At 44.6% G+C, this 251929-nt stretch overlaps 4 protein-coding genes across 17 annotated transcripts in view; all 4 read right to left on the bottom strand.

The window, feature by feature from the left end:
• The window catches only part of ptk2aa (protein tyrosine kinase 2aa), a 207162-nt gene extending 153572 nt beyond the window's left edge, over positions 1 to 53590 (bottom strand). For 5 of the 9 annotated variants that reach the window (XM_029734891.1, XM_029734897.1, XM_029734898.1 and 2 more), the window contains exon 1: positions 43810 to 43826. The gene's annotated coding sequence lies outside the window, so the exon portion shown is untranslated. Of the gene's footprint in view, positions 1 to 43809; positions 43829 to 53395 lie in introns of those variants that run through there. The other 4 variants (XM_029734917.1, XM_029734908.1, XM_029734907.1 and 1 more) reach the window with 2 other exon arrangements.
• Positions 53591 to 58435: 4845 nt separating this feature from the next.
• On the bottom strand, positions 58436 to 100918 carry dennd3a (DENN/MADD domain containing 3a). 6 transcript variants are annotated; one of them, XM_029734885.1, is made up of 26 exons: positions 100287 to 100918; positions 88632 to 89042; positions 87995 to 88289; positions 87570 to 87685; positions 86418 to 86539; positions 86096 to 86207; positions 85770 to 85889; positions 85296 to 85514; positions 84794 to 84805; positions 84392 to 84507; positions 82456 to 82611; positions 81860 to 81956; positions 81634 to 81737; positions 80989 to 81173; positions 79222 to 79749; positions 78885 to 78977; positions 77768 to 78027; positions 76648 to 76818; positions 75445 to 75574; positions 75082 to 75189; positions 69774 to 69916; positions 69242 to 69402; positions 68648 to 68787; positions 67173 to 67291; positions 59741 to 59878; positions 58436 to 59378 (listed from the first exon to the last, which is right to left on the bottom strand). In XM_029734885.1, the coding sequence occupies exons 2-26, from the start codon at positions 88710 to 88712 to the stop codon at positions 59178 to 59180; spliced, it is 3927 nt and encodes a 1308-aa protein (XP_029590745.1). In that variant the 5' UTR covers positions 88713 to 89042; positions 100287 to 100918; the 3' UTR covers positions 58436 to 59177. The 6 variants fall into 6 exon arrangements, with proteins under 6 accessions (XP_029590745.1, XP_029590746.1, XP_029590747.1 ...); XM_029734886.1 differs by having other exon boundaries at positions 100777 to 100918; XM_029734887.1 differs by lacking the exon at positions 100287 to 100918 and adding an exon at positions 97586 to 97648.
• A 3129-nt stretch (positions 100919 to 104047) lies between these two features.
• Positions 104048 to 107957, bottom strand: LOC115175577 (uncharacterized protein K02A2.6-like; the record flags this gene model as incomplete). The annotated part of the gene is made up of 1 exon (XM_029734884.1): positions 104048 to 107957. A coding segment is annotated over exon 1 (3816 nt), but the record flags the coding sequence as incomplete, so codon positions are not given.
• An 8986-nt stretch (positions 107958 to 116943) lies between these two features.
• LOC115175576 (solute carrier family 45 member 4) lies at positions 116944 to 197462 on the bottom strand. The gene is made up of 9 exons (XM_029734883.1): positions 197294 to 197462; positions 196066 to 196187; positions 163491 to 164328; positions 126449 to 126637; positions 123696 to 123875; positions 122314 to 123497; positions 121715 to 121814; positions 120272 to 120483; positions 116944 to 118275 (listed from the first exon to the last, which is right to left on the bottom strand). Exons 3-9 carry the CDS (start codon positions 163798 to 163800, stop codon positions 117913 to 117915), a joined length of 2538 nt encoding a protein of 845 aa, XP_029590743.1. The 5' UTR covers positions 163801 to 164328; positions 196066 to 196187; positions 197294 to 197462; the 3' UTR covers positions 116944 to 117912.
• Between the last annotated feature and the right edge of the window lie 54467 nt (positions 197463 to 251929).

Raw genomic sequence — 251929 nt, 5'->3', positions numbered from 1 at the left:
AAGTTATAGTTTTAAAGGATTCGGTTTGATTAGAGAATGAATCAATGCGATTCGATGCACTAACATTTGTTGCATAAACACATTAATTTTCCATTCTAAATGAAAATGTGCTGCTGATGGAGCTCATGGGCTGGGCCTCTCTGAGCTGGATCTGTCTGAGCGTGTGTGTGACTGACGTGTGTGTGTGATGTGGCGCTGGACATTAGAGCGGCAGCATTTTCATTTACCAGACCCATATGTATTGAGTGAGGGACCTGATCAGGGCGTCCACCCTGATCAAAATGAATGTTCAGAAGAAAGTTGATCTAAAATAATTGCCTGACTTGTTTGTCGGACATCAAGTGTACGGCGTCATTTTGAAACGAGACATGAGGAAAAACTTCAAGAATGAGGCGGACAAGGCTGAAGGAATCAAGGGGACCGTGTCCAGGGATGAAAAGATAAGCAGTATGTTTACACATCTACATGCTGTAAAAATCAAGCTACAGAGGGGAGCTACAAAGTTGCAGTGCATTGCTAAAATGGAAAACCATTTACTAATGGGGAATATATCAAGGAGGCTTTCCTCAGTAGTTCACAGGCTTTATTAGATGAATTGCCTAACAAAGACACAATCACCTCAAAGATAAAAACATGCCTGTGTCTGCCAGAACTGTTGAAAGCCGCGTTACTGAGACGGTTGAAAATGTCAAGGAGCAGCAAACTGTAGCGTTAAAAGATGCCCCTGTGTGGCTCTTGATGAGAGTTTGGCAGTTGCAAGACACTGACTCAGAGCCGGTTCGCAAGGAGCTGCTTTGTCTATAAGATACTGACTCAGAGCCGGTACGCGAGGAGCTGCTTTGTCTATAAGATACTGACTCAGAGCCGGTACGCGAGGAGCTGCTTTGTCTATAAGATACTGTGACTCAGAGCCGGTACGCGAGGAGCTGCTTTGTCTATAAGATACTGACTCAGAGCCGGTTCGCAAGGAGCTGCTTTGTCTATAACATACTGTGACTCAGAGCCGGTACGCGAGGAGCTGCTTTGTCTATAAGATACTGTGACTCAGAGCCGGTACGCGAGGAGCTGCTTTGTCTATAAGATACTGACTCAGAGCCGGTACGCGAGGAGCTGCTTTGTCTATAAGATACTGTGACTCAGAGCCGGTACGCGAGGAGCTGCTTTGTCTATAACATACTTTGACTCAGAGCAGGTACGCGAGGAGCTGCTTTGTCTATAAGATACTGTGACTCAGAGCCGGTACGCGAGGAGCTGCTTTGTCTATAAGATACTGTGACTCAGAGCAGGTACGCGAGGAGCTGCTTTGTCTATTTATTTATTTTATTTATTTATTTCACCTTTATTTAACCAGGTAGGCAAGTTGAGAACAAGTTCTCATTTACAATTGCGACCTGGCCAAGATAAAGCAAAGCAGTTCGACAACATACAACAACACAGAGTTACACATGGAGTAAACAACATACAGTCAATAATACAGTAGAAAAAAATAAAAAATAAGACTATATACAATGTGAGCAAATGATGTGAGATAAGGGAGGTAAAAGCAAAAAAAAAAATGCCATGGTGGCAAAGTAAATAAAGTACAGCAAGAAAAACACTGGAATGGTAGATTTGTAGTTTGAAGAAAGTTCAAAGTTCAAATATAAATAATATGGTGCAAATGAGCAAAATAAATAAAATAAATAAATACAGTAGGGGAAGAGGTAGTAGTTTGGGCTAAATTATAGATGGGCTATGTACAGGTGCAGTGATCTGTGAGCTGCTCTGACAGCTGGTGCTTAAAGCTAGTGAGGGAGATAAGTGTTTCCAATTTCAGAGATTTTTGTAGTTCGTTCCAGTCGTTGGCAGCAGAGAACTGGAAGGAGAGACGACCAAAGGAGGAGTTGGCTTTAGTGGTGACCAGAGAGATATACCTGCTGGAGCGCGTGCTACAGGTGGGTGCTGCTATGGTGACCAGTGAGCGGAGATAAGGGGGGACTTTACCTAGCAGGGTCTTGTAGATGACCTGGAGCCAATGTGTTTGGCGACGATTATGAAGTGAAGGCCAGCCAACGAGAGCATACAGATCGCAGTGGTGGGTTGTATATGGGGCTTTGGTGACAAAACGGATGGCACTGTGATAGACTGCATCCAGCTTGTTGAGTAGGGTATTGGAGGCTATTTTGTAAATGACATCGCCGAAGTCGAGGATTGGTAGGATGGTCAGTTTTACGAGGGTATGTTTGGCAGCATGAGTGAAGGATGCTTTGTTGCGAAATAGGAAGCCAATTCTAGATTTCACTTTGGATTGGAGATGATTGATGTGAGTCTGGAAGGAAAGTTTACAGTCTAACCAGACACCTAGGTATTTGTAGTTGTCCACAAATTCTAAGTTAGAACCGTCCAGAGAAGTTATGCTGGATGGGCGGGCAGGTGCAGGCAGCGATCGGTTGAAGAGCATGCATTTAGTTTTACTTGTGTTTAGGAGCAGTTGGAGGCCACGGAAGGAGAGTTGAATGGCATTGAAGCTCGTCTGGAGGGTTGTTAACACAGTGTCCAAAGAAGGGCCAGAAGTATACAGAATGGTGTCGTCTGCGTAGAGGTGGATCAGAGATTCACCAGCAGCAAGAGCGACATCATTTATGTATACAGAGAAAAGAGTTGGCCCAAGAATTGAACCCTGTGGTACCCCCATAGAGACTGCCAGAGTAGGCCCTCCGATTTGACACACTGAACTCTGTCAGAGAAGTAGTTGGTGAACCAGGCGACGCAATCGTTTGAGAAACCAAGGCTACTAAGTCTGCCGATGAGGATGTGGTGATTAACAGAGTCAAATGAATACGGCAGCACAGTATTGTTTCTTATCGATGGTGGTTACGATGTCATTTAGGACCTTGAGCGTGGCTGAGGTGCACCCATGACCAGCTCTGAAACCAGATTGCATAGCGGAGAGGGTGCGGTGGGATTCGAAATAGTCGGTAATCTGTTTGTTGACTTGGCTTTAAGATACTACTACTACTAAGATTCTATAAGATACTGTGACTCAGAGCCGGTACGCGAGGAGCTGCTTTGTCTATAAGATACTGACTCAGAGCCGGTACGCGAGGAGCTGCTTTGTCTATAAGATACTGTGACTCAGAGCCGGTACGCGAGGAGCTGCTTTGTCTATAAGATACTGACTCAGAGCCGGTACGCGAGGAGCTGCTTTGTCTATAAGATACTGACTCAGAGCCGGTACGCGAGGAGCTGCTTTGTCTATAAGATACTGTGACTCAGAGCCGGTACGCGAGGAGCTGCTTTGTCTATAAGATACTGACTCAGAGCCGGTACACGAGGAACTGCTTTGTCTATAAGATACTGACTCAGAGCCAGTATGCGAGGAGCTGCTTTGTCTATAAGATACTGACTCAGAGCCGGTACGCGAGGAGCTGCTTTGTCTATAAGATACTGACTCAGAGCCGGTACGCGAGGAGCTGCTTTGTCTATAAGATACTGTGACTCAGAGCCGGTACGCGAGGAGCTGCTTTGTCTATAAGATACTGACTCAGAGCCGGTACGCGAGGAGCTGCTTTGTCTATAAGATACTGACTCAGAGCCGGTACGCGAGGAGCTGCTTTGTCTATAAGATACTGTGACTCAGAGCCGGTACGCGAGGAGCTGCTTTGTCTATAAGATACTGACTCAGAGCCGGTACACGAGGAACTGCTTTGTCTATAAGATACTGACTCAGAGCCAGTATGCGAGGAGCTGCTTTGTCTATAAGATACTGACTCAGAGCCGGTACGCGAGGAGCTGCTTTGTCTATAAGATACTGACTCAGAGCCGGTACGCGAGGAGCTGCTTTGTCTATAAGATACTGACTCAGAGCCGGTGCGCGAGGAGCTGCTTTGTCTATAAGATACTGACTCAGAGCAGGTACGCGAGGAGCTGCTTTGTCTATAAGATACTGTGACTCAGAGCCGGTATGCGAGGAGCTGCTTTGTCTATAACATACTGTGACTCAGAGCCGGTACGCGAGGAGCTGCTTTGTCTATAACATACTGTGACTCAGAGCCGGTACGCGAGGAGCTGCTTTGTCTACAACATACTGTGACTCAGAGCCGGTACGCGAGGAGCTGCTTTGTCTATAAGATACTGACTCAGAGCCGGTACGCGAGGAGCTGCTTTGTCTATAACATACTGTGACTCAGAGCCGGTACGCGAGGAGCTGCTTTGTCTATAAGATACTGACTCAGAGCCGGTACGCGAGGAGCTGCTTTGTCTATAACATACTGTGACTCAGAGCCGGTACGCGAGGAGCTGCTTTGTCTATAAGATACTGTGAATCAGAGCCGGTACGCGAGGAGCTGCTTTGTCTATAAGATACTGTGACTCAGAGCCGGTACGCGAGGAGCTGCTTTGTCTATAAGATACTGACTCAGAGCCGGTACGCGAGGAGCTGCTTTGTCTATAAGATACTGACTCAGAGCCGGTACGCGAGGAGCTGCTTTGTCTATAAGATACTGTGACTCAGAGCTGGTACGCGAGGAGCTGCTTTGTCTATAACATACTGTGACTCAGAGCCGGTACGCGAGGAGCTGCTTTGTCTATAAGATACTGTGACTCAGAGCCGGTACGCGAGGAGCTGCTTTGTCTATAAGATACTGTGACTCAGAGCCAATACGCGAGGAGCTGCTTTGTCTATAAGATACTGACTCAGAGCCGGTACGCGAGGAGCTGCTTTGTCTATAACATACTGTGACTCAGAGCAGGTACCTGAGGAGCTGCTTTGTCTCAAACCCATGCATGGTATTACTACAGGGGAAGATGTAGCAAAAGCCTTCACAGATCATTTTGAGGAGAGAGGTGTCTATTAAAAACATATTCGCTATTACAACTGACGGTGCCCCCGCTATGGTGGGGAAACATAAATGATTGGCAAAGCTGATTGAAGATAAGATTGGCCACCCTGTGTATCATTCATTCACCAAGGGAATCTGTGTTCCAAGATCAAGCCCGTGGTGCTAATGGACAGTGCCTCTGTTTAGTGATTCTTCTGTTTGTGGGCAATTAGATATTGAATAGACACAACTAGTTGTAATGCACATATGAAAATCATAACTGGCATGCAGATTGTTAGAAATGGTAGGATAAATTGTAAATTGGCAGTCCACCCTGACATAGCCAATGAATATACAGCACATCTTTGGATTTCACCCCTATCTCAAAATCGAATGGTTTTGACCTTTGGGATGTTTTTAGTGAGCTTCTTTTCTACTCCTCTTTGGCCTTGCAGTGCGCCTTCCTTGTTATGAAATGATCATCTTTACACTACATGTCTAAAAATGACCATATACACTGATTGTTCAAAGTAAAACTGCCAAGACTATTGGTGACAGTGAACTTGAACAATCTAAATGAAATCTATTGTAAGCCCAGTTCAGCAGGTATAGCCAGAGTTGTGTCTCCAGTAGCTTACATTTAAACCATTTTCAACAGCGCATAAGTAACAATAACCTAGTAAATTATATAGGCTTTATTAGTTGAGTGACAACCTAATATCGCGCAAGCCATTTTATCATTTGAATGCTGAAAGTGCGGATGTGCAAGATCAGGAGGGTGGCAGGTAGCCTAGTGGTTAGAGCGTTGGTGTCACAGTATCTAACGAAGGTGGCGCCCCTCCTCGGTCGGGCGGCGCTCGCCGGTCGTCGTCGCCGGCCTATTAGCTGCCACCGATCGTTGTTTCTGTGTCTTTTGGTTTTGTCTGTCTATCCCGCACCTGTTTTGTGTTTGTCATTAGTGGGGGGTTATTTAGTGTGTATTTTCAGTTGGGGTTCTCGTGCGGGATTGTTTATTGTTCACTCAGGACAGTTGTGATTGTATCCTGTTATTGTCCATTATATTGCCGGGCTGCGCCCCGTGCGCTGTTTTTTTTTCAGTGCGCTTATTTTGGGAAAAGTGTTTTCCCCTGGCGGACTTCGCCACGTGCCCGGTGCCCTACGGCTATTGCATTTTTCTATTATTATTAAAACACAGTTGCTCCGGCCCTCTGTCTCCTGCTCCTGATTCCACATCTCCACTGGTCCTAGACAGCCGTGACAGTTGGACTGGTAACCGAAAGGTTGCTAGATTGCATCCCCGAGCTAACAAGGTAAAAATCTGCATTCTGAACAAGGCAGTTAACCCAATGTTCCTAGGCCGTCATTGTAAATAAGAATTTGTTCTTAACTGACTTGCCTAGTTAAATATAGGTTCCATTTTTAAAAAGGAACAGGCTGCCTACCTCGTGTTGGTCAGCTTGCAAAGCTGGGCACAGTGAGCAATTTGTCCACAGTACTGATATTCCCTAGGGTTGTTCAGCATGAAAAATGACTTGTAGATCAATGAATTTGACAGTTACATGCTTAGTTCCACACTGAAGGAGAGGACATAGTTGTCACAAAATATTAGGTATTTTCAGAATTTAGAAAGAAAGTGAATCTGCGATTCGGAACGTTTGAATCTATTTTCTGACCAATACATGCTACATTTGGAATCAGTTTGGGGTCTGCAGACTGATGCAGTCATATCTTAAACAATTGACTGATGGGGACAGATGGGTATCAGTGAATATTACATCCCAACTTATTACATATAGTCTTACTAGTCTAGCTGTGTGTGTGTGTGTGTGTGTGTGTCAGTCAAGCTCTATACAAATGGACACTGGAGACAAAGCAGGGAGAGCACAGCATTGAGTGTGACAGGGGATTTGGAGTTAGAGCATCAGCACATGCTGAACAGCCAGCTAGCTCAAGAGTCTTAACAGAAGGTGAAGCTCTTCAACGTGTCACAAATCCCCTGGGGAATGGACCAGGGCTGAGCCAGCACTAACCACCAAACTACAGCCTGCTTTCCAACAATATCAACTATACACTGATCACCACATGGATTTTGACCAACATACTTTGCACTTTGCAATCATCTTTCAATGAAAAGCAGGTTATTAATTAAATGTATTGTTATTTATTCTTACATAGACAACAGCTGGATTAGAATTTAAAGTTATTGACAGACCAAACCCATATCTCTTACTAATCAGTGACACTACATGGAGATTAATGTGACCAATAATAATGATCATGACTTTGACAGACATTTTAGATGAGTGTAGTGGCCTATCAAAATATGGAATTTGGCAACAGGATGCGAGTGAGTCCGGTCAGTCCCAGTCAGATCGTCAGGTAATCTAAAGGAAGTCTCTCTGACGTGTTCATGTGTGCAAACCTGACATATGCTGGATTGTGACTTCTTCCTCTGAGCTGGCTGGGGGAAAATGCCTTCCAGGCCTTAGAGGAAACTCTTTACTGTGTGTGTGTGTGTCGGTGTGTGTGTGTGTGTGTGTCGGTGTGTGTCGGTGTGTGTCGGTGTGTGTGTGTGTGTGTGTGTGTCGGTGTGTGTGCGCATCAAAGGAAAACCGCGGGAAACCACCCCACCCTTCCAAAATGGCCTCCGGCAGATTCCAGACAGTACTCCACTGGCACATTAAATACATTAAACATGTGGTAATGAAGTCAGCATTCTGAAAAAATTACATTATTTTTTATAGATGATTCAACTGAATTTCTACAAGATTCCTCAGCTTTGATTGTGAAAAACCTAAATTCAGTCCATGAAAGCCAATGGTTTCATTATCTCTCAAGCTTACTCATTTTGATATGGTTCCTAGAAAAGCCTATCCGAACACAATAACCTAATCAATGTCATAAAAGAACAGGTCTGCATCACAAATGGCACCATATTCCCTACATGACTAAAATGTAAATGTCAAAAGTAGTGCACTATGTCGGGAATAGAGTGCCATTTGGGATGCAGGCCAGATGTGTTCAATGAAACAAAAGCCCAAGACTTAACAAACACAATGTCTTGGGTCAAGCAAACAGATAACACGACAGAACTCATAATGGAAACAACATCTTTATTCAATTAACCACGAGACGTGCCAATACATGACAACAACCTTTTGTACTCTCGAAACTAAACTTGGATGCTTGAATTGAAATATCTTTTTCCCTTCCATACTGTGGTTTTGAGATGTTTCTAAAGTCAGCAAACAGAAAACAATAGCATATTGTTCCAAAACCCATGTACTGCATACTCCACACCAGCACATCCCATTCACCCTGTCACAGAAAAATCCATATACCATAGGCCTACAGCTGCTTTGGAAGTATTTCATACAAAAAAGTGAGACATTGTACACCACCATAAATAACTTCTACAATCCTAAGACTTGCAGCTAATAATAACAAAAACAGAACAAAACCCTGTTTTCTAGCGAACAGGTACAGTAGTGATCGGAAAGATGTTACCTAAAAACATTGTTAGTTTTCCTCAGGATGTTCCTGTGAGAATACAGATATTCTGCTGCTGCATCCTCTCTCCCTCCCTTTATCTCTTCTCTCTCACTCCTTCCACCTCTCACTCCCTCCTCCTCTCACTCCCTCCCCCTCTCACTCCTTCCCCCACTCGCACTCAACCTCCTCCAGCTCTCCCCCGCTCTCCAGCTCTCTCTCTCCAGCTCTCCCCCACTCTCACTCAACCTCACTCCCTCTCCAACTCTCCCCCCACTCTCCATCTCTCCCCCCACTCTCCATCTCTCCAACCCGCCTCCCCATTGGTACCCTCTTTCCCTCCACTATTGCAGTGGCAGCAGAGCGGTTTGGTGTTAAGCAGAGAAAGCGGCTCCAGCTTTGATGTTAAAGAGACTCCCGCTGCTTTCTGACAGGAAGAAATCCTGCCAATGCATCCTCTTCAAACGTAACGAGTCCACGAACACAGAGCACTGGCTGCTTAGCTGTGTGTGATTGTGTGTGTGTGTGCCCGCTCAGTAGTGTGAACGGTGCTAACTTCGAAGTCAAACGGAAAGACAGAAACATCATCATGGCTTGCTGCGAGTCTCAGAATGCCACTTTCTCCCTCCACCGGCACAGTAAGCTTCAAACGCATCATAAAGGGAGAGATGCCGTCTGGATTCAAAGAGATGTGTGTTCAAATGTGTGTAGCTCCATTGGAAAGCCTTCTTTTAGGAGAGAATGGGAAAATGCCTTCCTGTATACATTAAGCTGTGTCCCAAATGCATTAGTGCACTATGTAGGGAAGAGGGTTCCATTTGGGGTGCAAGCCAAATCAACTAATTCGCGCCATCTATTCACATGGAGATGCATTACTGTATTAAAACAGTACTTATAGTTAGGGTTGCAAAGGGTTGATAACTTTCTGGGAAATTTCCGTGGGAAGTTAAGCCCGGGAATTTTGCTTGAATTCATCAAAAAAGTTAGCTTATACAGTGAACCTTTTTTGTGGGATACACATAAGGCAATTCTAGGTCTTGTGGCATATTTTGGTTAAACTAACCCCAATTCAATGGAATTGCAACCCTCTGCATGCACAGTGCATTCTTCCATCACATGTGCAGCTGATTCTCAAGATCTTGCACACTAATGAGATGCTATTGAACCACACTACTACACTGTCTGAGCCAAGGACTACATGCTTTCTGGTAAGTTTTGATTATAATACTGGGTGGGGTGAATATATTGTATATGACATACATGATTTTCTGTTAACTAGTAAATAGTAGCCTACAGCAAAGTGTGTTTAAATCATTTCTGACCATGTGGGTTTTAGCTTGCTTGAGCCTGCTAACTGAGGAGTGTTAATTCACCTGTTTCCATACATGTTTCATTTTAAAAGATTTATCTTAGGAGTTTTTTAATCTAACTGCTTAACTATTTATCTGTACATGGAATTGTATTTTTATTTTTTTTTACTCATTTTTTCCTAATCTTTACAGGAAAATGCCACGGGAACGATCTGAGGTGTGGAGACATTCCACTACAGCTAATGTAGAAGAAAAAGCTGTGTACGTTTGCAAATACTGTGCCAAATCATATGTGATGAACAAAGACGCAGAATCATCTGGCCAAGTGCATAAAGTTCCCTCAGTGCTCACAACAAGCAACCTGACAAAAGTCCTTCTACTTCTATTCAAGGTAAAAATGATGAATCAGACACCTTATCAATAGCAACAGCTCATGGTCCTCCTGGAATCAGAAGTTTTTTTGACTCAATGGAGGAACGTAGTCGGAGAAATGCTGGATTCAAGTGAAGTTCAAACAAATCATAGAGAAAGCAGACTGTATTGCAATCATCTCTGATGGGTGGTCGAATGTTCGTGGGCAAGGAATAATTAACTACATCATCTAAACTCCTCAACCAGTATTCTACAAGAGCACAGACTCAAGGTACACCAGACACACTGGTCTCTACATTGCAGATGAGCTGAAGGCAGTCATCAATGACCTTGGACCACAGAAAGTATTTGCACTGGTGACAGACAATGCTGCGAACATGAAGGCTCCTTGGTCTAAAGTGGAGGAGTCCTACCCTCACATCACACCCATTGGCTGTGCTGCTCATGCATTGAATCAGCTCCTCAAGGACATCATGGCACTGAAAACAATGGATACACTCTACAAGAGAGCCAAGGAAATGGTTAGGTATGTGAAGGGTCATCAAGTTATAGCAGCACATTGAAGAATAAGAGCACCACATTGAAGCTGCCCAGAAACACCCGTTGGGGTGGTGTTGTCATCATGTTTGACAGGCTCTTGGAGGGGAAGGAGTCTCTCCAAGAAATGGCCATATCACAGTCTGCCGATATGGACAGCCCCATCAAGAGGATCCTCCTGGATGATGTATTTTGGGAGAGAGTGGTAAGCAGCCTGAAACTCCTGAAACCTATAGCAGTAGCCATTGCACGGATTGAGGGAGACAATGCCATCCTGTCTGATGTTCAGACTCTGCTTGCAGATGTAAGAGAAGAAATCCGTACTGCCCTGCCCACTTCACTGTTGCTCCAAGTAGAGGAAACTGCAGATCTGAAATACATCAAAAAGCGTGAAGACTTCTACCTGAAGCCTATACATGCCGCAGCGTACATATTGGACCCCAAGTATGCTGGCAAGAGCATCCTGTCTGGTGCAGAGATCAACAAGGCCTATGGTGTCATCACTACTGTGTCTCGCCACCTTGGCCTGGATGAGGGCAAGGTTCTTGGCAGTCTGGCTAGGTACACTTCCAAGCAAGGGCTTTGGGGTGGAGATGCAATATGGCAGTTGTGCCAACATATCTCATCAACCACCTGGTGGAAGGGACTTTGTGGATCTGAGGCTCTTTCCCTTGTTGCCTCCATCATCCTCCAAATCCCAACAACATCGGCCGTCTCAGAGCGCAACTGGTCCTTGTTTGGGAACACACACACCAAAGCACGCAACAGGCTGACCAATACAAGGGTTGAAAAATTGGTGGCCATCCGGGGAAATTTGAGGCTTTTTGAGCCTGACAACGAGCCATCCTGAACAAGGTTGAAAAGTGACAGTGAAGATGAGGCCTCAGAGTCTGATGTTCGAGAGGTGGACATTGAGGAGGTCCAGGGAGAAGACATGGAAGCCTGAGAGGAAGACAACCAAAGTTTTAGTTTCTAGACTATCATTTTACAGATGTATGTTGAAAACATTTTTGGGAGATGCGGTGGATCATTGGGGATCATTCAATATACCCTTTTGTTATTCTGTAAAATCATCCCATGTGAAGAGTCAACTCATTTAATTAAAGTTCAATTCATAACTAAATAGTTTTTTATTTCTATTGGAAGGATTGAATCATTTGCAATTATGTCTACTTTTGATAAGGTAAACGGTATATGTTTGTCTCCTTGTGATATACTAAATATATCCAATGCAAAAAACATCTATATTTAAATGGTATTAATATAATTTGCATATATTTCCGTTAATTCCCGAGGCAGGTTTCCACCTCTGAATATTCCCCAAAATATGCAACCCTACTTATAGTAGCATTCAAGCTAGAGGTCGACCGATTATGATTTTTTTCGCCGCCGATACCGATACCGATTATTGGAGGACCAAAAAAAAAGCCGATACCGATTAGTCGGACGATTTTTATTTTTTATTTTTTGTTGTAATAATGACAATTACAACAATACTGAATTAACGCTTATTTGAACTTAATATAATACATCAATGAAATCAATTTAGCCTCAAATAAATAATGAAACGTGTTCAATTTGGTTTAAATAATGCAAAAACAAAGTGTTGGAGAAGAAAGTAAAAGTGCAATATGTGCCATGTAAAAAAAGCTAACGTTTAAGTTCCTTGCTCAGAACATGAGAACATATGAAAGCTGGTGGTTCCTTTTAGCATGAGTCTTCAATATTCCCAGATAATAAGTTTTAGGTTGTAGTTATTATAGGAATTATAGGACTATTTCTCTCTATACGATTTGTATTTCATATACCTTTGACTATTGGATGTTCTTATAGGCACTTTAGTATTGCCAGTGTAACAGTATAGCTTCCGTCCCTCTCCTCGCTGCTACCTGGGCTTGAACCAGGAACACATCGACAACAGCCACCCTCGAAGCAGCGTTACCCATGCAGAGCAAGGGGGACAACCACTCCAAGTCTCAGAGCGAGTGACATTTGAAACACTATTAGCGCGCACCCGGCTAACTAGCTAGCCATTTCACATCGGTTACACCAGCCTCATCTTGGGAGTTGATAGGCTTGAAGTCATAAACAGCGCAATGCATTGCGAAGGGCTGCTGGTAAAACGCATGAAAGTGCTGTTTTGAATGAATGCTTACGAGCCTGCTGCTGCCTACCACCGCTCAGTCAGACTGCTCTATCTAAATCATAGAATTAATTATAACATAATAACACACAGAAATACGAGCCTTAGGTCATTAATATGGTCGAATCCGAAAACTATCATCTCGAAAACAAAACGTTTTTCCTGTCAGTGAAATACGGAACCATTCCGTATTTTATCTAACGGGTGGCATCCCTAAGTCTAAATATTCCTGTTACATTGCCCAATCTTCAATGTTATGTCATAATTACGTAAACGTCTGGCAAATTAGTTCGCAACGAGCCAGGCGGCCCAAACTGTTGCATATACCCTGACTCTGCGTGCAATGAAAGCTAGAGATGTGACACAATTTCATGTTAGCAGGCAATATTAACTAAATATGCAGGTTTAAAAATATATACTTGTGTATTGATTTTAAAGAAAGGCATTGATGTTTATGGTTAGGTACACATTGGTGCAACGACAGTGCGTTTTTCGCAAATGCGCTTGTTAAATCAACACCCGTTTGGCAAAGTAGGCTATGATTCAATGATAAATTAACAGGCACCGCATCGATTATATGCAACGCAGGACACGTTAGATAAACTAGTAATATCATCAACCATGTGTAGTTAACTAGTGATTATGTTAAGATTGATCGTTTTTTATAAGATAAGTTTAATGCTAGCTAGCAACTTACCTTGGCTTCTTGCTGCCCTCGCGTAACAGGTAGTCAGCCTGCCATGCAGGCTCCTCGTGGAGTGCAATGTAAGTATAAAAAAACTATAAAGGCAATTAATTTCCAAGGAGGACTATTCCATCTATTCATCCTCCTCCTTCCCTTTCAGTTAGGCTGCCTCCCAATTGGCACCCTATTTCCTATACAGCGCACTATATGGGGCAGTGTTTCCCAACTCTAGTCTTTGAGTAACCCAGCACACATTTTTGTTGTAGCCCAGAACAGACTCACCTGAATCAACTCATGGATTGCTTGATGATTAGTAGACAAGTAGAATCAGATGTGCTTGTCCGGGGCTACTCACACAGGAGTTGGGAACACTGATATAGGGAACAGGGTGCCAATTGGGATGCAGCCCTAATCTGTTTCCAGTGGGGTACAGTACACTACACTACAGAAGAGTAAGCTGCTGCAGTAGACCTCCTGTTGAGTTTCTCTAGAAGATTACCCTCTTGATCAAGTCAGGATTAAAGCTATTTAATTTGATCAAAATCAGGATTAAGGCTGTTTACTTTGAGGGCTCCCCTCCACGCCATCACCGTTTCTTAACTAACTTCTTAGCCAAGGAGGAAGGGATCTGCAGGCTAAAGTTAGTCTACGCTCCAGTCACTGTCCTCTGCTATTAGGCCTGGCCTTGGTTCCCCCAGAGAAAGAGAAATACACACACACATAGAAATTTGCACACACACACACGCATACACAGTCGCACGCACATACACACACAGTCACACACACCTAACTGTCAAGGTTACAATTATAGCAGAGAGTAAAAAGCCTTTCAAAACATTCCCATTGAGTCAGAAGAAGTTGAAACGTTGTTACTGGAGCAGTATTGAGGAACAAAGCAGCTTAATGGCTCTCTCTGGAGATTAAAGTAAGAGCCAGCCGCCATGAGCCTCTGTTCTGCTAGCTAAGTTCCACACACATTTATGCACGCGCACGTCACTTGACTTTCAGGGGAGTAACTAGTACTCCTTTGTGTCGGTCTCTGTCTCCTTATAGTGTGTCCGTCTGTTAATGTGTGTACATGAGAGAGAGGAGAGAAGTAGTGTGTGTGTGTGTGTGTGTATTTGCCTGCCTGTCTGTCCCTGTTTAGCTAGGAGGAGAGAAAGGGTTAGAGACAGCAGGAGAATGAAAGGCTTTTCCATGGAGGTAAATCAGCCTAACGTCTTGTCAGCCTGACTGACTGAAGGAGGAGACAGATGGACAGGTAAGCCAGCCTAACGTCTTCTATGGCTGCACAATTAATCAAACAGATCTTGACCAGATCCATATCACAAGAGGCTGCAATTCTCTCCTTTCTTTGACACTCTGTTAATACAACAAAATCTAGACTACAGCACCTTCTCCAATGAGATATACTAGACGTTCATTCGCTCTCTACATACAAAATAAAGGTTAAATAAAACATATAAATAAAATGCCCAGAGGATGCTGACCAATCACAAGCGTCCCCACTTAGAGAGCATGCAGTTAGAGGCTGGTGGGGAGAGAAAGGGCTCTACCTCAGTAAACCTCGGAAACATGAGTGCAGCAAGTGCTAACGAGATCGATTTGGGGCCAAAGAAGAAGTGCGCATCTTCAGTGGTATGGCAGTATTTCGGTTACAGGCAAACCGATTTCAACCAAATGCAAGTGTTGTGCAAAAAGTGCCTCAGAGTTGTGCCGACAACAAATGTATTCAATCATTTGAAGAAGAACCATCCCCTACTTTACGACGATTGGATGATGAAAAAAAGCGCACGACAGCAGCAAAGCCCCTCGGCCACAGGCATGAATTTTTCATTACGAAGCTTAGCGGTAGTCCCCAGTGTTTGTTTACAAGCACACAACGAAGAGAGACCATAGCCTTGTGAGTCACTCAGTGGTGCAGCACACACCAGCTGATCTAGTTACAGTATGGAATTCACAACTAAATGTTTGCCAGCTAGATATCTTATAACTATTACGTTAACTGTCTAAATGCTCTGCAGTTGTGCATTTGGTTTGCTAATTTAGTAGCTAGTTAGCTGTGTAGCTAGCTCAATGGTTAACTCTCAGTAGATAATCCCCTCCTGGAGCGATGCTGTCTAATATTTTTTTTGTGAATGCAGAAAATTGTAAGTAGCATTTTGGAGTTACTTGTGGGACTTTATGAGCTGGGATATCTGTGATACAAATACTTTAGGTCAGAAACTATAAACATTTTGTAATGCGCTCGTTATCATTTAGGTAGCATTCTCTATGGGATTTGACATGTACTTGTTAGCATTGCTAACCTTTGCATTACAAAGGCTCAGTGGGGTTTGAAAATAGCAACCCTTGTGTTCAGTGCCAGTATTACAAAAATCCCAGAATGGCACAAGGTCAGTATGAAGGTATGACAATCTGGATACCGCACAAGCCTACCTGTTGGTTGCTCATTGTGGCCTACGCCTAATTTAGCAAACTTAATTCCGTCATTTTAATTGTATTTTGCATAGATTAGTTAGAAATCTCCCTACTTCACTTGCTACACATGGAGCCTCTGACTGTAGCGCCGCTTTGATTGACCAACAACAACAAGCTACACCTGTGAAACGTGTGTAGGCTACCAGTGCATCTTTTTTACGGAGCACACTCATAAAATCTGTAACAACATTTTTTTTTATTAAAATGTTGAATGCAATGGTATCTTTGTAGGCTATGGAGCAATGTCACATAGATCTTTTTTTAAACTTTTAGACAAAGCCCCCCCCCCCCCAAAAAAAACAGGCATGTTTTTGTTGTTTTTTAAATGAATACTCTCCCAAGTAATTGAATACTAACGTCTGTTTGGATATTCTAATAACCATGCCCATCCCTATTCTGAACCAAAAGGAATCCCCCTGCTGCGGCTGCTGCTACCTCAGTGGGTCAACAATGGGGCAGACAGGCCTGATACCTACAGGTGTCCTAAAATTATCAATCAAATAGCTAAATGATCCACGGTATGAACCTCTTAAAGCAATTCCATATTACTAACATTAAGGGTCTGTGGCTGTTTACTTTGATTAATACCACTCGCTTGCGACTGTGACCTAGCAAAGGGAGTTCTGCAGCACAAACCTTTATCTGTCCCAGGATCTTCTAGGCTACTAAATCATTTGCCTGTCTGGGGTAGTAGCAGGGTTGACCACCTCTATCACTCCTCCCACTGGGTGTAGATTAAAGTTGCATTTATATGCTGATCTGGTGTCAGTTATACATTTTCACCACTAATGATTAAGGTTAGGATTCTGGGAGGAGAAGCTGATCCTGTACCTAGGGGAAATGTCACACAAACTATTGTAGCTGTGATGTCATGGCAATGGTCATTTTCCAGGTGTTTTCTTTTAAATAATCTCCTCACTCCCTCCTTCCTCTTTCTCTGAGGTCCGTTCCAGAAAAACGTTAACTGATATCCAGATCTGTGAGAGCGAGTTTACGTCATCTGATTTGCCTAGCAGACGCCAATGAGCGCCTTTAAGTTATTGGGAGAGAGAGGAACGCATTAAATAAACCCATCCTTGCTTGACTAGGATGGAATTCGCAGTTATACCCTCGTAAATGAACTGAGTCCTGTTTGTGGTAGTGCCGTGGTGGACCCAGTCTCACTCTCTACTCACATTACATTGATACAGCCATGAGCCATGAGGGTTAAGCTAAGCCTGCTAACTGAAAAGTGGGTGTTGTTCATATAGTTATGTGGGCAAGAATACTGTACATGTGTTGGAACACTATAATGAATGGATTGTGAGCCTAGGGCCCCACTTCTTCCATTCATTTCCCAACTGCTGAGCATTTAACTGAGCTTAACCAAGCTTTTTTAAGTCCTAACATCTTTCAAATGTAAGTCATTTTAGCTAATCCCAGAATTGTAAATAGAGTAAAAAACCCAGGAGTGTCTTAGCGTAAACAGACACTCAGCCCACAGTTGAGAGGTAAGCAACCACAAGACAGACACATTTCTCTTTCTCTCTCGGACTCAGGGAGCAAGTGCACAGACACCGGGTCACAAAGTCCAAGCTAAGCTTTAGTATCTGTTCAGTTCATCTCTGTGACTCAATGCAGCATCACTGACACTGTGCCCTGGCATGGCTCTCTGCAAGCTTGGTCACATTACACAAGCACAGCGCAACCACACACACACACACACACACACACACACACACAGCAACCTTACGCACACGCCCACACACACACATAGTAACCTTTGTTCAGCTGAGTCACATAATATTGAATGTGTTTATAGTCTAGGGATGAGACAGAAATATAAACCAGAGGTCCCACGGTAAGCCCCGTCTACAGCCAATATGGGTCCACAACAGTGGGCCAGCCTTCTCTAGAATCAATTGGCCTACTAATGTAATGTGTGGAACTTAGCTGGGCCATGGCCATGATGCTTATGGCCTCTCTGGTGAGCAGGTGATGCCTGTCATAAGCAATAATAATGAAATCTAAGGACGTAAGCAATAAGGCCACACACACACACACACAGCCTGCCAGGGCACTAAATCTAGGCCAGGACCCCATGGAGAATAGGATGCCAGATGGCACCAGTGTCCATCAGGCTCCTAGAGGGGGGATTCTGCGGTGTTCAGTTAAAGAGAGCCACAACATACCCACCAACCCTAACTTGCAGGTTACTACTCAATGTTGTTCATAGCTCCAGTAAATATGGTACAGATCTAGGATCAGCTTCTCCTCCCTAATCCAACCTTGACCATTAGTGGAATAAATTCTAAACTTACCCAAGATCAGTTTCTAAGGGCAACTTTACCCTGATCCGATTGTTTAGGCCTATATCTATGCAGGCCTATTCAGACCACCACTATATTTTCTCTCAACCTAGTCCAGTTAAATACCCTTCCAACCCCACTGCATGAAAATCTAATTCATCATACAGGGCTGCTTAAGTGACAACAGATTCCACAGGGGATCCCCCAACCTATCCCAATCAAACTCTCATGATCCATCATTGTAGAAGGCCCTAGCCGGCATACACCAAGGTCCTGACCTTGTGAGGGTAGAGTCTACACGTGTGTGTGTGTGTGTGTGTGTGTGTGTGTGTGTGTGTGTATGAGGGTGGCTAAGGATGAGATCACCTCTCTCTAGCAGCCTGGGGGGGGGGGGGCTCTCTGCTGACCCGGCTCTGAAAACACAGCCCAGTCATAGCCTGCGTCCCAAATAGCACCCTGTTCCCTACATCGTGTAAGTGCACTGCTTTTTAGGGCACTAGGTGGGGAATAAAGTGCCATTTGGAAGGAAGCCATAAAGCCCACAGGACCATGATTAACTATGAGGTCATTTCCTCCCATTGTAAACTTTCTGCACAGACTCTACTCAGTGTTTCCCCTAGATTAATTTACTGTAGCTGCACCCCTGCCCATTCATGTTAAATCCATAGATTAGTGCCTAATTAATTTATTTCAATTGATTGATTTCGTTATATGAACTGTAATTCAGTAAAATCTTTGAAATTGTTGCCTTTATATTTTTGTTCAGTATACATATACAGTACCAGTCAAAAGTTTGGACACCTCCTCATTCCAGGATTTTCTTTATTTTTACTATTTTCTACATTGTTGAATAATAGTGAAGACATCAAAACAATGAAATAACACATATGGAATCATGTAGTAACCAAAAAAGTGTTAAACAAATCAAAATATATTTATTATTTGAGATTCTTCAAAGAAGCCACCCTTTGCTTTGATGACAGCTTAACACACACTTGGCATTCTCTCAACTAGCTTCATGAGATAGTCACCTGGAATGCATTTCAATTAATAGGTGTGCCTTGTTAAAAGTTCATTTGTGGAATTTATTTCCTTCTTAATGCGTTTGAGCCAATCAGTTGTGTTATGACAAGGTAGGGGTGGTATACAGAAGATATGCCTACTTGGTAAAAGACCAAGTCCATTTTATGGCAAGAACAGCTCAAATAAGCAAAGAGAAATGACAGTCCATCATTACTTTAAGACATGAAGGTCAGTCAATCTGGAAAATTTCAACAACTTTGAAAGTTTCTTTAAGTGCAGTCGCAAAAACCATCAAGCACTATGATGAAACTGGCTGTCATGAGGACCGAGAGTTACCTCTGCTGCAGAGGAGAAGTTCATCAGCCTCAGAAATCGACAATTAACTGCACCTCAGATTGCAGCCCAAATAAATGCTTCACAGAGTTCAAATAACAGACACATCTCAACATCAACTGTTCAGAGAAGACTGTGTGAATCAGGCCTTCATGGTCAAATTGCTGCAAAGAAACCACTACTAAAGGTCATCGATAAGAAGAAGAGACCTGCTTGGGCAAAAAAAATACGAGCAATGGACATTAGACCGGTGGAAACCTGACCTTTGGTCTGATGACTCCAAATTTGAGATTATTGGTTCCAACCTCTGTGTCTTTGTGAGACGCAGAGTAAGTGAACGGATGATCTCTGCATGTGTGGTTCCCACCGTGAAGCATGGAGGGGGTGCTTTGCTGGTGACACTGTCAGTGATTTATTTAGAATTCAAGGCACTCTTAACCAGCATGGTTCTTATCCAGAGCGACTTACAAATTGGTGCATTCACCTTAAGATATCCAGTGGAACAACCACTTTACAATAGTGCATCTAAATCTTTGGGGGGGGGGGGGGGGTTAGAAGGATTACTTTATCCTATCCCAGGTATTCCTTAAAGAGGTGGGGTTTCAGGTGTCTCCGGAAAATGGTGATTGACTCCGCTGTCCTGGCGTCGTGAGGGAGCTTGTTCACCATTGGCGACCACAGCATTCTAGTGGCACTATCATTTGTTTTTCGACAATGACCCCAAATACACCTCCAGGCTGTCTAAGGGCTGTTTGACCAAGAAGGAGAGTGATAGAGTGCTGTATCAGATGACCTGGCTTCCGAAATCACCCGACCTCAACCCAATTGACATGGTTTGGAATGAGTTGGACCGTGGAGAGAAGGAAAAGCAGCCAAAAATGTGGACTCATCAGACCAAAGGGCAGATTTCCACCACTCTAATGTCCATTGCTTGTGTTTCTTGGCTCAAGCAAGTCTCTTCTTCTTATTGGTGTCCTTTAGTAGTGGTTTCTTTGCAGCAATTCGACCATGAAGGCCTGATTCATGCTGAACAGTTGATGTTGAGATGTGTCTGTTATTTGAACTCTGTGAAGCATTTATTTGGTCTGCAATTTCTGAGGTGCAGTTAACTCTAATGAACTTATCCTCTGTAGCAGAGGTAACTCTGGATCTTCCTTTTCTGTGGCGGTCCTCATGAGAGCCACTTTCATCATAGCGCTTGGTTTTTGTGACTGCACTTGAAGAAACGTTCAATTTTCCAAATTGACTGAACTTAATTTCTTAAAGTAATGATGGACTGTTGTTTCTCTTTGCTTATTTGAGCTGTTCTTGCCATAATATGGACTTGGTCTTTTACCAAGTAGGGCTATCTTCTATATACCACCCCTACCTTGTCACAACACAACTGATTGGCTCAAATGCATTAAGAAGGAAATAAATTCCACAAATTTACTTTTAACAAGGCACACCTGTTAATTGAAACGCATTCCAGGTGACTACCCCATAAAGCTGGTTGAGAGAATGCCAAGAGTGTGCAAAGCTGTCATCAAGGCAAAAGGTGGCTACTTTGAAGAATCTCAAATATCAAAAATATTTTGATTTGTGTAACACCTTTTTGGTTACTACATGATTCCATATGTGTTATTTCATAATTTTGAGGTCTTCACTATTACTCAACAATGTAGAATATAGTAAAAATAAAGAAAACCCTGGAATGAGTAGATGTGTCCAAACTTTTCACTGGTACTGTATATGTATATTTATTTATTTCCGCCTAGACGTGCTTTTAAATGGATAGCTAACATGTCATTGCGCTAACGCTAATAGCAGTGCACCCTTGCCACCACTGCTGAAAAAAATCCTAGGGGAAACATTGCTAGTGGAGTGAAATGCAATAGTGAGGATGAAGAATACAGAACAACTAAACCAAAGCCAACCCACACATACTGGGTTCAAATTCCAGACATGTCACACTGAGACTACAAAGAAACAGAACAATGATTACTGGCAGGTTTTACAGTCACAACACATGTTACTACTGGTTGAATCAGCAGTCTGTGGGAGAAGGCAGTGACTACAAACAGTTACATTTTGGAGTTTTAACGAAGAGTTTCAACGAGGAGTTCACAGGCTAATGCAAAATGACAAACAAAAATAAAGCCACATAACAGAACATGTCATTATTACAACATAATAAACATTCTGAGCTCTGCTGTACCTGAATAAGGCTCTAATGTACCTGAACATGTCCTGTCAGAGGAACAGACACACGCTGTCTTACCAAACACAGGACAAATCTGGTAATTGGTCTAGCCTAATTTCAAGGCAATTTTAGCCATGGGCCACACTCACACATCACAAATAATAAAAGTGTTTGTGGTGTGGGTGGTATTGGATACCTGCTTTTGTTGCAGTATTTTCCCCAGACAGCTGGCTTGCATAGACAGAAAACACACCTATGAGAGAACACGTCAGCCAAGGAAACTCCAGACACCCACAAATAGACTTCCAGGTCTCAATGACTATTTGTTTGTATCATGTGTCTCACGGTTTCCAACCAGGTTTCTCAATACACCCCCTCTACAGGTATACCCAGACACACTTGTCACTCGAAATATTTGGGGTCTTGAGGTGCTACTTCCAGATAGACACAGTGTCAAACATATGCTGAGCCAAACCCTGAAAGCTACACATCAGTATTCCATCAGCAAGCAGCCCATCTAACACACCATGACAGACAGACCAGCACCAATCACACATCGACAGACCATTTCAGAGCAATTTCTCCATCCTACACAACTAAGTCAATGTTATTGGCTAGCTAAAATGTGCTCTCTTCAATTAATTATTTCCTGATAAGAGGGTTATAGATATTAGCTGGGGGATTCTGACTTAAAAAAAAATATATATATATATATTTCACCTTTATTTAACCAGGTAGGCTAGTTGAGAACAAGTTCTCATTTACAACTGCGACCTGGCCAAGATAAAGCAAAGCAGTTGGACACATACAACAACACAGAGTTACACATGGAATAAACAAACATACAGTCAATAATACAGTAGATAAAAAAGTCTATATACAGTGTGTGCAAATGAGGTAAGATAAGGGAGGTAAGGCAATAAATAGGCCATGGTGGCGAAGTAATTACAATATACCAATACAAACATACAGTCAATAATACAGTAGATAAAAAAAGTATATATACAGTGTGTGCAAATGAGGTAAGATAAGGGAGGTAAGGCAATAAATAGGCCATGGTGGCGAAGTAATTACAATATACCAATTAAACACTGGAGTGATAGATGTGCAGAAGATGAATGTGCAAGTAGAGATACTGGGGTGCAAAGGAGCAAGATAAATAAATACAGTATGGGGATGAGGTAGTTGGATGGGCTAATTACAGATGGGCTATGTACAGGTGCAGTTATATGTGAGCTGCTCTGACAGCTGGTGCTTAATAACCTTTTTGGGCTAGGGGGCAGTATTCGGAATTTCGGATGACTGACATGCCCAAAGTTACCTGCCTGTTACACAGGCCCAGAAGCTATGATATGCATATAATTGGAAGCATTGGATAGAAAACACTCTGAGTTTCTAAAACTGTTAAAATCATGTCTGTGAGTATAACAGAACTGATATGGCAGGCGAAAACCCGAGGAAAGTCCATCCGGGAAATGGGATTTATTTTGATGTCAGTGGTTTTCCATTGAAAGCCTATTGACTATATAAGGGTTTAGGGCCCAGATTGCAGTTCCTATGGCTTCCACTAGATGTCAACAGTCTTTAGACATGGTTTCAGGCTTGTTTTCTGAAAAATAACCAAGAATAAGACCTTTTGGTAAGTGGTCTATAGAATCATGCAGTACTGGTTTGCGGGCGTGACTGTGTGTGTGCTCTTCGTTCTTTTTCCTTTCTATTGAATACGCTATTGTCCGGTTGAAATTGTATCGATTATTTAGATAATTGGACAACCTGAGGATTAATTATAAACATCGTTTGACATGTTTCGACGAACTTTACCGGTACTATTAGGATGTACTCGTCTGCATGTTTTGACCGCCTTTGAGCCAGTGGATTACTGATAAAAACACGCCAACAAAACTGAGTTTTTGGGATATAAACAAGGACTTTATCGAACAAAACGACCATTTATTGTGTAGCTGGGACCCTTTGGATTGCCAAAAGAGGAAGCTCTTCAAAGGTAAGAGATTTATTTTAGCGTTATTTCTGACTTTCGTGACGCCTCTTCTTGTTTGGAAAATGTTTGTATGCTTTTGTATGCAGGGCGCTGTCCTCAGATAACATTGCTTTCGCCATAAAGCCTTTTTGAAATCTGACAAAGCGGCTGGATTAACAAGAAGTTAATCTTGTAACCGATATATAACTCTTGTATTTCATGAATGTTTATTATTACTATTTTTGTAATTTGCAATTTCACCGGATTTTGTCGAGGTGGGACGCTAGCATCCCAAAGAGCCCAAAGAAGTTAAAGCTAGTGAGGGAGATATGAGTCTCCAGCTTTAGGGATTTTTGCAGTTCGTTCCACTCATTGGCAGCAGAGAACTGGAAGGAAAGGCGGCAAAGGAGGAATTGGCTTTGGGGGATGACCAGTGAGATATACCTGCTGGAGCGTGTGCTACGGGTGGGTGCTGCTATGGTGACCAGTGAGCTGAGATAAGGTGGGGCTTTACCTAGCAAGGACGTGTAGATGACCTGGAGCCAGTGGGTTTGGCGACGAGTATGAAGCAAGGGCAAGCCAACGAGAGCGTACAGGTCGCAGTGGTGGGTAGTATATGGGGCTTTGGTGACAAAACGGATGGCACTGTGATAGATTGCATCCAGTTTATTGAGTAGAGTGTTGGAGGCTATTTTGTAGATGACATCGCCGAAGTCGAGGATCGGTAGGATGGTCAGTTTTACGAGGGACTGTTTGGCAGCATGAGTGAAGGATGCTTTGCTGCGATATAGGAAGCCGATTCTAGATTTAATTTTGGATTGGAGATGGTTAATGTGAGTCTGGAAGAGAGTTTACAGTCTAGCCAGACACCTAGGTATTTGTAGTTGTCCACATTTTCTAAGTCAGAACCGTCCAGAGTAGTAATGCTGGACGGGCGGGCAGGTGTGGGCAGCGATCGGTTGAAGTGCATGCATTTAGTTTTACTTGCATTTAAGAGCAGTTGGAGGCCACGGAATGAGAGTTGTATGGCATTGAAGCTCGTCTGGAGGTTAGTTAACACAGTGTCCAAAGAAGGGCCAGAAGTACACAGAATGGTGTCGTCTGCGTAGAGGTGAATCAGAGAATCACCAGCAGCAAGAGCGACATCATTGATGTACACAGAGAATAACCTGAAAGGCCGCACAGCAAGGAAGAAGCCACTGCTCCAAAACCGCCATAAAAAAGCCAGACTACGGTTTGCAACTGCACATGGGGACAAAGATCGTACTTTTTGGAGAAATGTCCTCTGGCCTGATGAAACAAAAATAGAACTGTTTGACCATAATGACCATCGTTATGTTTGGAGGAAAAAGGGGGATGCTTGCAAGCTGAAGACACCATCCCAACCGTGAAGCACGGGGGTGGCAGCATCATGTTGTGGGGGTGCTTTGCTGCAGGAGGGACTGGTGAACTTCACAAAATAGATGGCATCATGAGGAAGGAAAATGATGTGGCTATATTGAAGCAACATCTCAAGACATCAGTCAGGAAGTTAACTTCTTGGTGACAGGGGGCAGTATTCGGAAATTCAGATGAATAACGTGCCCAAATTAAACTGCCTGCTACTTGGGCCCAGAAGGTAGGATATGCATATTATTAGTAGATTTGGATAGAAACCACTCTGAAGTTTCTAAAACTGTTTGAATGATGTCTGTGAGTATAACAGAACTCATATGGCAGGCAAAAACCTGAGAGAAAAAATCCAACCAGGAAGTGGTTTGTAGTTTTTCAAGTGATTACCTATCCAAACTACAGTGTCTGTGGGGTCATTTTGCACTTCCTAAGGCTTGCACTAGATGTCAACAGTCTTTAGAACCTTGTTTCATGCTTTTATTGTTACTGGGGAGAGAATAAGAGCTGACTCAACAAGTCACACAGTCACGCAGGTGTGCCGTTCCTTCTTTTTCCTCTGTAATGAATACGCTATTGTCCGGTTGGAATATTATCGAAGATTTATGATAAAAAAGACCCTAAGGATTGGTTGTAAACATCGTTTGACATGTTTCTACGAACGGTAATGGAACTTTTTGACTTTTCGTCTCGGGTTTTGCGCTCGCGCATTATGCCTTTGGAATAGTGATCTGAACGCACAAACAAAACAGAGGTATTTGGACATAAATATGGAGTTTATCGAACAAAACAAACATTTCTTGTGGGAGTCCTGGGAGTGCATTCCGACAAAGATCAGCAAAGGTAAGGGAAGATTTATAATACTATTTCTGAATTTTGTTGACTCCAGAACTTGGCGGGTAACTGTATAGCTTGCTTTGATGGCTGAGCTCTGTACTCAGAATATTGAACAATGTGCTTTCGCCGTAAAGCTATTTTGAAATCTGACACAGCGGTTGTCACGCCCTGACCAGGTGAACTCTTCTATTTTGGTCAGGGTGTGGCATTTCTATAGTTTATTTTCTATGTTTTGGTATAGCCTTGCTTTGGGGCGTATTTCTATGTTGGGTTATGTCGATTCCCAATCAGAGACAGCTGTCGCTAGTTGCCTCTGATTGGGGAATCATATTTAAGTTCCTTTTCCCCCCACGATGTTTGTGGGTTGTTGTCTCTTTTTGTTTGAGCAGTAGCGATACGTTTATTCTCTGTTTTGACCGTGTTATTTCAGTCTGAAATAAATAACATGTGTTCGCTCCCAGCTGCGCCTTGGTCCACTTCTTCCTTCCTGCACGACGATCGTTACAGCGGTTGCATTAAGGAGAAGTGTATCTATAATTCTTTCAATAACTGTTGTAAATTTTATCAACGTTTATGATGAGTATTTTTGTAAATTGATGTGCTCATTCACCGGAAGTTTTGGGAGGCAAAACATTTTCTGAACATCACGTGCCAATGTAAAATGGGGATTTTGGATATAAATATGAACTTTATCGAACAAAACATACATGTATTGTGTAACATTGAGTCCTGGGAGTGTCATCTGATGAAGATCGTCAAAGGTTAGTGATTCATTTTAGCTGTATTTCTGTTTTTTGTGATGCCTCTCCTTGCTTGGAAAATGGCTGTGTGGTTTTTCTTGTCTCGGCGCTGTCCTAACATAATCTAATGTTATGCTTTCGCCGTAAAGCCTTTTTGAAATCGGACAATGTGGTTGGATTAACGAGAAGTGTATCTTTAAAATGTGATATAATACGCTAGCGTCCCACATGTCCCAGAGAGGTTAATGGGTCTTCCAAATGGACAATGACCCCAAGCACACTTCCAAAGTTGTGGCAAAATGAAACAGATGCCACACAAGTCCTCAACTGGCAGCTTCATTAAATAGTACCCGCAAAACACCAGTCTCAACGTCAACAGTGAAGAGGCGACTCCGGAATGCTGGCCTTCTAGGCAGAGTTGCAATGAAAAAGCCATATCTCAGACTGGCCAATAAAAAGAAAAGATTAAGATGGTCAAAAGCACACAGACACTGGACAGAGGAACTCTGCATAGAAGGCCAGCATCCCGGAGTCGTCTCTTCACTGTTGACATTGAGACTGGTGTGTTGCGGGTACTATTTAATGAAGCTGCCAGTTGAGGACTTGTGAGGCATCTGTTTCTCAAACTAGACACTCTAACGTGTACTTGTCCTATTGCTCAGTTGTGCACTGGGGCCTCCCACTCTTTCTATTCTGGTTAGGGCCAGTTTGCGCTGTTCTGTGAAGGGAGTAGTACACAGCGTTGTACGAGATCTTCAGTTTCTTGGCAATTTCTCGCATTGGAATAGCCTTCATTTCTCAGAACAAGAATAGACTGATGAGTTTCAGAAGAAAGGTCTTTGTTTCTGTCCATTTTGAGCCTGTAATTGAACCCACAAATGCTGATGCTCCAGATACTCAACGAGTCTAAAGAAGGCCAGTTTTATTGCTTCTATAATCAGAACACCAGGTTTCAGCTGTGCTAACATAATTGCAAAAGGGTTTTCTAATGATCAATTAGCCTTTTAAAATGATAAACTTGGATTAGCTAACACAACGTGCCATTGGAACACAGGAGTGATGGTTGCTGATAATGGGCCTCTGCACGCCTATGTAAATATTCCATTTAAAAAAAGTCTGCCGTTTCCAGCTACAATAGTAATTTACAACATTAACAATGTCTACGGTTGTATTTCTGATCAATTTGATATTATTTTAAAATGGACAAAAAAAACGTGCCTTTCTTTAAAAAACAAGGACATTTCTAAGTGACCCCAAACTTTTGAACGGTAGTGTATATATATATCAACGAATTGGCAAGGGCACTAGAACAGTCTGCAGCATCCGGCCTCACCCTACTAGAATCTGAAATCAAATGCCCACTGTTTGCTAATGATCTGGTGCTTCTGTCCCCAACCAAGGAGGGCTTACAGCAGCACCTAGATCTTCTGCACAGACTCTGTCAGACCTGGGCATTGACAGTAAATCTCAGTAAGACAAAAATAATGGTGTTCCAAAAAAGGTCCAGTTGCCAGGACCACGAAAACAAATTCCATCTTGACACCGTTGCCCTTGAGCACACAAAAAACAATACATACTTCAGCCTAAACATCAGCACAAAAGCTAACTTCCCCAAAGCTGTGAACGATCTGAGAGACAAGGCAAGAAGGGCCATCAAAAGGACCAAAGTTCAACATCCCAATTAGTCAAAGCTTTTCTATGTACAGACTAAGTGAACATAGCTTTGCTATTGAGAGAGGCCGCCACAGGCAGACCTGGCTCAAGAGAAGACAGGCTATGTGCACACTGCCCACAAAATGAGGTGGAAACTGAGCTGCACTTCCTAACCTCCTGCCAAAGGTATGACCATATTAGAGACATATACTGTATTTTACTCAGATTACAGAGACCCACAAAGAATTCGAAAACAAATCCAATTTTGATAAACTCCCATATCTATTAGGTAAAATACCACAGTGTGCCATCACAGCAGCAAGATTTGTGACCTGTTGCCACAAAAAACAGGCCACCAGTGAAGAACAAACACCATTGTAAATACAACCCATATTCATTTTTTATTTTCCCTTTTGTACTTTAACTATTTGCACATTGTTACAACACTGTACATAGCCATAATATGACATTTTAAATGTCTCTATTTCCTTGAAACTTGTGAGTGTAATGTTTACTGTAAATGTTATTGTTTATTTCACTTTTGTTTATTATCTATTTCACTTGCTTTGGCAATGTAAACATGTTTCCCATGCCAATAAAGAGCTTTGAAATGAATTGAGAGAGAAACAGAGAGAAAGAGAAAGAGAAAGAGGAGAGAAGAGAGAGAAAGCTAAATGGGGCCAGTGGTGACAGTACGGGGGGTGGCAGATATGACAGAGCCTCACTGAGCTTCCTTATCTTCCCTCACACCTGCTGGAATTCCACAGGCTGGCAGCAACCTTGCATCGTGTACCGTACGCTATGACAGCCTACGAGTTTCACCGCTCCTACCTGCTCACTGCTTAGCCAACAAAATTCAACTGCAAAATGGGGGGAGAAGATGCAGAGGGAATAGAAACAGGCTCACCATGAAACGGACTCAAGATTGATTGTGAACACGTCTAACTACTGCACATATGCCTATAACCAGGAAAGGATTTGTTGCCGAATAACAAACATTTTAGAGCCGCTGGGCTATAAGGGCATGTTACAAAGTACAAATCAGCTACAGTGCTGGTGACAGATATGAAGGAGTTGTGATAAACGTAAAGCAGGCCAGGCAGCCTCTTGTGCATGAATATCTATTGACCTTTAAATATCACGGTTGCGTCATAAATGCAGACCTGCCAACCTTGAAGAGTACCACTTCAGCCCGGCGGCGGCACGCGCGTGACACCCACACTGCTCAAGTCATAGGCAAATGTATATTTTTTAGTCTAATAATGATGTTGGCAGAAGACTGTCTCAGTAAGATCGGAAGGCTATATACATACAGGTACTTGGTAATTGGCTGCTCTTCAGTAACTAACTAGAAATATGTTTAAATGTACAATCGGGGGTGTAATCATTAGTCCAAACAGTTGCAAAACAGAACATTTTGCAACCAAAATTAGAGTTTCTCTTGGACAAATTCAGGTAAGTCCCTCCCTGTTTTGTTCTGTTTGCTTTAGTTTAAGAAATCTTGTGTTTGATCCTAAATAAAATTGAGGTGGTCTCAATGACACACTTTCCCATTTTTCTAGGTTAAATTTAGGGGTAATGACTATTCTAATTAATAGGTGTCTTTATGAGGATAGTTTAGTGAAAATGTAAACTGGCTTCTTCTTCATTTTGATTCAGGAGAACATTCTGAATAAATAAATTACTGGATGCAATGTAGTAGTGTATCTTACTGCAGGCTATTTGGAATATTAAACAACTGAACTAGGCCTGTATGAGCTTGTTGCAGATCTCCATCCCTGACCTCATCCATCAAGCTAGGTCTGACTACTAGGCGACCATTTATTCAACATGCCATGTTGTCATTGGGGAATTGACAACTATCACATCATTAGCAGCCTACTGTTGACATACAGCTATATCAAGAGGACCGCTAAAGAACTCATTAATTAACATAAGTGTACTAATCCATAACAATCTAACATGACTTCCTGTGAAGGACGGTATGATCAGCGTAACACTGCACATGTTTCCTTGCTCCACAATGCGCTCATGCCTAATACCGTTGCAGAAATCAAAGCATGTGCGGGCAAGAAACCGTTCTCACTTCGTTGACTGAACACTGTAGGTAGCTAACTACCTTCATCGTAATGATGCCTTAGCTAAGGACACAACTACGAAATAGTGGTTGTGCTTAACACATACAACTTTTGAAAATGTATTTGAAAACAGTTTGTTCTCTAATTTTCCCGAGCCTTTTCCTTCACACATCAATGGTGTCAACGGACAAAGTGGAGGCTGCTATCCAGCTCGAGGGAGGGAAACAGAACTGCAGGGGAGCAGCCCAGAGTGGAGAGCTAGAGATTTTTACTCCTTGTCAAAATCATCTGATTGGCTCAGCTCCAACTTTAGACAGTTGAGTCAAAAACCACAATGTGCCAACTAGAAGCCTATTTTAGGGTAGTTATTCGTACCTGCGCAATTTGACGTCAAATTGTGTGCATGGTACGCATAATTCCTGCAAGTTGGCAGGTCTGCAAATGGAACACTATTCCTTTTAAAGTGTGCTACTTTGGACCACAACATTTGGGCTCTGGTCAAAAGTAGTGCACTGTATAGGGAATAGGAAGCCAATTGGGCAACACAGAGTATCAGTCAAAAGTTTGGACGCATCTTCTCATTCAAGGGGTTTTTCTTAATTTGTACTATTTTCTACATTGTAGAATAATAGTGAAGACATCAAAACTATGAAATATCACATATGGAATCATGTAGTAAGCAACAAAAATGTATTTTCTATTTGAGATTCTTCAAAGTAGCCACCCTTTGCTTGACGACAGCTTTGCACACACTTGGCATTCTCTCAACCAGCTTTGTGAGGTAGTCACCTGGAATGCTTTTCAATTAACAGGTGTGCCTTGTTAAAAGTTAATTTGTGGAATTTCTTTCCTTCTTAATGTGTTTGAGCCAATCAGTTGGGTTGTGACAAGGTAGGGCTGGTATATAGAACATAGCCCTACTTGGTAAAAGACCAAGTCCATATTATAGCGAGAACAGCTCAAATAAGCAAAGATAAAGGACAGTCCATCATTACTTTAATAAATAAAGGTCAGTCAATACAAAACATTTCAAGAACTTTGAAAGTTTCTTCAAGTGCAGTCGCAAAAAACATCATATGCTGTGATGAAACTGGCTCTCATGAGGACCGCCACAGGAAAGGAAGACCCAGAGTTAACTCTGCTGCAGAGGATAAGTTCATAAGAGTTACCAGCCTCAGAAATTGCAGCCCAAATAAATGCTTCACAGAGTTCAAGTAACAGACACATCTCAACATCAACTGTTCAGAGGAGACTGCGTGAATCAGGCCTTCATGGTCAAATTGCTGCAAAGAAACCACTACTAAAGAACACCAATAAGAAGAAGAGACTTGCTTGGGCCAAGAAAGACGAGCAATGGACATTAGAGTGGTGGAAATCTGTCCTTTGGTCTGATGAGTCCATATTTGAGATTTTTGGTTCCAACCGCTGTGTCTTTGTGAGACGCAGAGTAGGTGAACAGATTATCTCCGCTTGTGTGGTTCCCACCGTGAAGCATGGAGGAGGTGTGATGATGTGGGGGTGCTTTGCTGGTGACACTGTCAGTGATTTATTTAGAATTCAAGGCACACTTAACAAGCATGGCTCCCACAGCATTCTGCAGCAATACGCCATCCCATCTGGTTTGTGCTGAGTGGGACTATCATTTGTTTTTCAACAGGACAATGACCCAACACACCACCAGGCTGTGTAAGGGCTATTTGACCAAGAAGGAGAGTGATGGAGTGCTGCATCAGATGACCTGGCCTCCACAATCACCCGGACTAAAACCAATTATGGTTTGGAATTAGTTGGACCGCAGAGTGAAGGAAAAGCAGCCAGCAAATGCTCAGCATATGTAGGAACTCCTTCAAGACTGTTGGAAAAGCCTTCCAAGTGAATCTGGTGGAGAAAATGTCAAGAGTGTGCAAAGCTGTCATCAAGGCAAAGGATGGCTACTTTGAAGAATCTAAAATCTAAAATATATTTTGATTTGTTTAACACTTTTTTGGTTACTACATGATTCCAGATGTATTATTTAATAGTTTTGATGTCTTCGCTATTATTCTACAATGTAGAAAATAGTCAAAAATAAAGAAAAACCCTTGAATGAGTAGGTGTGTCCAAACGTTTGACTGGTACTGTATAAGGTCATGTAATTTTGGATGATGGTTATTGGTCAGCCAAATGATTGCGGTCCCCGTTATAATTGTTGCACATTTTCTCCTCTCCTGACTGCACGTGCTACTGCTGCAGGAAGGGGAGTGTTGCCTAGGTACCCAAAGAATCATTTGCTAGAACACCTTGCTTGTTTCAGCAAGGAGCAACAAAGTTTCATCACGTTGTAAAGAGTCGATGTAACTGTGGAAACGGACTCAACTGCACGAATGCCTGTCTGTACAGTTTTCAGTCAGCTGTTCACTCAAATTATTATTATGATTTTTACAGTTAAGGAGGTTATTTTATTTTCATGACGGACTTCATCCATAATCGTCAGTTACCCAATTATACAGTAATAACACACACAGGCTGTTTAAAGCATCACAAACAGGCAGAGGATCAATCGAGTGACTAAGCATAACAGTAGCTAGGCTAATGTTTCCATTTAACAATGTCAAAACAAATCAAATCAAAGTTTATTTGTCACGTGCGTCAAATACAACACGTGTAGACCATACAGTGAAATGCTTACTTACAGGCTCTAACCAATAGTGCGGGAAAAAAAGTATGTGTGTGTGTGTGTGTGTAAGTAAAGAAATAGAACAACAGTAAAAAGACATTTGAAAATAAGAGTAGCAAGGCTATATACAGACACCGGTTAGTCAGGCTTATTGAGGTAGTATGTACATGTAGGTATGGTTAAAGTGACTATGCATATATGATAAACAGAGAGTAGCAGTAGCGTAAAAAGAGGGGTTGGCGGGTGGTGGGACACAATGCAGATAGCCCGGTGAGCCAATGTGTGGGAGCACTGGTTGGTCGGGTCAATTGAGGTAATATGTACATGAATGTATAGTTAAAGTGACTATGCATATAAGATAAACAGAGAGTAGCAGCAGCGTAAAAGAGGGGTGTGTGGGGGGGGGCACACAATGCAAATAGTCCGGGTAACCAAACTGTTGAGACAATTTTTAGGGCCTTCCTCTGACACCGCCTGGTGTAGAGGTCCTGGATGGCAGGCAGCTTTGACCCAGTGATGTACTGGGCCGTACGCACTACCCTCTGAAGTGACTTGGGGTCGGAGGCTGAGCAATTGCCGTACCAGGCAGTGATGCAACCAGTCAGGATGCTCTCGATGTTGCAGCTGTAGAAATTTTTGAGGATCTGAGGACCCATGCCAAATCTTTTTAGTTTCCTGAGGGGGAACAGCTTTGTCGTGCCCTCTTCACGACTGTCTTGGTGTGTTTGGACCATTCTAGTTTGTTGTTGATGTGGACACCAAGAGATTTGAAGCTCTCAACCTGCTCCACTACAGCCCCGTCGATGAGAATGGGGACGTGTTCGGTCCTCCTTTTCCTGTAGTCCACAATCATCTCCTTAGTCTTGGTTACATTGAGGGATAGGTTGTTATTCTGGCACCACCCGGCCAGGTCTCTGACCTCCTCCCTATAGGCTGTCTCGTCATTGTCGGTGATCAGGCCTACCACTGTTGTGTCGTCTGCAAACTTAATGATGGTGTTGGAGTCGTGCCTGGCCATGCAGTCGTGGGTGAACAGGGAGTACAGGAGGGGACTGAGCACGCACCCCTGGGTAGCTCCAGTGTTGAGGATCAGCGTGGTAGATGTGTTGCTACCTACCCTCACCACCTGGGGGCGGCCCGTCAGGAAGTCCAGGATCCAGTTGCAGAGGGAGGTGTTTAGTCCCAGGTTCCTTAGCTTATTGTTGAGCTTTGAGGGTACTATGGTGTTGAACGCTGAGCTGTAGTCAATGAATAGCCTTCTCACATAGGTGTTTCTTTTGTCCAGGTGGGAAAGGGCAGTGTGGAGTGCAATAGAGATTGTATCATCTGTGGATCTGTTTGGGCGGTATGCAAATTGGAGTGGGTCTAGGGTTTCTGGGACAATGGTGTTGATGTGAGCCATTACCAGCCTTTCAAAGCACTTCATGGCTACGGACGTGAGTGCTACGGGTCTGTAGTCATTTAGGCAGGTTGCCTTTGTGTTCTTGGACACAGGGACTATGGTGGTCTGCTTGAAGCATGTTGGGATTACAGACTCAATCAGGGACATGTTGAAAATGTCAGTGAAGACACCTGCCAGTTGGTCAGCACATGCCCGGAGCACACGTCCTGGTAATCCGTCTGGCCCTGCAGCCTTGTGTATGTTGACCTGTTTAAACGTCTTACTCACGTCGGCTACGGAGAGCGTGATCACACAGTCGTCCGGAACAGCTGATGCTCTCATGCATGCCTCAGTGTTGCTTGCCTCGAAGCGAGCATAGAAGTGATTTAGCTCGTCTGGTAGGCGTGTGTCACTGGGCAGCTCGCGGCTGTGCTTCCCTTTGTAGTCTGTAATAGTTTGCAAGCCCTGCCACATCCGATGAGCGTCGGAGCTGGTGTAGTATGATTCAATCTTAGCCCTGTATTGACGCTTTGCCTGTTTGATGGTTCGTCGCAGGGCATAGCTTCCGCGAGTCCCGCACCTTGAAAGCGGCAGCTCTCCCCTTTAGCTCAGTGTGAATGTTGCCTGTAATCCATGGCTTCTGGTTGGGGTATGTACGTACAGTCACTGTGGGGGGGACGTCCTCAATGCACTTATTGATGAAGCCAGTGACTGATGTGGTGTATTCCTCAATGTCATCGGAAGAATCCCGGAACATGTTCCAGTTGGTGATAGCAAAACAGTCCTGTAGTTTAGCATCTGCTTCATCTGACCATTTTTTTATAGGCCGAGTCACTGGTGCTTCCTGCTTTAATTTTTGCTTGTAAGCAGGAATCAGGAGGATAGAGTTGTGGTCGGATTTACCAAATGGAGGGCGAGGGAGAGCTTTGTACGCGTCTCTGTGTGTGGAGTACCGGTGATCTACAATTTTTTTCCCTCTGGTTGCATATTTAACATGTTGATAGAGATTTGGTAGAACTGATTTAAGTTTCCCTGCATTAAAGTCTCTGGCCACTAGGAGCGCCGCCTCTGGGTGAGTGGTTTCCTGTTTGCTTATTTCCTTATATAGCTGACTGAGTGCGGTCTTAGTGCCAGCATCTGTTTGTGGTGGTAAATAAACAGCCACGAAAAGTATAGCTGACAACTCTCTAGGCAAGTAGTGTGGCCTGCAATTTATCACAATATACTCTACTTCAGGCGAGCAAAATCTAGAGACTTCCTTAGATTTCGTGCACCAGCTGTTGTTTACAAATATGCACAGACCGCGCCCCCCCCCCCCCCCTCGTTTTACTGGAGTGTGCTGTTCTATCCTGCCGGTGCAGCGTATATCCCGCTAGCTGAATATCCATGTCGTCATTCAGCCACGATTCCGTGAAACATAGGATATTACAGTTTTTGATGTCCTGTTGGTAGGATATTCGTGATCGTACCTCATCTTGTTTATTGTCCAATGATTGCACGTTGGCGAGTAATATTGACGGTAACGGCAGCTTTCCTACTCGCCTTCTGCGGGTCCAGACGAGGCATCCGGCTCTTCGTCCTCTGCGTCGCTTCCTTTTGCGAATAATTGGGATGTCTGCCCTGTGGGGTGTTTGGAGAATATCATGTGAGTCCTGCTTGTTGTTGTTGTTGAAAGAATCTTTGTCTAATCCGAGGTGAGTGATCGCTGTCCTGATATCCAGAAGCTCTTTTCTGCCGTAAGATACGGTTGCAGAAACATTATGTACAAAATAATTTACAAATGTCGCGAAAGAAAACACATAGCACAATTGGTTAGAAGACGGCAAAACGGCAGCCATCTCCTCCGGCGCCATTTTTTGGTCCAGTACCTACAATAGAGCATAGTAAGCATAGTACATACTCTGATGCATACATTCTCAACTCATCACCGTTATACCTCAATCAAAACGACGTAACCGTAAAGATCTCGGTGTGACTACGTCAAGGCAACAAAAGGGATTTCTAGTTGATGCTGCGGCTTTCCAGACTACTCAACTCTGCCTACAACAATACTACTTTAATCCATCCTAGAAAAACACATCTGTGCCATCAAATCTTTGAAAATTGTTTCTTTCAATTTTTTTCTCTTCTGTCATGACCCAGAATAACGTTAGGAAAAGAGCCCAACTCTTGTCTTGTGTGGGATGGATGGTAAGCACACAGTGGACTGAGGAGCTAGAGCGAGAGAGATGGAAAGTGCGAAAGGAAGAGAGATGGAAAGGGAGAGCGGGAGAGAGATGGAAAGGGAGAGAGGGAGAGATTGAGAGGAAAAGACGGAGAGGGAGAGAGATGAAAAGAAAGTGGTGGAAAGGGAGAGCGATGGAAATGGAGCGAGGGAGAGAGATGGAAATGGAGCGAGGGAGAGAGAGGGACAGGGAGAGAGATGGAAAGGGAGAGATGGACAGAGACGGAAAGGGAGAGAGATGGACAGGTAGAGAGATGGACAGGGAGAGATGGACAGGGAGAGAAATGGACAGGGAGCGAGGGAGAGAGATGGAAAGAGACGGAAAGGGAGAGAGACGTAAAGGGAAAGTGGGAGAGATGGACAGGGAGAGAGATGGAAAGAGACGGAAAGGGAAAGAGACGGAAAGGGAGAGATGGACAGGGAGAGAGATGGACAGGTAGAGAGATGGACAGGGAGAGATGGACAGGGAGAGAGATGGACAGGTAGAGATGGACAGGGAGAGATGGACAGGGAGAGAGATGGACAGGGAGAGATGGACAGGGAGAGAGATGGACAGGTAGAGATGGACAGGTAGAGATGGACAGGGAGAGATGGACAGGGAGAGAGATGGACAGGGAGAGATGGACAGGGAGAGAGATGGACAGGGAGAGAGATGGACAGGGAGAGATGGACAGGTAGAGAGATGGACAGGTAGAGAGATGGACAGGGAGAGATGGACAGGTAAAGAGACGGAAAGGGAAAGAGACGGAAAGGGAGAGATGGAAAGGGAGAGTGGGAGAGATGGACAGGGAGAGAGATGGACAGGGAGAGAGATGGAAAGGGAGAGATGGACAGGGAGAGAGATGGACAGGGAGAGAGATGGACAGGTAGAGATGGACAGGGAGAGATGGACAGGGAGAGAGATGGACAGGGAGAGATGGAAAGGGAGAGATGGACAGGGAAAGAGATGGAAAGGGAGAGATGGACAGGGAGAGAGATGGAAAGGGAGAGATGGACAGGGAGAGATGGAAAGGGAGAGATGGACAGGGAAAGAGATGGAAAGGGAGAGATGGACAGGGAGAGAGATGGAAAGGGAGAGATGGACAGGGAGAGAGATGGAAAGGGAAAGAGACGGAAAGGGAGAGATGGACAGGGAGAGAGATGGACAGGGAGAGAGATGGAAAGGGAGAGATGGACAGGGAGAGAGATGGACAGAGACGGAAAGGGAGAGTGGGAGAGATGGACAGGGAGAGAGATGGAAAGGGAGAGATGGACAGGGAGAGAGATGGAAAGGGAAAGAGACGGACAGGTAGAGATGGACAGGGAGAGAGATGGAAAGGGAGAGAGACGGACAGGGAGAGAGATGGACAGGGAGAGAGATGGACAGGGAGAGATGGACAGGGAGAGAGATGGACAGGTAGAGATGGACAGGGAGAGATGGACAGGGAGAGAGATGGACAGGGAGAGATGGACAGGGAGAGATGGACAGGGAGAGAGATGGACAGGGAGAGATGGACAGGGAGAGAGATGGACAGGGAGAGAGATGGACAGGGAGAGAGATGGACAGGGAGAGAGATGGACAGGGAGAGAGATGGACAGGGAGAGAGATGGACAGGGAGAGATGGACAGGGAGAGAGACGGAAAGGGAGAGAGATGGAAAGGGAGAGATGGACAGGGAGAGAGATGGACAGGGAGAGATGGACAGGGAGAGAGATGGACAGGTAGAGATGGACAGGGAGAGATGGACAGGGAGAGAGATGGACAGGGAGAGATGGACAGGGAGAGATGGACAGGTAGAGAGATGGACAGGGAGAGGGAGAGATGGACGTAGAGAGATGGACAGGGAGAGATGGACAGGGAGAGAGATGGAAAGGGAGAGACGGACAGGGAGAGAGATGGAAAGGGAGAGAGACGGAAAGGGAGAGAGACGGAAAGGGAGAGAGATGGAAAGGGAAGAGAGACGGACAGGGAGAGAGACGGACAGGGAGAGAGACGGACAGGGAGAGAGACGGACAGGGAGAGAGATGGAAAGGGAGAGAGATGGAAAGGGAGAGAGACGGACAGGGAGAGAGACGGACAGGGAGAGAGATGGAAAGGGAGAGAGATGGAAAGGGAGAGAGACGGAAAGGGAGAGAGACGGAAAGGGAAGAGAGACGGACAGGGAGAGAGACGGACAGGGAGAGAGACGGACAGGGAGAGAGACGGACAGGGAGAGAGATGGAAAGGGAGAGAGATGGAAAGGGAGAGACACGGAAAGGGAGAGAGACGGAAAGGGAGAGAGACGGAAAGGGAAGAGAGACGGACAGGGAGAGAGATGGACAGGGAGAGAGACGGACAGGGAGAGAGATGGACAGGGAGAGATGGACAGGGAAAGAGATGGAAAGGGAGAGATGGACAGGGAAAGAGATGGAAAGGGAGAGATGGACAGGGAGAGAGATGGAAAGGGAGAGAGACAAAGGGAGAGATGGAAAAGGAGAGGGACTGAAAGGGAGAGAGACTGAAAGGGAGAGAGACTGAAAGGGAGAGAGATGGACAGGGAGAGAGATGGACAGGGAGAGATGGACAGGGAGAGATGGACAGGGAGAGAGATGGAAAGGGAGAGATGGACAGGGAAAGAGATGGACAGGGAAAGAGATGGAAAGGGAGAGATGGACAGGGAGAGAGATTGAAAGGGAGAGATGGAAAGGGAGAGATGGACAGGGAGAGAGATGGACAGGGAGAGATGGACAGGGAGAGATGGACAGGGAAAGAGATGGACAGGGAGAGATGGACAGGGAGAGAGATGGACAGGGAGAGAGATGGAAAGGGAGAGATGGACAGGGAGAGAGATGGAAAGGGAGAGAGATGGAAAGGGAGAGAGATGGACAGGGAGAGAGATGGACAGGGAGAGAGATGGACAGGGAGAGAGATGGAAAGGGAGAGAGATGGACAGGGAGAGATGGAGAGAGAGTGACTATGTTTACTACTGGTCAAAAGAGACACATACTTACAGAAAGTATTCAGACCCCTTGATTTTTCCACATTTTGTTACATTTCAGCCTTATTCTAAAAAGGATGTAATTGTTTTTTCCCCCTCAATAATCTTCACACAATACCACATAATGAACCCAAAAAACTGAAATATGACATTTATATAAGTTTTCAGACCCTTTACTCAGTACTTTGTTGAAGCGCCTTTGACAGCGATTACAGCCTCGAGTCTTATTGGGTATGACGCTACGAACTTGACACACCTGTATTTAGGGAGTTTCTCCCATTCTTCTCTGCAGATCCTCTCAAGCTCTGTCAGGTTGGATGGTGAGAGTCGCTGCACAGCTTTTTTCAGGTCTCTCCAGAGACGTTCGATCGGGTTCAAGTCCGGGCTATGGCTGGGCCACTCAAGGACATTCAGAGACTTGTCCTGAAGCCACTCCCTGTGTTGTCTTGGCTGTGTGCTTAGGGTCATTGTCATGTTGGAATGGGGACTGTGATAACTTATCCCCCCTCTCTCTACAGTGATGTGGAATGTGTACGGGGACAAACATTCCACATCACCTTAGAGAGAGAGGGGGATAAGTTATCACAGTCCCCGTACACATTCCACATCACTGGAGAGAGGGGGATAAGTTATCACAGTCCCTGTACACAATCCACATCACTGTAGAGAGAGGGGGATAAGTTATCACAGTCTCCATACACATTCCACATCACTGTAGAGAGAGAGGGATAAGTTATCACAGTCCCCGTACACATTCCACATCACTGTAGAGAGAGGGGGATAAGTTATCACAGTCCCCATACACATTCCACATCACTGTAGAGAGAGAGGGGGATAAGTTATCACAGTCCCTATACACATTCCACATCCCTGTAGAGAGAGAGAGGGATAAGTTATCACAGTCCCCGAACACATTCCACATCACTGTAGAGAGAGAGGGGGATAAGTTATCACAGTCCCCGTACACATTCCACATCACTGTAGAGAGAGAGGGGGATAAGTTATCACAGTCCCCGTACACATTCCACATCACTGTAGAGAGAGAGGGGGATAAGTTATCACAGTCCCCGTACACATTCCACATCACTGTAGAGAGAGGGGGATAAGTTATCACAGTCCCCGTACACATTCCACATCACTGTAGAGAGAGAGAGGGGGATAAGTTATCACAGTCCCTATACACATTCCACATCACTGTAGAGAGAGAGGGATAAGTTATCACAGTCCCCGTACACATTCCACATCACTGTAGAGAGAGAGAGGGATAAGTTATCACAGTCCCCGTACACATTCCACATCACTGTAGAGAGAGGGGGATAAGTTATCACAGTCCCCGTACACATTCCACATCACTGTAGAGAGAGAGGGATAAGTTATCACAGTCCCCGTACACATTCCACATCACTGTAGAGAGAGAGAGGGATAAGTTATCACAGTCCCCGTACACATTCCACATCACTGTAGAGAGAGGGGGATAAGTTATCACAGTCCCCGAACACATTCCACATCACTGTAGAGAGAGAGGGGGATAAGTTATCACAGTCCCCGTACACATTCCACATCACTGTAGAGAGAGAGAGGGATAAGTTATCACAGTCCCCATATACATTCCAAATCACTGTAGAGAGAGAGGGATAAGTTATCACAGTCCCTATACACATTCCACATCACTGTAGAGAGAGAGGGATAAGTTATCACAGTCCCCGTACACATTCCACATCACTGTAGAGAGAGGGATAAGTTATCACAGTCCCCATACACATTCCACATCACTGTAGAGAGAGGGATAAGTTATCACAGTCCCCGTACACATTCCACATGACTGTAGAGAGAGGGATAAGTTATCACAGTCCCCGTACACATTCCACATCACTGTAGAGAGAGGGATAAGTTATCACAGTCCCCGAACAGACATGACACTTGGCATTCAGGCCAAATAGTTTAATCTTGGTTTCATCAGACCAGAGAATCTTGTTTCTCCTGGTCAGAGTCATTTAGGTGCCTTTTGGCAAACTCCAAGCGGGCTGTCATGTGCCTTTTATTGAGGAGTGGCTTCCGTCTGGCCACTCTACCATAAAGGCCTGATTGGTGTAGTGATGCAGAGATGGTTGTCCTTATGAAAGGTTCTTCCATCTCCATAGAGGAACTCTGGGGCTCTGTCAGAGTGACCATCGGGTTCTTAGTCACCTCCCTGACCAAGGCCCTTCTCCCCCGATTGCTCAATTTGGCCGGGCGGCCAGCTCTAGGAAGAGTCTTGGTGGTTCCAAACTTCTTCCATTTTAAGAGTAATGGAGGCCCCTGTGTTCTTGGGGACCTTCAATGCTGCAGAAATATTTTGGTAACCTTCCCCAGATCTGTGCCTCGTCACAATCCTGTCTCGGAGCTCTACGGACAATTCCGTCGACCCCATGGCTTGGTTTTTGCTCTGACATGCACTGTCAACTGTGGGACCTTATATAGACAGGTGTGTGCCTTTCCACATCTTGTCCAATCAATTGAATTTACCACAGGTGGACTCCAATCTAGTTGTAGAAATATCTTAAGGATGACCAATGGAAACAGGATGCACCTGATCTCATTTGAGTCTCATAGAAAAGGGTCTGAATACTTATTTCTGTTTTATATTTTATACATTTGCAAAAAAATTGAAAAACCTGTTTTCGCTTTGTCATTATGGTGTATTGTATGTAGATTGATGAGATAAAAAATGTTTTTAATCCATTTTAGAATAAGGCTGTAATGTAACAAAATGTGGTCAAGGGCTCTGAATACTTTGCGAATGCACTGTACTACAGTACAACTGTATGAAAACTATTAGAATTCAAAAAACAAGAATGCTTGTGTAGAATGCCTTGCCACTGCCAATAGAATTGTTTTATTTTTTTAAATGAAGATGTAACGCATTCCAGTGTTCGCCGACCACAACATTCTGCTCATAGTTCTCCAACCAGCATGGATAAATGTCAGTGAGGAATCGTTGGGCTGAGAGAGTCAGTGTGTTTATCCCATCTTGTATTGCTGTTCAAAACTTCCTGATCAAGGTATCTAAACCTAGAGGCCCAGGGATACACGCAAACTGAACCAGACAGACAGCATGACCGTGAGACTCAACCCTGATCCAGACAGACAGCATGACAGTGAGACTCACCCCTGATCCAGACAGACAGCGAGACTCACCCCTGATCCAGACAGACAGCATGACAGTGAGACTCAACCCTGATCCAGACAGACAGCATGATAGTGAGACTCAACCCTGATCCAGACAGACAGCATGACAGTGAGACTCACCCCTGATCCAGACAGACAGCATGACAGTGAGACTCACCCCTGATCCAGACAGACAGCATGACAGTGAGACTCACCCCTGATCCAGACAGGCAGCATGACAGTGAGACTCACCCCTGATCGAGACAGACAGCATGACAGTGAGACTCAACCCTGATCCAGACAGACAGCATGACAGTGAGACTCAACCCTGATCCAGACAGACAGCGAGACTCACCCCTGATCCAGACAGACAGCATGACAGTGAGACTCACCACTGATCCAGACAGACAGCATGACAGTGAGACTCACCCCTGATCCAGACAGACAGCATGACAGTGAGACTCACCACTGATCCAGACAGACAGCATGACAGCGAGACTCACCCCTGATCCAGACAGACAGCATGACAGTGAGACTCACCCCTGATCGAGACAGGCAGCATGACAGTGAGACTCACCCCTGATCGAGACAGACAGCATGACAGTGAGACTCACCCCTGATCCAGACAGACAGCATGACAGTGAGACTGGGTAGTCCTTACCTTCCAGTAGAACGCACGGTGTGAAAAGTTCTGAGCAGCCAGGCAGCTCGCTAAAGATAGTCTAGACACATTCAGTACAGGTCTCAAGTGTCTGACTGACCACCTGAGCCTTCCTCTATGGCCTCTCACTGTCCTAAATAGCCTATATCCTGACTGCAGGTGAGACAGTACACGACCCCGTCCAGATCTAGGCTAAGCAATGGCTATTGTCTTTCCATTACAGCCGGAAGTCACTTGGCAATGGTCTTCCATGTAAAAACAGATGTGCCTACACACTATAGAAGCTTTCCTTCATTGTGCCTACTGTAACCTGCCCTCTTCTATGTAAGAAAACATATGCGACTGCCTACTGTATATTGTCTTCTATTTACCTTTAGAGGGAGTTGACATACAGGGTATGTGCTGCATATGTGACGGCTAAACATGCAAAGAGAAATGGTAATGGGGGTAGTGCGTATATCTCTCACCAGTTACCCAGGCTACACTGTGGTTCCTGACGTGCTCTGCATAGATCTTCATCTCCCGGATGGAAGAGAATGGCTGGCAGACAGACCTGGCTTTGTTTGTTTTCCTCTTCCTGTCCTTGATCCTGCCTGCTAAGGCCACAGCAGGCCGGGCCGGGGGAGGGTTCACTAGGCCAGGACACACCGTAGCTAAATGATTTGCAATGGGAAACGAACATATATAGTGTTAAAAGTAGTGCGCTATGTAGGGAATAGGGTTCCATTTGGGACGCAACCAGAAAGAACACTGGGATTTTAGCTTGAGGCGAAACATAGTCAGGGTAGTGGAGGCTAGTGGAGGCTAGTGGAGGTTAGCGGAGGCTGGCGGAGGGTAGTGGAGGGTAGTGGAGGTTAGTGGAGGCTAGTGGAGGCTAGCGGAGGTTAGCGGAGGCTAGCGGAGGCTAGCGGAGGTTAGTGGAGGCTAATGGAGGGTAGTGGAGGCTAGTGGAGGTTAGTGGAGGGTAGTGGAGGCTAGTGGAGGGTAGTAGTTTGGTTTCACTTTAGCTCCCCCATCTCCTTCCTCTGCCATTTTAGCCCCTTTACAAAGAAACCACTCAAAAAAAGACCTGGAAGTTGTTAGCTTTGTTTATGTTCATTGAGGTTGATTAAATGTGTACCAGGATTAACTGTACTGTATTAGTCTAAACCAATAAGCACAACACTATGACCAGGGGCATTCAGACCATGGACATGTGGAACCATTTTTCTTTCAGAAACATTAAGAGAATGATTTGAATGGAAAGAGGCGTAGCAACTTCCCATAATGCTCAAAGCACACCACAGGACTACAAACAAAAATCAAAAATGTCAAACCACTGTAACGTTGTCCTCGCCACCAGTGAAAGGTGATGCTTTGACTTACAGCCGTATAATATTAGTAGCATGACTGTATGTTAAATGCATTATGAATGGATTCAAACTAAAGGTCAAAAACACCTCATCTCCCAGACACTGCAGAAGGCCAGGGCTACAATGGCACCATATTCCCTACAAAGTGCCATACTTTTGACCAGAGCCCTATAGGATGCCTATGGGTGCCATTTAGGACACAAGCCAGGTCTGAATGTCTAAAATCCAATTTATGGTTGATCCAAAAATGTGGTCGGAGGCTCCGAATGGAGGGTGTGACGCAATTGCTGAGCCTCTGGAGGCTTGTGGAGGCCGTATTGACCTCCGTACCACATCGCCGTGCGCCTCTGAAATTTTGTAACAACGCGGAGGGCTCTGCATAGCTCCGCATTGACATAATTGGTTGATGGTAGGATGGGGTGGGAGGTCCAGTATAAACACAGTCACTTCCTTGACAACTTCCTTCACAATAGCTCTGCTGTGCTTCTCTAAGCGCAAGAAGTATGAAAGCCCTGAAGTTTGCGGAGGCTGCATCGCAGTAAATGCTATACGGCCACTTGACCATTCAGAGCTTTTAATACATGTAACAGTACGCCACTGTCTGGTCAGGTGTGTTCAACTGATTCGTCCACCCACTCAGTTACATATAATATACTGTCCATACACATCATATACACATCATAATTGAGGTTGTTCTGAGGGAAAAGGGGGTGTAACTCAATATTAGGATGGTGTTTCTAATGTTTTGTGAACTCAGTGTATATATATATATATATACACACATACACACACACACACACACATATACACACACACACACACACACACACTGCGTTCACAAAACATTAGGAACACCATCCTAATATTGAGTTACACCCCCTTTTCCCTCAGAACAACCTCAATTCGTCGAGGCAAGGTGTCGAAAGTATTCCACAGGGATTCAGGCCGGTTGACTCCAATGCTTCCCACAGTTGTGTCAAGTTGGCTGGATGTCTTTTGGATGGTGGGCCATTCTTAATACACACGGGAAACTGTTGAGCATGAAAAACTCAGTTCTTCAACCACTCATACCGGTGCGCCTGGCACCTTCTACCATAGCCCATTCAAAGTTTGTCTTACTCATTCACCCTCTGAATGGCACACAAACACAATCCATGTCTCAATTGTCTCAAGGCTTAAAAATCATTCTTTTAACCTGTCACCTCCCCTTCATCTACACTGATTGAAGTGGATTTAACAAGTGACATCAATAAGGGATCATAGCTTTCACCTGGATTCACCTGGTCAGTCTATGTCATGGAAAGAGCAGGTGTTCCTAATGGTTTTTTTGTTGTTTTTTACACATTAATTAAAAATGAAAAGCTGAAATGTCTTGAGTCAATAAGTATTCAACCCCTTTATTATGGCATGCCTAAATAAGGTCAGGAGTACACATTTGCTTATTAAGTCATATAGTAAGTTGCAATAAGTGCTTAACATGATTTTTAAATGACTACCTCATCTCTGTACAACACACATATAATTATCTAAGGTCCCTCAGTCGAGCAGTGAATTTCAATCACAGATTCAACCACAAAGACCAAGGAGATTTTCAAATGCCTCGCATAGAAGGGCACCTATTGGTAGATGGGCATTTGAGCATGGTTAAGTTATTAATGACACTTTGGATGGTGTATCAATACACCCAGTCACTACAAAGATACAGGCGTCCTTCCTAACTCAGTAGCCGGAGAGGAAGGAAACCGCTCAGGGATTTCACAATGACGCCAATGGTGACTTTAAAACAGTTACAGAGTTGAATTGCTTTGATAGGAGAAAACTGAGGATGGATCAACAATATTATAGTTACTCCACAATACTAATCTAAATGGCACGGTAAAAAGGAAGCCTGTACAGAATAAAAATATTACAAAACATGCATCCTGTTTGCATCAAGGCACTACAGTAATATTGCAAAAATAATTGGCAAAGCAATTAACTTTTTGTCCTTAATACAAAGTGTTATGTTCGGGACAAATCAAATACAACACATTACTGAGTACCACTCTCTATATTTTCAAGCATAGTGGGAGCTGCATTATGTTATGGGTGTGCTTATAATTAAGGACAGGGAAGTTATTGAGGATAAAAAAAGCACAGGCAAAATCCTAGAGAAAAACCTGGTTTAATCTGTTTTCCAACAGACACTGGGAGACTAATTCACCTTTCAGCAGGACAATAACCTAAAACGCAAGGCCAAATCTACACTGGAGTTGCTTACAAAGAACAGAGTGAATGTTCCTGAGTGGCAAAGTTGACTTAAATCTACTTGAAAATCTATGGCAAGACTTGAAAATGGCTGTCTTGTAATGATCAACTATAAACTTGACAGAGCTTGAAGAATTTTAAAAAGAATAATGGGCTCCTGAGTGGGGCAGTGGTCTAAGGCACTACATCTCAGTGCTAGAGGTGTCACTACAGACCCCCTGGTTCGAATCCAGGCTGTATCACAACCGGCTGTGATTGGGAGTCCCATAGGGCGGCACACAATTGGCCCAGCGTCGTCCGGGTTTGGCTGGTGTAGACCGTCATTGTAAATAAGAATTTGTTCGTAACTGACTTGCCTGGTTAAATAAAAGTTACATTTAAAAAGATAATGTGCAAATATTGAACAATCCAGGTGTGCAAAGCTCTTAGAGACTTACAAAGAAAGACTCACAGCTGTAATCACTGCCAAAGGTGATATTATCATGTATTGACTCTACAGTTGTGAATACTTATGTAAATTATATATTTCTATATTTAAATTTCAATATATTTGCAAGATTTTCTAAAAACATGTTTTCACTTTGTAATTATGGGGTATTGTGTGTAGATGGGTGAGAATATGTATTTATTCAATAGATTTTGAATTCAGGCTATCACAAAATGTGGAATAAGTTGAGGGGTATAAATTCTTTCTGAAGACACTGTATAAACAAAAGTATGAGGGCGCCTTCAAATGAGTGGACTTGGCTATTTCAGCCACAACCATTGCTGACAGGTGTATAAAAATAGAGCACACCGCCATGCAATCTCCATAGACAAACACTGGTAGTAGAATGGCATTGCTGAAGAGCTAGAATGGCATTGCTAGAATGGCATTGCTGACTTTCAACGTGGCACCGTCATAGGATGCCACCTTTCCAACAAGTCAGTTTGTAAAATTTCTGCCCTATTAGAGCTGTCCCGGTCAAAGTGCTGTTATTCTGAAGTGAAAACATCTAGGAGCAACAACAGCTCAGCAGCGAAGTAGTAGGTCACACAAGCTCACAGAATGAGACTGCCAAGTGCTGAAGCGCATAACCCGTAAAAATCGTCTGTCCTCGGTTGCAACACTCACTACGGAGTTCCAAACTGCCTCTGGAAGCACTGTCAGCACAATAACTGTTCAGCGGGGGCTTCATGAAATGGGTTTCCATGGCCGAGCAGCCACACACAAGCCTAAGATCACAATGCGCAATAACAAGCGTTCGCCGCCATTGGACTTTAGAGCAGTGGAAACGCGTTCTCTGGAGAGATGAATCACGCTTCACCATCTGGACGAATCTGGGTTTGGAGGATGCCAGGAGAATGCTACCTGCCCAATGCATAGTGCAACTGTAAAGTTTGGAGGAGGAGGAATAATGGTCTGGGGCTGTTTTTCATGGTTCGGGCCAGACCCCTTCCAGTGAAGGGAAATCTTAACGCTACTGCATACAAGGAAATTCTAGACGATTCTGTGCTTCGGACTTTATGGCAACAGTTTGGGGAAGGCTCTTTCCTGTTTCAGCATGACAATGCCCCCGTGCACAAAGCGAGGTCCATACAGAAATTGTTTGTCGAGATCGGTGTGGAAGAACTGGACTGGCATGCACAGAGCCCTGACCTCAACCCCATTGGACACCTTTGGGATGAATTGGAACGCTGACTGCGAGCCAGGCCTAATCGCCCAACATCAGTGCCCGACCTCACTAATGCTCTTGTGGCTGAATGGAAGCAAGTCCCCACAGCAATGTTGCAACATCGTGGAACGCCTTCACAGAAGAGTGAAGGCTGTTATAGCCGTTAAAGGGGGGACCAACTCCATATTTATGCCCATGATTTTGACGAGCAGGTGTCCACATACTTTTGGTCATGTAGTGTATATTTATATTCCGGTCTCTGACATCGCTCGTTCTGATATTTCTGAATTTTGTGTGTATTGTTTTAATTGGTAGGTATTACTGCACTGTTGGAGCTAGAAACAATAGCACTTCGCTGCACCTGCAAATCTGTGTACGTGACCAATAAACTTTTATTGAATTTGATAATACCTCAGGTTATCCACACTGTTTTTTTTCATAATATATGGTTGTTTTTGTGGGGGTTTTTCCACAGTGTAAGACACAATTTTCCTAATTGAGACTTAATAGAGGAAGAGAATAAAGGCTTTCAAGCAGCCTCACGTAGTCATTGACTTCAATTGACAGGTCAGTCAGCCAATACAGTAATCAGTAGCCAGCATCCTCCGCACTATTCATTTAAGATTATGCTGCTAAGGCTATCACAGTACACTTTATAATATACACTGCTCAAAAAAATAAAGGGAACACTAAAATAACACATCCTAGATCTGAATGAATGAAATAATCTTATTAAATACTTTTTTCTTTACATAGTTGAATGTGCTGACAACAAAATCACACAAAAATAATCAATGGAAATCCAATTTATCAACCCATGGAGGTCTGGATTTGGAGTCACTCTCAAAATTAAAGTGGAAACTTTGATGTAATGTCCTTAAAACAAGTCAAAATGAGGCTCAGTAGTGTGTGTGGCCTCCACGTGCCTGTATGACCTCCCTACAATGCCTGGGCATGCTCCTGATGAGGTGGCGGATGGTCTCCTAAGGGATCTCCTCCCAGACCTGGACTAAAGCATCCGCCAACTCCTGGACAGTCTGTGGTGCAACGTGGAGTTGGTGGATGGAGCAAGACATGATGTCCCAGATGTGCTCAATTGGATTCAGGTCTGGGGAACGGGTGGGCCAGTCCATAGCATCAATGCCTTCTTCTTGCAGGAACTGCTGACACACTCCAGCCACATGAGGTCTAGCATTGTCTTGCATTAGGAGGAACCCAGGGCCAACCGCACCAGCATAAGGTCTCACAAGGGGTCTGAGAGGATCTCATCTCGGTACCTAATGGCAGTCAGGCTACCTCTGGCGAGCACATGGAGGGCTGTGCGGCCCCCCAAAGAATTGCCACCCCACACCATGACTGACCCACCGCCAAACCGGTCATGCTGGAGGATGTTGCAGGCAGCAGAATGTTCTCCACGGCGTCTCCAGACTCTGTCACGTCTGTCACATGTGCTCAGTGTGAACCTGCTTTCATCTGTGAAGAGCACAGGGCGCCAGTGACGAATTTGCCAATCTTGGTGTTCTCTGGCAAATGCCAAACGTCCTGCACGGTGTTGGGCTGTAAGCACAACCCCCACCTGTGGACGTCGGGCCCTCATACCACCCTCATGGAGTCTGTTTCTGACCGTTTGAGCAGACACATGCACATTTGTGGCCTGCTGAAGGTCATTTTGCAGGGCTCTGGCAGTGCTCCTCCTGCTCCTCCTTGCACAAAGGCGGAGGTAGCAGTCCTGCTGCTGGGTTGTTGCCCTCCTACGGCCTCCTCCACGTCTCCTGATGTACTGGCCTGTCTCCTGGTAGCGCCTCCATGCTCTGGACACTACGCTGACAGACACAGCAAACCTTCTTGCCACAGCTCGCATTGATGTGCCATCCTGGATGAGCTGCACTACCTGAGCCACTTGTGTGGGTTGTAGACTCCGTCTCATGCTACCACTAGAGTGAAAGCACCGCCAGCATTCAAAAGTGACCAAAACATCAGCCAGGAAGCATAGGAACTGAGAAGTGGTCTGTGGTCACCACCTGCAGAACCACTCCTTTTTGGGGGGTGTCTTGCTAATTGCCTATAATTTCCACCTGTTGTCTATTCCATTTGCACAACAGCATGTGAAATGTATTGTCAATCAGTGTTGCTTCCTAAGTGGACAGTTTGATTTCACAGAAGTGTGATTGACTTGGAGTTTCATTGTGTTGTTTAAGTGTTCCCTTTATTTTTTTGAGCAGTGTATTATAAACTGGGTGGTTCGAGCCAAGAATGCTGATTGGCTGACAGTCATGGTATATCAGACCATTTACCACGGGTATGACAAAACATTTATTTTTACTGCTCTAATTATGTTGGTCGTGCCTAAGAAAAGCCCTTAGCCGTGGTATATTGGCCATATACCACACCCCCTAAGGCCTTATTGCTTAATATATAATATAGTTTATAATATAGTTATAATAGAGGACGATCACACACGCAGGCATTTACATACAGACTGAAAACAACAACTGTTTTCAATCAACTCATCCATTCTCACAGAGAGAGTTCAAAGTGTTATGAATGAACACATCTATGAAACATACAACACAAGCTATGATCAGAGGGAAACTGTAGTCAATTAAACTTGGAGTGAACTGCAACATGATGCTGGCTGTGAAACCATGCTGCGGACCGAGTGGAAGCAATAAACTTGATGTTAATCTGTTATTTACGCCTCCGTCCAAAGAAATGGAGAGAATAATGAAACAACAAAGTGTTCAAAATGGACACACACACAAAGACACTCCATCTTTGTTTTGTAATTATGGTTTAGGGATCTGAGGCTGGAACTCCAACGTGTCCATTATAAATGCCAGCAGCAGAACAGACCTACTCTAAAACCTGTGTTTGTGAAACATGTTATTTACCACTGCATCTCATCAGGTCTAAATGCAACACAACAATTCACATAATAGTCACAGCTGCATCACAGCACAGCAAAGCCTCTCTCTTCTCAATCTCTCTCACAAACATACAATATGAAACTGCTGCTGCTGTGTAGAGGGGAAAAAGGCGTTTCCCCCCAGAATCCTGAGGGACAGTGTGTCTGAGGCAGCCAGGCTAGGCTGCATCCTGGAAGGCCAATCTAAAGCAGAATGCAGCAGCACAACTGTAGAACATTGTTAATTTGTCCTTCCTGTCACAGCTGCTGCTTCAGACACAGCTCCTCTTCCTCTGCAGCTAAAACAACAGTAGGCAGAATAAGGAGGAGGATGTGGAATATAGCCTATGTCCGTGTGGGTTCCCAACTTGCCTGAGGTCGGTATGATGAGCATGGTTAGGCCTAGGCCTACTCAGTGGACAATGTCATGTTTGCATGTGCACGCGCTCACAGACAGACACAAGCATGCATCCACGCACGTATTCACAGACACCCACCGAGTGGCCCCTGGGAGTCTTGCAATGAATTCATCAAGCAATGAATGAGTCAAATCAAAGTCTGTATGTTTCCTTTCATCCCCCTTATTACTGCCAGCCCATTAGATTACAAACTGTACAAGTGTTTGTTTATGTGTCATCATGAAGTCTGTATATGTCTACACATCTGCTTTCCTGGCTCTGAAAGTGTACTTTCATAAGTGGGGGATCTGGTCCTGTATTTGTCAAGTGTCTCAGAGTAGGAGTTTTGATCTAGGATCAGTATGGCCTTTTAAATCATAATAATTCAGACTATTATGGAAAAGGTTAACCTGATCCTAGATCAGCACTCCTACTCTGAGACACTTGATTACAGGCCCTGAGTGCAATACTGTCCCACCCTTCACTCTTTACAGAGGTTCACTGTGAGTCTCATGCAGACAAGTAGATGTTTGGAACATCCCTGAAAAACATTGGGATAGTCAACATGAACACAATATTATGACAGACCAAGGTCATATGGCATATCAAAAACCGATTTCACCTTTGTGTGTGTGTGTGTGTGTGTGTGTGTGTGTGTGTGTGTGTGTGTGTGTGTGTGTGTGTGTATGAGAGAGAGTATGTGATATATAGACTTATTTCATAATTTATAACATGAACGTCAGACTATCCTATCACATTCACGAGTCTCCTGGATTTCGGCTAAATAAACTAAAAGTAGCCTAACAAGGACAATATATGCCTGGTGGTTTACACTCAGGAGTCACTCACTGCTCCTAAAAATACAGGCCTTCACTGCACTGTAATTTAAAGGGCCTCGGGCTACGCGAAGCTTACAGTTGTAAACAGTAACAAGAATTCCACGGCAATATTCAAATATAATGGGAGCCGTAGGCTTCGCATGGGTGTAACTGTAGCGAATCACAAATCTTCAGGAAACACCCATAGGCTAGGCTACCTATAGTTACCACATACATCTCTCAGAAAGGTAGTCTTGGTAGACTACACAAACGAAACAATCATTGAATAGACTATGCTCTAAGACTTTATGATCATATTGTGGAAAGAAATGTAATATACAACCATTTCTGGAGATTCTCGTGTCACTGTTAACTATTAAATGTACAGTAACGTTACTTTCCTGAAGATTTAGCTTGAATTGGTTAACGTTACTGTTACGTGTGGCACATTATAACGATGAAGTATCAATTGAACGACAACACCAATGATTGAGCATTACATTAGCCAAATAGCCATCTTCAACAGAATATTAACTGATATGGAAAATAATTTATAATTTTATGTGAAGAAAACGTCAATGTGTCGGCACAGCAAATCCTCCAGCACACACAGGCTTCAACTGGAAGCCGCCTACATTTTACATAAAAATATAATATAATAAACATCACTGTACTCACTTTGTCCTTTCCAATTCGCGTGTCGGATCAATTCACTTTAGTTCACCGGTTTAATTCCTCGTTTATATGTGTTTTAAATCCGTTAAAAACTGAAGTTGCTTAGCGGTTCGTGAGCTCTCCTTTCTCTGCCCACCACTCCAGGCTCGTTTAGTTCTGTATATTCCCCATCCTGAGCCGAGCATTCCAATATGGCTGACACGCAGGAACAACCGGCCTACAGTTGAAGCAACTACACCCCTCACAGGAAAATTGTGAAGCAGGCAGGCGTTAGAAAAACTGTAGCAGGCAGTGCCACACACTCACCAAACATTCATGCCGCCACACCTTGAGTGTTACTTTAAAACAGTATTCTACTTGAAATATTTCAAGTCATGGTGATTCATTTTGCGATGCCCCAGCAATTACTGTATTACGTGACATCAAAGGCTACAATGTAACGTTCTAAAACTTGAGGCTGCCCCAGAAGTCGAAGTGTATGTTTTTTGTTGCTGTTGACAATGTTGCAAATGATCTGTGAGCTACTAATGTAATAATCATGTTATGCAGTTCTGTATGTTATAGGCTACTGTATCATTGTGAACATAGCTGTTATTGCATATATTTTAATAGATCTTTAATTTTCTTTTTCATGTTCAAAGGTCAGTTTTATTTAGTTTCTATTTATGTAATTTATGTGGTTGTGTGTGTGTGTGTGTATTTGACTGAATGACCACTATTGTTATCCTACTTCTCTGCACACAATTTGTTCACACACCACAAGTATGTTTCATTTCTAGTAGCAGGAGTTGCCCCTAAAGTAGCCTACCTAGCTAGCCTACATATCTAGGGTCATATCTCCCCACTCCAACCCTACCATTAGAGGACAAAGTAAAGTTGATGACGTGTGCATTGGCGCATATACTGTCTTACACTGTCTGAATGCAGTGGAGTCAAGTTACCTGGAGACTGATTTATGTATCAACAAAAAGGGCCACGATTTACAAATTGCATCACCCTTCCCCCACATCAGAGGGGTGCAAGGCCAGCAACACCTGTTCACTGGTAACCGGACTCTCCTTCTCCTTTGAGGAAATCACAACCATGTTTTTTGTTGTTGCTCGATTTCCACCACAAAGAGTAAGTGTATGACTGATATCTTGTCATTACAGTAATGATTCAATGCTTATCAGCAGTCCTATATGGGTGTTGTGATGGATGTGCACTACTGTGGTATCCATCCTATATATAAGGGAAACATAATGCCCACTCCATATGAGTAAGTGTGTGATACAGTAGTTCTGAGTGTGAGGACTCTTGATAGAGAGACTCAATGGAAATTCAATACAACTAACAGTACCCACCATGGCCTGAACTACAGTTGCAAGAAAAAGTATGTGAACCCTTTGGAATTACCTGGATTTATGCATAAATTGGTCATAAAATTTGGTCCGATCTTTATCTAAGTCACAACAATAGACAAACACATTGTGCTTAAACTAATAACACACAAATTGTATTTTCTTGTCTATATTGAATACATCATTTAAACATTCACTGTGTAGGTTGGATAAAGTATGTGAACCCCTAGGCTAATGACTTCTCCAAAAGCTAATTGGAGTCAGGAGTCAGCTAACCTTGAGTCCAATCAATGAGATGAGATTGGAGATGTTGGTTAGAGCTGCCCTGACCTATAAAAAAAAACACACACAATTTGAGTTTGCTAATCACAAGCAGCATTGCCTGATGTGAACCATGCCTTGAAGAAAATAGATCAAAAGACCTAAGATCAAGAATTGTTGACTTGCATAAAGCAGGAAATGGTTACAAAAGTATCTCTAAAAGCCTTGATGTTCATCAGTCCACGGTAAGACAACTTGTCTATAAATGGAGAAAGTTCAGCACTGTTGCTACTCTCCCTAGGAGTGGCTGTCCTGCAAAGATGACTGCAAGCGCACAGCGCAGAATGCCCAATGAGGTTAAGAAGAATCCTAGAACGTCAGCTAAAGACTTACATAAATCTCTGGGACATGCTAACATCTCTGACGAGTCTACGATACGTAAAACACTAAACAAGAATGGTGTTCATGGGAGGACACCCTGGAAGAAGCCATTGCTGTAAAAAAAAACATTGCTGCACGTCTGAGGTTCGCAAAAGAGCATCTGGATGTTCCACAGCGCTACTGGCAAAATATTCTGTGGACAGACGAAACTAAAGTTGAGTTGTTTGGAAGGAACACACAACACTATGTGTGGAGAAAAAAAGGCACAGAACACCAACATCAAAACCTCATCCCCACTGTAAAGTATGGTGGAGGGAGCATCATGGTTTGCTGCCTCAGGGCCTGGACAGCTTGCCATCATCAACGGAAAAATGAATTCCCAAGTTTATCAAGACATTTTGCAGGAGAATGTAAGGCTATCTGTCCACCATTTGAAGCTCAACAGAAGTTGGGTGATGCAACAGGACAACGACCGAAAACACAGAAGCAAATCAACAGAATGGTTAACAAGAAGAAAATACACCTTCTGGAATGGCCCAGTCAGAGTCCTGACCTCAACCTGATTGAGATGCTGTGGCATGACCTCAAGAGCGGTTCACATCAGACATCCCAAGAATATTGCTGAACTGATAGCCTTTTGGAAAGAGGAATGGTCCAAAATTTCTCCTGACCGTTGTTCAGGTCTGATCCACAACTACAGAAAACATTTGGTTGAGGTTCTTGCTGCAAAAAGGAGGGTCAACCAGTTAGAAATCCAAGGGTTCACATACTTTTCCCACCCTGCACTGTGAATGTTTACACAGTCTGTTCAATAAAGACATGAAAACATATAATTGTTTGTGTTTTATTAGTTTAAGCAGACTGTCTATTGTTGTGACTTAGATGAAGATCAGATTAAATTTCATGACAAAGCTATGCAGAAATCCAGGTAATTCCAAAGGGTTCACATACTTTTCCTTGCCACTATGTACAGATGACATTTACCGTAGCCAACTATTTTGCCTATCAAATGGAAGGAACGGATACCGGTATACAGTAGATATGGTAGCAGAGTTCCATCCATTTGGCAAACACATAATAAAGACCCCTCTCGATTCAACTGCCACATACTGTGCATACATCCATCCCTCTCTGCCGATAGCAAGTGGTTGTTCACTCAGCAGCGTTCTGTACGGACTCATAAAGAGACAGATTCCTATTCCTCATGCACAATCACCCACTCACAATGTTGAAAACACCCACATACTGTGAGTTATAAAAGCTTGGAAAACTTCCAAACGGAGTAACCCTTGGCATAGGGAATCATCCAATCCTCATGATTTACAGAAAACAGGTTTACAGAAAAATGACAAGAGACCCAAGTCAGGACAATGGTGCTCCCAAGGCCATCTTCCATAATGGTTTGGTAAATTGGTAATGCAGTTTCGCTAGGTAATTTTCATCTTCAATATTTCATGGCCTTTTACTGTAAATACAAATAAAGTCTGAACTTTAAAAAATAAAAAAAAACACTATATATGAAACATTATATGACCATCAACCAGACCTTACTCTGCATAGTAGCTCGGTCCCAAATGGCATCCTATTCCCTATATAGTGCATTACTTTTGACAAGGCCCCAGATTTAAAGTAGTGCACTGTGTAGGGAACAGTGGAGGCTGCTGAGGGGAGGATGGCTCATAATAATGTCTGGAACGGAGCAAATGGAATGGTATCAAACACATGGAAACCATGTGTTTGATGTTGATAACTTAACATTTATTCCACTCTAGCCATTACCAGCCCACACACACAATACTTCTTCTGGGAATTGATATCTGCCTGTGATGGGCAGAGTCTTCCTGTTACATACTGTACGTGTGTTGTGTATAAATGATGTCATGATGTGTGTTAGACTAATCTTATTGCTGTCACCCAGTCTGAGGGTTGGTGGCAGGTAGCCTACCCACAGTAGCTACCTGCACTGGGCCAGTAACCTTTCGGTTACTGGCCAAGGTACTAGGTAAAAGGCACTTAACCCTAATTGCAACTAAGTCGCTCTGGATAGGAGTGTCTGCTAATTGACTATATGTATAGATGCTTGATTCAACAGGGCCCATGTGTAATGTAATCCTAGTCTTATAGATTCAACCTCAAAGGGTCTTAGACGTCCCTGGATTCAATTACTACAACTCATAGCAAAGTTGTAGTTATGACCAAAAATCAATGGCATTTGAAACCCATTGGGTACATCCCAATTTGTGGAAAAAAACATTGTTTTTAAAAATCCCCAGTCTCTAATCTACAGCTGGATTTAAAATGTGTTCTGTGATTGTTTCTGTGCTGCATTGTATGAACACAGAGAGGAGAGGGATTTATATTTGTAAGGCTGGCAACAGTTAGAGAATAAAAATTGGAATACCCTGGCATTTGGATGATGACTTTGATGATTTTGCCATCTGCTGGTGTGATTAATGAAAGGATTCTCAGATGATGTAGATACGGGCTTGCCTGTAGCCACCGTAACGGGATTTAATACAAATCTGAATGAAGACTACTGCATGAAGGCAGCCAAATTACTACATCTGATTATATATGGGCCAAGTGGGTTAAAATGTCATAATCCTCAAGATTAAAAAAAAAAAAAAAATGTTAGTATAGCTGAATATTGTTGTTGTGCTGTGTGATGAATCAAAATACTTTTTGAAAAGGTACTGTAGGTTTTCAGGCGTTTTCAGAAGATGGGCAGGGACTCAGCTGTCCTGATGTTAAAGGGGAACCTTGTTCCACCAAATCGCTATATAGAGAAATTAAAGTATTTCGTTTCAGTCATTACAATGTCAATCTCATGACATGTAGCCTACAGAAACAGTTTACAGAAGACAGTTCTGGGATGTGAATTAAAATGTAATAGAGGATGCTGTACTGCCCCCTGGTGGCAAAAGGCATATTACAAAACAATATACTGTACTATAAAGAATATACAAGGAACACTAATATTTATGGATAATATTTCAGTTGTTCATTTAAAATGTTAGAAGTAGTTTGTGTCATGTTACATGAAGACTGAGACAAATACAAGTCTGCATTACTAAACATTTTAATAATACTAAAATGCATAGTTTGGGTTGAGTGTATTACACATACAAAAACATATTTAGAAGAGAAAGCACATACATTAAATATGAAATACTTATTTGGATGTGAGAAACCTGTGAAGCATTCCAATATAAAAAGATAACATCTAAGGTCCCTCCAATGTAAATAATACAAAAAGCAGTGTACTGCTTAAAAGGTAAATGACACCCAAAACAGTGTTTTGGTATTTGCTTCATTAGTCTATTGTTGATGTAGTCCAAAAATGCATCACACCAGCAGTATTTCTGTATTTTTTAAGTTATATATCTTGAAAAATGTATTTCTGATATTCAAAACATGTTGGGATCATATCAACAATGGACTAATGAAACAAATACCTAAATAGTTTCCCTTTAACATAAACAATAAGATACATGTTTAAAAACGATAGGTTGGAAAGATTATTCCAGCAATAAAAGTAAATCCTATGCAATCAGGTGAACTTTGGGTTGGTCATCCATCCACAGGCAGTCACAAATCACAACAAGAGTTTATTTCCCAACTGTTCATAATCACCTGGGTTATTAGGGCACACCTTAGCAAAACAATTTAATGGTTAACAAAAATGAGCGTTTCTTATTGAACAAGTTCCTGTTTCAGTCCGTTTTCTACCGTTTGGTGCCTAATGAACACGATCCTGTTCTGACCCCCAGCTACCAGGGGGCAGTATTGAATTTCCACTCAGGTTACTCCACTTTCCAGATGGCTATCTTCCCGTCCTCACGGGCTGCCCCACTCAGCACATAGCGGTCCTCTGCGGAGCACAGTGCCTGGACACAGTCTGTGTGAGCTACCAGCTCCTTCTCCACCGTGTGTCGCTGGGCATCCACTACGTAGATCTTCCCCCTGGACTTCCCCGAACTCCACCCTCGGCCCCCAACCCAGATCTGACAGGACCGGTTAACAGATTAGGTTTCATCACCATAAAGGACACATCTCATTTCTGGTTTTAAGACATGCTGAATTGAAAATTGACATGTCAGAGTGCATTGTGATATGAAAGATCTAGTCAGTATTTTAAAAAACATATGAAAAAGCGGGAAAGGAGCGGGAAAGGGAACCCATGGTGATTTGGGCCTGTTAATACTTTAAACCTAGGTTAAACTTTCACATAATACCTTAATGCAGAACTAAGTAATGTAACTAATCCAGTGGAGTACCCAAGCAATGCCATCTTATAGAAACTACAGTAGAGTAGAAGCACACTCATTTTCCTCCTACAGTGCAGTCTACAGACAGACAATCTCACCTGGTTTTTGACCTTGATAAGGCAGGTGACGCCTGCACAGTCAGGCAGCTGGATCCTCTGGAAAGGCTTGGTGGGCTCCCTGAGGTGCCACACACACAGCTCCCCTACGTCTATACAGGCCGTCCACAGCTGCTCCCTCTGAAACACGTACGGTATACAACACGGCTCCAATCATCACTCCCCCATACCATGTCAAAGTAGCCCAGACCTCACGGATCGCAGTAGGCTGTATGTAAAACTATGACATTCTATGTACATTACAGTGGGGTCCGAAATGATTGACACCCTTGATAAAAGACAAACAATAATTAATGTATAAAATAAATTGAGCTATATTGTACACAACAAAAAAAGGAAATTATATTATTTTACACTAATACAATTGCTCAGAGAAAGATTTGGTTTACGAGGTTAGACTTTTTTTCCCTCAACAAAGGTAGGATTAAAAATGGACACCCCTAAAGATTCTTATAAATAATGTAGTCAAAAGTGTAGTATTTGGTCCCATATTCCTAGCATGCAATGACTTAACTTCATCGGGGTAGGGGGCAGTATTTTGACGTCCGGATGAAAAGCGTGCCCGTAGTAAACTGCCTGCTACTCAGGCCCAGAAGGTAGGATATGCATACTATTAGTAGATTTGGATAGAAAACACTCTGAAGTTTCTAAAAAACTGTTTGAATGACATCTGTGAGTATAACACAACTCATATGGCATGCAAAAACCTGAGAAAAAATCCAACCAGGAAGTGTGGAAATCTGAGGTTTGTAGTTTAAGTGATTCCCTATCCAGTAGATGTCAACAGTCTTTAGAACGTTGTTTCATGCTTCTACTGTGAATGGGGAGAGAAAAAGAGCCATTGGAATCAGATGACTGAGAAAATGACATGAGCTCAATCATGCGCCTCTCACGTGAGAGTTAGCTGTGTTCCTTTTCATTTCTGAAGACAAAGGAATCGTCCGGTTGGAATATTATGGAAGATTTATGATAAAAACATCCTAAAGATTGATTCTATACATCGTTTGACATGTTTCTACAAACTGTAATATAACTTTTGACTGTTCGTCTGAATTCACTGCGCGAGCACAGTGGATTTGGATTACTCGACTAAAACGCACAAACAAAATGGAGGTATTTGGACATAAAGATAAACTTTATCGACCAAAACAAAAATTTATTCTGGAACTGGGATTCCTGGGAGTGCATTCCGATGAAGATCAAAGGTAAGTGAATATTTATAATGTCATTTTTGTCATTTCTGTTGACTCCAAAATGGCGGGTATCTGTATGGCTTGTTTTGATATCTGAGCGCTGTACTCAGATTGCAAAGTTTGCTTTCGCCGTAAAGCTTTTTTGAAATCTGACACAGCGGTTGCATTAAGGAGAAGTGTATATATAATTCTTTGAATATTTTATCAATGTTTATGATGAGTATTTCTGTAAATTGATGTGCTCATTCACCGAAGGTTTTGGGAGGCAAAACATTTCTGAACATTACACGCCAATGTAAAATGGGGTTTTTGGATATAAATATTAACTTTATCGAGCAAAACACACATGTATTGTGTAACACGAAGTCCTATGAGTGCCATCTGATGAAGATCAAAGGTTAGTGATTAATTTTAGCTGTATTTCTGGTTTTTGTGACGCCTCTCCTTGCTTGGAAAATGGCTGTGTGGTTTTTCTTGTCTAGGCGCTGTCCTAACATAATCTAATGCTATGCTTTCGCCGTAAAGCCTTTTTGAAATCGGACAATGTGGTTGGATTAACGAGAAGTGTATCTTTAAAATGGGGTATAATAGTTGTATGTTTGAGAAATTTGAATTATGAGATTTCTGTTGTTTTGAATTTGCCGCCTTGCTATTTCACTGGCTGTTGAATAGTGTCCCGCAGGTTGTTAATCAAGCTTGTGACTCTACAAACTTGTTGGATACATTTGAAGTTAATTTGGTTTTGTTTGATTATGCGCCCAATAGAAATGAATGGTAAATAATGCATAGTGTCATTTTGTAGTCACTTTTATTGTAAATAAGAATAGTAGATGTGGAAGCTACCATGATTACAGATATGGTGAGAGGTTACTATGTCTTGGGGGTATGATCTTTGATCCTCATCATTATTCCATTTGATATAATAATATAAGAAAAAAATACACTGCTCAAAAAAATAAAGGGAACACTTAAACAACACAATGTAACTCCAAGTCAATCACACTTCTGTGAAATCAAACTGTCCACTTAGGAAGCAACACTGATTGACAATACATTTCACATGCTGTTGTGCAAATGGAATAGACAACAGGTGGAAATTATAGGCAATTAGCAAGACACCCCCAATAAAGGAGTGGTTCTGCAGGTGGTGAACACGGACCACTTCTCAGTTCCTATGCTTCCTGGCTGATGTTTTGGTCACTTTTGAATGCTGGCGGTGCTTTCACTCTAGTGGTAGCATGAGACAGAGTCTACAACCCACACAAGTGGCTCAGGTAGTGCAGCTCATCCAGGATGGCACATCAATGCGAGCTGTGGCAAGAAGGTTTGCTGTGTCTGTCAGCGTAGTGTCCAGAGCATGGAGGCGCTACCAGGAGACAGGCCAGTACATCAGGAGATGTGGAGGAGGCCGTAGGAGGGCAACAACCCAGCAGCAGGACCGCTACCTCCACCTTTGTGCAAGGAGGAGCAGGAGGACCACTGCCAGAGCCCTGCAAAATGACCTCCAGCAGGCCACAAATGTGCATGTGTCTGCTCAAAAGGTCAGAAACAGACTCCATGAGGGTGGTATGAGGGCCCGACGTCCACAGGTGGGGGTTGTGCTTACAGCCCAACACCGTGCAGGACGTTTGGCATTTGCCAGAGAACACCAAGATTGGCAAATTCGCCACTGGCGCCCTGTGCTCTACACAGATGAAAGCAGGTTCACACTGAGCACATGTGACAGACGTGACAGTCTGGAGACGCCGTGGAGAACGTTCTGCTGCCTGCAACATCCTCCAGCATGACCGGTTTGGCGGTGGGTCAGTCATGGTGTGGGGTGGCATTTCTTTGGGGGGGCCTCACAGCCCTCCATGTGCTCGCCAGAGATGAGATCCTCAGACCCCTTGTGAGACCATATGCTGTTGCGGTTGGCCCTGGGTTCCTCCTAATGCAAGACAATGCTAGACCTCATGTGGCTGGAGTGTGTCAGCAGTTCCTGCAAGAGGAAGGCATTGATGCTATGGACTGGCCCGCCCGTTCCCCAGACCTGAATCCAATTGAGCACATCTGGGACATCATGTCTCGCGCCATCCACCAACGCCACGTTGCACCACAGACTGTCCAGGAGTTGGCGGATGCTTTAGTCCAGGTCTGGGAGGAGATCCCTCAGGAGACCATCCACCACCTCATCAGGAGCATGCCCAGGTGTTGTAGGGAGGTCATCCAGGCACGTGGAGGCCACACACACTACTGAGCCTCATTTTGACTTGTTTTAAGGACATTACATCAAAGTTGGATCAGCCTGTAGTGTGGTTTTCCACTTTCATTTTGAGTGTGACTCCAAATCCAGACCTCCATGGGTTGATAAATTGGATTTCCATTGATTATTTGTGTGATTTTGTTGTCAGCACATTCAACTATGTAAAGAAAAAAAGTATTTAATAAGATTATTTCATTCATTCAGATCTAGGATGTGTTATTTTAGTGTTCCCTTTATTTTTTTGAGCAGTGTATATACGCATTTCACTAGCCTCAGTTTGACACACTCAAACCGGTGCGCCTGGCACCTTTTACCAGAGGTGTGGACTCGAGTCACATTGATGATTTTAGACTTGACCAAAAAAAAAAATACAAAATAAATAAATAAGCCTTGCGACTCGACTTTGACTTTAACACCAATGACTCGTGACTTAACTTGGACTTGAGCCTTTTGACTCGAACTGACTTGATACCCTCCCCAAGCCCAAATATAAAAAATTATGCTATTTAAAAAAAAGTGTGCAGCGCATCAACAGCGCATCAACTTCATTTAACGGATTACAGTTTGAATCGGACCGCAGCCAAATGAAACTGTGCCAACGGAGAAAAAGTTGTGTGGCAGTGCAGAGGAACGTCGGCAGGTGAATTCAGACGGAGCCCTTGGAAAGATGCACCTAATCATTGCACTAAGATTGAGCTACAACTGCTGTTCCTAAAACCATTGACATACATTAGCCTACAGTAAGCACACACAGAGAGGTTGTGTGTGTGTGTGTGTGTGTGTGTTAAGGTTGGGCGATTGTACAAGCCTACGTCGCCCGATTGAGCCCCATAGCGATCCTCGATAGTCGATCGCTATATGGGGGGGTTGCAGTGCAGGTTTTATCTCCCATCTTTTGGAACTGTATTTTTTCCCCACAGATATTCAGGCCAGTGTTCAAATTGTAGGCCTACTTGAAGTTCAGTAGCAGTTGTTTGATGTACCTTTTAATAAATTATTGTAACTTTATGGCAGGGTTGTTTTAGGTATCTGGAGAGAGGAGAGAGCACTACAATATTTTGTTTTTGTTGTCATATTGACAAGCAGGTAATTTCATTTATTTCCATGGAAATATTACGTTTATTTGGAAAACAATAAATATATTTTTAAAAGCATTCATGATTTGCGTAAATTTAATATACTAACTATTACTCTTGTTAAAAATATGAAATGGTATTACATTTGGTGAAGAGCACATTATTTAGAACTTGAGACTTGACTCGGACTTGCCCGTCTTCACTTGGGACTTGAGTGCTAAGGCTTGAGACTTACTAGTGACTTGTAAAACAATGACTTGATCCCACCTCTGCCTTTTACCATACCCACCCACTTGGGAGCCAGGCCCAGACAATCAGAATGAGGTTTTCCTCCAAAAAAGGGCTTTATTACAGACAGACAAACTCCTCAGTTTCATCACCTGTCAGGGTGGCTGGACTCAGACGATCCCGCAAGTGAAGAAACTAGATGTGGAGGTCCTGGGCTGGCGTGGCAACACGTGGTCTGCGGTTGTGAGGCCGGGTGGACATACTGCCAAATTCTCTAAAACAACGTTTGAGGCGGCTTATGGTAGAGAAATGAACATTCAATTCTCTGGCAACAGCTCTGGTGGACAATCCTGCAGTCAGCATGCCAATTGCACACTCCCTCAACTTGAGACTTCTGTGGCATTGTGTTGTGACAAAAATGCACATTTTATTGTCTCCAGCACAAGGTACACCTGTGTAATGATCATGCTTTTTAATCAGCTCCTTGATATGCCACACCTGGCATAGGATTATCTTGGCAAAGGAGAAATGCTCACTAACAAGTATGTAAACAAATTTGTGCACTAAATTTGAGAGAAATAAGCTTTATGTGCGTATGGAACATTTCAGGGATCTTCTATTTCAGCTCATCACACACACCCACACATGTGGGGTTGTTCAAAAAGGAGGACAATTTTAGTGTTTTATATCGACTGAATTGCCTTTGTGACTATGCACCGAGTAGAGCAAATATTTGGTACAGCTTCCTAATATTGAGTTGCACCCCCTTTTGGCCTCAGAACAGTCTCAATTCGTCAGGGCATGGACTCTACAAGGTGTCGAAAGCATTCCACAGGGATGCTGGCCCATGTTGGCTCCAATGCTTCCTAAAGTTGTGTCAAGTTGGCTGGATGTCTTTTGGGTGGTGGACCATTCTTGATACACAAGGGAAACTGTTGAGCATGAAAAACCCAGCAGCGTTGCAGTTCTTTACACAAACAGGTGTGCCTGGCACCTACTACTACCATACCCCGTTCATAGGCAATTAAATATTTAGTATTTCCCATTCACCCTCTGAATGGCACACAATCCATGTCTCAAATCCTTTAACCTGTCTCCTCACCTTCATCTACACTGACTGAAGTGGATTTAACAAGTAACATCAATAATGGATCAGAGCTTCACCTGGTCAGCCTATGTCATGGAACGAGCAGGTGTTCTTAACATTTTATATACTCAGTATATGTGTATAGATAGATGGATAGAGATATATACACACACAGTACGTTCGGAGAGTATTCAGACACCTTGACTTTTTCCACATTTTGTTATGTTACAGCCTTCTAAAATTGATTACATAATTTTTTCCCCTCAATCTACAAACAATAATACTCCATAATGAAAAAGCGAAAACAGGTTTTTAGAAATGTTTGAGGTCAAATGCATCATGTTTCCATTGATCATCCTTGAGAGTTTCTACAACTTGATTGGAGTCCACCTGTAGTCAATTCAATTGAGTGGACATGATTTGGAAAAGCTCACCTGTCTATATAAGATCCCACAGTTGACAGTGTATGTCAGAGCAAAAACTAAGCCATGAGGTCAAAGGAATTGGCCGTAAAGCTCCGAGACAGGATTATGTCGAGGCACAGATCTGGGGAAGGGTGCCAAAACATTTCTGCAGCACTGAAGGTCCCCGAGAACACAATGGCCTCCATCATTCTTAAATGGAAGAAGTTTGGAACCACCAAGACTCTTCCTAGAGCTGGCCGCCCGGCCAAACTGAGCAATCGGGGGAGAAGGGCCTTGTGCCCGGGAGATGTCCAAGAACCAGATGGTCACTCCACAGTTCCTCTGTGGAGATGGTTGTCCTTCTGGAAGGTTCTCCCATCTCTGCAACACTCCACCAATCAGGCCATTAATGTAGTGTCCAGACGGAAGCCTATCCTCAGTAAAAGGCACATGACAGCCTGCTTGGAGTTTGCCAAAAGGCATCTAAAGGAGTCTCAGACCATGACAAACAAGATTCTCTGGTCTGATGAAACCAAGATTGAACTCCTTGGCCTGAATGCTAAACTTCACGTCTGGAGGAAACCTGACACCATCCCTACGGTGAAGCATGGTGGTGGCAGCATCATGCTGTGGGGATGTTTTTCAGAGGCAGGGACTGGGAGACTAGTCAGGATCGAGGGAAAAATGAACGGAGCAAAGTACAGAGAGATCCTTGATGAAACTCTTCTCAGGACCTCAGACTGGGGTGAAGGTTCACCTTCCAACAGGACAACAACCCTAAGCACAGCCAAGACAACACAGGAGTGGCTTCGGGACAAGTGTCTTAATGTCCTTGAGTGGCCCAGCAAGAGCCCGGACTTGAACCCGATCCCGAGGATCTGCAGAGAAGAATGGGAGAAACTCCCCAAATACAGGTGTGCCAAGCTTGTAGCGTCATACCCAAGAAGACTCGAGGCTGTAATCACTGTCAAAGGCGCTTCAACAAAGCACTGAGTAAAGGGTCTGAATACTTCTGTAAAATGTGATATCTCAGCTTTTCAAATTTCTAAAAATGTGTTTTTGCTTTGTCATTATGGGGTATCATGTGAAGATTGATGAAGGGGGAGATTTTTTGGGAAAAATTCAAGGGGTCTGAATACTTTCCAAATGCACTGTATATCTCTATGACCATAGACACTACCCACCTCATGGTAGAGCAGGAAGCTGCTGAAGGCAGTTGGGGAGCCACAGAGCTGCTCGGGAAGGCAGATCTTGCGATGTAACATTCCGTTTTTCCACACCTCCATAATGCAGTCTCTGGCACCTGAATGATGTAGGAGGAATAACAATCCCAAATCACAATTATTAAAACAATCATTAAGAATGCATCTGTCATCTCTCATCCACCTCCAAGCAGACGACACCATTCTGTATACTTCTGGCAATTCTTTGGACACTGTTAACTAACCTCGAGATGAGCTTCAATGCCATACAACACTCCTTCCGTGGCCTCCAACTGCTCTTAAATGCAAGTAAAACTAAATGCATGCTCTTCAACCGATCACTGCCCGCACCCGCCCGCCCGTCTAGCATCACTACTCTGGACGGCTCTGACTTAGAATACGTGGACAACTACAAATACCGAGGTGTCTGGTTAGACTGTAAACTCTCCTTCCAGACTCACATTAAGCATCTCCAATCCAAAATTAAATCTAGAATCGGCTTCCTATATCGCAACAAAGCATCCTTCACTCATGCTACCAAACATGCCCTTGTAAAACTGACCATCCTACCGATCCTCGACTTCGGCAATGTCATACACAAAATAGCCTCCAACACTCTACTCTGCAAATTGGATGCAGTCCATCACAGTGCCATCCGTTTTGTCACCAAAGCCCCATATACAACCCACCACTGCGACCTGTATGTTCTCGTTGGCTGGCCCTCGCTTCCTATTCATCGCCAAATCCACTGGCTCCAGGTCATCTATAAGTCTTTGCTAGGTAAATCCCCACCTTATCTAAGCTCACTGGTCTCCATAGCAGCACCCACCCGTAGCACGCGCTCCAGCAGGTATATTTCACTGGTCTCCCCCAAAGCCAATTCCTCCTTTGGCTGCCTTTCCTTCCAGTTCTCTGCTGCCAATGACTGGAACGAACTGCAAAAATCACTGAAGCTGGAGACCCATATCTCCCTCACTAACTTTAATCACCAGCTGTCAGAGCAGCTCACAGATCACTGCACCTGTACATAGCCCATCTAACTACCTCATCCCCATACTGTATTTATTGTTTTGCTCCTTGGCACCCCAGTATCTCTACTTGCACATTCATCTTCTGCACATCTATCACTCTAGTGTTTAATTGCTATATTGTAATTATTTTGCCACTATGGCCTATTTATTGCCCTACCTCCCTTATCTTGCCTCATTTGCACACACTGTACATAAACTTTTCTATTGTGTTATTGACTGTATGTCTGTTTATTCCGTGTGTAACTGTTGCTGTTTGTGTCGCATTGTTTTGCTTTATCTTGGCCAGGTCGCAGTTGTAAATGAGAACTTGTTCTCAACTGGCCTACCTGGTTAAATAAAAGGTAAAATAAAAAAATATATACAGAAGTATAGTACAGCCAGAAGTCACTTTAAGTACCCTATTTTTATGCTTGTACATGTACTTACAGCACCATAGGGTTCCATTGCAGAGCTGAACGGACTGGAGACGGTCGCAGGAGACCCGGAACTGTTTCCTGACCTGTAACGTGGACACGTCCCACACCATCACTGTACCCTCCGCACTGCAGGAGTATGCCACCTTTGGGCTGCAACAGGGAATACATGTTCAGGTAAAGATTAATGTTACTAATAACCACAGGGAAAAATCAGCAGGGTCGTGTTTAGTGTGGCACACAGTAGCAAAATGTTTTTTAAACTGGAAAGAGCATTTCATATTGGACACATTCAGATAGTCGCTCCCTGCTTCAGTCCGTTGTCCTCCTTTTGGTGCCTAATGTACACGACCCAGGCATAAAGAAAGGATGTTATACTTAAAACAATTTTACTTCGAGCTGGGACTGCTCATTGCCGCCGTTATCATGCGGTCCTAAAAAACCATCTCTCTATGGATATGATGCCAGTAGTAGCTGTATGTTAATGTTACTTCACTATATTACATTTAATTTTACAAGGACAGTGTTCATTAATCAACATTACTGTAAATGTTTAAGTTTAAGCCAGCCGGATAGTTTTCAACTGCATGTCATTGTCACCCCTCACCTGTATTTCTCGCTGCGTTCCCCTAGGGACAGCCCTGTGACCTCACTGCGGTGGTCTCTCAGCTGCTTGTTACAGGACATGCTGCGGGTGCTGATTATGTAAATTACTGAATCCTGGGTGCCAATCCACACTTGCTGCCGGTCCACTCCCAGCATGCAGTTCTGGACAAAACAACAAAACATTTGCCCATTTCAAACCAGGTGGCCTGCCTATTTCAAACCATGGCACCAAGACATTTCAGACATAAAACACCATTTTAAAACCGTACCATTTCAAAAACATAGGAAGCAGGTCCAAGCAGGTAATTTCAGTCATAACATACTGTACCCACCAGGGGTCAGCAGAATCCCTTGAGTTATTTTCATCTACACGAACACTAAATATAGCCAAACGGGACCAAGAAGAAGATGACTAAATGTAGTAAGTGAATTACTACTGCTTTTTGATAATTCTATAAATTGTCCTCCTCCCTTCAATTTGCCTACTCCTTTAAAATAGTGGTCCCATCCCCATTCCACATCCACAGCCTTACCACTCGTGAAGTTCCCACTTGGACTTGGTTCTGCTGCATGGACCAGCTGGCTGCATCAAACACCACCACCTTCCCATCACTCAGGGCACACCACAGTTTGGGGTTCCCATCACCCTCAGAGTCAGACGACACGCCCAGCTGGCCTGAGAATGTCAACAAAAATATTGCTGAATGCAGGAACCCCTGTATCTGCATTTTCTATGCATCTATTGTCCTACAAGCATGGCAGAATATTTCTCACATGCTGAAAAAGTCTATATACTGTAGGTCTGATTCAAATACAGTAAGTAGCTCATGGCTTGACTAGTAGAGATGGTAACTACAGTGCATTTGGAAAGTATTCAGGCCCCTTGACTTTTCACACAATTTATTACGTTACAGCCTTATTCTAAAATGGATTCAATTGTTTTTTCCCCCCTCAACATACATGCAATAGCCCATAATTACAAAGCAAAAACTGTTTTTTAGAAAACGGAGCAAAAAAAAAAAAGATTCTCATTTACATAAGTATTCAGACCCCTTACTCAGTACTTTGTTTAAACCCTTTTGGCAGCAATTACAGCTTTGAGTCTGTACCTGTATTTGGGGAGTTTCTCCCATTCTTCTTTGCAGATCCTCTTAAGCTCTGTCAGGTTGGATGGGGAACGTCGTCTCTCCAGAGATGTTCGATCAGGTTCAAGTCCGAGCTCTGGCTGGGCCACTCAAGGACATTGAGACTTGTCCCAAAGCCACTCCTGCGTTGTCTTGGCTGTGTGCTTAGGGTAGCTGTCCTGTTGGAAGGTGAAACTTCACCCCAGTCTGAGGTCCTAAGTGCTCTGGAGCAGGTTTTCATCAAGGATCTCTGTACTTTGCTCCATTCATCTTTCCCTCGATCCCGAGTAGTCTCCCAGTCCCTGCCGCTGAAAAACATCCCCACAGCATGATGCTGCCACCACCATGCTTCACCATAGGGATGGTGCCAGTTTTCCTCCAGATGTGACGCTTGGCATCCAGGAAAGAGTGTTACATTTTGGTTTCATCAGACCAGAGAATCTTGTTTCTCAGGGTCTAAGAATCTTTAGGTGCCTTTGGGCAAACTCCAAGCGGGCTGTCATGTGCCTTTTACTGAGGAGTGGCTTCCGTCTGGCCACTCTACCATAAAGGCCTGATTGGTGGACTGCCACAGAGATGGTTGTCCTTCTGGAAGGTTCTCCCATCTCCACAGAGAAACTCTGGAGCTCTGTCAGAGTGACCATTGGGTTCTTTTCCACCGATTGCTCAGTTTGGCCGGGGCTGCCAGCTCTAGGAAGAGCTTCTTCCATTTTAAGAGTAATGGAGGCCCCTGTGTTCTTGAGGACCTTCAATGCTGCAGAAATGTTTTGGTACACTTCCCCTGATCTGTGCCTCAACACAATCCTGTCTCGGAGCTCTAAGGACAATTCCTTCGACCTCATGGCTTGGTTTTTGCTCTGACATGCACTGTCAACTGTGGGACTTTATATAGACAGGTGTGTGCCTTTCCAAATCTTGTCCAATCAATTGAATTTACCACAGGTGGTGGACTCCAATAAAGTTGTAGAAATATGTCAAGGTTAATCAATGGAAACAGGATGCACCTGAGCTCAATTTCGAGTCTCTTATCAAAGTGTCTGAATACTTACAGAAGGAATGTTTTTATTTTTTGCAGATTTTTCTAAAAACTTGTTTTCGCTTTGTCATTATGGGCTATTGTGTGTAGATTGATTTAATAAAAAAATTCCCTCAATTTTAGAATAACGCTGTAACCTAACAAAATGTGGGAAAAGTCAAGGGGTCTGAATACTTTGACTGCACTGTATACAGTTAAGTAAAAAAAAAAAAAAGATTCCCTGATGAAGGCTGAGGCTGAAATGCATTGAATATTCTTTATTTATAATAAATACGTATATTCTAATACATCTCTCACACGCACACACTGAAGAAGTGTTAACATTTAGTTACACAATGGCACACATATGGAACTTTTCAGACATCAATCCATATTATGGAATACAACCTAAATCTGTCCACCTTCAGCCTAGCTGTTCCATTTCCTCTTACGGCCTAACATTTATTTTTCAAATCATAATAGGAAAAAGAAAAGAACTTGATGTGTCACATCCTCCCTTTCTTGGGGAGGAGTGATGAACAGAACAAGAGGGAGGGAGGAGGGAATCTGGACTCTGTCCAAGGGTACATAAGTGACCTACATTTAGTCCCTGAGAGCTGGGACTTCAATGGTGCTCTGTGCTGACGCAGCACTATTACCAATGCCTAGAGCGGTGCTTCTCAGACCTCTCCACCTTGACCCCCAGACGTTTCACAAGTTTGTTGTAGCCCTGAACTAGCTCCCCTGATTTACCTATTCAAGGGTTTGATGATTAGTTGCCAAGTTGAATCAGGTGTGCTAGCTCTGGAACAGCTTGGGGGTCTCCGAGAAGAAGTCTGAGAACCGCAGGCCTAGAGGGTCATGTCCAGGCCCCGTACCATGGCCACTACCATACCCCCTTCTAACTGGTTACAGATGGACCAATCAGGGGGAAGGCTCAGACAAACACACCACTGTCTGTGAGAGGACCAGGGGAAGGAGTAGGGAGAAGGGACACTGTGTTAAACAAAGAAGCTGCTGTTGGTTCTGTGATGTCACTAGGTTAAGACACAGGCTCCTTTACACTGAGTGCTGGGACTGAAGAGCCTTGCAGACTAGAGCATGTTTCTTATGACGTGCCCAGTCAAAACACGAACCGTACAAATGAGTCAGAGAAAAACAACGCTGATTCAAACGATTGATGTTAGATGTTCAAGATGTGAAATTAATACAGAAGTCAGAATCAAACATCTCATTGTGTCAGATAGTGTAATACAGGTCTGTGTAATATACAGTTCAAGTCAGAAGTTTACATACACTTAGGATGGAGTCATTAAAACTTATTTTTCAATCACTCCACAAATGTCTTGTTACCAAACTATAGTTTTGGCAAGTCGGTTAGGACATCTACTTTGTGCATGACAAGTCATTTTCCAACAATTGTTTACTGACAGATTATTTCACTGTATCACATTTCCAGTTTCATTTCAAGTTTACATACACTAAGTTGACTGTGCCTTTTAAACAGCTTGGAAAATCCCAGAAAATGATGTCATGGCTTTAGAAGCTTCTGATAGGCCAATTGACATCATTTGAGTCAATTGGAGGTGTACCTGTGGATGTATTTCGAGGCCTACCTTCAAACTCCGTGCCTATTTGCTTGACATCATGAGAAAATCAAAAGAAATCAGCCAAGACCTCAGAAAAATAATTGTAGACCTCCACAAGTCTCGTTCATCCTTGGGAGCAATTTCCAAATGTCTGAAGGTACCATGTTCATCTGTACAAACAATAGTACGCAAGTATAAACACCATGGGACCACGCAGCCGTCATAACGCTCAGGAAGGAGATGCGTTTTGTCTCCTAGAGGTGAACGTACTTTGGTGCGAAAAGTACAAATCAATCCCAGAACAACAGCAAAGGACCTTGTGAAGATGCTGGAGGAAACGGGTACAAAAGTATTTATATCCACAGTAAAATGAGTCCTATATCAACATAACCTGAAAGGCCGCTCGGCAAGGAAGAAGCCACTGCTCCAAAACCGCCATAACAAAGCCAGACTACGGCTTGCAACTGCACATGGGGTCAAAGATCGTACTTTTGGAGAAATGTCCTCTGGTCTGATGAAACAAAAATAGAACTGTTTGGCCATAATGACCATCGTTATGTTTGGAGGAAAAAAGTGGAGGCTTGCAAGCTGAAGCACACCATCCCAACCGTGAAGCACGAGGGTGGCAGCATCATGTTGTGGGGGTGCTTTGCTGCAGGAGGGACTGGTGCACTTCACAAAATAGATGGCATCATGAGGCAGGAAAATTATGTGGATATATTGAAGCAACATCTCAAGACATCAGTCAGGAAGTTAAAGCTTGGTCGGAAATGGGTCTTCCAAATGGACAATGACCCCAAACATACTTCCAAAGTTGTGGTAATATGGCTTAAGGACAACAAAGTCAAGGTATTGGAGTGGCCATCACAAAGCCCTGACCTCAACCCTATAGAAAATGTGTGGGCAGAACTGAAAAAGCATGTGCGAGCAAGGAGGCCTACAAAGCTGACTCAGTTACACCAGCTCTGTCAGGAGGAATGGGCCAAAATTCACCCAACTTATTGTGGGAAGCTTGTGGAAGGCTACCCGAAACTAATGACCCAAGTTTAAATTGTTTAAGGCAATGCTACCAAATACTAATTGAGTGTACGTAAACTTCTGAACGACTGGGAATGTGATGAAAGAAATAAAAGCTGAAATAAATCACTCTACTATTATTCTGACATTTCACATTCTTAAAATAAAGTGGTGATCCTAACTGACCTAAGACAGGGAATTTTTACTAGGATTAAATGTCAGGAATTGTGAAAAACTGAGTTTAAATGTATTTGGCTAAGGTGTATGTAAACTTCAGACTTCAACTGTAATATAAACATTTGTGGTTTGAGTAGGAGGAACAATCACAGTGATTCTATTGTGACTACTATAGGAGTCTACTATCAGTAACCACTGCATGAAACTAAGGATGAAACTAAGGAACACAACAGGAAGTGGTTGGTGGTGATGCGTTGGGAAAAGCTGTGCCTCATTAATTGTTTAAGAGGCAGTGAAATAAAATAAAAACGCCTCTGGCCCTTTCTGCCAAGCCTCCTCCTGTAACCTGACACTGTCACCGTCACCGTCACCGGCCAAGCAGCAGTAGGGAGTGTGACAGACCTGGGTTCAAACACCATTTAAAATAAAATACTTTAGCTGTGCTTGATTGCGCTTGCCTGTTGTAATGGAACCAATTGAATAATCACAAAAGTGCAAACCACACCCACCTGGCACTCAAGGCAGATTGTTTGTTTTAAAGTAGTTGAACGATTATTAAATAGTATTTAAAACCATGTCTTGGAGTGTGATATATGTTACCAGGACACAGAAATGACTCAGGTGTTGTTGTCATGCAATACCTCGACTACAGAACACAGATTTGAGGTGTACTACCATGACAGTCATGACCTGAGGAGTACTGTGTAAGGGTACGTGGTATGTCCTAGACTGGAGGAGAGTTTAGGTTGAAGTGGTGTTGAATGGGAAATACCAGCAGCACCTACTTGATTTACCGAGCATCCTGTAGGGCGTTTATAGTACTGGGAAATCATTCTACAGATATGTAGTGTTAGCAGTTTGTTGAACAGGAACGGTATGGTGTCTGATGTCATGACTGACAGCGTGCCTGAGAGTTTACCTGGGGTGTAGAGCAGAACATCCACCGCCTGGGGGCTAGTCAGGTCCAGAGAAGGGTTGATCTTGTGTTTCAGGGTCTCTGACGTGGTTTTAGGGACCATCAGCGGGACTGCTCAGGATGGAGAGAAAGCTCAGAGGTAAAAGTTTGAAATGAATAAAAAAAAATCTCCTGAGAAACAAGACTCATAAACATGTGCTTTCTGTAAAGCTATTTATTTCAAATGATCTAAAATGTTTTGGGGATTTTTTGGTATGATCTGATGTTTTTCCAGTGTCTTTTTTGTCCCTGTGAAAATATCAACTTCGGGAGAGACAAGCTGCTTAAACCTAATTCATAGTTCCACAAATATCTCAGTTGCCATACCTTCCAGTTTCATTCTGTCAAAGTGTGCCAGCTTGGTTGCAGCAAAAATGGCCTTTTGTGACTGCAGACAGCCAACCACTGCATCCATCAACAGGGCGTTGGTCAGAGCCTGCTGCATATATTGGGGGTCCTGAGAGAGCGAGGTAGAGGGAGAGAGTAGGAGAGGAAGAGCGAGAGAGACAGAAAAAGAGAGAAACAACGCAGATTTGAGATTCTATTCATATGTATATGAATTATGATGAACGTCACACATTCTATGCATACTCCAGATGTACAAGAGTCTGTTCCCATGACATCATGCTGACGGAAACATGAAAAAGAGAAAAGGAGGAATAGAAAGCAAAATATCTCTAGGGCCAGTAGTTTGTAACCAGACTAACTGGCTCTTACGGTAACTCCATGGCATCTGAACCATGCGTTGGGGGAGGCTAGCCTGGTGCCAGATCTGTTGGTGCGGTCTTACCAACTCCTTGTCTAGTGTAGTTATTGTCATGCCACGACAGCACAAACAGATCCGGAGCTAGGCTAGCTGGAGGCAGCAGGGCATGAGGCCTTAATTAAAGAGAAAGACGGAACTTAACCCTGGGAAATGCGGTCTTTCCAGTGATAACAGAGAAGACGACAATACATGAAGAGAGATGGGCAGGGGGCCAGAAGCGGCCATGTTGTTTCATGCAGTTTAATAGTGGAAACTGAAGGCTGGAGAGTAGTGCAGACTTTGGACTGGCTGAACAATAGAGCCAAGCCCATATGAAACTCCATAGCTCCCCCTCTTACATGGAATGTCAACCACACCCACTGAGCTAGAGTCCAATCTGCCAGAGAGGTTTTAGTGCTAACGTTGGCCATCTGTGCTGCTAAAGAAAAACTCCCTTTATAGTGTAGTTACATACTGGCCATACGTCAATACATAGTCGTATGCAGAGCAGGATAGCGAGAGAGAGAGAAGCTATGTCCCAATTATCTCTCCTTCCACCCCAAGGGTGTCCTTGTTCACTTCCATTTACTGATTTGAAAGGAAATGTCTAGTACAGTATAAGACGTATGGTGAAATAAGGCCCATGCCTTCACCAATCCAATTCCTAGAATTGTGGGAAGTAGTGAACGAGTGCACAATTCAGGAGAAAAAAAATGTATATAAATTGACACGCACCCAGAGACGGAGAGATTAACAATGTTTCCAGTCACATTTTGACATACTACCTTGTGGTCGTCGGCCATCTTCCTTCCAGCCCACATCTCCTTGACCATGAGGTGCCAGAGGTCAACCTCTGACTTCAGGTTGACCTCGAACGTCTCCTTCCTCAGGGTGGTCTTGATCTTCAGAGACGGGATCCTCAGCAGTAGGAAGGGAGCAGAGGAGATCTTCACCTCCTGAAGTACAAAAGCCGAACGGTTATTCATTAGCCTGGTCCCAGATCTGTTTGTGCTGTATAGCCAACTCCTATGGTTGTAAAGACCACAGATCTGGGAGCAATTATTCACCTAACACCATCTTTGACATTCATATTTGTAATATCATATTTGGTAAGACTTTGTATGATGGTACACATGTATAAAGCCTTATGAGTGTATTTATAGTGCCTTACGACATACTTACAGCGCACTGTAACACTTGCTATAAGCAATCATAACATGGATAGAGCCAGGAAAATGTCCTGTTTCTCAATGATATGACAGTACATGAAATAGTGTTTTAAAAAACAGATCTAGTTGTCTACATTAGCTGCATTGCAGAGCATAGATTACATCTATAAGCACATCAAACATTCCTTTTATTGTATAGCTTAATGCAGGGATGGGCAACTTTGATGGGGGTGGGGGCCACAAAACATCTGAACTGCGTACCCATGCATACACCATGTTTTACAGCTAATTTCCTACAATTCTACACATTTTGCCATTCGGTGGAGAGAAGTGTTTGCAGTTTTTAATATGATATCTGAGTGCGACTGACAACAAAATCAATGGGGGCCCCCCAGCCAGTAATTCAACCATGATTACTAAGTTTAGCTAGCTGGCCGCTACCAATGTAAAAAACGTTAGCTGACATGGCTAATTGAATGACTAGCAGTGATTGACAAGAGAAAAACTGGTGATGTACAACCAAATTTCTAAATGCACCTTGTGTATTCTACTATTCCAACAGTAAGTTGAGACCCCGACGGAGTGAATAAAACATATGTTTTCATTATGGAGCCGAGAGCCTTAAATATATTCACATACTGTAGTAATATCTACACAAATATATAGTATCATAAATAATATACAGTATATCACATAAAGTGTAGTAGTAACGTAGATCAATTAGGTCCTAACACACCTCAATGTCTCTGAACTTGGTGACCTCCATGTACCCGGGTCGTCCTTCGGTCAGCAGGAACAGCCGTCTCTGTGTCATGGCGATCTTGCCCACGCCGTGGCTGGTCTTGACCGAAGAGGACAGCTTGAAGACACACTCATTAGCCTCCAGGTGCTCCAAGGCCGAGGCCGGCAGGGCCACTTCCTGAGCCTCGGCCTCCGTCTCCTTCCAGAAGGTGTAGAACACACGGAAAATCTCCGGGTCCACCTGTTTCTGCTGGCCTGCAGGGGACAGTCTAGAGTTAGGGGTTTTGCAACCATAGGAGCAGTTTACATTCACTGTAAACTGGGTGGGATTCAACTAGGTTTCCCATTCAAAACAATAATCAATGAGCTAGAATGGACAGGTGATAAGCTAGCAGGGTTGGGGAAGGAGTTATAATATTAGGAACCACATTAAACAGCCTTTTTTTGATTGGCTGGTGGAGCAAGTTCATGGTGTTTGGGTTTACTGGAGCAAGAGATTCACACAAAGGACCATAACAGTATAACAATATTTTTCCATGGCAAAATTGAAAACACAAAGCAGACTAAACTCTTTAAAAACCTGCTGTATGTAAAATAGTGTTCTATAGCTTGGAAAATAAATACATGTCACTCAGGATGACAACATAATGATGTTTGTTTCCAACATTAGAGCCGTTTTCCTAAAGAAGTTAAATCCACTTCATGTTTTGTTTCGATACTGATATCGTCCCTGGCCCTACTGGACGTGCACAGTATGACTCCTATGTAGTGAAATGTGAGGCACTTTAACACACTTCCATGAGGCTACTCACAGTCCAATGTACCATTTTAAGATAAGAGTCCTGTAACAGTCAATTGAACAGAGAGGAGGAATGCTATTCGTCCTTCAAAACACAGAAGGAAAATATTAACTAGTCAGCCATGAATGCTATGTGAGGAGGTGTTTGAGGCGATACTAATGTTAAAAGCAAACACTTCTCAGATTTAACACCTGAAGGGATAGTTGATTAAGCAGAACACACAGGCCAAAGCAACACACACACACCACACACCAAGGTAGGAGTTGGGCACAGCACACTCTGCAAGCAGGCAGGGCATAATGCTATGCTTACCCTCCAGATTGGAATCAAGGTAAAAGATAGACTGGGAAGAAGCCTTCACCGCAGAACCACCACCATGCCAACCCAAGCTGCTCTTACAACATTCTGATCAGGTAAAGGATAAGAAATTAAGCAGATTCAATAGTCAGATGAATTAGCATGGCATTCACTCTACATGTAGTAAGGTATTATTATCAATTGGATTACATTCATGATGAGTCCCATACAACAAGGGGCTACTGCAAACTAACATAGAAGAAAACCTCCACCAAGAACGACAACCCTCTCTCCTTTACCCTCACTCATTATTTCCCTCTTTCTAAGCTTGGAGTCTGTATGACTTCCTTACCCACAGTGAGAGCCTCAAACAGCCGGTGAATGGTCCCCTGGTCTTTAACAATCCCAGACTCCTGCACGCGCCTCACAAAGTCCTCCAACTGCATGTGCTTTTTGGGGAGTTGGAACCGCTTGACACCTTGGTCGACATGGCGCGCCCGCTCCCTCTCATGGTCCCTCTTCACTCGACTAATCAGGCGTTTGATTTCAGGTCGGCGGTCAGCCAGAGCCTGTTCGCCCTCCTGTAGAGAGTCCACCAGCGCGTTGACCAGCTCGCCAGGGAAGATGTCTGTGTCTGTCTTGTAGAGGTTCTGGAAGTCTTCCAGAGCGTCCAGGCGTTTACCGGCCACGGTGTTGACGAAGCCCCTGAGGTAGTGATAGCGGGCCAGGAGAGAGGAGTCCTCGGAGGCCGCCCCGCTGATGGCCTTGCCCAGGAGGGTGATCATCTCCTGGTAGTAATTCTGGACGTAGTGGTAGGCCAGCGGAGGAGGGAACTCAGGAAGCTTGAAGAATCTCACTGGCCTCTGGGGAGACTTCATACCTATGGGGTTCCATCACAAAGGTTTCAAGAACTGAGGTCAGTGTTTCTTAGATGAAATCCATTCATACAGAGGAACCTTTAAAAGGGTCAATCAGCAATTGGAACAATAACAAAGCATTGTCCCGACCACAGCTTCGGTAAAAAGCTGAGTGATAGGGCTGGAGAAATGTTTGATCACTCAAGTTCATGGACAGAGCTATGAATGCAAGGATCGACCATCCACGGTATCCAAATTATACTTTTAACCATGTTGCGGTTATAGAGTGCTTGTTTACATTTCATTTGTTTACAAACATTGGAGTAAAACAAGGTGGTATTTTGGGTTCTGATGGGGTACAACAGTTAAACCAAGCTCATGAGGGATTTCTAAGTTCTGTCAGGGGTGTTGAATCCAGTCCTCGAGTGGTTTGAGTAAACCATTTCACCACATCAAAAGTGTGTAGAATGATAATGGTTTCTTGACAGTCCAGAAGGCTAATAAATCACTAGACAGTCAGGGAGCATTGTAAACTATTTTTATAATATATAATACATTTCCAGTGCGGCCCTCCGGACCTCGTTGAAGAACGATTGCGGCCCCCAGGGCAAAATGAGTGACACACACACACACACACACACACACACCGCCTCTCCCCGAGTTTAATTATTCGCCTGTCGATGGTAGTAGCAGAGAGGAAGAGACAAAACGGGAGGCTTTACTCCACAAAAATATGCCCAAAGTGCAGAATTCTGGTGTGGAGGTCAATGATTGTAGAATTTGGACAACAAAAAATAAATGCAATTGCTAATTTGCTACTTGAGGCTTATCTGATCAAATACAAGTTCCGCATTGGTTAGGTTGTTACAAATACACTGATAGAAAAGTTGACGCACACGACATTTCGCCAACTTTGGAAAACATATCGAAGTTGTGCCTATTGTCAGAGATAGAGGACTCATCATGGATATAACGCGTTTTAGCATTAAGGGCTTCCACCATTCCACCAAGTAGTCAACTGGGTGGGGATTCCTAGAAGTTGGGAGAAATCATCTAATTAAGAAAATGGACAACTTTAAAATGCCCATGCTATCACAGACGCTACAATGGCACCGATACAAAGATGAGTCCTCTGTCTCTATGGCTTGTTGTTCATACGCGTAGCTGTCCACCTGAACCTACCGCTGTCCACCTGAACCTACCGCTGTCCACCTGAACCTACCGCTGTCCACCTGAACCTACCGCTGTCCACCTGAACCTACCGCTGTCCACCTGAATGTTCTTGAAGGAGGTCTGCCTGAGGGGCCCCACCAGAGACCCCCCACTCTCCCCCAGGTTGGGCAGGCTGGCCCCCAGCCTCTTGCTGAGCCGGCTCTCTGGGCTGGTGTATTTACGGGCCAACTCCTGCATGGTGGGCCGCCGAGGAGACTCTGTCATGGACCTCAGCCTGGGGAAGAGGCCAGAGGTGGAGGGTGAAGTTGCCTCTAGATGCTGATCTTGGGTCGGTTTAGCATTTCCCAACTAATGGTAAAGGTTAGGATTGGGGGAGGGGAAGCTGATCCTAGATCTGTACCTAGGGGAAATGTCACCCCGGAGCGAGGACAGACATCAGGGGAAAGGCTGTGCTTATACCGGGAAGGGAAGGACTTGGGATGTGCGTTTGAAGATACAGTACTGCAGTGTTTCCCAATCCTGGTCCTGGGGACCCAATGGGGTGCACATTTTTGTTTTTGCCATAGCACTAACACACCTGATTCTAAAGGGTGATGAGAAGTTGAATCAAGTGTGTTGGTGCTAGGATATACATGTATTTTTTTACCAAATTGAAATCCAATTCCATTTGCAAGGTCAAAAACTTTTACTAGTTTAAAGGTAAATATTTATGCTAAACTCATCTTCCCTCTCACCTGTAATCTTCTGTCCGAGTACTCAGCTCCATACATGTGAACGCGTCCATCTTCCTGTTTAGACGATCCTTTAGGAATGAGTGGAAGATGTGCGTGTCCAACACCTGCAAAGAAGACAAAATTGGATCACATTCTGGACAGAAAACATTGCCCCAAATATTGTAAGTTAGAAGTCAAACAGAGATTGACGTCTCAGTGAACAGACAGACCAGGATTTGGATCATACCTTCTTGTAAAATGGCTGGTCTGCTGGCTCTCTAGACCTAAGGAACTCCTCACTGTTGAAGACTCTGTGCTCATAGTTGAGGTGATCGTGGACTTCTCTGTCGTGGTGGTTGGGGTGTGGAGTATGGGGGGGGTAATAATCACTAGATTAGCTTTCCTGTCCTGATATTTTACAGGATATTGCTGTGATTTTGCACAGGGAATTGCAATTGTATTAGTTGTAATAAAGCAAGATTTAATAGGATAAGTAACAGTGTTAGAATGTCACTATTTTCTAAATAGTTAATTTGATAATCAAAAGGCTTTGCTTGTGAGAGAAATAGGCATCCTTGGTCCAACCCAAAATGTATGACTAGATATGCTCAATGCGAGTCTCAATTATCAAAGTAATATAATTGAAGCATGTCAATTAGGTTATAATATTGTAACAATTATGTAATAATATATTTTAAGTCATAGTAAACGACAGTGAACAACAACAGTATAGATTTGATGCCTTTTGTCTCTTGCCAGGCAGTCATTGTAAATAAGAATTTCTTCTTAATTGACCTGCCCGGTAAAACAAAGGTCAAATACAATTTTATAAATGATGCTGACCTGAAGATGTTGACGATGAGTTCCAGAGTGATGTTCTGGATGTGTGTGTTGAGTTTCCTCTGCCACTGCTTCCTTTGGGCCCTCCTCTCGTTCACCTCTGTACTGGCCCCCAGGTGACACACCTCCAGGTCATAGTGCACCTGGAGACCCTCCACCCTGCACACACACCCAGACACACCCACACTTAATGGGGAGGGGTAACAAAACATTTTCTATTCCAATGCTCGACTTGGTGAAATATTCTGAAAACATGTGGCACGCTTATCTGCATAACATCCCTTCCCTTATTCATTACAATACACATTGTAATAAACTCAGCAAAAAAATAAACATCCCTTTTTCTGGACCCAATCTTCAAAGATATTTCATAAAAATCCAAATATCTTCACAGATCGTCATTGTAAAGGGTTTAAACACTGTTTCCCATGCTTGTTCAATGAACCATATACAATTAACATGCACCTGTGGAACGGTTGTTAAGACACTAACAGCTCACAGACGGTAGGCAATTAAGGTCACAGTTATGAAAACTTAGGACACTAAAGAGGCCTTTCTACTGACTCTGAAAAACACCAAAAGAAAGATGCCCAGGGTCCCTGCTCATCTGTGTGAACGTGCCTTAGGCATGCTGCAAGGAGGCATGAGGACTGCAGATGTAGCCAGGGCAATAAATTGCAATGTCCGTACTGTGAGACGCCTAAGACAGCGCTACAGGGAGACAGGACGGACAGCTGATCGTCCTCGCAGTGGCAGACCACGTGTAACAACACCTGCACAGGATCGGTACATCCAAACATCACACCTGCGGGACAGGTACAGGATGGGAACAACAACTGCCCGAGTTACACTAGGATCGCACAATCCCTCCATCAGCGCTCAGACTGTCCGCAATGGACTGCGGGCTTGTAGGCCTGTTGTAAGGCAGGTCCTCACCAGACAACACCGGCAACAACGTCGCCTATGGGCGCAAACCCACTGTCGCTGGACCAGACAGGACTGGCAAAAGGTGCTCTTCACTGACAAGTCGTGGTTTTGTCTCACCAGAGGTGATGATCGGATTGGCGTTTATCGTCGAAGGAATGAGCGTTACACCGAGGCCTGTACTCTGGAGCGGGATCAATTTGGAGGTGGAGGGTCCGTCATGGTCTGGGGCGGTGTGTCACAGCATCATCGGACTGAGCTTGTTATCATTGCCGGCGATCTCAACGCTGTGCGTTACAGGGGAGACATCCTCCTCCCTCATGTGGTACCCTTCCTGCAGGCTCATCCTGACATGACCCTCCAGCATGACAATGCCACCAGCCATACTGCTCGTTCTGTGTGTGATTTCCTGCAAGACAGGAATGTCAGTGTTCTGCCATGGCCAGCGAAGAGCCCGGATCTCAATCGCATTGAGCACGTCTGGGACCTGTTGGGTCGGAGGGTGAGGGCTTGGGCCATTCCCCGCAAAAATATCTGGGAACTTGCAGGTGCCTTGGTGGAAGAGTGAGGTAACATCTCACAACAAGAACTGGAAAATTTGCAGATGCACTGCAGTTCTTAATGCAGCTGGTGGCCACACCAGATACTCACTGGTACTTTTGATTTTGACCCCCCCTTTGGTCAGGGACACATTATTCCATTTCTGTTAGTCACATGTCTGTGGAACTTGTTCAGTTTATGTCTGTTGTTGAATCTTGTTATGCTCATAAATATTTACACATGTTAAATTTGCTGAAAATAAATGCAGTTGACAGTGAGAGGACGTTTCTTTTTTTGCCGAGTTTATCTTAGGACAGCAGATTAACCGTGAGTCTTGTCCTCTAGGTAAAATTCATTAGGCACCAAACGAATGAAAACAGACTGAAACGGGGAAGGACATTCTGAACAGTCCAATAAGAAATGTTTTGCAATGGCAAGCCCTAATGAACACGCCCCAGATGGTCTCCTGTCCTACCGTGTTATAAAACACTCTGCGGCCGCCATCGGGACATCGGGCAGGTCAATCCCATCAGACCAGGAAGACGACACGGTCCCATCATCAATATTAACCAGGATCAGATCGTCCGTTTCCTGTCACGTAGGGAAACACAGACGGAAGAGAACAAAGGATTAGGGACAAATCAAGTGGATAAGCTAAAATTAACTTGACTCTTAACGCCTGTACTTTATGTTAGTTAGGACATTGAACCACATGATCCTCTATACCGTGTAAGCAAGTAGAAACTGAAAATAAATGATACATCTTAATAAAGCATGATAAATCTGGGTATTAAGTAAGAAATAAATCACTGATGGCAGAAAAATGTCCAGACTGAGAAGTGTAAACATTCTCCACTATGGTGTGAGTGCTCCTTACCGCGGCTACCTCCTTGTAGTGGTGCAGGTGGCAGACCATGAGGTAAGGGAAGGTAAAAGAAGATGTACTTTATTGTCCATCAACTTACAGAGAACAGAAATGTGTCTTTATGCTCAACCCAAGCCCCAGAGACACACACCTATGAGGGGCTGGGAAAATGAGTCAGCCACAGTGCAGTGCCCCTGGAGCAGTTCTAGGTGGTGAAGTGCCTTGCTCAAGACACACTTCTCTAACCACTAGGCTACCTGCCGTCCCAGGTAGAGGTCACTATCATCACCACTTAAACCACCCCCACCCCCACTTTAACCACCCCCACTTTAACCACCCCCACTTTAACCACCCCCACTTTAACCACCCCCACTTTAACCATCATCACCACCACTTTAACCATCATCACCACCACTTTATCCACCATTATAGTGATAACTGTCACAGTAACCATCTCTATAACTATCACATCACACCATTCTAGCATGGCCATGTAGTGAAAATCCATCCTTACCGCAGCCACCTCTTCATAGTGGTGCAGATGACAGCCCATGAGGTAGGCGGTGGGCGCCATGAGGAAGTCCAGCATCTGGCGTGAGAGGATGGGTACGAAGGGGTGCTGCCACACCAGGGGGTGGATGAAGAGCATCAGGCTCTCTGCCAGCAGGGTGAGCCGGGCCCAGTCACAGGACAACAGAACTACCCTCTGCTCTGTCAACAGGCTGGTAATGATCTGAAGAGCACAGAGACACCAGCGCAGGCAGGCAGGCAGGCAGGCAGGCAGGCAGGCAGGCAGGCACACACACACACGGCTACATTGATATAGAGATATTTTACCAATCAAAACAGGTTGACAGAAACATACTTCCAGTCTTCCACAGTAGACTTTCTTTAACTGCATTGAAAGAATAGATTGTGTAGTGGGTTAGGCAGTTTAATAGCAGTAGAATCAGGCTGTGTGGGACAGCTATGTACTGTCTGTCCTCACTTGGAGGAGCTGTCGGGGTCTAAAGCACAGGAAAGGCAGATGGAGGTCCAGGTCAACAGCCGGCCGGTCCTTATCCTCCCGGGAGGGAAGCCCAATCTGGAGAGGCCTGAGGTTAAAGACCTGGGACAGGACAGAGGAACAACACAGACCACCAACAGAGATTATGTTGCTGGAACATTACCAACATAACACATGACAATAGAAGAGAAACATGATGTGGTCCTGTATGGCTCAGTTGGTAGAGCATGGCGCTAAATGGCATATAGCACAGTTTAACAATGCACGTATATCATAGAGCGAGATGGAGAGAAAAACAATTGGCTCACCACATGAAGTTGCCCTGGTGGGGGAATGGGCACCAGAGCCAGCTTGGCTGAAAACTCCTTCACCCTCTCCTCAAAGTCCCCCATCCAGCTGGGCTTGAGCTGGGTCAAGAGACTGGGAGGAGGGACGCCGTTCAGTAAAAACATGAACATAAAAAGGTCAATAGGTGCCTAAGATAAGTTAACTGATCAGACAGTTCACGATGCTGGCCCAAGTCTGGCTGGATTTATTTTGATATCATGTACTGTTTGGTATTCTCTTCCGGTATTTATTTGAACGAACACAAAGACCTAGAGGAGTAGGAGAACAGTGAATTGTTCTCACCATGACAGGCAGTCCCGGAGAGCGTTGTAGTAAGGGTATTTAGAGATGACACAGATGCCGTATGCCGTGTAGAGACGGGACGACTTGGAGGATGACCGGTGGCCATTTTGGTGCCCAACATCCTGAAAAAAAACGGGGAAGCAAACAACCAAATCAGTGACCAGATGAGGATCTCTGGAATGGTGAAATTACTGTAGGTCTACTATGTCATGTGTCCTTCTAAACCAGGGGTGTCAAACTCATTCCATGGAGGTCCTAGTGTCTGCAGGATTTTGGTTTTTCCTTTCAATTAAGACCTAGACAACCAGGTGAGGAGAGTTCCTTACTAATCAGTGACCTTATTTCATCAATCAAGTACAAGGGAAGAGCGAAAACCTGCAGACACTCGGCCCTCCATGAATGAGTTTAACATGTGTTCTAAACAATACACAGACAGGTAATACACATACCTGCATTTTTAGTGCAGGATGGCATTTATTGGGATGACTCATATACTGGAGGCAGCTCTGCAGGGTAGTCACTAGCTGGCACTGTCACATAGTCATTCAATCGGATTTTAAACCTAACCACACTACCAACCTTATGCTGAGTTCTAACCTTAAACATTCATAACAACAGAAATGTGTTTATGATATATTGCCAATTTTGACTTTGCAGCTGGCAAAGTGGAAATCGGGGGCGGCAGCTAGCCTAGTGGTTAGAGCGTTGGACTAGTAACCGAAAGGTTGCAAGATCGAATCCCCGAGCTGACAAGGTAAAAATCTGTCATTCTGCCCCTGAACAAAGCAATATTCCTAGGCCGTCATTGAAAATAAGAATATGTTCTTAACTGACTTGCCTAGTTAAATAAAGGTAAAATAAAAAATAAAATAAAAATCGCTCAGCTCTGCCTCCAGGACAAGATTCATCCCAATAAACATCAACCTGCATTTTAAGTAGACTAACTCAGCAGTGGACAGGAAACCTGTCCCTAAAAGGCTTCAGATGTCCATGCTTATAATCAATCCATCTTTAGATGATCTAAACCTAGCTAATATAGGCTACATACCCAGGGAATGTAAGAGTAAGCCCCTTTGTTTAACCAATTTTGTTTCCAAGAATCCAAAGCATTCCAGTTGGCATGACTAAAGCTCAGCTGGTGAGCCATCTCACCTGTATAGGCCTGTAGTACTGCACCACTACAGCATGTGTCCTGTTCCCAAAGACATCAGTAAACACGAGGTAATGGTACGAGTCTTCTCTCTGCTCGCTGGCTATCTGAAGACCACCTGGTCAATGGAAGAAAACCGACAAGGTCTCATAAGCATGACAAGAGGAATCCCATCACTGCTTCATATATAGTTGTGTGTGATAATCAGAACGTAGATAATCAGCTCATAGTGTATGTGCCGTGTTTTGTCCTAATTTGATGGATTTCATTTACTAGACAGGGATATCGTACAGTAATCAACATCAATACTAAAGGTATTTGGGATTTAGCTAGACAGCAAGTTTTCATCCATCCTTGTCTAGCCATTTCACTAGCATGGTTCTAGTTTGAATCAAAACAGCGACTTCTCGACATCGCGCTGTGTCACCTGGGAAGCAGAGTTGTGGCAGGGCAATGAGGTCCAGGTCCTTGGGGACACTGATGTCCTCTGTGGTGGTGTCGCCCCCTCCATCGCTACCCTTGGCTGTCTCTCCGTTAGCTATTCCAGCCCTCTCCTTCTTCTTCTTGATGAAGGAGCGCCTCCTCTGGACCCTGCTGAAGGCCGGGGCGTGAGCCTGGGTCTCGCTACTCGCACTCTCCTTGGTCACGAAAGGTGGGGCGTGAACCTGTAGTACCTCTGCCCCCAACAGGGGGAGCTCTTTGATTTTGCCCTGCTGATGGGACTGGCAGGAAGTGGAAACATTTTCAATATCTAACATTCTGTACATAACTTATATCATATATAGACCTACATATGATGTATAAATATGTTTCTTACATTTACATTTTAGTCATTTAGCAGACGTTCTTATCCAGAGTCACTTACAGGAGGAATTAGGGTTAAGTGCCTTGCTCAAAGACACCGGCAGATTTTACCTAGTCGGCTTAGGGATTCAAACCAGCAACCTTGCGGTTACTGGCCCAACACTCTTAACCACTATTCCAGTGTTGTTAGTATATGATTGATATGATGGTAGCCTAAGCCCACCATGTATCAGTCCATTGATTGAGTCAGCAGTACCTACCTGATGGACTTCCCTGAGTTTATCGCTGGCTGCTCCAACCACTACACAAGCCTCCAGCAGTCCAGAGGGAATATCTGCCATCAGAGCCTAGACAACAGCAGAGCCGGCCAGATACCATAGCCTGGTAGACACACACTGTCTGGTTACAGCATTGTCTTCTGTTTGGAGTCCAACAGGTGGCGTTCTTCCTTCGTAACACTCCTCCTATACAACGTAAGGTCAACCGTGTGGACAGAGTCACACCATCTGACGTAAAACAATGGTGTCTGTCTACAGTCCATACAGGCAGACTACAGTCAGAATGATAGGCGTCCTGCTTCTTCCACCTCTTTCTTCACCTTCACAGGACCCATCTGGACCAGAACCACCTAGGCCCATCTCAGTAGAATCATCCAGACCATGACCTCAGGTCTAGGAAATGAGACAGACAGACTTGAGTCAGTTAGGTTAGTCATTCTATAAGCCACTGAGATGCTTGCCTGCCGGCCTGGTAGTCACTACACCCCCTTAAACACATTGTCATCCCACCAGATGTTGGGGCCTGATCACTCAGGCAGCTAACCACAAACATAACCTTAAAATGTTTCAAATGCATCTGAAGCCCAGGGGAGGAAATCAAGAAACAGTTCTTACCGTAACTTGACAAAAGATTCAACTGAAAATCTAAACCTGATCATTTCCTTAGATGCAAACCAGAAGTGTTTAGAGTTGAACCTCAAACTACCCAAGACAGTGTTTCCCAAACTCTGTCCTCAGGATCACAGTTTTTTTCCCTAAGCACTACAGAGCAGATTCAAGCTTGATGATTTGTTAATGATTTAAATCAGCTGTGCAGTGTTAGGGCAAGAAACTAAAACGTGCACCCTTTGGGGTCCTGAGGACAGAGTTTGGGAAACGCTGACCTAAAACCTGTTTTCCCCATATCTTCACCTACCTATTTTCCTCTGCTGTTGGCTATGGTAGAGAAGAGATAGGCCTTCACTGATGACTCACGGATATAGGTTACACAAAGGAACCATTCTAGGAGTGAACATTTCTAGGTATAGTTTTTCCTCAGAAGAAATAACCGACATTACACATTCCTCTGCGGACTGTGTTCTGAAGCCTCAGATGGTGAATTACAATCTGTCTGCATTCTTCTGTCCACTTGAAGATGTCAGACATATATAGCCTACATCAGTTATTTACAGTGTACAAAACAGCGTTCCACAGGAATACTGGCCCATGTTCACTCCAATGCTTCCCACAGTTGTGTCAAGTTGGCTGGTGGACCATTTTTGATACACACTGGAAACTGTTGAGTGAAAAGCCCAGCAGTGTTGCAGTTCTTGACAATCTTCTGCCCAAAAGGCACCTACCGCGCTACCCTGCCCAAAAAGGCACCTACCGCGCTACCCTGCCCAAAAAGGCACCTACCGCGCTACCCTGCCCAAAAAGGCACCTACCGCGCTACCCTGCCCAAAAAGGCACCTACCGCGCTACCCTGCCCAAAAAGGCACCTACCGCGCTACCCTGCCCAAAAAGGCACCTACCGCGCTACCCTGCCCAAAAAGGCACCTACCGCACTACCCTGCCCAAAAAGGCACCTACCGCGCTACCCTGCCCAAAAAGGCACCTACCGCGCTACCCTGCCCAAAAAGGCACCTACCGCGCTACCCTGCCAAAAAAGGCACCTACCGCGCTACCCTGCCCAAAAAGGCACCTACCGCGCTACCCTGCCCAAAAAGGCACCTACCGCGCTACCCTGGTCAAAGGCACCTACTGCTCTACCCTGGTCAAAGGCACCTACTAACATACCCTGCTCAAAGGCACCTACTGCTCTACCCTGGTCAAAGGCACCTACTAACATACCCTGCTCAAAGGCACCTACTAACATACCCTGCTCAAAGGCACCTACTGCTCTACCCTGGTCAAAGGCACCTACTAACATACCCTGCTCAAAGGCACTTCAATCTCTTGTCATGCCCATTCACCCTCTGAATGGCACACATACACAATCCATGTCTCAATTGTCTCAAGGCTTAAAAATCCTTCTTTAACCTGTCACCTCCCCTTCATCTACACTGATTGAAATGGATTTAACAAGTGACATCGATAAGGGATCATAGCTTCACCTGGATTCGGAACCAGTGCTTCAAGTCTGACACCAACAGGCTCTTGAACAGCTCATATCCCCAAGCAATACGACTGATAAATAGCTAACAAAAAAACTCTTTATTGACCTTTTATTTAAATATTTGCACACTCACGCCATCATTTGCTCACCTCACACATACTGATCCTATACACTCACAGACTGCTGCTAGTCTATCCTATTGCCTAGTCCCCTTACCCCTACACATATCTACCACCATCACTCCAGTATCCCTGTACATGTAAACATTGTATTGGAACTGACAAATATTTCCTGTATATAGTATGCTTACTTTGTGTATTTCATATGTATTATTCTTATTTCTCGTGTTTTTTTCTAGTAATACACTTACTGATTATTGTGTTGGGTTTTGAGTTTGCAAGAAAGGCATTTCACTGTACTGTGCATGTGACATTAACTTGATTCACCTGGTCTGTCACAGAAAGGGCAGATTTTCATAATGTTTTGTACACTCAGTGTATGTCATAGGCCTGTATCAGTATTGATGCATAAGCATAGCTAGATCAGTTCAGAAAATTTTACTTCCACAAGTTACTGGAATCATTTAGTGAGACTTATTTTCTTTTTTTACATAGTTTAGATATCGTCCTCTAATAACTGCCATTGTATCCTCTAATAACTACAATTTTGTGTGCATGTAGTGCTCATAGGTCTTTATTTAACATGTAAAGAATTACACTGCTACTACAAATAGGGCTGGTGTCATGTAAAAAAGCTCACAGCTTGAAATAGCTCACAATCGATTATTATTGAGAGCATTTTTACGCTTATGACTGGCTGTGATTGTCATGTCAAAGTCTGAAAAAGCTCAGATTGAGAATTCTCACTGGCCAATTGCTCACGCTTCTGCCACAGAGTTTCTAAACCCAGAGGTGCAACATCGCGAGACTTCCGGGAATGCTAGCGAAACAAACCAATAAGATTGACCCGTGATCATTTTCATGTTGTGAGGATATTTTCGGCATGTTATAAGGGTGAAAAAGCTCACAGTCAATCATAATCATCGATTATGAGCCATTTCACCCTTTGAGCTTTTTCACATGACAAGCAGCAGGTAGCCTTTTGCAAGGCACTGTGTACGTGTATGTGAGAATGAATGAATGAATGAATAGCTGTGCCCTTGAGCAAGGCACTTCACGCTAATTGCTCGAGGGGCACTGTACAATGGCGAACCTGGCCGTGACCCCACTCCCTTCGGGTGTCTCAGTGGGAGTTGGGATAAGCAACAAAAAAAAAAGTAATTTCCAATAGCGATGGGCATTTGAAATGTTTTGACTGTTTGAATAATAAAAATAACAAGGCCAGCATTCCAAAAAAAATTGTGCATTTATCTGTATGCCAATGGCGCACAATGCGCACAATCATTTATCATAACCATTACAGATAAACAAGTTGTGGTGGCAGAATTTGGGGTAAGCCGTTTTAACTTCAAGGTTTATGCTCTCATCTGTGTTGAACTGTGATGAAATGCATTTAGTAGACTCCTGTTTATGTCTGCACCTTAACACAAGGCCATTGCGTTCTGGAACTGTTGCTTGTATAATCATAGAATCATATTGTTTAAAAAAACAATGTATCACCTAACACTATATATAAAAAGGGACATGTAACCACTTACAGTTTCTTCCCTGGCTTCGCCCAGAGACAGAGCTCCCTTGCAGCTGCTTGATTAAATATTATTATTAAAACTTTAGTCTTTGCATAATCTTTTGGATCGAATTTTCCACAAAAGTTCTAATTGCTAAATTGCCGCATATACACTACATTCAGAAAGTATTCAGACCCCTTCCCTTTTTCCACATTGAGGACATTTTATGCCTGTAACGTAATAATCTTCACAAAATACTAGAGGTCGACCGATTATGATTTTTCAACACCGATGCCGACTATTGGAGGACCAAAAAAGGGCTATACCGATTAAATCGGCCGATTTTATTTATAATAATGACAATTACAACAATACTGAATGAACACTTTAAAATTAATATAATACATCAATAAAATCTATTTAGCCTCAAATAATGAAACATGTTCAATTTGGTTTAAATAATGCAAAAACAAAGTGTTGGAGAAGAAAGTAAAAGTGCAATTAGTGCCATGTAAAAAAGTTAACATTTAAGTTCCTTGCTCAGAACATGAGAACATATGAAAGCTGGTGGTTCCTTTTAACATGAGTCTTCAATATTCCCAGGTAAGAAGTTTTAGGTTTATAGGAATTATAGGACTATTTCTCTCTATACCATTTGTGTTTCATATACCTTTGACTATCGGATGTTCTTATAGGCACTTTAGTATTGCCAGTGTAACAGTATAGCTTCCGTCCCTCTCCTTGCCCCTACCTGGGCTCGAACCAGGAACACATCGACAACAGCCACCCTCGAAGCATCGTTACCCATCGCTCCACAAAAGCCACGGCCCTTGCAGAGCAAGAGAAACAACTACTTCAAGGTCTCAGAGCGAGTGACGTCACCAATTGAAACCCTATTAGCGCGCACCCCGCTAACTAGCTAGCCATTTCACATCGGTTACACCAGCCTAATCTCGGGAGTTGATAGGCTTGAAGTCATAAACAGCTCAATGCTTGAAGCACAGCGAAGAGCTGCTGGCAAACGCACGAACGTGCTGTTTGAAAGAATGCGTATGAGCCTGCTGCTGCCTACCACCACTCAGTCAGACTGCTCTATCAAATCAGACTTAATTATAACATAATAACACACAGAAATACGAGCCTTAGGTCATTAATATGGTCAAATCCGGAAACTATCATTTCGAAAACAAAACGTTTATTCTTTCAGTGAAGTACAGAACCGTTCCGTATTCTATCTAACGGGTGGCATCCCCAAGTCTACATATTGCTGTTACATTGTACAACCTTCAATGTTATGTCATAATTATGTACAATTCTGGCAAATTAATTTCGGTCTTTGTTAGGAAGAAATGGTCGACACAGTTCGCAACGAGCCAGGCGGCCCAAACTGCTGTATATAGCCTGACTCCTTGCACGGAACGCAAGAGAAGTGACAATTTCCCTAGTTAAAATAAATCCATGTTAGCAAGCAATATTAACTAAATATGCAGGTTTAAAAATAGTGCTCAAAAAAATAAAGGGAACACTAAAATAACACATCCTAGATCTGAATGAAAGAAATAATCTTATTAAATACTTTTTTCTTTACATAGTTGAATGTGCTGACAACAAAATCACACAAAAATAATCAATGGAAATCCAATTTATCAACCCATGGAGGTCTGGATTTGGAGTCACACTCAAAATTAAAGTGGAAAACCACACTACAGGCTGATCCAACTTTGATGTAATGTCCTTAAAACAAGTCAAAATGAGGCTCAGTAGTGTGTGTGGCCTCCACGTGCCTGTATGACCTCCCTACAATGCCTGGGCATGCTCCTGATGAGGTGGCGGATGGTCTCCTGAGGGATCTCCTCCCAGACCTGGACTAAAGCATCCGCCAACTCCTGGACAGTCTGTGGTGCAACGTGGCGTTGGTGGATGGAGCGAGACATGATGTCCCAGATGTGCTCAATTGGATTCAGGTCTGGGGAACGGGCGGGCCAGTCCATAGCATCAATGCCTTCTTCTTGCAGGAACTGCTGACACACTCCAGCCACATGAGGTCTAGCATTGTCTTGCATTAGGAGGAACCCAGGGCCAACCGCACCAGCATATGGTCTCACAAGGGGTCTGAGGATCTCATCTCGGTACCTAATGGCAGTCAGGCTACCTCTGGCGAGCACATGGAGGGCTGTGCGGCGCCCCCAAAGAAATGCCACCCCACACCATGACTGACCCACCGCCAAACCGGTCATGCTGGAGGATGTTGCAGGCAGCAGAACGTTCTCCACGGCGTCTCCAGACTCTGTCACGTCTGTCACGTGCTCAGTGTGAACCTGCTTTCATCTGTGAAGAGCACAGGGCGCCAGTGGCGAATTTGCCAATCTTGCTGTTCTCTGGCAAATGCCAAACGTCCTGCACGGTGTTGGGCTGTAAGCACAACCCCCACCTGTGGACGTCGGGCCCTCATACCACCCTCATGGAGTCTGTTTCTGACCGTTTGAGCAGACACATGCACATTTGTGGCCTGCTGGAGGTCATTTTGCAGGGCTCTGGCAGTGCTTCTCCTGCTCCTCCTTGCACAAAGGCGGAGGTAGCTGTCCTGCTGCTGGGTTGTTGCCCTCCTACGGCCTCCTCCACGTCTCCTGATGTACTGGCCTGTCTCCTGGTAGCGCCTCCATGCTCTGGACACTACGCTGACAGACACAGCAAACCGTTCTTGCCACAGCTCGCGTTGATGTGCCATCCTGGATGAGCTGCACTACCTGAGCCACTTGTGTGGGTTGTAGACTCCGTCTCATGCTACCACTAGAGTGAAAGCACCGCCAGCATTCAAAAGTGACCAAAACATCAGCCAGGAAGCATAGGAACTGAGAAGTGGTCTGTGGTCACCACCTGCAGAACCACTCCTTTATTGGGGGTGTCTTGCTAATTGCCTATAATTTCCACCTGTTGTCTATTCCATTTGCACAACAGCATGTGAAATGTATTGTCAATCAGTGTTGCTTCCTAAGTGGACAGTTTGATTTCACAGAAGTGTGATTGACTTGGAGTTACATTGTGTTGTTTAAGTGTTCCCTTTATTTTTTTTGAGCAGTGTATAATAAATAAATAAATAAATAAGAGGCCTGTCCACCTAATCAAAGGATCTGAGAATGAATCTAGTACAGAAAGCATAAACTACAGATAGCTAGCACTGCATAAAATGTGGTGAGTAGTTGACTCAACGAGAGAGAAAGATAATTTGTTCAAAACTGACAAACTAATCCCTTCAAAAATTATCATTTACAGCTAGTTAGCTAGATAGTTTAGCCTATTCAAACAGAGAGGGATGCTATATTAGCTAGCTGGCTATGGCTAGCCAACACTGGAACTATTCCAAGTCAAGGTAAGCTTTTGGTTTTCATTAAATGTATTGCCACCGGGGACCGCCACTGTAACTGCTAAACTGCTTTTTGACTGTAATGCATGATTGTAGCGGGTTTACGAACGCGTTAGATCTAGTAGCAATGTTGACTATGACGTTAGCTAATATGGTGACAACAGTGTAGGCTGTGTGTAGTAGTTAACAGCTATGATATGAAGGTTTGGCTTGGAAAGGTTTTTTTGCCTGGTCACAGACAGCTGAGGTGCTATGTACTTAGCTCCACAAGTGAAGGGATAAGGTGAGAGGAGATTGCGTAGATGCGAGAAGGAATAATACAATGAGCAAATGATCATGCAGTTTGTATGTGACTGCCATAAAAGTGAATTCTGTGTGTGTGTGTGTGGGTGATCAGGGGTGTCTTCATTCCGCCAAGTCGGTTGAAAAACATTTCTTCAACGTACACAAACGGAACGGGGTTAAACATACCTGAATTTATCCAATAGAAACTTTAGTTTGCAACTGTTGGACTAATGATTCCACCCTAGACTAGATAGATAGATGCAGGCAAGAGTGTGCAAGGTGGTATTGAATGTCACTGTCTGTCACGATTACTCTTAATTTCTCTCTTGACCTACGTTGTAAACTTTAATTCGTAGACTAGGTTGTAACAACCTCATGATGGGTATAGGGAACATTTGAGTATAATGTAGTAGCTTAACCTATCAATGTTACATTGAACTGGGTGAACGGAATATGAATGACAGTCATCCAATATGCTCTAATAGAAATAAGGCTGTGCTCATTAAAAACAAGTTTAGTCATCTTAAAAACAGCAATGCTTTGGTTATATATCACATCATCTGGTGTACAATGTGTAGCCTAACCTTGTGTAATGGAAAACACTAGCAGTAATGTTAATCTCTCAGAATTCACACTTTAGGAAAAAATTTAACTTGGCAAAACTTCGCAGTTCTGCCTGTTAGAAAGGGTTGAAGGTGCAGTTTCAGAATAGTGATCTGTCCAAATGTTGACAAGACATAGGCTACAGGGTTTCCGTTAGGAAAATGTGAGTGGCGCCGGACATTTGAGAAATCTCCAGTACCCATAAGCATTGGGTGCGTAACCTGATCTGGGTGTCCGCCCACGGTGCTCAGAATGACAGAAATCACATCTACATTATGGTCATTCATATTAACAGAACATGCAAGTTGAGGATGCAACAATGTGCTGTCCTTCTTACTGATGTGCACTTTGAAGATGTTAGAATAACTGTCCACATTAACTTTTCCTCAGCCAGCAAGACGAGTGAAACAGCAAAATCACTAGTCTATGTCAATCCACTATCCCCCATAGTAGAAAGGTTTAGCTATAGTGTTGGTCAGCTTGTTGAGAGACAGCCTATTCCAAAACTTACTGCTGAGTAGGTACAGCCCAAATTCATACAAACAGTTGGCCTAGGCTAGAGCTATATATATATACACACATATACATATACACACACACACACACACACACACACACACACACACATATATACACACATTTTTTTTAAAGCAATTGGTCTGATGCAACAGATCAGAACTGTTAGCTTAAACTATTATTTCTTCACATGATAAGCGCAGCAAGGCAGTAGTCTATGTGCAAACGTTTATCCCATAATGCAATTAGCAAGAAAACACAATTGTCAAAAGAGCAATGCACATGTGAGCAGTTTCATGTGACAGATGAAAATATCCCTTCGAAATGTAGAAAGAGAGGAGATCTAATTTGCTACTTTAAAGCAAGGTAAGACATGCCTCATAATATGCATTAATACATTCAGGTTTAAAACAAAGTATATGTTTTCAAAATGCATAGCCTACACAGTGGTGTGTGACGCGCTCATGAAGCCTGCCTTCCGTTGCCATTTGAGAAGCTGCAGCAGCTCTTGCCCGTCTGACAGATTTTCCGCGCAGACTGTATGCTGTACGGGTGTGATAAATAAGTTACATAATGAATATACTGTAGCCTACACACGCACCAATTTAATTCCACAAAATTATGCAAATTGACCTATAAGCATGACCAGTCAAATGTATTTACAGTGACTGGTATTTCCACAATTAAATAGGCTAAAAAGCAGTAATACCCAATGCAAATTTTATTTACCGGCTTTCCTATTTTTGAATAGGCCCAAAGCCGGCTTTTACTGCCTACTGGAAACCCTGGCACTGTACTACAGTACATGTATGACATCAAAAGATGGGTCTTAAAATATGATTTTCCAGATAGATTAGGACAGATCATTGTCCTAATCTATAAGTGTGTGTAGACATCTCATTGAAGACGTGTCATTTTAAACTTAACACAAGGGAAAAAGTGATTACATTATATACGACAGCATAAGCTGCATTCAGCTTTGACAATACTCGGTGTTGTAAAGTACTTAAGTAAAAATACTTTAAATTACTACTTAAATAGTTTTTTGGGGTATCTATACTTTTCTTTACTATTTATATTTGACAACTTTTACTCCACTACATTCCTAAAGAAAATAATGTACTTCTTGCTCCATACATTTTCCACGACACCCAAAAGTACTTATTACATTTTGAATGCTTAGCAGGACAGGAACATGGTCCAATTCACACACTTATCAAGAGAACATCCCCGGTCATCCCTACTGATCTGGCGGACTCAAACACACATGGTTTGTCTGTAAATTATGTCTGAACTGTGAGATGTAGTAGAGAGTTAGTTTCCAACAGGACAATATTTGACAGTTCAGAGCATAACACATGGTAATTGCCTACAATGAACATAATCCATTGCGCATCTACACCACATTACCAAAAGTATGCAGACCAAAAGTATGCATCTCGTCAAAAATCTCATTCCAAAATCATGGGCATTAACATGGAGTTGGTCCCCCCTTTGCTGCTAAAACAGCCTCCACCCTTCTGGGAAGGCTTTCCACTAGATGTTGTAACATTGCTGCAGGGACTTGCTTCCATTCAGCCACAAGAGCACTAGTGAGGTCGGGCGATTAGCAGTCAGCGTTCCAATTCATTCCAAAGATGTTCAAAAGGTTTGAGGTCAGGGCTCAAGTTCTTCCACACCAATCTCGACAAACCAGTTCTGTATGGACCTTGCTTTGTGCATGGGGGCATTTTCATGCTGAAACAGGAAATGGCCTTTCCCAAATTGATGCCAAAGTTGGAAGCACAGAATATCATTGTATGCAGTAGCGTTAAGATTTTCCTTCACTGGAACTAAGGGGCCTAGCTGGAACGATGAAATACAGCCCCAGACCAGTATTCCTCCTCCACCAAACTTTACAGTTGCACTATGCATTGGGGCAGGTAGTGTTCTCCTGCCATCCACCAAACTCAGATTTACCCATCGGACTGCCAGATGGTGATGTGTGATTCACCACGTTTCCACTGCTCCAGAGTCCAATGGCGGCGAGCTTTACACCACTCCAGCCGATGCTTGGCATTGCGCATGGTGATCTTTGGCTTGTGTGCGGCTGCTCGGCCATGGAAACCCATTTCATGAAGCTCCTGACTAACAGTTCTTGTACTGCCCTTGCTTCCAGAAGCAGTTTGAAATTCGGAGTATTGCAACCGAGGACAGACGACTTTTACACGCTTCAGCACTTAGCGGTCCCATTCTGTGAACTTCTGCGGCCTAACATTTTGCGGCTGAGCCGTTGTTGCTCCTACACGTTTCCACTTCACAATAACAGCACACAAATACAGTTGACCGGGCCAGCTCTAGCAGGGCAGAAATTTGATGAACTGACTTGTTGGAAAGGTGGCATCCTACGACGGTACCACATTCAAAGTCACTGTGCTCTTCAGTAAGGCCATTCTACTGCCAATGTTTGTCTATAGAGATTGCATGGCTGAGATGATCAAGGAGGGCAAGAAATGGTCAGAGAGGGCGCTTCCTGTTTGGAATCTTCTCAGGTTTTGGCCTGCCAAATGAGTTATGTTATACTCACAGACACCATTCAAACAGTTTTAGAAACTTTGGAGTGTTTTCTATCCAAAGCTAATAATTATATGCATATTCTAGTTTCTGGGCAGGAGTAATAATCAGATTAAATCGGGTACGTTTTTTTATCCGGCCGTGAAAATACTGCCCCCTAGCCATAAGAGGTTAAGTAACCATCCCAAACATAACCAAATTGGTATGATGTGTTATCCCAGATTTACTTTTACTATGTTACGTCTAGTCTGAGACCAGGCTAGACTATCAGTGACTGACAGAAAAACTGCTAATACACAACCAAATTTCGAAATGCCACCTTCTGTATTATAATTACGTTATTCTAACTCGCAACAGTAAGTTGAGAGCCCAATTGAGTTACTAAAAAACAAAGGAGAAAAAAGAGGGCAACCACCAGTTGCCAGTCCCTGCAATAGGGTTTATATATCAAATAGAACATGACATATAGTTAGGTAGCTGAATAAAATCAACTCCATAGTGAAGGAAACAGGAGTTGAGTTTAATGAGCGAACATATAGCTAGAAGCTAGCGCTTTTATGACACGTGTAGAAAATACAAGACATCACCAACCTCTATGCAATCGGTTATTTTTCATCGGTGTCTTTGTTGGAGAAATAATGAAGGCGTCAAATCCTGCTTAATTGGGGATAACCTGCACACGTAGCTCTAAACAACTCGCCGACGAGCCAATAATTCCACTAATGATGGGTCGTTCGCGAACTATTCTTGAGTGGCTCTTTTGTGGTGAACGTCTCGATGCGAATCGCATTGGCGAAAGAGCCGTGTATTTGACTCCCTGATGTGCATACTGCTACTACTGCTTTTTGAGCTCAAAACGTTTTTCTGCAGATAAGTTACAACATAATGATCTAAAGATAGTGAATCCACACTGCAGAAACAATAAATAGTTGAGCAGCGCTCAATCTGGTCCACGCTGATGTGTTTCAGTGCGTAAAAAATATATACTTGTTTTTTTTTGCAGGCCATATAATAATTTGGCCAGGTAAGTTACCATTTTATTTGAACGCGCATTTCACTATCTGACATAATGGTAGCCTACCTTTTGGGCTTTACATTGGAGATTTGCAATTTTTTTCTTCGTTCCAGCAAAGATTTGTATAACTAAGCCAAGATAGACTGGAGCCTGTAGTTTCCAATGGGAGAAAACTAATCATAGTGGGCAAAACACGCAAGGTGGGCAGACCCAACCACGAGCTACTGAGATTCTATTGGCGCGTTCTAGCATTTATTTGCATATTTCAGTTATGGAACGCCAACTCTGAAGTTCACATGTGCAATAACTCAATTCCCCTTGCACTCCTCCTAAACAACGTCATTTTATTTTTACTTTGTCAAAGGGTAAAGTCTACAAAACGCAGTCCACTGTTTGTTACATAGTCTATATTTGTAAACAGACAACTGTATGGAGATCAAATGTTTATTCGATGACAAAATGTGCAGAATGTCAGCCAAAATGTATCTCGCACCGTCTTCTCTCACTGCCGGCAACTGGTCTTCCTCTCATCACCATATTTGTTAGTGAGTGGAAATGCCAACCGGATGCTTCACATTTAAACATCCGGTGATCTGTGGATCGAGGTTGATTTTTAAGCGTTTTGAACCAACAGCCGTTTGGGAGCCAAATGAGCCGGCTCTTTTACGTGAACGGAGCCGGATGAGCTGCATTGACTCCTATAGCAGTATTCATTTACGCTCCTCCTGCTCAGCGGATGCTCGCAGGAAAAGACATAATGAGCATAGAGAAGAAAAATGCATGTTTAGAACTGATCATTGATGGCATGGTGCAAGAATGACTGCAATTAATTGATTATTTAATGTACTGATGGACACAGCTTTGTAGAACCAAAACATACACAGCCTCTGCTCAATAAACTCGAGAGCGAATTGTTTGTGGGGCTGCAGTTCGTGAACAACTGCTTATCGTATTGCCTGGCAACACAAACTACTTCTTCCCAAACGCTACACCACGCTTACTGACGTTAGTTTCTTCTCTGCGAGAAGTATCAAAGATAAAACACATAGAGACCCAGATAACCTTCGCCCACGAATCACTAAAACAACACAGAAATACGACGTAAAAACAGCACGTCAGAAATCCGCTCAATGTAACTGAATAATCCATAGACTCTAACCACTTCTGGGAAAATTGGAAAACTCGAAACATACAACAACACAAAGAGTTATCTATCCAAAACGGAGATGTATGGATAAACCACTTCTCCAATCTTTTTGGCTTTATAAAAAAATAACAAAAACATATAGCATATTCCTAGTAAGATGGGCTGACAGAGAGGGTCGCATTGCTTCTAGTCCTTAGGAAACTACCCGGCTAGCACAGTGGATCTGGGCCGATTCTGGCTGAGTGTCATAAGGCCCGAGTCTGGGCCGCCTTCGGGCAGTATTACTTATGGCTAGGATGCAGGGATTAAGCTCTGGCCGATTCGGTGAGAGTTATCAGGCCCAAATGTATTACTTGGGGCTCGGGCCGATTGGGGCTACTCTCTGGCATATGATTACACGGGCTGCTTTATATAATTAACATTTCATTATTTATTTATTTATCCATATTTTCCTCATTGTTTAGGTGATCAAAAAATACTATTAACATTTAAATGAAATTATTTAAGAGTCCTATGTAGTATTTTGATACTTTGTGCAAAGCAATTGATAAGCATTAAAAACTTTGTGGATGGAACTTCCCGAGTGGTGCAGCATTTCTACAGATGGTGGTTCGAGACCCGTGCCGTTAGGGGAGGGTTTGGCCGGCCGGGATGTCCTTCTCCCTTCACGCTGTAGCGACTCCTGTGGCGGGCTAGGCGCATGCACGCTGATATGGTCACCAGGTGTATGGTGTTTCCTCCGAAATAAAATGTTTTTTTGTAGATGGGTATAATTTGTATGTATAAAATGTATAATAGTAATATTTAAAATTACTAAATCAGGTAATTTTGTGTACATTTATTTAAATTTGCATCGGCCGCTTCTGGGGGGATTCTGGTAAGATGCCGGCAAAGTCGGCTGAATTCTGGTAGACGGAAATGAATTCTGGTAGACGATTCTGTGCTGTCATTCATTTTGATTAAGGTCCGAGTCCGACACCCGATTCTGGACCGATTCAATCAGTTCCGGTCCCCTAATGAGGGCCGCTTCTGGACCAATTTCTCATTGCTAGCTGGGTATGCAGTATTTTTTTAAATGTATTATTTCTTACATTGTTAGGCCAGAAAATCTTAAGTGTTAATTCATACAGCCGGGAAGAACTATTGGATATCAGAGAGACGTCAACTTACCAGCACAACCAGCACTATGACCAAGAATATTACTTTTCCAAAGCGGATCCTTTGTCTGCACCTCCCAGGGCATTTGAATTGATTCCAGAGGTCGACCCAAAACAATGCCGTCGGAGGAGAGGGTGCCAGAGCTGTCTTCTAGTGAGGTTTCGGATGCACGCACACCACCCACCGCTTCCGAGTATATTACTCGCTAATGTCCAGGCCCTTGTTAACAAAGTCAACAAAATTAGGGCAAGAGTTGCTTTCCAAAGAGATATCCGGGATTGTAACTGTAGTAACTTGACAAGGAATGCCCACACGCATTTCGATATTACTTTCCTTTACTTTCAACCCAAACCTAAAGGTGTATTGCCAGGTACAAACGGTACAAATATAACAGAACTATATAGCCCACTCAGCCGGTGGTAGAATCACATTGCACAGAACTCACTCTTGGTGATGACATCATCAAAGGGGAAAGGTCAAGGTTAATGCCAATAATAACCATGTAATTATTTATATAGTGTCCACACTATAACACTTCTCCCCCCTCAATTTAAATCCCCCCCCTGTAAGGAAAACATAAGGTTAACAAGTAAACCACATTAGTGTTTTCTTCTCTTTACTACACCACACTGTAGAACTTCTGCTGGTGTTACGGTAAATGTAACCAAAACAACAACAATAAAATGACAGTCCTTATTTCTTTTCAACTAGGTCTGCTGCTCCAAACAAACACTAACACCACGAGTCTCTCAGTCTCAACTACAGAGTTAGTTTTTCAGGAGGCTTGTGACTACGCTGTGATCTGCGCAGTACTCCTGGTGTGCTACGAGACACAGGTAAGGCATGTCCCAGTGGAGCTGGGTCTGAGGGCACAGGAGCGGGTTGGGTGTTTGTGAGAGAATGTCCATCACCCTCTGCTGGAACCACTGAATGCCCCTGTTCCTCAGATGCTGTTTCCTGTGGGATTTCAACTTGTATACTACCACCCACAGCTGTCCCGTCTGAAAACATGGTCTTGTCTTTGTCATAGCGCAGGCGGAGATGGTCCTGGTGTCTGCGCATGACTCGACCATCAGTCAGTTTGACCACAAAGGAGACGGGACCACTCTGACTCAGAATGATACCTGGCAACCAGCGTTGGCTGCTTGTGAAGTTGCGGATGTAGACAGTGTCATTGGGTTTTAACTGTCTCTCCCTTGCGTGGTGGTCATGTCTCTCTTTTTGTTTCTCCTGCTTCCGTTCCACTCGTGCTCTGATGTTCGGACGCAGTAGATCCAGGTGAGCTTTTGGCCTTCTGCCCATTAACATCACCGCTGGAGCCTGTCCTGTTGTTGTTTGTGGCGTGATGCGGTACTGGAACAAGAACCGAGAGAGCTTAGTAGTGATGGTTCCCCCAGTCATCCTTTTGAGCCCCTCTTTCAGTGTCTGCACAGCCCGCTCCGCTAAGCCGTTTGAGGCCGGGTGAAACGGGGCGCTGCGGACATGGCGGATCCCGTTTCTCCGCATGAATTCTTGGAACAAATCACAGGTAAACGTTGTTGCGTTGTCGGACACCAGAGAGTCCGGCAGACCATGGGTTGAAAACACCTGCCGAAGCTTTTCGATGGTTGTGGTCGCTGTGATGTTGCTCATGATGTGCGCCTCCAGCCACTTGGAGTGTGCGTCCACCATGACAAGGAACATGTGACCCATGAAAGGGCCTGCAAAATCTATATGCAGCCTAGACCATGGGTGGTCAGGCCACTCCCACAGATGTAGTGGCGCGGGCGGCGCCATCTTCTGGTTGAGCTGGCACTCAGAACATGATTTAACTTTGTCTTCTACCTCCTGATCCATGTTAGGCCACCAGATGTAAGATCTGGCTAAACTTTTCATCCGGGAGGCACCCGGGTGAGCCTCATGGACCTCATCCATGACTTGTGCACGGCCAGGGGGTGGAACAACCACTCTGGACCCCCAGAGTATGCAGCCATCCTGCACACTCAGCTCCGTTTTGCGCTTTGCGTAAGGTCCTAGTCCATCATCCTCTATGACAGGAGGCCAACCCTGCATCAGGAATCTTTTCACTTGGGACAGGATAGGATCCCGGTCTGTCCACTGTTTGATCTGATTGGCATTCACAGGTGAGTTTGACAATCTCTCCATTAGGAAAATTGTCTCGGGAGGCACCACAGTTGTGGCAGGCATCTCTGGTAGCGGGAGACGGCTGAGCGCGTCTGCATTTGCATTGTCCTTCCCCGCTCTATACACTATCGTATACTGGTAAGCCGACAGTGTCAGGGCCCAACGCTGTAACCTTGCTGAAGCCATGGGCGGAATGCATCTTGATTCACTAAAAAGGCTCATCAGTGGTTTGTGGTCAGTGCATATGGTGAAATGACTACCGTAGAGGTACTGATGGAAGCGTTTCACAGCAAAGACTATGGCCAGACCTTCCTTGTCTAACTGTGAATAACCCTTCTCAGCACTCGTCAGCGTACGTGATGCAAATCCAATGGGTCTCTCTGACCCGTCCTCCATCTGATGAGAGAGTACTGCCCCGACGCCATAGGGTGAGGCGTCACATGACAGGATGATCTCTTTGTCTTGGTCAAAATGAACCAGAAGTTGTGCTGATTGTAGTAGTGCTTTCACTTCCTTGAAAGCTTTCTCTTGTGCTGGCCCCCACTTCCATTTACAGTCTTTGTGGAGCAACTGATAAATTGGAGCCAACACTGTTGACAGCTCAGGGAGGAACTTCCCATAGTAGTTCACCATGCCCAGGAACGACCTGAGCTCTGACCCATTCTTGGGGTTTGGAGCATCCTTGATTGCCCTGACTTTGTCCTCCACAGGACACAGACCCTGCGCTGTGATCTTGTGACCTAGGTATGTCACACTCTGTGCTTGGAATGTGCACTTGCTACGCTTCAGGCGCAGCCCTGCCTCAGAGAATCTCTTTAACACCTGGTCCAGATGGTGGAGGTGCTCCTCCTCCGTCTCCCCTGTAACCAGGATGTCATCCAGGTACACTGCTACATGAGGGATCCCCTGCAGCAGATTGTCCATTGTCCTCTGGAAAATGGCTGGGCTGGACGCCACTCCGAAAACCAAGCGGTTGTACCTGAACAAGCCTTTGTGCGTGTTGACTGTGACATACTCTTTTGAGTCCTCGTCCAGGAGGAGCTGTTGGTAGGCGTGACTCATGTCAAGCTTTGAGAACGTCTTGCCTCCTGCCAGTGTCGCGAACAAGTCCTCCACCCGTGGCAGCGGGTAAGCGTCTAGCTTAGAGGCCCTGTTGATGGTGAGTTTGTAGTCCCCACATATACGCACCGTGCCGTCACTTTTCAGAACGGGAACGATAGGAGCTGCCCAGCGGGAGAACTGAACGGGAGTAATGACGTTTGCTTCCTGCAGCCGCTCCAACTCATCTTCCACTTTCTTTTTCATGGCGTAAGGCACTGTCCTGGGCTTGAAAAAGCGAGGCTCGGCCTGAGGATCCACGAACAGCTTAACTGTAGTGCCCTGCAGTGTGCCCAGTTCCTCTTTGAAAATCTCTGGGTATTTTTGAATGACATCCTCAGTCACTCGGGTGTGTTTTATCTCACCCCAGCTCAGTTGTATTTTGTTTAGCCAGTCACGCCCTAGTAAACTAGGCCCATTCCCTTTCACCACCAGGAGCCGTGCTCTCGCTTCCTGGCTGTTGTATGCAATGTTCACTTCTAGAGCCCCAAGCAATGGTATGGTCTCCCCGGTGTACGTACGCAGTCTGATCCCTGCCGGTGTGAGGGCAGAAACCTGTCTTGAGCCCCATTTTTGTTTGTAGGTCTCCTCACTTATGACAGAGGCAGAGGCCCCCGTGTCAACCTCCATCCTCATCTGCTTTCCATCTACCTCCACTGTAGCATAAATAGGCTCTGCGCGCGGCTCCCTCACATTAAACATGTTGTAGGAACAATGCTCGTCCTCCTCCTCTGTGCTCTCTAGGTGGTGCGCTGCTGACTGAGGCTTTGGTGCTGTGAACTTGCCCAGCCCAGTCCGCCCACCCTCTGGCTTGCTCCTAGGACCCCTGCATTTTTTTGCTAAATGTCCCTTTTTGTTGCAATTGTGACAGACAGTCTCCATGAACTTACAGTTGTTACCATAATGTGTCCCTCCACATCTGAAACATTCCACTGCTTTTCCCCTTTTTCCTGCCGCCTCTTTTGTCACCTGATGCACTGCACAACTTTCACTATTGGCCTTTTGAATATTTTTCACATTACTAGCGGCCATCTCCATCCCTTGAGATAGTTCCAATGCCCTCTTGAAAGTCAGTGTGGCTTCCCCAAGCAACCGGCGCTGTATGCTGTCCTCATTAATGCCACAGACTAATCTGTCACGGAGCATGTCCTCTAACATAGCCCCAAACTCACAATGTTCAGAGAGTTCCCGTAATTCAGCAACAAAGTTAGCAACAGACTGACCTGTTTTCCGAAAATGGCAGTTAAACTTGAACCTCTGGACAATCACTGAAGGCTTTGGATTGTGGTGAGTCTGAACGAGAGCAACTAGATCCCCAAAAGGAATTTCTCCCGGTCTCCGTGGTGTAGCCAAATTCCTCATTAGCTTGTAGGTTTTAGCCCCACACACACTCAAGAGAATAGAGCGCTGTTTAGCCTCATCTATGATTCCATTTGCCAAGAAAAAGTGTCCCAACCTTTCCACATATTCCGTCCAGTCTTCGTTCTCTTCCACAAACTCAGTGATAGTCCCAAACATTGCCATTATAACGCCAACCTGTCCTTGATCCTCGTTAGCGATTTGCACTTGCTGCTGATTGTCCCCGTCGGCGTTTCCGTCCAGTGGCACCTGCTCTCCGTCGCTCATTAAGCTAGCTAGCTAACTCGCCCTGTACAAGTTGATAAAGTTTTATCCTCGTCGCCAAAAAGGTGTAGTAACTTGACAAGGAATGCCCACACGCATTTCGATATTACTTTCCTTTACTTTCAACCCAAACCTAAAGGTGTATTGCCAGGTACAAACGGTACAAATATAACAGAACTATATAGCCCACTCAGCCGGTGGTAGAATCACATTGCACAGAACTCACTCTTGGTGATGACATCATCAAAGGGGAAAGGTCAAGGTTAATGCCAATAATAACCATGTAATTATTTATATAGTGTCCACACTATAACAGTAACATACTCTGTTTCACAGAGACATGGCTAGCTGGGGACATGCTGTCGGAGTCCAGACAGCCAACAGGATTTTCAGCGCATTGCGTGGACAGGAACAAACATCTCTCTGGTAAGAAGAACGGCGGGGGTGTATGTTTCATGATTAACGACTGATGGTGTAATTGTAACACAAGAACTCAAGTCCTTTTGTTCACCTGACCTAGAATTCCTCACAATCAAATGCCCATCTCCTCGGTTATCGACACAGCCGTGAATATCCCCCCGCAAGCAGATACCAAGACGGCCATCAAGGAACTTCACTAGACTTAATGCAAACTAGAAACCATATATCCTGAGGTTGCATTTATTGTAGCTGGGGATTTTAACAAAGCTAATCTGAGAACAAGGCAACCTAGATTTTATCAGCATATTGATTGCAGTACACGAGCGAGTAACACACTCGACCACTGCTACTCCAACTTCCGCGATGCATACAAGGCCCTCCCCCGCCATCCTTTTGGCAAATCTGACCATGACTCCATCTTGTTGGAGTCATCCTATCCTATAGGCAGAAACTAAGACAGGAAGCGCCCGAGCTTAAGTCTATCCAACGCTGGTCTGACCAATTGGATTCCACGCTTCAAGATTGCTTCGATCACGTGGACTGGGATATGTTCCGGGTAGCCTCAGACAATAACATTGACGTATACACTGTCTCGGTGAGCGAGTTTATAAGGAGGTGTATAGGAGATGTTGTACCCACTGTGACTATTAAAACCTTCCCTAACCAGAAACCCGTGGATTGATGGCAGCATTTGCATAAAACTTACAGCACGTACCACCGCATTTAATCATGGCAAGGTGACTGGAAACATGATCGAATACAAACAGTGCACTTATTCCCTCCGTAAGGCAATCAAACAAGCTAAGCGTCAGTATAGAGACAAAGTGGAGTCGCAATTCAACGGCTCAAACACGAGACGTATGTGTCAGGGTCTACAGACAATCACGGATTACAAATAGAAAACCAGCCCCGTCGTGAACATCGATGTCTTGCTCCCAGACAAATTAAACAACTTTGCGCGCTTGAGGACAATACAGAGCCACCGACACGGACCGCTACCAAAGACTGTGGGCTCTCCTTGGCCGACGTGAGTAAAACATTTAAACGTGTTAACCCTCGCAAGGCTGCCGATCCAGACGGCATCCCTAGCCGCGTCCTCAGAGCGTGCGCAGACCAGCTGGCTGGTGTGTTTACGGACATATTCAATCAATCCCTATCCCAGTCTGCTGTCCCCACATGCTTCAAGATGGTAACCATTGTTCCTGTACCCAAGAAGGCAAAGGTAAGTGAACTAAATGACTATCGCCCCTTTCATCATGAAGTGCTTTGAGAGACTAGTCAAGGATCATGTCACCTCCACCTTACCTGTCACCCTAGACCCACTGCAATTTGCATACTGCCTCAATAGGTCCACAGACGATGCAAAAGCCATCACACTGCACACTGCCATATCCCATCTGGACAAGAGGAATACCCATGTAAGAATACTGTTCATTGACTACAGCTCAGCATTCAACACCATAGTACCCTCCAAGCTCATCATTAAGCTAGAGGCCATTGGTCTCAACCTCGCCCTGTGCGATTGGGTCCTAGACTTCCTGACGGGCCACCCCCAGGTGGTGAGGGTAGGAAACAACATCTCCACCCCGCTGATCCTCAACACTGGGGCCCCACAAGGGTGTGTGCTCAATCCCCTCCTGTACTCCCTGTTCAGCCATGACTGCGTGACCATCCACACCTCCAACTCGATCATCAAGTTTGCAGACGACACAACAATAGTAGGCTTGATCACCAACAACAACGAGACAGCCTATAGGGAGGAGGTGAGGGCACTCGGAGTGTGGTGTCAGGAAATAACCTCTCACCAATGTCAACAAAACAAAGGAGATGATCGTGGACCTCAGGAAACAGCAGAGGGAGCAGCCCCCTATCCACATCGACGAGACAGTAGTGGAGAGGCTGGAAAGTTTTAAGTTCCTCGGCGTACACATCATGGACAAACTGAAATGGTCCACCCACACAGACAGCAGCAGTGAAGAAGGGGCAGCAGCGCCTCTTCAACCTCAGGAGGCTGAAGAAATTTGGCTTGTCACCTAAAACTCTCACAAACTTTTACAGATGCACAATTGAGAGAATCCTGTCGGGCTGTATCACCGCCTGGTATGGCAACTGCACCGCCCACAACCGCAAGGCTCTCCAGAGGGTGGTGTGGTCCGCACAATGCATCACCGAGGGCAAACTACCTGCCCTCCAGGACACCTACAGCCCCCGATGTCACAGGAAGGCCAATAGCTACAGTATTCGATCATGTTTCCGGTCATGGGGCTCTGTTCAGTGTGCTCTGTTCACAAACAAACAGATCCCACAGAACCCCAGGACAGCAACAAAATTAGACCCAACAAAATCATGAGAAAACAAAAAGATAGTTATTTGACACATTGGAAAGAATTAACAAAAAAACAGAGCAGACTAGAATGCTATTTGGCCCTAAACATAGTACACAGTGGCAGAATACCTGACCACTGTGACTGACCCAAACTTAAGAAAAACTTTGACTATGTACAGACTCAGTGAGCATAGCCTTGCTATTGAGAAAGGTGGAAACTGAACTGCACCTCCTAACCTCCTGCCAAATGTATGACCATATTAGGAGACACATATTTCCCTCAGATTACACAGACCCACAAAGAATTTGAAAACAAATCCAATTTTGATAAACTCCCATATGTATTGGGTGAAATACCACAGTGTGCAATCACAGCAGCAAGATTTGTGACCTGTTGCCACAAGAAAAGGACAACCAGTGAAGAACAAACACCATTGTAAATGCAACCTACATTTGTTTATTTATTTTCCCTTTTGTACTTTAACTATTTGCACATTGTTACAACATTGTATATAGACATAATATGACATTTGAAATGTCTATTCTTTTGGAAGTGTAATGTTTACTTTCACGTTTGTTTATTGTCTATGTCACTTGCTTTGGCAATGTAAACATGTGTTTTTCATGCCAATAAAGCCCCTTAAATTGAATTATGCATTTATGACAAGATACATGTCCTATTTATATCAGTACACTCTTAACAACGTAAGCATCACGGAACGTACATTCCACCAAAAAAACGCCACCTGCTGGAGGGAGACAGATTTTCCGCTGAGTTGGGCATCTCTTTTCCTCTTCATCTGTGGAAGTGTGTAGCAAACGACAGAGCAGCGGAAGAATTTAGGGCGAGTCGACAGGCAACTTTTCACTCTCACCGCTGTCAAGCAATGCATGCCATCAAGCCGTTCACAATCTAGTCCGGTAGCCGCCATAACTATACCTCGTTTCAAATGTAGCAAGACAAAATATTATTTGTATGCCTAGCAATCAACCAATGTACATTGTTTAAAGCACAAGTTTACAAGTCTTAATCACAAATGACAGCTCCAATTTGCTCATGACTCTTTCGAGTTTTCAGTTCCTTGTTCGCCGGTAGGTGGACATGTGTGCTCTGGGCATTACTGACTCAAATTAACAAAATGAGTCGAAAGATTCGTTATTTTTACTGAACAAGTCAAAAAGATCCGAGTCAGTAAAAAGACCCAAACTTCCCATCACTAGCTCAAGTGGAGCAAATGTACCACCGCTTGCTGGTGCTGGTTCTTCTTCTTCGATATTTTGGCAGTCCGCAAACAAACGTTATAGCTGCGTGCCGCCACCTACTGGAGTGTGTTAATCACAGTTCACAGACTAAATGAATAAAGAACCAAACAGAATCACACTACTACGCGAGCAGCTACTATTGGCAACAGTTCAACAGAGTATCCTGAGAGTTCATCTGTTAGTCTTCGACATATCTCCATATCAAATTGAGGAATGTAAACGCCTGCTTCTGTATGACCACTGTCTGTTGCTGGCTCCATACAACTTCTTGGTAAAAAAGGCGGCTAATAGCCTGCACAGATTTAAATTTGATTCAGGAGTAATAGCCTATGCATGCTGACACAGATAACTAATTGAAATCAAACGTGTTAAAAATGTATTGCGATTCAATTGAGAGTTCTATTGGAGGCTACAACTACAATCATATGTTACAATTAAGATGACTATAATAAGATTGTATAGGACTGCTGCGACCTTCCAGCGGCAAGAAGAAAAAAAATGAAATACAGAATGGTGGTGAGAAATGTAACAGTACAACACCACAAGGTGGCAGCCTTGTATAAGGGACGATTGACAACATTCACAGACAAGTGGACATTTTTGTCCTCAAGGTGTCGTGTAGATTATGTATGGTAGATATGATTTTATGTCTAAGTCATATTATTGCAGTCTGGTAGATTTCCAGTAAAAAATGTTTAGCAAATATACCCATTGATTTAAGTAGTATTATAAATCGGGTGGTTCAAGATCTGAATGCTGATTGACTGACAGCCGTGTCATATCAGACATTATATACAACTAATGTAGCCTATGACAACAACTGTTTCACCTTATTATAAGCAAACATGTTCTTACAGAGCGTGGCTTTAATTGAAAGAGGAAGCTGTGGTTAGCTCACTTTGCCTATCTATCAGTGGGGATGACCTGTGGTTTGACCCTTAAGTGACTAAGACTTCAGTATTGTGGGACTGGAATATGGTGTGGAGGTGTCACTATTCCCTCTCCCATTTTGTATTCATTTGATATCCCCTGATAAATTATGCTGAGTCGCTTCATTTGTCCGTCTAATGCACTGATAGCTGTTGTGTCCGCAGTACGTTGGACTTACTCATGTTGACCTAAAAACAAACCACCCTCTAACGTTAACATGACTTTATATTATGCTTGTACAGTTTTTCAGAGATGCTGGTGATGCAGTTTATCAGTATATGTGTGGATACATATCTAATACTTAGTCTTCAAAATGTCATGTATGAAAGTGTAGTTTAATAATAAAGAGACAGAAGCTCTTTGGTTATTAAGAGTTTTTTTAAAGGTGCATTCAATACAGTGTTCTTCCATACTTCTACATATGAAGGCTCAAGCATATTTACAACATATATACAGTACTTAAAAAAAACTAATACAAATAATCAGCTTTTTTATAGCAGCAAAATAAACTAAAATAATATTTACAACTTTCATGACAAGGTATAGAGTACACTGCAAGTACTCTGTTTTCCCCATTATTAAATTTTTAAGTAACATCCGTGCTTAATTTCATTAACAGAAAAAATATATGCAATTCCCATTGTCCTAAAATCAGATGATCTTATAAAAGGTATCTTTAACATAATAAGAGATGAATGATAGCATTTTCCAATCAAAAGCAACAGCAGGGAAATTGATCTTAAGAACTAGGCCTATACTTATTCAAAGATATTTCTGTGTAAAAATATGTACAATTAAATGTTGGTAATGCAGCGCGACCTCAAGCTTTGAAAGTAAAGTGAATTGTAAACCAGATGATTGTGGAGACGTAGGAACAGGAAAAACAGGTGAGATTGAAATCTAACACGCACACACACTCATTCGCACACACGTGTTTCAAACACATTCCAGTCCTCTGATTACTGTAACATGCCTCTCTTGCATTTGTTACAGCTGTAAATATCTCTCTCTGTATTTGTATATCTTTAAATAAAGTGAAAGTGTCCATTTAACGAGAAAATATCTAAAAATAAATATCCACAGTTTCGATTTTTTTTCTTTTGCAAGATTATTCTTTTTTTTTTTCTTCAAACTTTGTATCTGCAAGTTCTGTGCAATGTCAGACCCTTCACCCATCACAAAACAACAAAGATTTTACATTCATTACTTTTTCATTGTCACCTGATGGAATCAAAGAAAACGCCAACTCCCAGGAGGCCTTTCAACGTAGGCCACTATCTTAACATTCCAGAGTCGACGGCAAGAGGTACAGGAAAACTTTCATACACTTCCTTGCATCTTAGAAACACTCAAGTTGCACTTCAAGTATTCAACAAGGTGTGGTTCTCTTAAAAACCAAACCAATACTATGCTTCTTTAGCTCCGAGTACATGGTTGTTGTTTTTCTTTTTCATATAACTATGATACACATAGGCTACATCCACCCAGGCAGTCTAAAAGTTCACCTGACCCCAGTCTTAACACTTCCACTCTTGCTTACTGAGGCAGAAAACATTATTGCAACGATTGACAGATTTGTCAAAAAACTTGATGCTCTCTGTTTGTTTTCACTTCAAGTTTGGTATAAATCTCCTCAACACTGAAAAGATTTCAGCTTATTGTTTTAACGTTTTACACTTATTAATAAAGGTTAAATTACACTTGCACAAATCTACCTCTATGGATTAACATGTATGCTAAACAAGAGACGACAGAGCGATGTACTCTTAACTGTTTAATATAATAAACACGAAGTAGAAGGAAGCCATATCTCGTATACGGTAAGTATTCCTGTAGAAACACAGCCAACCTGGATAGTTTTTGGGTAGTCCCAGCTCTAGAGAGCCCTAAGAAGGCTCTGTCACAGCAGAGACACATGGGCCTGTAAAGCCATAACCAGCATATTCGCTCAACGCAACAGACACACCAACTAGACATTTAGCCCCAATGAGTTTTACAGTGGAGCTCTACTTCCTCGACTTGCTTCCACCCTCAGCCCACCATGTCTTCTATACAAGAATGAAACTGAGCCCCCATTCCAGCTCAGGGTATACAGTGCATTTGGAAAGAATTCTGACCCCTTGACTTTTTCTACATTTTGTTGTTACACTCATCAATCTACACACAATACCCAACAATGACAAAGCAAAAACAAGTTTAGCCATTTTTGCAAATGTATATATATATAAAAATAAAAATATCACATTTACATAAGTATTCAGACCCTTTACTCAGTACTTTGTTGAAGCACCTTTGTTAGCGATTACAGCCTCGAGTCTTCTTGGGTATGACGCTACAAGCTTGTCACACCTGTATTTTGGGAGTTTCTCCCATTCTTCTCTACAGATCCTCTCAAGCTCTGTCAGGTTGGATTGGGAGCGTCGCTGCACAGCTATTTTCAGGTCTCTCCGGAGATGTTCAATCGGGTTCAACTCCGGGCTCTGGCTACTTAAGGACATTCAGATACTTGTCCCGAAGCCACTCCTGCGTTGTCTTAGCTGTGTGCTTAGGGTCGTTATCTTGTTGGAAGGTGAACCTTTGCCCCAGTCTGAGGTCCTGAGTGCTCTGGAGCAGGTTTACATCAAGGATCTCTCTGTACTTTGCTCCGTTCATCTTTCCCTCGATCCTGACTAGTCTCGGAGTCCTTGCCTCTGAAAAACATCCCCACAGCATAATGCTGCCACCATAATTCTTCACTGTAGGGATGGTGCCAGGCTTCCACCAGGTGTGAGATTTGGCATTCAGGCCAAAGAAGTCAATCTTGGTTTCATCAGACCAGAGAATCTTGTTTCTCATGGCCTGAGAATCCTTTAAGTGCCTTTTAGCAAACTCCAAGCGGGCTGTCATGTACCTTTTAGTGAGGAGTGGCTTCCATCTGGCCACTCTACCATAAAGGCCTGATTGGTGGAGTGCTGCAGAGATGGTTGTCCTTCTGGAAGGTTCTCCCATCTCCACAGAGGAACTCTGTCAGAATAACCACCGGGTCACTGCCTTTCTCCCCCGATTGCTCAGTTTGGCCGGGCGGCCAGCTCTGGGAAGAGTCTTGGTGGTTACAGACTCCTTCCATTTTAAGAGTGATGGAGGCCACTGTGTTCTTGGGGACCTTCAATGCTGCAGACATATTTTGGTACCCTTCACCAGATCTGTGCCTCGACACAATCCTGTCTCGGAGCTCTACGGACAATTTGTTCAACCTCATGGCTTGTTTTTTGCTCTGACATGCACTGTCAACTGTAGGGCCTTATATAGACAGGTGTGTGCCTTTCAAATCATGTCCAATCAATAGAATTCACCACAGGTGGTGGACTCCAATCAAGTTGTAGAAACATCTCAAAGATGATCAATGGAAACAGGATGCACCTGAACTCCATTTCGAGTTTCATAGCAAAGGGTCTGAATACTAATGTAAATAAGGTATCTGTTTTTTATTTTTAATACATTTTCAAAAATGTCTAAACCTGTTTTCGGCTTCGTCATTATGGGGTATTTTGTGTAGATTGATAAGGAAAAAATTCAATTTAATCAATTTTAGAATAAGGCTGTAACGTAACAAAATGTGGAAAAAGGGAAGGGGTCTGAATACTTTCCCAATACACTGTATGTAGGCCATGCAGAGCCAACATGGCGGGTTAGCATTTAGCTGCTTCAGAGCACAGCACAACTCGCCACATGGCCCAAACCATGCAGAAACCAGGTTTCTAAAATGTAAACAGACTACAAAAGTGAGAGGATATTACTCTTCTTTTAAGACCCATTACTTCGTTTTCATTCAGTTAGAAACTGAAAATAGAAGACCTATGTGGTAGGAAAAGAACCAACTTCAATTCCTGCACAGCTTAAGTTCTGCCAAAGGGCTCCTCCACCAACCCTCCATCTAACCTCACTCCTACATTTGACAAACATCTAGCTAGTTAAGTAACATCCTCAAAAAAAGGACAACAGCTGAAATTGTGCAGCGAGTGACACAATCCATTAACATTGCATTTGAAACAAGAGAAAGAAAAATAAGAAGTAGTAAGGGAAATTAAGCCCGAAATCGGTTTCTTCTCACTGAGACAGAAAACCTTCCAAGCTCCTTACAGTGCTCCTCAGCTTCTCTCCTTCGTTTGGTATGCACTCCAACGCAGCACTGAGATTCTTTCTCTTAAGCATTTCCTTGAAGTGTTTCTGTTCTCCGTCAATGGTAATGCCCTTGAGGACGTGATCTCAGAAGGATTTATACTTAAAGGTGGAAAATAGGATCCTTAGTATGAATTACTAAAGAGGATAAAGATATCTACGTGTAGATATAGTGTAACTGGTCTTATGACAACTTAGTATGTGCTAAAATAAAATAAATAAGAGAACTATTTACCAAACAATGCCTTCTTTCGCTCCTCACTTTGGAGATGCTCTCCTAACCAAGAAATCCCCTCCTTATACCTGTGCCGTTCCCTCTTAAAGCCACTAAAAACCTTTAAAGTCCAAAAAGTAAAACATCAACCCTGTAAATTATACCGGGCCTGGCCACATTTGGTGATTACAATGTCCTTCTGCAATATCATGTCAAAAATATATAGAGTAAAATAAACAAAATAAAATGTTCAATCAAAAGGAAGAGCAATTTTCAGTATTTTCAAATGATTCACTTATTAGAAGAATAAAATATCTCTTAAACTATTTTTGTCTTGACCCATGAATGGAAGTGCAAGAGTGAAGTGCATGTCTTTTCGAGAGATCCCAGTTCAGCGTGTGAACGACGGTCGTCGCGTGTATCCATTGTCCCCTGATCTGTCCTATCCAGTCGGACCGCCTTGATGGCGGCTCCTAGTGGCCCTGAGAGGGAGAGATGATTGTCCTCTCCTCGCCACACCACAGTCCTGAGACCGCGACATGAGAGAGGCACCATTTTAAATGAAACAAGTAAAATTGAAACCTTAAAACATCCTGGCCCATGTGTCTCAGAGAAAGAGCAGGTCGGTCAAGCCCATGCTATGCAGCACAGTCTTGGGTGGCGGAAAAGGGAATGTCAGTTTTTATTTTCATCGTTTGTTGATGTCGTTTGCATTGCTATGGTAACAGTAACCCCCCCCCATCACAGAGTGGATTCGCACTCCACTTTACACGTAGTGGTGGCGGCGCCTTTCTTGGTCAGTTTTAGAACACTGGGTTTCTCTGTGCTGCTGTTATCAGAGGAGGGCCCTGTTAAAGCTTTCTGCTCACCCTTGGCTTCCGCATCGCCGTGGCTCGGATAGATGACCAGGAACCAGGCTGTGAGGAAACCCAGGAAGGAGCCACCGGACGCCACCATAGGGATGACCCGCACGCTACCCGTGGCGTCCACCGCCGCGCCCAGTGCCGATGCCACCAGGATCTGGGAGATGTACACCTGGCATGACAGGATGGCACAGTCGATGCCAAAGCCCCGCTTGGAGTTCCCTGGGCTGTGGTGGATGTACTGGGAGAGGGGGAAAGGCGGGAAGAGAGAGGGGGAAAGGGGGGAAGACAGAAGGCGAGAAGAGACATGGTATCAAATAATTGCCAAGATGTCATTGTAAAATACACGTTTTTTGACTGACTGACTTGTACCTGGTTAAATAAATTATAAAATATTCTTTAGACATTTGTATATAATGGAGCTATGATCTTAACCTGTATAACCTGTTCTGGCATGTTCTGATGGAATCTGGCCTTGAAATGCTCTATTAGTCTTGGCATAAAGGTGACAGAGGTTTCCGTTTCTGGATTGACACCGCAGCATACAGCCTGGAGGTTATCATAACAGTCAGCAGATTAAACATACGTCTGTTGGCATCTTCAACTCTGTCCTCTTGGATATGGGCCTGCAATAACGTCCTTCGGCAGATGTTACCTCTAATGTATGTGATTTAAAGTGTATCTAATGAGACAACAACTACGTATGTATACTAAACAACATCTTGGAACATGTGGTTAAAGAAAATCTTGACGCCAAATGTTGTATGGATTGCTGCCAATGATTTGATTAACCTGATTTTAATTCACACTGTGTGAAAAGTGAATAGCATTTCTTCTGAACATCATCTGTTATATAATTGATCCAGTCTACTAACTAACCTGTTATATTAGTGTGTAACTAACTAACTAACTAACTAACTAACTAACTAACTAACTAACTAACTAACTAACCTGTTATATTAGTGTGTAACTAACTAACTAACTAACTATATCAGTGTGTAACTAACTAACTAACTAACTCACTTGTTATATCAGTGTGTAACTAACCTGTTATATCAGTGTGTTACTAACTAACTAACTACCCTGTTATATCAGTGTGTTACTACCTAACTAACCTGTTATATCAGTGTGTTACTTCCTAACTAACCTGTTATCTCAGTGTGTTACTTCCTAACTAACCTGTTATCTCAGTGTGTAACTACCTAACTAACCTGTTATCTCAGTGTGTAACTAACTAACCTGTTATCTCAGTGTGTAACTAACTAACCTGTTATCTCAGTGTGTAACTAACTAACTAACTAACTAACTAACTAACTAACTAACTAACTAACTAACTAACTAGTTAGTTATCTGTGTGTAACTAGCCTGTTATCTCAGTGTGTAACTAACTAACCTGTTATCTCAGTGTGTAACTAACTAACCTGTTATCTCAGTATGTAACTAACTAACTAACTAACTAACTAACTAACTAACTAACTAACTAGTTATCTGTGTGTAACTAACATGTTATCTCAGTGTGTAACTAACTAACCTGTTATATCAGTGTGTAACTAACTAACCTGTTATATCAGTGTGTAACTAACTAACTAACTAACCTGTTATATCAGTGTGTAACTAACTAACTAACCTGTTATATCAGTGTGTAACTAACTAACTAACCTGTTATATCAGTGTGTAACTAACTAACTAACCTGTTATATCAGTGTGTAACTAACTAACTAACATGTTATATCAGTGTGTAACTAACTAACTAACCTGTTATATCAGTGTGTAACTAACTAACCTGTTATATCAGTGTGTGTACTAACTAACTAACCTGTTATATCAGTGTGTGTGCTAACTAACCTGTTATATCAGTGTGTGTGCTAACTAACCTGTTATATCAGTGTGTGTGCTAACTAACCTGTTATATCAGTGTGTGTACTAACTAACTAACATGTTATATCAGTGTGTAACTAACTAACTAACATGTTATATCAGTGTGTAACTAACTAACCTGTTATATCAGTGTGTAACTAACTAACCTGTTATATCAGTGTGTAACTAACTAACTAACCTGTTATATCAGTGTGTGTACTAACTAACCTGTTATATCAGTGTGTGTACTAACTAACCTGTTATATCAGTGTGTGTACTAACTAACCTGTTATATCAGTGTGTGTACTAACTAGTATAGATCCTTACCTCTTTCATCTCATGGTATTGTCCCAGGAGTACTAACTAGTATAGATCCTTACCTCTTTCATCTCATGGTATTGTCCCAGGAGGGCATAAGGGCAGTATGAGATGCTCATGGAGATGATGCCCATGCTGCTGATCATCACCATGGAGACGTAGACGTTGGGGAAGATGGCCATGACGGCCGTACCGATGGAGAAGCCCAGCGTGCCCAGGACGTAGATGACCTTGATGCTCAGGTCAAAGTTGTCCAGGTACTTCTGCAGTAAGGCTGAAACAATACAATATAATAGTTTATAAACAAAGGGAGGCCAAATCATTTTATAAAGCCCTTTTTACATCAGCAGTTGTCACAAAGTGTTTTAAAGATACTTAGCCTAAACCCACAAAGAGCAAGCAATGCAGATCAGAAGCACAGTGGCCAAGGCCTGAACCTACAAAGACGCCTAGATTTCATATGGCCTCGTATAAAAGTTGGTTTATTTACAAGAGGTGACTCCTGTAAGTCTTATCCACACTGTGGGTCAACTAGACGACATTCACCATGATTAAGTGACCAGCAATTAGTACAGATTTCCTCTTGTGACTTACGCTGGGTGTTTAGGTGCTGGGTTGCTGTACAGTTCTTTGTGAATAGTCCAATTATAAAAAGCACTACAATTTATTTTTACTGATTGAGTAACTGTATCACTTGCACAGATCATCTCAGCTCACTGGCTTGTCTTAGTCTAACCGTCCAGCATGCGAACAGAGCGACAGAGAGCACATCGGCTGCAGACTGAGCACATTGTTTAGAAAGGACTTTATGGCTGCCTCAGAGCACACAGACCTGCACAAGCCTGTGTCTGGGCCCTGTGCGCTCAGCCTGGTCTCATAGACTAGACGCAACATAGTAAAAGTTAATCCAGGACACTCAACTTAGTATGATATGTTACGTTTAGCATGGTTACATAAGACAGATGGTTACTTAAGGAAAAAAACAAGGTAGGGTGGGTGGGCGCATAACGCAAACGTCTAACAACCCAAAGGTTGCGAGTTTGAATCTCATCACGGACAACTTTAGCATTTGCGCTAATTAGCTACTTTTTAGCTACTTTGCAACTACTTAGCGTGTTTTAGCTAACCCTTCCCCTAACCCTTTTAGCTAACCCTTCCCCTAACCTTAACCCTTCAACCTAACTCCTAAACTTAACCCTAACCTTAGCCTAGCTAACGTTAACCAGCTAGCTCAAATTTGTAACATACTGTAGTTTTTGCAAATTTGTAACATATTGTACATTTTGAAAATTTGTAACGCTTACCATACGAAATGTAACATATCATAGTAAATGGAGTGTCTCGGATTTACATACAGAAAAAAACGAAATGCTCTGAGACCAGGTTGGTGCGCTCAGTCATTGGTCACTTAATTCATTTGTTAGTTTATTAGTTAGTTAGTTCATTCGTCCATCATTCCTTCCATTCATCCATCCATTTATTCTACTCAATGACTGGTCAGTGACCTGAGCAGGAGGCAGCGGTCAAGGCATAGATGACCAGCCCCCAGCAGCCCATCTGAACTCCTTTGTGGTAGTTCTGCAGTTCCGTGGAGTTAGCGGGAGCCTGGAGAGAGGAGGGAAAACAACAGCTTTAGTTAGGGATAGAGAAAGGGAGGCCGGTATCCCAGAGGTTAGAGAGAGGCGGGCCAGCAACCAGAGAGTATCCGGTTCAAATCCCAGGTCGGCAACAAAAACCTGGTGGGGAGTGAACTGGCAACCGGAGATTGAGTTTGTGTGATTAATCGTTTTTTATTTGCAGAAGACATAAAAAAAAGACATGTACATTTATGTCCAAATAAATACAACAGGCTATATAATAACGTGGCATAACGTGGCATAACTAGCCCAACACTCTAGTGGTTAGAGCGTTGGGCTACTAACCGAAAGGTTGCAAGCTCAAATCCCCGAGCTGACAAGGTACAAATCTGTTGTTCTACCCCTGAACAACAACTGTTCCTAGGCCGTCATTGTTAAGAATTTGTTCTTAACTGACTTGCCTAGTTAAATAAAGGTAAAATAAAAATAAATATAAATATTGGTCCTTGGAGTCCCAGTAGCCTTACCGTGGGGTCGCCGTGGTAGATGACCTGGCCCATGAAGTCAGTGTAGAAGACGGCCTCAGCGATGATGGAGAACCAGGTGAGGAGATGACAGACACAGAGCCTCATCAGCTCTGGAGGCATCTTCAGCATGGACAGCCACAGTAGCCTGACCGTGGTCTCCGTCTCCCCCTCCTCACTCTCTGTGTCCCCGCTGGAGTTGGTGTTGCCCGACTGGTGGCGCGCTCTGGGGTTCTGCTGTTTCCTCTTCTGTCTCCGCTGCACCTCGTAGATGTCGTTCAAGCTGCGCGAGGGCTTGATGAGCAGTGCGGCGTTGGCTCTCCGGTAGCGGTAGCGGTGGGAACCCACGCGGCCGTAGTAGGAGAAGGTGCAGGAAGGCTGGCGGTAGAAGATGTGTCTGCGGTGCCGCATGGAAGCGTTTGTGCTGGCCGAGTTCTTCATGACCATGTGGGCATGCCCGTTGGCGCCCTGGCCCAAGCCGTTGGCATGCGCTCGGCCGTTTGGCGTCTTCTGCTCGTTGAGCTGGTTGTTGAGAAGCGCCTCTTCCCCGTCGCGGTCCTGCTCCTGCAGGAACTGGGACAGCCGGCAGATCTTTTTGGAGGTTTTGAGGAGGTCCTGGCTGCCTGTGCTGCTGCTGCGGCGTGGTGGAGAGCCGTGGTAGGACGATAGGCGGTCAGCGAAGATGGAGGGCTCGATGTGAAGCAGGGACAGAGCGTCGTGGTCCAGGTGATCCAGTGTGGCGTCGGCCATTTGCAGCACTGAGTCCGACTTGGACCTCACCATCTCCACATCCAGGAAGTCCATGTCCATGTCGCGCAATGAGCGCCCATCCTCTTCCCCATCACCATCCCTATAGAACTCATAACGGTCGTAACGATCGCAAGGGTCGTAGATGTCCTCCTCTCCGATGAGCTCCATGTGGGGGGTGTTGTGGCCATGAAGCTTCCCCAGAGAGCTGTTGGCCTTGTGGGCTGTGGAAGAGGCGGCGTCGGCCTCCTCGTCCAGCCGGTCCTGCTGGGGGCTGTACCGCTGCTCTTCGATGCTGAACAGATGCAGCGCCACAGAGATAGTGAACAAGATGGCGGCGAAGAAGAAGAGGATCTGCTCCTGGGACTTGAAGATTGAGCCCAGGAATGTGTGGGTCCAGTCCAGACCGCCTAGCGCGTAGCCCACCGCTCCCCCACAACCTGGCCCAGGCACACACATGCAGAATACACAAACACACAATTAGCATCTCTAATAACACAACATAGCATGGATCTCCGTTTCAGCTGAATTTCCTGTTTGAGAATATTCAATTTCTTAACTTTCACAGACATCACAAAGGTATGGGCATGGAAACATCCTGAAATACAAGGTGAGTGCTACTAAGACGTGTGTTGTACCAGAGGAGAAGGCGTGGATGTTGAGGGCCATGTCTTGTTCTTCAGTGTCTGCCACGTCTAGTAGGTAGGCCCTTATGGGACCCTCTGTTGCGTCTGCACTGAAGTCCAGCACTACTACACCGAGCACCGTCAGAACAATGCCTATGGGCTGGTTATTTGGCACGTCGCCGACGGCAAGACCTGGAACACAACCAGAGACAGAGTTAGTATCCTAGCTGGTACAACACCTTCAGAAAACCATAGGCCTAATTCACAGATAGAAAGTTCGCCACAGAGACCACATCCTGCCAATCCAGTGTACATATATCCATCCTAGTTACTTTGCAGCTCTGCAACAATGAGAACACAGCTGGATCGAGATATTCACATGTGAATCAATACCCGAATAGTGGGTTACTATTATGGCATGCAACTGCCTTCTAACACACACACACACACACACACACACACACACACGTAGCCGTATATGGTATATTCCACCTCAGAGGCCAGGAAGAACACAATAAGGTTGATTGGATGATCACCCTCAGGGCTACAGGGAATATATAGATTGTCGCTGTGTGATGAAAACCTAACTCCATTTTTGCCAATTTTCATATTTTTACATGTATTGAAAGCAGTAACCCCCTCAACATACTCTCAACATTTCATGACTAGAACCAAGAAAATGTATTCAAAATAGCTTCTGAACTTCTGAAAATTGTAACTTTGTTAACAGTAAAATATGGCAGTTTTTTTTCTCTCTTCATTTCCTGAAAAGTTTCTGTTTTGTAGATAAGAGGTTTTCATCCAACAGCGACAATATGATACCTCGTCAGTGTATACTATTTAAAGAGACTCCTGCCCTGGTTCACTCCAATGCAGAGTTATCAGTACAAGCGTCACGCGCAAATCTAATTTATAAAAATATCATCTAAAAATAAACACTAGCCAGAAACGTTGTGCTTCACTGGTGTAAAACATCGTCCCTGTACTGTAAGTGTCATTAGTGTCATTGCAAATCTGGCCTACTGTGAATTATTTCACTGGGAATCTAAACTCTTAGTTGTAAACTCCCATTTACTACTTCCATCATAACATTGAGCCCAGAGGAACTCCCCATTGCTAGGACACAACAACAAACAAGTCATTATTCCAACTCTCATTAAAGGGACAACCCTCTTTAGAAAATATTTTGTCAATTAACAACGACCACAGAGGAAGAGAAGTGTAAAGGTTGAAGAAAAAAAAGACTTGTAGTACTGAAGTCTGTAGTCTGAGCCTGTGTGTAGTCAGTCAGTGTGTACGTAGTAAGCAAAGACTTTCTTCCTGACAATGGCGTGGCCGACGGGCAGCGTGCTAGCGCTGGAGACAGGAAGCGGCTCCAGATAGGCAATGAAAGGTAAGAAAGGGGGCACAACAGGAAACGTTTCCCTGTGAACTGGTTCCTAGTCCTTTCCCATGTCACAGAGACAGACAGAGTTCACACACACCGTTCGGCCCAGCAGGTCAGCGTACACCAGAGTCTGTAGCCTATGACCCACTGCACTGGGACTTGAACTGAGGCTGACGACGCACAAATAGCCGCTCTGGTAGGGCTATAGTGAGGGCACTGCTCCCTTCCACTACTACCAGACTCTTCAGTCCTAATTGGTTGACTGTTCTGAAGCCGGCAGCAAATCAACTCTATGGGATATCTATTGATCTTCCCCTCTGCTGTGCCTTTCAAGCACGGAGCAAACTGGAACCCTTCTCTCGCTCCCTCTTCCACCTGCACAGATAGTGGCACTTAGGATCACTTCCACTGATAATGAGTAGCCAGTAGGTTAATGTAGGATGTGAAACTCCTGATAGAAGTGGAACTTGGTGTGTGTGTGTGTTGCATTAGAACACAGTTGAAGTTATAGAACCAGGCTATCTTTTTACTCTGGTTTCTAAACTCAGGAGAACCACATTAGTGAGACACAGCCAGAGATCATTTTCAATTCAATATGCTTCATATCACAACTCACACTTCAGAAGACTGCTTATTAGGTGAGGCTAAAAGATTGACTGACTGGCTGACTGATTGACCGGCTGGCTGGCTGGCTGGCCGGCTGACATCATGGATAACAACAGAGGATGTCATTAGCCTATTCTGTGAACTCAATCACTTTCCTGTCACACACACAGGCAACAAGGGTTTAAACCGTCAGATAGGACTTGACGGTTAATTAGAGATGGTTTTAGATGGTATTGTATCTCAGTTGGTGTGTATGTGTGGGTGGGTGTGTGCCTGTCATGTCTTTCGACTCCTGGAGGTTGTCAGACTACAAGTCTATAGGGTTAGTGTGAATTCCTGTCCCTAATAGAGGATGTGGCTGTCTAGCGGAGTCTCAAATGGCATCAGTGTTCTCTGCTCCAGCAGGGGATGGCAGGTGACTGCCAGTGCTCCTGTAAAGTGAAGCCTTTCATCTCAAATAAAAAAACATTTCAACACAATTACTCCCATTGGGTAAAAACGGCAAATGCAGCTGAGGATGGTTGTATCTAATAACCTAACTTCTCTAAACTGGCAAACTGCCCAACTGAATAGATTTGATCAATCATTTATTTTTTACGATCAATTGGTTAAACTTTTGACCTTAACCTATAGTGACAATGTAACAATGTAGTAACAATGTTGGTTATTGAATTCCTGGTGGAGTACACAGCAGCTCTTTCTACAGGCCTCGTCTCTCCTTTCTCCTGCCGCCCTACCCTCCACATCCCCCCCGCCTAACTCCCAGTCTCACCTATGAGTGACCCGTTGAGGAAGAGTGCTACTCCAAACAACACCCCCACACACAGGGCCAGGATGAAAGGGCGTCGCCGGCCCCATTTCAGGGTGCAGCGATCACTGGCTGAGCCAATCAGAGGTGTGAAGATCAGACCCAGGATGGGGCTCAGGAACCATGTCAGACTGTAATACTGTTCTGGAAGACCTGGAGATAGACAGGAAGGAAAAAAGGGGTATAAGGTTATGGTTTATCATAATCATCATCATCATCCAAACAGGCAGCACTTTGGAACTGTGTGGAGCATAGATGCATATAGGATCACTGTTCTGGAGGACTTGGAACACAGGATCAAAAAATAGAACATGTACTTTACGGGCTAGTATCCCAGACTAAAACCACACCCAATGGAGATTCTCTACTGGACTGCACATACACTATATACACATGAAAGTATGTGGACACCCCTTCAAAATAGTGGTTTTGGCTATTTTAGCCACACTGGTTGCTGACAGGTGTATAAAATAGAGCACACAGCCATGCAATCTCCATAGACAAACATTGGTAGTAGAATTGCCTTACTGAAGAGCTCAGTGACTTTCAACGTGGCACCGTCATAAGATGCCACATTTCCAACAAGTCACTTTGTCAAATTTCTGCCCTGCTTGAGCAGCCCCGGTCAACTGTAAGTGCTGTTATTGTGCAGTGAAAATGTCTAGGAGCAACAACGGCTCAGCCCCGAAGTGGTAGGCCACACAAGCTCACAGAACGGGACCGACGAGTGCTTAAAGCACGTAGAGCGTAAAAATCATCTGTCCTTGGTTGCAACACTCACTACCGAATTCCAAACTGCTTCTGGAAGCAAGGTCAGCACAAAAACTGTTTCTTCGGGAGCTTCATGAAATGGGTTTCCATGGCCGAGCAGCTGCACACAAGCTTAAGATCACCATGCACAATGCCAAGTGTCGGCTGGAGTGGTGAAAAGCTCGCTGCCATTGGACTCTGGAGCAGTGGAAATGCGTTCTCTGGAGTGATGAATCACGCTTCACCATCTGGCAGTCCGACGGATGAATCTGGGTTTGGAGGATGCCAGGAGAACGCTACCTGCCTCAATGCATAGCGCCAACTGTTTGGTGGAGGAGGAATAATGGTCTGGGGCTATTTTTCATAGTTCATGCTAGGCCCCTTAGTTCCAATTAAGGGAAATCTTAACGCTACAGCATACAATTCGATTCTGTGCTTCCAACTTTGTGGCAACAGTTTAGGGAAGGCCCTTTCCTGTTTCAGCATGACAATGCCCCCGTGCACAGAGCAAGGTCCATACAGAAATGGTTTTTCAAGATGGTTGTGAAAACTTGACTGGCCTGCACAGAGCCCTGACCTCAACCCCATCTACCACCTTTGGGATGAATTGGAACGCTGACTGCAAGCCAGGCCTAATCTCCCAACATCAGTGCCCGACCTCACTAATGCTCTTGTTGCTGAATGGCAGCAAGTCCCCGCAGCAATGTTCCTACATCGAGTGCAGTGGTTCTAAATCCTGGTCCTGGGGACCCAAAGGGGTGCACATTTGTTGTTTTTGCCCTAACACTACACACCAGATTCAAATAATCAAAGCCTTTTGATGAGTTGATCATTTGAATCAGCTGTGTAGTGTTCGGGCAAAAACAACAAATGTGCACCCCTTTGGGTCCCCAGGACCAGGATTGAGAACCAGTGATCTAGTGGAAAGCCTTCCCAGAAAAGTGGAGGTGGTTCTAGCAGCAAATGGGGGACCAACTCCATATTAATGAGATGTTCAACGAACCAGTGTCCACATACTTTTGGTCATGTAGTGTACTTTTTAGTCCAGGACTAGGCTCAGTCTGTGTTGGGAAACAGGCCCTAGATGAACTGTTTGTGACCATACTGACCTAGACTAGGGGATCTAGGCTATGGTCTAGCCAGAAGAGAGAAGGAGAAATCCAAAACAGGTGTAATATTTGGCACTGTGTGGACACACATGAGTGGGGACAACATCAGGCTGGTATAGCCTTACCTCAGACCAGGAAGGGTTGAAGCAAGCTTGGCCTTTATACCCAGACTGATTTTATTCCCTTTTCTGAATTCCAATAGGCTCCAATAAGAAGCTAACAGTAAATAAAGCTATTTGGTACACAGTCCAGTGCAGCCCAGTTGTACTTGTAGTAATCCTGATCCTCTCTGTGTGGCTGGCTATGCTGGCAGATTTCCCTCCGGCTGGCTCTGACCAGCCCAGCCACTATACACCTTTCATTGTTAGGGGGGGAACAGTGTGTGTTTGTTTCCTGCTGCTCTAAGAGAGATGACCTATATAGGAGAGAGGGCAGGCCTCTGACATGTGCCCACGTCTGGCTCTGGGAAGCAGCCAATACACAGTACAGTACTATACAGTAAACTGATAGAATCAGCTGAGCAGGGTTGTGAGAGAAACATGGCGGAATGAGATCAGCAGTTTTACATGAGTGTGTGTGAGACATAAGTGTTGTGTGTGTGTCTTCGATCACAGCAGTGTGTATACTTATGAACCCAGTCATTAGCCTTATATGGAGCTCAGGTCATGAGAACAAATCCATACAAACATAGATACTGGTGAGAGGCTGTCTCTAGCTGAAATGAGGTAGAGGTCATATGATAATAAGGCTCATCAGGGCTGTGAAGCTCTCATCCCTCGATTACACACGCATGTTAAATGCACATACACACAGGCACGCACGCACAGTATAAGCCTAATGATAATATCACAATTGTAAAAGACAATAACATAATAATAAATTAATACAACCACAGGCAAATGATCAAATAAGGAAATAGGCTTTTTAACATTATCCTCAAGATACCTAAAAGGGATACTTCAGGATTTAGGAAATGAATCCCTTTTATCTACTTCCCCAGAGTCAGATTAACTCATGGATACCATTTGTATGTCTCTACATCCAGTATTAAGGAAGTTAGAGGTAGTTCCGCAAGCCAATGCTAACTTGCGTTTGCAGAACTAGCATGCTAGCAGTTATAATAGACTTCCAGTCATTGTACTAACGCTGGTTAAAAACTTCCTTCAAACTGCACGCAGAGACATACAAATGGTATCCATGGGTTCATCCGACTCTGGGGAAGTAGATAAAGGGCTTCATTGACAAAATCCTGATGTATCACTTTAAGATACCCAAGATTACCCTCTCTTCTCACAACTAGCCCAGGGACTACAGATAAAAAGCTGGTTCAATAGCATTGTGTACACGGTCCCTTAGAAATAAACAAATCAAATAAAAATACAGGGGGTTACAGGTTATAGCTCCAAATGATTCCACATTTCAAAGTGCCTCAAGTCCTGTCACCTCAGTCCACACACACAAACACATATTACGTAACCCCTAAACAGCACGTAGCTGGTGATTAAGGTTATGTAAAAGGGGAAGAGATTGGGGGCGTCTTAAAGGAGGTGAAGTCGGAGTGATGGACACAACCCAAGAACCTGTGATCCACATTCAAACAACACACAGTCAGTAACACAGAATCTGAACAGACTAAACCTCAGCAAAGTCAATTAAACATTAGACCTGTACCCATTTAGACACTGTCATATGTATAGACACCTTTCACCTTCAGTCTTGTAGGCATCTTTTTGCACAATTCACACACCCCTAGTCAGGCTATGCATGCCATACTCATAGTCAATTTGATTCACATACTCTTTTCATTGGTCACACCATTGTAATTATCCAATAAAGCAACAGGTAAATCATTGAAGACAGAAAAAAGCCTAGCCTCAGGCCATATTTCCATAGGAAACCAATGAACTGAATGGAGGGGCCATCCAGAGGTGTGTAGTGCACTGACTGCTGAGGGTGTAAGACATGAGAACAACACCCTCTATATATTGTTGCGGATTAGGCTCAGGGGGGACCAGGGTGGAGGTTGTTGAGAGGAAGGACAGTGACAGGGGGCCTGGCCAGAGAATCAGTCCACAGGCTGGACGACACAGAGCCACGTTGCTCTTTAATCCTCCCATCAGGCTGGTCATAACAGAATTGAGGCGCGGGACAGGACAGGGATGGCACGAACACATGCACACACACACACTCTCTCTCTCATCTTCTCTGGGCTATTAAAGGCTAACTGTCATCTCACTGACTGACATCGGCCAAAGTATCCCTGTTACGTAGTGTGATTGCTGAATGACAAGGCAGCTTTGGTGATGTGGGCCAAATCATTAGTTACTGGCCAAACACAGAATGGAGTCCTGGTGTACACAAATGGTAGTATGCTAGTAATATGCATGTAATAACATATGTTGATGGCCACGGCATGATTTTCATTCATCCATCATCTTATCCAACAAATTGATATTTGGAAACATTTTGTCACACTGAAATATACCAGCTGTCCATTCTTAGTTTAGGTTCCTCAAAACAACGTAAACAAAGTTAGACGAGGCCACGCCCCCTCGGCGTGTTAGACGAGGCCACGCCCCCTCGTCATGTTAGATGAGGCCACAACCCCTCATCATGCCCTTTCCACAGATAGGTTGTTTTGTGTGTAATGACCCCATGTTTTGGGCACTGGAATGCTACAATAGCAGATGAACACTTTAGACAATAGGCTAGTTAAAAGTTCTGATCATTCTAATGACAGGTGGATTGACCAGAGAGAAACAGTAAGAGTAGGGTGTTTTCACACTTGGACCCTTTCAGGCAATTTTTGGAAACTCAGTGCGGTTCGCTTAATTTTTGGTGAGGTGTGAACACTCCACAGGAACTTGGACCCCTCAAAAGAGCCCCCGAAGCGAACCGAACTGAGACCATCTCGAGAGGTGGTCGGAGTTCGGTTCGCTTGAATTCCAGGATCCGGTTCCCTTTTTTAGGGCAATGTGAAAACAAAGCTCCTCAGGTTCGCTTGTCATTATTCCCGCACCATACTCTACTGCAACACCGTTCCCCCTGATATAACCTCTCACATTGGTGCCACAAGACAGATGATGTGCAGGTTTGTGTAAAAAAACTTTTTGGATATTGATTTGCGATTGTCAAGGACAGACAGAAATGACAAAATGTGTGATTTTACTTCAGATCATTTGTTTGCAACATCTGATCTATAGGCTAAGAGAGCTTCATAAACTGTATATTCGATTGAAGGGTTTGAACAGTGTGAGAAGACAATCTATTTGGTGAGAATCACAACAGAGAACAAAATCTATTCTAGCTCTTAAAGAGGCACTAGCCTACATTGGGTGTACAATTTTCAATTAGAGCATTATTTAATCTTCAGTTATTATTCTGCTATTTATTCTGTTACCAATAATATTTTCATGTTAATAGAATCTTCTGATTACAACTACTATGTCTAATATTTTAACAAAATGCAAGTAGGTATATCTAGCTGTCCAATAACAAGTTATGATGAAATGGCTTGTCCCAGAATGCATTGAATGTTAGAAAATAATCTTGGTTCCTTTCTAAACATAGCAATGTGAATGGGTGAAGTGAACTGACAAAAGAGTTGAGTCTTCACTCAAAGGCAAGGGCAGTGTGAATAAAAAGAGAAGGTATTTAGCTCTTTTTTTACCCTAGAGTTCACTTTAAAGAGGACTGAGATCAGCCCTCCTGAAAAACTCAGCAGAAAGAGAGAGAAAAAGAGAGAGATTGATAGAGAAAAGAGAGATTCCACATTCGCACCTTGGCTCTGAATGTGCAGTATTAACACGAACCAGACCTGCAACAACGTCAGTTCTGCAAAGTGCTCATGTTCTCTCACGACAAGGTCGTGAGGCTAAGCCGCAGGCAACCCTGTCCCAAAACCTCAGGGACAGGCTCGTAAAGGCTTTAACCTCACCATGGTGCAGGCCTGCCCTGCGCCACAGGCCCACAGAGGGAGAACCTGCTAGCCAAGTCTGCGCAAGGCTCAAGGCTAGGCAGTACTTTTCCATTCATCTGCCCTGCTTTGCTATGTGGGTTAGAGAGTCAGGCTGCAGGGTGCACTTACAAACCGACAGTCACTCTATGGAGTGAACGGAGTGAAACGTTTCAAGTGTAAAAAAATAACTCTGACAATGTTTCATAGAAAATGACCAACGAATTGATAAAGTGAGCATTTATAATACAGTGCCTTGCAAAAGTATTCAGACCCCTTGGATTTCTTCACATTTTGTGTTACAAAGTGGGATTAAAATTAATTTAATTGTCATTTATTTGTCAACAATCTACACAAAATACACAAAAAAATATAAATTCAAATTAAATAACTAAAATATAGTCATTGCATAAGTATTCAGCTCCCAGATGAATACATGTTAGAAACAGCTTTGGCAGAGTCTTCTTGGGTAAGTCTCTAAAAGCTTACTTTGCACACCTGGCTTGTGCAATATTTGCCCATTAGTCTTTAAAAAATCTTCAAGCTCTGTCAAAATGTTGGGGGTCATGGCTAAACAGCAATTTTCAAGTCTTGCTATAGATTTTAAAGCAGATTTAAGACAAAAATGTAACTTGGCCACTCAGGAACATTCACAGTCTTCTTGGTATGAAACTCCAGTGTAGATTTGGCCTTGTATTTTAGGTTATTGTCCTGCTGAAAGGTCAATTCCTCTCCCAGTGTCTTTTGTGAAGCAGACTGAAGCAGGATCTCCTCTAGGATTTTGCCTGTGCTTAACTCATCCCGTTTTTTTTATCCTGAAAAACTACCCAATATTTGCAGATGACAAGCATACCTATACCATGATGCAGCCACCACCATGCTTGAAAATAAGGAGGAAGTTACTCAGTGATGTGTTTTGTTGGATTTGCCCGAAACATAAGGCTTTGCATTTAGGCTAAAACTTATATTCCTTTGCCTTGTTTTGTTGTTGTTGCAGTATTACTTTAATGACTTGTTGCATACAAGATGCATGTTTTGGAATATTCTGTATATTTGTATTATTTTCACTCTGTCATTTAGGTCATTATTGTGGAGTCGCTATAATGTTTTGATCCATCCTCAGTTCTCACAGCCATTGATCTCTGAAGCTGTTTTAAAATCACCAATGGCCTCATAGTAACATCCCTGACCAGTTTCCTTCCTGTCCTGCAGCTCAGTTCAGAAGGACGACTATATTTGATGTGTCTGGGTGGTTTAATACATAATCCACAGCATAATTATTAACTTGGCCATGCTTAACATATTCAATGTCTGATTTGTTATTGTTACCCATCTAACAAACACTGTCCTTCTTTATGAGGCTTTTGAAAAGCTCATTGGTCTTTGTAGTTGAATCTGTGCTTGAAATTCAATACTTGACTGAGGGACCTTACATATGTTGTATGTATGAGGGACAGAGGAAAGGTTAGTCCTACGAAAATCATGTCAAACCCTATTGTTTCACAGAGAGAGTCCGTGTAACTTATTATGTGATTTGTTAAGCCAAATTTTACTCCTGAATTAAATTAGGCTTGCCTAATACTTACGCACAACAATTTTTTTGTTATTACATTTTTATTCATCTTTAGAGAATGTTATTTTTCTTCCACTTTGACAGTGTATTTTGTGTGGATTGTTGACAGAAAATGACAATTAAATCCATTTTAATCCCACTTTGTAACACAATAAGATGTGAAGAAATCCATGGGGTCTGAGTACTTTTGCAAGACACTGTATAAAGTGTTGCTTTGCCAGTGGGAACGAGTGACACGTCTCACATTCTATTCTAAAAACTCTGGAACCAGCTTAAATCAATAAAATAGTACACTTATACCAGCTTAGAACATAAATGGTATAACCTTGTTTAGAAAAACATCTCTCAGGTATGGAGATGTAACTGCTCAGTCCAACCAGCGTGGGAGGTATGTGTGGGAGGTGTGTGTGGGAGTTGTGAGAAGAGAAGACCCCAGTGGTTCCATGGTCTTATCAGTCCTAGAGTGTACACTAGACAGGATCACACAGTGACTGAAGCCCTGGTCACATTCTGGTTCACATGAACCTGATCGTTGCTGATGGCCATGACCCGTGTGGCTTGGGAACCCAGAGCTCCACAGTGACCCAAACCCAACTACTTCCTGCTGCCTGTAGACTGTCTTCCTGTAGACATGTCCACTCAATGACCAATCAATGAGTCAACTTCTTCCTGCAGGTTTTTGTTGAGGTTACTCACAGTGCCCCAAAAAAGTGTTTTTGTTCATTTATCTATCACTGGTTGTTTTGTTCGCGACCTGCCGTCTGTCAGACACACAAACACAAAATGGCGCAAACAGATTTAAATCTGTCGGTAAGCAGTTTGTTTCTTTGGGAAAGCGGCCGGGGTAATCATCCAAACAGGACGTCAGATTATAGTAAATAAAGACCAGTTTTTTTCTCCACCGTTTCAAAAATGGCGAACAATAGGCCCACTAAGAGCAAAGTGAATCCCGCCACTTCAGGAAATATTTACCGTGGTATAGCGAGACAGAGAAGAGAGGTTTACACCAAGTCAGAAAGAGCGCTCACAAAACTAGTGAATTGCAAAACTAAACAGAGAGGGAAGAGGGATAGAGAGAGACAGAGAGAGGGAGCAAGAAAGAAAGAGGGAGAGAGAGCAAGTGGGAGAGAGAGAAATATGGAGAGGGAGCTAGAGAGAGACTGAAGACAACCCACAGTGGGTAATAACGACGTGGCAAGGGGGCAAATCACAATCTGCTCAATCAACGAGGTTGATTTATACACACCATTACCATTTGACACACAATTGCTTCCCATGTGTAAGAGTACAGATGTCTCATTAGTCCTTGCTAGGGCTGTCACCAACAACAAAAACATCTTAGTCAACCGAGTCGTCTGTTCCTTCGACCAACCGATTGGTTGAAATTTTAAAACATGTATTTTCCATATATAGACACACCCAATGTTTGAATAAAATCAAACATAAGTAGGCTACTGAGCTTGTCTGATGCATTAAGCACTGCGACTAAAAATGAAGACACAAATTACCAAAGAAGGAACCAGAAATCTATATAGCCTAATCAGTAGGAAAAAACACGCTCCCAAAACCGCTCCTCCCGCTGGTCTTCACAGATTCTGACATTAAGCTCCTGAAGTTGCCGGTAATAGGCTACACCAGCAGTCGGCAACCTTTTCCATTTGGAGTGCCAAGTTATCGTACCATGTCTACTGATCTGCGTGACAATTGTGATTTTCATATGCACATTTTCGTGGAACAGCTTCATTTAATTTATATAAAGTCTTCATCTCAAAATCACTGTCACCTGGTTAATCAAAACTTTATCTAAATGAAAATGATACAAATCTAAAAATAACTTCTATTGCCATTGCCAATATGTAAACATAGCCTACATAAACCAACAAATAAAAACATTGTAGCCTGCATGCAGAAAATATCCTGATAAAAATAAATATCCTATGAATCACATTGGCATCGCATGGCCTGTCTGCAAGAAACTTGTAACATTGTATAAAATATTCTGGGCCCTCAGAGTTTCCCACACCAGTGAGCTCCAGACAGACAGACACAGCTGTAGACAAGGTATAAGAGATAAATCAGGTAGGTCTATTTTATGACGTTTCCACTGGATCAGAGCATTATATTTTTTCCCCCTTTCATGCTGAGTCGTTATTAGGGTTGCAAAGGGTCGGAAACTTTCCGGGAAATTTCTGGAAACTTTCCATGGGAAGTTAAGCCTGGGAATTTGGGAGATTTTTGTCACGCTCTAACCGTAGAGAGCCTTTTTATTTCTCTATTTGGTGAGGTCAGGGTGTGATTTGGGTGGGCAATCTAGATTATGTATATCTATGTTTGTATTTCTATGTTGGCCTGATATGGTTCCCAATCAGAGGCAGCTGTCTTTCGTTGTCTCTGATTGGGGATCATATTTAGGCAGCCTTTTCCCACTGGGGTTTTTGTGGGATCTTGTTTTTGTATAGTTGCCTTGTGCACTGCATTACTGCACGTTTGTTATATTCTTTGTTGTAAGTTTCACTATTAAAGAGAATGTGGAACTCTACGCACGCTGTGCCTTGGTCTCATCCTTCAGACGTTCGTAACAATTTTACTTAAATTCATAAAAAAAAGTTAGCTTATAACAGTGAACCTTTTTTGTGTGATACACATAAAGGTAATTCTAGGTCTTGTGGCATATTTTGGTTAAACTAACCCCAATTCAATGGAATTGCAACCCTCTGCATGCACAGTGCATTCTTCCATCACATATACAGCTGATTCTCAAGATCTTACACACGAATGAGATGTTATTGAGCCACACTACTACACTGTCTGAGCCAAGGACTACATGCTTTCTGGTATGTTTTGATTACAATACTGGGTGGGGTGAATATATTGTATTTGACATACATGATTTTTTGTTAACTAGTAAATAGTAGCCTACAGCAAAGTGTGTTTAAATCATTTCTAACTAGTTAACAATTTCTGCTAGTTAGTTTTTGCTACCATGTGGGTTTTAGCTCACTTGAGCCTACTAACTGAGGAGTGTTAATTCACCTGTTTCCATACATGTTTCATTTTAAAACATTTATCTTACAAAGGAGTTGTTTAATCTAACTGCTTAACTATTTATCTGTACATGGAATTGTATGTTTTTTTAAACTCTTTTTTTCTTATCTTTACAGGAAAATGCCACAGGAACGATCTGATGTGTGGAGACATTTCACTGCAGCTAATGTAGAAGGAAAAGCCGTGTACATTTGCAAATACAGTGCCAAATCATATGTGAAGAATGCATCAAAGATGCAGAATCATCTGGCCAAGTGCATAAAGTTCCCTCAGCGCTCACAACAAGCAACCTGACAAAAGTCCCTCTATTTCTATTTAAGGTGAAAATGATGAATCAGACACCTTATCGATAGCAACAGCTCATGGTCCTCCTGGAATCAGAAGTTTTTTTGACTCAATGGAGGAACGTAGTCAGAGAAATGCTGATGAATGTCTTGCTCAAGCTGTGTATGCAACTGGTTCACCTCTGATACTCACAGGCAATGTGTATTGGAAGAGATTTCTGAATGTTCTTTTCCCAGCATACAACCCTCCAACCAGACATGCTTTATCTAATCATTTTCTGGATGCAGAGTTCAACAGAGTTCAAGTGAAGGTCAAGCAAATTATAGAGAAAGCAGACTATTGCAATCACCTCTGATGGGTGGTCAAATGTTCGTGGGCAAGGAATAATTAACTACATCATCTACACCCCTCAACCAGTATTCTACAAGAGCACAGATAAGGGACAGACACACTGGTCTCTACATTGCAGATGAGCTGAAGGCAGTCATCAATGACCTTGGACCACAGAAGGTATTTGCACTGGTGACAGACAATGCTGCGAACATGAAGGCTGCTTGGTCTAAAGTGGAGGAGTCCTACCCTCACATCACACCCATTGGCTGTGCTGCTCATGCATTGAATCAGCTCCTCAAGGACAGCATGGCACTGAAAACAATGGATACACTCTACAAGAGAGCCAAGGAAATGGTTAGGTATGTGAAGGGTCATCAAGTTATAGCAGCAAACTACCTCACCAAGCAAAGTGAGAAGAATAAGAGTACCACATTGAAGCTGCCCAGAAACACCCGTTGGGGTGGTATTGTCATCATGTTTGACAGCCTCTTGGAGGGGAAGGAGTCTCTCCAAGAAATGGCCATATCACAGTCTGCCAATATGGACAGCCCCATCAAGAGGATCCTCCTGGATGATGTATTTTGGGAGAGAGTGGTAAGCAGCCTGAAATTCCTGAAACCTATAGCAGTAGCCATTGCACGGATTGAGGGAGACAATGCCATCCTGTCTGATGTTGACTCTGCTTGCAGATGTAAGAGAAGACATCCATACTGCCCTGCCCACTTCACTGTTGCTCCAAGCAGAGGAAACTGCAGTTCGGAAATATATCAAAAAGCATGAAGACTTCTGCCTGAAGCCCATACACGCTGCAGCGTACATGTTGGACCCCAAGTATGCTGGCAAGAGCATCCTGTCTGGTGCAGAGATCAACAAGGCCTATGGTGTCATCACTACCGTGTCTCGCCACCTTGGCCTGGATGAGGGCAAGGTTCTTGGCAGTCTGGCGAAGTACACTTCCAAGCAAGGGCTTTGGGGTGGAGATGCAATATGGCAGTCGTGCCAACATATCTCATCAACCACCTGGTGGAAGGGACATTGTGGATCCGAGGCCCTTTCCCCTGTTGCCTCCATCATCCTCCAAATCCCACCAACATCAGCCACCTCAGAGTGCAACTGGTCCTTGTTTGGGAACACACACACCAAAGCACGCAACAGGCTGACCAATACAAGGGTTGAAAAATTGGTGGCCATCCGGGCAAATTTGAGGCTTTTTGAGCCTGACAGCGAGCCATCCTCAACAAGGTTGGAAAGTGACATTGAAGATGAGGCCTCAGAGTCTGATGTTCAAGAGCTGGACATTGAGGAGGTCCAGGGAGAAGACGTGGAATCCTGATAGGAAGACAACCAAAGCTTTAGTTTCTAGACTATCATTTTACAGATGTATGTTGAAAACGTTTTTGGGAGATGCAGTGGATCATTGTGATCATTCAATATTCCCTTTCTTTTGTTGTTCAGTGAAATCATCCCATGTGAAGAGTCAACTCATTTAATTAAAGTTCAATTCGTAACTAAATCGCTTGCTTTATGTCTATTGGAAGGATTTAATCATTTGCAATTATGTCTACTTAGGATAAGGTAAAAGGTTTATGTCGCCATATGATATGGTAAATATATCCAACGCAAAAAACATCTACATTTAAATGGTATTAATTTGCATATATTTCCGTTAATTCCCAAGGCAAGTATCCATCTCTGAATATTCCCCAAAATGCGCAACCCTAGTGGTTATCAAAAGGGAGCGCGCTGGAAAGACTTTTCAAATAGGCTACATTGAGGAACTATTGTCATTCTCAATGGATGTAAAAACATACTTTTTTTACTTGCTGTTTGAGACTTAGAAAAAAATGACTTTGAGGAGCTACACAGTGATGGTGAGTTAAGACAATCAGAAATACTATCCGATCCCCAAATGTGCACATTTATAAGCCTACATTTGCACGCAGACCACGTAGACTAGAGGCCTACCTCTATGCATAATCAGGTGCGTGTCCTTACTTAAGATTGTCTTTTGTTTGAAGCGCTCCTGTCAATGAATACATTGACAACGCGTAAATGGAATGAAATAAACAAACTTTTTTTCTCACAAGTCTAATCAAATCACGTCAATTCAAGTCGCATGCGCCGAATACAACAGGTGTAGACTTTACTGTGAAATGCTTACTTATAAGCCTTTAACCAACAATGCAGTTCAAGAAATTGAGTTACGAAAATATTTCCTAAATAAACTAAAGTAAAAAATATAATAAAAAGTAATACAATAAAATAACAGGCTATATACAGGGGTACCAGTACCGAGTCAATGTGCGGAGGTACAGGTTAGTCGAGGTCAATGACAACTGTAATAATAATAATAATAATAATAATAATAATAATTTGAATGCATTAACAGAAATGACCAAACATTGTAGATTAGAAATGATGGGAATTAACAGTAAATGTACCACTGGTGATACTGGTGTGCCATCCCTGCGGCCTCTGCAATGGATTAGTCCACTGAGACAGGCGTGAATCAGACAGGTGTCTCGTGTGCCATAAATCTTCATATATTTGCCACTGCTTGACTAAAAAAAATTGGTCAACCAGCAGCCTATCGACCAAACAATCGACCAGTCATCTAAATGGGGTCAGCCGTAGTCCTTGCTATCCAGGATCCTTGGGACATCCATACCCCCCATTGAAGTTGACATTTAAAATGGTCAAGGTACGGGTTACGGTATGGGTTAAGGTTAGGGACCGTCCTGAGGTTCCGGATAGCACAAACAATACATAGCGGATCCCGGGTTGCACTAACCAGTCCAGGCCTTACTGTGTGTTTAGTCAGTCTAGGTTAGGATTGAAACATTCCTGAAATCCCGGTTGGACAATTTCCTGTCTATTCCCTCCTGATTCCGGGAATCCTAAAAAAAGGTACAAATAAAAAAAACAGTCATTGAATATCCCTTTGAGCATGGTGAAGTTATTAACTAGACTTTGAATGGTGTATCAATTCGCCCAGTCACTACAAACATACACGTGTCCTTTCTAACTCAGTTGCCGGAGAGGAAGGAAACCACTCAGGGATTTCACAATGAGGCCAATGGTTACTTTAAAACAGTTACAGAGTTTAATGGCTGTGATAGGATGAAACAACACCATTGTAGTAACTCCACAATACTAATCTAAATGACAGTGACAAGAAGGAAGCCTGTACAGAATACAATATTCCAAAACATGCATCCTGTTTGCATTAAGGAACTAAAGTAAAACTGCAAAAAATGTGGCAATGACTAACTTTATTTCCTGAATACAAAGCGTTATGTTTGGGGCAAATCCAACACAACACATCACGGAGTACCACTCTTCATATTTTCAAGCATGGTGGTGTTTGCATCATGTTATGGGTATGCTTGTCATTGGCAAGGACTAGGGTGTTTTTTAGGATAAACAGAAACTGAATAGAGCTAAGCACAGGCAAAATCCTAGAGGAAAACCTGGTTCAGTCTGCTTTCCAACAGACACTGGGAGACAAATTCCCCTTTCAGCAGGTCAATAACCTAAAACACAAAGCCAAATATACACTGGAGTTGCTTACCAAGACAACATTGAAATGTTCCTGAGTGGCCTAGTTACAGTTTTGACTTAAATCAGCTTGAACATCTATGGCAAGATTTGAAAATGGCTGTCTAGCAATGATCAACAACCAACTTGACAGAGATTGAAGAATTTGTAAAATAATAATGTGCAAATATTGTACAATCCAGGTGTGCAAAGCTCTTAGAGAAAGACTAATAACTGTAAATCGCAGCCAAAGGTGATTCTAACATGTGTTGACTCAGGGGATTAAATACTTATGTAATCAAGGTGTTATTTTTTTATTTATTTTTGTACAAATTTTCCATCTTTTTCTTCCACTTTAACATTTGGTGTTGATCGTCAACAGGAAGTTACAATTAAATACATTTTAATCCCACCTTTTAATACAACAACATTTGGAAAAAGTCAAGGGGTGTGAATACTTTCTGAAGGCACTGTAGTTCCACAATGGTCATTAGACACTAATGCTTTCATTGCATCTTGGGTAAGCAATGTGTTTGGTCAGTTTACCCTCCTCAACCCAGTAAAGTAACCATTAGGCTCCAGTTAATAATAATGACATTTACACTTGGCTGAGACACTTACAGGTGATTTAAGTGGATGGGACATGAAGACGAACAAAGGTTTTGTCACGTTCGTCGTAGTGAATGGACCAAGGCGCAGCGGGTCGAGTGCTCATCTTAACTTTATTAGTGAAACGAAACAAGAAACGACCGAACTAACAGTCTTGCAGGCTAAATACAGCAGTGCTAAGAACAACTACCCACAATACCCCATTCAAAACAACCCCTAAACATAGGACCTTCAATCAGAGGCAACGAGAAACAGCTGCCTCCAATTGAAGGTCAAATCAATAAACTGAACATAGACGTAAACAACCTAGAACTAACATAGAATACAATAACCTAGAACCTAAACCTACAACCGCGGTACACTCTAAACCAACACCCCTCTACATAAACACATAGCCCAAAAAACCCCGAAACGCTCTAAACAAATACCCCTTCTACATAAACACATAATATAACAAACCCCTAAACACTCTAAACAAACACCCCCTGCCATGTCCTGACCAAACTACAACAACAAATAGCCCCTTTACTGGTCAGGATGTGACAGGTTTTTATAAGTTCTTTGAAGATGTTCTGAGGATTGGAGTGCTTAAGTGTCTAGAGGCTGGCACGTCTCATGTCATAACACCTTATATAGAAATGCCATGGGCTGCGTTAGCTGTTCAGGTATGTACTGAAAGGCACATTGAATGCACCCGGCAATCAAAACATGTGTCAAGGCCTAAGCATGCACATATGCACGCTATGCACACACACACAAAAAACACACACACACACAAAAAAATGACTCATGCAGGCCAATCGAACTACCTATACATAACTGCATGATCCCATGACTCAGCTTTCTGCCTGACTCATTTCTCCCTCCTTCCATTTCGCATAAAACAATGTCATCCGCTCCCATCCAACCAAATTAACTTCAGGGCTTTCATGAGAAAATTAAACTGCCAAGAAAGTGTGTTCCGGTCCTGATGGTTGGTGTGAAAAGTGAAAGCAGGTCAGGGAGTGTAGGAAAGAGGGAGAGGGGAAGGGAAGGGCTTGGGGGTTAAGTGAAGTAGCCACAGGCTGCAGGCTGGATGATAGAGGACCACAGGAAACAAGTGCTTTCTGGGGCTGTGCTGCTGCCAGACAGACTTGGTCAGGTGCATAACAGTGTGCCTGGCCTCAACACGGAGAGACTGGCCTCAGACTGTGTTTACAGTACAAATCATTGGTCACGTCCCAAATGGCACCCTATTCCCTATATAGTAGGGCACTGTATAGGGAATAGGTTGTCATTTGGGACGTACGCATTAACAACTGCTAACAAAGCCCTCTTCAAGAAAAACACCTTGACAACGAGCAATGTATAGCCTAGCTGGGATGGCAGTTTAAAATCCTTTGCAACAGGGACAGAGAGAAGGGTCGATCTTGGCTAGCAGATGAATGTTCTGGATGAAAAATGTTCATGATCATTTCACAACATTCACTGTGTCTCCAACAATAGGGACAGCTGCTCTGCAAGCAGTGGTCTCAGCCAATGAATAATTCAGTGATGCTCAACAAAGAATATTGAGTGAAGATGTAGAAGATGTAGAAGCAGAGAGAGAGAGAGAGAGAGAGAGAGAGAGAGAGAGAGAGAAGCAGAGAGAGAGAGAGAGAGAAGCAGAGAGAGAGAGAGAGAGAGAGAGAGAGAGAAGCAGAGAGGGAGAGAGAGAGAGAGAGAGAGAGAAGCAGAGAGAGAGAGAGAGAGAGAGATGACAATTCTCTAGCAGAGTCCCTGAGAGGTGAGAGCGGTGGAAGAGAGGAGTGGCAGGGGGGAGGAGAGTGGCTTACAGGGTCGTGGGATGTGAGTCATAGTGTTTGGGGGAGTGTGAGTGAGGAAACTATTTTATGAAAATACCTCCTCCTCCGAAAAGAGATGGGTTTCCACTCACATACAACATTTGATGGATGGTGGCAACAGAGCACTGGTTTCCCAGACTGCAGAGCGGTATGGAGCAGTGGTTAGAGCCACCGCTTCTGACAAACAATTAGAACGTTAACAACCTCAGCTTCCCCGAGGAGAGAAAATTAAACTTATTCTGTAGCTTAGCCAGATCACTATCAGCAACAGACAACTACATATCCTGTCCTCCAGAAAAACTAAACAGAAAATGGAAGAATCTAAACAAACTGTATCAACTAAATTTGATTTGGTTAAGGAGTGAAACGGTGAAATATGACGACAGGCGGAGAAGCCTGCTCCTGCCAATAAAGCCATCAGTGGCACATCTGCCTGCCTGGACTCGGCATTACATTATTTCATTACTTAGGACGGTTTAAAGTGCACCCCGTGATTAAGAGCTTTGTCAGGCTCCGCCGACCGAGCAGAGGATCTGACTCTCAATGAAGAGACAGACGGATAGAACACCCACACGGCAGCTTGTTTGTTTGCCACACTGAGTGTATGTGCATGTCTCTCTCTGAGAGAGAGAGAGAGAGAGAGAGAGAGAGAGAGAGAGAGAGAGAGAGAGAGAGAGAGAGAGAGAGAGAGCGAGAGCGAGAGAGATATTTGGGGGGGTTGGGTTTATGATCGGCGTGGTAGAGAAACATTATGATGATCATTTGTGTTGCTGTGATCATTATGAAGAGAAAGGAGATGTTCAGGATTCAGGGCTGGTGGGTACTGCCAGGAATAGAATACAGCCAGAACAAGAGCTAGCTCCGCAGTACCGCAATACACGCAGAAAACACACTGTCTGTCCCCTTTCTCAGGACACACGTAGAACAGTACTGCTGTCAAGGTCATTTGCTCTGTGCCAGCTAAGATGCAGTATGGTGTGTTAGCAGTGTGTGTGTGCACCTAGGAGAGAGGGGGCCGTCCTCAGCTCTGATTGTTGGATTCTGAGCTGACTTCTAATATAACAGGATATTTTTTTTATGCGGCATCCACCCGGCTAATTTTCCACCTCCTGAAGAGGACAATTAAAACTGCATGAATCTCACACACACCCACACACACACACACACACACACACACCTGCTAGTCAGCAGTGTTACATAACACTGCAGTAGTCAGTAACCAGCCACCTAGTCCTGGGACAGTGCAGGATCATAGAGGTAGAGGATTCTACCTCCAACTACACACAACAAAGACATGGGTGACTTTAACACAAAGTCAGATTATTAACAGTTCAAAATAAAATCTGAAGATTTAAATAAAAATGATACATTTCTTATAGTACAATGTTGTTTTCTTTTTAAACTGCCAGTAAACCACAGCAGTAGCATCTGCAGCGTTCTGCGCCAACACAACAACCCTGCACAGAGACATGATCGTCGAGACACTACACCTCATTTCCCATTGTCTATTACATCCCATTCAGACAGTTTAGGATCCCAACGGGCTGAACCCAACGGGCTGAACCCAACAGGCTGAACCCAACGAGCTGAACCCAACGAGCTGAACCCAACGGGCTGAACCCAACGGGCTGAACCCAACAGGCTGAACCCAACGAGCTGAACCCAACGAGCTGGTCTCAACGGGCTGAACCCAACGAGCTGAACCCAACGGGCTGAACCCAACAGGCTGAACCCAACGGGCTGAACCCAACAGGCTGAACCCAACAAGCTGAACCCAACGAGCTGAACCCAACGGGCTGAACCCAACGAGCTGAACCCAACGAGCTGGTCTCAACGGGCTGAACCCAACGGGTTGAACCCAACGGGCTGAACCCAACGAGCTGAACCCAACGAGCTGGTCTCAACGGGCTGAACCCAACGGGTTGAACCCAACGGGCTGAACCCAACGAGCTGAACCCAACGAGCTGGTCTCAACGGGCTGAACCCAACGAGCTGAACCCAACGGGCTGGTCTCAACGAGCTGAACCCAACGGGCTGAACCCAACGAGCTGAACCCAACGGGCTGAACCCAACGAGCTGAACCCAACGAGCTGAACCCAACGAGCTCCTGGAACCAAATGGGTCACAGTGTGGGGGTTTCCTGCTTTTGTAGACACAGATGGTTCAAGGTTTGGAGAGAGATGACGATGGCTATACTGAAATAATACAAACCCAAAATGAATAGGTCTCTCTCTAGCCAAAGGGTCTGGGTTCACCCGGCACCGATTGTTTTGGGGAAACTGAAGAAAAGCCTCACAGACCACGAAACAATGCTAAACGCACTGGGGGATAAGCAGAGGGAGAAAAAAGGTTGATTGTAAAGAGCATGGTAATGTTTATGATATTAAAAACAAGAGGCCAACATGGACCATGTACCACATATCGGTTCACATCCCTTGTTTCATTTCTACTTGGTCTGTTATAGTCAATATATTTCACACTCTTGCTTGTGCCTGTCTTTTTTTGACATTAACGTTACGACCGTGGAAATGTTTGTAATGATCTGTCAAACACCCTGGTAATGGCTGAAATGGGCCAATGGAATACATTGTCTTTCTGTTGCATCTATAAGAACCCTCCATCTGGGATTTAATGCATCATCTAGACACTTACATCACAAGAAAGAGAAGTAAGATAACTTTATTTTGATGGGTGTTCATTTTGTTGTGGACTTTAAAAAAAGTTTTCATTTAATACAGTTGAAATGTTTACAAATTAGATGCTCTGAAATGAAAGTAACTTCCAAAAATGAACACTTGGATTATAGTGATATTATGTCTGATCTCACAAACAATGTAAAGGATGTATAGATAGGTGTAATCTAGAGCCAAGCCTGTTGATTTTTAATCTGAGGGTATCCTGCTATTGACACACTTGTTGAATTATGCAACAGAACGTGACAACAACAGTAATTAATTAATGAGGTAGTCTAGACAGCACAGTACAGGTAGACCTAGACAGAGCAGGTGAGTACAGGTAGACCTAGACAGAGCAGGTGAGTACAGGTAGACCTAGACAGAGCAGGTGAGTACAGGTAGACCTAGACAGAGCAGGTGAGTACAGGTAGACCTAGACAGAGCAGGTGAGTACAGGTAGACCTAGACAGAGCAGGTGAGTACAGGTAGACCTAGACAGAGCAGGTGAGTACAGGTAGACCTAGACAGAGCAGGTGAGTACAGGTAGACCTAGACAGAGCAGGTGAGTACAGGTAGACCTAGACAGAGCAGGTGAGTACAGGTAGACCTAGACAGAGCAGGTGACTACAGGTAGACCTAGACAGAGCAGGTGAGTACAGGTAGGCCTAGACAGAGCAGGTGAGTACAGGTAGACCAAGACAGAGCAGGTGAGTACAGGTAGACCTAGACAGAGCAGGTGAGTACAGGTAGACCTAGACAGAGCAGGTGAGTACAGGTAGACCTAGACAGAGCAGGTGAGTACAGGTAGACCTAGACAGAGCAGGTGAGTACATGTAGGCCTAGACAGAGCAGGTGAGTACAGGTAGGCCTAGACAGAGCAGGTGACTACAGGTAGGCCTAGACAGAGCAGGTGAGTACAGGTAGACCTAGACAGAACAGGTGAGTACAGGTAGACCTAGACAGAGCAGGTGAGTACAGGTAGACCTAGACAGAGCAGGTGAGTACAGGTAGACCTAGACAGAGCAGGTGAGTACAGGTAGGCCTAGACAGAGCAGGTGAGTACAGGTAGACCTAGACAGAGCAGATGAGTACAGGTAGACCTAGACAGAGCAGGTGAGTACAGGTAGGCCTAGACAGAGCAGGTGACTACAGGTAGAACTAGACAGAGCAGGTGAGTACAGGTAGACCTAGACAGAGCAGGTGACTACAGGTAGAACTAGACAGAGCAGGTGAGTACAGGTAGACCTAGACAGAGCAGGTGAGTACAGGTAGACCTAGACAGAGCAGGTGAGTACAGGTAGGCCTAGACAGAGCAGGTGACTACAGGTAGGCCTAGACAGAGCAGGTGAGTACAGGTAGGCCTAGACAGAGCAGGTGACTACAGGTAGACCTAGACAGAGCAGGTGAGTACAGGTAGACCTAGACAGAGCAGGTGAGTACAGGTAGACCTAGACAGAGCAGGTGAGTGCAGGTAGGCCTAGACAGAGCAGGTGAGTACAGGTAGACCTAGACAGAGCAGGTGAGTGCAGGTAGGCCTAGACAGAGGATGTTTTCGTGGTTCCAGCCCTGTTCCCCCATTCATGTTAATTTATTCATATATGCAAACTAACCCAGTGTATTTATGCAAATCTTACACTTACAATTCTTTATTTTAACACAAACTATTAAAAATGTAGCTGTTACCATTAGAAAGTGTATGAGTGCATTCTAAGATTTTTTTCATTATTATTTTTAAACATTTGACGATACATTTAATACCTGAATTCCCAACAAAATCCCTGAACTCCATTAATTATTTGTCTGTGCCCGTAAAATGTTATGCACTATAATTCAATCAATATCTGATGGATAAAAAAAATAAAAAAGGTTTGGAGTATCTTTATCCATTGTCCAACTGTTGCATTTATTAGAAATGTTTTTAAAACCTTTTTACAATTTTAATGACTGTTGCTACTCACATGGCCAATCATTAAAGCTATTATGAAAGACAGTATGTGTGAGTGTGTCTCAGCTCCATCTAATGTGTGAGATGTGACGTACCCAAGACACAGTGACTGATGGCTGGGGGCTGCGTTGGAGCAGTCTCTCTCAGCCTCTATTAGTTAGCGTACACACACGTTAAAGAAAGGAGAACCCCCTAGCTTAATATGAACTAAAGCAAGCGACAGAACTGATCTGAAGGTGATGAGATGAGTCTAGCGCAAACCCTCCCTCACTTTGCCTGAGCTGCACAGAGAGAGAACAGCAGTTAGAGAAATGACACAATCTCTCCTTGCTGTCTAACTAACTGGGAGAGGGAAAGGCAAGCAGACAAAAGGCCCACTATCTAGTCTACCCATAGATAGATGCCATAGATACCATTACCTCATTTCATTTATCCACAGAGTACCCTAATGGAAAAGGATCTTCACCTTTTAGACACTGCATGCATTGACAGAGGGGGGCAGAGAGCTGGCAGTAATGGATGCCCTGAGGGGGCTGTATGTGGTGTGTGTGTGTGTGTGTGTGAGAGAGAGCGAGAGAGAGAGAGAGAGAGAGAGAGCGAGAGTGTGCGTGTAGCATAGCAGTATAGATTTCTGAGATCTATTGCCATTGCATACGGTTTCTTTGGTCTGTGTGTACCATGACTTTGCTGAGATTGGACATACGGTATGTATGTATTGTTCAGCGAGATCATCTACAAACATATTGGTCATCTTGGCTATACTACACTCACTGGTACAATGTCCAACCAGTGTTGTGGAAGCTACTCTGAATTCATAGTTTACCAAACTACCAATTACTTCACACTAGAAGAAGTTATGTTTCTTGTCATATCAAAAATTTGAAATATCATAGACTACACATTGCAAGATCACTCTGGGGTCAGGCGTTACTAGAAGAAAAAGCACAAGCATTTCGCTACACTCACATTAACATCTGCTAACCATGTGTATGTGACCAATACAATTTGATTTAATTTGATTAAAATGTGTAATTTAGCCTATTAATAAAGACAAGGCTCATCTGATCCTAAAAAAGAAAGGAAATTCTTGTCTATTTCACCCATATTTTTTTAAATATTTTTTTCTAAAAAAAGTAGTAAAGGGGGATACCTAGTCAGTTGAACAACTGAATGCCTTCAACTGAAATGTGTCTTCCACATTTAACCCAACTCTGAATCAGAGAGGTGCAGGGGGCTGCCTTAATCAACATCCACGTCTTCAGTGCCCGGGGAACAGTGGGTTAACAGCCTTGTTCAGGGGCAGAACGACAGATTTTTATCTTGTCTGCTCAGGGATTCAATCCAGCAACCTTCCGGTTACTGACCCAACGCTCTAACCACTAGGCTACCTGCTGTAGACTGTAGTTCCAGTAGTTAGATACACCACCACATGACAAAAAAGTAATTAACTAGTGGAAACACTACCAAGATTTGAATTTAGTTCAACTATGACCAAGCCACTGCAAAATGTAGTTTATTTACTAGTTGCACTACACGTCCTTCACTACTTCCCAACACTGTATCCAACTAATTATTTTTCCTAGAATTCAATGTCCAACTAACTATGTCCAACGAACCAAATTCCAGTGGTGGAAAAAGTACCCAATTGTCATACTTGAGTAAAAGTGAAGATACCTTAATAGAAAAAGACTCAAGTAAAAGTCACCCAGTAAAATTCTACTTGAGTAAAAGTCTAAAAGTATTTGGTGTTAAATATCCTCAAAAGTAAATATAATTGCTAAAATATACTTAAGTATCAAAAGATTAATCATTTCAAATTCCTTATATTAAGCAAACCTGACGGCACCATTTTATTTTAATTTTTTTTATTTACGGATAGCCAGGGGCAAACTCCAACACTCAAATATCATTAAAAATGAAGCATGTGTGTTCAGTGAGTCCACCAGATCAGAGGTAGTAGGGATGACCAGGGATGTTCTCTTGATAAGTGTGAATTGGACCATTTTCCTGTCCTGCTAAGCATTCAAAATGTAACGAGTACTTTGGGTGTCAGAGAAAATGTATGGAGCAAAAAGTACATACTTTTCTTTAGGAATGTAGTGAAGCAAAAGTAGTAAAAAATATAAATAGTAAAGTAAAGTACAGATACCCCAAAAAACAACTTAAGTAAAAAATACTTTAAAAAGTACTTTACACCACTGCCTAATTCTTTCCCAGAATTCGATCTGCATGGTATGCAGGAATGTTGGATGGGGATTGTGGAAAGAAAACTAGTGGAAACTATATTGACATAGAACCACAACAACATAGCCTTGCAATTCCACAAATTCCAGCCTCATTAGAAACGGCACCTGTCCCCCCACCCCTCTCCCATCATCAGCTGAGAGTTTGGGGTTTGTCAGTGACCTCACCCCCAAAAATTCTTCTGCAGAGAAAAACAGGGGAGGGGGGTGAAAACAAAATGTGCCAGCTCACACATTCCCACCATACCTAGCAAACCTCCCAGTCTCCATCTCTTTGTGGTGATTCTTCTTATTCAGCATAGGTAGGAAAACACGGATGGAAACATAGAAGCCTCCTTGCTGCCATTGCAAATAGTTGGCATTTCTGGACAACATGCCATAGGGCAGGGATACCAGGGATTAGCCAATGGCGTGGTGTTATAACCCATCATACGATATGCCTACTGTTCATTCAAGGCGCAGACGAAAAACCTGCGAAGTACTCATTTCACACTGCGTGTGGAAAATATCACAGACACACAGCCTGCATGACAGGCTGTCCTACAAATGTGCTGTTTTGTTGTTGTTGGGGTATATCAAATATTCTGCCTCAAATGAAGTATACACTAGTTTGCTTTTTGCATACTATGCAGCATGATGGGTGTATTAATAAATCACAAGTTCTGCTGCAGCTATTACGCAATAATAAAAACCTATAAATAGGCACGTTTGACTGTCCACGGAGTTCATGCTGGCAATCTAAAATGCCTGCTGTTTTATGGACTGCTCACACACTCACACCGACACCATTCCATGGCACTGCACTGCGGAGGGAGAGTTCAGACGTAAACAGAGCAATTCCCTAGAGCTGGGTTCCATGGAGAGGTGCATGGACATATAGCAGATATCGAAGCACCCATTATAAATAGCTAGTCTGGATGCCTCTTAGGCAACAAACACCTGTCCAACAACGTAACAACACGACAGATGGCCCACCACTCGTTATGACATAGTACAAACTGTGAGACAGAGAACACTGATGAATTAAAAGTCATTCTATCAGGTAACAGAGATCCTGACTAATTCATTGATATGGACTGTATACTTCATATTAAGTCTAAGACAAAAAACATTGGACCGTTTTTCTGGATACGTTTGAAACACTCCATGTGCTGAAAATGTACGTTTGAATGATTGAAATGAAAAAATACAACAATCTTAACCGAGGCACAAGGCAAAATTGGTTGTAATGACATCATCTCAACCCAGCTTTGCCTGCAGGAAAAACTGGGATTGGAAAAGGAAGAAAGTTGTATTGGATTCCGTATGAACAACCCAGGATGCATCCCAAATGGCACCCTATTCCCTGTAGTGCACAATACTTTATTGTCACAGGATCCAACGAAAGTGGCGCCCCTCCTCGGTCGGGCGGCGCTCGGCGGTCGTCGTCGCCGGCCTATTAGCTGCCACCGATCGTTGGTTCTGTGTCTTTTGGTTTTGTCTGTCTGTTCCGCACCTGTTTTGTGTCTGTCATTAGTGGGGCCTTATTTAGTGTGTGTTTTCAGTTGGGGTTTTGTGCGGGATTGTTGATTGTCCACTCAGGACGGTGGTCCGTGTTTTATTACGGGTTTGTTTCTGACAGTTTCACGAAGAGAGGATTTACCGGGCTGCGCCCCGTGCCTTTTTGTGCCGCTTATAGATATATTTTGTTCGCAATATTGGGAATGTGTTTTTCCCAGGCAGACTGTATGTAGCGCCCTGTGCCTCGCGGTTTTGTTTTGTGTGTCAAATTATTAAAAGGACACTCACCTCCAGCACCTGTCTCCTGCATCTGATTCCGCCTTACACAAGTCCAAGTCAACTGTGACATTTATTTGTTTTGCTCTTGTCAAATGTATTGCACTATAAAGGGAATAGAGTGACATTTAGGACACAGTCTTCCGTCACCTGTTTTGGACTAAGAGACGCTTCCTCCCTGTGTTAACACTGAAAGCTGCAATTTGTGCCTCACGACCTGGATTCGGTCTTATGTAGCAACATTTGAAATTGTGTTTTTTACATTGGATAAAAGTAGAGACTCAGAGCTACAAAATTATATATCAGACACTGCATTTGAGGAACAATGGGAAAGTAATTATTCTTTGAAAGTTGATCAACTTGTAAACTCACTTTTGAGAAAATGGTCTTTGAATGTTTTGGTATCTAGTGAAGAGCTCTTCTTTGTGTACACCCATTAACCTGTTGGGGTGTAGGGGGCAGTATTTTCACGGCCGGATGAAAAAACGTACCCAAATTAAACTGGTTACTACTCTTGCCCAGAAAGTAGAATATGCATATTATTAGCAGATTTGGATAGAAAACACTGACATTTCTAAAACTGTTTGAATGGTGTCTGTGAGTATAACAAAACTCATATGGCAGGCAAAAACTTGAGAAAAATCCAACCAGGAAGTGGAAAGTCTGAGAATTGTAGTTCTTCTTTTGATTCTCTATCGAAACTACAGTTTCTGTGGGGTCACGTTGCACTACCTAAGGCTTCCATTGGCTGTCAACAGCCTTCAGAAAGTGGTTTGAGCATTCTCCTGTCACTGGGCAGAGTATAGGAGCTCAGTTACTGAGTGGACTGCCTGGCAACAAAGGGATTGGATATGCTCGATCCCGCGAGCGCGTTGTTCCTTCTTTTTCTTCTTCAATGAATATGCTATTGTCCGGTTGGAATATTATCGCAATTTTACGTTAAAAATACCATAAAGATTGATTTTAAACAGCGTTTGACATGCTTCTAAGTACGGTAATGGAACATTTTGACTTTCCTCTCTGGTTTGCGCTCGCGCGTTATGCCTTTGGATAAGTGATCTGTACGCACGAACAAAATGGAGGTATTTGGACATAAATATGGATTATTTCGAACAAAAACAACATTTCTTGTGGAAGTAGCAGTCCTGGGAGTGCATTCTGACAAAGATCAGCAAAGGTAAGAGAATATTTCTAATACTAATTCTGAGTTTAGGTTGCCCCGAACTTGGCGAGTGTCTGTATAGCTTTCTGTGATGGCGAGCTATGTACTCAGAATATTGAAAAATGTGCTTTCTCCGTAAAGCTATTTTAAAATCTGACACAGCGGTTGCAAACCAGGAGTAGTCTATCTATAATTCTTTAAATAATTGTTAAATATTTTGTCAACGTTTATGATGAGTATTTTTGTAAATTGATGTGCACATTCACCAGGAGTTTTGGTGGGAATACATTTTCTGAACATCACGCGCCAATGTAAAATGCTGTTTTTAGATATAAATATGAACTTTATCGAACAAAACATACATGTATTGTGTAACATAATGTCCTAGGAGTGTCATCTGATGAAAATCCTCAAAGGTTAGTGCTTCATTTAGCTGTGTCTTGGGTTTTATTGACACATGTCCTTGCTTGGAAAATGGCTGTGCGATTATTTTTGTCTATGTACTTTCCTAACATAATCTAATGTTTTGCTTTCGCTGTAAAGCCTTTTTGAAATCGGACAATGTGGTTACATCAAGGAGAAGTGTATCTTTAACATGGTGTAAAATAGTTGTATGTTTGAGAAAGTTGAATTATGACATTTTGTTGTTTTGAATTTGCCGCCCTGATATTTCACTGGCTGTGTCCCGCAGGTGGGACGCTAGCGTCCCACGTAGCCCATAGAAGTTAAGCATCATTCACACCCTCTTAAACTTTAGCCCCACCCATCTCGTTTCGCTCTCGGAGTGATGAGTTGTTTACCTATAGATAACAAGAAAACAGCCTAAACTCTGCTGCAACAATTTCATTACGCTTTTTTTGCAGACGTTTACTGACACCGGCCATATTCAATGGGTGTTGTACACACACGTCACATTAGCTAACAAGCCAGCTAACGTTACCTAGTTAAACAACAATGAATAGTGCCACAGTGCTGGGAGCTAACCAACCAGGTTCAATGTTAGCTAGCTAACATCAGGCTCTAACTAGAAAAGCAAACGGCTCTGGGATACGAATAATAACATCAGTTAGGGAGCCAGGCAGCTAACGTTAGCTAGCTAACAGTACACTTTAGCTTGAAATTAAACCACTTTGTCAAAATTAGAAACGTGTAATATCTGAAAATGTAGCTAGCCAACGCTAGACTATCATCATGCATGATGGACGCGTCTCCCTGTCAGGAATGCCATACCACGGTTGCACTTTGAAGATATAATCCGGAGACAGGTGTTTTCTCCATCTCTTTAGCTATCATACTCTAATTCCACTGATCCTCCAGAAAGTAGAGAGCAACAATTTTTCAGCTCCACTACACAATACATTTTATAAAAAGCCGCGTTCGACAGGATAACCAACACAGACTAATGAGCTCAAATAGACAGACGCCTTCTATAAAGCAGACCAAGCCGAACTCATCTCTCGGCCCACTCATTATCTCAGACAATCATGGCTAGTGGGAAGGTTGCTGACTTTTTCTGTGGCTTAACCAACAAGGCTCGTAATTTAACATTTTTTTTCTTCATATTTACAAATGGCATACAAGTTTGTTATTAAGGCACATGAAAGTTCACATGTTCGAGAAGACATTTTTGCCAAAAATCGAATTTTGATCCCAACATTTTTTTAACCTTCAAAATGGCTCTCCCGGTTCAGGAAACTAGGCGTAACTTTTTGGGCGACCCAACCAAATTCACATAGAAATGTGTGTTATACTGTAGATCTGTCATTCTCATTTTTGCATCTTTTACTTTCGGTTTTGTACACCAGTTTCAAACAGCTGAAAACACAATATTTTTGCTTATGGATAATATATATGCCACAGTGGTTTAGATGGTATAATGATTATCCACACTATACTTGCTTGTTTTGTCACAAACTGAAATTAGGCAATTAGCATTTTAGCAACCAGGAAATTGCGGAGCCATTTCGGCATAGTGCATCTTTAAGTCACATAATGTTGATCCATCTAAACCAACACTCAGCATCCCAACATACTGTCAAGCAAGCCTGGCTTCACGCAGATTACAGTGCAAATCCACAACCTTAAGCCATTCTTTTATATAACAGGACAAGATTCAATTGAGGACGGATGTCATGTATACTGGTATTATTAATACACATTGAGTGTACAAAACATTAGGAACACCTTTCTAATATTGTGTTGCACCCCATATAATCCTCAGAACAGCCTCAATTTGTCAGGGCATGGACTCTACAAGGTGTCGAAAGCGTTCCACAGGGATGCTGGCCCATGTTGACTCATAGTTGTGTCAAGTTGGCTGGATGTCTTTTGGGTGGTGGACATTTCTTGATACACAAGGGAAACTGTTGAGCATGAAAAACCCAGCAACGTTGCAGTTTTTGACACAAACCAGTGCGCCTGGCACCTACTACCATACTCTGTTTAAAGGCACTTAAATATTTTGTCTTGCTCATTCACCCTCTGAATGGCACACATAGACAATCCAGGTTACAATTGTCTCAAGGCTTAAAAATACTTCTTTAACCTGTCTCCTCCCCTTCATCTACACTGATTGAAGTGGATTTAACAAGTGACGTCAATAAGGGATCATAGCTTTCACCTGGTCAGTCTATCATGGAAACAGCAGTGTTCTTAATGTTTTGTACACTCGGAGTATGTATGCATGTATGTAGATTATAAAGTAGATTCAATTTATAGACTAATGTTAATACTTCTATTTCCATACATTGTCTGGTGCTGGTACAATGTTATTAGCTCAAGGGCTTATTCAGGTAGACTGTAATACTAGCTGTATTCTCATGTACTGTGTAGTTCTCATATATTATCTGGTTCAGATGTTGTGAGCTAGGCTTATTCATATAAACAAATGTCACATTGTGGTCATTAACATTCTGTGAAGAAAATAATAAACAATGAATGTGGTAAAAAAAACAAAAAAAAACGAGTGAAAAGCCCCGAAACAGGGTTATTATTCTCCTGTGATTGTCCTGTTCCCACGTTTAGGAGCCATGAGTAGGTTCCTGTTGGGAAAAGCTGCAGCTCTGTTGAGTTGCCAGCCAAACATTCACAGGAGACTCAGACCACAAACACTTATCAACGGTATTACCAACATTACGAAGCAGTGGAAGTGCCATTTTCCTTTTTATTTCTGTACCTTTTAGAAGACAGCTAAAAAAACTATATTCCCAACAATGTTAGAGTATTATTCCAACACCCCCAGACTTCTTTGCTGAGGTAGTTCCCTGTGTTTAGGGACTACAGAGGGTGGGGGACTGTGGGAAAGGGGCACACACACAAACAACCACACACACAACCACACACCTTTGCCTACTGAGGGAATCAACAGCCTGGGCATACATTTAAAACATGTTGATTTGTTCCATAAACCTTGCGTGCGTCCTACCCTCCTCCCTCTCCCCTTCTTCATTTTTACATTTACATTTTAGTCATTTAGCAGACGCTCTTATCCAGAGCGACTTATAGTAGTGAATGCATACATTTCATACATTTTTCTTCCTACCTCTTGTTATCACTATCCCCCTCTCTTCTTCCCTCCCTTTCATTCCTCCCTCCCTTACTCTGAGTGCATAATGTCTCTGAATTGGCATGAAGGTCCTGACAGGGAAGGTCCTCTGGTCCAGACTAGACAGACCAGACTGACATAACATACACAGCCTGACTCAGCATTCATTACACTTAAAGATCCATGACACTGTTATGACACTCGTAGAAAAAAGGGTTCCAAAAAGGTTATTTGGCTGTCCCCATAGGATAACCCTTTTGGTTCCATGTAGAACAAGGGTTCTTAAACTTTTTCAGCCTGGGACCTAAATGAGAAGTTTTGTGCTTTCCTGGGACCCAAGCTTATGAACATATGCAACTATGCGTAAATATTGGTACATTTCATTTCCCTTATTGTACAAAAGGCTGTGAAGTATTTGTAGTTAATCATATCAGTAATGTTAGTTCAACATATAAGCTGAAGCTGTAGCTTCGCCCACTGGTGAAGTGGAGCATTCTGGGCGATCACCAGGTTAGAGTAGAAGATCAGCTGGAGAGAAGTGAAGTGAGAGAAAGTTCCAGTCACCCTTGTGTTTTCCCACCAGTTAGCTTTCATTGTTAGCCAAGGCCAGTGCGCATCCTTGTTGATATTTGCCAGACCACTAAGTGCCTTAGCCCATCCATACTACATACACTGTGAGGTGCTGTTCTGTGCATCTCCAGCATTATTAAACACCTCAACTGGAATCCTACCTGTCTGTCATCTGTGCCCGTACCAGCACACGGGAGAGAACACATAAAGTAGACCCTAACCTAAAGAATATAGTCCACCAAGTCCTCACTTACATTTACGGCTAAAACAAATAACAATTAAATACCCATATAAATAGCTATTCATGTTCATTTTTCCCCATTAAAAACACTCTTACATATCTGTCTAGGTTGGAACTGTTGCTGTTAAAATACAATAAATCATTTTCATTCTGAACTGGAATAAACTGATTGATCACATCACACATATGTATAACAGAAAACACACACACACACACACACACACACACACACACACAGTTTTTGATAGTACAACAGTACAGATGAAAGATTCAGGCCTACTGTACATCTTACTGTAGAAAGTATTGTTAAAAACAAGTCTAGGTTGGAACTGTTGCTGTTAAAATACAATAAATATTTGTTTATTCTGAACTGGAATAAACTGATTGATCAAATCACACAGGTTGAATTTTTCAACAAACGTCTATTCTGGGCTCAGTTTCTGACAGTGTTACACTGAGGTCATACTCAGCATTGAGACTGTTTCTGTACTTGTTTTTTAAGTATGTCAGAGTTGAGAACCCTGACTCGCATAGGTATGTGGTGCCAAACTGGACCAGAACATCTACTGCTTTCTCAGTCAGGCAGGAGACCACTTCCTGCTGTAGATGAACAACCCAGAACTGTGTGAGTGTTTGCCTCAAAAAGCATCTTGCTTCAATCAGTTTATTCCAGTTCAGAATAAAAATTATTACTTGTATTTTAACAGCAACAGTTCCAATCTAGAATTGTTTTGAACAATAATTTATACAGTAAGATACACAGTAGGCCTGATGATTTTTCATCTTCATTTACTGTTACACTATCAGTAGCTAGCTTGCTTTGGCTAACGTTAGCTATTAGCTGTGTACAAGGCCAGGGGATTGTTTGAAAGAGAAACTCACATCTACTACTATGAGATATAGTACTCCCTTATTTCTGCTCATCATCACCTGTTATAAAATGACAACAATGCCTTGCTAGCTGACTTTTACACTGTCGAAGCACTGCTTCCTGAAGCATTCTGCCTTGTTCTGGAAGAACTCCCTTGGTTTACCGTCATGCTGGGGATTTTTGGTCAGGACCTTTCGTTATATTCATTTGTTAGTTTTGAGAGACTTATTACTAAGCACTTCCCGCACAAAACACATTGTGGGCGCTCCTTGTTATTTCTCAAAGTTTGTATGAAACCAAGAGAGAAACTCATCGCTGTATTTGCGTTTCATGACGATTGAGCCCAGTCAGAACTTGTGGCTAGCTTGAGTCCATTTGATGACAGTGGTGAGTGATCGCGAGTGGGAATGACAAGTCAGTGGCTGACAGCGCATCATCTGCTGCTGAACCACAGCGCTGCATCATGGGGGTCGCGGAATGATCTTCAAGAAAACTGACGGGGAAAAAAAGATCCTGTAAACGGCGAAGCACATTGCCAAACAGCTGTGTGAAACTGCTGCTGCTAAGAGAGTGCACTGAACAGTGAGAGCAGTTGCACTTAGCCAAATCTATTACAGTAATCAATGAAATAATTATACATTTACTCTGACACGTTGCGACCCACTATTAACAGGTCTGCGACCCATACTTTAAGGTTGATGTAAAACCATCAGTGAAAGAAAAAGGTGCTAAGGCGAGACCTAAATCAAACAGTGACATTATTAGAATGCTGAACAGCAATCAAAACTACCAGACACTAAGGAATTGAGGGGTCTTAAATTGTATCAGTTCAATTGAATCTGACTCTCACCATCCTACAGTGATGTTTGTTGACATATGAATAAGTGTATTTGAACCGTTGTAGTGGAACATCCCATTTCCCTTCACTACAGTGGGTTGTGTCAACATCACCTATGAGACCTGCCTGTTGATGGCTGAACAGGTGAGGTGCAGTAACACAGGAGTTACATCAGGAGGCCATCCTGACCTCCACATCAACAATACAACTCCTCTGTGTTTCTCAAAACCATGTGAGGAAACTGATGGTCAGAATGCAAGGGACAGGGTAGTCACCTAGGTTATTCCCTGGGGGCCCCCATCTAGTTGAACTAGTGGCCTATGTCTGCATATTGCTATGGAGAAGAGTAACTGAGTCTGCAACTTAAATGGCACCCATAGGGGTCTGGTCAAAAGCAGTGTACTATATTAAGCACTATATAGGGAATAGGGTGCCATTTGGGATGCACCCTGATAATGTACAATGGGATTTATTGAATTTAAACAAGTGTAGGATATTGGGTTGTCATGTGGCCAACCCCCCCCCCAAAAAAAAACACATCAACCAGTGTGATATTGTCTGACTGCATACTCTACAAGAGAGAATGAAGGGACATTTTAACAGATCGTAATGACAGACGACAAGGCATCGTCTCACCCTATGATGAACACTACCAGACATTACTCAAGTCAAACACTAATTCACTTAGACAGGGGTGTTTCCCTGGACTGGACTCAGCTCCAGTACCATGGCCGACTTACGTAACCCAGAAAAATATTTTACTTCTCCACACCATCATTGAAACGCAGTCTGTCTGAGTGAGGAGGTCTGGTAAAAGGTAGTGCCTTATATAGGAAATAGGGTGCCATTTGAGATGTAGCGTGAGAGTGGCTGCCAGGGAACACATACGGCTCCAGGATTGCTGGAGATGTGACTTTGTTACAGTTGTAAACAAGGTTAGCGCCCAGTCAGAGCTCTGGCCAGAGAATGCTGAGCCCTCTCTCTCTCACACTTTCCACCTCGCCCTTTATATATATATATATATATCTCTTCATCTCTTCCTTCACACCCCACCCGTGAGGTAAGTAGGACATCTTTCTGAGGCTACGGACAGGAAGGATTGTGGTGTTGCAGAGAGCTGTAATCCCCAAGCAGACGTAACAGCAAGCTTAGAGGAGAGGACAGAACAGCCAGCTAGTTACACCTTCAAAACACTGGCATCAATGGCATCAACACTGACATCAGCCATGATGGAATACAGCTCGGCCATCTGTAAGAGGGGGCTCAGAGGGGGCCTCGGCCTACTGTAAGAGGGGGCTCAGAGGGAGCTCAGAGGGGGCCTCGGCCTTCTCCCCACTTGCCTGATGTTCTTACACTTGATAATAACATGGTTTGATTTCCTTTAAATTCACTTCATGCTTGCAATTGAAAAATTAAGTAGAACGCACGATACTTAAAAACACCACAACAACTAACACACCGACACGGTTAGGTCCCAAGAAGTAGGCCTGTTTCATCAACTGAGTGGCGTCAATCACAGATGATTTATTTTATCTGTATAGACTCAATGGCATAAATAATGTAGCAGCTAGACGAATGGAAACGCAGCCCCTCCCCCTCACTCGATCTGAAAAAGCATTTATCATTTGGAGATCTTTTATCTACAGCTGTAGTTCACTGTCATTAGTCAAGGAGATCACTGGTGTATCACTGCATCCACCAGCATCCCCCCACGTGGTTAATCTAATCCTCTGCTAAATCACACATCCAGTGTCTATACACTGCAGCCCAAACCGATGCCCCTTGGCCAGTCAAACAGTATGATTTACTGTTTACAGCACTGATAGCATCTAATCTGAAAGTCTAATCAGCTGTAAAAGGACCTCAGCTAGGGCTGTTGTGGTGACCATATTACCGCCACCCCAGCAGTCATGAGTCATGGCCATGTGACCGGTGAGTCACTAATGTTCTTTTATGCACTCTGGACATGCTTTGGTAGTACCTAACTTGCTAACGACCATCAGGTCCTGATGGCCTGGTACTCAGGGGTCTATTGTCCCTCTAACCACTCTGACAGCAATGCAAATACAATCAAAAAGCACATCAAAACAGTATAGTGATTTCTATTTAAAACACCTCGCTGTGGTGATCAATTTGAAGACAGCAGGCTGTAAAACATGGTCGTTGTGGATGTTGTTTCAAAGCCTAACAACGAAACAGACAGCGCATTCTAAGGGGATGATTAATTAAAAACACCCATATGAGTATTAGAGCTAATGAATACATATAGGCTTATGGGACCAAACCCAGATGTTTTATTTATTACCAGGTAAGTTGACTGAGAACACATTCTCATTTACAGCAACAACCTGGGGAATAGTTACAGGGGAGAGGGATGAATGAGCCAATTGTAAGCTGGGGATGATTAGGTGACCATGATGGTATGAGGGCCAGATTGAGAATTTAGCCAGGACACCAGGGTTAACACCCCTACTCTTACAATAAGTGCCATGGGATCTTTAATGAGCTCAGAGAGTCAGGACACCTGTTTAACGTCCCAGCCAAAAGACAGCACCCTACACAGTGGAGTGTCCCCAATCACTGCCCTGGGGAATTGGGACATTTTCAAGACCAGAAGAAAGAGTGCCTCCTACTGGCCCTCCAACACCACTTCCAGCAGCATCTGGTCTCCCATCCAGGACCAACCCTGCTTAGCTTCAGAAGCAAGCCAGCAGTGGGATGCAGGGTGGTATGCTGCTGGCTAAAAATACCCGGAATTAAAATTGATTGTGCTGTTACACAATACATAGACCGAAATAAGTGTTCTTAAATGTATTTCTCAGCTGTTCATATTAAGCACAGCTCCGCTATAAAACCGAAGTAGCCTACCAGGCATCATTTAAAACGGACCGGTGGGAAAGCGTGCAGCCTTCATTCGCTATTCGAGTGAAAACAGATGACATGTCTTTTTCCCCTGCCCATGTTCCTGCCCATGTTCCTGCTCATTTGATAATAGGCAATTCTAAATCTAAACACATTTGACATATTAGTAAAGACAAGATTAAATAGAGAATAGTCTGATGGGTGAAAATATGATGACTTGATGAGACAACAGCTGTGCAGACTGAGACAAGGAACAGAGTGCGAGCTTTGCAACTTTCTCAAATCATTACAGCCTGCATCATGCAGCCCATATATGTTTTGATTTCTAAAACATTCTAAGGTTTGTATCATTCACAACTAATGTTGCCAAATAACTGAATCTAGCATATAGGACATGTTTCAAATGAACACTTTTATGCTCAACATAACCACTTCATATTTGTACTCGTTCCTCAATGGGAAAACTATCCTTTCTATTTTATTCAGCTAAGTACAATTATATTCTTGTTACTATAAAATAATATAAAATAATGTCATGGGACTTAGAAGCATATCCTGTCTGCTAAATGAACAAGCCTACGTACAGCCTATGGTATGGAGCATAGCCAGATAACATACAGTTGGCCAAATCATATTCTGTTCATCTGAAATACATTTTCTCATGTCATGTTTCTTTAGACCTGCCTAAAATAAATAATGGATTTATTGTGATGGTTTATATTCAATTGATTTATTAGACTTTTTTTAAATGTAGATGTTCCAAAGGCGAGCATCAGATGCTAAACGTGTTTATGTTAATTAACGGTCAATTACTGCAAGACCGGCAGCCTTTTGCATGACAATAACCGGCTGACAAAATGTCATGTTCGCCACAGCCCTAACCTCAGCCTTCTCTTTCCTAGGCAGGCCTGTTATTAGGGCTGTGGATGTGACAGGGACACAGGAAGGGAGCAGGAATGATGACGACATGCCTTGAATTGTTATCCAGTATTTACGATGGTTGGGATGTGCTGTCTTTACAGCTTCAACAGCATGTGTACAGTATGGGAATTCACCTACCTGTCACCTACCTGTCAGTGTTTACGATGGTTGGGATGTGCTGTCTTTACAGCTTCAACAGCATGTGTACAGTATGGGAATTCACCTACCTGTCACGCGGGTCGTCCCTATAATTCTGGATTCTGTGTGTGTGCGTGTATGTGTTTACATGTGTTTATAATGTTCATGCTTCTGCACAGTGCCGTCTCATATCTCTCTCACCTATTTGCAGCAGTACAGGCGTAACCAAGGCCGTTTCCATGGCGTAGCAGAACTCTCGTCCGAACATGACGGCTCCGTGCATCACCCACTGCTGCAGGGGGATCCGGTCTATAGACCCCTCGCTCACCGACTCCTCCTGGCATGACTCCAGCACCACACCTCCTCCACCTCCTCCTCCTCCTCCTCCTCTATCCCCTGTGGCAGCAGAGCCTGTGGTGGTTTTCTTAGCAGTAGGGACCACCATCACCCCCTGCACTTGCATAGCATCCGCCTCAGAGTTCTGGGGAGCCATTTTCTTCTTCTTCGGCATACACACAGCCAAACGCACAGCGCTTCAGGCTCCAGAGAAAAACAATATATATATAAAAAATATATTAAAAATGGATCTGTATGCATACACCAGTGGCTTGGTGGCGCCTGGTGTGAGCTGGTCCTCAAAGTATAGCTCCCTCTGCCGTCGATGTCCTCAAACGAGGTAATCAGGTAGGAAGAAGAATCTCTCAAAGCGTATGATACATTCCTCGTGTTTTCCAGAGAGGTGTTGTTTTCAGGGTGGGCCTGTGCAGGCAGCCTAGAACAGCACCCCACAGGCAGGTTTATTTGGTGTAAAGAAGGACGTGTGAAAATGAGATATGGCTTTTCCTCCCTTTTTGTGTTTTTGTTGCTTCACTGTCTACTGGAGTCAGTAAAAATCCATATCAATTGCCATTCAGTTAATACCAGCTTCATGATGTGTGTGGAGCAGGTGCAGAAGAGGGAGGGCAGGCGGCGGGGCGCAGGGCAGGAGGCGACACAGGTGAGAGCTCCTCGGTGAATCCCCATCGAGTGGCCGATCATTCTGCAGTACCCAGGGTGCACCGAGGGAAGCCAGGGCCAGCCAGCGAGAGAGAGAGAGAGAGAGAGAGAGAGAGAGAGAGAGAGAGAGAGAGAGAGAGAGAGAGAGAGAGAGAGAGAGAGAGAGAGAGAGAGAGAGAGAGAGAGAGAGAGAGAGAGAGAGAGAGAGAGAGAGAGAGAGAGAGAGAGAGAGAGAGAGAGAGAGAGAGAGAGAGAGAGAACGAGAGAGTGAAAGATACAGAGAGAGATGGGGACAGAGAGAGATGGGGACAGAGAGACAGTTATTAAAATGGTGGCCGGCAGAGTGTGTGGACAGTAATATTTTTAAAACTTCCAGTAAGTCAGTGGAAAACTGAACCACACTAGTCTAATAGAGAATAATATGGGTCAGCTTGGGCTGATTGTGGAAAAGGTGCAAACAGATTCACAATATTTTTCAAAACTCTGAGGTGAATAAAAGATTTGAAAATGGACCATGTATAGGTCTAGTTTCTGCTTCATAGCAATCTGGCTCTTAGGAATGCTTCAACCCCAGGCCAGAGACGTGTGCATACAGGGTAAATTAGGCCTATGTAAAGGGAGAGGGCCCACGTTTCACTCACACACCTCCCGGGGGCATTCCGCTCCTTTATCCTCTAAGTCAAGGCATGAGTAAAGCACCTGAGGGGCCATTACTACACAGTTGGGTAGGGCTTGCAAGTTTAGCATTTCACTGTACTTGTGCATGTGACAAATAAAATGGAACTTGAAAAAAACAACCCCTCGTGTGTGTGTGTTTGTGTGTATGTGCTGCTCTGCTATGAACAAACAGCTAGGCATTAGCATGACTCAGAGGATTGGGGCTGGGACCCCTCGAGAGATTAAGACGGGGAAACAGCAGGCTACAGAGGCAGGACTACAACACCCTGTAAAGACTTGACACGTGAAACTTTATAATACCACACAAACAATAGGCCTACTATTACAGGTAAAGCTCTTTCTGTGAGACTCCTAGAAGTAATTGAAAGACAGAAAACGGACCACATGGGTTTGGGTGGGAGGGGGCTGATGAGAGCTGATATTGAGATTCCTGAGGCAAAAGAGAATGAAAGAACTCTGATTAACTTTCAATTAACGCGATGCTGTATGGTAATGAGAGATGTGTTAGTCTTTAGTCTTCCTTTTTTTCTGCTGAATGATGAGAAGGAATCCCTTCAAAACACAATTGTAAACATTAGTCCGTCTCACTCAGCTCACTGAACCAGCCAGGAGCTAGGCCTAATCGATCCAGTAAGGCACCGACTCTGACACCCAACATTCCCATGCTCCTCAAACAAGCTCCCCCAGAGGACAAATCAATCAGCTAATTTATCACATTGTCATCCATTCCCCAGAACCATTCAGAACATTGATTACACACTTCAGGACATTTTTACAGTTATAGGGTTACAGCTGCCTTGGGGGTTACAGTACCACTGTTATACAAGTGAAAAGTGAGCCTTGCTATTCAACCCTACAGTGATTCCCTTGGCCTCCTCATGCTACCCTGGATGCTTTCCTCATCTCCTTATACCCCCTCTGGCATCCTCTACTGCAGTGTTTTTCAAACTCTGGTCCTCCAGTACCCCCAACAATACATATTGCTGTTGTGGCCCCAGACAAACTCACCTCATTCAACTTGTCAACTAATCATCAAACTCTTGACAAGTTGAATCAGGTGTTTTTGTCCAGGGCTACAACATAAATATGTGTTGTTGGGGGTACTGGAGGACTGGAGTTGGTCTGTTGGGGATACTGGAGGACGGGAGTTGGTCTGTTGGGGGTACTGGAGGACTGGAGTTGGTCTGTTGGGGGTACTGGAGGACTGGAGTTGGTCTGTTGGGGGTACTGGAGGACTGGAGTTGGTCTGTTGGGGGTACTGGAGGACTGGAGTTGGTCTGTTGGGGGTACTGGAGGACTGGAGTTGGTCTGTTGGGGTACTGGAGGACTGGAGTTGGTCTGTTGGGGGTACTGGAGGACTGGAGTTGGTCTGTTGGGGGTACTGGAGGACTGGAGTTGGTCTGTTGGGGGTACTGGAGGACTGGAGTGGGTCTGTTGGAGGTACTGGAGGACTGGAGTGGGTCTGTTGGGGGTACTGGAGGACTGGAGTTGGTCTGTTGGGGGTACTGGAGGACTGGAGTTGGTCTGTTGGGGGTACTGGAGGACTGGAGTTGGTCTGTTGGGGGTACTGGAGGACTGGAGTTGGTCTGTTGGGGGTACTGGAGGACTGGAGTGGGTCTGATGGGGGTACTGGAGGACTGGAGTGGGTCTGTTGGGGGTACTGGAGGACTGGAGTTGGTCTGTTGGGGGTGCTGGAGAACTGGAGTTGACTGGAGGACTGGAGTTGGTCTGTTGGGGGTGCTGGAGGACTGGAGTTGGTCTGTTGGGGTTACTGGAGGACTGGAGTTGGTCTGTTGGGGGTAATGGAGGACTGGAGTTGGTCTGTTGGGGGTACTGGAGGACTGGAGTTGGTCTGTTGGGGGTACTGGAGGACTGGAGTTGGTCTGTTGGGGGTACTGGAGGACTGGAGTTGGTCTGTTGGGGGTACTGGAGAACTGGAGTTGGTCTGTTGGGGGTACTGGAGGACTGGAGTTGGTCTGTTGGGGGTATTGGAGGACTGGAGTTGGTCTGTTGGGGGTACTGGAGGACTGGAGTGGGTCTGTTGGGGGTACTGGAGGACTGGAGTGGGTCTGTTGGGGGTACTGGAGGACTGGAGTTGGTCTGTTGGGGGTACTGGAAGACTGGAGTTGGTCTGTTGGGGGTACTGGAAGACTGGAGTTAAGAAACACTGGTCTACTGCAGGCCAGGCTATCCATCCTCACTCTATGGGGCCCATTTCCTCATGAGAGATCAGTGGCTCTCTCTACCTGATGAAAGATGTCCAAGAGACCAGGTGTGCGACCCAAATGGTACCCTAATCTCTATATAGTACCAATTGGCCCAGGTCAAGTGTTCCATTTGGGACGCATTCTAGGAGATAGACTGGTCTGTGTGAGAGAATCAGTGGCTTGCAGCAAAGGCCTCTGATACAACATAGTCATGTAGGCCTAGGTTTAGGCCTAGGTTTAGGCCAAAGTAATGCAGGAAAAACACTGGGTCTTCTGTGACCGGTTACACCACTTATCCCTTTGTAAGCTTTAATCAATAACCACCATTTTAACACTATACTAGCTAAGCATCCATAAGATCCATCAACAAGCAAAAAATACCGTAAGTGACAGTTACAAGGGGGCAGAATAGTGGCTCCGGAACCAGTCAATCAAGACCTGTTAGCACTTGGAGGGCCATGGGGTTCAATGCACGCTGACTGGGGGATCTGAATGTGCCGGAGAGGCTCTCTGGGTTAGGCCTAGCGCTCACACTGCCTGTCAGTCAGTAGTTTTGAGAGAAAGAGAAAAAGAAAGAGAGAGGACATGCTGACGAGAGGCGTGACTACATGAGGGGTCACGTCTATAGGCTACATATGAATGATTGAGTCTTGGAACTGCTCGTTTAATGCATGCGCCATCTGAGAATCCACCAGCCAATGCCCACACTAACATTAAAACAGTCTCTCTCTCTGGTGCTTTTCATTTATATACAGAGAAGGAGACCTGAGAAGGAGACCGGTGAGAGATTGTAATGCATTATAGGCTTTCATCTTATGAGTCTTTGGAGGAGTTTCCTCATTTGATGCAATAAGAAAACACAAGCTGGTAGGAAGAGAGTTTGTTTGAAGGGTATTTATTTAGCTTTGGGCAATTGGTGTTGTCTTTATTCTCTGAATGATGTCTGCTATGTGAGTGGTCTGCTATGGGAGTGGGCTATCCACTAACAGTACTTCAACTGTCTCAGATTTATAACCCTTATAAAAAGGAACTTATACCGTATCCATTTAGCTAACCTAGTCACATGACAAGGTAAGGCAATCCAATAGTTTCCCACTAACATTCAACCACTGCAGCATTTCCACTAGTGCCTATGCTGCAGTGGCAAAGAAGAACAGCAGATGTGAGGAATAGGCCATTAGTCCTTTTCAATACAGCTGTTGCCAGGCAGAATAACGACCTAGTCTCTTCTCGGCTTAACAGTATGTGTATGAGAGAAAAGCAAACAAAAGGCCTCAGCATAAACATTCTGAAGGACAGAGCATGACAGAGGGGCTCAGTCGGTGTGTTATCAGTGTGGGTAAAAAGACCCTGTTACTATCTGCCCTCCCAGCCTGACTGCTGTGTGCCTGCTGCCTGACACAGGACAGTTACATAACAGTCACATCGTACACCCTCCACCCTGCCTGCATCCACACCAGGAGGGGAGCTGGGGAACGAGAGGCTGAGGGAACTGTGTGTGGTTGGGGGAGGTGGCTGAGATAAGGGGGGGTAGTTCTCTCTCTCTCGTTGTGAAAGGTCAGAGTCCTCAAGGTCAAAACTGAAGCGTTTGGTTGTGTAAGACAAAAGCTAATGAGAAATCTGTTGGCTCTGTAGACTGAAATATGACAAGGTTATATAGCCTATGTCTAGTGAGATCAAAGGGCCAAGACAAAACTACATTGTGACTAGGGCTGTTACAGTGACCATATTAATGAAGCTGTCAGTTGAGGACTTGTGAGGCGTCTGTTTCTCAAACTAGACACTCTAAAGTACTTGTCCTCTTGCTCAGTTGTGCACCACTCCTCTTTCTATTCTGGTTAGAGCCAGTTCGCGCTGTTCTGTGAAGGGAGTAGCACACAGCGTTGTACCAGATCTTCAGTTTCTTGGCAATTTCTCGAATGGAATAGCCTTCATTTCTCAGAACAAGAATAGACTGACGAGTTTCAGAAGAAAGGTCTTTGTTTCTGACCATTTTGAGACTGTAATCGAACCCACAAATGCTGATGCTCCAGATACTAAACTAGTCTAAAGGCCAGTTTTATTGCTTCCTTAATCAGAACAACAGTTTTCAGCTGTGCTAACATAATTGCAAAAGGGTTTTCTAATGATCAATTAGCCTTTTAAAATGATAAACTTGGATTAGCTAACACAACGTGCCATTGGAACACAGGAGTGATGGTTGCTGATAATGGGCCTCTGTACGCCTATGTAGATATTCCATAAAGAATCGGCCGTTTCCAGCTACAATAGTCATTTACAACATTAACAAAGTCTACACTGTATTTCTAATCAATTTGATGTTATTTTAATGGCCACAAAAAAATGCTTTTCTTTCAAAAACAAGGACATTTCTAAGTGACCCCAAACGTTTGAACGGTAGTGTAGATGTTCCAAAGGTCTGCATCAGTGGCGTGTGGAAGCCAGGAGATGCTAAATGTTCTTATGTTAATTAACAGTCAAATATCGTGAAACCGATATTTTATCAAGCTCACAGTCTTGAGTGACAGAATGGGTCAGGAGAAGGGACCTTCAGTTCTAGGATACTGGAAGAGATAGCTTTCACTGTCAGGCCACCCAGCAATCATAGAAGTTCAAATAGTATAACCATATAACCGTCTATGTTCCCCAACTCAAAACAACAAGTCTAAGGATAAACTGTTGTTCTCATGCAGCTACAAAACAGAAGTTGCAACATCATGTTCTCTCAGGAAGGGAATCAAGATCAGTGTGATGATAATGTCTTTAGAACAGACCCGACACTATCTACAGCTGAAGTTGGAACTTTACATACACCTTAGTCAAATACATTTAAACTCAGTTTTTCACAATTCCTGACATTTAATACTATTAAAAACTCCCCGTCTTAGGTCAGCTAGGATCACCACTTTATTTTAAGAATGTGAAATGTCAGAATAATAGTAGAGAGAATGATTTATTTCAGCTTTTATTTATTTCATCACATTCCCAGTGGGTCAGAAGTTTACATACACTCAATTAGTATTTGGTAGCATTGCCTTTAAAAATGGTTTAACTTGGGTCAAACATTTCGGATAGCCTTCCATAAGCTTCCCACAATAAGTTGGGTGAATTTTGGCCCATTCCTCCTGACAGAGCTGGTGTAACTGAGTCAGGTTTGTAGGCCTCCTTGCTCGCAAACGCTTTTTCAGTTCTGCCCACAAATTTTCTATAGGGTTGAGGTCAGGGCTTTGTGATGGCCACTCCAATACCTTGACTTTGTTGTCCTTAAGCCATTTTGCCACAACTTTGGAAGTATGCTTGGGGTCATTGTCCTTTTGGAAGACCCATTTGCAACCAAGCTTTAACTTCATGACTGATGTCTTGAGATGTTGCTTCAATATATCCACATAAGTTTCCTTCCTCATGAAGCCATCTATTTTGTGAAGTGCACCAGTCCCTCCTGCAGCAGAGCACCCCCACAACATGAAGCTGCCACCCCCGTGCTTCACGGTTGGGATGGTGTTCTTCGGCTTGCAAGCCTCCCCCTTTTCCCTCCAAACATAACGATTGTCATTATGGCCAAACAGTTCTATTTTTGTTTGATCAGACCAGAGGACATTTCTCCAAAAAGTATGATTTTTGTCCCCATGTGCAGTTGAAAACCGTAGTCTGGCTTTTTTATGGCCGTTTTGGAGCAGTGGCTTCTTCCTTCCTGAGCGGCCTTTCAGGTTTTGTCGATATAGAACTTGTTTAACTGTGGATATAGATACTTTTGTACCTGTTTCTTCCAGCATCTTCACAAGGTACTTTGCTGTTGTTATGTGATTGATTTGCACTTTTCGCACCAAAGTACGTTCATCTCTAGGAAACAGAACGCGTCTCCTTCCTGAGCGGTATGACGGCTGCCTGGTCCCATGGTGTTTATACTTGCGTACTATTGTGTGTACAGATGAACATGGTACCTTCAGGCATTTGGAAATTGCTCCCAAGGATGAACCAGACTTGTGGAGGTCTACAATTCTTTTTCTGAGGTCTTGGCTGATTTCTTTTGATTTTCCCATGATGTCAAGCAAAGAGGCACTGAGTTTGAAGGTAGGCCTTCAAATACATCCACAGGTACACCTCCAATTGACTCAAATGATGTCAATTAGCCTATCAGAAGCTTCTAAAGCCATGATATCATTTTCTGGAATTTTCCAAGCTGTTTAAAGGCACAGTCAACTTAGTGTATGTAAACTTCTAACCCACTGGAATTGTGATACAGTGAATTATAAGTGAAATAATCGGTCTGTAAACAATTGTTGGAAAAATGACTTGTGTCATGCACAAAGTAGATGTCCTAACCGACTTGCCAAAACTATAGTTTGTTAACAAGAAATTTGTGGAGTGGTTGAAAAATTTGTTTTATTGACTCCAACCTAAGTGTATGTAAACTTCCGACTTCCAGCTGTACCTGACCAACGCCACCCTCTCTGGATGTTGTTTGTGATTGTGAGTATGTAGGCTATATGTGAGTGTGTGTATACGTGAATGTGTGTGTGTGTGTGTATACACTGTGTACTGCTTGGCTAACCAAAATAGAGGCCCAGATATGGATTACATTGGTGGTGTTGGGAGGCCAGCTGACTGAGTGAGGGGGACAGGCTATCAGGTTTAAATTTGTGCCAACCAGGCAGGCACATAAACAACTGCCACCGACAACACCCTGGGAGAGCTGGGCTGTGCGCACTGGTGACGCCTTAAGCCAGTGGTCACCAAACTTTTCTGAGCCGAGATCACTTCGAGTCAAAATGCAGGCCGAGATCTACAACTCAGATTTTTCTTTAAAAATATTACTTACATTTTTTATTTTTTTTAAAATACATTCATCTCAATACATTATCACTGCATATTGGGTATTCTTGAATTGCCCCACCAATGGTTGTTTTTCTCAGACCATTTTAAAATGATATTATTTCAAAATGCGAGTTATATAATCACACTGGTAATACATAGTATTACTTGCAAGTCACAGATTAAAATCATTCACTTTTTTTTACTGGGCTGATGGTGACTGCATCTGATGGTCAGTCCCAGCAGATGGAGGGAGGGAGAGGGCGAGCGAGAGAGAGGTTGCCTCTCACCATCCCTCAGCTCTTCCTCCCTCTGCAGACTGACCAAAAAGGGGACACTGTCTTCCAGCTGATGGCAAAACAAGCCGCACTTCATTATTTCTGACTCATGCACCAATTCATGTTGTTACTCGTATGACCAGAACGTGAAATACTCCTCGATATTAGAAAGACAAGCCGTAACAAAAATGCAAGCCTATCAATACACTTTGTAGCGCGAGTGGTTAGGGACAGGGCGTTTTAAGGATTATAAAACAGTTGAATAAAGTGTTGACAGTGCTGAATAAAATCTTAATCATGAACTCATAAAAAAATGCTATTTTCTGTAGACTCTCTAGTCATGGCTTTGAAAAAGTTGTGAAATATCACAGTCGAATATCAACTTCACTGTGGGCTTGTGGAAGCTGCAGACACAGTGATCTGAGCTATCGGATTGGCCAGCGGTAGGCCTATAGGTGAACTTGATTTTCTCTCTGGGCCTGCCGGGTAGGCAGAGTTAGTACTTTCAGGCGCAAGGAATAGTTAAAAATGGGAAAACTTCGACTACATGGCGCGCAGGACAGCTGAATCAAGTGCACATACCGCAAACTAGAGGTCGACTGATTATGATTTTTCAACGCCGATACCAATTATTGGAGGACCAAAAAAAGCCGGTACCGATTAATCGGACGATTTTTTATTTTTTTATTTGTAATAATGACAATTACAACAATACTGAATGAACACGTATTTTAACTTAATATAATACATCAATAAAATCAATTTAGCCTCAAATAAATAATGAAACATGTTCAATTTGGTTTAAATAATGCAAAACCAAAGTGTTGGAGATGAAAGTAAAAGTGCAATATGTGCCATGTAAAAACGTTTTAAGTTCCTTGCTCAGAACATGAGAACATATGAAAGCTGGTGGTTCCTTTTAACATGAGTCTTCAATATTCCCAGGTAAGAAGTTTTAGGTTGTAGTTATTATAGGAATTATAGGACTATTTCTCTCTATACGATTTGTATTTCATATACCTTTGACTATTGGATGTTCTTATAGGCACTTTAGTATTGCCAGTGTAACAGTATAGCTTCCGTCCCTCTCCTCGCTCCTACCTGGGCTCGAACCAGGAACACATCGACAACAGCCACCCGAAGCAGCGTTACCCATGCAGAGCAAGGGGAACAACCACTCCCAAGTCTCAGAGCGAGTGACATTTGAAACGCTATTAGCGCGCACCCGGCTAACTAGCTAGCCATTTCACATGGGTTACACCAGCCTAATCTTGGGAGTTGATAGGCTTGAAGTCATAAACAGTGCAATGCTTGAAGCATTGCGAAGGGCTGCTGGCAAACGCACGAAAGTGCTGTTTGAATGAACGCTTACGAGCCTGCTGCTGCCTACCACCGCTCAGTCAGACTGCTCTATCAAATCATAGACTTAATTATAACATAATAATACACAGAAATACGAGCCTTAGGTCATTAATATGGTCGAATCCGGAAACTATCATCTCAAAAACAAAACGTTTTTCCTGTCAGTGAAATACTGAACCGTTACGTATTTTATCTAACGGGTGGCATCCTAAGTATAAATATTCCTGTTACATTGCACAACCTTCAATGTTATGTCATGTCATAATTACGTAAAATTCTGGCAACTTAGTTCGCAACGAGCCAGGTGGCCCAAACTGTTGCATATACCCTGACTCTGCGTGCTATGAACGCAAAATGACACAATTTCACCTGGTTAATATTGCCAGCTAACCTGGATTTCTTTTAGCTAAATATGCAGGTTTAAAAATATATACTTCTGTGTATTGATTTTAAGAAAGGCATTGATGTTTATGGTTAGGTACAGTCGTACAACGATTGTGCTTTTTTTCGCAAATGCGCTTTTGTTAAATCATCCCCCGTTTGGCGAAGTCGGCTGTCTTTGTTAGGAAGAAATAGTCTTCACAGTTCGCAACGAGCCAGGTGGCCCAAACTGCTGCATATACCCTGACTCTGTTTGCAAGAGAAGTGACACATTTTCCCTAGTTAAAAGAAATTCATGTTAGCAGGCAATATTAACTAAATATGCAGGTCTAAAAATATATACTTGTGTATTGATTTTAAGAAAGGCATTGATGTTTATGGTTGGAGCAACGTGTACCTAAGCGATTATATGCAACGCAGGACAGGCTAGATAAACTAGTAATATCATCAACCATGTGTAGTTAACTAGTGATTATGATTGATTGATTTTTATAAGGTAAGTTTAATGCTAGCTAGCAACTTACCTTGGCTTCTTACTGCATTCGCGTAACAGGCAGGCTCCTCGTGGAGTGCAATGTAAAGCAGGTGGTTAGAGCGTTGGACTAGTTAACTGTAAGGTTGCAAGATTGAATCCCCGAGCTGACAAGGTAAAAATCTGCCGTTCTGCCCCTGAACAAGGCAGTTAACCCACCGTTCCTAGGCTGTCATTGAAAATAAGAATGTGTTCTTAACTGACTTGCCTAGTTAAATAAAGGTCTAAAAATATATATATATATATATATTTTTTTTTTAAACGGCCAAACCGGCGTCCAAAGATACCGATTTCCGATTGTTATGAAAACTTGAAATCGGCCCTAATTAAATCGGCCATTCCGATTAATCGGTCGACCTCTACCGCAAACAGCGTGAAGCAAGGACTAGGAAAGCCTTGGAGATGGACCGATCGATCGGCTGGTGACCACTGCCTTAAGCACTCATAAAAGTCCCCAAAAAATGTAGGTCTACATGTCCGCACAGTAGTGGTTTAGAATATTGGGCCGTTGGCTTTAAGAACTTCTGGAATTCTTAGCACGGCTCAAGCAATTTCTCCAACCGCCACCCCATTCAAATGAATAGAAGATGCTAATGCAGAGCTGTGCTGGTTGGGAATCTTGGGGAGGTGCGTCCCCCACGGACAGTGGTCTCAGAGCCGCGTAGCCATGTCACAATGAGCCACCAATGGACTCTTGGCGGTTTGTATTTGAATCGTTGTCTTTGAAATCACATATGGCATTGATTAGTACAGTCTGCCTACATATTGATCCATTCATCCATCATGTGGTCTTTGATTAGTGCAGTCTGCCTACCTATTGATCGCTTCAACCATCATGAAGTCTGATGAGCCAGCGATCCTGCTCCAAGCCATGACCCATCTGACCTATTGTTGCATAGCGGCCATTTTGTAGACTGGATGACTCACTGACCGTCCATTTAAAATTGTGTTTGTCGAGCTACCAAGGTTAGATGGTCGGCTTAGGGGGTTGACCTGCTGTAACGTTCTGGTCACAGGTCCAGTTACAACTCACTGCACCGCATACCACATCTCTAGGTCAGGGATACAAGTCCTGATCATATACAGTTCTTTTGGAAAGTATTCAGATCTTTTTCTACATTTTCTTACGTTACAGTCTTGTTCTAAAATTGATTAAATATTTTTTTTCCTCATCAATCTACACACAAAAAAAGTTTAGAAATGTTTGTAAATGTGTACTTATTTAGATAAGTATTCATCCTGTTTCCATTGATCATCATTGAGTTTGTTTCTACAAGTCCACCTGTGGTAAATTAAATTGATTGAACATGATTTGGAAAGGCACACACCTGTCTATATAAGGTCCCGCAGTTGACAGTGCTTGTCTGAGCAAAAACCAAGCCATGAGGTCAAATGAAATTTCCTTAGAGCTCCAAGACAGGATTGTGTCGAGGTACAGATCTGGGGAAGTATACCAAAAAATGTCTGCAGCAATCGAGGTCCCCATCACTCTTAAAATGGAAGAAGTTTGGAACCACCAAGACTCATCCTAGAGCTGGCCGCCAGACCAAACTGAGCAATCGGGGGAGAAGGGCCTTGTTCAGGGAGGTGACCAAGAACCTGATGCTCACTCTGACAGAGCTCCAGAGTTCCACTGTGGAGGTGGGGGAACCTTCCAGAAGGACAACCATCTCTGCAGAACTCCACCAATCGGGCCTTTATAGTAGAGTGGCCAGACGGAAGCCACTACTCAGTAAAAGGCACATGACAGCCCGCTTGGTGTTTGCCCAAAGGCACCTAAAGGACTCTCAGACCATGAGAAACAGGATTCTCTGTTCTGATGAAACCAAGACCTCAGACTGGGGTGAAGGTTCACCTTCCAACAAGACAACGACCCAAAGCACACATCCAAGCCAACGCAAGAGTGGCTTCGGGACTAGTCTCTGAATGTCCTTGAGTGGCCCAGCCAGAGCCCGGACTTGAACATTACTGGAGAAATCTGAAAATAGCGGTGCAGCAACGCTCCCCATCCAACCTAACAGTGCTTGAGAGGATCTGCAGAGAAGAATGGAAGAACCAAGCTTGTAGCGTCATACCCAAGGAGGCGCGAGGCTGTAATCGCTAGCAAAGGTGCTGCAACAAAGTACTGTATAAAGGGTCTGAATAAATGAGCAAAAATCTACCTGTTTTTGCTTTGTTATTATGGTGTATTGTGTGTAGATTGATGAGGTAAAAAATGTATTTAATCCATTTTAGAATACGGCTGTAATGTAACAAAATGTGGAACAAGTCAAGGGGTCTGAATACTTTCCGAATGCACTGTATATTATTTTTTAAATCGTTAAATTATTTCCTAGTCCCATTCCCTCGACTGCTAGGTATCTCCAAGCTCTGAGAAGGGAGAATCCCAGGGCAGTGTGTAGCTGTGTGTACAGTATTCCATCAGTCATAACAGTATCCATTTCATTTCGAGCTCAGACAGACAGATCAGATCCCGCCCTGCTTAGAGAAGTGGCAGATTAGAAGAAAAATGTATGGATTTGTTGAGACTCACTGCCCCACTGCAGATAATACAGTAGGACTTTAAACAAAGTGGCAGGGATGATGATTGTGTGTGTGTGTGTAGCACAGCTGCAGCAGAGGGAGAGTGTGTGAGGCTGGGACAGAAGGCGTATGTGAACAGGGAGTATGACAAATCCCCCTCACACGCACAACCTCACCTGAATACACTTTCCCTCTCCCACATATACGGCCATACACACACGCATGTGCGGAGACTCTGCACGCACACGCGCGCGCACAGTGACACAATGTGCTATGTAGATCACCCATCAGCAGGTTTACCAGCTTGAGGTCTGACTGCAGCAACAACCCTGCCTTGTGATGTATAATGGTGGAATTACCTTACAGAAAGCAGTGGAAGAAACTGCTGCGTCAACGATCCAGACATTTTAAGGTGAAAACATAGGAGGCCAGTTCATTTGTAAGACAACAAAAAAATGAAGCACATTCCCAAGTCAAGTGTTGGTAATTTATGCAGGTATGCCGGTGCTACCAAAGAGCGCTGTGAGAATGGAGTGCTTGTCTGAGTAAATGGACAGGCTACTAGAAGTCTTCAAAAAGAGGGCAGAAGTCAGCAACATTCAATAATGGACTGCAACTGTGATATTTTTCAGAGGTCCATTCTTGGGAATTGCTGTCTTTCTCTACATTGTTTTGGTAAAGAATTCTGACAAATAACATTTTATTTGCTAAAAACAACATTCTCTGCTTTGAGTGGCATATTTTGAGTAACTTGCATAACAGAGCATGCTTTTCTAGATAGGGAGGTGGTGACAGGATGAAATGTCAAAACGTACAAAACTATGGTTACAGCATGTAAACAACACATGCTCCAGGGCATTTTGGCTATTCCATGTCAAATGTGTGAGGTCATGCTATGCAAAGTCATCAGCTGTAAGGGTTAGAGTGGACCTATGACCTATCTTGGATACTAACCATACTGTTCCACTCTATGTTGTAGGCCTATGTAGCCAACAACATGGCTGAGACGGCATGGAGCCTGACTGCCATGTCAATTACCTATTCTCTGTTGTTGTGGCAAGGTACAAGGCAGCTTACAGGACAACTATTATAAGGCTATCATCCCTGGCTTTATATTTAGCAGACGGACGCTGGCCACCCTAATTCCATGTGGGCCTCCTCTGTCTGTCCGCCCTTCTAGCTTGTCAGCACCTCACTAAGCACAGCTAGCTAGGCCTATACAATCATGAGGGTCATATAGTGGACTTTCCTAGAAGGCCTTTCGTCTTTGGAAAATAGGTAGTGTTACCAAGTATTTCCGAGTCTTACTTTAAGAGAGAAGACTACATTCTTTCAGTGGATGAAACTGCATTGCTGAATGCCTCCCTGGGGTGTTGGTCAGGGCAGCTCGTTGAGTCCCTCATCAAAATGGTTCACAAATCATCCTCTAGCCTTATTCTCAGTCTCTCCTCGAAGGAAACCATGTCATAAACACTACTCTTGCAATGTTGGCCTACATCTTTTAATGCACAAATCAATTGAAGGAAAAGGGGAATTTAGTCCTAGTCAGGGTATTTGATCCCCTTAGGGTGTATACCGAAGTAGCTGTGATCAACCACAGCTGAAGGAAAGGCCCTGAAGCAAAATGAGAGGGACATTCAAAGACCACAGAAATAACAAGCGGGAAAACATCCAAGAAAATAACATTTCATAGATCCTCTCAGTGGTGCAATGTCAGTTATCTTCATTAAGACCACAGTAGATTCTCACACCACCACAACAATTAACTCAAAACAATCCAACGGCAAACCTCCTACACAACAGTATTTTGTTTAGGAAAGGAAACAGCCCTGACCTTCCCGTTACACATACATGCAGTGATCTATTGCACTGAAACGTAAAAACAAGCAGGCGTGCCAGGCTCATTCAAGGTGATGCAGCAGTCTTTCCATGACAACATAACAACCACGTCCCCAAAAAAAAACACCACGAGTTAGGCTGGGCCTAAGCCTAACGAGGACAGAATATTCTGGCCAGTGTGCATGAAGAACAGCACCCCATGGTCTGCTCTGATAGCTACTGATACACACACCTGCACCTCTGATGAAGGTCAAACCAAAACCTCCAGCTCAGCATTGGCTTGACCTAACTGACACACATGCATGCACACACACTAGCATCTGCCAAGTCCCCAATAACCAGATGTTTCAGTTGAGCGAAAATGGAAAGAAGCTGTAGCTAGGTTTCCATCCAATTGGTGACAGAATTTATGCGAATATTCTAGAAATATGCGCATATTCCCACCCGTGGTATGTTTCCCCCAAATGGACTTGTTCCGGATAAAAATCAGTGCGTAATGAAGTAGTGCACACAAAATGTAACTTTCCACTTAAGCTTTCAAGTACCAAATAAACATTTTAAGTTCAGTGTTTCCATCGCATTTGCAACTCTACCGATAGTTTTGTCACAAAAACTGTTGCGTTAAATAGCTAAATGTGCCTACTCTGGTCTTGGCACCTGCGCTCTAGCTAAGAGCTAGCATATAAAGTGTGGGTAGGCTGTGCGGGTTGTCAAGTCCAGTGCTTCCCAAACTGTGGGGCGGCAGTCCGGCTTTGAACTTACTCTTGAAAGTTGTAATAATAGAATGCACAAGGTGCAACAAAATTAGGTAGTGCATCATCAGTTCCTCTTGTCATGTTAGTCATTACATACCTTAGAGAGCTATTTATAACTTTTAAGAAATGTCCAGATCCACTAGCCCATTTTTTTAGTTAAGCTGTGTTCGAATACTCATAACCGTACTATTTGTGACGTGAATTGAGTATGTAGTATGCTTATTGGTCATAGTATGGATATAGTTAGTATGCCAAAAGTTCCCGGATGTCGTACTAAATTCGCCAAAATACAAAGTATACATGCAGTGGACACTATTTCCGTGCTTTTATGGCCCATAATGCAATTCTTCAGAAATGGGCGTGGCTTCATAACTTTTCAGATTTTATGAAAATGGCCGAAAATATGCAGCCGAAGTCCGACGAGACCGGATACAAATTCATTGCTTTAACTAATTATGACAAATGTTAAGAAAATGCTGAGCAAAGTATTAAAGTAATAACTTTTCAAATAAGTTACGTTACACGTTATGTTGGCTGACAATTTGTTAGCTACACTATCCTTACGAATCACATAGCTTTACAGCAGTATGTACTTTACTGGTACGTTAGCTAGTTACTTATACATCGAACTTGCCAGACAGTATATTAACTATCTGCTAACTACCCAACATTTATTGACTTGATTATTCACATCCTTCTTAGCTAAGTGGTATAGTTGTTGTGCGTTTCAAATGGACATTGTTAATTATGTATCTACTCAGATTTCAAAGCACTCTCGGCCATATTCATCACCCGTTGAATATGGCCAGTCAGAGCCAGTAAACGTTAGCAAAAAAAAGTGTGATTTAAATTGTTTCCAGCAGGACAGATACCAACGCTCTGGATAACATGAAAACAGCCTAACCAGCACGAGTAAAATGGTCAGAGTGAAGTGTTATATAATTTGTGTCTGGAAATAGCTAGCCAACTTTAGTCAGTTAGCTTGGGCGCTTGACTGCAGTTGAACGCTCGGATCAACCCTACTCCTCAGCCAGAGCGTCCAGTGTGCGCTCTGAATGCTCCGAGAGCAAAACGCTCTGAATTTACGGATGGACAATCTGACAACGCTCTGGATTTACGAACGCCCATCGTGCACTCTGGCACTCCAGATTGAATTGACAAACACCTGAAATTGTAAAATGTTTAGCTAGTAATTTGTTATGCTAACAAACTTGCAAGAGGTTGCATAGCAACAGCATCAACATCCGGTAGACAGGCGAAGCTCTAGTACGCTCAACTGAAAGATTACGATTGGTTTTACCATTCGTTTACAGTATACTAAAATGAACTAATAGTATGTAGTATATACACTCATAAGTATGTAGTAGTCAGTATGGCTATTCGAACACAGCTTTAGTTTTTTTAGGCCATAGATTTTTGTCACTCAAATATCACATGAATACAAATTAGACATGGCAAAATGTATAAAATGAGCTTTAAAACTGCTAAATGTTCTTTGCACCCCATGACAAAATGTGTAGAATTGCAGGAAATTATCTTTAAAACCTGCAGAATTCTACAAGAGTGGTGTGAACAGTTTGTGTCATGAACAGTGCTTGTGCCCATAGAAATAGACGTGGCGTGTGTGCACTCGTACAAAGGGGGTGTGGGATGTTCCCCAATGCTGGAAGGGGGGCCCTGAGTGAAAAAGTTTGGGAACTCCTGGTCTAGTCTACATGATGAGACTATTATGGATAAGAGCAAGAATATTTTTTTTTATTTGTCAGGCAGTTAAAACCTCTTGAGACTCTCATCCCGTTAGCGGGATCATTTTCCAGCGAAAAACTCCTAGCGACATTAGCATAACGAAATTCAATATTTTTTTTTTTTCAAATATAGGACTGTCTCATATCGTTTTATAGATACACCTCTCTTGAATCGACCCTCGTTGTCCGATTTCAAAAAGGTTTTACAGGAAAAGCACAATATTAGATTATGTTAGAGGAGTACATGGTAAAAGTAGCATCATATGAATTTTCCGACCAAGCACATGCATCACATATAACCAAAAAAACAGCTAAATGCAGCACTAACCTTTTACAAACTTCATCAGATGACACACCTAGGACATCATGTTACACACAGCATGCAATCTTTTGTTCAATAAAGGTCATATTTCTATATAAAAACAGCATTTTACATCGGCACCTGACGTTGACTAACTATTTTCCCATAAAATGCGTCCTGGGAAACAGTGCTACAATTTTATAAATTACTATTCGAAAACGATTTTTTTTTTTTATATTGTCAATCTAAGATTTATAGATGAATATCTCTTGAAAACACCCGTCATAACAGATTTTAAATTAACTTTACAGGGTAATCACACTTTGAGATAAAAGGGGATGCGATACTCAGAAAATGAGCTAGAAAGCCTAGCTCGTCGCCATCTTGGAACAATCGCACATCACATCTGATCTTGTATAATATTGCCAATAATCCCTCACCTTTAGTTGTCTTCATCAGAAAGCACTTCCAGGAATCCCACGACAAATGTATTTTCGGTCGAAAAAGTCCATCCTTTATGTTCCATTAGCTTGCTGTTGTTAGCGCGTCCTAAGGCTATAACCAAATGTTGATCCGTGCGCAGCACTTGGCTAACGAAAAATTACTATTTTCCCTCCGTTAGGTTCGTTCAAACATGTCAAACGTTGTATAACATTAATCTTCAGGGCCTGTTTCAACAAGAGAGCCAATAAGATTCGAGTGGGACGATTTCATTGTGTTTCAAAACGTTTCCAAAGGTGGGGGCAGACACGGCCACCGACGTCACAATGCTGATGGCCCTCCTACTGTGACCAATTGCCACATCGTCTCCTACACTGAGTTTCGACTGTAGAAGCCTCAAAACACTTTGTAAAGACTGGGGACATCTAGTGGATGCACTGGAAAGTGCTCAATTATAATTTTTTCACGTTGTGAATTACAGGGAAGGCTGTGAAGTCGAGTCCACAATTCAGAATCCCACTTCCTGGTTCAATCGGTCTCGGGGTTTTGACTGCCATATGAGTTCTGTTATACTCACAGACACCATTCAAACAGTTTTAGAAACTTTAGGGTGTTTTCTATCCATATAAAATAAGTATATGCATGTCCTAGCTTCTGAGTTTGATTAGTAGGCCGTTGAAAATGGGAACAAATTTTTTCCAAAATGCGCTGTGGCGCCCCCAGTGGTAGGATATACGCAAGAGGTTAAGCATCGATCCTCATCATCTCCAGAATAAGACCCTGGATATTTATTGGAAAGCAGCATCAAGCTCATCAACGTGCACTTTCACCACCCTGCAAAGTTCATCATAACTTATTTCATCTGTAGCCTAATAAACTTCATGGTTTCCCCGAGTCGTAGTGGGAGGACCACACACTATATCATCGTGTGACTCCAAATTTACTATGATATGTTGTTTATTATATCAATATTTGCGCATAAAGGCGTTTCCACAGCCATTAACCACATAAATAATTTTACCGACACAAAGATACCACCATGTCGAACGAATAAATGATCTGTATTGCTTGTAGGCAAGCAATACAGGAACAGCTTGGAGTGAAAAGGCTTACGCAAGACGTTTCCACCAGATGGAACAGTACTTTACATGATAGAGAGCCTGCTGGAACAAAAACGAGTGCTTGGCGGGTACGCAGCCGATTAGGAGTTACCTGCAACAATCCGTACAAACCAGCGGACCCTCATTGAAAACATGAGCACACTCCTAGTGCCATTCAAACTACTGACTGGAGAAATACGCTTTTCAACTGTGTCTGCAGCAGACGTGATACCCTCTGTCATGGCATTGAAACGCCTGATCAACAAAACTGCAGACAGACAGTGGGGTTAAAACTCTAGAGAGAGTACTCTAGAGAGTACTCTAGAGAGAATTCCACCGAATTGCTTGTTCACAGTGTCTAGTAAAGTACTTTTTCAAGTTAACCCCACAGTCTGTGTCGGCAGTTTTGTTTAGCAGACGTTTCAATGCCATGACAGAGGGTATCACGTCTGCTGCAGACGCTAGGTACAAGGACCGCTACTTCGATACAGACAAGAAACAGGGTTTACGTGAAATGTTAGACACAGCTGGACAAGATGGAAATAGACAGTGACAGTGCACACCGAAGAAGAAGACCCACAACAGAAGAGTCCACGAACAGACATGGCTGAAACTGCTTGACATGTATGATGAAATCCTGGTTGAGAATGAAACGACTGAACAACGAAACAGCACAGCAAGTGAAAGAAATAGGTTTTGATTATGTTTTACTGGTAATGGGGCCATACATAAATGCCAACAAAATAACTTTTTGGTCAGTGTGTGTGTCAGAGAGAAGCGTTGTATTTTTAATTTTCTGTTACTACATCGGCCAACATTTGCCAATGTTGATCTATGCCTAACGATCCTTTGGAATGCAAGAATAATGCAATATGTTGTATTAAATGTACTAACCCCCCCTCCCCTTTATCTACAGATCCTAGGATACCTGACAGAACCTACTATTCCCAGGAATGAAGATGAACTTATCTACAGATCCTAGGATACCTGACAGAACCGACTATTCCCAGGAATGAAGATGTACTTATCTACAGATCCTAGGATACCTGACAGAACCTACTATTCCCAGGAATTAAGATGTACTTATCTACAGATCCTAGGATACCTGACAGGACCTACTATTCCCAGGAATGAAGATGAACTTATCTACAGATCCTAGGATACCTGACAGAACCTACTATTCCCAGGAATGAAGATGAACTTATCTACAGATCCTAGGATACCTGACAGAACCTACTATTCCCAGGAATGAAGATGAACTTATCTACAGATCCTAGGATACCTGACAGGACCTACTATTCCCAGGAATGAAGATGCACTTAGAAACTGGAGAAGTAACAAGCACCGTTTCCCCATCCTAGCTAAAGCTGCGCACAAGTATCTTGGTGCTCCCTGTACTAGTGTGGACAGTGAGCGCTTTTTCAGTGCAGCTTCACACATTGTAGACAAAAAAGAAACAGACTCTCGTGACAAAGCCAAGCTGGTCCTCTTTGTGAAGAAAACCTCCCCCAAATGTTAAAATTGTAAATGGGCAGTCATATTGTAACCCAGCCATCTAATCTTCTCCCCTCTCTCTCCAGATGAAATCTCGCGTCTTGTGACAGCCGGCCGCCCAACAACCTGCCCACTTGACCCTATCCCCTCCTCTCTTCTCCAGACCATTTCCGGAGACCTTCTCCCCTACCTCACCTCGCTCATCAACTCATGCTTGACCGCTGGCTACGTCCCTTCCGTCTTCAAGAGAGCGAGAGTTGCACCCCTTCTGAAAAAACCTACACTCGATCCCTCCGATGTCAACAACTACAGACCAGTATCCCTTCTTTCTTTTCTCTCCAAAACTCTTGAACGTGCCGTCCTTGGCCAGCTCTCCTGCTAGCTCTCTCAGAATGACCTTCTTGATCCTAATCAGTCAGGTTTCAAGACTGGGCATTCAACTGAGACTGCTCTTCTCTGTGTCACGGAGGCTCTCCGCACTGCTAAAGCTAACTCTCTCTCCTCTGCTCTCATCCTTCTAGACCTATCTGCTGCCTTTGATACTGTGAACCATCAGATCCTCCTCTCCACCCTCTCCGAGCTGGGCATCTCCGGCGCGGCCCACGCTTGGATTGCGTCCTACCTGACAGGTCGCTCCTACCAGGTGGCGTGGCGAGAATCTGTCTCCGCACCACGTGCTCTCACCACTGGTGTCCCCCAGGGCTCTGTTCTAGGCCCTCTCCTATTCTCGCTATTCACCAAGTCACTATTTCTCTGTCATATCCTCACATGGTCTCTCCTATCATTGCTATGCAGACGACACACAATTAATCTTCTCCTTTCCCCCTTCTGATAACCAGGTGGCGAATCGCATCTCTGCATGTCTGGCAGACATATCAGTGTGGATGACGGATCACCACCTCAAGCTGAACCTCGGCAAGACGGAGCTGCTCTTCCTCCCGGGGAAGGACTGCCCGTTCCATGATCTCGCCATCACGGTTGACAACTCCCTTGTGTCCTCCTCCCAGAGTGCTTGGCGTGACCCTGGACAACACCCTGTCGTTCTCCACTAACATCAAGGCGGTGACCCGATCCTGTAGGTTCATGCTCTACAACATTCGCAGAGTACGACCCTGCCTCACACAGGAAGCGGCGCAGGTCCTAATCCAGGCACTTGTCATCTCCCGTCTGGATTACTGCAACTCGCTGTTGGCTGGGCTCCCTGCCTGTGCCATTAAACCCCTACAACTCATCCAGAACGCCGCAGCCCGTCTGGTGTTCAACCTTCCCAAGTTCTCTCACGTCACCCCGCTCCTCCGCTCTCTCCACTGGCTTCCAGTTGAAGCTCGCATCCGCTACAAGACCATGGTGCTTGCCTACGGAGCTGTGAGGGGAACGGCACCTCCGTACCTTCAGGCTCTGATCAGGCCCTACACCCAAACAAGGGCACTGCGTTCATCCACCTCTGGCCTGCTCGCCTCCCTACCTCTGAGGAAGCACAGTTCCCGCTCAGCCCAGTCAAAACTGTTCGCTGCTCTGGCACCCCAATGGTGGAACAAGCTCCCTCACGACGCCAGGACAGCGGAGTCAATCACCACCTTCCGGAGACACCTGAAACCCCACCTCTTCAAGGAATACCTGGGATAGGATAAAGTAATCCTTCTAACCCCCCCCCTTAAAAGATTTAGATGCACTATTGTAAAGTGGTTGTTCCACTGGATATCATAAGGTGAATGCACCAATTTGTAAGTCGCTCTGGATAACAGCGTCTGCTAAAAGACTTAAATGTAAATGTAAATGTAAATCTAATGGCACTGGAAAACATTGACTAAGCACAATGGCCAAGATTTTCATTTCATTTAAAACAAAGCAGTTGTGTTGTTTTATTTTTTTATTTCCTAAATGAAAGATGAGATGTGTTGTAAATTTCTCTCATTTTACTCGTCAAGTCAGTTGAGCACATTTGAAAAGTTTAAGTTGTGCCATTTATAGCAGTTTATGACAGCCTAGAGACAGTACTTTTTTCCAAACAGTTAAAGCTAAAATGATTAACTGCATTTTAGTTTAAACCAATATTTCTTTCAAAACATGTAAGTTTCTCCATTCAGTCAAGATTGGATAGTAAGAAGAGCCACCAACAACTTAACCATCTTCGTAATGCGGGGCAGCTAAAATATTTGTGTCTGTTGTGTGATAAAATACATTCATGGATGTGTAATTTTTCTAATTTACAAATGTTTAAACAATCTGTTCCTTACTGAACAAATTACACTTTGTTTCAACTATTTAACTGTACTAGAATGCTTAAAAGGCTGCTAAAATGTCAAATATAAGTTATCGGTATCGTTTTTTTTTTGGCAAGGAAAATATCGGAATCGGCCAAAAATGTAAAATCGGTGCATCCCTACTCCATATTAACTCCTCCTCCATTAAACATCGCAGAAGAGAACCTCCCGACAGTTTCGTTTCTTCTCGTCAAGACCAGTATGTAGGGGATCTAGTTTCAGGTGTTTATTTTACTCCTGCTACGTTAGGTTACGCATACACAGCCGTGAGAATCAACTGCAGCCTGTGTGTAGAATCAGCTACTAGCTACCTACAACAACAAATGCAACGGCCCGGCAGGAGTCTCACATAGCCTGCCTTCAAAATCAACATGGAATTGATATAGTGGGACTATAGATTCTTCAAATAAATTTATTTTATATACACAGTATATAAAAGTATACCAAACATCAGGAACACCTTCCTAATATGGCGTTGTACACCCCCCTTTTGCCCTCAGAACAGCCTCAATTCGTTGGGTGTGGACTCTGCAATGTGTTGAAAGTGTTCCACAGGGATGCTGGCTCATGTTGACTCCAATGCTTCCCACAGTTGTGTCAAGTTGGCTGGATGTTCTTTGGGTGATAGACCATTCTTGATACATACGGGAAACTGTTGAGCGTGAAAAACCCAGCAGCGTTGCAGTTCTTGGCACAAACCGGTGCGCCTGGCACCTACTACCATATCCCGTTGAAAGGCACTTAAATATTTTGTCTTGCCCATTCACCATCTGAATGGCACACATACACAATCCATGTCAAGGCTTAAAAATCCTACTTTAACCTGTCACCTCCCACTCATCTACACTGATTTGAAGTGTATTTACCAGGTAACATCAATAAGGGATCATAGCTTTCACCTGGATTCACCTGGTTAGTCAATGTCATGGAACGAGCAGGTGTTCTTAATGTTTTATAAGACTAAAGATTAACACTAAAGTGGTGTTACTGCATGCACCATTCAATGCAACTTCCCATCTCATCCTGGCTATTTGGTATGGTGAAAGGTACCTTAACTGGTTTTCCCAGAGCCTGGTGGTGACAACAACTCCAGGAACTTCAGCTACAGATAACCCTTTTTCCCTATCCTAATACCCTCTGCGCTATTTAATCCCAGTTGTCCAGGCATGCTCGACACAGGACAACACCTATCCCATCCCAGCCTGTTGAAGTCCAGAGTGTTACTTAACAGCTGACAAACAGGTACACTGTAGTACAGTAGGTGCAACCAGGAAACAAGATAGATACAGAGCTCTTGAAGTTTGATTAATAGATTGTGACTATTTGTCTGAGGAGGTTGAAATAACAGCATATTTAAACCAATACCATACATTTTTTGATAAACTGGTTCTTATAAACTCCCACTGAACAAGAATATGTAAAGAATATCATGCAGCTAATATATATGGCGACAGGTAGCCTAGTGGTTAGAGCGTTGGTTCAGTAACCGGAAGGTTGCTGGAGCGAATCCCCGAGCTGACAAGATAAAAATCTGTCGTTCTTCTCCTGAACATGGCAATTAACCCACTGTTCCCCGGGCGCCGAAGACATGGATGTTGATTAAGGCAGCCCCCTGCACCTCTCTGATTCAGAGTTGGGTTAAATGCTGAAGACACATTTCAGTTGAATACATTCAGTTGGACAACTGACTAGGTATCCCCCTTTCCCTTATATAATGTATATGGCAATTATTAGACACTCCTATATAAAGCGACCTAAAGTTGTATGGGTGGTCCTGGGAATTGAACCCACCATCCTGGCATTTAATTATTTAAAAACAAGTGATAGGCAACAATAGAGATAAAAACAAATAAAAACCGAAAAAGGTGTGCAGGTGTGGTTGGAAGCCCATGGGCTTATAGGAAAACCACACCACAAAAAAACAGTATACAATACATGCTCAACCAACTGAGTTACAGTAAATCTAATGCTCGACCAACTGAGTTACAGTAAATCTAATGCTCGACCAACTGAGTTACAGTAAATCTAATGCTCGACCAACTAAGTTACAGTAAATCTAATGCTCGACCAACTGAGTTATAGTAAATCTTAAGACCAGAAGAGAAATGCAACCGAGGTCAGGTTATTAGAAAACCAAGCCCACGGGTCACTAAATAAACACAAATGTTGACTTCCATCCTCAGTTGACATAGCAGGAGACAGCTGGCAAAGCTGTGAGTGGTAAGACGGGAAAGAGATTAGTAAAATCCATATTTAATTTCTTAAAATCAGTCCTCAGAGTATGCTGCCCTGGTGCTCCATGTGACAATGTTCCGTGACAATGTTCCGTGACAGATCCATGTCAAACATCACACTCAGGTGCATAGAAATAGATTATATCTCCATGCTCAGGTGTCTGTGTGAAAACTGTCATCTTCACATCCTATCTATTCCTCTAAACCATGGACAGTTGACAATGCTCAACACAAAAATAATGATGGTTATCCTATCTCACTAACAAGTGCACATTCAACTGAATTACAAAGCAAAACCAGTATCTTGAAAATCATCCATTCATCACTAAATGAACAGTGATCTACCTATGTGGAAAGATGGTGACGGCACGTCTCATCTCAACCGCACCCAAACAGATCTGGCACAGTCATTTCCTGGGTACAGGAGACGAGGGGGTACAGGAGACGAGGGGATACAGGAGACGAGGGGATACAGGAGACGAGGGAGTACAGGAGACGAGGGGGTACAGGAGACGAGGGGATACAGGAGACGAGGGGATACAGGAGACGAGGGGGTACAGGAGACGAGGGGATACAGGAGACGAGGGGATACAGGAGACGAGGGGATACAGGAGACGAGGGGGTACAGGAGACGAGGGGGTACAGGAGACGAGGGGGTACAGGAGACGAGGGGATACAGGAGACGAGGGGATACAGGAGACGAGGGGATACAGGAGACGAGGGGGTACAGGAGACGAGGGGGTACAGGAGACGAGGGGGTACAGGAGACGAGGGGATACAGGAGACGAGGGGGTACAGGAGACGAGGGGATACAGGAGACGAGGGGATACAGGAGACGAGGGGGTACAGGAGACGAGGGGGTACAGGAGACGAGGGGGTACAGGAGACGAGGGGGTACAGGAGACGAGGGGGCAAAACCTCCCACTTCTCTCATTACAAAAGGGGCACGAGAGAAGAAAAGCTGCCAGTATCTGAATGGTTTATCATCAACAATACTCAGGTATCACCAGACACAACAAAGAAAACCAACTGCGCCCTGTAGATAGTTTGTTGTTTGGAGGGCCCTCAGTAGCTGCTCAGTGTGAAGAGAGGACCTATACCTGTTGTACAGTTCTGTAGTACACAGCACAGGTGGCATCATACTTGGGGAGGACAGGTTCACAGTAATGGCTGGAATGATATAGTTTCAAACACATTGTTTCCATGTGTTCGATGCCACTCCATTCCAAACATTATTATGAGCTGTCCTCCCCTCAGCAGCCTCCTGTGGTACAGGTAGACGGGCAGCTCAAACATGAGTGAAATAGCTGAAAAACATCACAGTCCTGAGAACCAGAGAACATGAATCAAGGTTGAGCTCAGATAGGAACAACGCGAAATGAACTCTCTCCTCTCAGACTTTCACACTCAGTTGAGGCAGAATCCTCCTGCTGCAGGGCAGGCTCCATAGAAGGAGCTGGACTGGCTGAGTTTGTGTTGTGATGCAGTAACATAACTACAGCTCTGGCCATCTTATGAGCAGGCAGCAGCAGTGTGAAGGGGTGGAGAGAGGGAAAAGCAAGCACATCAAGAGAGAGAAGAGATAGCGAAACTGAGGCTCGTCCTGAAAGGCCTCCTTCACTGTGACCTAGTCTATTATTAGCAGGCGTTGTGCATTATTGAGAGGTCCTTTAAATATCATTAGAGGAGCACCCAGCCAGGAAGGCAGCCCAGGAATAAGGCAGAGCCTCTGCTCTGTAGAGACGCCTGCTAACTGGTCATATGCAGAGGAAAAGAGAGAGCAATGTCATTTATCACGTGCACACAATGTGGAAGAAACAAAACACACCAACACAATTGTGAAGAGGGCACAGCAACACCTCTTCCCCCTCAGGAGGCTGAACATATTTGGCATGGGCCCTCAGATGCTCAAAAGGTTCTACAGCTGCACCATTGAGAGCATGTCGACGGACTGAATCAAATGGCAACTGCTCAGCATCCGGGTAGTGCGTACGGCCCAGTACATCACTGGGGCTAAGCTCCCCGTCATCCAGGACCTCAATACCAGGCGGTGTCAGGAAGACCCTAAAAATTGTCAAAGAATCCAGCCACCCAAGTCCCAGTCTGTTCTCTCTGCTACCAAAACGGCAAGCGGTGGCGGAGCACCAAGTCTGGGACCAAGAGGCTCCTGAACAGCTTCTACCCCAAAGCCATAAGACTGCTGAACAGTTAACCAAATGGCTACCTGGATTTTCTGCTTTTCAGCCCCTAGCTAGATGTACATAGTACTTCAATCATTCACCTAACCAAACCTACATGTACATACTACTACACTCAATCACCCCAACTACCTCATACCCCAGTACACTGACTCGGAACTGGTACTCCTTGTATATAGCCTATATATAGCCTCGTTACTGTTATTTTAGTATGTAACTATTTTCTTACTTTTTAACTGAATTGTTGGGAAAGGGCTCATAAGTAAGCATTTCACGGTAAAGTCTACACTTGGGCTCCCAAGTGGCGCAGCGGTTTAAGGCACTGCATCTCAGTGCTTGAGGCATCACTACAGACACCCTGGTTTGATTCCAGGCTGTATCACAATGGGGGCGCACAATTGGCCCAGCGTCGTCCGGGTTTGGCCGGTGTAGGCCGTCATTGTTAACCTGTTAGGGCTAGGGGGCAGTATTTACACGGCCGGATAAAAAACGTACCCGATTTAATCTGGTTACTACTCCTGCCCAGTAACTAGAATATGCATATAATTATTGGCTTTGGATAGAAAACACCCTAAAGTTTCTAAAACTGTTTGAATGGTGTCTGTGAGTATAACAGAACTCATATGGCAGGCAAAAACCTGAGAAGATTCTGAACAGGAAGTGGCCTGTCTGACAAGTTCTTGTTCATCTTGGCTCTTTTTATTGAAGACTGAGGATCTTTGCTGTAACGTGACACTTCCTACGGCTCCCATAGGCTCTCAGAACCCGGGAAAAAGCTGAATGATATCGAGGGAGCCCCAGGCTGAAACACATTAGCGCGTTTGGATAGTGGCCGATCAGAGGGCCATCAGACTAAGGCTCGTGCACGAGGGGATCCCATGCTTTTACTTTCTCTCTCGTTGAATGTAAACAGGCTTTGCCGGTCGGAATATTATCGCTTTTTTTACGAGAAAAATGGCATAAAAATTGATTTTAAACAGCGGTTGACATGCTTCGAAGTACGGTAATGGAATATTTAGAATTTTTTTGTCACGAAATGCGCCGTGCTCGTAACCCTTATTTACCCTTTCGGATAGTGTCTTGAACGCACGAACAAAACGCCGCTATTTGGATATAACAATGGATTATTTGGGACCAAACCAACATTTGTTATTGAAGTAGAAGTCCTGGGAGTGCATTCTGACGAAGACAGCAAAGGTAATAACATTTTTCTTATAGTAAATCTGACTTTGGTGAATGCTAAACTTGCTGGGTGTCTAAATAGCTAGCCCTGTGATGCCGGGCTATCTACTTAGAATATTGCAAAATGTGCTTTCACCGAAAAGCTATTTTAAAATCGGACATATCGAGTGCATAGAGGAGTTCTGTATCTATAATTCTTAAAATAATTGTTATGTTTTTTGTGAACGTTTATCGTGAGTAATTTAGTAAATTCACCGGAAGTGTTCGGTGGGAATGCTAGTCACATGCTAGTCACCTGCTAATGTAAAAAGCTGGTTTTTGATATAAATATGAACTTGATTGAACAGACATGCATGTATTGTATAACATAATGTCATAAGATTGTCATCTGATGAAGATCATCAAAGGTTAGTGCTGCATTTAGCTGTGGTTTGGGTTTATGTGACATTATATGCTAGCTTGAAAAATGGGTGTCTGATTATTTCTGGCTGGGTACTCTGCTGACATAATCTAATGTTTTACTTTCGTTGTAAAGCCTTTTTGAAATCGGACAGTGTGGTTAGATTAACGAGAGTCTTGTCTTTAAAATGCTGTAAAATAGTCATATGTTTGAGAAATTGAAGTAATAGCATTTCTAAGGTATTTGAATAACGCGCCACGGGATTCAACTGGCTGTTGAGTAGGCTCTGAACTGGCTGTTGAGTTGCGTCCCACCTAGCCCAGAGAGGTTTTAATAAGAATTTGTTCTTAACTGACTTGCCTAGTTAAATAAAGGCTCAATTTAAAAAAAAAATTGACGCATGTGACAAATAAAATGTGATTTGATCTCTGTGGCTTTGCCTCAACTCATGTTGAATTTGAATACTTGTTCATCTGTCAAACTCATCAAAACTGACTAGGGTGTAAAAACGTCACATTTTTATCTGGACCTCGAAGCCAGTTCCACTGCTTTTTTAAATTCTATCCCTCTAAACAGGGAGTGATTTAGACCTGGGAGACCAGGTGGGTGCAATTATGCATTTTCATCAGGTAGAACAGAAAACCAGCAGTAGTCTAGACATCATAGGGTAAGATTTGAATACCCCTGGTCTATAACATGGTCTATAATAACTATATACCTAGTTTTATAATAACTATTACAGACCAAGGTCTATAACTACTGTGTGACAAGACCACTTGCAAACAGTACAAAGCATGACACTCAATGAAGTAGTTGCCATTGCAGACAGGACAGATCAGGAGCATAGTGTAGCTGCCCTCTGCATTAGAACCAGAATGAAGTAGTTGCCATGTCAGACAGGACAGATCAGGAGCATAGTGTAGCTGCCCTCTGCATTAGAACCAGAATGAAGTAGTTGCCATGTCAGACAGGACAGATCAGGAGCATAGTGTAGCTGCCCTCTGCATTAGAACCAGAATGAAGTAGTTGCCATGGCAGACAGGACAGATCAGGAGCATATTGTAGCTGCCCTCTGCATTAGAACCAGAATGAAGTAGTTGCCATGTCAGACAGGACAGATCAGGAGCATAGTGTAGCTGCCCTCTGCATTAGAACCAGAATGAAGTAGTTGCCATGGCAGACAGGACAGATCAGGAGCATATTGTAGCTGCCCTCTGCATTAGAACCAGAATGAAGTAGCTGCCATGGCAGACAGGACAGATCAGGAGCATAGTGTAGCTGCCCTCTGCATTAGAACCAGAATGAAGTAGCTGCCATGGCAGACAGGACAGATCAGGAGCATAGTGTAGCTGCCCTCTGCATTAGAACCAGAATGAAGTAGTTGCCATGGCAGACAGGACAGATCAGGAGCATATTGTAGCTGCCCTCTGCATTAGAACCAGAATGAAGTAGCTGCCATGTCAGACAGGACAGATCAGGAGCATATTGTAGCTGCCCTCTGCATTAGAACCAGAATGAAGTAGCTGCCATGTCAGACAGGACAGATCAGGAGCATATTGTAGCTGCCCTCTGCATTAGAACCAGAATGAAGTAGCTGCCATGTCAGACAGGACAGATCAGGAGCATAGTGTAGCTGCCCTCTGCATTAGAACCAGAATGAAGTAGCTGCCATGTCAGACAGGACAGATCAGGAGCATAGTGTAGCTGCCCTCTGCATTAGAACCAGGGCTATTATTAAACCTCAGTGGCATCATACTGCATGCATGTTATCTGATATCGATTTAGATATTGAATGTGCTCGAGCTCCAACAATGTGGCTGCCTGGCCGGAGTCAGATCTGCTCTCTCTCAGCCGTCACTGTGACATGAACAGTAAACAAAATGAGTTTTCTTTTGCCTGACTTTAATCCAATATTCTATTGTGGTTGAACAACATCCCATATAAGGCCTACTGAGCCTAGAGTGGACTAGAATGACGTCACACAACTTCACAAGAGAAAGCCGACAGGGATAAAAGAAGACTGTTGAGAAAAACTCACACCACACTGCACAAATAGACTGTGTAATTCAAGACACACAGTGTCCTGTACTTGGAAGCTCTGTTGGGATCTCAGTGAGGTGGGTGGGGTTATCTGTGGTCAATATCTTTGTTAATGACAAAGCTGGGATTCACACTGAAGTGTGTGTTATGATGTTAGGATGACATGCACAACAACACTGACCGTCATAATTAGGATTATTATAATAACTATAATATTGTAATCATCTGGATGATATGCCCGTAATATCTGATGTCTTCCACATCAAACAAGTAGTAGAATATTCCAAATATAGGCCTAGGGCTACTTTTTCTAAACTCACTGTCAATGTATGATGCTGATGAAATGATATAGTCACACCCTTAAATCAAAAGAATTAGGCCTTGTCAGAAGCAAACTACCAAAGACAACATAAGATAGCCAAAAGTGAAATGTAGAATTGTTTTTAAGAGCTGTGTTTCACCCATTTAAGGTGATTTCACAAGCCTCAGCGTGGAGCAGTCAGCCAGAAAGTTTTAATCAGCAGTTTTAAGCTGCAATAAGAAACAGAGCCGGAGGGACAAGTTGTGTGTGAGTGCAGTCCAGTGATCTTTGGGGTTATGAAAGGAAGAACATTTCAACTTTAGTAGCCTATGCTCATGCTCCAATGTAACCTTTCTGTCTTGTGTCGTAGTTTGCTTTATTCAGGGGTGCTGACGCAACATAGACAGTCTGTAACGAATAAGAACAAGTGTATGTGGTTCCCCGTGTCTTTGCTGTGTTGTGAGAGCGACTGCTGAGCCAGCGGGAGTGTTTAGTGATCAATACCATTCATGGGAAGTAAAGGTTTCTCTTCATGACATGCGTCCACACGCAGTCACGGGCTGAAACCAGATCGGACCAGATTAGCGCTCAGGAGAGTGTCTGAAAGGGTGTTTGTAGATGTGTGTGTGTGTGTATCTACATGGTCTGCATCTTGTATCTAACCTGAATAATCGAAAAACGAATGAGTTATAAAAACATCCAGACAGACTCACCAAAAAGGCCTTAAAAGCTTCATACAGTAACCTCTGCAGATGACTGCATGCAACAGCAGTTGTTCCAAAGACGTTGTGCGCCTCGTCCTTTTGGAAAAGAGGAGCAGCTGTCTTCTTGGCACCTGCAAAAGACAAATTATCCATAGTGGCAAGGTTAGCTAACACACATTTCAGGAAAGCAGTGTGAAAAGCAAAGAGCACCTGGTGCACCACCACCCTTGGGGAACTTGGGTAATCCTCATAGGAGATAAACATACCACAGGCTCTCTCTACCCTTCTGGTTTGCATCTCACTCAGCAAAGAGCGATTTACATCGGATTTTAATATCCACCACTTCCCTGACGTGAACCTGGACTCTGCAATAAATACAGACTCACATGATGCACACATGACATCGACTCACATTCAGTTACGCTGAAGAGTAAAAACTAGCGATACCACTGTATTTCGACATACTGGTCGACAAACACACTTGGTTGCTATTACTGTATTATTAACTGGTTTGATTTGACAGTTATGAAAACGGCTATGTACTTTGCTCATAAATTGCTTCAAACCTCCTGACACATGCATCATGCTAAATTGATTGATTGCAATTGCATAACATAATTTCAACCAAAAGAATGGGCAGCAAACCATTTTTCTGGTGCATCTTTGTATTAATTCCATGCCAAAACATTACTCTCAATTTCAAATGATATTATTAATGTATGAAAAAAAGTTTTGCAATTGCAAAACATTGCCTTTACGTTTCATAGGCGCACCGGACCTGTACGGTTGAACTAGATGCCGCGGTAGAAAAGAGTAACAGGTCTCGTGGAATAAGGAACAAGTGCTTTTGAAATATTTATATGAAAAGGTTAACATGACCATTTGTAATTGCAAGTGCCCAATAATTACCCTCTAGCGCTACTGTCAAGTGCATCCATCGTCAACAGTTGCACGAGCACTCAGATGTATTAATTCATCCCGCTGTGTATTCAATGTTATCAACAAACTTGAGGTCGTCAGTTCATTCCAGTAGAGTGTAGTAACAATACTACATATGGAAACGCGTTTATTATAGCCTACCACGGAACTTGCAGGCATTTCGATGTTGCTTTTTACACAAGTGCATAGCATAGCTGACGGTTAGTCGAGCGAAACCTTCTGATGCAGCAAGAAAACTGAGATGATTGAGCTGGTAAATTATAATAATGTCATCTGTTAAAACATGCCCTATGCTTACCCAGTTATCGGTATCTCTTTCCTTCGTTCGTTACTGTTGAGATATAATGTTTACGTCCCCTCGAAAGGTATTTTTGTATTGGTGCATCGACTGGATCCTCTGGGACGTCTTGCAGTCAAGCCACAGCTTTAAAGGAATATCTGTCGGAAATAAGCTTACAGCCAGCTTCCGCTGACGGGATGAGCGATTTGCATAAAGGGCTGGGGTTTTCGATTTAAAGGAGAAAATAAAAACATAGTGGGCGTTATCTCACGTTATATGCATATGCATGAATGTACTCTGTACTTGCATTAACAGTCTAAATACAATAACATTCTTAATAACACTTTTAGTAATTTGTTATGAACATACTTTTTTTTACCCTTATTTTACCAGGTAAATTGACCGAGACACATTCTCATTTATGGCAACGAATTGGGGAATGGTTACAGGGGAGAGGAGGGGGGATGAATGAGCCATTTGGAAGCTGGGGATGATTAGGTGGCCATGATGGTACGATGGCCAGAACAACAGGTTAACAGCCCTACTCTTTAGCGACCACAGAGAGTCTGAACAGCTGTTTATCTTGACATCTAAAGGACTGCACTTTACACAGGGCAATGTCCCCAATCCATGCAATATTTTTTTAGACCAGAGGAAAGAGTGCCTCCTACTGGCCCTCCAGCACCACTTCTAGCAGCATCTGGTCTCCCATCCAGGTACAACACTGCTTAGCTTAATGGGCAATCCAGCAGTGGGATGCAGGATGGTATGCTGCTGTTTACTAATTCTGAAATTCTTTTAATAATGAATAAACATTATTTCAGAAAACCTGCAGAGAATTCTGTGTTTCTATGTCAAACAGTTTTGTTATATTTCAGTCTTCTGTGATGTATATAAAGTGTAATATTGGGATGCAAACTCAAAATGTAATACATTTCACCTCTATATCTGACATGGTAGAAGTGTCTTCTTTTTGTTGATCCCATAACCATGTGTGTGAGGTGTATACTTTTGTTTCAAATAGATTGTTTTAAGAATACCAAGAAATTCTCTGTGTGACCCTGATTTAGCCCACTGAATAAAAGGTTTGTAACTATCTGTCTTATGTAACCATACTAAACGTAACATATCATACTAAGTTGAGTGTTTACATTTACTATGTTACGTCTAGTCTATGAGACCAGGCTCGTATTCTGTGCTAATGACCATAAACATCGTTTTTTTACTGAGAGCAATATACAATACGGCGAACTTAGCAAAACGAGGAATGTGTGTTAAGTGCATGGGGGTGGCACTTCTGCTATTGTTTCATCCAGAGTAGAGCAGCAGGTCCCAGTCATGCCAATGTAACAGTGTAGGTTCCGTCCCTCTCTTCGCCCCAACCTGAAGCATCGTTACCCATCGCGCCACAAAAGCCGCGGCCCTTGCAACGCAAGGGGAACAACCACTTCAGGTCTCAGAGCAAGTGACGTCACCGATTGAAACGCTATTAGCGTGCACCACCGCTAACTAACTAGCCATTTCACATCAGTTACACTCACCCCCCTTTTGACCTCCTCCTTTTCCGCAGCAACCAATGATCCGGGTCAACCGCATCAATGTAACAGTGTAGGTTCCGTCCCTCTCTTCGCCCCAACCCGGGCTCGAACCAGGGACCCTTGCACACATCAACAACTGACACCCACGAAGCATCGTTACCCATCGCACCACAAAAGCCACAGCCCTTGCAACACAAGGGGAACAACCACTTCAGGTCTCAGAGCAAGTGACGTCACCGATTGAAACGCTATTAGCGCGCACCACCGCTAACTAACTAGCCATTTCACATCGGTTACACCAGGGATCAATACCGGTCAGCATGGGATGCTGGGTTGTATTTTTCTAGTGGCGCAAACATAAAGTAGGTCTCAATTAGTTGTTACAATAGCCTTCTACTAATGACACAAAAGCCTAATTATGGAATTGTGTTGCAAAATACGTTCATATGTTATGCACTGGGCTCCACTGGGCTCTAAATCATTTGTACAATATCTTTTTAATTTTCATAAATCCTGTCTTGGGGTGAAGGACCTAGTCCTACCACAGGCCTACTACACAGGGGGTGAAGAGGAGGTGGAGGTGCTCTTTGTGTAATGACATTTAAAATGTTATGGTGAGAATCAAATAGTGTAACCTGGAGGTGAAAGGGGAAGGGTGGAAATAAAGGACGACTCACTAGGCCTATCTGATGTAAGCAGTAAGGATGAGGTATGAGTATCTGGGAACAAGGTTTTCTGTAGACAGGACAGGGGGGAAATTAGAACAAAACGAGTCAAGGACGCCAGGTATGAGTTTCCTGGTGTAATATACGCAGAAGAAAAACAAAACAGTTGGAAATCTCACAAAAGACCTCCTGCTTGACAGTTAACTAAAGCACAACATCACCACACAGTCGATTGCTGCCTGCTGGCTGTGGTCTGGATGCCAGGGTTACACATATCATAAAATCTCTCGTAATTTGGTCGGTCTGTCCACGAGAGATTACCTGAGATAGAACAAAAACTTTTCCACCATCATTCTTTACTGCATACATCAAAACACATTGTTTGTTTCTCAGCTTTGAGCTACAGTACGACAAAGCTCCCAGGAGAAAAAAATCAAGAGATAAGTCGTCTATGTATGACACAGTGTACTGAAAAGAGATGATGGTTAACACAGGAGAATAAAGGTCAAGGAAGGTCACTGGGAGCCAAACTCCTAACTGCAGTGTTTGGGACTATCAAGAGAATTTTACTATCTCAATGGTTGAACTCAACTATCACTCAAGCTTTGACCAATTCCCAGAGGTTGTAAGGCTCTGGTTAATGAAGAATTAGACAAAGTCTCAGATTCTGCAATAGATCAATACTTTATTCAGAGAGCGCTCTGTCGTCAAAATGAGAACACAATCTTTTTATAGCACACACACACAAATGAACTCACATCAGTAGAAACTCCACCTCTCTTTAGGTGGGCTGTATTTTTCTAAAGTTCACATACATTGTTTATCACACTTCTGCAACATGTTTCATCATCTTCTGCAAGCCATTTCTAACAGTTTTTCTCCTCCGAAGGGTGGGGAGGCCTCTTTCCAGTTATTAGTTTCACCGTTATCACAAGTCAACAGTTCAGTTGTCCTTGAATGTCTCAACTATACCCAGCTCATATTGCGAAATAGTAACACAATGGCCTAGTCACACACATTATTGGATTTTGACTCTAACACATTTCATACAATTATATGGTTTCAGGGTGGAATACTTTAGTCATTATCTTAAACATACAAATTCTTCTATCAGGGACCTAGACAGACTCACACACACACACACACACACACACACACACACACACACACACACACACACACACAAACCAGAGAGTGCGCTCCTGGAGACCCAACAGAATCCTATTGTTCCTCTCTGTCAAATATACAACTATCTCCCGTGTCCGTTTCTTCTCAGTCACTTTCACACCTGGCGGAACAATAAAGCTGCCCATTGAGAAGACAAGAGCCAAACAGGACATTCTATCTCTCTGCTTCTCTCTCGCTCTGTGCTTCTCTCTCTCTTTCTTCTCTCTCTCTGCTTCTCTCTCTTTCTGCTTCTCTCTCTCTGCTTCTCTCTTTCTCTCTGCTTCTATTTTTGCTTCTCTTTCTCTTCTCTCTTCTCTCTCTTCTTCTCTCTCCATGCTTCTCTCTCTCCATTTCTGCTTCTCACTGTCTCTGCTTCTCTCTCTGCTTCTCTCTCTCTGCTTCTCTCTCTCTTTCTGCTTCTCTCTCTGCTTCTCTCTATCTCTACTTCTCTCGCATCTCACTCTCCCTGCTTCTCTCTCTCTTTCTGCTTCTCTCTGCTTCTCTCTCTCTGCTTCTCTCTCTCTCTGCTTCTCTCTCTCTTTGCTTCTCCCTCTCTCTGCTTCTCTCTCTCTTTCTGCTTATCTCTCTCTCTGCTTCTCTCGCTCTCTGCTTCTCTCTCTCTTTTCTCTCTTCTCTCTTTCTGCTTCTCTCTGCTTCTCTCTCTCTGCTTCTCTCTCTCTCTGCTTCTCTCTCTCTTTGCTTCTCCCTCTCCCTGCTTCTCTCTCTCTTTCTGCTTCGCTCTCTCTCTGCTTCTCTCTCTCTGCTTCTCTCTCTGCTTCTCTCTCTGCTTCTCTCGCTCTCTGATTTGCACTCTCTGCTTCTCTCTCTGCTTCTCTCTCTCTCTGCTTCTGTGTCTGCTTCTCTCTCTCTTTCTACTTCTCTCTCTCTACTTCTCTCTCTCTCTGATTCTCTCACTCTCTGCTTCTCTCTCTCTCTGCGTCTCTCTCTCTCCTCTCTCTCTCTCTCTCTCACTCTCTCTCTGCTTCTCTACTTCTCTCTGCTTCTAGTGTGCTTAGTTTTTTTAAGGCCAAATAGCATTCTAGTTTGCTCTCTCTCTCTCTCTCTCTCTCTCTCTCTCTGATTCTATCTCTCTTTCTCTGCTTCTCTCTCTCTCTGTGTTTTTCTCTCTCTCTCTCTCTCTTTGCTTCTCTTTCTCTCTGCTTCTCTCTCTCTCTGCTTCTCTCGCAATGAAATTAAATTCAAGGGGCTTTATTAGCATGGAAAACATATGTTAACATTGCCAAACAAGTGAAATAGATAATAAACAAAAGTGAAATAAACAATACAAATTACAGTAAACATTACACTCACAGAAGTTCCAAAATAATAAATACATGTCAAATGTCATATTATGTCTAAATACAATGTTGTAACAATGTGCAAATAGTTAAAGTACAAAATGGAAAATAAATACACATAAATATGGGTTGTATTTACAATGGTGTTTGTTCTTCACTGGTTGCCCTTTTCTTGTGGCAACAGGTCACAAATCTTGCTGCTGTGATGGCACACTGTGGTATTTCACCCAGTAGATAGGGGAGTATATCCAAATTGGGTTGTTTTCGAATTCTTTGTGGATCTGTGTAATCTGAGGGAAGTATGTGTCTCTAATATGGTCATACATTGGGCAGGAGGTTAGGAAGTGCAGCTCAATTTCCACCTCATTTTGTGGGCAGTGTGTACATAGCCTGTTTTCTCTTGAGAGCCAGGTCTGCCTACGGCGGCCTTTCTCAATAGCAAGGCTATGCTCACTGAGTCTGTACATTGTCAAACCTTTCCTTAAGTTTGGGTCAGTCACAGTGGTCAGGTATTCTGCCACTGTGTACTCTCTGTTTAGGGCCAAATAGCATTCTAGCATTCAAATAGCACACTGTTCTTTTGTTAATTCTTTCCAATGTGTCAAGCTTTTTGTTTTCTCATGATTTGGTTGGGTCTAATTGTGTTTCTGTCCTGGGGCTCTGTGGGGTCTGTTTGTGTTTGTGAACAGAGCCCCAGGACCAGCTTGCTTAGGGGATTTTTCTCCAGGCTCATCTCTTTGTAGGTGATTGCTTTGTTATGGAAGGTTTGGAAATCGCTTCCTTTTAGGTGGTTGTAGAATTTAACGGCTCTTTTCTGGATTTCGATAATTAGCGGGTATCGGCCTAATTCTGCTCTGCATGCATTATTTGGTGTTTTACATTGTACATGGAGGATATTTTTTGCAGAATTCTGCTTGCAGAGTCTCAACTTGGTGTTTGTTCCATTTTGTGAATTCTTGGTTGGTGAGCGGACCCCAGACCTCACAGCCATAAAAGGCAATGGGTTCTATAAAGGTTTTCTATAAGTATTATTAGCCAGATCCTAATTGGTATGTCAAATTTTATGTTATTTTTGATGGCATAGAATGCCCTTCTTGCCTTGTCTCTCAGATCGTTCAAAGCTTTGTGGAAGTTACAGTTGAAGTCGGAAGTTTACATACACTTAGGTTGCAGTCATTAAAACTTGTTTTTCAACCACTCCACAAATTTCTTGTTAACAAACTATAGTTTTGACAAGTAGGTTAGGACATCTACTTTGTGCATGACACAAGTGATTTTTCCAACAATTGTTTACAGACAGATTATTTCACTTATAATTCACTGTATCACAATTCCAGTGGGTCAGAAGTTTACATACACTAAGTTGAATGTGACTTTAAATAGCTTGGAAAAATCAAAAAAGGATGTCATGGCTTTAGAAGCTTCTGATAGGCTAATTGACATAATTTGAGTCAATTGGAGGTGTACCTGTGTATGTATTTCAAGGCCTACCTTCAAACTCAGTGCCTCTTCACTTGACATCATGGGAAAATCAAAAGATATCAGCCAAGACCTCAGAAAAAGAATTGTAGACCTCCACAAGTCTGGTTCATCCTTGGGAGCAATTTCCAAATGTCTGAAGGTACCCTGTTCCTCTGAACAAACAATAGTACGCAAGTATATACACCAATGGACCACGCAGCCATCACACTGCTCAGGAAGGAGACGTGTTCTGTCTCCTAGAGATGAACGTACTTTAGTGTGAAAAGTGCAAATCAATTCCTGAATAACAGCAAAGGACCTTGTGAAGATGCTGGAGGAAACAGGTACAGAAGTATTTATATCCAAAGTTAAACAAGTCCTATATCAACATAACCTGAAAGGCCGCACAGCAAGGAAGAAGCCACTGCTCCAAAACTGACATAAAAAACAGTTTGCAACTGCACATGAGGATACGGATCGTACTTTTTGGAGAAATGTCCTCTGGTCTGATGAAACAAAAATAGAACTGTTTGGCCATAATGACTATTGTTATGTTTGGAGGAAAAAGGGGGAGGCTTGCAAGCCGAAGAACACCATCCCATCCGTGAAGCTGGCAGCATCATGTTGTGGGGTGCTTTGCTGCAGGAGGGACTGGTGCACTTCACAAAATAGATGGCATCATGAGGAAGGAAACTTAGGTGGATATATTGAAGCAACATCTCAAGACATCAGTCAGGAAGTTAACGCTTGGTTACAAATGGGTCTTCCAAAAAGACAATGACCCCAAACAGACTTCCAAAGTTGTGGCAAAATGGCTTAAGGACAACAAAGTCAAGGTATTGGAGCGGATATCACAAAGCCCTGACTGCATTCTTATAGAACATTTGTGGGCAGAACTGAAAAAGCTTACAAACCTGACTCAGTTACACCAGCTCTGTCAGGAGGAATGGGCCAAAATTCACCCAACTTATTGTGGAAAGCTTGTGGAAGGCTACCCAAAACATTTGACCCAAGTTAAACAATTTAAAGGCAATGCTACCAAATACTAATTGAGTGTATGTAAACTTCTGACCCACTGGGAATGTGATGAAATAGATAATAGCTGAAATAAATCATTCTCTCTACTATTATTCTGTCATTTCACATTCTTAAAATACAGTGGTGATCCTAGCTGACCTAAAACAGGGAGTTTTTACTAGGATTAAATGTCAGAAATTGTGAAAAACTGAGTTTAAATGTATTTTGCTGAGGTGTATGTAAACCTTTGACTTCAACTGTACCTGTGGCGCTGATGTTTAGGCCAAGCTACGTATAGTTTTTTGTGTGATCTTGGGCAACGGTGTCTAGATGGAATTTATATTTGTGGTCCTGGCGACTGGACCTTTTTTGGAACACCATTATTTTTGTTGTACTGAGATTTACTGTCAAGGCCCAGGTCTGGCAGAATCTGTGCAGAAGATCTAGGTGCTGCTGTAGGCCCTCCTTGGTTGGGGACAGAAGCACCAGATCATCAGCAAACAGTAGACATTTGACTTCAGATTCTAGTAGGGTGAGGCCAAGTGCTGCAGACTGTTCTAGTGCCCTCCAATTCGTTGATATATATGTTGAAGAGGGTGGGGCTTAACCTGCATCCCTGTCTCACCCCATGGCCATGTGGGAAGAAATGTGTGTGCTTTTTGCCTATTTTAACCGCACACTTGTTGTTTGTGTACATGGATTTTATAATGTTGTATGTTTTTCCCCCAACTCCACTTTCCATCAATTTGTATAGCAGACCCTCATGCCAAATTGAGTCGAAGGGTTTTTTGAAATCAACAAAGTATGAGAAGACTTTGCATTTGTTTTGGTTTGTTTGTTTGTCAATTAGGGTGTGCAGGGTGAATACATGGTCTGTCGTATGTTCATTTGGTAAAAAGCCAATAAGACATTTGCTCAGTACATTGTTTTCACTGAGGAAATGTACGAGTCTGCTGTTAATGATAATGCAGAGGATTTTCCCAAGGTTGTTGTTGACGCATATACCACGGTAGTTATAGAGGTCAAATTTGTCTCCACTTTTGTGGATTGGTGTGGTTTTGGTTCCAAATATTGGGGAAGATGCCATAGCTAAGGATGATGTTAAAGAGTTTTAGTATAGCCAATTGGAATTTGTTGCCTGTATATTTTAGCATTTCATTGAGGATACCATCAACACCAGAAGGCTTTTTGGGTTGGAGGGTTTGTGTTTTGTCCTGTAGTTCATTCAAGGTAGTTGGAGAATCCAGTGGGTTCTGGTAGTCTTTAATAGTTTATTCTAAGATTTATATTTGATCATGTATATGTTTTTGCTGTTTGTTCTTTTTTATAGAGCCAAGAAGATTAGAGAAGTGGTTTACCCTTTCATTTCCATTTTGGATAGATAATTCTTCGTGTTGTTGTTTGTTTAGTGTTTTCCAAGTGGTTAGTCTATGGATTCTTCAATTACATTGTGCTGACTTCTGACGTGCTGTGAAGGCGTAGACTCAGGTTTATGTTTTTGTTTGGATAAGGTTTCTCAACTTCTTTGTTAGGTTTTTGCATTCTTCATCAAACCATTTGTCATTGTTGTTCATTTTGTTCAGTTTTCTGTTTGGAATTTTTAGATTTGATAGGGAAGCTGAGAGGTCAAATATACTGTTATGATTACACCTTCACTATTACAGTGGAACGTTTTGTCCAGGAAGTTGTCGCGAAGGTGATTGAATATGTTGTTGCCTAATAGTTTTTTTGGTAGGTTTGCATGGTAGGTTTTCACTACATTCCTTCCATCTATAGCATTTCCTAATATTACTCAGTTCCTTTGGCTTTGATGCCTCAGGATTGAATATCGCTCTGTTCAAGTAGAGTGTGATTTTGCTGTGATCTGATAGGGGTGTCAGTGGGCTGACTGTGAACGCTCTGAGAGACTCTGGGTTGAGGTCAGTGATAAAATAGTCTACAGTACTACTGTACTGCTGTACTACTGCCAAGAGATGAGCTGTAGGTGTACCTACCATAGGAGTCCCCTCGAAGCCTACCATTGACTATGTACATACCCAGTGTGCGACAGAGCTGCAGGACTTGTGACCCGTTTTTGTTGGTTATGTTGTCATAGGTGTGCCTAGGGGGGCATAAGGGGAGGAAATGCTGTCACATCCAGGCAGGTATTTGTCCCCCTGTGTGCTGAGGGTGTCAGGTTCTTGTCCGGTTCTGGTATTTAGGTCGTCACAGACTATTACATGTGCCTGGGCCTGGAAATGATTGATTTCCCCCTCCAGGATGGAGAAGCTGTCTTCATTGAAGTATGGGGATTCTAGTGGGGGTTATAGGTAGCACACAGGAGGTCATTGTTCTCTGTTAAGCTCATTTCCTTTTGAATGTCTAGCCAAATGTAAAATGTTCCTGTTTTGATTAATTTAATGGAGTGAGTTAAGTCTGTTCTATACCAAATTAGCATACCCCCTGAGTCCCTTCCCTGTTTCACACCTGGTAGTTTGGTGGATGGGACTACCAGCTCTCTGTAACCTAGAGGACAACCAGTGGGTCTGTCTCCTTTATACCACCCACCTGGTAGTTTGGTGGATGGGACTACCAGCTCTCTGTAACCTAGAGGGCAACCAGTGGGTCTGTCTCCTTTATACCACCCACCTGGTAGTTTGGTGGATGGGACTACCAGCTCTCTGTAACATAGAGGGCAACCAGTGGGTGTGTCTCCTTTATACCACCCACCTGGTAGTTTGGTGGATGGGACAACCAGCTCTCTGTAACCTAGAGGGCAACCAGTGGGTGTGTCTCCTTTATACCACCCACCTGGTAGTTTGGTGGATGGGACTACCAGCTCTCTGTAACCTAGAGGGCAACCAGTGGGTCTGTCTCCTTTATACCACCCACCTGGTAGTTTGGTGGATGGGACTACCAGCTCTCTGTAACCTAGAGGGCAACCAGTGGGTCTGTCTCCTTTATACCACCCACCTGGTAGTTTGGTGGATGGGACTACCAGCTCTCTGTAACATAGAGGGCAACCAGTGGGTCTGTCTCCTTTATACCACCCACCTGGTAGTTTGGTGGATGGGACTACCAGCTCTCTGTAACCTAGAGGGCAACCAGTGGGTGTGTCTCCTTTATACCACCCACCTGGTAGTTTGGTGGATGGGACTACCAGCTCTCTGTAACCTAGAGGGCAACCAGTGGGTCCATCTCCTTTATACCACCCACCTGGTAGTTTGGTGGATGGGACTACCAGCTCTCTGTAACCTAGAGGGCAACCAGTGGGTCCGTCTCCTTTATACCACCCACCTGGTAGTTTGGTGGATGGGACTACCAGCTCTCTGTAACATAGAAGGCAACCAGTGGGTCTGTCTCCTTTATACCACCCACCTGGTAGTTTGGTGGATGGGACTACCAGCTCTCTGTAACCTAGAGGGCAACCAGTGGGTGTGTCTCCTTTATACCACCCACCTGGTAGTTTGGTGGATGGGACAACCAGCTCTCTGTAACATAGAGGGCAACCAGTGGGTCTGTCTCCTTTATACCACCCACCTGGTAGTTTGGTGGATGGGACTACCAGCTCTCTGTAACCTAGAGGGCAACCAGTGGGTCTGTCTCCTTTATACCACCCACCTGGTAGTTTGGTGGATGGGACAACCAGCTCTCTGTAACCTAGAGGGCAACCAGTGGGTCTGTCTCCTTTATACCACCCACCTGGTAGTTTGGTGGATGGGACAACCAGCTCTCTGTAACCTAGAGGGCAACCAGTGGGTGTGTCTCCTTTATACCACCTACCTGGTAGTTTGGTGGATGGGACTACCAGCTCTCTGTAACCTAGAGGGCAACCAGTGGGTCTGTCTCCTTTATACCACCCACCTGGTAGTTTGGTGGATGGGACAACCAGCTCTCTATAACCTAGAGGGCAACCAGTGGGTGTGTCTCCTTTATACCACACACCTGGTAGTTTGGTGGATGGGACAACCAGCTCTCTGTAACATAGAGGGCAACCAGTGGGTGTGTCTCCTTTATACCACCCACCTGGTAGTTTGGTGGATGGGACTACCAGCTCTCTGTAACCTAGAGGGCAACCAGTGGGTGTGTCTCCTTTATACCACCCACCTGGTAGTTTGGTGGATGGGACTACCAGCTCTCTGTAACCTAGAGGGCAACCAGTGGGTCTGTCTCCTTTATACCATGTTTCTTGTCAGATGACAATGTCTGTATTTCCAATTCATTTAACCTTTATTTAACTTGGCAAGTCAGTTAAGAACAAATTCTTAATTTCAATGACAGCCTAGGAACAGTGGATTAACTGCCTTGTTCAGGGGCAGAACAAGAGATTTTTACCTTGTCTGCTCAGGGATTCAATCTTGCAACCTTTCGGTTACTAATCCAACGCTCTAACCACTAGGCTGCCTGCCGCCCTCTTTGATCAAGTCCAGGTTCCTGCTCTTGGGTCTGGGATAGTGTCTTGCTGGTCTGGGCGGGGTGTCCATTGACCGGTTGCTCCTGTGTGAAGTGTTGGGGCTGCGTTTGAGAGCGATGTCCTTTAGGGTCCGGGCGAAGGTGGGCACTGCTGCCTTGTATAGGTGGACCTGGTTATAAAGGCTGTTCAAGTCCAGGGTGGAGTGGTGGGCCAGGTAAACACTTGGTTTTGAGGCACAGTCACAAGCCCAGGGTGAGATCCCCTGGTGGACTGTTCTGCTGGGGTGTCGAGACTTTTGTTGGGAGCTGAGGTGGGCTGTTCTGCTGGCTTCTCTGTGGGGGTGGCCACCACTCTAGTGAGTTGTTCTCTGTCACACGCCATCCTCCTCACCCTCTCCTCCAGCAGTCTGATCCTCTCCTCCATCCCCCTCACCCTCTCCTCCAGCAGTCTGATCCTCTCCTCCATCCCCCTCACCCTCTCCTCCAGCAGTCTGATCCTCTCCTCCATCCCCCTCACCCTCTCCTCCAGCAGTCTTATCCTCTCCTCCATCCCCCTCACCCTCTCCTCCAGCAGTCTTATCCTCTCCTCCATCCCCCTCACCCTCTCCTCCAGCAGTCTGATCCTCTCCTCCATCCCCCTCACCCTCTCCTCCAGCACTCTGATCCTCTCCACCATCCCTCTCACCCTCTCCTCCAGCAGTCTGATCCTCTCCTCCATCCCCCTCACCCTCTCCTCCAGCACTCTGATCCTCTCCTCCATCCCCCTCACCCTCTCCTCCAGCAGTCTGATCCTCTCCTCCATCCCCCTCACCCTCTCCTCCAGCAGTCTGATCCTCTCCTCCATCCCCCTCACCCTCTCCTCCAGCAGTCTGATCCTCTCCTCCATTCCCCTCACCCTCTCCTCCAGCAGTCTGATCCTCTCCTCCATCCCCCTCACCCTCTCCTCCAGCACTCTGAACCTCTCCTCCATCCCCCTCACCCTCTCCTCCAGCAGTCTGATCCTCTCCTCCATCCCGCACACCCTCTCCTCCAGCACTCTGATCCTCTCCTCCATCCCCCTCACCCTCTCCTCCAGCAGTCTGATCCTCTCCTCCATCCCCCCCACCCTCTCCTCCAGCAGTCTGATCCTCTCCTCCATCCCCCCCACCCTCTCCTCCAGCAGTCTGATCCTCTCCCTCCATCCCCCTCACCCTCTCCTTCAGCAGTCTGAGCCTCTCCACCATTCCCCTCACCCTCTCCTCCAGCAGTCTGATCCTCTCCACCATCCCCCTCACCCTCTCCTCCAGCACTCTGAACCTCTCCTCCATCCCCCTCACCCTCTCCTCCAGAAGTCTGATCCTCTCCTCCATCCCCCTTACCCTCTCCTCCAGCAGTCTGATCCTCTCCTCCATCCCCCTCACCCTCTCCTCCAGCAGTCTGATCCTCTCCACCATTCCCCTCACCCTCTCCTCCAGCAGTCTGATCCTCTCCTCCATCCCCCTCACCCTCTCCTCCAGCACTCTGATCCTCTCCTCCATCCCCCTCACCCTCTCCTCCAGAAGTCTGAACCTCTCCTCCATCCCCCTCACGCTCTCCTCTAGAAGTCTGATCCTCTCCTCCATCCCCCTCACCCTCTCCTCCAGAAGTCTGATCCTCTCCTCCATCCCCCTCACCCTCTCCTCTAGAAGTCTGATCCTCTCCTCCATCCCCCTCACCCTCTCCTCCAGCACTCTGATCCTCTCCCTCCATCCCCCTCACCCTCTCCTTCAGCAGTCTGAGCCTCTCCACCATTCCCCTCACCCTCTCCTCCAGCAGTCTGATCCTCTCCACCATCCCCCTCACCCTCTCCTCCAGCAGTCTGATCCTCTCCTCCATCCCCCTCACCCTCTCCTCCAGAAGTCTGATCCTCTCCTCCATCCCCCTCACCCTCTCCTCCAGCAGTCTGATCCTCTCCTCCATCCCCCCCACCCTCTCCTCCAGCAGTCTGATCCTCTCCTCCATCCCCCTCACCCTCTCCTCCAGCAGTCTGATCCTCTCCACCATCCCCCTCACCCTCTCCTCCAGCAGTCTGATCCTCTCCTCCATCCCCCTCACCCTCTCCTCCAGAAGTCTGATCCTCTCCTCCATCCCCCTCACCCTCTCCTCCAGCAGTCTGATCCTCTCCTCCATCCCCCTCACCCTCTCCTCCTGCAGTCTGATCCTCTCCACCATTCCCCTCACCCTCTCCTCCAGCAGTCTGATCCTCTCCACCATTCCCCTCACCCTCTCCTCCAGCAGTCTGATCCTCTCCTCCATCCCCCTCACCCTCTCCTCCAGCACTCTGATCCTCACCTCCATCCCCCTCACCCTCTCCTCCAGAAGTCTGATCCTCTCCTCCATCCCCCTCACCCTCTCCTCCAGAAGTCTGATCCTCTCCTCCATCCCCCTCACCCTCTCCTCCAGAAGTCTGATCCTCTCCTCCATCCCCCTCACCCTCTCCTCTAGAAGTCTGATCCTCTCCACCATCCCCCTCACCCTCTCCTCCAGCAGTCTGATATTGTCCTCCATCCCCCTCACCCTCTCCTCCAGAAGTCTGATCCTCTCCTCCATCCCCCTCACCCTCTCCTCCAGCAGTCTGATCCTCTCCTCCATCCCCCTCACCCTCTCCTCCAGCAGTCTGATCCTCTCCTCCATCCCCCTCACCCTCTCCTCCTGCAGTCTGATCCTCTCCACCATTCCCCTCACCCTCTCCTCCAGCAGTCTGATCCTCTCCACCATTCCCCTCACCCTCTCCTCCAGCAGTCTGATCCTCTCCTCCATCCCCCTCACCCTCTCCTCCAGCACTCTGATCCTCACCTCCATCCCCCTCACCCTCTCCTCCAGAAGTCTGATCCTCTCCTCCATCCCCCTCACCCTCTCCTCTAGAAGTCTGATCCTCTCCTCCATCCCCCTCACCCTCTCCTCCAGAAGTCTGATCCTCTCCTCCATCCCCCTCACCCTCTCCTCTAGAAGTCTGATCCTCTCCACCATCCCCCTCACCCTCTCCTCCAGCAGTCTGATATTCTCCTCCATCCCCCTCACCCTCTCCTCCAGAAGTCTGATCCTCTCCTCCATCCCCCTCACCCTCTCCTCCAGCAGTCTGATCCTCTCCTCCATCCCCCTCACCCTCTCCTCCAGCAGTCTGATCCTCTCCTCCATCCCCCTCACCCTCTCCTCCAGCAGTCTGATCCTCTCCACCATTCCCCTCACCCTCTCCTCCAGCAGTCTGATCCTCTCCTCCATCCCCCTCACCCTCTCCTCCAGCACTCTGATCCTCACCTCCATCCCCTTCACCCTCTCCTCCAGAAGTCTGATCCTCTCCTCCATCCCCCTCACCCTCTCCTCCAGAAGTCTGATCCTCTCCTCCATCCCCCTCACCCTCTCCTCCAGAAGTCTGATCTTCTCCTCCATCCCCCTCACCCTCTCCTCTAGAAGTCTGATCCTCTCCTCCATCCCCCTCACCCTCTCCTCCAGCAGTCTGATCCTTTCCTCCATCCCCCTCACCCTCTCCTCCAGCAGTCTGATCCTCTCCTCCATCCCCCTCACCCTCTCCTCCAGCAGTCTGATCCTCTCCTCCATCCCCCTCACCCTCTCCTCCAGCAGTCTTATCCTCTCCTCCATCCCCCTCACCCTCTCCTCCAGCAGTCTGATCCTCTCCCTCCATCCCCTCACCCTCTCCTCCAGCAGTCTGATCCTCTCCACCATTCCCCTCACCCTCTCCTCCAGCAGTCTGATCCTCTCCACCATTCCCCTCACCCTCTCCTCCAGCAGTCTGATCCTCTCCACCATTCCCCTCACCCTCTCCGCCAGCAGTCTGATCCTCTCCACCATTCCCCTCACCCTCTCCTCCAGCAGTCTGGTCCTCTCCTCCATCCCCCTCACCCTCTCCTCCAGAAGTCTGATCCTCTCCTCCATCCCCCTCACCCTCTCCTCTAGAAGTCTGATCCTCTCCTCCATCCCCCTCACCCTCTCCTCCAGAAGTCTGATCCTCTCCTCCATCCCCCTCACCCTCTCCTCTAGAAGTCTGATCCTCTCCTCCATCCCCCTCACCCTCTCCTCCAGCACTCTGATCCTCTCCCTCCCTCCATCCCCCTCACCCTCTCCTTCAGCAGTCTGAGCCTCTCCACCATTCCCCTCACCCTCTCCTCCAGCAGTCTGATCCTCTCCACCATCCCCCTCACCCTCTCCTCCAGCAGTCTGATCCTCTCCTCCATCCCCCTCACCCTCTCCTCCAGAAGTCTGATCCTCTCCTCCATCCCCCTCACCCTCTCCTCCAGCAGTCTGATCCTCTCCTCCATCCCCCCCCACCCTCTCCTCCAGCAGTCTGATCCTCTCCTCCATCCCCCTCACCCTCTCCTCCAGCAGTCTGATCCTCTCCACCATCCCCCTCACCCTCTCCTCCAGCAGTCTGATCCTCTCCTCCATCCCCCTCACCCTCTCCTCCAGCAGTCTGATCCTCTCCTCCATCCCCCTCACCCTCTCCTCCAGCACTCTGATCCTCTCCTCCATCCCCCTCACCCTCTCCTCCAGCAGTCTGATCCTCTCCTCCATCCCCCCCACCCTCTCCTCCAGCAGTCTGATCCTCTCCCTCCATCCCCCTCACCCTCTCCTTCAGCAGTCTGAGCCTCTCCACCATTCCCCTCACCCTCTCCTCCAGCAGTCTGATCCTCTCCACCATCCCCCTCACCCTCTCCTCCAGCACTCTGAACCTCTCCTCCATCCCCCTCACCCTCTCCTCCAGAAGTCTGATCCTCTCCTCCATCCCCCTTACCCTCTCCTCCAGCAGTCTGATCCTCTCCTCCATCCCCCTCACCCTCTCCTCCAGCAGTCTGATCCTCTCCTCCATCCCCCTCACCCTCTCCTCCAGCAGTCTGATCCTCTCCACCATTCCCCTCACCCTCTCCTCCAGCAGTCTGATCCTCTCCACCATTCCCCTCACCCTCTCCTCCAGCAGTCTGATCCTCTCCTCCATCCCCCTCACCCTCTCCTCCAGCACTCTGATCCTCTCCTCCATCCCCCTCACCCTCTCCTCCAGAAGTCTGATCCTCTCCTCCATCCCCCTCACCCTCTCCTCTAGAAGTCTGATCCTCTCCTCCATCCCCCTCACCCTCTCCTCCAGAAGTCTGATCCTCTCCTCCATCCCCCTCACCCTCTCCTCTAGAAGTCTGATCCTCTCCTCCATCCCCCTCACCCTCTCCTCCAGCACTCTGATCCTCTCCCTCCATCCCCCTCACCCTCTCCTTCAGCAGTCTGAGCCTCTCCACCATTCCCCTCACCCTCTCCTCCAGCAGTCTGATCCTCTCCACCATCCCCCTCACCCTCTCCTCCAGCAGTCTGATCCTCTCCTCCATCCCCCTCACCCTCTCCTCCAGAAGTCTGATCCTCTCCTCCATCCCCCTCACCCTCTCCTCCAGCAGTCTGATCCTCTCCTCCATCCCCCCCACCCTCTCCTCCAGCAGTCTGATCCTCTCCTCCATCCCCCTCACCCTCTCCTCCAGCAGTCTGATCCTCTCCACCATCCCCCTCACCCTCTCCTCCAGCAGTCTGATCCTCTCCTCCATCCCCCTCACCCTCTCCTCCAGAAGTCTGATCCTCTCCTCCATCCCCCTCACCCTCTCCTCCAGCAGTCTGATCCTCTCCTCCATCCCCCTCACCCTCTCCTCCTGCAGTCTGATCCTCTCCACCATTCCCCTCACCCTCTCCTCCAGCAGTCTGATCCTCTCCTCCATCCCCCTCACCCTCTCCTCCAGCACTCTGATCCTCTCCTCCATCCCCCTCACCCTCTCCTCCAGAAGTCTGATCCTCTCCTCCATCCCCCTCACCCTCTCCTCTAGAAGTCTGATCCTCTCCTCCATCCCCCTCACCCTCTCCTCCAGAAGTCTGATCCTCTCCTCCATCCCCCTCACCCTCTCCTCTAGAAGTCTGATCCTCTCCTCCATCCCCCTCACCCTCTCCTCCAGCACTCTGATCCTCTCCCTCCATCCCCCTCACCCTCTCCTTCAGCAGTCTGATCCTCTCCACCATTCCCCTCACCCTCTCCTCCAGCAGTCTGATCCTCTCCACCATCCCCCTCACCCTCTCCTCCAGCAGTCTGATCCTCTCCTCCATCCCCCTCACCCTCTCCTCCAGAAGTCTGATCCTCTCCTCCATCCCCCTCACCCTCTCCTCCAGCAGTCTGATCCTCTCCTCCATCCCCCCCACCCTCTCCTCCAGCAGTCTGATCCTCTCCTCCATCCCCCTCACCCTCTCCTCCAGCAGTCTGATCCTCTCCACCATCCCCCTCACCCTCTCCTCCAGCAGTCTGATCCTCTCCTCCATCCCCCTCACCCTCTCCTCCAGAAGTCTGATCCTCTCCTCCATCCCCCTCACCCTCTCCTCCAGCAGTCTGATCCTCTCCTCCATCCCCCTCACCCTCTCCTCCAGAAGTCTGATCCTCTCCTCCATCCCCCTCACCCTCTCCTCCAGCAGTCTGATCCTCTCCTCCATCCCCCCCACCCTCTCCTCCAGCAGTCTGATCCTCTCCTCCATCCCCCTCACCCTCTCCTCCAGCAGTCTGATCCTCTCCACCATCCCCCTCACCCTCTCCTCCAGCAGTCTGATCCTCTCCTCCATCCCCCTCACCCTCTCCTCCAGCAGTCTGATCCTCTCCTCCATCCCCCTCACCCTCTCCTCCAGCACTCTGATCCTCTCCTCCATCCCCCTCACCCTCTCCTCCAGCAGTCTGATCCTCTCCTCCATCCCCCCCACCCTCTCCTCCAGCAGTCTGATCCTCTCCCTCCATCCCCCTCACCCTCTCCTTCAGCAGTCTGAGCCTCTCCACCATTCCCCTCACCCTCTCCTCCAGCAGTCTGATCCTCTCCACCATCCCCCTCACCCTCTCCTCCAGCACTCTGAACCTCTCCTCCATCCCCCTCACCCTCTCCTCCAGAAGTCTGATCCTCTCCTCCATCCCCCTCACCCTCTCCTCCAGCAGTCTGATCCTCTCCTCCATCCCCCTCACCCTCTCCTCCAGCAGTCTGATCCTCTCCTCCATCCCCCTCACCCTCTCCTCCAGCAGTCTGATCCTCTCCACCATTCCCCTCACCCTCTCCTCCAGCAGTCTGATCCTCTCCACCATTCCCCTCACCCTCTCCTCCAGCAGTCTGATCCTCTCCTCCATCCCCCTCACCCTCTCCTCCAGCACTCTGATCCTCTCCTCCATCCCCCTCACCCTCTCCTCCAGAAGTCTGATCCTCTCCTCCATCCCCCTCACCCTCTCCTCTAGAAGTCTGATCCTCTCCTCCATCCCCCTCACCCTCTCCTCCAGAAGTCTGATCCTCTCCTCCATCCCCCTCACCCTCTCCTCTAGAAGTCTGATCCTCTCCTCCATCCCCCTCACCCTCTCCTCCAGCACTCTGATCCTCTCCCTCCATCCCCCTCACCCTCTCCTTCAGCAGTCTGAGCCTCTCCACCATTCCCCTCACCCTCTCCTCCAGCAGTCTGATCCTCTCCACCATCCCCCTCACCCTCTCCTCCAGCAGTCTGATCCTCTCCTCCATCCCCCTCACCCTCTCCTCCAGAAGTCTGATCCTCTCCTCCATCCCCCTCACCCTCTCCTCCAGCAGTCTGATCCTCTCCTCCATCCCCCCCACCCTCTCCTCCAGCAGTCTGATCCTCTCCTCCATCCCCCTCACCCTCTCCTCCAGCAGTCTGATCCTCTCCACCATCCCCCTCACCCTCTCCTCCAGAAGTCTGATCCTCTCCTCCATCCCCCTCACCCTCTCCTCCAGCAGTCTGATCCTCTCCTCCATCCCCCTCACCCTCTCCTCCTGCAGTCTGATCCTCTCCACCATTCCCCTCACCCTCTCCTCCAGCAGTCTGATCCTCTCCTCCATCCCCCTCACCCTCTCCTCCAGCACTCTGATCCTCTCCTCCATCCCCCTCACCCTCTCCTCCAGAAGTCTGATCCTCTCCTCCATCCCCCTCACCCTCTCCTCTAGAAGTCTGATCCTCTCCTCCATCCCCCTCACCCTCTCCTCCAGAAGTCTGATCCTCTCCTCCATCCCCCTCACCCTCTCCTCTAGAAGTCTGATCCTCTCCTCCATCCCCCTCACCCTCTCCTCCAGCACTCTGATCCTCTCCCTCCATCCCCCTCACCCTCTCCTTCAGCAGTCTGATCCTCTCCACCATTCCCCTCACCCTCTCCTCCAGCAGTCTGATCCTCTCCACCATCCCCCTCACCCTCTCCTCCAGCAGTCTGATCCTCTCCTCCATCCCCCTCACCCTCTCCTCCAGAAGTCTGATCCTCTCCTCCATCCCCCTCACCCTCTCCTCCAGCAGTCTGATCCTCTCCTCCATCCCCCCCACCCTCTCCTCCAGCAGTCTGATCCTCTCCTCCATCCCCCTCACCCTCTCCTCCAGCAGTCTGATCCTCTCCACCATCCCCCTCACCCTCTCCTCCAGCAGTCTGATCCTCTCCTCCATCCCCCTCACCCTCTCCTCCAGAAGTCTGATCCTCTCCTCCATCCCCCTCACCCTCTCCTCCAGCAGTCTGATCCTCTCCTCCATCCCCCTCACCCTCTCCTCCTGCAGTCTGATCCTCTCCACCATTCCCCTCACCCTCTCCTCCAGCAGTCTGATCCTCTCCACCATTCCCCTCACCCTCTCCTCCAGCAGTCTGATCCTCTCCTCCATCCCCCTCACCCTCTCCTCCAGCACTCTGATCCTCACCTCCATCCCCCTCACCCTCTCCTCCAGAAGTCTGATCCTCTCCTCCATCCCCCTCACCCTCTCCTCTAGAAGTCTGATCCTCTCCACCATCCCCCTCACCCTCTCCTCCAGAAGTCTGATCCTCTCCTCCATCCCCCTCACCCTCTCCTCTAGAAGTCTGATCCTCTCCACCATCCCCCTCACCCTCTCCTCCAGCAGTCTGATCCTCTCCACCATTCCCCTCACCCTCTCCTCCAGCAGTCTGATCCTCTCCACCATTCCCCTCACCCTCTCCTCCAGCAGTCTGATCCTCTCCACCATTCCCCTCACCCTCTCCGCCAGCAGTCTGATCCTCTCCACCATTCCCCTCACCCTCTCCTCCAGCAGTCTGGTCCTCTCCTCCATCCCCCTCACCCTCTCCTCCAGAAGTCTGATCCTCTCCTCCATCCCCCTCACCCTCTCCTCTAGAAGTCTGATCCTCTCCTCCATCCCCCTCACCCTCTCCTCCAGAAGTCTGATCCTCTCCTCCATCCCCCTCACCCTCTCCTCTAGAAGTCTGATTCTCTCCTCCATCCCCCTCACCCTCTCCTCCAGCACTCTGATCCTCTCCCTCCATCCCCCTCACCCTCTCCTTCAGCAGTCTGAGCCTCTCCACCATTCCCCTCACCCTCTCCTCCAGCAGTCTGATCCTCTCCACCATCCCCCTCACCCTCTCCTCCAGCAGTCTGATCCTCTCCTCCATCCCCCTCACCCTCTCCTCCAGAAGTCTGATCCTCTCCTCCATCCCCCTCACCCTCTCCTCCAGCAGTCTGATCCTCTCCTCCATCCCCCCCACCCTCTCCTCCAGCAGTCTGATCCTCTCCTCCATCCCCCTCACCCTCTCCTCCAGCAGTCTGATCCTCTCCACCATCCCCCTCACCCTCTCCTCCAGCAGTCTGATCCTCTCCTCCATCCCCCTCACCCTCTCCTCCAGCAGTCTGATCCTCTCCTCCATCCCCCTCACCCTCTCCTCCAGCACTCTGATCCTCTCCTCCATCCCCCTCACCCTCTCCTCCAGCAGTCTGATCCTCTCCTCCATCCCCCCCACCCTCTCCTCCAGCAGTCTGATCCTCTCCCTCCATCCCCCTCACCCTCTCCTTCAGCAGTCTGAGCCTCTCCACCATTCCCCTCACCCTCTCCTCCAGCAGTCTGATCCTCTCCACCATCCCCCTCACCCTCTCCTCCAGCACTCTGAACCTCTCCTCCATCCCCCTCACCCTCTCCTCCAGAAGTCTGATCCTCTCCTCCATCCCCCTTACCCTCTCCTCCAGCAGTCTGATCCTCTCCACCATTCCCCTCACCCTCTCCTCCAGCAGTCTGATCCTCTCCACCATTCCCCTCACCCTCTCCTCCAGCAGTCTGGTCCTCTCCTCCATCCCCCTCACCCTCTCCTCCAGAAGTCTGATCCTCTCCTCCATCCCCCTCACCCTCTCCTCTAGAAGTCTGATCCTCTCCTCCATCCCCCTCACCCTCTCCTCCAGAAGTCTGATCCTCTCCTCCATCCCCCTCACCCTCTCCTCTAGAAGTCTGATCCTCTCCTCCATCCCCCTCACCCTCTCCTCCAGCACTCTGATCCTCTCCCTCCATCCCCCTCACCCTCTCCTTCAGCAGTCTGAGCCTCTCCACCATTCCCCTCACCCTCTCCTCCAGCAGTCTGATCCTCTCCACCATCCCCCTCACCCTCTCCTCCAGCAGTCTGATCCTCTCCTCCATCCCCCTCACCCTCTCCTCCAGAAGTCTGATCCTCTCCTCCATCCCCCTCACCCTCTCCTCCAGCAGTCTGATCCTCTCCTCCATCCCCCCCACCCTCTCCTCCAGCAGTCTGATCCTCTCCTCCATCCCCCTCACCCTCTCCTCCAGCAGTCTGATCCTCTCCACCATCCCCCTCACCCTCTCCTCCAGCAGTCTGATCCTCTCCTCCATCCCCCTCACCCTCTCCTCCAGCAGTCTGATCCTCTCCTCCATCCCCCTCACCCTCTCCTCCAGCACTCTGATCCTCTCCTCCATCCCCCTCACCCTCTCCTCCAGCAGTCTGATCCTCTCCTCCATCCCCCCCACCCTCTCCTCCAGCATTCTGATCCTCTCCCTCCATCCCCCTCACCCTCTCCTTCAGCAGTCTGAGCCTCTCCACCATTCCCCTCACCCTCTCCTCCAGCAGTCTGATCCTCTCCACCATCCCCCTCACCCTCTCCTCCAGCACTCTGAACCTCTCCTCCATCCCCCTCACCCTCTCCTCCAGAAGTCTGATCCTCTCCTCCATCCCCCTTACCCTCTCCTCCAGCATTCTGATCCTCTCCTCCATCCCCCTCACCCTCTCCTCCAGCAGTCTGATCCTCTCCTCCATCCCCCTCACCCTCTCCTCCAGCAGTCTGATCCTCTCCACCATCCCCCTCACCCTCTCCTCCAGCAGTCTGATCCTCTCCTCCATCCCCCTCACCCTCTCCTCCAGCAGTCTGATCCTCTCCTCCATCCCCCCCACCCTCTCCTCCAGCAGTCTGATCCTCTCCTCCATCCCCCTCACCCTCTCCTCCAGCAGTCTGATCCTCTCCACCATCCCCCTCACCCTCTCCTCCAGCAGTCTGATCCTCTCCTCCATCCCCCTCACCCTCTCCTCCAGCAGTCTGATCCTCTCCTCCATCCCCCTCACCCTCTCCTCCAGCACTCTGATCCTCTCCTCCATCCCCCTCACCCTCTCCTCCAGCAGTCTGATCCTCTCCTCCATCCCCCCCACCCTCTCCTCCAGCATTCTGATCCTCTCCCTCCATCCCCCTCACCCTCTCCTTCAGCAGTCTGAGCCTCTCCACCATTCCCCTCACCCTCTCCTCCAGCAGTCTGATCCTCTCCACCATCCCCCTCACCCTCTCCTCCAGCACTCTGAACCTCTCCTCCATCCCCCTCACCCTCTCCTCCAGAAGTCTGATCCTCTCCTCCATCCCCCTTACCCTCTCCTCCAGCATTCTGATCCTCTACTCCATCCCCCTCACCCTCTCCTCCAGCAGTCTGATCCTCTCCTCCATCCCCCTCACCCTCTCCTCCAGCAGTCTGATCCTCTCCACCATTCCCCTCACCCTCTCCTCCAGCAGTCTGATCCTCTCCACCATTCCCCTCACCCTCTCCTCCAGCAGTCTGATCCTCTCCTCCATCCCCCTCACCCTCTCCTCCAGCACTCTGATCCTCTCCTCCATCCCCCTTACCCTCTCCTCCAGCAGTCTGATCCTCTCCTCCATCCCCCTCACCCTCTCCTCCAGCAGTCTGATCCTCTCCTCCATCCCCCTCACCCTCTCCTCCAGCAGTCTGATCCTCTCCACCATTCCCCTCACCCTCTCCTCCAGCAGTCTGATCCTCTCCACCATTCCCCTCACCCTCTCCTCCAGCAGTCTGATCCTCTCCTCCATCCCCCTCACCCTCTCCTCCAGCACTCTGATCCTCTCCTCCATCCCCCTCACCCTCTCCTCCAGAAGTCTGATCCTCTCCTCCATCCCCCTCACCCTCTCCTCTAGAAGTCTGATCCTCTCCTCCATCCCCCTCACCCTCTCCTCCAGAAGTCTGATCCTCTCCTCCATCCCCCTCTCCCTCTCCTCTAGAAGTCTGAGCCTCTCCTCCATCCCCCTCACCCTCTCCTCCAGCACTCTGATCCTCTCCCTCCATCCCCCTCACCCTCTCCTTCAGCAGTCTGAGCCTCTCCACCATTCCCCTCACCCTCTCCTCCAGCAGTCTGATCCTCTCCACCATCCCCCTCACCCTCTCCTCCAGCAGTCTGATCCTCTCCTCCATCCCCCTCACCCTCTCCTCCAGAAGTCTGATCCTCTCCTCCATCCCCCTCACCCTCTCCTCCAGCAGTCTGATCCTCTCCTCCATCCCCCCCACCCTCTCCTCCAGCAGTCTGATCCTCTCTTCCATCCCCCTCACCCTCTCCTCCAGCAGTCTTATCCTCTCCTCCATCCCCCTCACCCTCTCCTCCAGCAGTCTGATCCTCTCCCTCCATCCCCTCACCCTCTCCTCCAGCAGTCTGATCCTCTCCACCATTCCCCTCACCCTCTCCTCCAGCAGTCTGATCCTCTCCACCATTCCCCTCACCCTCTCCTCCAGCAGTCTGATCCTCTCCACCATTCCCCTCACCCTCTCCGCCAGCAGTCTGATCCTCTCCACCATTCCCCTCACCCTCTCCTCCAGCAGTCTGATCCTCTCCTCCATCCCCCTCACCCTCTCCTCTAGAAGTCTGATCCTCTCCTCCATCCCCCTCACCCTCTCCTCCAGAAGTCTGATCCTCTCCTCCATCCCCCTCACCCTCTCCTCTAGAAGTCTGATCCTCTCCTCCATCCCCCTCACCCTCTCCTCCAGCACTCTGATCCTCTCCCTCCATCCCCCTCACCCTCTCCTTCAGCAGTCTGAGCCTCTCCACCATTCCCCTCACCCTCTCCTCCAGCAGTCTGATCCTCTCCACCATCCCCCTCACCCTCTCCTCCAGCAGTCTGATCCTCTCCTCCATCCCCCTCACCCTCTCCTCCAGAAGTCTGATCCTCTCCTCCATCCCCCCCACCCTCTCCTCCAGCAGTCTGATCCTCTCCTCCATCCCCCTCACCCTCTCCTCCAGCAGTCTGATCCTCTCCACCAACCCCCTCACCCTCTCCTCCAGCAGTCTGATCCTCTCCTCCATCCCCCTCACCCTCTCCTCCAGCAGTCTGATCCTCTCCTCCATCCCCCTCACCCTCTCCTCCAGCACTCTGATCCTCTCCTCCATCCCCCTCACCCTCTCCTCCAGCAGTCTGATCCTCTCCTCCATCCCCCCCACCCTCTCCTCCAGCAGTCTGATCCTCTCCCTCCATCCCCCTCACCCTCTCCTTCAGCAGTCTGAGCCTCTCCACCATTCCCCTCACCCTCTCCTCCAGCAGTCTGATCCTCTCCACCATCCCCCTCACCCTCTCCTCCAGCACTCTGAACTTCTCCTCCATCCCCCTCACCCTCTCCTCCAGAAGTCTGATCCTCTCCTCCATCCCCCCCACCCTCTCCTCTAGAAGTCTGATCCTCTCCTCCATCCCCCTCACCCTCTCCTCCAGCAGTCTGATCCTCTCCTCCATCCCCCTCACCCTCTCCTCCAGCAGTCTGATCCTCTCCACCATTCCCCTCACCCTCTCCTCCAGCAGTCTGATCCTCTCCACCATTCCCCTCACCCTCTCCTCCAGCAGTCTGATCCTCTCCTCCATCCCCCTCACCCTCTCCTCCAGCACTCTGATCCTCTCCTCCATCCCCCTCACCCTCTCCTCCAGAAGTCTGATCCTCTCCTCCATCCCCCTCACCCTCTCCTCTAGAAGTCTGACCCTCTCCTCCATCCCCCTCACCCTCTCCTCCAGAAGTCTGATCCTCTCCTCCATCCCCCTCACCCTCTCCTCTAGAAGTCTGATCCTCTCCTCCATCCCCCTCACCCTCTCCTCCAGCACTCTGATCCTCTCCCTCCATCCCCCTCACCCTCTCCTTCAGCAGTCTGAGCCTCTCCACCATTCCCCTCACCCTCTCCTCCAGCAGTCTGATCCTCTCCTCCATCCCCCCCACCCTCTCCTCCAGCAGTCTGATCCTCTCCTCCATCCCCCTCACCCTCTCCTCCAGCAGTCTGATCCTCTCCACCATCCCCCTCACCCTCTCCTCCAGCAGTCTGATCCTCTCCTCCATCCCCCTCACCCTCTCCTCCAGAAGTCTGATCCTCTCCTCCATCCCCCTCACCCTCTCCTCCAGCAGTCTGATCCTCTCCTCCATCCCCCTCACCCTCTCCTCCTGCAGTCTGATCCTCTCCACCATTCCCCTCACCCTCTCCTCCAGCAGTCTGATCCTCTCCACCATTCCCCTCACCCTCTCCTCCAGCAGTCTGATCCTCTCCTCCATCCCCCTCACCCTCTCCTCCAGCACTCTGATCCTCACCTCCATCCCCCTCACCCTCTCCTCCAGAAGTCTGATCCTCTCCTCCATCCCCCTCACCCTCTCCTCTAGAAGTCTGATCCTCTCCACCATCCCCCTCACCCTCTCCTCCAGAAGTCTGATCCTCTCCTCCATCCCCCTCACCCTCTCCTCTAGAAGTCTGATCCTCTCCACCATCCCCCTCACCCTCTCCTCCAGCAGTCTGATCCTCTCCACCATTCCCCTCACCCTCTCCTCCAGCAGTCTGATCCTCTCCACCATTCCCCTCACCCTCTCCTCCAGCAGTCTGATCCTCTCCACTATTCCCCTCACCCTCTCCGCCAGCAGTCTGATCCTCTCCACCATTCCCCTCACCCTCTCCTCCAGCAGTCTGGTCCTCTCCTCCAACCCCCTCACCCTCTCCTCCAGAAGTCTGATCCTCTCTTCCATCCCCCTCACCCTCTCCTCTAGAAGTCTGATCCTCTCCTCCATCCCCCTCACCCTCTCCTCCAGAAGTCTGATCCTCTCCTCCATCCCCCTCACCCTCTCCTCTAGAAGTCTGATCCTCTCCTCCATCCCCCTCACCCTCTCCTCCAGCACTCTGATCCTCTCCCTCCATCCCCCTCACCCTCTCCTTCAGCAGTCTGAGCCTCTCCACCATTCCCCTCACCCTCTCCTCCAGCAGTCTGATCCTCTCCACCATCCCCCTCACCCTCTCCTCCAGCAGTCTGATCCTCTCCTCCATCCCCCTCACCCTCTCCTCCAGAAGTCTGATCCTCTCCTCCATCCCCCTCACCCTCTCCTCCAGCAGTCTGATCCTCTCCTCCATCCCCCCCACCCTCTCCTCCAGCAGTCTGATCCTCTCCTCCATCCCCCTCACCCTCTCCTCCAGCAGTCTGATCCTCTCCACCATCCCCCTCACCCTCTCCTCCAGCAGTCTGATCCTCTCCTCCATCCCCCTCACCCTCTCCTCCAGCAGTCTGATCCTCTCCTCCATCCCCCTCACCCTCTCCTCCAGCACTCTGATCCTCTCCTCCATCCCCCTCACCCTCTCCTCCAGCAGTCTGATCCTCTCCTCCATCCCCCCCACCCTCTCCTCCAGCAGTCTGATCCTCTCCCTCCATCCCCCTCACCCTCTCCTTCAGCAGTCTGAGCCTCTCCACCATTCCCCTCACCCTCTCCTCCAGCAGTCTGATCCTCTCCACCATCCCCCTCACCCTCTCCTCCAGCACTCTGAACCTCTCCTCCATCCCCCTCACCCTCTCCTCCAGAAGTCTGATCCTCTCCTCCATCCCCCTTACCCTCTCCTCCAGCAGTCTGATCCTCTCCACCATTCCCCTCACCCTCTCCTCCAGCAGTCTGATCCTCTCCACCATTTCCCTCACCCTCTCCGCCAGCAGTCTGATCCTCTCCACCATTCCCCTCACCCTCTCCTCCAGCAGTCTGGTCCTCTCCTCCATCCCCCTCACCCTCTCCTCCAGAAGTCTGATCCTCTCCTCCATCCCCCTCACCCTCTCCTCTAGAAGTCTGATCCTCTCCTCCATCCCCCTCACCCTCTCCTCCAGAAGTCTGATCCTCTCCTCCATCCCCCTCACCCTCTCCTCTAGAAGTCTGATCCTCTCCTCCATCCCCCTCACCCTCTCCTCCAGCACTCTGATCCTCTCCCTCCATCCCCCTCACCCTCTCCTTCAGCAGTCTGAGCCTCTCCACCATTCCCCTCACCCTCTCCTCCAGCAGTCTGATCCTCTCCACCATCCCCCTCACCCTCTCCTCCAGCAGTCTGATCCTCTCCTCCATCCCCCTCACCCTCTCCTCCAGAAGTCTGATCCTCTCCACCATCCCCCTCACCCTTTCCTCCAGCAGTCTGATCCTCTCCTCCATCCCCCCCACCCTCTCCTCCAGCAGTCTGATCCTCTCCTCCATCCCCCTCACCCTCTCCTCCAGCAGTCTGATCCTCTCCACCATCCCCCTCACCCTCTCCTCCAGCAGTCTGATCCTCTCCTCCATCCCCCTCACCCTCTCCTCCAGCAGTCTGATCCTCTCCTCCATCCCCCTCACCCTCTCCTCCAGCACTCTGAACCTCTCCTCCAGCCCCCTCACCCTCTCCTCCAGAAGTCTGATCCTCTCCTCCATCCCCCTTACCCTCTCCTCCAGCAGTCTGATCCTCTCCTCCATCCCCCTCACCCTCTCCTCCAGCAGTCTGATCCTCTCCTCCATCCCCCTCACCCTCTCCTCCAGCAGTCTGATCCTCTCCACCATTCCCCTCACCCTCTCCTCCAGCAGTCTGATCCTCTCCACCATTCCCCTCACCCTCTCCTCCAGCAGTCTGATCCTCTCCTCCATCCCCCTCACCCTCTCCTCCAGCACTCTGATCCTCTCCTCCATCCCCCTCACCCTCTCCTCCAGAAGTCTGATCCTCTCCTCCATCCCCCTCACCCTCTCCTCTAGAAGTCTGATCCTCTCCTCCATCCCCCTCACCCTCTCCTCCAGAAGTCTGATCCTCTCCTCCATCCCCCTCACCCTCTCCTCTAGAAGTCTGATCCTCTCCTCCATCCCCCTCACCCTCTCCTCCAGCACTCTGATCCTCTCCCTCCATCCCCCTCACCCTCTCCTTCAGCAGTCTGAGCCTCTCCACCATTCCCCTCACCCTCTCCTCCAGCAGTCTGATCCTCTCCACCATCCCCCTCACCCTCTCCTCCAGCAGTCTGAACCTCTCCTCCATCCCCCTCACCCTCTCCTCCAGAAGTCTGATCCTCTCCTCCATCCCCCTCACCCTCTCCTCCAGCAGTCTGATCCTCTCCTCCATCCCCCTCACCCTCTCCTCCTGCAGTCTGATCCTCTCCACCATTCCCCTCACCCTCTCCTCCAGCAGTCTGATCCTCTCCACCATTCCCCTCACCCTCTCCTCCAGCAGTCTGATCCTCTCCTCCATCCCCCTCACCCTCTCCTCCAGCACTCTGATCCTCACCTCCATCCCCCTCACCCTCTCCTCCAGAAGTCTGATCCTCTCCTCCATCCCCCTCACCCTCTCCTCTAGAAGTCTGATCCTCTCCACCATCCCCCTCACCCTCTCCTCCAGAAGTCTGATCCTCTCCTCCATCCCCCTCACCCTCTCCTCTAGAAGTCTGATCCTCTCCTCCATCCCCCTCACCCTCTCCTCCAGCAGTCTGATCCTCTCCTCCATCCCCCTCACCCTCTCCTCCAGCAGTCTGATCCTCTCCTCCATCCCCCTCACCCTCTCCTCCAGCAGTCTGATCCTCTCCACCATTCCCCTCACCCTCTCCTCCAGCAGTCTGATCCTCTCCTCCATCCCCCTCACCCTCTCCTCCAGCACTCTGATCCTCACCTCCATCCCCCTCACCCTCTCCTCCAGAAGTCTGATCCTCTCCTCCATCCCCCTCACCCTCTCCTCCAGAAGTCTGATCCTCTCCACCATTCCCCTCACCCTCTCCTCCAGCAGTCTGATCCTCTCCACCATTCCCCTCACCCTCTCCGCCAGCAGTCTGATCCTCTCCACCATTCGCCTTACCCTCTCCTCCAGCAGTCTGGTCCTCTCCACCATTCCCCTCACCCTCTCCTCCAGCAGTCTGATCCTGTCCTCTAGTGCTCTGTTCTTCTCCTGCTCCTGCTCTTTCTCCTGTTTATGTTGTCTCACCACAGTACAGAGTGCAGATATGTCTCTCTCCACCTCCAGCTCTCTGGGTCTGGTTAAGGGGGTGTTGTTGTGCTGGACTGTTGTCTGGGTCTGGTTAAGGGGGTGTTGTTGTGCTGGACTGTTGTCTGGGTCTGGTTAAGGGGCTGTTGTTGTGTTGGACTGTTGTCTGGGTCTGGTTAAGGGGGTGTTGTTGGGCTGGACTGTTGTCTGGGTCTGGTTAAGGGGGTTTTGTTGTGCTGGACTGTTGTCTGGGTCTGGTTAAGGGAGTGTTGTTGTGCTGGACTGTTGTCTGGGTCTGGTTAAGGGGGTGTTGTTGTGTTGCACTGTTGTCTGGGTCTGTGCTGACTGGAACCTGCTGTTCCAGCTCCACCTACCTCACCTCCAGCTAGGTAAATGTATCCTTAATTTCAATGGGGGAGTAGTACTGTATGCTGGGAGGTTGACTTTCCGCTTGGGGTTGCTTGTCTGTGGGGTTATATAATGAAGAGGTCTGCTCTGACCTGCTCGGGGTGGGGGTATCTTTCTCAAGGGAGAGCTTCTCCTACTGAGCTAATTCTTTGATTAGGTGAAAGTCCAGCTGAAACTGTTTGGGGTTGCCCTGTACCAATACTGTTCCAGACTTATATAGATTTATATTAGCTGACTCAGAGTCCTCGTTGTCTAGTATCCTGAGTTTCCACCCCTCAGTAACACCCCCCCCCCCTTAACAGAGGTGTAGTGTGCTAATATAGCATGTGTGTCATGCCAGGGGATGGTCTATGTGGAAGATAAGGTTGCTGATGTTCCCATTTTTATAATAGTCAGCAAGTGTCTTTTGAAAAAATAATATATTCCAAAGGAGCTTCATTTTGTGCTCTTTTCGTGTCTCATCATATTTACATACACAGGGTTCTGTATTTAATTACCTCTGAACAGCGGGAGGCAGCTTCTAAGGCCTCTCCATTTGGTTGGAGTAGACTGCGACTCTCCTGTCATTATTGGGCTAAAAGGCTTTGACACCGCTCACTTGACACATCAGTGCTAATTGAGGTTGTATCAAGCTTGGCAGCCTTCATTTAGCATTCAGTCCTTATAAAGAAATGTGATGTATTTTTCTTCTTCGCTTTTGGAAATAAAATATAGCTTCAGACTAAGCATTACTCACTCAATTCCAGGTTGGATGGTGTTTTCAGGCTTCTGTTGTTTTCCAGAACATTTGCTGTATAGCTTTGGAATAATTATCTTTGGTAGTTGTAAACCTTCCAGGTGATTCTGTAATTCCATCCAAAATCAGGTTGTATGTTTTGAGTTTTGATTTGGAGTGAAGGTAATGTTGTAAAGGGTAGCATCCTGTATATGTCCCTGACAAAAAAATCCAAGTTTATCTAACACTAAATCTATATTTTTCTAAGAACATGCTGAAAAATGCAGGAGCTCATCTGCTCATGACCTCTCCTCTCTCTCTCATACCTCAGTTCTCTCTCTCTCTCTCTCTCTCTCTCTCTCTCTCTCTCTCTCCCCTCTCTCTGATGGACTGGACAGTGCAGTCCATTGGGGTCTATAAATACAAGCACATGGTCTTAAAGCACCTTTCATAAGGCATGTACAGTATGTTAATGAAGCACCTTTCATAAGGAATGTACAGTATGTTAATGAAGCACCTTTCATAAGGAATGTACAGTATGTTAATTAAGCACCTTTCATAAGGAATGTACAGTATGTTAATTAAGCACCTTTCATAAGGAATGTACAGTATGTTAATGAAGCACCTTTCATAAGGAATGTACAGTATGTTAATGAAGCACCTTTCATAAGGAATGTACAGTATGTTAATGAAGCACCTTTCATAAGGAATGTACAGTATGTTAATGAAGCACCTTTCATAAGGAATGTACAGTATGTTAATTAAGCACCTTTCATAAGGAATGTACAGTATGTTAATTAAGCACCTTTCATAAGGAATGTACAGTATGTTAATTAAGCACCTTTCATAAGGAATGTACAGTATGTTAATTAAGCACCTTACATAAGGAATGTACAGTATGTTAATGAAGCACCTTTCATAAGGAATGTACAGTATGTTAATTAAGCACCTTTCATAAGGAATGTACAGTATGTTAATGAAGCACCTTTCATAAAGAATGTACAGTATGTTAATTAAGCACCTTTCATAAGGAATGTACAGTATGTTAATTAAGCACCTTTCATAAGGAATGTACAGTATGTTAATTAAGCACCTTTCATAAGGAATGTACAGTATGTTAATTAAGCACCTTTCATAAGGAATGTACAGTATGTTAATTAAGCACCTTTCATAAGCCATGTACAGTATGTTAATTACGCACCTTTCATAATGAATGTACAGTATGTTAATTAAGCACCTTTCATAAGGAATGTACAGTATGTTAATGAAGCACCTTTCATAAGGAATGTACAGTATGTAAATTAAGCACCTTTCATAAGCCATGTACAGTATGTTAATGAAGCACCTTTCATAAGGAATGTACAGTATGTTAATGAAGCACCTTTCATAAGGAATGTACAGTATGTTAATGAAGCACCTTTCATAAGGAATGTACAGTATGTTAATTAAGCACCTTTCATAAGGAATGTACAGTATGTTAATTAAGCACCTTTCATAAGGAATGTACAGTATGTAAATTAAGCACCTTTCATAAGCCATGTACAGTATGTTAATGAAGCACCTTTCATAAGGAATGTACAGTATGTTAATGAAGCACCTTTCATAAGCCATGTACAGTATGTTAATGAAGCACCTTTCATAAGGAATGTACAGTATGTTAAGGAAGCACCTTTCATAAGGAATGTACAGTATGTAAATGAAGCACCTTTCATAAGGAATGTACAGTATGTAAATGAAGCACCTTTCATAAGGAATGTACAGTATGTAAATTAAGCACCTTTCATAAGCCATGTACAGTATGTTAATGAAGCACCTTTCATAAGGAATGTACAGTATGTTAATGAAGCACCTTTCATAAGGAATGTACAGTATGTTAATTAAGCACCTTTCATAAGGAATGTACAGTATGTAAATGAAGCACCTTTCATAAGGAATGTACAGTATGTAAATGAAGCACCTTTCATAAGGAATGTACAGTATGTTAATTAAGCACCTTTCATAAGGAATGTACAGTATGTAAATGAAGCACCTTTCATAAGGAATGTACAGTATGTTAATGAAGCACCTTTCATAAGGAATGTACAGTATGTAAATTAAGCACCTTTCATAAGGAATGTACAGTATGTTAATGAAGCACCTTTCATAAGGAATGTACAGTATGTTAATGAAGCACCTTTCATAAGGAATGTACAGTATGTTAATGAAGCACCTTTCATAAGCCATGTACAGTATGTTAATTAAGCACCTTTCATAAGGAATGTACAGTATGTAAATGAAGCACCTTTCATAAGGAATGTACAGTATGTTAATGAAGCACCTTTCATAAGGAATGTACAGTATGTTAATTAAGCACCTTTCATAAGGAATGTACAGTATGTTAATGAAGCACCTTTCATAAGGAATGTACAGTATGTTAATTAAGCACCTTTCATAAGCCATGTACAGTATGTTAATGAAGCACCTTTCATAAGGAATGTACAGTATGTAAATGAAGCACCTTTCATAAGGAATGTACAGTATGTTAATGAAGCACCTTTCATAAGGAATGTACAGTATGTTAATTAAGCACCTTTCATAAGGAATGTACAGTATGTTAATTAAGCACCTTTCATAAGGAATGTACAGTATGTTAATGAAGCACCTTTCATAAGGAATGTACAGTATGTTAATGAAGCACCTTTCATAAGGAATGTACAGTATGTTAATGAAGCACCTTTCATAAGGAATGTACAGTATGTAAATGAAGCACCTTTCATAAGGAATGTACAGTATGTTAATGAAGCACCTTTCATAAGGAATGTACAGTATGTTAATTAAGCACCTTTCATAAGGAATGTACAGTATGTTAATTAAGCACCTTTCATAAGCCATGTACAGTATGTTAATGAAGCACCTTTCATAAGGAATGTACAGTATGTTAATGAAGCACCTTTCATAAGCCATGTACAGTATGTTAATGAAGCACCTTTCATAAGGAATGTACAGTATGTTAATTAAGCACCTTTCATAAGGAATGTACAGTATGTTAATGAAGCACCTTTCATAAGGAATGTACAGTATGTTAATGAAGCACCTTTCATAAGGAATGTACAGTATGTAAATGAAGCTAATGGTGGATAAAGTGACACCAGAGTATAAGAGGTGTGAGCACATGATTACTTTTATCCAATAGGATGATGAAAGACTAATGGCAAGTGGAGGACAGCACATTGAAGGTTGTTTCTACAAACTTCAAGGATGACTCACATTAGGTTGCTCACTTTTGGTGGACACTGGACAGATATTCAATTTCTGTTGCTATGCATTCATTCATCCCTTGTTTGATACGCAAAGTCAGTAGAAGTGTTTATGTTGTGTTTACAATTCCACACACCTTTAGATGACTACTGGACTGTATGTGTACCCAACACAGAGGGGAAGTGAACAGTTGGAGTCATATTTCATGCCAGTACAGTATGCTAGCTCTCTAGTAAAAATAAATGGACTGACCTTGACTCCGTTCATAGCAGAAATGTAATTTGCTTTTTAACTAACAGACGATTGATGTCCTGAGATTGCTCATGAACACACCTCTTGCTTCCTGCCAAATGGTCAGCTTAAAGAAAGATAAGATATTTTGGATTTGGAGACAAATAACAAATAAAGCCTGCTTTTGTGACTCTCTTAGTTTCCTAAGTCTATAAATACCTTAGACTTTAAAATCAATGCATGCGACAACATTAAATGTGTCTGTAATGGTGAAAAGTAGTGCACTATGTAGGGAATGCGGTGCCATTTGGGACGTACGCACGAACAAACAATGAGACGACAAAGAAAACGTCAAACAAAAAGGGCATGAACAGGCTTGTATGCAGAAGATTATCTGCTAGCCTACTTATGCATTTATAGAACATTCACACAACAATGTCTGCTCAGAGCTGTTGCATAGTGGCAGTTACTCCGTTTGACTTCCTGTATTGACCCTGTTGAACCATGTGTAGCTAACTGAAGTCAATGAAGCAGGACCAATGAGAGTTATTTTTAAACAGTGATGTTTATTTGATTGTTTGTGTTGTGTAAGCCTCGGTGAGTGTATGTATGTATGTATGTATGTATGTATGTATGTATGTATGTATGTATGTATGTGTGTATGTGTGTATGTGTGTGTGTGTGTGTGTGTGTGTGTGTGTGTGTGTGTAGTAGTGGAAAAAGTACCCAAATGTCATTCTTGAGTAAAAGTGAAGATACCTTAATAGAAAATGACTTAAGTGAAAGTCACCCAGTAAAATATTACTTGAACGAAAGTCTAAAAGTATTTGGTTTAAAATATATTTAAGTATCAAAAGTAAAAGTATAATCATTTAAAATTCCTTATATTAAGCAAACCAGACTGCACCATTTTCAAGTTTTTTTTTAAATTTACGGATAGCCAGGGGCATACTCCAACACTCAAACATCATTACAAATGAAGCAGGTGTGTTTAGTGAGCCTGCCAGATCAGAGGCAGTAGGGATGACCAGGGATGTTTTCCTGATAAGTGTGTAAATTGGACCATTTTCCTGTCCTGCTGTAACGTCTGCTTCCAACTCACACCCTCAAACACATAGATCCCCTGAACGCAGCTCACTCTCCAGATCCCAATCACCTGAATTCTAATCACCTGTTCACACACCTGTATGTCATTATCACACACTATTTAGTTCAGTTCTTTGCACCCCATCACGGTGAGGTATTGTTTGTTTTGTGACACGTCTTTCAGCGCTCTGGGTTTCCCTGTGATTTATACCTCCCGTGTATGATAGTTTTTGCCTATTCCTTGCCTGTACTTTAGCCTATTGGATTTCCTGTTATCTACCTATTGCCTGATCTCCCAGACTACGTTACTAGCCTTTTCCCTGCCTGTACTGTTGCCTTTGGACCCCCCTGTGTATGACCTTCTGCCTGCCCCTGGACCCAGCTACCTGCCTCCTCCTGTGTATGACCTTCTGCCTGCCCCTGGACCCAGCTACCTGCCTCCTCCTGTGTATGACCTTCTGCCTGTCCCTGGACCCAGCTACCTGCCTCCTCCTGTGTATGACCTGCCTGTCCCTGGACCCAGCTACCTGCCTCCTCCTGTGGTCCTTTACAATAAACACCTGCTGCGCCCTGCGCTTGAAACCAGCTCTGTCTCCCATCGTGTTCATTACATCTGCTTAGCCATCAAAATGTAACAAGTACTTTTTATTGTCAGGGAAAATGCATGGATTGTCTTATTGAATTGTCTTATGAATGTAGTGAAGTAAAAGTAGTCAATTACAGTAATCCCCAAAAATTACTTAAGTAGTACTTTCAAGTATTTTTACTTAAGTACTATACACCACTGTGTGTGTGTGCATGTGTGAGTGAATCTCACTGATCTATTGCAGCTTTGTAAAATAATTTACTTCCTCTCTGTTAGAAACTGTCAGCTTCATTTGAAGTGTGTGATTCTGATTGACACTCCTCAGGGGGATGAAAAACATTCAAATCAGTTTTTAACGACCCTGAAGTTAATTACTCATTAAGGTAATGCTGTCTAATTAGAGGAGGCACTAATCTTCAGAAATAAGAATTTTTCCCTTTAAGGCAGCTGTAGGCCATAGGCTGAGGAAACAAGATTAAGACACTTCCAGAGACCGTTCTCATTCAAGGTAACTTTTCTATGTTCTTGCATACTAGAATGTACTAAATATCTTTTACAGTTGTAATGCACTTTAAGAGGGGAAAATAATGGGCTTTTGTTGTTGCAAAATTGAATATTTACAGTAAAACCATACTAGTATTTATGCTACCCTTAATTTAGTAGTGTAGGTAACAGTCTCTTAAATCTTGTCATTAGGCCTATAGGTGTATGCCTGAGGCTCAAACCCTGAGCAGGTCTCATGAGGAATCATTCAACTTCATTTAATCTCATAACCTTTCATATCTAACAACGTCTCAATATACTTCTTCATGAAATCCATAAAGGACCATGTGACGACCCTCCCACTCTGTCTGCCGTATTCTCTCTCTTGTTCTTGTTTCTTTATTAGGAGGCCGGTGGGCGGAGTTGGAAGGGTCGTCAGATAAATGGGAAACACCTGGGCTCAGGTGTTTCCCAGGATAAATGGACCTCTTCCCCATTCATTGAGGAGACTCTCTCCACACAGACACCTTGTTGTTTTTGGTTGTGTAGTTTTGTGGTTTTCTTGGTTATTTGCTTTAGCACCTTTCAACACTCTGCATTATTACATTCAAGTATGCAACACACTCACTTACACTACTGATTACTGATTACACATGCCATTGTTACCTTCTTAGTTGCTTTATTTAATAAATATATATTTTTGATACACCTTGTCTCCACGTTGTCTCCCTTTTGTTGCGAACCCTGAGCCGGTTCGTAACAAGTGGGGGCTCATCCGGGATCTTGAACTTGTGTTTGGGAGAAAACGTGGAGGTATGTTAACTTGAGGTGTTTTGTTTGTTAGTTTGAGTTTGGTGCTCAGTACTGGTTGTCTTTGGTTGTTTTGTTTGTGTGCTGTGTTGGAGAGAGTACATTGGTTAGTTTCCAGGCCTCTGCCCAGCCTGGAAACACTTGTTCTACTCGCTGTGGGAACATTGGTCTGAGGTGAGTACAATCAGCTGTGTACCTCGGTGGGAGATTTGGATAGGGTAGTGAAACTTACTACCGGAGCTATAGCCTTTTTCCCCTGATAGGCTTAGCGACGTGTTTCATTGTTGGAATATGTTGGGCATTGTTAAAGTTTGTTATTTTTGTGTGGTGTCTGTGGACTGAGCAGTTGTCTCGGGAGCACATCCGTGGCTTGGTGGAATCTACCAGCGTGCTGGGGGGTTACTTCCTCGCCAGCGGGCTAAAGTGCATAATTACCCACCGCAAATCTGCATGAAGACTAGGGTTGAGTTATTGTAGGTTTTGGGGAAGCTCCATATCTCATCTCTTTTCTGTGGTACCAGTGTGATTGTTATTTCTCTTGTTGTGGTCTGGTGTGCTCAGAGGGGTTGAGTGAGATTTTTTTTTTTTTTCTCTCTCTCTGACTATGGCGTCTAATGTAGACGAGTTCATTCGCTTTCCATCAGAGGAACTGTTAGACTTATGTACTAAAGAACAGCTGTTGAAGGTTGCTGAACACTACAAAATTGAAATTAGTGATAAACGTCTAAAAAATTCCATTAGGTTAATATTGAAGGCCAATCTGATGGAGAGTGGTATTCTTGACGTTACCACTGGGGCAGTCTCTGCTGAGGACTCGCCGTCTCCCCGATATGTCACAATTACCGCTCCATCTGTTAGTCCTAGTAATCTTCTTTTTGAACAGCAGAAAGAGCTGCTTCTGTTACAGCAAGAGCACGATCGTGTAAAATATGAAAAGGAATTGGCTGCTGATCAGTTAAAACATGAAAAGGAATTGACTGCTGATCAGTTAAAACATGAAAAGGAATTGGAATTTAAACAGGATATCGAGCGTGCTAAAATCAAGCTGCAACAAGAGCGACTAGAGTTGGTTAGGGAAGGAAAGCTCTCAGGAGAGAGTTTGCTCTGGGAAGGTGACCCAGAATTACTTAGGAATCGTTCCTCTTTTGGTCGTGCCCCGGACACATTTGACATTGTTGGGAATTTACGGTTGTTGCCTCAGTTTAATGAAAAGGATCCTGAGACATTCTTTTTGTTGTTTGAGCGTGTTGCTAACGCTAGGAGTTGGCCTGATTCTGATCGCGCTTTGATGTTGCAATGTGTGCTGACTGGTAAAGCGCAGGAAGCATATTCAGCTCTTAGTGTAGCCGACAGTGTCATTTATGATAAGGTTAAAACGGCGGTGTTACAGATTTACGAATTGGTTCCTGAGGCTTACCGCCAACGATTTAGAACTTTAAAAAGGGATGATAAACAAACTCATGTTGAGTTTGTGCGACAATTATCTTCACAGTTTAATCGCTGGTGTTCCGCCTCTGCAGTTATGACTTTCCAAGGGCTGTGTGAGCTGATTATGTTAGAGCAATTTAAGGACACAGTCCCTGATCGTATAGCCACGTATATTAACGAACGGAAAGTTAAAACTGTCGCTGAAGCTGCGGTTTTGGCAGATGAATATGTTTTGACTCACAAAACTGTTTTTGTAGAGCCCCGTATACGGAGTGAGTGGAGACGTTCGGAGAGATTTGGACCTCGGTCACCGAGATACTCTGGTTCACGGGCAGAGTTTTATTCAACTAGGGTTGAGCCTGACTCCCGTGGTAAAACTGACTTTGGTCAAGAGTGTCACTACTGTCAAAGCTCAGGTCATTGGAAAAACGAATGTCCGGTTCTTAGGTCTAGGGATAAGTTCAGTACAGGTACTTATGTTAAATCTAAGCCTACGGCGTTAGCTGCGCCTGTTCCACATCAGTTCACTCCTGACACATTGTCTCATGCCCAGGGGCAGGTGAAAGTCCATATTGATCCAGACTATTTACCTCTCATTACGGAGGGTTTTGTGTCTCTGTTAGGAAGTAAGAACCTAGTGCCAGTGAAGATCCTAAGAGACACAGGTGCCTCTGAATCATTTGTGTTGGAATCTCTGTTACCCTTCTCTGCTGAGACTGATTCAGGGAATAGCGTGCTAATTAGGGGAATAGGTTTGAACACTCTGTCAGTTCCATTGCATAGATTAATGTTGGATTGTGGACTGGTGAAAGGTGAGGTTGTTGTGGGGGTGCGTCCTTCATTGCCTATTGAGGGTATTGACGTTATCCTTGGGAATAACTTGGCTGGTGAGCGTGTGTGGCCTGTTGTGTCTCCAGCTCTAGTGGTTTCCACTACACCGGTAATTGTAGGGATTCCTGATGAGAGTGCGCAGAGTTTCCCAGAGGTGTTCTCTGCGTGTGCAGTGACGCGTTCTATGATCCATGGCGATCTAGTTACTGCGTCGGTAAATGAGAATACCACAAAGACGTCTATCACTGTTTTCCCCGTTATTCCGTTAACTGTACCCCGCTCCGATCTAATCGATGCGCAACGGACTGACCCCACATTAGAGAAGTTGCGTGACCAAATTGTGCCTGTGGAACAGTTGGGAGATGTTGCACATGGATATTTTCTCCAAGAGGATGTCCTGATGAGAAAGTGGATGTCTCATGGTAGTTGTTTTCTGGGGGAGGCGATTAGTCAGGTTGTTGTACCAGTTAAGCTTCGTGAGTTGGTTTTGACCACTTCTCACAATGATGTTGCTGGACATATGGGTGTGAGGAAAACCTACAATCGTATATTAAGACATTTCTTTTGGCCTGGATTGAAGAGAGATGTTTCTGAGTTTATCAAAACTTGTCACACCTGTCAATTAACTGGTAAACCTAATCAAGCTATTAAGCCGGTACCACTGTTTCCTATTCCGGTACTCAGCCAACCTTTTGAGTACCTGATTATTGATTGTGTTGGTCCTCTGCCTCGTTCTAAAAAAGGTAGTAATTACTTGTTGACTGTGATGTGTCAGACCACTAGGTTTCCGGCTGCTTATCCTCTCCGGTCTATCACGACTAAGTCTGTGTTAAAAGCTTTGACTCAGTTTTTCTCACTTTTTGGAATCCCTAAGGTCATTCAGAGTGATCAAGGATCAAATTTCACCTCTACTCTCTTTGGTCAGGTTTTACAACAGCTCCATATTAAACACAATTTGTCTAGCGCCTATCATGCGCAAAGTCAGGGAGCACTGGAACGTTTCCATCAAACACTTAAGTCTTTGTTGAGAGCTTATTGTACTGAGATGGATAAGGATTGGGAGGAGGGGTTGCCTTGGTTACTGTTAGCCGCTAGGGAGGTTTCACAGGAGAGCACAGGTTTCAGTCCAAATGACCTTGTGTTTGGACATAGGGTGCGTGGACTTTTATCTGTTCTCCAGGATGATTGGAAGTCTCCCGAGCCTCCTCAGTCCTTGTTATCGTATGTGTGTGATTTCCGGCGACGCTTGTATGCCGCTGGTGAAATGGCGAAAGAAAAGCTATCATCTTCACAGGAAAGGATGAAGGGCATATTTGATCGTCGAACTGAGCCTCGTCACTTTAGTCCAGGTGACCAGGTTCTTGCTCTGCTGCCAATTATTGGTTCTCCTTTTCAAGCCAAGTTTCAAGGTCCATATACAGTGGTGCGCCAGTACACTGAGCAGAATTATCTAGTTGCCACTCCAGAACGGAGAAAAGCACACCAACTGTGCCATGTAAATTTGTTAAAACCTTATTATGCACGTTCAACGGAGACTGAACAGTGGGAGTCTAAAGAGGACGGTAAACCTGTTCTTTTGGCTGATACCGTTACATCCTTTGGTTCTTCTCATGCTAGGTCTGTGCATGATGAGGAAGGTGTTCCTGGTCCCGACGATTGCATATTGCAAGGTAGATTGAAAAATTCAGAGACACTGGATATTTTGGACAACCTTCTTAACCATCTACCTGTTGATGAGCGAAAAGAGATGGTTGATCTGATTCGGAAATTTCCAGAATTGTTTTCTGATATACCAACACGTACCAACTTGATAGAGCATGATATTGACATTGGAGATGCTGACCCTATTCGTCAGCGGTACTATAGAGTTTCTGCAGAGAAACTGCGTTGTCTGGATGCTGAGGTCAGCTATATGCTGGAGAGTAAGATAGCAGAGCCTTCTTTCTCCAGTTGGGCTTCTCCCTGTATATTGGTCAGTAAACCGGATGGAACAAACAGATTTTGTACGGACTACCGTAAGGTAAATGCTGTCACTAAGCCAGATTCATTTCCTCTTCCTCGAATGGAGGACTGCGTGGATAAAGTCGGAGCAGCTAAGTTTGTGAGCAAATTTGACCTGTTAAAGGGCTATTGGCAGGTGCCCCTAACGAGTAGGGCACGTGAAATCTCTGCCTTTATTACACCCTCTGGTCTGTACTCGTATTCGGTTATGAGTTTTGGCCTGCGTAATGCACCTGCCACTTTTCAGCGACTTATGAACAGGGTTGTTGCAGGGCTGGCCGGGTGCGCTGTTTATCTGGACGATGTAGTGATATATGCAGATACCTGGGAGGAACATCTGTCTCGTATTCAAGCCTTGTTTGAGCGGCTGGCTGCAGGTCACCTCACGATCAATTTGGCTAAATGTGAGTTTGCTCAGGCAACTGTTACATACCTTGGAAAGGTGGTTGGGCAGGGTGAAGTGCGTCCGGTTCGGGCTAAAGTGGTAGCTATTGATGCTTTTCCACCACCAACTACAAAAAAGGAACTTATGCGTTTCTTGGGAATGATTGGTTACTACCGTGGATTTTGTAGGAACTTTTCTACTGTGGTCGCTCCCTTGACAGAATTGTTGAAAGCTAAGGCTGTTTACGTATGGTCTTCTCATTGTCAACAGGCTTTTGAAGATGCAAAGAGGTTGCTTACCTCAACTCCGGTGCTGGCTGCTCCTCGTGTGGATTTGTCATTTACCTTGCAGGTGGATGCTAGTCATGTGGGGGCAGGTGCAGTTTTGCTGCAAGCAGATGTGTCTGGGGTTGAGAGGCCTGTTAGTTTCTTTTCCAGGAAATTTGACCGTTGTCAGTTGAACTACTCGGTCATTGAAAAAGAAGCGCTAGCACTCATTTGGGCGCTACAACACTTTGAAGTGTATGTTGGGTCGGGGGTAGTACCTATTGTGGTCTACACCGACCATAACCCTCTCACCTTTTTCAGGTCCATGATGTGTCCCAATCAGAGGATAATGAGATGGTGTTTATTTTTACAATCCTTCCATCTCGATGTGAGGCATATCCGGGGAACTGATAACGTGATTGCTGATGCGCTCTCTCGTGCGCCCTGTTCCTGAACATTTATGTGACTGACCGTTGTTTGGTGTTGTCGTGTTCTGTCGTTCCTGTCTGTTCCCTCCTGGTCTCGTTTTCTTCTTTCCTCTTAAAAGTTGCTTCCTGTACACAAAGGTTGCTGAGGTCTGGGGAGAAGGAGGTTGGCTGGGGCAAGTGGAAGGTGAACATGTAACCTCTTGTAAATTTGGAACGCAGAGGCTGGTACGTTGTTCCGGGGCCCTTGTTGGTCCCCGGTTTTATGGGGGGGGGTGTGACGACCCTCCCACTCTGTCTGCCGTATTCTCTCTCTTGTTCTTGTTTCTTTATTAGGAGGCCGGTGGGCGGAGTTGGAAGGGTCGTCAGATAAATGGGAAACACCTGGGCTCAGGTGTTTCCCAGGATAAATGGACCTCTTCCCCATTCATTGAGGAGACTCTCTCCACACAGACACCTTGTTGTTTTTGGTTGTGTAGTTTTGTGGTTTTCTTGGTTATTTGCTTTAGCACCTTTCAACACTCTGCATTATTACATTCAAGTATGCAACACACTCACTTACACTACTGATTACTGATTACACATGCCATTGTTACCTTCTTAGTTGCTTTATTTAATAAATATATATTTTTGATACACCTTGTCTCCACGTTGTCTCCCTTTTGTTGCGAACCCTGAGCCGGTTCGTAACAACCATGTGATCATATATCATAGGGATGAATGTCCCTGACCTGAATTGTAATCACAATGGCCATAGGTCCAGCAAATAGCCTATGGTAGACTTACTTTACGATGATGGCTTAGGAAGAGTCAAACATTGGCTTTACACATAAATAAGATATGTTGAATGGCTCCCACTTTGGAAATCTAAGGAATAATCTGGCCCAGTAGGTCAGATCACATAAGAGGTACTGATATGGCCTGCTGAGATTAATACTAGTGTGTCATAATGGTGGGAACACTGCAATATACTGCAGAGCACCTGCACTGCATAGCCTGCAGTCAACATTGTTTGCTATCTTTCACTTGAGTCAGATACCAACAACTGAGCAATAAACTCTGCAGCTTTCTACTTCCCCCACACATGCACGTTCCAGATCCCAACCTCTACCATGACTGGCTGCATCACCACTTGGTATGGCAACTGCTCGGCATCCGACCGCAAGGCGCTACAGAGGGTAGTGTGTACGACCCAGTTCATCACTGGGACTGAGCTCCCTGTCATCCAGGACCTCAATACCAGGCGGTGTCAGTGGAAGCATCTAACAATTGTTAAAGACTCCAGCCATCCAAGTCCCACTCTGTTCTTTCTGCTACCGCATGGCAAGCGGTACCGTCTGGGACCAAGAGGTTCCTGAACAGCTTCTACCCCAAAGCCATACGACTGCTGAACAGTTAATTAAACGGCTACCCGGACTTTCTGCTTTTCACCTACATGTACAGTACATACCACTTCAATCAATCACTTAACCAAACCTAAATGTTCATATTACCTCAATCAATCACCCCAACTACCTTATACCCCAGTACACTGACTCGGAACTGGTACTCCTTGTATATAGCCTATATATAGCCTTGTTATTATTTTATTGTGTAACTATTTTTATTTGTATCTATTTGTAAATGTGCTTACTTTTTAACTGAATTGTTGGGAAGGGCTCGTAAGTAAGCATTTCACTGTAAAGTCTACAGTTGTTGTATTTGGCGCTTGTGACAAATAACATTTGATTTGACTCACTAATCCTGTTTCACAAGTTCAGGGTTGTTGCAATCCTTAGGAAGAGAAAGGCTCTTTCAAGAGATACCAGTCTGTAACGAGGGTTGTCTAATGGGGACCAAGACGCGGCATGTGACGTGCTCATAATTACTTTTATTGAACTCAAAAATCAAACAAACAACAAACGACCGAAAACAGTCCCGTCAGGTGCAACATACACAAAACAGGAAACAACCACCCACAAAACACAGGAAAAAACACCCCTACTAAATAGGACCTTCAATTAGAGGCAACGAGGAACAGCTGCCTCCAATTGAAGGTCAACCCAAGAAACTTAACATAGAAATAGACATACTAGAACAAACATAGAAATATACTAACATAGAACACAAACCAAAAACCCCAAAACACATAAAACAAACACCCCCTGCCACACCCTGACCAAACTACAATAACAAATAACCCCCTTTACTGGTCAGGACGTGACACAGTCTGAAGAAAGAAAAACTGTCAGAAGATAATAAACAGGGTATAATGTGAACTCTGTGTGACAATAAAGGGCTACAGAGTTCACATTATACCACAGGAGGTTGGTGGCACCTTAATTGGGTAGGATGAGCTCGTGGTAATGGCTGGAGAGGAATTAGTGGAATGGTTTCCATGTTTGATGCCATTCCCATTGACTCCATTCCGTATTATGAGCCATTCATCCCCTCATCAGCCTCGACTTCATTATACTGTACATATGGGATGGCTCATGTCATGAAAGCTCATCACTGCACAATGAACACAGTATGCTACCTGTTACTCAGTTGGCCCCTGAAACTGCTTTAGCTGGTTTCATGAGTGCTATAAAATAACATTGTAATGATTTAGTGAGGTCAGTAGGATAGCTGTCGAACACCTGAATAGGATTGTGGGAGGAGCTATAGGAGGATGGGCTCATTGTAATGGCTGGAATGGAATTAATGGAATGGTATCAGACACGTCAAACATGGAAACCACACGTTTTACTCAATTCCATTCATTTCATTCCAGCCATTACAATGATACCATCCTCCTATAGCTCCTCCCACCAGCTTCCACTGGTGTGTGTGTGTGTGTGTGTGTGTGCATGTTGATTTACACACAGTAAAGTAACTCAGACCTGTAGTGAAGGGTAAGGAAACCTTGAAGAAGCGTTCAATTGCATTCCTCTACTTAGAATAACTTCCCCATCAATACATGCCGAACAGTTGTCATACCAAGTGGTGATGCAGCCAGTCATAGTACAGTAAGCTAAGGACCCTGGGACTAAACACCTCCCTCTGCAACTGGATCCTGGACTTCCTACACAAATGGTAAGGGGAGGCAACAACACGTCTGCCACGCTGATCCTCAACACGGGGGTCCCTCAGGGGTGCGTGCTCAGTTCCCTCCTGTACTCCCTGTTCACCCACGACTGCGTGGCCAAATACAACTCCAACACCATCATTAAGTTTGCAGACGACACAACAGTTTTAGGCCTGATCACCGACAACGATGATACAGCCTAAAGGGAGGAGGTCAGAGAACTGGCAGTGTGGTGCCAGGACAACAACCTCTCCCTCAATGTGAGCAAGACAAAGGAGCTGATCGTGGACTACAGGAAAAGGCGGGCTGAACAGGCCCCCATTAAAATCAACGGGGCTGTAGTGGAGCGGGTCGAGAGTTTGAAGTTACTTAGTGTCCACATCACCAACGAACTATTATGGTCCAAACACACCAAGACGGTTGTGAAGAGGGCACGACAACACCTTTACCGCCTCCGGAGACTGAAAAGATTTGGCATGGGTCCCCAGATCCTCAAAAAGTTCTACAGCTGCACCATCGAGAGTACCCTGACTGGTTGCATCACTGCCTGGTATGGTAACTGCTCGGTATCTGACTGTAAGGCGCTACAGAGGGTAGTGCGTATGGCCCAGTATATCACTGCGGCCCAGCTTCCTGCCATCCAGGACCTATATACAAGGCGGTGTCAGAGGAAAGCCCAAAAAATTGTAAGAGACTCCAGTCACCAAAGTCTCTCTGTTACCGCACGGCAAGCGCTACCAGAGCGCCAAGTCTAGGACCAAAAGGCTCCTTAACAACTTCTACCCCCAAGCCATAAGTCTGCTGAACAATTAATCAAATGGCTACCTGGACTATTAACCCCCCCCATTTGTTTTTTTACACTGCTGCTACTCGCTGTTTATTATCTATGCATAGTCACTTCACCTCTACCTGCATGTACAAATTACCTTGACTAACCTGTATCCCCGCACATTGACTCGGTACCGGTACCCCCTGTATATAGCCTCGTTATTGTTATTTTATTGTGTTACTTTTTTATAATTTTTTATTTGATTTGGTAAATATTTTCTTAACTCTTTCTTGAACTGCACTGTTGGTTAAGGGCTTGTAAGTAAGCATTTCACGGTATGGTTGCTCCCAATACCTGTTGTATTCGGAGCATGTGACAAATAAAGTTTGATTTGAATAACAACATGACCTGTCATTTTTTATTTGGATATAGGCTAATCAGTATCCTTACTTCTGTTTTTCCATACTCCAGGTAGCCTTAGGGCCTAACCTCCTCTGTTGTGAATGCAGAGAATTTTGCATTCAAATCACTACCTGAATTGAGGGACTTCAATTTGTATTGACCGCAACCCTGCTGTCCAGGCCTTTGCGTCAGGCTCCAGTCACCCCAACCAAACCACCTGGCCACGGGCCACAGCCAGGGGAGGGATGGTAATACTCACACTGTAGGACCTAGGTGTGAACAACGCCAAAGCCCAGACTGAGCCTTGTTCACATCCTTTGGAAGAATGTCACAAATACAAACCTGACAAGCATACACAGACTGAATGATAGTAGAGGATGATTGGAAATGTAACATGGATAACTCTTTACAGGAAAGTATTATACTGTAGGATTTAGTGTAAATTAGGTATGTGTGGAAGTATGTGTTAAAGAAATAAAACAGTACTACTTAGAAGGTTCAAATGCAGAAACGTGACCAAAGGTTATTCTTACAAAGACAAGCCTTCCCTGTGGCTCAGTTGGTAGAGCATGGTGTTTGCAACACCAGCATGGTGTGTGCAATGCCAGGGTTGTGGGTTTGATTCCCATGGGGGGCCAGTGCAAAAAAAAAAAAAAAAAAAAGAAAACATAAAATGCATGAAATGAAAATAAAATGTATGTATTCACTACTGTAAGTCACTCTGGATAAGAGTGTCTGCTAAATGATGTAAATGTAAGCCATAGGAAGAAACCATCCATGTCTCATGCTACCCCCTTGTGGCTAAAATAAATCAATAAATACAAATAATTCAAAAAGACTTTTCCCCTAAACCAGGGATGTCAAACTCATTCCATGGAGGGCCTAGTCTGCTTTTTTTAAATTTTCAATTAAGACCTAGACAACCAGGTGAGGAGAGTTCCTTACTAATCAGTGGCCTTAATCAATCAAGGACTAGGGAGGAGCAAAAACCCGCAGACATTCGGCCCTCTGTGGAATGAGTTTAACATTTGTCCTAAATGGAGAAATGACCCAAACACATCCTGAAAGAGTTCCCCTTTAGAATACCACATTACATTTTCTGACTCAGTGACAGTTAAAGGGGCAATCTGGGATTGGAATATCCATTTTTATACTTTTAAGTGAATTACATACCCATTGATTATTGAAGAATATAAAGTATAAATCACAAGTTTTGTTTGTCAGAACCCAAAAATATAAGCTTGCTTGTAAACAAAGTGTATAGCCTCGAAACGGTTCAAACTATAATTTTGATATCATGGATGGTCAGTCCTTGCATCTATAGCTCTGTGGTTGCATTTATCCAGTCCCATCTCTCAACTGTTTACCTAAATAGTGGCTGGGCTGCCATTGTGTTGTTTTCCAATCCCAGACTCTAGCTTTAAGGGAGATGTTATTCAAGGAGAACATTGAAAGTCCTGAGAGGTTTAATTAAACAGGTCACTGTAGTGAGATAAACAAGTGAACCAATTTGTCCATTAAATCAAGAGGATAAGTACTAAAACTAGGGTTGTTTGTGGTGGGCTTGCACTTGTAAGGCAAGTGTTTTAAAGATCATTCAACATTATGCCTATCACGAAACTGCATGGGGATGGTGACATCATGGTTTGAGAATAGTTCAAATATTCTCAAATGCTGTATTTTGTGGATAGTACAGATGGAACAGAAGTGACCAATAATAATGTAAATACTTTTTGAAACTCAAAGTAAAAAGTTCAAAAGTAGCATTTGACACCGGCATGAAAATAAACAGCTGATAATGTTCTGGAAAAAGTTCTGCTACTGTTCAATTCAAATCCTTTTAGTCCCTATTAGTGATTCAGATCAATCACATATCCTGTCCAGGTTCATTATCGCTGCACAAAGTACTGTGTGAGACTTCATCAATGGAGGCTGCTAATGGCTGGAACGGAGCAAATGGAATAGCAACAGCATATTTGATGTATTTGATACCATTCCACCTTTTCCACTCCAGCCATTGCCACGGGCCCGTCCTCCCCAATTAAGGTGCCACCAACCTCCTGTGGTCTTCATAGCCCAGAAACAAGGACGTATATTCAAGGTTTCATAAGGTCAACTGCTTAGAAGTCCAACTGCAGTGTTCAATACCCTCTACTGGCCATTATTGTAAAAAACACTCTTTCTTCCCTTCTTTCTGTTTACCTACCTCCGTCTCACACCTGTCTTTATGCAGACATCTCCATCTGTTGCAGGGTGCAGGGGGTGAGAGTCAGTGTGGCCACACTGTGAGCAATAGCCATTGCTGTCCCTGATCCTTTCAAACTCCTTAGTCCACCCTCCACTGGTCCTCTCCATCTCCACTCCAACCCCTGCCATCTTCCAGCAGGTCCGGCGCATGGCCGAGTGGAAGCTGTCCATCACAAAGCAGTAGACCACGGGGTCCAGGCAGCTGTTGAGACTACTCAAGGTCACGTGGTGTGGTACGCCACCTCCTGCTGTGCCCCCCGCTCGGAAGTACACCAGTGCCTGGTGCATGTGGAAAGGCGTAACGCAGATGGCGAACACCACCAACACTGCCAGCAGGAGCCTGACCGCTCTTGCCGGCAGCCCCGGCTCTGGGGCATCAGCCAGAGGACGGCCAGGCCGCACGCCACCCTGAGGGTAAAGGTCACAATGACCACCAGGAGGAGCAGGAACTCCAGGAACGTGATGATGATGATGACAGGTCACGTAATGTTATTGAGCAAACCAAGTTTCTTGGTGAGTATGCATTGATGGTTAAGGGCTTGTAAGTTAGCATTTCCCGGTATGGTCTACACTTGTTGTATTCGGCGCATGTGACAAATAAAATTTGATTTGATTTGCTCCATAGAAATATAATTACAAGAAAAGGCCCTCAGATCACTGAAATTGGACTGCACATTTGTGTAATCCTATGTCTATGGCATGCTCAATGGTGACATTTCTGCTTTATGCTGAAGATGATGACCTAAGATATGGCCCAATGACCAGAGATATTTTCTCCCTTAGATACACATTGGAAGAACGTTAGAGCACCACATGTGTCTTCTTTTAGAAACATGCATGGACACGCGTGCGCACACACAGGTACACACACACACACACACAGGTACACACACACACACACACACACCTTAGTAATGCAGTAAAGGCCAAGCAGGAAGGTCAAGAAGTAGACAAAGTAATAGGGTCACCATGTAAGAGAGTGCGTATCTGGCAGCAGGGAAGTCAGGCGCAGAAGAACAAAACTGGGTAATCAACGGAGCAGTTTTATTCATAAAACCACCGGAAACCAGAACAAACAAATGAGTACAAAACCTGTCGCGCACCAGAGAAAATGTGCACATGCACTTACAATAAACAATTCCGCACAAAGACATGGGGGGAACAGAGGGTTAAATACACAACATGTAATGAGGGAAATTGAGACCAGGTGTGTGAGAAGACAAGACAAAACAAATGGAAAATGAAAAGTGGATCGTTGATGGCTAGGAGACCGGCGACGCCGAGCGCCGCCCGAACAAGGAGAGTAGCCGACTTCGGCGGAAGTCATGATACACCACCTCTTTATACACCATCCTGAGGAGATTCTTTGGAACAGAGCTGTCATAATACAGTCCCCATAAGAGCAAACTATAGGCAAGACACACATCAAACTACGGACCTGACAAAACACACATCAAACTATAGATGAGACAAAACAAACATCAAATGACAGACAAGACACACATCAAATTATAGACAAGACAAAACACAAACTATATACAAGACAAAACATACATCAAACTATAGACAAATCAAAACACATCAAATTATAGACACGACAAAACACACATCATACTATAGAAAAGACACATATCAAAATATAGACAAGACAAGACACAAACTATATACAAGACAAAACATACATCAAACTATAGACAAATCAAAACACATCAAATTACAGACAGGACAAAACACACATAACACTATAGACAAGACACACTATAGTCAAGACAAGACACACCAAACTATAGACAAGACAAAACACACATCAAACTATATACAAGACAAAACACACATCAAACTATAGATAAGACGAAACAAACATCAAACTATATACAAGACAAAAACACATCCAACAATAGACAAAACACATCAAAGTATAGACAGGACAAGACACACATCTAATTATACACAAGACAAGGCACACATCAAACTATAGACAAGACAAACATCAAACTACAGACAAGACTAAACAAAAACATATCCAATGATAGACAAGACAAGGCACACATCAAAAAACAGACAGGACAAGACACACATCTAATTATATACAAGACAAAACACATCAAAACTATAGACAAGACCATACAAATATCAAACTATAGACAAGACAATACAAATATCAAACTATATACATGAGACAAAACAAAACACACATCCAAAGATAGACAAGACACACATCAAACTATAGACAGGACAAGACACACATATATAAACTATAGACAAGACAAAACACAGAAACTATGGACAAGACACACATCAAACTATAGACAAGACAAAACACACATCAAAATATAGACGACAGGACAAGACCCACATATAGACATGACAAAACACACATCAAACTATAGACGAGACAAGACACACATCAAACTATAGAAAGACACAACACACAAACTATAGACAAGACAAAACAAACATCAAACAATAGATGAGACAAAACACAAATCAAACTACAAACAAGACAAAACACACATCAAACTGTAGACAAAATACAAATAAAACTACAGACAAGACACACACACACACACACACACACCAAACTATAGACAAGACACACATCAAACTATAAACAAGACAAAACACACATCAAACTATAGACAAGACAAAACACACTTCTACTTAAATACAAGACAAAACACACATCAAACTATAGACAATAAAAAACAAAACACACATCCAACGATAGACAAGACACACATCAATCTACAGACAAGACACACATCAAACTATAGACAAGACACACATCAAACTATAGACAAGACAAGACACACATCAAACTATAGACAAGACAAAATACACATCAAACTATAGACAAGACAAAATACAAATCAAACTATAGATAAGACAAAACACGCATAAAACGATAGACAAGACAAAACAAAACACAAACTATAGACAAGGACAACATACAAATCAAACAATAGACAAGACAAAACAGACATCAAACTATAGACAGGACAAGACACACATCTAATTATAGACAAGACAAATCACACATTAAAACTATAGACAAGACACACATAAAACTATGGATAAGACAAAACAAACATCAAACTATAGACAAGAGAAAAACACCAACGATAGACAAGACACAAATCAAACGATAGACAAGACAAGACACACATCAAAACTATGGACAAGACACACATCAAAACTATAGACAAGACAAAACACACATGAAACAATAGACAAGACAATACAAGTATCAAACTATATGAGACAAAACACACAAACTATAGAGAAGAAAAAACACAAATCAAACTATAGATAAGACAAGACAAACATCAAAACTATATACAAGACAAAAACTACATATAAGACAAAACAAAAACACATTCAATGATAGACAAAACACACAAGCTATAGACAAAATACACATAAAACAAGACAAGAGAAAACACAAATTAAACGATAGACAAAACACACAAAACTATAGAAAAGGAAAAACAGACATGAAACTATAGACAGGACAAGACACACATCTAACTATAGACAAGACAAGCCACACATCAAACTATAGACAAGACACACATCAAAACTATAGACAAGACAAAACACACATTAAACAATAGACAAGACAATACAAATATCAAACCATATACGAGACAAAACACACATCAAACTAGACAAGACAAAACACACATCAAACTATAGACGAGACAAGACACACAACCGATAGACAAGACAAAACACACATCAAACAATAGACAGGACAAGATACACATCTAACTATAGACAAGAAAAAACACATATCAAACTATAGAGAAGACAAGACAAAACAAACTATATACAAGACAAAACAAAAGCACATTCAATGATAGACAAAAAACAAAACACACAAGCTATAGACAAAATACACATCAAACAATAGACAAGAGAAAACACAAATTAAATGATAGACAAAACAAAACACATCAAAACTATAGAAAAGGAAAAACAGACATGAAACTATAGATAAGACAAAATACACATAAAACTATAGACAAGACAAAACACACATCAAACTATAGACAAGACAAAACACACATGAAACTACAGACGAGACAAGACACACATCAAACTATAGACAAGACGAAACACACATGAAACTAGACAAGACAAAACACACATCAAACTATAGACAAGACAAAAACAAACATGAAACTATATATGAGACAAAACAAAACACACATCCAACAATTAGACAACACACACATCAAACTATAGACAAGACAAAACACACATCAAACTATAGACAGGATGTCACGGTTGTTTGTAGAGAAGGACCAAGGTGCAGCGTGAGTAACATTCCACATCTTTATTAATATGTGAAAACTTCGCAAGACATACAATAAACTATAAACAAAATACCAAACCGTGACGACAGAGGTGCAACATGCACTAACTCAAAATAAGATCCCACAAATAACAGGTGGGAAAAGGCTGCCTAAATATGATCCCCAATCAGAGACAATGATAGACAGCTGCCTCTGATTGAGAACCATATCAGGCCAACATAGAAATATAACATCTAGATAACCCACCCTAGTCACACCCCGACCTAACCAAAATAGAGAATTAAAAGGATCTCTAAGGTCAGGGCATGACAGTACCCCCCCCCCCCAAAGGTGCGGACTCCGGCCGCAAAACCTGACTCTATAGGGGAGGGTTTGGGTGGGCATCTAGCCTCGGTGGCAGCTCCGGTGCGGGACGTAGACCCCGCTCTGCTCGCGGATCCGCCATCCATGGTGGCGACTCTATTTTTGGGGATCATCGCCGGAGGCTCCGGACTGGGGGCCGTCTCAGGAGGTTCCGGACTGTGGGCCGTCTCAGGAGGTTCCGGACTGTGGGCCGTCTCAGGAGGTTCCGGACTGTGAACTGTTGCCGGAAGCTCTGGATTGGGAACTGTCGCTGGAAGCTCTGGACTGGGAACTGTCGCCGGAAGCTCTGGACTGGGAAGGTGCACTGGAAACCTGGTGCATGGAGCCGGGACAGGTGGCACCAGACTGATGACACGCACCTCAAGGAGAGTGCGAGGATCAGGCACAGGACGTACTGGGCTGTGGAGGCGCACTGGAGACCTGGTGCGTAGAGCTGGCACAACCTGTCCTTGCTGGATACTCACTTTAGCCCGGCAAGTGCGGGGCGCTGGCACAGGACGCACTGGGCTGTGAAGGCGCACTGGCGACACAGTGCGTAGAGCCGGCGCAGGATATCCTGGACCGAGGAGACGTACTGGAGACCAGGAGCGCTGAGCCGGCACAACCCGTCCTGGCTGAATGCCCACTCTAGCCCGGCAAATGTGGGGAGCCGGCAACGAGCGCACTGGGCTGTGAATGCACACTGGAGATACAGTGCGTATCGCCGCATAACACGGTTCCTGACCGGTCATGCGCTCCCCACGGTAAGCACGGGGAGTTGGCTCAGGTCTAAACCCTGACTCCGCCAATCTCCCCGTGTGCCCCCCC

This window comes from Salmo trutta, chromosome 36, assembly GCF_901001165.1.
Source record: "Salmo trutta chromosome 36, fSalTru1.1, whole genome shotgun sequence".
Lineage (NCBI taxonomy): Eukaryota > Metazoa > Chordata > Actinopteri > Salmoniformes > Salmonidae > Salmo > Salmo trutta.
Note: the sequence above shows the minus strand (reverse complement) of the source record. Positions and strands in the feature narration are given on the sequence as shown.

Excerpts from the sequence above, each read along its gene's own strand:
- dennd3a (XM_029734885.1), bottom strand. The coding sequence starts at position 88,712 with ATGGCAGATATTCCCTCTGGACTGCTGGAGGCTTGTGTAGTGGTTGGA. Across the intron at positions 87,686-87,994 it reads GCCACAACTCTGCTTCCCAG|GTGGTCTTCAGATAGCCAGC; the intron begins GTGACACAGCGC and ends TCCATTGACCAG. Across the intron at positions 69,403-69,773 it reads AAGTGGGAACTTCACGAGTG|AACTGCATGCTGGGAGTGGA; the intron begins GTAAGGCTGTGG and ends TGTTTTGTCCAG.
- LOC115175576 (XM_029734883.1), bottom strand. The coding sequence starts at position 163,800 with ATGCCGAAGAAGAAGAAAATGGCTCCCCAGAACTCTGAGGCGGATGCT. Across the intron at positions 120,484-121,714 it reads GACCGCTGCCTCCTGCTCAG|CCTTACTGCAGAAGTACCTG; the intron begins GTCACTGACCAG and ends GTATTGTTTCAG. Across the intron at positions 118,276-120,271 it reads AATACCATGAGATGAAAGAG|TACATCCACCACAGCCCAGG; the intron begins GTAAGGATCTAT and ends CCCCTCTCCCAG.